General features: G+C 42.1%; 4 protein-coding genes and 2 non-coding genes across 19 annotated transcripts in view; 3 read left to right on the top strand and 3 right to left on the bottom strand.

Moving 5' to 3' along the window:
• Nucleotides 1-30,793: 30,793 nt before the first annotated feature.
• On the bottom strand, nt 30,794-40,003 carry KPNA2 (karyopherin subunit alpha 2). Of its 4 annotated transcripts, XM_039236012.1 has the most exons (11): nt 39,890-40,003; nt 38,480-38,577; nt 38,187-38,324; nt 36,247-36,335; nt 35,106-35,374; nt 34,546-34,640; nt 34,180-34,443; nt 33,650-33,883; nt 33,238-33,426; nt 31,760-31,909; nt 30,794-31,144 (listed from the first exon to the last, which is right to left on the bottom strand). In XM_039236012.1, exons 2-11 carry the CDS (start codon nt 38,552-38,554, stop codon nt 31,052-31,054), a joined length of 1,596 nt encoding a protein of 531 aa, XP_039091943.1. In that variant the 5' UTR covers nt 38,555-38,577; nt 39,890-40,003; the 3' UTR covers nt 30,794-31,051. The 4 variants fall into 4 exon arrangements, with proteins under 4 accessions (XP_039091943.1, XP_039091940.1, XP_039091941.1 ...); XM_039236009.1 differs by lacking the exons at nt 30,794-31,144; nt 31,760-31,909 and having other exon boundaries at nt 33,187-33,426; nt 38,480-38,556; XM_039236010.1 differs by lacking the exons at nt 30,794-31,144; nt 31,760-31,909 and having other exon boundaries at nt 33,187-33,426; nt 39,894-40,003.
• Nucleotides 40,004-44,365: 4,362 nt separating this feature from the next.
• TRNAR-CCG lies at nt 44,366-44,438 on the top strand. The gene has a single exon. It is a non-coding gene; the product is annotated as a tRNA-Arg (tRNA).
• A 19,817-nt stretch (nt 44,439-64,255) lies between these two features.
• CUNH17orf58 (chromosome unknown C17orf58 homolog) lies at nt 64,256-69,650 on the top strand. Its single transcript, XM_039235989.1, has 4 exons — nt 64,256-64,337; nt 66,687-67,232; nt 67,475-67,666; nt 68,663-69,650. Exons 1-4 carry the CDS (start codon nt 64,262-64,264, stop codon nt 68,851-68,853), a joined length of 1,005 nt encoding a protein of 334 aa, XP_039091920.1. The 5' UTR covers nt 64,256-64,261; the 3' UTR covers nt 68,854-69,650.
• A 4,080-nt stretch (nt 69,651-73,730) lies between these two features.
• Nucleotides 73,731-210,946, bottom strand: BPTF (bromodomain PHD finger transcription factor). Of its 11 annotated transcripts, none has more exons than XM_039235984.1 (32): nt 210,135-210,946; nt 177,468-178,290; nt 168,721-168,944; nt 164,901-165,107; nt 164,163-164,351; nt 150,015-150,203; nt 144,228-144,415; nt 142,021-142,376; nt 141,419-141,550; nt 130,630-130,759; nt 129,736-129,874; nt 125,327-125,506; nt 121,718-124,025; nt 117,399-117,523; nt 116,467-116,595; nt 114,555-114,705; nt 114,093-114,216; nt 111,477-111,723; nt 110,946-111,107; nt 110,577-110,728; nt 109,552-109,660; nt 103,987-104,204; nt 100,955-101,177; nt 99,408-100,312; nt 97,732-97,814; nt 97,193-97,418; nt 90,792-91,120; nt 87,801-87,974; nt 86,848-87,040; nt 85,922-86,006; nt 79,819-80,005; nt 73,731-74,657 (listed from the first exon to the last, which is right to left on the bottom strand). In XM_039235984.1, exons 1-32 carry the CDS (start codon nt 210,766-210,768, stop codon nt 74,621-74,623), a joined length of 9,558 nt encoding a protein of 3,185 aa, XP_039091915.1. In that variant the 5' UTR covers nt 210,769-210,946; the 3' UTR covers nt 73,731-74,620. The 11 variants fall into 11 exon arrangements, with proteins under 11 accessions (XP_039091915.1, XP_039091908.1, XP_039091918.1 ...); XM_039235977.1 differs by having other exon boundaries at nt 114,174-114,216; nt 210,135-210,839; XM_039235987.1 differs by having other exon boundaries at nt 99,837-100,312; nt 114,174-114,216; nt 210,135-210,839.
• On the top strand, nt 92,355-92,428 carry TRNAQ-CUG. Its single transcript has one exon. It is a non-coding gene; the product is annotated as a tRNA-Gln (tRNA).
• A 61,253-nt stretch (nt 210,947-272,199) lies between the features above and the next one.
• Nucleotides 272,200-288,358, bottom strand: part of NOL11 (nucleolar protein 11) — a 23,911-nt gene continuing 7,752 nt past the window's right edge. The window contains exons 6-18 of the mRNA XM_039236008.1: nt 287,956-288,100; nt 285,822-286,010; nt 283,855-283,931; nt 281,831-281,954; nt 280,904-280,992; nt 280,277-280,345; nt 279,611-279,795; nt 279,333-279,458; nt 278,942-279,172; nt 278,421-278,499; nt 277,691-277,783; nt 273,257-273,364; nt 272,200-273,090 (exon numbers count right to left, since the gene is read on the bottom strand). Of these exons, the coding sequence (XP_039091939.1) occupies nt 272,974-273,090; nt 273,257-273,364; nt 277,691-277,783; nt 278,421-278,499; nt 278,942-279,172; nt 279,333-279,458; nt 279,611-279,795; nt 280,277-280,345; nt 280,904-280,992; nt 281,831-281,954; nt 283,855-283,931; nt 285,822-286,010; nt 287,956-288,100 (1,632 nt within the window). The 3' untranslated portion in view covers nt 272,200-272,973. The remainder of the gene's footprint in view (nt 273,091-273,256; nt 273,365-277,690; nt 277,784-278,420; nt 278,500-278,941; nt 279,173-279,332; nt 279,459-279,610; nt 279,796-280,276; nt 280,346-280,903; nt 280,993-281,830; nt 281,955-283,854; nt 283,932-285,821; nt 286,011-287,955; nt 288,101-288,358) is intronic.

Here is a 288,358-nt window from a genome sequence, read left to right as displayed (position 1 = left end):
TCTCAGAAATAAATAAAACATTAAAAATAAATTAAAAATAAATAAGTAAATAGAGTTAAGGGACACCTGGGTGACTCAGTTGACTTCAGCTTGGGTCACAATCTCACCGTTCATGAGCTTGAGCCCCGCATCAGCCTCTCTGCATTGACAGGGTGCAGTCTCTCTCTGCCCGCCCTGCCCCCCAACTTTCTCTCTCTCTCTCAAAATAAATAAATAAACCTAACAAAAATATTTAAAATAATAGAGATAATAACCAACCCAAACAACTTTAGATATTATGTGTGAATGCTATATATGTTGTAAAGTTATGAAGACATCCTAAATATTCAGGAGAGTAGTTACCTCTGGAGGAGAGAACAAGATTGATGAAGTTTACACGGCAGGAGTAATTGTCGTGAGCTCTATCTGTGATGCCTCATTTCTTTAAAAACAAGCAAAAACTCAGAAGTAGATATGGCAAAATATTAAACATTGCTCAAATAGATGGTGGGTGCACAGGATGCTATATTTAACTCTGAATTTTTGCTGGAAATATATTACAATTAATAAAATGGAACGCTCTGTTGCAGAAATTGACAAGCTGATCCTAAGATTCATATAAAAATGGAAGGGACTCAGAATAGCTGAAACAATCTTTGTTTTTCTTTTTTAAAGAAAAAATCAGAGGATCCATACTTGCCAATTTTGAAACATAAAAATGGACCTATAGATCAGCGGAACAGAACTGAGAGTCCAGAGATAAACCCTGGATGGTTGTAGTCAATTGATTTTTTTGCCAGGGATACCAAGACAATTGAATGAATGGGGAAAGATTAATCTTTTCAATAAATATTGTTGGGAAAACTGGATCTCCACATGCAAAAGAATGAAACTGGAGCACCTACCTTATATCATATACAAAAATTAAGTCAAAATGAATGGATTAAAGACCTAAACGTAAGAGCTAACACTATCAAACTCATAGGAGAAAACAAAGACATAAATCTTTGTGACTTTTTTTTTTAATTTTTCTTCAATGTTTATTTTTGAGAGACAGGGACAGAGTATGAGTGGGGGAGGGGCAGAGAGAGAGGGAGATACAGAATCTGAAGCAGGCTCCAGGCTCTGAGCTGTCAGTACAGAGCCCAATGCGGGGCTCAAATCCACAAACTGTGAGATCATGACCCGGGCCGAAGTCAGTCACTTAACTGACTGAGCCACCCAGGCACTCCAAATCTTTGTGATTTTGGTTAGACAACGATTTGACACCAAAACCACAAGCAATGAAAAAAATAGATAAATTGAACTCCATCATAATTTAAAACGTTCATGCTACAGAAGACATATAAGAAAGTAAAAAATACAGCCCACAGAATGGAAGAAAATATTTACAAGTCATATATCTAATAAGGGCCTTGTGTCCACAATATCTAAAGAACTTGTACAACGCAACAATAAAATGACAAATAATCTAATTAGAAAATGGGCACACGTCTAAGACACTACAATTGATTTTCTTACAAATGTCATATGATAAGATTTAATAGCAAAGGGGAAATGTTTCACAAATTAAAGGGCGAAATCCATTTCCAAGCGCTTCAATGTCTGTTGATTAAATTGCTTTCAATAGGGTGACTATTTTCAAAGTCAAAGGATTTCCAACACTGTAAAGAAGAGACTTTCCTAACCTCTTGAAAATGATAATTCTAAAATGTATACAGTTTTACTAGAAAAATTTTAAATCATTTGGGATCATAATATACTTCATTTTTATTTTATAGTGTTATATCACATTTACTTGTAAATAAGTTTCCAAAAACAACCTTTAAAAGAACTATTTCTCTTCACCATATTTTTAAGAAATAAAGGTAAAAAATATGCCATTAAATTGCCATTAAATGCCATTTTGCCATTAAAAAAAGGGCAAAGGATCTGAATAGAAATTTCTCCAAAAAAGATATGCCGGTGGCAAATAAGCACATGAAAATATATTCAACATCACTAGTCATTAGGGAAAAGAAATCAAAACAACGAGATACTACTTCCCACCCACTCAATGGTGATAATCAAAAGGATGGATAATAAGAAATACAGGTGAGGATGTGGAAACATTGGAATCCTAGTGGGAATGTGAAATAGTGCAGTCACTTTGGAAAACATCTGACAGTTCCTCAAAATCTTTTTTTAAATTCTTTAATGTTTGTTTATTTTTGAGAGAGAGAGAGACAGAGTGCGAGTGGGGGAGGGTCAGAGAGAGGGGGAGACACAGAATCTGAAGCAGGCTCCAGACTCTGAGCTGTCAGCACAGAGCCTGATGCAGGGCTTGAACCCATGAATCATGAGATCATGACCTGAGCCGAAGTCCAACGCTTAACCAACTGAGCCACCAAGGTGCCCTGACAGTTCTCAAAATCTTAAACGGAGTTACCCTATGACCTAGAATTTCCACTTCTACCTATATACCTAAGAGAATTCAGAACATATGTCCACATAAAAACTTGTACACAAATGTTCATAACAGCATTATTCACAATAGTCAAAAAAGCAGAAATAGCCCAAGTGTCCACTAACTGATGAATGGATAAGCAAAATATGATACATTCATGTAATATCATTTGGCAACAAAACCCAATCAAGTGCTGATACATGCTAAGCCCGAATGAACCTAGAATGCATCATGCTAAGTGAAAGAAGCCAGACACAAAAGTCCACATTCTGTATGATCCCATTTGTATGAAACAAACAGAATAGGAAAATCCATAGACACAGAAAGCAGATGGGAGGCTGCCTATGGTTGGCGGGGGTGTGGGGTAGGGAATAGGGGTGACCGCTGGTAGATATGGTATTTCTGGGGCGCCTGGGTGGCTTAGTCGGTTAAGCGTCCAACTTTCGCTTAGGTCATGATCTCGCGGTTCGTGGGTTCGAGCCCCGCGTCGGGCTCTGTGCTGACTGCCGGCTCAGAGCCTGGAGCCTGTTTCAGTCTGTGACTCCCTCTCTCTCTGACCCTCCCCTGCTCACGCTGTCTCTCTCTCTCCTAGAAATAAATAAAGCATTAAAAAAAAAAAAAGATATAGTATTTCTTTTTGGGGGTGATGAATATCTCTTGGAATTTCATAGTGGTGATGGTTGCAAAACTCTGAATATACTAAAAGTACTGAATCATCCACTTCAAAGGGGTCAATTTTATGGTACGAGTTATATTTCAATTAAAACACACACACACACACACACACATTGAAGAGCCTCCACCAGAGGTCGTGGCCTGCTCCGTCCCTCCCCCACCCTCTCCCGGGACGAGGTTCAGGACGGCATATGGGAGTGTGACTTGGAGGTGGCTCAGATGCTTGTCCTCCCACGATGACCGTGAGGAAATAAAGCTGGAGGCCTGTGTCAGAAATCCGGTTTTGCAGGCTGCAGTGCGGCGTGAAGAGTGTTTACCGCTTTATCCTATAGCCAAGCAAAACACATGCTCGATTGCAGGAAGCAAATGAGCTCTTGAGTGACTGTGATGCTTTTACAAGTCAGTCCCTGTCTTAGACCTGCACGATTGCCTTGGATGGGCTTACGAGATGGCCGTGGTCGGGTACCATCTTTGATGTGCAATCACTTCCACTCCTTTTGCAAACAAATAGGAAGAGAGCTGTATTTCAAATAACTAAAAGATTTGTAAACAGAAATAGGTGTGTTTTTAAATGTTTGTTTATTTTTGAGAGCGAAAGAGAGAGAGAGAGAGAGAGAGAGAGATCGTGAGTGGGGGAGGGGCAGAGAGAGACGAGACACAGAATCCAAATCAGGATCCAAGCTCTGAGCTGTCAGCACAGAGCCCAATGTGGCTTCTTGAACTCAAGAACCTTGAGATCGTGGCCTGAGCCCAAGTCAGACGTTTTACCAACTGAGCCACCCAGGCACCCCGAAATAGGCGTATTTTATACATGTGCATATTTGTTCATTTATTCATCCATCTAACAAACAGACATAACCTATCAAATGAACACCTACTACTTGCCAGGCACTCTTCTAGGCACTGGGGAGACAAGAAGAACAAAATAGAAAAAGCCCCTGCTCTATTAGAGATTGTATTCCAGTGAGGGAGACCAAAAGTGAACATACAACATACAAGGTAGATGGGGATAAATGCTGTATTGACGAAGGGTGCAGGTTGAGGGATCAGGTATCCGGATAGCAGATAGGGCATTCGTTAAGAGGCTTCTCGCATGTAGGTGACACTGAGGCACAGATCCAAATGAGAGAAAGGGGAACTTACAACAAACTCTTCATACACCAAACACAAACACCCAGAGGTGGGAACAAGCTTGGTGGGTTTGAACCACAGCAAAGGGCTAGTGTGGCTATACCCACGAGGAAGAGATGGGTAAAAGATGCAGTTGAGGAAGATGCTAGGTGCCAGCCATGCCTAGATGTCAATATCCCAATTGGCATAAATACAAAGTGAGATGGGAAGTCCATGGAGGGTTCCAGACAGGGAAACCATACGTTCTGCCTTGCATTAAGAGGCCCCATGTGATGCTGTACTGCGGACCAGGGTATGTGGCAGCAGGAATGGAGAAGGGAGGCACAGCCTTCTATTGTACAAGCACAGACAGAATTGGATGGATCACTCTCAACGCCGTTCCCTCCAAAGAACATCTAACTTTCAATTCTTCCTTACAGCTTGGATTTGTTATGATGGGAATACATTAATTTGGAACTTAGAATAAAGATGTTTTAAAAGATAGCCACTCATTTGGAAACCTTGTAGACTGTTAGCGGGAATCCAAAATGGTGCCGTCAGTGTAGCAAACAGTATGGCGGTACCTCAGAAAGTTAGGCAGAGTCATATGTTGTAGCAATCCCACTGCTAGGTGTACAATCCCAAGAACTGAAAAATAGACTCAAACAGATACACCAATGTTCACGGCAGCATTATTCACACTAGCGCAGAATGTCTGTCAAACAACCCAAATGTCTGTCAAAAGGTGAGTGGGTGAAGAAAAAAAGAGATGAGTGGATAAACAAAATGTGATATATACATACAATAGAATGCTACTGAGCCTCAAAAAGGAAGGAGATTCTGATACATGCTACAACATGGATAAAGCTAGAAAGCACTAGAAATCCACTACGCTAAGTGGAATGAACCAGACACTACAGGACAAATACTGTGATTATACTTGTATGAGGTACCTCGAATAGGCAAATTCATAGAAACAAAAAATATAATAGAGATTACCACGGGCTGGGGCAGGAGAGTGGGGAGTTAGTGTTTAGTAGGTACAGAGTTTCTGTTTGGGATGATGAAAAAGTTTTGGAAATAGTGATGAGAGTTGCACAATATTGTGAATGCACTTCATGGCCAATGAATTGTACCCTTAAAAATAGTCTAAATGGTAAGTTTTATGTAGTGTGTATTAACTACAATAAAAAAAAAAAATTCCGGGGACATCTGGCTGGCTCAGTCAGTGGAGCATGTGACTCTTGATCTTAGGGTCATGAATGCAAGCCCCATGTTGGGTGTAGAGATTACTTAAAAATAAAATCTTTTAAAAAATCTAAAATAAGAAGGAGGAGGAAGAAGGAGAAGAGGAAGGAGGAGGAGGAGGAGGAGAAGAACAATCAGGAAACAAGTCCCCTTTCCCCCAATTTATCAGAGAAGGGTGACATTTAAAGATGGCGCCTAGGTGGCTCAGTCTGTTAAGTGGCCAACTCTTGATTTCTGTTCAGGTCATGATCTCATGGGTCATGAGTTTGAGCCCTGTGTCAGGCTCTACACTGACAGCGTGGAACCTGCTTGGTATTCTCTCTCTCTCTCTCTCTCTCTCTCTCTCTCTCTCTCTCAATGACCCTACCCTGCCTGTGCTCTATTTCTCAAAAATAAATAAATAAACATTTTTTTTAATTTACAAAAAAATAAAGATGGTAGGGAGGGGCACTTGGGTGGCTCAGTCAGTTAAGCGTCTGACTCTTGATTTTGGCTCAGATAATGATCTCACAGTTCGTGGGATCGAGCCCCACATCAGGCTCCACACTGAGCATGGAGCCTACTTAGTATTCACTCTCTCCCTCTCTCTCTCGCCCCTCTCCCCTCAAAATAAACAGGTAAAAAAAAAAAAGATGGCAGGGTGAAATCCATATGAATGCCTTCTAGAAGGCAGATCCTTGGGATGGATATGCTCTTACGAGATCATGAAATCATGTTTAAAACTCCTCTATTAAAAAAACTACCTGTGATGGGATCCACAGCAACACTGGGCAGGAGTAACACAATGTGAGATATAATGAGATATTCTACACTCATTATTTGTTTATGCTAAGTCGTCAAAAGCTGACGTATATTTTCCAGTAGCAGCATATCTCAGCTTGGGCTCCAGGCTCAGTGGCCGCATGTGGCTCGTGTATGGACGGCTGTGGGCTAGAACGAAGGGCGAGGCCCTGAACCGGCGCTCAGACCTCTGGTTTCCAGGCCCAGCAGCACCGCTTACAGCCACGGGATCTATGGGAAGTGCCTCAATAGTTATGAATCTCCCTCCTCCTCCTGGGAAATTCCTGATAAAATAGAGTTAACAGTTCACCTGCTTATACAATCAAGGCTATTGGTAGCCTCTGGCCTCATAACATAAAACTAGAAAGGTCCATTCAGCTGTGATGTCTGATTGAGTCTATTTATCAACACCAACGTGCAATGTGTTAAAATTATAGTGTTAAGGAATAACCACAGACAAGATAAATACTTCTGTACATGTTAACTCTGGGGGAGGCGTGCCAGGAGGTTGGACTGGAAAAGGTCATGGTATTAAGCATCAGTAAACAATTCCATGGTAGTCTTTTCCAGGAAAAAAAAAAAAGCCACAAAGCCACCTGTCATTGACTTATGGGTATATAGATTCCGAGGAACACATGGTCGTAATTGCTCTGCAAACAGATTTGCTTTCGGGCTATAAGATGATATTTCTCAAAGGAAGGAGCTCAGAGCTTCCTTGTTTATGAATTTGTCTTTATTTTATTGAAGAGCCCCAGCTGTTTCCTGACAGGGCTCACTGAGCCGGCCTGGAGCCTCGGGCCCCAGCCGGGCTGACCACGAGCCAGATCCAGAGTAAGCTCCGTCCCATGCTTCCTGTTGAGTCCGGCAGCCCGGGTTTCCTGGTGACCCTTCCCTGCACCCAGCTGATTCAAAAGTCTGGCAAGACCCAGTGCCAGCCAAGAAAATCTGAGGCAGCCAGGTTTGTTATTTCAAATCTCTAACCCTGCAGACCCCTGTATTTGGCTAATAAATGTGAAAGTTAAAATAAGGATGCGTGTAACAGGCATGATTAGAATACAAGTGGGCAAAACACCCCGGTGTGACCAGCCCTCAAAACGGCCGCTCATTTCAAAGTTCACTAATTTAACCATGATAGTAAAATCATAAAAAATGATGAACAATAGGAGGGGCGCCTGGGTAGCTCAGTTGGTTAAGCGTCCAACTTCAGCTCAGGTCATGATCTCGCAGTTCGTGGGTTCGAGCCCCGTGTTGCACTCTCTGCTGTCAGCACGGAGCCCACTTCAGATCCTCTGTCCCTCCCCCACTCGCACCCTCTCTCTCTCTCTCAAAAACAAATAAATTTTTTTTAAAACGATGAACAATAGGAGTGTGAAATGGTAGAGTCATTCTAGAAAACAATTTGGCAGCTTCTTCTCCAGTTAAACATACACTTACTACAAGACCTAGCAATTGTACTCCTGGGTATTGATCCCAGAAAAATGAAAACTTGTATTTATACAAAATCCTGTACACCAATATTTATTGCAACTAGTAAAAGTCACATATTAGTCAGGGTTCTCCAGATAAACACAGCCAATAGGATATAGAGACATACTTATTATAAGAAATTAGCTCACTTGATTAAGGAGGCTGACAAGTCCCCAAACTCTGCAGTCGATAAGCTGGACACTAAAGAGAATCAGTGGCGTAATTCCAGTTTGAGTCCAAAGGCCTGAGACCCAGAAAGAGGCGATCCTTCAGTTTGAGTCTGAAGGAAGGAAAAGTCTGATATCCCACCCCAAGGCAGTCAGAAGAAATTCTCCCTTATTTTGGTAGGGGAAGGTCAGCCTTTTTGTTACATCCACGCCTTCAGCTGCGTGGATGAGGCCCACCCACAGCAGGGAGGGCAATCTGCTTTACTCAGTCTGTTGATTTAAATGTTAAACTTGGGGCACCTGGCTGGCTCAGATGGTTAAACATATGATTCTTGACTTCAGCTCAGGTCATGACTTCACGGTTTGTGAGCTCAAGCCCCACATCGGGCTCTGCGCTCACAGTGGCTGACAGCACAGAGCCTCCTTAGAATTCTCTCTCTCTTCTCTCTCTGTCCTTCCCCTGCTCGCATGAACATGTACACTCTCTCAGAATAAATAAACTTCAAACGAACAAACAAACAAATAAATGTTAAGCTCATGGGGCTCCTGACGGGCTCAGTTGGAAGAGCATGTGACTCTTGATCTCAGGGTCATGAGTTCAAGCCCCATGATGGATGTAGAGATTACTTAAAAATCAATAAATAAACATTAAACTCAACCCAAGACAGCCTCAGAAAAATCCAGAATAACATTTGACCAACTATCTGGGCAAACTGTGGCCCAGCCAAGTTGACATATAAAATTAACCGTGTAGTCAAAAACTGGAAACAAATCAGATGTCCTTCAGCAGGTGGATGGATAAGCAAACTGTGGTATGTCCATACAATGGAATATTACTCAGTGATAAAAAGGAATGAGCTATTGCCACATGGAACAACTTCAGGGGATGTCAGGGCTTTATGTTGAGTGAAAAAAGCCAATCTTGAAAGATTACATGGAGATGATGGATATGCTAACTTGATCTTGGTAATCATCTCACAATGTATACATGTATCAAATCATCACATTGTAGGCCTTAATATGTACAATTTTTATTTGTTAATCATACTTCTATAAAGCTGGGGTGGAGGGAAGATTAGACCTTGCCCATAAAGCTGTTTTGGTTCCTTTTTGCTTGGTATAGGAACACATTTTAAAAATATCTCCCTTTTTTGAGATAATAATAGTAATAATATGTTGATTACAGAAAATGTTTACGTACCATTTGATTTTTTTGTAAGTTTATTTTATTTATTTTGAGAGAAAGAGAGAAAGCATGAGTAGGGAAGGGGCAGAGAGAGAGGGAGAGAGAGAGAATCCCAAGCAGGCTCCACACTGTCAGTGCAGAGCCCAATGCTGTGCTTGTACCCACGAACCGTGAGATCATGACCTGAGCCAAAATCAGGCCCTTAACCCACTGAGCCACCCAGGTGTCCCCCATACCATTCAATTTTTGAAGTGACAGAATTATCGTGTGAGACATTAGATCAGTGGTTTCCAGGGGCTCAGGTGGGGAGGGGCTGTGACTGTTAAGGGGTAACACAGAAGGATTTCTTAGTAGTGGTGGAACAGGTCTGTATGCAGATTGTGGCGATAGTTACTAGAATCACATGTGATACAAAGCCATAGAACTATAAAACAGCAAAAAAAAAAAAAAAAAAGAGTGAACGTTTAAAAAATACTGATGAGTGTCTGTTTGCTGAGTACCATGTTCCAAACACAGTCTTAGAACTTTCCGTACATTACACAGGCTACCGACAGCAACCTGATGAGTAAACACTACTGCCCCCATTTGAAAGAGGAGCAGGCAGACACTTGGAGCAGGCAGATCAGCTGCACACGATCCCCTGTCAGGTAAGTGGCAAAGCCAGGACCTCCACCAAATCTGACTTCCCTGCCTCATGAAACCTCTTAATCCATAAATAAACTTAATACGCAAATAAAAATAAACAGCACGGAGCCTTCTTCGCTCCCACGACAGGCCATCCGAGCCCCGATGTCATCTCACACCACAGCTGAGTGTCTTGCACTTGACCCTCTCTGGAACTCCTCACAGCTGTGGCCGGGGGCCTGAGATAAACACAGAAAAGGAGACGCTGCTGTGGAGAGGCTGGAAAAATTAGCAGAGAGATGAAGCCTTTAAAAGCAAACTACAGGACAAGTCCTGACAGGCAGATGGCTCAGCCTGGGTCAGGGGGGCCAGAGTCAAGATTCCCCCCATCTTGAATTTAGATGATGACTGACTTTTCGAGAATGTGCGCCTCCTGTGGGATGCCCACCCCCCCGACCCCCACCCCCACCCCGAGCTCCAGGCTGAGCTACGGGCCCACTTCAGTGCTCCCAGATCAGCAGGACTTATCTTCTCAGGGACTTTCCATACAGTTCTAGAATCACCAGTGTATATGCTGTTGATCTTGAAGCCCAGCATAGACCGTGGCCTGGGGTAGGGGCTCAGGAAGTGTTGAGGGAATGAATGAACTGCACAGAATCTAGCACAGGACTGTGGACTCAAATGCCTTGCAAGACACTACAAATGGGATTAGGGATGGTGACGGGGGTGGGGAGGGAATGACAAAGAAGAAACTGGGGTCCGTGCGCCACATCTAAAGGGGCAGCGGCCACTCAGCGATGGCCATTTGCCACCCTGTGGGAATGTGGACCATCTAGTGCCACATCTGATTTCTCAAGTGGAGCCAAAATCCAGACTTTTATGATAAGCTCCTGATCTTTTCATGTTGTGAACTCATTTTAAACTTTTAAAAATTAAGTGAGGGCCAAACAAAATGCATATGCTGGTGGACCACTGTCCGAGGACGTTTGGCACGCCCACTCTGAAATTTCAGGGAGTTTCGGAGTTTCGGAGTTTCTGATGCTGATACACCACTAGGCAAAGGGTTCAAGGGCAGGCAAAGGAAGGAAAGCCAGTGTCACGGACGTCCATAAGCCAATTCCCTTCGATGGCTTCTTCTAGAAGCAAACCACTGGGAGAGGCTCAAAGAGCAGGCAGGAACTTGGAAAGGGGAGTTGGGGGCAGGGTGGGGGGCGGTGTGCAGATGACCACGTGACTGCTAGCTGGTTTGGTTATAGGATTCTTGTATAACTTGAACCCTCAAGGAAAAAGGCATCTTTTCTGAATTTTCAGACTATTTTCATCCCAGTGCTAGAGGCACAAAGACCAGACAATCTCATCTAATGGACAAAAGATGGTCTTGCCAGATCTATTTAAAGAGGAGCCCTCAGTGCTGTTTGCACAAGACAGAGGGAATTTAAGACAAGACTGGACAGGGCCCTGGGGGAGAGGCCACAGGGGGTGAATCAGCCCTGGTCTGAGGACCTAATATGGATGTGAAGTCTCCCCACCTCCCACCCTTCGCTTTAACACCAGGGACCCCTCGTCATCTCCTTCACTGGCCAGTCCTTCCTCTCAAACTTGGGAAATTGGCACAATGCTCAGACTTGCCCGGCTTCTAACCCTCCTTTGACCATCTGCTGGCCATGTAACTTTAGGCAGGTGACTGCTTTGGAAACTCAGTCTCTCCATCTTTAAAATGTAACCGACACATGTTGGTATCATGCCCCCCTTCGTACGTTACAGCAAAAAGGGCATTTCATCTCTTTGGTTTTCTTCCCCCAAATCTATATCCCCAGTCTAATCTGGAGAAAGCATCAGAGGAGCTCAAATGGAGAACGTATTACAAAATACCTGAGTACTCTCTTCAAAAGTATCGAGGTAAAGAAAAACGAGGATAGACTGAGAAACGGACCAGACAACACGATGCAACACGGTATCCTGGATTGAATCCTGGGATGGAAAAAGGCCACACAGAGAACAACCAGTGAGAATGGAATAAAGTCTGTGTAGTTGAGTTTAAAAATCATGGGACTGGGGCACCTGCGTGGCTCAGTCGGTTATGTGTCTGTCTGACTTTGGCTCAGGTCATTATCTTGCAGTTCATGGGTTCAGGCCTCGCGTCAGGCTCTGTGCTGACAGCTCAGAGACTGGAACCTGCTTCGGATCCTGTTTCTCCCTCTCTCTCTGCCTCTTTTTCTCCCTCTCTCAAAAATAAATATACATTAGGGGCGCCTGGGTGGCTTAGTCGGTTAAGCGTCCGACTTTCGCTTGGGTCATGATCTCGCGGTCCGTGGGTTCGAGCCCCGCGTCGGGCTCTGTGCTGACTGCCGGCTCAGAGCCTGGAGCCTGTTTCAGTCTGTGACTCCCTCTCTCTCTGACCCTCCCCTGCTCACGCTGTCTCTCTCTCTCTCTCCTAGAAATAAATAAAACATTAAAAAAATTTTAAAAAAATAAATAAAAAATAAATATACATTAAAAAATGTTTTTAATCGTGGGACTGATAGCTCGTCCCCTTCCTCTTCCTCTTCCTTTCTGGAACAATTCAATCCTAAAACTTAGGTGAGAGAGCAAGGTAGGCATCTACAGTGGAAGGGGGTGGGGAGCTGCGGGGACACAGAGTGGGCGGCCCCACAGAGCGTGAGCAAGGTAGGAAGATTGTCCATGCAGGACATGGGCTGGAGTGGGCAGTCAGAGCCCAGGCACGGAGGGGAAAGCATCACTCCCAGAGAACAGAGTTACAAATACGGAAAAGGAGAAGGCCAGGATCAACCCTGTGGTGTTGGATAGGATTGGACGCATTGGTGTGAACTCATACTGGTGTGAACTCTTTCCATATAGAGGGATATAAAAGTAATTATAGAGATGAGTATTTAATGGAGTTTCAGTTTTGCAGGACGAAGAGTTCTATGAATGGATGGTGGTGAGGGTTGTACAATGGGAGTGCACTTAATGCCATTGAAATGTACACCTCGGGGCGCCCGGGTGGCTCAGTCGGTTGAGCCTCCGACTTTGGCTCAGGTCGTGATCTCACGGTTCGTGGGTTCGAGCCCTGCTTCGGGCTGTGGTCTGACAACTAGCTCAGAGCCTGGAGCCTGTTTCAGATTCTGTATCTCCCTCTCTCTCTGACCCTCCACTGCTCACGCTGTCTCTCTCCCTCTCCCAGAAATAAAACATAAAAATTTTTTTTTAAAAATGTACACGTCAAAATGGTTAAGATGGTAAATTTTATGTTATGTGTGTTTTACCATAAGTTTTTAAAATAATAAGTAGGGGCATCTGGTGACTCAGTAGGTTAAGCATCTGACTCTTCATTTTGGCTCAGGTCATGATCTCACGGTTCATGAGTTCAAGCCCCACGTCAGGCTCTGAGCTGACAGTGTGGCAGCTGCTTAGGATTCTCTCTCTCCTCCCCTGTCTCTCTTTCCAAAAATTAATTTAAAAAAATTTTAATCAATAAAATAATAAGTAGACGTAGACATAAATGGTTGTGTTTGTATGCATGCCATGTTGTGTGTGTTCTGCTGTGTGTCAGTTGTGGATATACACCTACACTCACAAGTTTTCTCCCCTGGGAGGGTCAGGGAAGCCTCACCCTGGCAGCAATGAGCACACCCAGCAGCCAGATCTTGACTTCTAAACACCATTTGCACTGAGATGAACCAGGGTCCTTGGACAAATGACTGATTTCCCGGGGCTGGGACAGGAAAAATGCGAGATGAGCCTAGAACATCTTGTGCTAGAAAGCTCAAAGAATGACAGGCCTGGCACAAGAAGGCAGCAATTAGTTTGAGTGGGCTCCCAGTGGCCAAAAGGGGAATAATTATCAAACTAAGTAATGAGAGTAACAGATTATTACCCACTGAATCTGAGAGTGCACGCAGACGTTACATCTCTTGCCGACATCACAAGAAGATAAGGTGGTACTGGGGGAAAGAAAAACGCTCACGCTCATTTTCCTTTTTCCTATTTTTTTTTTTAAATGCTGAGTGGAAAGGACATGACACATAGAGCAAACTAGAGCCCCAGAAAATTCCTAGAGAGACTGTCCAAGGCATATGGACTTTTGAGATCTGTCCAGTGTCGTTTCCTGTTGGTAGGGAGGGAAGATGCAGGGGTGCCATGAGGAGTGGAGTGCAGGGGTGAGGGGAGCAGGAGAGAGGGAAGGGGGCTGGGCCACCAACTTGCAGGGAACCCCCTCCCCAGGTGCTGAGGGGCTGGGGGGGTGGTAAGGGGCCTCTGGGAGTGGCCTCTGCCCTGCTGAGTGGAGGTGCCCCACATCTGGTTCACATTGAAGGGTAAAAGCAAATGGGTTTCTGAGCTGGAAAGAGCCCAGCAGACTTGGCCAAGCCATGCTGCTTGGACACCAGGGCACAGCATCACCTCTTCCATGGGTCAACGGGCCTGGCCAGCTCCCAGGGGCCTCCAGAGAGGACGTGGTTGGAAGGAGGCCATCTTCTCTGCTTAGAACCACATTCTCCAGGCCCAGCTCTGCCTAATGGACAAAACAGCCATGGGTCCAGAGGGGCTGGTTCTGTGACGTGCACATGACTCATTTCAGGCTCGGAATGAGGCCGGAGCAGCACATACACCAAACGTAACCACCTCCACCCACCGGGATTGTTTGCTCCTGTCATGGTGCCTCCCTGGGCTGGGAAGAGACAACTGCTTGCTGGGGAATCTTGAGCAACTTTCTTAACTTCTCTGAGACCCAGTTTCCCCATCTGTATAATGGGAACGATGGTGCCTTCTTCGTGGGGTCACGGCTAACCTATTAAAGTCATTGAATGAAAGGCATAGTCATGGCTCCAGAAAGTTCTCCATCAATGTTTGCCATTCCCATTGGTCATTTGGATATCAATCTTATGTCTTCTATTGGATAGTAAATGTTTTAGGGAAAAAACAGGACTTTGCTTCTAGGCTTTATACCGAAGTACCATCCATGGCCGTATCAGGCAGGGGACACACAGATAGCAGGTTCACTTTCCGGGTTTGCTATTTGGTGGCTGCATAACTCTAACAAGCTTCCTTAACCTCTCTGAGACTCCACTTCTTTCTCTGTTGAGGGGGAACCCTTCCCCTGCATCCCAGAGGTTTGTGGGAATAGAGAGAGGTAAATGCCTGTCAGGGAGGTGGTTTGTAGTATATACTAGTTTTCTTCCCAGACTCATTTATTTATTAATGTTTTATTTATTTCAGAGAGAGAGAGAGAGACAGCGTGAGCAGGGGAGGGTCAGAGAGAGAAGGAGACACAGTATCCGAAGCAGCCTCCAGGCTCTGAGCTAGCTGTCAGCACAGATCCCAATGTGGGGCTAGAACCCACAAACCGTGAGATCATGACCTGAGCTGAAGCCGGACGCTTAACCGACTGAGCCACCCAGGCGCTCCCCCAGACTCATTTAAAAGGCTCAAAACACAGTGTTGGAATGAAGGGGTGCACATCAGGGAAGCATCTTTTAAAAACTATTCAGCTCTGGCCCTCTCTCTGCCCAACATTAGCCTCTTCAAAAAGCAGCAGAAGCCAGAAGAGTGCTGATTCATTCCGGGAAGGGCTCTGAGGCTCGGCGTCCCGGCCAGCACCCCTCGGCTTCCCCTCCTGGCCTCGCCTGTTGTTGTCCTCAAACCTAAGAAAGGACATTGCTTCTCTACCGGGTGCACCCAGCTCAGGTGCCCACCCTGGCACCCTCCTGGGGGTTCATGGGGAGCCATGCAGCTGCAGTGGACACGTGCGTCCGTAGCAGAGCCCTGACCAGAAGCCAGGTCTGCAAAGCAAACCAGTCTGGGTTCTGGGACACCACGTCCCTTGGTCCTTGGGAGAAGAAGGCACGGCCAGGGACGCTGGCTGCACCTTGGCAAATCAGTTGACCTCCTTGTGCCTTAGTTTTCTCATCTGTAAAAATGGGTACCACCCACCTCACAGAGAGTGATGAGGCTTGCCTGAGAGCTGCAAGTATATAAGGGTGTACTTAGTGCAGTACCTGGCACATAATAAGTGCTTAGCGAGTGTTCGCTATTATGAATATCAGCTCTTGTTTGAAATCTTTCCAGCTCTAAATAATTCCTGCTAAGCAGCTCAGAAGTTGTCAGGATTCAAGCTCTGATTTACCCAGGCTACTGGGGGAGAGAGAGAATGTCTCACCTGCTTTCTCTCACTTCCATTCACAAGTGAGAAATCCAGTATTCCACCAACATCTAATTTACTCTCTAAACCAGCCGATCCGTAGATGGAACCATGATCCAATCAGGTACTTAAGTCTGAATTCCTCTCATCTGATCACTCAGATCCCGCCACACATATTTAACCTTCTCCTTCTCCCCAAATTTTATCAATCCCCCAATCACCCACTTAACCCACACCACCCAGCCGGGGTCTAACTACCAGCCCCGCCCCCTGCTTCCACTCCGACTCAGCTCAGTGTAATCACACAAAATTGAAAGCTTTCACTTTAAGCTTTCTTTGAAAACTTGAGCAACAATAATAAAAGACAAAACAAAACAGAGAAAGTAGCCTTCCGCACCTCTATGAAATCCTAAATTTGATACATCATTATAATATGTTATATATTATATAACTATTTATTACATATTACAAGATAATTATATAAATCATTTCTCTGTGTGTGCAGGTGGACACTCAACCAGGGCTAAGAGAATGCTTATCACACTCAAGAGTGAAATGGAACAAATTATACATCATCTGCCTGACAGGAACACTCGGAAAATCACACTGTGGAGGGTCAGGGCTTCTCTGAAGCCGCTGCCGAAATCTACTTCATGGCCAGAAAGGAATGTGGTCGGAACTGAGGACTGAGGGCAGGCTGAGCAACTGCTTAGTGATTTGGGGGTTAGACCATTTTGCACAGCCTGAAAAATACTGCACTCTCAGAGCGCCCGGGTGGCTTAGTCGGTTAAGCGTCCCACCCCTGTATTCGGCTTGGGTCATGATATCTCTTTTTGTGAGTTCGAGCCCCACATTGGACTCTGCCCTGACGGCGCAGAGCCTGCCTGCGATTCTCCCTCTCTGCCTCTCCCCCTCCTCAAAATAGATAAATAAACCTGAAAAAGGTTATACTCTCAAAAATAGAACAAACTCCTATCTAAGCATCTATCTGAAATTTAAAAAAAATTTTTTTTGATGTTTATTTATTTTTGAAAGAGCACGAGCCGAGGAGGGGCAAAGAGAGGGGGAGACACAGAATCCGAAGCAGGCTTCAGGCTCTGAGCTGTCAGCCCAGAGCCGGATGCAAGGCTCAAACCCACAAACCACGAGATCACGACCTAAGCCGAAGTCAGATGCCCAACCGACTGAGCCACCCAGGCAACCCATCTATCTGAAATTTTTTACCCCTGCCTTAAAGCCCTGTTTTTTTTTTCAACTAATGCTAATTGAGAGCTTACTTGTTGAGCGCTTTAGTTCATTCCCCCTTAAAACATGCTTAGGAGTTAGATAGTAGTTTCATCCCAATTTGCTGAGTTAGAAAGTGAGGCACAGAGCAGTTGAGTGACTTTCCAGAGGTCACACAGCTATTAAGTGCTAGAATCAGAATTCAGACTCAAATCTGCCAGATTTCAGAACCCACACTGTTGACCACTTAAGCTCTACCGCCTCCTAGTGGTGGTTTTTCCAGCTGGGAAGGTGCCGGCAGCTTTCATAATACCGCCCTACGCGATCACACACACAACTCAGCAGCTCCCGTGTTGTTTTACACAGCAAACCCCACACCCTGGATTCACATTTCAACATGCAAAGTATTAACCCACCACGAGAACAAAATACACTTTTTTAACCAATAACTTCTACTTTCTCTGATTTTAGATCGTTATAGGAAAGCAGTTTTTCCCCTCATTTCCTATGGAAGACCAAAAGAATTCATTGTCAACTCACAGTGCATTTTGGAAGCTGTTTAGGAGTCCTGGGGTTGAGTCCATTTAGAGGAGCATGGGGACACGTGACCCAGTTAGGGGTGGCTGTGTCGTTTCCACACCGGATCCAGAACACTGGGGTAGGTCAGTGTCCAAAGTTTTAGAAACCTAACATTGGTGTTTTAGCTATCTCGGGGAGGAGGGAGGCGGGTTTATTTTTTCCTGTTAAAAACCTCAAAGCTCAAAGTTTAAGTTTTTGGCGTCAGAGGCTGGTTTCAGTGCCTGACAGGTGAGGCCTGGTTATCAGTGGTGGAGGGTCCTGATTGGGGGTGGGGTTTGAGCTCTCTGATGGGATGAGGAAGGAGCAAATGTGGCTCCTTTAACTTGAAGATTAGAACAGAGGCCACGGCGGGGTTGGGGGGGGTGGTGCGGAGGGGGGCGGCTCCTGGGTGGCTCAGTCAGTTAAGCTTCCGACTTCGTCTTCGGGTCAGAGCATGATCTCATGGTTCATGAGTTCAAGTCCCGCGTCGGGCTCTGTCCTGGCTCTCTGCTGTTGGCATAGAGCCCGCTTCGGATCCTCTGTCGCCCTCTCTCTCTGCCCTTCCCCTGCTCATTCTCTGTCTCTCAATAAATAAATAAACTTAAAAAAAACAAAGAACAGAGCCCATGGGGTCTGGGTGGGAGGGATTGAATTGAGGCCCGATAGGGTACTTGCTTCCTCAGTTTACCACGTGGTGTGGAGGCTGAAGGCGACACACAGCAGCCCATCAAGAAGGCGGAAGCTCAGGGAATCGGGGAGATGACCCACTGACGGGAATCTGAGGCCCAGAACACGTGCTCGGACAGGGCAAGAGGGCTGCACACAGGGAAATAAAACGTCTAAGAGGCCAGGGACGCTGGTTTCCTTTATCTTCTGCAAACATGTCTGCCTCCGAATCCAAGCCTTCGGGAACGTTGCTGAGAATGTGTGGCAGGCCCAGCGGGATGACAGCGAGAAGGCCTGAGGCCTGTTGGGCTTACTGGGCGCTCACAGGCTAGTCCCCTCCCCTGCAGTGACCCTGCAACACCCCCTGAGACGGGGACCACTGGCCTTAACAGGTGAGGAGAGCTACCAAGAAGTCAAATAACGTCACAGCAAGCGGTGGCCAAGCTGGGGCTGGCTCTTCGGCCACTACACCAGACACCAGACACCCTACCCCCACCCCCCCTCCCCCAGATACCAGTGCTGGGAATTTCTCCCTTGCAGGTAGGATCCCATGACCGATCCGTGCCTTCCCTCCATCACTCCCAGAATGAGTTGGCAAGAATGGGTTTCTGAGTTTTCATTAACAACATCTTGTGTGTGTGTGTGTGTGTGTGTGCACGCGTGTGTGCGCGTGTGTAGTGTGTGACTGATTATTTTGTGCATATCACGTGCCCGGCACTGTTGTAGGTATGGGGGTGAGTAAAGCGTTGTGCGTGCAAATATCTATGTCCACTTCTGGACACGCCACTCAGTGACACTTCCCACACTCCTGGGAAGCTAGATGGGACCGTGGGGCTGAGCTCTGGCCACTGAGACGCGGGCAGGAGGGGTGGACGAGAGTGCCGGGCCTGGGCCGTCAGCACCTGCCTGTGGCCGCCCCTGCTCTTTCTCTCTGTTTCGTTAGTCAGGTGCAGAGACCTCCAGAAAGTGATGGAACCAATGGATGGAAGACTAATTCCCTGAATAAGCTTGTAGAGCAGAACTACACACACACACACACACACACACACACACACACACACACACACACTCCAACCTCCATCAGAATGTGATATGAGTGGGGCACCTGGGTGGCTCACTCAGTTAAGCATCCGACTTGGGCTCAGGTCATGATCTCACAGTTTCGTGAATTGGAGCCTGCTTGGGATTCTCTCCTCCCTCTCTTTCCCTCCCCCTCTCTATTTCTGCCCCCTCTGCCACGTGTGCTCTCTGTCTCAAAATAAAAAAATAACTTAAAAAAAAAAAAAGAATGTGGGGGTCCCTGGGTGGCTCAGTTAAGTGTCTGACTCTCGATTTCGACTCAGGTCATGATGTCACAGTTCGTGAGTTCAAGCCCTGCACTGGGCTCAGCACCGGCAGCACAGAGCCTGCTTGGGATTCTCTCTCTCCCTCTCTCTCTGCCCTCCCTCGCTTGCATTCTCTTTCTCTTTCTCTCCCTCTCCCAAAATAAATAAATAAACCTAAAAAAGAAAAAAAATGTGATAGGAGCATTCTTTTGTGTAAAGCACAAAAGATTCTTTTGTGTTAAGCCACTGAGAATTTTAAGAGTGGCCTATAAACAAGGCTTTTTCCAATAAGAGAAAGAGTAAATAGTATTATTGCAAAACGAAACAAAGTAAAGGGATAGAGATTAGAGAAAGGGGTGATATCATGGAAGGCCTTTGGAGGAGGTAACATTTGAGGCAAAACCTAATGATGAGAAGAAATGAGCCATATGAAGATATGTGCAGAGACTCCTGCACATAGGGAATAGCACGAGCTAAGGTCCTGTGGCAGCAACAAGGTTGGATAGTTTGAGGACTAGAAACAAGGCCAGTCTAGCTGCAGCACAGTGAACTTGGGAGGGTATGAGAGAAGAGGTCAGAGATGTCGGCACCAGACGGGAGCCAGTTCATGGAAGGCATATAGACTACAGTGAGTTTTATTCTAGATGTAATGGGAAGGCATTGGAAAGTATGAAACACAGGATAGGGTTTGATTTGTGCTTTAAAAAGAGCCCTCTGTGGGGCACTTGGGTTGGCTCAGTCGGTTAAGCATCCGACTTCAGCTCAAGTCATGATCTCACGATTCATGAGTTCGAGCCCCGTGTTGGGCTCTATGCTAACAATTCAGAGCCTGGAGCCTGCTTCAGATTCTGGGTCTCCTTCTCTCTCTGCCCCTCCCACACTCATGTTCTGTCTCTCTCGGTCTCTCAAAAGTGAATAAATGTTAAAACAATTTTTTAAAGAATAACACAGACCATTTTGTCACATTGGTGCACATTCTTTTCTATGTATATAATTTATACATGTAATTTTATGTACTACATATGTAGTATATGTACGCTATATATAGTATATAAATATATAATGTACATGTTTATATTTATATTTTTAAGATTTTTAATTTTTTTAATGTTTATCTTTGAGAGACAGACAGATCATGAGTGGGGAAGGGGCAGAGAGAGGGAGACCAAGAATCTCAAGCAGGCCCCACACCGTGATAGCACAGAGCCCGATGCAGGGCTCAAACTCACAAACCGTAAGATCGTGACCTGAGCCAAAATCAAGAGTCAAACGCTTAAATGACTAAGCCACCCAGGCATCCCTTTATTTTTTTTTAAGTAATCTCTATACCCAACATGGGGATCGAGCTTACAACCTCAAGATCTAGAGTCACATGGTTCACTGACAGAGCCAGCCAGGCAGCCCTAGATATATTCATAATTTTTAACATTTTTTACCTCTGAATTATTTTAGTGTATGAGATCCATGAGTCCTTTACGCCTCAACACTTGCAGGTTATTTCCTAAGGGCAAGGAAGTCTTTTCTATACAACCACAGTACAATTTCCAAACAAGAGATATAACATTGATATAATGATAATATATTCAAATTTCACTAATTGCCCCTATAATCTTATTAATGTCATTTTTTTCCCTCAGTCAAGAACCCAATCGCAGATCATGGACTACATTTAGTTGTTGTTACGGGTTGAATTGTCCCTCCTTCAAAACATTGTTAAAGTCCTAACCCCCAGGACCTCAGAATGTGACTTTATTTGGAGAGAAAGTCTTACAGAAATAAGTAAAAATGAGGTCATTAGAGTGGGCACTCGTCCAATATGACTGGTGTCCTTATAAAAAGGGACCATTGAGGGGGCACTTGGGTGGTTCAGTCAGGTAAGCATCCAGCTTTAGCTCAGGTCATGATGTCGTGGTTCTTGAGTTCAAGTCCCATGTTGGGTTCTGTGCTGACGGCTCAGAGGCTGGAGCCTGCTTCAGATTCTGTGTCTCCCTCTCTCTCTGCCCTTCCCCTGCTCACACTCTGTCTCTCTCTCTCTCTCAAAAAATAAACATTTAAAAAAACAGATTTAGAAATGAAATTCCCCAGTATCTTTCTATTGGCAGAATATCCCTGTGACTGCCTCTTGCTGACGGCTGGACAGACAGCAGACTGAGAGCCCGGGGTCTCCCCAGCAGGAAGGCCTTGAGGAGGAAGGAAATAAATAGCTGCTCCCTGAATAGACCCTGTTGCAGAAAAGGAACATCTCACTCTCTTCACTGAAGGGAAAACAGGACCTCAAAGCTCTGGGGCCCAATGAGGAATGATGCAAAAGTGGTTCCTTTTTCAGAAAAACCACTCACTAGATGGCAATGCATCTGATTCCCGGGGAGCACATGGTGCGGGGAGAGGTGTCTTCATTCAACACCCCATGGCTTAGGAGAATGTCATCACCTGCAGATGCATTTAGAGCCAGGCTGAGCCAGGAGCCCAGGGAGCTCCCAGGAGCTTGGATCCTAATTTGCATGGGCTGAAAGATCACCAACATAAGATTTAGGGCTGAGAGAGGACACAAGCCAACAGCAAATCACTTTGAAACTTTAGCCCAGGGTTTTTCAACCTTAGCAGTATGGACATTTTGGACCAGATAATTCTTTTTCCTTTTCATTTTTTTGTTTTCTTTGTTTAAAAAAATGTTTTAATGTTTATTTGTTTTCGAGAGAGAGTGATCATGAGTGGCGGAGGGGGCAGAGAGAGAGACGCACACAATCTGAAGCAGGCTCCAGGCTCTGAGCTGTCAGCACAGAGCCCGATGCAGGACTCGAACTCACAAACTGTGAGATCATGACCTGAGCTGAAGTCCTATGCTTAACCCACTGAGCCACCCAGGTGCCCCTGGACCAGATAATTCTTTATCGTGGGGGCCTTTCCTGCAGCATCCCTGATGTCTACTCACTTAGATGCCAGTAACATCCCTCTCTCCAAGATATGACAATCAAGAATGTCTCCATACTGTCAAATGTTCCCTTAGGGGGCAAAATCACCCTTGACTAAGAACTGTTACTTCAGATAAAAATTAATCTTAGGAGAGTCTGGGTGACTCAGTCGGTTAAGTGTTCGACTTTAGCTCAGGTCATGATCTCATGGTTCATGGGTTCAAGCCCCGTGTCAGGCTCTGTGCTGACAGCTCAGAGCCTGGGGCCTGCCTCGGATTCTGTGTCTCCCTCTCTCTCTCCCCCTCCCCCATTCGCACTCTGTCTCTCTCTCTCAAAAATTAATACACATTTTAAAAATTAATCTTAGGGGCGCCTGGTTGACTCAGTCACTTAAGCATCTGACTCTTGATTTCAGCTCAGGTCATGATCTCACAGTTTGTGGGATCAAGCCCCACGTTGGGCTCTGTGCCAACAGCCTCTGACAGTGTCAAGCCTGCTTGGGATTCTCTCTCTCCCTCTCTGCCCCTTCCCCAATCACGCTTGCTCTCGCTCTCTCTCAAAAATAAATGAATAAAACTTTTAAAAAATCATCTGAGACTTAACTTTTTTTTTTTTTTGCAATTTCCTGAAATCTTGCTCAAAAGTCTAAAGGGACCCAACTGAAACACCAGTATCTGAACGCTGCCACTGAATGTGGCAAAAGGCAAATCAAAAGGCAGTGGATTACATGGTGTCTCACTTGCTTTTTCCTTGCAGCTTCAATGACATCAGACAGTCCGCCTCCCTCACCCTCCACCGTTTGCATTGTCGCGGAGCTTGCTGGGCCAGGCAAAAACCTCAGAGCTGGCTGCGTTTCAGGACCGGCTGCTAGGACTCTCGGGGGCTTTCCAAGCCTAATTAGTTCTTATTTGTCAAGTTCCTTAGGAAGATCAGGCCAGGATGCTATGGGAAGTCCAAGTTACTAGGGTTCTCGCCACACTCTTAAAAAGAACATTCCCGCCCGCAAGGGCTGGGAGAGCCAGAAAAAGAGCTTATAGGAAGGAGCGTGTGTGTTGAATAGCGAAAGAGGCCTTGTGAAGTGCATTTGAGACCATAAAGAAAGAGGCTAATACTTTCCAACTTTCTGGGCCTCCTCCTATTCTCTAGAGCAGGAAATTATGTAAAGTATTTCCTGAACAGCTGAAGTATGTTAGAAACGTGCTAGCGTTCTCTACATTATCTCCAGGAAAGAGACGCTGAAGAATTTCTTTGCCACAAGAAACTATTCGGGATCTGCTGCCCGTTTTCACCTGAATGGGATGGATGATTGCTCTGGGGAGCGAAGGCAATACTCTTTTTTAGGTCATTTTGACGTCATATTCAGTATTGTAAAGAATGTGGCCTGAAAGAGAACTCTTCCCGTGTGTGTGTGTGTGTGTGTGTGTGTGTGTGTGTGTGTATGTGTGTGGAGAGAGAGAGAGAGAGAAATATGAATATGAAAACTTTCCCTGCCAGGTAATTTAGCAACGTCAGTAATAGCTTGCTAGTTATCTACTTATCCTCACTTAATCTTTGGGCAGGGTAAGGATGAGGTCAACCTCTTCTGTTTCAGGCATCATTCTAGAACGTGCAACCAAAGAAAACTGATGAGCCCCATCCCACCTCTGGAGATTTGCTCTCTCCAAAGCCTGAGCCCATAAATCTCCCAGGGTGGGGGTCCACAGGCATCCTGCCCCAGCAGGTCAAGTTTAAGCCTCCCAAGCACATCAACTTCGGGATATTGGTGGGGTCATGGCGCCAGAGCCATCTGGGAGCCAGCTGTGACTTTGGCTAGCAAATCCCCTTGGTCTCCTGTGAGAAGGGCAAGCATGATTACCGCAGCAGAAACACCAAAGGAGAATGACAGTCAAGGAACGCGGCCTAGACAGAAAGCCAAGTGCCGAAGAGAATGACAGATCCGATTATGCTGGTGAAGGCCAGGCAAGTTCCCTGCTTCCTAATATCAGTTAGGAACCGCTCCCCACGTGCAGCAGCATGGCTGCGACCCAACCACGTGCGGGCAGTGTGTGATTTGCCTTTCAGAGACCTGGCTGTCAGCAGGAGGGTGAGAAGCCAGACGGAAGAGTTTATCCCGCCCACCCTCTGGGGCCCGCAGGGAGGCTGAATTCGAGGCCAGATGGGGAAAGACAGCCCCCTGGCATCTTCTCTCTCCAGGGACAAAGGCACCACATTCTTAGTGTGTCAACCAAATGCCATCTCTTAGGGACAGCAGTTAAAATTCCTGTTCAACCAGACCCCTTCCATCAAATTATAGCTGAAGTCATTGGTCTGAGGTCTTAAACTACTTGCATGAATCGGGGTACCCAGCTGGCTCCGTGGTAGAGCCGTGATCTCAGGCTCCTGAGTTTCAGCCCTATTTTGAGTGTAAAGATTAAGGAGGAAAAAACATTACGGCCGGAAGTGAACTCAGATGTGACATTAAAAAAAAAAGAAGTGCAGGGGCGCCTGGGTGGCTCAGTTAAGCGTCCGACTTCGGCTCAGGTCATGATCTCGTGGTCTGTGGGTTCGAGCCCCGCGTCAGGCTCTGTGCTGACAGCTCGGAGCCTGGATCCTGCTTCCAATTCTGTCTCTCTCTCTCTCTGTGCCCCTTCCCCGCTCATACTTGGTCTCTCTCTCTCTTTCTCAAAAATAAATACACTTAAAAAAGTGCTCTACTAATGTGCAGAAAATAAATTGGAATGATCTAGACCTGAAGTTTGTGGTATTTTGAAAGTGGCTGCCCCTTTGAGAACCTCATTTCCATCAGGCTAGGGTCTCCTTTTCTAAAAAAAAAAAAAAAAAAAACTCGATGCTTGCATACAATTTCTGGGGCTCGTGGGCCCCAGGAAGGTCCACCCTGCATCTCAGGTTACTCAGGTTAAGGATACCCATCTATGAAAAAAGGTACAATTAAATGGTGGAACTTTAGGCTATTTTTCTAATCTTTAGGGTATTCTGTATTTTTTAAAATATTTTATTTATTTCTGAGAGAGAGAGTGAGAGAGACAGCACGAGCAGGGGAGGGTCAGAGAGAGAGGGAGACACAGAATCTGAAACAGGCTCCAGGCTCTGAGCTGGCTGTCTGCACAGAGCCTGACGCGGGGCTCGAACACACAAACCATGAGATCATGACCTGAGACGAAGTCGGACGCTTAACCGACTGAGCCACACAGGTGCCCCTAGGGTATTCTGTATTTTAAAATTTTCTAAATCTAGTATTACTTCTGTAACCAGGAAACATTATTTTACAAAGTTACCAAAAAGTCTAAAGAAAAGAAAAAAAACTTTACACTCACTAAATTAAGGTTTCCTCAGAGCGACAGAGACAAGTGGTGGAGAGGCTGGGCAAGAAGGGTGCAGGACAGTCACTAGTCACCTAGAACTGTGGTTTAAGTCAAAGAGTTTGAAAAGAGCTTCTTGTTTCTACGTGTTTCTCCACATTTCTCCTGTATTTCAACAGTTGTGCCAAAAAATAGGCATGTGCTTTTTAAATTTTTTTTTAATGTTTTATTTATTTCTGAGAGAGAGAGAGAGAGGGAGAGACAGCATGAGCAGAGGAGGGTCAGAGAAAGAGGGAGATACAGAATCTGAAACAGGCTCCAGGCTCTGAGCTGTCAGCACAGAGCCCGACGGGGGGCTCAAACCCACAAACCGTGAGATCATGACCTGAGCTGAAGTAGGACGCTTAACCAACTGAGCCACCCAGGTGCCCCGGTACGTGCTTTTTTTAATGTTTATTTCATTTTGAGAGACAGAGAGAGACAGTGTGTGAGTGAGGGAGGGGCAGAGAGAGGGAGAGACAGAATCCGAAGCAGTCTCCAGGCTCTGAGCCCAACACGGGCCTCAAACTCACAGTGACATTATAACCTGAGCCAAAATCAAGAGTCAGATGCTTAACTGACTGAGCCACTCAGGCACCCCTTAAAAATAAAACCTTAAAAAAAAGTACGGTAAAACCTTGGTTTGCGAGTATAATTCCTTCTGGAAACATGCTTGTAATCTAAAGCACTTGCCTATCAAAGCGAATTTCCCCATAAGAAATAATGGAAACTCAGATGATTTGTTCCACAACTCGAAAATATTTGTATCAAAATGATTACAATGCTGTAATATTGGGACTGGGGCGTGGCTCTGTCGGTTAAGCGTCTTAGGCACAGGGCATGATCTCGAGGTTCATGAGTTCAAGCCCCGCGTCAGGCTCTGTGCTGACAGCTCAGAGTCTAGAACCTGCTTCAGATTCTGTCTCCCTCCCTCTCTGCTCCTCCCCCATTTGCACTCTGTGTCTGTCTCTCAAAAATAAACATTTAAAAAATGTGTTTAAAACCTGTAATATAATACAAAATCGTAACGAAAATACAAAATATAAAGAAAAATAAAGAAATTAACCTGCACTTAGCTTTGAAAACTTTCATGGCTGGTGTGAAGGAGACCAGAGAGGGGAGGGCTATTGTGTAGGATGATATTCACTATCACTAACGGAATCACTGCTATCTACTAGCTCTCTTCTGCATGGGGGCCATTGTATATACTGGCACGGATGTTGACTAAACTACAGTATTAATACACTCTTGTCATATACTGTATTTAATGTAACTGGCACCAGGGGGGAAGGGGTCTCCATCTGCAGGCAGCCTCACATAGAATGAAGCAAAGCATTCCTAGGCTTACTCTTGTATGGAGAAACAAAGGACTGTCCATAGGTGCTTCGAAGTGACAAAAATACACTAGTGCCAGTTGTGGGCACCTTCCAACGTTTTGAAAAACCGCTGATTTCTTCCCAACCCTATGGCCTGAGACAAAGCATCCAAGTCTGGGAGACAATCACCCACAATACCAGAAAGAGAGAGCGCCATTGGCTCAGTTGTGATCATGTGACATTCAGGGTCACATACTACTCGTATTGCAAGACATCGCTCATTTATCAAGTTAAAACGTATTATAAATGTTTGCTCATCTTGCGTAACAGCCGCAGAACATTACTCGCAATCCAAGGTTTTACTGTAATCATAAACATAGCCTAGAAGGTAAAATTTGTTCTCTGGTTATACTACTACCTGAGATATCAATATTACATAGTATCTACTATCTGTAGAGAACTTATTTTATGCCAGGGATTGTGCTATTTTGATGGCCCAAGAGTCACTCACTAACATTCAGAAGAGGCAGCATTTGAACTTGGGCAGATCTGGCTCCTAATTACTAGTCCTTTCCACTGCACATCCCAGAACTAGGAAGGGGGAGGGCATTCCAGTTGTGAAAAGCATGGGCGGGACGCACAAACTGATCGCTAGGATAGGGTTTGGTGCTTACAGCTCCTCTCCTGCACCGCGTTACGAAACTGTCCCAAATATCTAGGGGGAACTGGTCGTTTATAAGACACCAGAATTCTGCTTTCAAACTACGCCAGCAACATACCATTTAACATACAAATGTCCAAAATTAAATTACTCTCCTGCCCTCCAAAAAACCCTACTTGATAGCTTGAGTGTTTTTTATCATCTTTATTAGCAGGGTTATGAGGGTTACACCAGTGATGTTACTAAACACTCTTCACTACACTTTCCCTTGAGGGAGAGGGGGTGGGGCTGCAGGATTTGGCCAGGTTTTGATCATCACAAATTAGGTCAACAGCCCAATCTCAAAAGAAAGCACCGTTAATGACATGTTTCAAAGGGCTTTCCAAAATCAGCCAGATGGGTTCTGGGCAAGCTTCAGCAGGGTGGAGGGAGGGAAGTAGCCAGCTATGCTTTCCTTAATGGCCTTCTGAACTTGGGGTACTGTAATCTCACAAGGTTTCTAACTGCCCAGCAAACTGAAGCTTTTGCTCCTAGAACTATTGGTAGGGGGGAAAAAGGAACATACCACCATTTTGGTTTAGTTGACCTTGTTCTCAGAGGCAAAAATAAAAAAAAGGAATTTGAGGCCAAACACTAAAGCAAAATCCTATCTGTAAGGATTTACTAGAACAAGAAACTATACAGAGCTTTTATCATTTCAGTAATGACGCAGCCACAGAAAGGTTGAGGAAGAGGGACTAATCCAACAACCTTAAGACATGGAATGTTTATTCCCTACTTTGTTCCAAAGATGGTAATTTGTGGGGCACCTGGGTGACTCAAGTCTGTTGAGTGTCCGATTTCGGCTCAGGTCATGATCTCATGGTTCACGGGATCGAGCTGACAGCTTGGAGCCTGCTTGGGATTCTCTCTCTCTCCCCTTTTCTCAAAAATAAACTTAAAAAAAACATAGTAGCTTGATAGGATATTTAAAGCTGATACAATGTAGCAACACAATAATGAACACTTGGTGAAATGTTTAACACTGATGTTCAACCTCTAACCACACCGTAACTCCTTCAAGATTTTTGCAACAAGCAAAATAAGTGTTTTTTTCCTTTGATACTTGCCTCGTGAAAATTTAAGTGTTACCTTCCCATCCCTACTTACCTACTACCACTAATACAAAAGGGAAACAGTTATGGGCAAAGAGATATAATTTATTAAAGCCTTAAATGGGATTAAAAACTGATAGGTGCTACAGAATATTGTGCATTAATAAAAGCAATTTAGACATTAACATTTTGTGAAAGAGGAACAGGTTGGCAGGTCTCTAGCATTTTACTGCACTTTTAAAACTCGAACTGACCATGAAAACTCCTTCTCAGAGACAGAAAATTTTATCCAGTTAAGTTCAATAAAAACATCTCCAAGGAAACTAGCATGCTAAAATGTTATCTAAAATATGAACATGCACTCCTGGCAATCGGCTGTCTCCTGCCCATTACCTCCCTATTGCGTTATGCTTTCACTCTAAGGTCGAAAGACCTTACACTCTCTGCCAGTGTGCATTGCACCAGCCCCTCGAGGCCCACTGGGCTCCACCTACCTTAAAACAAAAACCTTCGGTGTCCAGGTTTACGTCCACGTTCTCTTTTCTCATATTCCAGGCTTTTGGATCCAGCATCTAAGGGACGTGCAGTGGAGTGAGTAGGTGGAACAGGGAGGGCAGTCGGCGTGGTTTTGTGACTTCTCTCCTGTCTCTTTAGGGAAGACTTCATACAGAGAAAGCCAAGGAAAGGACCAGGGGTCCAAATGAGGGGCCCTAAACTGGGGAGGACCCCACGGAACGCAGCTTAGTGTCCAATTAAGCCTCGGCTGCAGGTGCTTCACATAAGCATTAGCCAATGCAGTCTCTTGTTTCTCCACCCAAACAAGCACTGCATATTCTGTTTCATAGCGGGAACTTTAAAAGCTTGTTATTTGCAAAAGGTAAAACGAATTCGTGTGTAGGTTGGCTGGGGCGGAAGACGACTGTCCTTACACTTGTACCCACGGAGAGAAAGTGGGAATGTGTTGCACTACACTACTACACTACTACTGACTTGGAAAACTGTCTTATTTTACTGAATACAGTAGCCCTTTGTGGTCGTAAGTCATTTTTAATTTTAGTCTTCGGCCTGAGGGCCCACCACAGCTCTGGATCTTCTATGGGAAAACAAGCAGGCAGAGCTGTCCGGCATCAGCAGTGGAGGCTTGGCTCAGTTCGTTTCCACCAAAGGAGCAACGGACAGTAGCGCTTTCAAGTGTATTTCATTTGTCCTAAGACTTGGGGGGCACCGTGGCCAACCTCCCCTCCCTCCCCCAACTCCATTTCCCATACTGCTAATAGCACAACTATTCCTCAGAGTAGTGGCTCTCAGTCTAGAATGTATGGGAGTAGATGGGAATTAAGTTAAAAAGCGAGGACACTTGGACCCCCACCCCTTACCGGTTAAACAGAACCTTCTGGGTAAACTTTCCCACGTGACGTCAGGGCTCAGCTTTGAAACCACGTTCAGCCTCAAAGTTTGGGAGGAATGAATTCCACTTCTAGCTCTGGGATAGAGTTGCGATTAAATTTATTTTTTTATCTCATCTCCCTGGCCAGTGAGATTTAAGAAGATACTGGCTGAGGGCTTCTGGGAAATTTTGCTCATTTTCAGGTGAAAACTTCTGAAAAATTCTTTTCTGACTGGTGTGTAGTGGATTGAAAAGTCTGGAAGCGCCAACAGCCATGATTTACAAAGCAGCAGCCTAGAACAAAGCGGAACTCGGAAATGGGTAGGAAGAAAGTGATCACCCCTATATCCTTGATGACATCACAAATCTTACATCAAACAAGGTCCCGACCAGAATCACACCTCTGGTTCATCACAACGGTTTGGCTGGGCCACGCTGCATCTGCAAGCTGAAGAACCCCAAATCAGAAAGCAATACATAGAACCAGTGAAGTAAAGAAAAGGGTGGAATTTAATCTTTATTTACAGGACGCTGCAAGATATGAGATTCCACATAGAAATACGAAACTCACTGAGAGGAGAAGCTTCATACAGTTTGTACAGTTTGGAACTGTTCAAGTATAGTTTCCATTTTAAAAAGTGCTACAATAACAAAACACATTTAAAAAGAGTTCTGAGTAGAGAAACAGGAAGACAAACTTATACCAAACATAGTACACAACAAACAACTTTATGCCTCAGCTGCACAATCTAAAAGTTAAAGGTCCCGGGAGTGCCATCCTGAACTTGGAATGTGTAGCCTTCAGAGGTAGTTTCTGGCACAACATTTTGATCTTCTTCTTCCTAGAAGTATTAAAAAACAAAACCAAACAATATAATCCCACAAGTACGGCACACTTCTAAGCAGTAGCCTGCCTCGAAGTCTGTATTTACTCCTAAGGTCTTCATCTGCATGTCACCCCTGTAATCAATCCTATACCGTATTTCAGTATTTCAAAAAGTGCACGCAGAGCTGCTGAAACTTGCCAATTCAGGAGTGCCTGGGAGAGGAAGATTCTGAATGGGTTACGGAATGCTACCGCAAGAACAAAAAAAAAAAAAACAGATTTTCTTCCCCACCTGCCACTTTTCAGTAGGAAATGGAAAAGACTTATTAGTTGGCCCCCTTCTCCATTAACTCCCACACAAACTTACTTTCCAGACATTCTAAAATCCCTAGAAAGCTATTCATTTGAAAGTAGAGTGGTGATTTAAAAAATTTTTTTAATCTCTCAAGATAGGATCATCAAGCCAAATATTTGAGGAGCAAATATGTACATTATGTCCTACTCACAGTGATATTTTGCTGTATTTAACAAGGTTATGGGGCTCACTTAAAAAGGGTAAGGGGAAAAAAATCTTATGGGCTTGTCTTTTGTGTATTTTCCTACTGCTTGTTAACACTACCATGTTACTTACCTCTACAGAGAAATATTTCTCAATCAAGTTTAACGAAGCTTTGTACACAGACTCATTTTCATGGTTTTGCAGAGCTTCAATTTTGTCCAAACCTCCACATTCTTCAATCATTATACTGAGTTTCTCAGTTTCACCTAGTTTCTCAGCAGCCTAAAAGAAATTCTCAGTTTACTGGAACTTACTGAATGTTCCAATTTAATGATAAAAACAAAGTTTATGTTTGGATACTGATATACATATCAAACAAACACTTGAAAGTTCCTGCAACAACCCTGAGATTGTTTTTATCTCCAGTTTACATTTTTTAAAAATTCAAGGTGATCAGGGGCACCTGCGTGGCTCAGTTGGTTAGGTGTCTGACTCTGGCTCAGGTCATGATCTCATAGCTTGGAAGTTCAAGCCCCACATTGGGCTCTGTGCTGGCAGTTCAGAGCCTGGAGCCGGCTTCAGATTCTGTGTCTCCCTCTCTCTCTGCCTCTCCCCTACTCATGCTCTCTCTCTCGCTCAAAAATAAATAAGCATTAAAAAAATTTTTTTTTAATTCAAGGTGATCAGATCTGTAATTGCTCACAGCCAGAGATCTTACAAGTAGTTCTCAATAAGGATCAAAATTACCCAGGCAAATTTAAAAATGACCCATGTCAGGGCACCTGGGTGGCTTGGTCAGTTAAGCGTCCAACTTCAGCTCAGGTCATGATCTCAGTTCATGGGTTCGAGCCCTGTGTCAGGCTCCATGCTGACAGCTCAGAGCCTGGAGCCTGCTTTGGATTCTGTATCTCCCCCCTCTCTGCCCCTCCTCCCCTTGCACTCTCTCTCTCTCAGAAATAAATAAAACACTAAAAAAAAAAATAAAAGAACTTATTAGGTATAAAAATATTCTGGTTAGCTTTTTTTAAAGTCCTCAAATTAGAAGATAAATATTTACAGATGAAATAACTTATTTGCTTCCAGATAATTTATAGAGGACTTAGGTAAGAGGGAGTAGGAGAGTAGGCCAAATGTTGACAAATTATTTATTCTGGGTGATGGATGCACCAAACATCATCATTCTAGACTGGACTCTTGGAGGTAAAATTTCCATAATCAGAAGTCGTTAGGTAGGAGCTACCTCCCACCGACCCCTGGGACGAAGCACCACATGCTAGCAATGCTCAGGTCAGTTAGGAATGCAATCAGAAGAAAACCAATTCGATAACTAAGTCATCAAAATTTAATTTCACCAAAATTCAGTATGACATTAAAGATTCTTGACAAAACAGATAGGAATGAATAGTGTCCACATACGGATTTGATTTCAATTCAGGTCATTCACTTGTCACCTGCTTTAGATCTCTTATAATCCCTTGTCACGTCTTACCAAGAGTGTGGCCCACATAAATAGCCTTTCTAATTCTGTGGCCTACTAAGTAAACTTAGCTGCCCTACACGGAGTCTAAGCATCATCACTTATCAAGCCCCAATTCAAATGTTACCTTCACACTTTTCTGAAAGTTGTTTGAAATGGCATCCAGAATAACCAAAATAATTTTGGTATCTTTTGCAGTTAAGAGGTTCATCAGTGGCTCTATTATGCCACAGTGAACAAGGTACACAATCTGCTCAACTGTTCCGCCACTTGTATAGTTGGTCACAGCCCACACAGCTTCCTTTTGTGTCTTAAAGTCTGCCTAATAAACATGAGGAAAGAAGTTTACTTTAGAAACGACTGTAAAAATAAAATTCCAAATGTATTGTTTTAGAAAAACAAGGACAGAAACTACCAACTGATTCCATCCAACGAACTAGAAATAGAACCCAGCCTGGGCACATTAAGAATCTTATCAAGCACAACTCTACCAAGTGTCCATCCATAAACACTAACATCCTTTGATTAAGTTAAGGCTTCATTACCTTAGAGAGAATGCCAACAAGGAATGGCACTAATCCGTGATTCACAACTTGCTGTATCTGGTCCTGGCGACCAGCTGTGATGTTCGACATTGTCCACGTAGCTTCCTTCTGAATATTAGTTTTGGGGTTCGTTAGCAAGCTGGGAAAGACAGCAAGTGCTCCTGCTTCTATTACAACCTGAGTCTGTTCATCTGTCCCAGTGACAATATTTCCTATGGCTCTCAGCGCAGGAGTCTGAAAAGGAAATGGAGATGGCAGCTGTTATCTTGCCCCTTTCCCACTCACACGGTCTCTCTCTCAAACATAAACGCTAAAAAAAAAAAAAGTTAACAACTGGGGCACCTGAATGGCTCAGTTGGTTGAGCGTCCAACTCTTGATTTTGGCTCAGGTCATGATCCCAGGTTCATGGGATCAACCCCCACATCTGGCTCCCCATGGAGCACAGAGGCTGCTTAGGATTCTCTCTCTCCCTCTGCCCCTCTCCCCTGGTCACACTCTCTCAAAAACAATAATAAAGTTAACAACTTACCACAATGGGCAATTCAGTAGCTCCTAGAAGCTTCACAAGTTGGGGCACAACTCCTGTTTTCACGACCATTTCAATCCGTTCATTTGGACCATCAGTAAGGTAGGAAATGGCCCAGCAGGTATCTGCTAGTACTTCTGGGTCATCGTGATGCAGAAGACGAACTAAGGTAGGAAGAATCTGCTCAACAGCATCTAACGGGGGCGCGGGATTCTTGTTGCGACAAAGGTTTGAAAGTGTCCACGTAAGGTTCCGTAAGTAACCGCACTGAGAGGAAAGAAAAACACAATGAGAGGTCCTCTGTATTTTGAGGAGACGGGAAAAATTAGAATCAAAAAGTGAGAAACTGGACTTCTGTTGGTAACTTACTGCTAAAGATGACATATCAGGGACAGCAAGGAGAGCCAACAGCGGGTCAATTGCACCATACTTGATAACCAAGTCTCGGAAAACTGAACCATCACCTAAATAAAGGCAAAGTTAATTATAAACTACTGTCTAGCACCATTAACGTTCAGTGACTGAACACACCACAGTCTTACCACAGAGACAACACTTGGAAATCCCTAACTTATGAGGATGCCACTATCAGCCCTGATAAGCACTGGAAACAAACTTAAACACACAGGTCACGATTACTTATAATAAGGCACTTCTCCCAACCTCAGTATGATTAGAAATAATCAGTCAAGAGAATTTTAAATCCAGGGCGCCTGAGTGGCTCAATTGGTTAAGCTTTGGTTCAGGTCATGATCTCGCAGTCCAGAGAGACTGAGCCCCACGTTGGGCTCTGTGCTGACAGCTCAGTGCCTGAAGCCTGCTTTAGAGTCTGTATCTCCCTCTCTCTCTCTGCCCCACCTCTCTCACGCTCCCTTGTCTCTCTCAAAAATAAACATTAAAAAAAAGGAAAGAAATTTAAATCCAAGTACCTGCAATGTTTCCTAGAGCCCATACAGCTTGCTCACTGATGTGGGCATGGGAAGAGGCCAACAGAGAAATGAATGCTGGGATAGCGCCTCCATCTACCACAGCCTTGGTCTGTTCTGATGTCCCGGAAGCAATGTTAGTGAGGGCCCAGGCAGATTCGAACTGAATGGGACTACAATCAGTTCTGCCCAAGAAGGACACAAATTTTGGAATCAAACCAGCTCGGATTATGTTGTCTATGGGAGGCTGTTTTTCCCTAGAAAGCAGTTTCCTAAAAGTAAGCAAAAAGAGAAAGAAAAGTTGAAGGGGAATAACAAAAGTTTCTGTCAAAATCAACTTAAAAGGCAATTCAAGAGTTTATTAACTGCAGACAACCTTCTAAACCTCACTAAACGTTGAGACATCCTGGGATTTAAGGATGAACAGACTCATTGCATGGTGCTACCCCACCACGGGGTCTTAACTACCTTTTATCCAAAATCAAAATATTACCAGTAATGGAAATTAGCCTCCTCTCTGCATCCCCCAAAACTACTTTAGACCTTATCACTTTAAAATTTCAATAATCTGACAGAATTGGGGTAATTTGTGCATCTCTAACTACTAGGGAGGTTAAATATCTTTTCCTTCGTCATTTGTCAGTTGGACTGGTTTTCAATACACTGTCAAACTACAGAATTATTAATTCTGTCACAGATGTCATAAATATTCGTGTTTGACGGAAAGGGAGTAAATGCACCATTCCAACTGCATGTACCAGTCCCACTTACTGAACAATTCCTCCTTTCTCTGACACCACTTTGAAATGCCACTTTGACAAAACTTACTTAAAAGGTATACCAAAAGGTTAACAGTGATTATCACTGGGGGTGGGTGGGACTTTCTCTGACACCACTTTGAAATGCCACTTTGACAAAACTAATTTACTTAAAAGGTATACCAAAAGGTTAACAGTCATCACTGGGGGTGGGTGGGACTTTAGGCAATTACAGTTTCACCTCAGGGAAGACTCTAATGAAATCAGGCTTTTGACCAAATTAACCTTTATTTTACCCATGCCATCTGTCTGTCTCTTTCCCAACAACAAAAAAATTTTAAAGGCTGATATTTTAGGTCATTCACACTATAGCAGAAAAGACGTACCTAGCAGCTTGAGTAGCCTGGAGCTGGCTTTCCAAATTGTTGCTATTTATGCCTTTGACAATGTCATCAACAGACCAATTGACAGTGCCCTACAAGGACAATGGGATTAAGTTTGCAAATTAATATTAAATATAAACAATAAAATCTCTACCTGCCACTGTGAAGACCTTTTGTGGTTTAAAATCAGTTAGTGTAGGTTTAGGCTTAGGCATAATTTGGGCTGTTAATTATTCATTATTTTAAGTGTAGAACGCCGCTCAAACTTGGTGTTATGAACCACTGGAGTCTCAAATTATGGAGTATTATCCCAGCATTTTGTCACTAAAGGAGGTGGCCATAAACAATCTAATAAGTGAAATTAGAGCAGTTTGAAGGTTGTTCTACATTAGTCTCAGTCACCTACATTCAGATCTGCTGTCAGGGAGAAAAGGATGCAGTTATATAGGCAATGTGCTGGGCATTTTCATATCTAAGCTTATAATGTATGCATTTCCACGGTACAGTGCTACAAAAATGCTTCATGTTGTGAACACCATAGAAGGGCTTGAGACCTAGTGCTATAATTAACTCAAAAAGACACTGTCCCTTTTTCCATAAAAGCTTACAACTTAACAAGGAAAATGCGAAAAATAGACACCATAAAATAAATGGCAACTATACAAACATTTACTCTCCATTTGTGATGCACAGCAGGGGTGGTATGGGAATTCTGAAGAGGGAAAATTTTCCTTTTAGGTTGATCAAGAAGTGCTGTAAGAAGATAGAATTTGAATATAGTACTCTACAAATAGCACAAAGGTACTATTTTGTGAAAAAAAAATAGAGCACTAAAGGAAAGCAGAATGAAAAAAAGCAGGAAAGTTCCCAATATCTTTTAAAGATAAAAAACCTAAATCTGAAAATCTAAGATGGATCTAATTTACAAAAATAAACCTTCCAGGGGCACCTGACTGGCTCAGTTGGTGGAGCCTGTGACTCTTGATCTCAGGGTTGTGAGTTTGAGCCCCATGTTGGGTGTGGACATTACTCAAATATAAGATCTTAAAACAATTTAGGCTCAGGTCATTATCTCCCCTGGTGAGATAAAGGCTTCGTCAGGCTCTGCACTGACAAGCAAGGAGCCTATTTGGGCTTCTTTCTCTCTCTTCTTCTCGGTCTCTCCCACAAGTGCATTTGCATGTGTGTCTCTCTCTCAAAATAAATAAACATTAAAAAGACCTACCAAAGTTTTTAAGCAGAGAAATAACAAGTCTAAACAGTATTTGAAGAATATTTCTAGGTGTATAGAATGTGAGGCATTTAAAGAATATTTTTAGGTATATAGAATGAAGGGACTGATAAATTAGAAGATCAATGAAAATATTTCAGGGAAGGGGCGCCTGGGAGGCTTAGTCAGTTAAGCGCTGGACTTTGGCTCAGTCATGATCTTGCGGTTTGAGTTCGAGCCCCACGTCGGGCTCTGTGCTGACAGCTCAGAGCCTGGAGTCTGCTTCAGATTCTGTGTCTCCCTCTCTGCCCCTCCCCTGCTCATGCTCTGTCTCAAACTCTTTCAAAAATAAACATGAACAAAAATTTTCTTAAAATATTTCAAGAGTAAAAAGATCTGAACAAAGATGGTGACAAATATAAAAAATAGGAAACACCCCACAAAATTGGAAAACGATTGCTTCTGGACACACTAACTTTCTGAACAACGGAATGCAGGGAAACCTGAAGGGAGTTCAGAGCTAAAGGAGACCTTGGAATCAGCTTCAGTAAGTTACGGAGAGTGGGGAAAAAAGAAGACAACTCATTAGAATTACTGATTGAGGACAGAAAAAAAGATCTTCACTAAGTTGATAGTTAAAACCATTAGGCTAGGAATGTTGTTTAAATTTCTAAAAAAAGCACCATATTGATTTTCTGAATCAGCCATAATTCATAACCTAAAACATATTTACCTGGTTGTTGCGGTTTTCCTGCAGTGGAGAAGTTGCGTCATCAGGAAATGAGCTTACATTTCTCCTTTTCAGCATCTGGTCATCCTTCTTAGCTTTCCTCAGCTCCACATTAACTTCTATTCGGCGGCGCCTCATTTCCTTGAAAAAAGATACATGGCACTTCACCTACTGTATCAGTTTTTCTTGCCAAGTGAGAGCATTTATTTCAAAGTTCCTCAAAGTTTTGACCCCTTCCCAAATGTCTTTCCATTAAAAAAAAAAAATACCATAGGAAAGCAGCAGAAGGTACTCACTGTACTGTCTTTCCCCTTGTTCTTGAATCTGTTAAGGCGGGCAGCTGGTGAATTAGCATTCTCGTTGGTGGACATGGCTAGGAGACAAAGAGAGAAAGCTAGACAACAGAGGAAAAGAAAACATTTCCTTTTTATCATTTTGTTTGGTCAATAAGAGCAGCATTAAGAGAATCATCAAGCATGTATTGCATCCACACTAGTACATTAGAGGAGCAACTTCCTTTGTCAGCACTGTGAAATAGTGACTTAGCCAGCCACACAGTAGTAGTCCCCTCCCTCTGAAGGGCCGGAGACTTCTTGGAGCAGTGCTGTCCGTCAGAGATAGTATGCAGGCTGTATCAATTTCAATTTCCATTTTTGCATTTTTCAAAAAGCAAGGAATGAAAATAACTTTAATGTATTCTATTTAACCCAACACACCCAATACATCCTCATTTCAACATGTTATAATATTTCCAGTTATTGAGATATTTTACACTTTTTTCATAGTAAAGCCTTAGAAATCTTCTGTATACTTTAAGCTTACAGCATAACCCAATTTGGACCAACCACTTCGGTTTGCTGACTACCATACTGGACAGTACAATTGAACTATTTCAGTTAACTAGTGAATTGAAGACAAAGTAGGGCCACTGAGCTCACAGTTAAAATCAAAGTCCTAGGGGGCAACAAATCCAATATCCTCTGGAGGCTCTATCTGCTGTCTTTAAATGGCCAAAATAGGTGCATTTTCCACACCTGAAAATTAAAGAGAAATCTGGCTCATTATGACATGATAGAGTCTTCCATAACATCTCCTGGCGAAAGTGAAAACTTGAGACGCAGTTATGCATCTCTAGCGTCTGATTTCATTTCCAGGAATTTCGAGCGAATGCACTTAATTAGACGGATCTCAACTGTGATTCATTCAAACTGAGATCCTTAACAGCAATCGCCAAAAAGCGACAAAAGTACAAGTCCTTACAATATGTTAGCTTCCATTCCGTGATATTCTTAGACGAAACTGTGCCACAGCCCGCCCCGGGCCTACGTATTAAGAGAGAATGCTTCCAACTGCCACCCCCGTCGCCAGGCCCTGCCCCCTGCCCCCCACCCCGGGAAGACGCAGCCGGGAACGGGCGCCCGGCCGCCTCCCGGGACTCTCGCCCTCGGGCCTCACCGATTTCCCGGGCCGCGATGCGCAAGGGCTCTCGCTGCGGTTCGCAAAGCCGCGGCGCCCTAAAGCCCAAGCACTCGCATCGCCAAACAGCCGCCTCGTCAACGAACGACGTCCCCGAGGCCTCGTCAACGAGGGAGGCCAAAGCCAGGTCGGGCGTGTGCTTGGGCCCTCCCCTCCCGCCACCCGCAAGCGAAGCGCGGCCTGCAGGCCTGCCGTTATCGCTCCGGCCGGACTCCGGCTTGAGTTCCTACCTACACGGTCGGCTCAGGCTTCCACAACAGGCGGTGCGAGGCGCGTTAGGGTGCAAGCCAGCTGCCCTGAAAACGTCCACCACGGCTCAGCCCAAAGACGGTGTGGCTCGTGCTGCCGGCCGGCGCGATTTAAATTTCCCGGTGTTCCCGCATTCCGATTGGCTGGTTCGAGCCTACGCCGTGTGCCCATTGGTGGATTTGAAAAACACGTTGGGGGGGGTGGTCATAGGGCCAAGAAGAAGAGAGGATAGCATCGCGAGATATGGGAGCGGCCGGGCAATCCCAGAGCACTTTGCAGTTCGGAGAGGAAAGACTCCAGATCCCAGCATGCATCGGGCAGTTCTCAGCCCCGCTTTGGCCCGAATTTAGGGTCTTTGCAGAGAGATTATACAAGTGAAGTCGTTCGCTGCTCGTTTTCCTGGAAGGCTGTTTCAACCAAAACACCACAAATGATTTCCAAAATAATTCCCTTTAAAAACCTTGTTAGAGGGAAGGTGGGTTTAGAAAAGAAATCTTGATATAGAAACATATAGCTATGCGTTTTTCCCCTGATAGGACACAGAAGGAACTTGGCAGGGGGTTCTGGCCATTAAGGAGGGAAGGGATAAAGCAGGCTTGTGTTGCATTTTTTAGTTTTAATTTTTTAAACTTGTGTCATAAAAGACTGCATAGAAACCACAAATATGGTAACAAAAGCGTCCTTATGGCTGCTTCTCCAGATACTCATTTATTTTTAAATAATTTCAAATACAGAAGAATTACAAATCTTTATGCGGATTTGCCAAATTTTAACATTTTGCCACCTTTGCTATTTATGTACACAACCGTGCATGTGTGTATAATACATATATGGCTTTTACATATTACTTTTAAAACCATTTGAGAGTAACTTTAAGAAATCACCTTCCTTTACTCCAAATACTTCGGTGTGTATCTTCTTTTTTTTTTTTAAGTTTATTTATTTTGAGAGAGGGGACAAGAGGGGGAGGGGCAGAAAGAGAGGGAGAGAGAATCCCAAGCAGGCTCCACACCATCAGCACAGAGCCTGACGTGGGACTCAGCCTCTCATACCATGAGATCATGACCTCAGCCGAGATCAAGAGTCGGATGCTTAACTTTCTGGGCCACCCAGGTGCCCCGTTAGTGCATATCTTTTAATGACATTCTTTTATATGATCACACCACAGTCATCAATTTCAGGACAAATGAATTTTTTTTTTTTTTTTTTTTAGTAATCTCTACATCCAATGTGGGCTCAAACCCATGGCCTGGAGATCAAGAGTCACATGATCTCCTGGCTAACCCAGCCAGAGACACCAGGACAACTGAACTTTGATACTATTATTTATTATACAGTCTGTGATAAGTTTTGACAATTGTTCCAGTATGTTCCTATGTGGTATTTTACACATTTCTGGATAAAATGTTTGCATTGTCTTGTCATGTACATTTTTAAAATATCATGAATGGTCATCAGAGCATCAGGAGTAAATCTTTTTTCTTTCTGCAATTTTTTGTATTCTTAAAAAGGTATTTTTAGAAATGTTGCACTGGTTTTATTTTTTAATATAAATAAATCCACTATAAATTATTTACGATAGATAAAGTCATCCATTGTTGAAGGCATTTTCCTAGCCTCACTCATCATGTAGCAGCCATGGGTTCATGGACGGTTGAGTCTACTCCCACCTGCTCAAGCAGCATGATCCCATCCCCCTAAGTGCAAAAATGTGGAAGGAATTCACTCTTAAACCAGTCACTGCAAGGGATTCTCTTGGCTACTGTGAATGGTTCAGAGGCAGGCATATGACCTAAATTCATTCAGTTGGGAAGGCCTATGCCTTTTGTTTAATGACTAGAGGTAGGAAAGCAGGCTCTATTCTTCTGAAATGGGGGATGTGAGTCCCAGAAATTTTAACAGGACAGTTGTAGAGAAACTATGAAAGCTCTGATCAACAGCCTGCCCTACCTCGGAAGGCTGCAATTATATAACTTTGCAATTATGTTATCCACTATACTTCCTCTGTTGTTTAAGCTGGTTATATCGGGTCTTCTTTTGCTTTTAAATATGGAGTATTATGTGCCCAGAGGTGTTCTAAGCGTTTTACATATATAACTACATCTAGTCTTCACAACTCTGTGTTGTAGTATTATTAACCTGTACCATTTCACAGAAGAGAGACTGAATCATGAGTGGTTAAGCAGCTTGTCCCAGTTCACACAGTCGGTAAATGGTAGACAGGATTCAGATCCAGGTCCCCATGCTCTCAACCACTATTCTATACCCTTACCTGAAAACAACCTGAAACAGAAATACAATGTCGAATCTGAGAGTTGCCTTTGAAAGATACAGTGTTCCCTTTGGATAACCATATGCCTCCCCTCTTAGCTATTGTAGTTTGGATGGAGAGTCAGGAGACGGCCTTGTGTGGCCTAGGCCAATCAGTACATTCCATCCCCAGACACAGGGATTGGTTTGGTGACAAAGATGTAACACAATGCAATAAAATGTCTACTGAGGACTTTGGGTGAGATATCCTCTCTCTTCCACAGGACTACGTGTGCTAACAGTGTAAGCCAGAAACTGTTGCCTTCAGGGAAGCAAACCCAAGTGTGACCAAGTCTGAATAATCATAGTTTGTCTGTTGTTCTTTCAAGTAAAACCCATGTTCCACTGAAAAAGCCGTTAGTTTAGCCTGCAATTCAAACATCACACAATTGTTTTTTCCTCAAGAGAAAATCATTGTGGGGTGCTTAGCTGGCTTAGTTCCTAGAGCTTGCAACTCTTGACCTCAGGGTTGTGAGTTGGAGCCCCACTTTGTGGGTAGAGATTGTTTAATGAAATGTTTAAAAAAAAAAAGAAGAAGTTCAGGGGCACCTGGGTGGCTCAGTCAGTTAAGTGTCCAAAGTCAGCTCAGGTCATGATCTCACTGTCCATGAGTTTGAGCCCTGCGCTGGGCTCTGTGCTGACAGCTCAGAGCCTGGAGTTACTTCGGATTCTGTGTCTTCCTCTCTCTCTCCCCCTCCCCCACTGGTGCTGTCACTCTCCCAAAAACAAACGTTTTAAAAAAATGCTTAATAAAAAAAAGTGCGAAAACAAAAGGCAACCATTGTATTTTGGTTTGGTTTGGTTGAAATTGTTTATGCATACTTCCTATTTTGTCACACTAAATATTAAAAAGGTGTGCACTCAAGTGTGGGGATTTAATGCAATTGACAATTCTTACAACCATCAAGGACGTTCTTAAGCTAAGCTGGCTACCTCCATCCCCGCCTTTGCCAGTGCACAAACATGAAGGATGGCTTGTACTACTTCGGTTCCACTGCCTTCATTCACTGAGATGTCAGTTTTACCCACTATCATTTCTGCACCACCAATGTTAAATGATGAGTGAACTGTTATTTAGTAAATAGTGTCCTAGTTTTCTTCAAAAGCAATACCTGAATGACTCAGGGTTCACAGGTAATAAAACAGTGACATACTGACACACAAAATTTGAAAGATACATACCAACATGTTATTAGTGGTAAGCTCCAAATGATAGCATTTTGGTCAATTTCAGTTTTCTTCATTTGGCTTACGCATTTTTATACAATTTTACAACGAACAGGCGTTAGGTGTCTAAGGAGAAAACGAAATCGTGCATTTTTAAAAACCACAAATGCAGCATCTTTACATGCAACACGCAGGGACATACTGTGCATGGAAACAAAAAGTCTCTAAATCTGTCTCCAAGACCTAGGATAGGATAAAAACAAAACCTATTATTTTGTATTGACGGATCTTGTTATATCCTTTTTCCCTTTAATCAGGAGGGAGAGAAGAGACGGGAGAAAAACGGACGTAAATGAGTAAGGGAGATGGGCAGATTTGGGGGTGGGGGGAGCTTGTTCACCCCGGAATCCCCCAACAGTCCCCAGCACATAATAGTTTATCACTATGCTGTATGTAGAATAACTGCAGGAAAGAAAGGGAAGGAGGGGCTATAAGGCTCGGGAAGATTGTGGGGTGTGTAGGTGAGGAAGGACCTCAGGCTTTGCGACAGGCACAGGCGGCACTAGGCGGACCCAGGGAACTTTGAAAAATGCAGACGCCCGGGCCATCCCAGGTAATCAGAATTAGAACGGAGGTAGGACAGGCACTGGAATTTCGTTTAAAGTCCCCCAAACGCGCGGAATGCGCATCCCGGACAGAGAACCTTCCGAGAGGAACCCTACGGACCGGAGGCTACCCGGAGCCGCCCGCGTGCGGGCCACGCAGTCCCCAGGGCAGGGGCGGTAGGGAAGGGCACGCGCAGGCGCCCTGGGCCGCGGGCGGCGGGCTGGGCGCAGGGCGCGGGGGGCGCAGGCGCGCGGGGCCGCCGCTGGGGGCGGCTCCCACATCGTACGGCGCCCGTCGCGAGGCCGCGGAGCTCGGGGCGGGGCGCGATGATGGCATCGCGTAAGGAGATGGTGTGAGAACCTGGATCCTGTGGTGACCCAGTGGCCTAATGGATAAGGCATCAGCCTCCGGAGCTGGGGATTGTGGGTTCGAGTCCCATCTGGGTCGCACGGAGATTAGTTTTGGTGCGGTGATCGGCAATGACGTCAGTGAAGTAGATTTTGAATTCTGGTCATTTCATGTCTCTACAGCGATCTCGAGAACGAGAGATACAAACAGTTTGTATTTACTAGTTAGGAAATGCGTGTCCGCGTTTTATAAAGACTGTATTGCAAATGAAGGCTGAGATTGGGGCCAAAAAAGGAGCGTTTAACTTCTGCTTAACTTATAATGGCTTTTATTAAAAGAAAAATATCCTTAGGAAGCACGAATTACCGACTAGACAGATGATATTACCTCTGTTTACCGTTTCAAGCTTAGCATGGGGAGCCACGCGTGTAAAACTCTCCCCATCCTAATCCTAAGGAGTGTGTGAGTAGATTAAACCGTGCTGGCTCCAAACAGATTTATTTTCAGTACTAAGGAGAGTTTATTGAGAAGCAAGGGTGCTGTTGCAACGGACAAATATAATTAACATTTTATGGTTTCTATCCTAAAGGTTATGCACCACAAGTTCATAGTTAGATTCTGTGTTTTTTGCATATATGTAGGTATATATGTGTGTGTGTTTGGTTTGCAAATTAATGTCATAAAAAAATACAGAGTTTAATCTTTTCAGATGGGTTTAGTTGACCAGCTTGAAAACTTTAAATTCTTCTCGCAAAACTTGTTTGATAGGAATACCACGGAGTTAATTCCTACTCCTTAAAAACGACTAAACTCTCAATGCAATGTGCTATCCTGGATTTCAACCTGAAACAGGAAAAGGATGTTAGTGGGAAAAACAGTAATGAGCCAACGTTGATTTCTTCATTATGTCAAATGTACGTGGTAACATAAGACGTTAACATTAGAGGAAGCTGGGGGAACAGTATATGCGAACCGTCTTTTCTACCTTTGCAACTTCTGTGTAAATCTGACATTATTCCAAAATGAAAATTTTATTAAAAGCTCAACAAACAATGGAGAAATGCAACTGATATCCTTACCCCCCCCCCTTTTTTTTAAATAGTGTATTTGAGACAGAGCATGAGTGGGGGAGGGGCAGAGAGAGAGGGAGACACAGAATCTGAAACAGGCTCCAGGCTCTGAGAGCCTGATGCGGGGCTCAAATACACCAACCGTGAGATCTGACCTGAGCCGAAATCGGTCGCTTAACCGACTGAGCCACCCAGGTGCTCCCCTTATCCCCCTTTTTAAGATTAGGAATGTAGCAGTGAATTAAAAAAAAAAAAATTTTTTTTTAATGTCTTCATTTTATTTTGAGAGACAGAGAACGAGTGGGGGAGGGGCAGAGAGAGAGGGAGACAGGATCTGAGGCAGGCTCCAGGCTCTGAGCTGTCAGCACAGAGCAATATGTGGGGCTCAAACCCACAAACTGTGAGATCATGACCTGAGTCAAAGTCGGACACTTAACCGACTGAGCCACCCAGGCATCCCTGTGATGGGGAATTTTTAAACCAAGACACGTTGATAAAGACCAGGGGATATTTCAGCAACTGGAGACACTGAACAGTGACAAGGCCTCCTTGGCTCCCAAAAGCAAGATGGCTGTCCTGACAGAATGCCCATCCCCAAGGCCTGGGCAGGACAAACTCCTCATTGGTTCTCTGCCCTTTCGAGACTTTTGACTGGCCTGCTTAGGCCTCCAGAGGGCTCACCTGACTGTCCCACACCATTCCTCTCCTTCCACCTCCTTCTTAGCCTAGCTCCTTCTCTAAGGTAGAGGTGTTGTGGCTCACTCGCCATGGTGCATTCAGCTGAAGTTAGCAAACATTAATTGAGTGCCTACTGAACCCCCCAGACTCCAGTAACTTAATGCAAATTCCACACTTTCCTCTCCCCTCACGTCTGTCATCTCCTCCATTTCTTCCCTTTCCTGTGTTAGATGCAGACTTGTCCTCCTCCAGCCGCAGCCCAATCCCTCTCTGACTTTGCTCTGAACTCATCCCCTCTCTCCTCAGGACACGTGTCTGGTGCTCAGTGGACACTCACCAGGTATTCGCCCATTAAAGCAACATCTGGCCTATGCCTTTAGCTTCCTCCATTACTGGCTCTTTCGTCTGAGTCCAGAAACGGTCTCCAGTTTCTCCATTCCTTAAGAGCTCACCCTTGGTCCTGGGTTTCTTGAACAAGTCTTGGGGTGCTCCCTCTGTGCAGCCGGGGGGCTTCATTGGCAGTCTCCACGCGCCCAGTGTTCCATTTTACTCCACCTGCCATGCTCTCCTCACTCTCCTGCTGACGGGCAATCTCCTTGAAGTTGACCTCTTTTAAACATTTATTTTTTTTAATTTTTAATGTTTATTTTTGAGAGAGAGAGAGAGACAGAGTGTGAGTGGGGGAGGGGCAGAGAGAGGGGGAGACACAGAATCTGAAGCAGGCTCCAGGCTCTGAGCTAGCTGTCAGCACAGAGCCCGAGGTGGGGCTCAAACCCACCACCTGTGAGATCATGACCTGAGCCAAAATTGGATGCTTAACCAACCGAGCCACCCGGGCACCCCTCGAAGGTGACCTCTTCCTTGGCAAATTTAAGAAACACCTTTCCTGGGGCGCCCGGGTGGCTTAGTCGGTTACAGGACCAACTCTTGATTTCTACTCAAATCCTGATCTCGTGGTTCCTGAGATCAAGCCCCTCCTAGGGCTCTGCACGGACCACATGGAGCCTTCTTGGGATTCTCTCTCTGCCCCTCCCCCACTCGCTCTCTCTCAATAAATAAATAAATTTAAAATTAAAAAAACACCTTTCCAGTCCTTATCTTGCTTAACTTTACCCCCAAGTTTGAAGTTCTTGACCAATCCTTCCTTTTTTTTTTTTTTTTTTAAATATGATTCTTTCTTTTTTTTCTTTGTAAGCAAGCTATATGCCCAATGTGGGGCTTGAATTCACGACCTTGGCATGTTCGGTAGACTGAGCCAGTCAGGAGCCCTGACCAGTCTTTCCTTCTTAAAACACATCCTTTCCCCAGGTTTCCAGGAAATCCCGTCTCCTCAGTTCTCCAGACATCTTCTCAGTCTCCTTTGCCAGTTTCCTTTCGGTGCCAACAATGGAAACCACCCAAGCCAAGCCCCAAGCCAAGCAAATGATAATTCATCGGAAAGACGTGGGGAAAGAGAGGCGCTCACTGAATAGCGGGGTAAAGCTGGACAACCCCGCTCGGGAACTGGCAAGAATCAAAGACACGCCGATGGCTCCCCCAAAACTGAGAAGCTAAAAGCACAGTGACTCTCAGAACCAGAAATGCCAGATCAGGAGGTCACCACTGTTGTCATCACTGGCACTTGTCATGCGGCTAGAGCTGCAACAAGTGCTTCTGATAGTTCTCTTCATCCTAAGGCAACCTGCTCGAGAGTCAGGGTTGCAGCGAAATGCTTACACTGGGCCCAGCTTGGGGTGTGGCCCCTCCTCCTGTGGATCCATGGGGCCACAGGGGAATTACCCTCCAACCAAGTCATCCCTTAAGGCGAAGAGGTAATTCCTTAAAAGGAAAAAGAGGCATGGACGCTAGCTAGTCTTTGAGGCACCAGTACCTTTTCTCAGCATGAAACTTGTATATTTCGTTTTTGGTAATCCATATTAATTGGTCTATCACTACTGTTGATTTTAGGTGATGTAGACCAGGATTTTTTTTTTCCTCATTGAACTTTGTTTTAATGGGTTTCAAAATTCTGAGACAGATTTTTGGGCAAGTCATTTCCATTAAAAATTACTGATTTTAAAAACTAGTAACTTGGGATGGGGTGCCTGGGTGGCTCAGTCAGTAAAGTGTCTGACTTTGGCTCAGGTCATGATCTCATGCTTCGTGGGTTTGAGCCCTGTGTTGGGCTCTGTGCTGACAGCCAGCTGAGGGCTGGAGCCTGTTTTGGATTCTGTGTGTCTCTCTCTCTCTGACCCTCCCCTGCTCATGCTGTCTCTTTCTCTCTCAGAAATAAATAAAAACATTTTTTAAAAGTTAAAAAAAAAACTAATAACTTGGCGCATCTGGGTGGCTCCCTTTAGAACCCAAACCTTGAATTTGCTCAGGTCATGATCTCATTTGAGTTTGAGCCCTGCACTGGGCTCTGTGCTGACAGTGTGGAGCCTGCACAGGATTCTCTCTCCACCTCTCTGCCTCCCTCCCTCTCTCTCTCTCATTCTATCTCTCTCTCTCTCTCACACACACACACACACACATACACACACACAAACGGTCCACAAAACGTTTTCCTTTCCTTCTGAAGGTTTTATGACGCATCATTATCTTTAACAAGCCTTTTGCTGTGAAACTGAAATGTACAATCGAGACAAAGAGTTATGAGACCATTCTCCCACTGCTAATTAAGACTGCGGTGGCAGAGGGGCGCTTGGGTGGCTCAGTTGGTGAAGCATCCAACTTTAGCTCAGGTCATGATCTCACAGTTTGGGTTCGAGCCCCGTGTCAAACTCTGCTGTCACCTCAGAGCCTGGAGCCTGCTTCAGATACTGTGTCTCTGCCTCTCTCGGCCCCTCCCCTGCTCATGCTCTGTCTCTGTCTCTCAATAACAAATAAACGTTAAAAAAAAAATTTTTTTTAAAGACTGAGGTGGCAGCTATTGGGGATAATATCTACTTAGCCTCCCGAGCCCGCTGGGCAGACTGAGACCCGGCCCGCAGCCTTCCTGTCCACTGCTTTGACGACGCACACAGCAGCCATCTGTCTCAGCCATGAACAGCAAAACAGCCTGGACAAGAGTCACAGAAGCTCTCAACAAACACAGGTCTGCCAGGAACCATATCAGTGATGGCAGCATCACCAGATTTCAAGAATTTGGGGCCACCTTCCACTTTTTCCCAAGAAAGGCAATCGATCTTCTCCTGCAGCTGGGCAACTGTGCGGGCAATATGAGCAGGGTGACTGTCCACACAGGTGCAGGGTAATCACATGAGCCACGCAGCCAGCTGCTTCCCTTGGCGGGTCGCTTTTGCTGTTGCAAAATGAACATCTTTGGCAGGCAGAGAGAGGGAGACAGACAGAGTGCAAGTGGGGGAGGGGCAGAGAGAGAGGGAGACCCAGAATCCGAAGCAGGCTCCAGGCTCTGAGCTGTCAGCACAGAGCCCAGTGCAGGGTTCAAACCCACAAACCGTGAGATCAGGAGCTGAACTGAAGTCGGATACTTAACCGACTGAGCCCCCCGGGCGCCCCTGGCAGATATGTTCTTGACACTGAAGTCTATGTTGGTCCCAGGAAGAGCTTCACTCAAAGCTTCACGGTACATTTCAACAGTTTTCTGGTTTACTTCAGTTATATGCACGTCAGATGTAGCATTGACTGGAGCAAAGGTGACCCCCACGCCAGCTTTGAAAACAGCAACCTCCGCATGGCCCACAGGGACAGTACCAATACCACCAATCCTGTAGATGTACTCAGGTGGGCGTGTGCAAGGGCTTGTCACTTGGACAAGCTGGTGACAGGAGGCGATCCAGAGCTTCAAGAAGTGAGGCTCCACTACACTGCCTGGTTACGGGTGACTTTCCATCCCTTGAACCAAGCCATGTTAGCACTCGGCTCCAGCATGCCGTCACCACTCCAACCTGAAGCTGGTACAAATGCCACTGTCAGGCTTGGAGCCAATTTTCTTAATGTAGGCGTAGATTTCCTTAACATTTTCCCTATATCTCTTCTGGCTGTAGGGAGGGTCCAATAGAACCCACTTTGTAAAATAACCACAATTAGTTGTTTTGCACCCTGGGTGTAATCCAGGCGCGCATGCTCCCGGGGCTGCACATTTGTGGAGGGGCCTGCTTCCAATTCACCAACGCCAGCAGCAGCAATCAGGGCAGCACCATCAGCCTGAGATACGCCTGTGATCATGTTTTTGGTAAAGTCTCTGTGTCCTGGGCCATTAGTGATGGTAACCTAATACTTGCTGGGGTTTTTTTTTTTTTTTTAATTCTAAGTCTATTGTTTATTTTGAGAGAGACAGAGACAGCGTGAGGGGGGGCCAGGTAGAGAGAGAGGGAGAGGAAGAGGGAATTCCAAGCAGGCTTTGCACTGTCAGCACAGAGCCCAAAGTGGGGCTGGAACTCACAGACCATGAGATCATGACCTGAGCCGAAACCGAAGAGTCAGACACATAACTGACTGAGCCACCCAGGCGCCCCTAATACTTGCTGTTTTCAATGGCGATACCTCACTCACGTTCAGCTTCCAGTTTATCCAGGACCCAGGCATAGTTGAAGGAGTTCTTTCCCATCTCAGCAGCCTCCTTTTCCAATTTTTCGATGGTTCTTTTGTGGATACCATCACGTTTGTCGATGAGATATCCGGTAGCGATACACCTGCCCAAATCTACATGTCCGATAATGATGATACTGATGTAAGTCTTTTCCTTTCCCATTTTGGCTTAGATTTAGTGGTGGATTTCAGGACACCTGTTTGCTGTCAGTAAACTTGTTGCAAGAAACAACAACTAGATTGTGAATTTTTAAGGATCACAGACTCTCATTACATTTCAATATATAAGGGGTGTATCCTTGATATTATACAAAGAATAATCTGGCCCCTAATATTGCCCAGATCTAAGAACTGTCTTAGAGGCTTGACAAACAAGGATGGTCTGAATATGGTTTTTAAAAAAATTTTTTAATGTTTTATTTATTTCTGAAAGAGAGAGACAGTGTGAGCAGGGGACGGTCAGAGAGAGAGGGAGACACAGAATCTGAAACAGGCTCCAGGCTCTGAGCTAGCTGTCAGCACAGAGCCCATCGCGGGGCTCGAACCCACAAACCGTGAGATCATGACCTGAGCTGAAGTCGGGCGCTTAACTGACTGAGCCACCCAGGCGCCCCAATAGTCTGAATATGTTATTGATGGGCCTTATGAAAAACACTTCAGGGCTGCCGCTATTGTCCCGTTTTATATCATTTTTCCTTTGTCCTCAAATAGTCTCAGGGACAAACGGAGGAGTTGGTCAAATGTGCTTCCAAATAGGCATCTGGGGATGCTCAGGGTAAGCTGGGTATGAAGCTGCCCTTGCTGAGGCCCTCGCTGAGTCTAGTGCCTGATTGCGCAGCCCATGGGAGGCAGGCTGGCATCCGAGGAGACAATAGCAGAACCCCAAAATGCTGGAATTTGTTGTGTAGTATATAAGCTGGGATGTTTGTGCCCGCTAGTATCATATTACTGTGGGCCCAGTTATTTAGAGAAACCCATTTTCCCCATGGAAAAGATATATTATACCTTAATCTACAATAGCATCCTTAATAAATGGAAGAATATGGCAAAATTCAGATATTTGAAGGTTTTGCATAAAATTCTCCCTTTCCTTTTAATTGAGTTAGACAAATATCAGGCATTTACCAGGATCATGATTTTTTTTTCTTTTTTTTTTTGTCTTTATTTATTTTTTTTTTTTTACAAATAGTTTATTGTCAAATTAGTTTCCACATAACACCCAGTGCTCATCCCCACAAGTGCCCTCCTCCATGCCCATCCCTCCTCTCCCCCACTTCCATCAGTCCTCAGTTTTTGTCAGCATTCAAGAGTCTCTCATGGTTTGCCTCTCTCCCTTTCCCCCACCATTGCCCCCCTTCTTCTCCCAGTTGGTCCTCTGTCAAGTTCCTCCTAATCCTCCTATACGTGCACACATATGATATTTGTCCTTCTCTGCCTGACTTATTTCGCTCAGCATAACACCCTCAAGGTCCATCCATGTTGCTACACATGGCCAGATTTCATTGTTTCTCATTGCCATGTAGTATTCCATGGTATAGATAAACCACATCTTCTTGATCCATTTGTCCGTTGATGGACACTTAGGCTCTTTCCATGTTTTAGCTATTGTGGAGAGTGCTGCTATGAACATTGGCGTACATGTGCTCCTATGCCTCAGCATTTCTGTATCCCTTGGGTAAATTCCTAGCAGTGCTATTGCTGGGTCATAGGGGAGTTCTATTGTTAGTTTCCTGAGGAACCTCCACACTGTTTTCCAGAGGGGCTGTACCAGTTTACATTCCCACCAACAGTGTAGGAGGGTGCCCGTTTCTCCACATCCTCGCCAGCATCTAGAGTCCTCTGATTTGCTCATTTTAGCTACTCTGACTGGCGTGAGGTGGTATCTCAGTGTGGTTTTGATTTGTATTTCCCTGAATATCATGGATCATGATTTTTTAATCTCTGCCCTCCAATGTGGGGCGCACACTCACCACCCCTGAGATCAAGAGTTGCATGCTCCACCAATTGAGCCAGCCAGGCATCCCGATTTATTTTGATTTATAGGCTGCTCTATTTTGGGGTTAAAAACATAATTGCTACCAGGGGCTCCTGGGTGGCTCGGTCGGTTAAGCCTCTGTCTTCGGCTCAGGTCATGATCTCACAGTTCATGGGTTTGAGCCCTGCATCGGGCTCTATACTGGCAGCTCAGAGTCTGGAGCCTGCTTTGAATTATGTGTCTCCCTTGCTCTCTGCCCCTGCCCAGCTCACACTCTTTCTCTCAAAAATAAATAAATGTTAAAACAAAATTTAAAAAAGATCATGAAAGCAGATATTACTCACTGCAGAAGCCCCCCTTGACCCCTTCCAATCACTACCGCTTCCAGGGTGACCAGTAGCCTTTTTTCTAACAGCCTTGGTTAATTGTGCCTCTTTTTGTACTGGATTACTTTGGAATTTAAATTTAAATTTTTTTAAGATTTTACTAAATACAGATGTTTGTTAGTATTGTACCAATCTGAATATTCAAATTCACTTAAGAATGTCAGAACAGGGGCACCTGGGTGGCTCAGTCAGTTAGGCGTCTGACTTTGGCTCAGGTCATGATCTCACGGTTCATGAGTTCGAGCCCCATGTTGAGCTCTGTGCTGACAGCTCAGAGCCTGAAGCCTGCTTCAGATTCTGTGTCTCCCTCTCTCTCTGCCCCCCACCCCCATTCTCTGTCACTCTGTCTCTCAAAAACAAATGTTAAAATTTTTTAAAATGTCAGAACAAGAGCCAGAGTTAATATTAAAATGCAATCCAGTGATAAATAAAAACATTTTAAAAAATAAAAATAAATAAAATGCAATCCAGTGATATTAACACTCAGAATTATCATACTTTGAAATGTACCAGATTCCTGTATTAAAACTACAGTAAAGTTAACATTTTTGTCTACTCCTCTCAGAAGTTCCACAAAAGCAACAAGAGGAATGAGAAGCAGAACCACAAACATCAATCAAGGAAACTAGGAGGAGACATGTGAAACTTCCCAAATAAAAGGAGAAAGGGCTGTCAAAAGCAGTGAGGAGCTAACAGAGGCAGATTACAGGATGCTCATGGCCGCAGATGTCAGGAGAGGCCAGCAGAGGGCGCTTCTCCAAGGGAAGGGTCGCAACCCGAGAGGCAAAACAATAATCCCTTGTTTGCAATGACGAGACTGGGGTGTGTGGACAGCGCCTCATCCTCACAGGGACAGATCCAAGTTCTGGGTATGGATTTGTCTTCCCTGCCTGCCGGCTGTCCACTCGCACCACCATTCCTGGACATAGACATTGCCAGGACTGACTGGTCCCGGAACCAAGGAGAGACGGGAGTGGTCCCTCCAGCTGTGACCCCTAAAAAGTCACTGAAGAATTGTTTGCTTTCCCAGCCAGTAATCTGGGACTTGGTGGGTCTGGAGGTCTTAGTGTCCAAGGGAGAAATGTTCAGACCAAGAAACACCGTCATGGGTCCATTCACTTGGAAGCTGAGACTGCCCCTTATCCAGTTAGGAGTCCTGTTGCTGCTAAATCAATATGCAGACAAAGGGGTCACTGTTATGGACTGAATGTTTATGTTACCCCAAAATCTATGTATTGAAGCCCCAGCCCACAATGTTATGGTATTAGGAGGAGGGCCTTTGGAAAGCAATTCAATTCAGATGAGGTCATAAGGATGGAGGCTCTCTTTTCCTTTCTCTCCTCAAAAAATAAACATTTAAAAATTTTAAAAATTAAAAATAATTACCATTATTAACAATACATGTTCTTTTTTATTTCAGTGTAACATTAGACAAGGAAGTCCCCAAATTAAGGAAGGACATTTTTCTCAATTTTATTAATTTAAAGGGTTATTTGTTGGGCACCTGGGTTACTCAGTCGGTTAGGTACCTGACTTTGGCTCAGGCCATGATCTCGCAGTTCATGAATTCGAGCCCTGGGTGGGGCTCTGTGCTGTCAGGCTCTGTGGAGCCTGCTTCAGATTCTGTGTCTTCCTCTCTCTCTGCCCCTCCGCCACTCACACACTCTCTCTCTCTGTCTCTCAAAAAAGTTTATTTTTTTTTTTTTTTAAGGATTAAAAAAATAGGGGTGCCTGGGTGGCTCAGCTGGTTAAGCGTCCAACTTCAGCTCAGGTCATGATCTCATGGTTTGTGGGTTCGAGCCCTGTGTCGGGCTCTGTGCTAACAGCTAGCTCAGAGCCTGGAGACTGTTTCGGATTCTGTGTCTCCCTCTCTCTCTGACCCTCCCCTCTTCACTCTGTCTCTCTCTCTCTCAGAAATAAATAAAACATTAAACAAAAATTTTTAAAAGAATTTAAAAAATAAATAAAACAAAGGCTTATTTATTGAAGGGCACCCAGTGTCTCAGTCAGTTAAACAATTGACTTGATCTCAGTCAGTTCAGGTCTTGATATCAGGGTCATGAGTTCAAGGCCTGCAGGGCTCCACTCTGGGCATGGAGCCTACTTTAAAAAAAGATTATTTATTGATTTACAAATATATGTTTATATTGGGTGTTCCAAAAATTTGGAATCAGAATTTTTTTAAACCTTCTAAATTATTGTATTTATTTATTTTTTACAATAGTAGTTGGTTCTCATGATAGGAGAAAGCATCCAAGAGAATGGTAGCAATCCCCAGTTCAGCATAATGATTACCTCTAGGAAAGAAAGGAAATTGGATTAGGAAGGGCATAAGGGGCTTCAACTGTGTATTAATTATCTACTGCTGCAAAAACAAATGATTACCCCAAAATTTAGCAGCTCAAAATAATAAACACTTTCTGTGGCCCTGGAGTCTGGCAGTGGTTTTGCTGGGTGATTCTGCTCAGGTATCTCAAAGATCTCAGTCAAGTTGTAGGTTGTGGCTGCAGTCTCATCTGAAGACTCAACTGGGACAGGATCTGCTTCCAAGCTCACATATTGGCTGTTAGCAGGCCTCGGGTTTTTACCAGCTATTGGCTGAAACTGTCAGTTCCTTATCTCATGAGCCTCTCAAAGACTGATGGGTGCCCTTCCAACTTAGCAGTGGCTTTCCCCAGAGTAAATATCTAAAAGAAGGAGAGAATGCACACCCAAGATAAGAGTTCAGACTTTTTGTAACCTAATCTTAGAAGTGTGTATTTTCACTTCTTCCAGAGGCTATTGGTGACTCAGACCAGTCCTGCTACAATGTGAGAGGGGACAACTCAGGGTGTGAGTACCAGGAAGTGGGTATTATTGGGGCCAGCTATCTTGGAGAGTGACTACCACCAACTATATTTATACTTTTATGACTGTTTATTTATTTTTTTGATAGAAGGACAGAGAGACAGTGTAAGTGGGGCAAGGCAGAGAGAGAGGGAGACAGAGGATCCAAAGTGGGCTCTGTGCTGAGAGCACAGACACAGGGCTTGAGCCCATGAACCGTGAGATCATGACCTGAGCTGAAGTCGGGCACTTAACTGACTGAGCCACCCAGGCGCCATTTATAATTTTTAAAAATTAAATGTTTACTCTGAAATTATGATACCTAAATTATGTTGACTAACCAGCATTTTCTTTTTTACTTAGACCTCATTTTGGACATTAAAATTCTTGGAATACTGGAAAAGGAGAGTAAGTTTTTAACACTAAGAAAATATGAAGCAAATATGGAAGGATTGTTATGATTTGACAAAACTGGGTCATGTATATGTGAATATTCACTATATTATTCTCAATAACTTTCTAAATGCTTGTAATTTTTCACAATAAAAAATATCATCCCTGGGGCGCCTGGGTGGCTTAGTCGGTTAAGCGTCCGACTTTCGCTTAGGTCATGATCTTGCGGTTCGTGGGTTCGAGCCCCGCGTCAGGCTCTGTGCTGACTGCCAGCTCAGAGCCTGGAGCCTGTTTCAGTCTGTGATTCCCTCTCTCTCTGACCCTCCCCTGTTCACACTGTCTCTCTCTCTCTCTCCTAGAAATAAATAAAAAACATTAAAAAAAAAAATCATCCCTAGGGGTGCCTGGGTGGCTCAGTCAGTCTGATTTCTGCTCAAGTCATGATCTTGCAGTTTGTGAGTTCAAGCCCTGCAGTGGGCTCTGTGATGACAGCTCTGAGCCTGGAGCCTGTTTCAGATTCTGGGTCTCCATCTCTCTCTGCTTCCCACCCCATGCTCCTGCTCTGTCTGTCTGCCTTTCTCTCTCTCTCTCAAAAATAAATAAGCATCAAAAAATATATATCTTCCCTTAAAAAATGTTCAGGGGAAGAGCATACCTCAAATAATGATGACAGAATCCTAAAGACAATTTTAAGAAACAATTAGGCATTCTCAGAAAAGTACAAGAAGACATGATCCTTATAATCAGGAAATAATAAGAAGGGAGGAGATTGAGATGAAAGAACATCCGAAGAACTAAAAAAGAAACCAACTAAGAATTCTTTACCTTTAAAATCCTTATTGGAAGGAGCCAAAGGCAGAGTAGATAGCACTGAAAATGAGATCAGTGATTAATGTACAGATTCAAGAAAGTCTCCTAGAACAAAAAGGAAAAAGATAAAGAGATAAAAATGATAAGAGAGAAGATAAAGTTAATTAGTCTATTTATTTATTTATTTATTTTTAAGTAATCCCTACACCGCTGTGGGGCTTGAACTTACAACACTGAAAGCAAGTCACATGCTCTACCAACTGAGTCAGCCGGGTGCCCTGAGAAGATAAAATATACAGAAGACATAATCGGAAGATCACTATTAAGGGGCGCCTCACTGGCTCAGTGCTAGGGCATGTGTTCTTGACTGTGACTGCGGTGTTGTGCCCAAGTTGGGATCAATATTATAATCGTAACAAAAGAGTAGGAATATTTGACAGATTCTTAAGGTGAAAATGGTGTAGGTGTACAGATAAAAACAGCTCCGTGCACCTGAAGCAAAATCAAGTTTTTAGCTGCTTAAAAGAGAAACATTTGAGGTGTTCTTTAGAAATGGTGAATATCAACAGAAGAAAGATGAGGACTATGATTGATAGTATTCAACAAGGTTTTGAAAGTTCTCATTGATGCAATAAAAAAGTTACATAAAGAGTTGAGAAGAGGGAGGCAAAATATTTTTTATAGATTACATGGTTTCTTTGGGAAAACCGAAGGGAATCAATTGAAAATGGTTTGGAATGTTTTTGGGTATACACAAATTGGGATAAACAAAATTTACAGGTATATAAATGGTAGCTTTTCTATACATCTACCAAAACTAGTTAGAAAATATAAAAGATAGGGGCTCCTGGGTGGCTCAGTTGGTTAACTGTCTGACTTTGGCTCAGGTCATGATCTCCTGGTCTGTGAGTTTGAGCCCTGTGTGGGACTCTGTGCTGACAGCTCAGAGCCTGGAGCCTGCTTCGGATTCTGTGTCTCCTTTTCTCCCTGCCCCTCCCCCTCTCACACTCTGTCTTTCTGTCTCTCTCAAAAATAAATAAACATTAAAAAAATTTTTTTAAAGAAACTATAGAAGACAAAAAGATCTTTTCCATATTACATCAAAAATACAAAATATCCAGGAAATAAATTTAACAAGGTATGTTTAGAACTTAGAAAAAGAAAATGATCATGTTCTAACAGAAGGAAAAAAGACTCAAAGAAATATAGAGATATGCCATTTCATGTCAATTCCTTTACAAATGAATCTATCCATTTAATGCAACTTCAAAAAAAATCCAAAAAATTTAAAAAATTTAGCAGAGTACACTTTGGAAAACAAAACACTGTGATAGACAATGTTTGAAAAGTATGTTATAATATCACAATAATTGTAACAATATCTGAATGAGGGCATATAGGCATGGGAGTAGACAGAAGGAGTAACAGAAAAGAGTAGAAAATCTAGAAATAGATTTAAATTTATTAGATGTTCATACTACCTATGTTAAAGGTGACATCTCAGATTTAGGAAAGGATGGATTGATTTGCCAATTAAGTGAGACAACTTTCTAGTTATTTTAGAAAAAAACAAATTAGATTCTTACCTCATACTACATATCCAAATAAATTCCAGATGGAGTCAAGATTTAACTACAAGCACTAGAAAAAAAAATATATATATATAATTTTAAGTTGGAGAAAGTCTAAGCATGACATAAAAGACACTAGGGACATTGTTAAACAAAAGACCAATGGATTTCACTGTACAAAATTTGAAAGTTTGATGGTCAGGGGCGCCTGGGTGGCTCAGTTGGTTAAGTGTCAAAATTCAGCTCAGGTCATGGTCTCGCGGTTTGTGGGCTCAAGCCCAGCATCGGGCTCTGTGCTGACAGCGAGCTCAGAGCCCGGAGCCTGCTTTGGATTCTGTGTCTCCCTCTCTCTCTGACCCTCCCCTGCTCATGCTGTCTCTCTCTCTCTCAGAAATGAGTAAAACATTTGAAAATAAAAGTTTGATGGCCAAAGAATCGCTATTAGTTAAGAAATCAAGAAAATTCTGTGAGGCAGTGTTTGCAATATATATAGTGGACAAAGAGTTAAAATTCTTGAGCTAGAAATAACTCTTAAAATCATAAAAGATATCCTAATAAATAGACAAAGAATAAGAACAGGCACTTAATCAAAGAAGAAATCTAAATGGCCAATAAATCCATGAAAAGATATCCAATATCATGAGCAATCAAAGAAACACAAATTAAAACAAAAAGAAACCTTTTAATTTATTTTTTAAAGATTTTATTTTTAAGTAATCTCTATACCCAACATAGAGGTCAAACTCACAACCCTGAGATCTAGAGTCGCAGGCTCTGCCAACTGAGCCAGCCAGGGGCCCCAGAAAGAAGCCCTTTAAAAATCAACTCTAAAACAGCAAGGATATCAAATAATGATGATTTGATATCCCAATGTAGAGAACTAGGCATTATTACATATGTACCCTGATTGCTGGTCAGAGTAAACTGGTGCAACTTATTTGGGGGACATTTTAGCAATATGTGGCAAAAATATTGAAACAGGCTCCAGGCTCTGAGCTAGCTGTCAGCAGGGAGGGTCAGAGAGGGAGTGAGATACAGAATCTGAAACAGGCTCCAAGCTCTGAGCTGTCAGCACAGAGCCCGATGCAGGGCTCAAACCCAGGAAGCGTGAGATCAAGACCTGAGCCGAAGTCGGAGGCTTAACCAACTGAACCACCCAGGTGCGTGTGTGCGTGCGTGCGTGCGTGCGTGCCTGCCTGCCTGCCTGCCTAAAATCAAAGAACCAGAATGTGACCATAATTTACCTAATGGAAACTAAAGCAAATATTGTATGTACTCTCTCTGAAGAATGATTATGACTGGTATTTCTGGCTTCTAAAACAGTATCTGGAACATAGTATTTGATAGCAACTGGTGGACGGTGATTCAGTTCTGGTATTCACCACCTAGAGCTAGTGCAGCCCCCACTATTTAGAGGGCATGGTCCAGGGGTGCCTGGGTGGTTCAGTCACTTAAGCGTCTGACTTCAGCTCAGGTCATGATTTCACAGTTTGTGAGTTCAAGCCCTGCGCTGGGCTCTGTTCTGACAGCTCCAGATTCTGTGTCTCCTTCTCTCTCTGTCCCTGACCCACTCACACTGTCTCTCTCCCTCCTTCAAAAATAAATAAACATTAAAAAAAAAATTAAAGGGCATGGCCCACAAAAAGACTGCTCCTATTTCAGGCCACCCAGATCTGGGGGCTCTCACGATCTCCCTCAGGTGCAATAATTTTCTACAGCAACTCAGAACTCAGGAAAGCACCATACTCATGATTGCAATCGTATATACTGGATACAAATCAGGACCAGCTTAATGAAGAGACACAGAGGGTGAGATCTGGAAGGATCCCAAATGCATAGCTTCAGTGTTCTCTTTCCACGGATTGTGAAGTATCACCCTCCCGGCATATCGGTGTGGTCACCAACCAGGAAGGGCCACTGAGTTTTCACTAGGGTCTCATTAACTAGGCTGGATGCATGAACTCATCGGCCATCGCACTGAACCCAATCTATAGTAGCCTCTCTTCCCTCCCTTGGAGGTCAGGCTGGTTCAAACTTCTGACTCTTGGAGGTCTGCTGATGACCCGCTCCCACCCTGGAGCTATCAAGGGGCCCTCCAAGAGCCACCTCATTAGCATAAATTTAGGCGTGATCCAGGAAGCTCATGAATAACTAAAACACTTCTATCACTTGGGAAATTCCAAGGGGGTTAGGAGCTCCCATGCCGGGAACCTGGCACAAATTCTTTATTATACAACACACGGTAGACGCTCAATAAATATTTGCTAAGCAGAAAGATACACTAAAAATACCTGAAATTGGCAGGGGAGAGAAAGGCAGTTAGGCTCTTAGATTCTTGCACCTGACAAGTATGGATACCTATCACGAAGACGGACACATTAGGCTACAAAAACAAAACAAAACAAAAAAAAAAACCCAATACCATTAAACATTCCAATCTTACGACAAACTCCCCCTGCTCTGGTTTATGTTACCAAGCACCCCAATGATAATTTGACTTCTCATGTGACCTCTTTATAGAAAGACAATGCTAGCTAGGCTGACATGTGTATGTGTGTCTGCCTAAGTTGGTTTGTGCTTGTAAATTAATAAGGTGGCATCCTGGCTTACATGCACCAGTCTCTTTGAGTCCTTTGTGCCCTCCACCACTCGTGTGGTTTCTGAGCCAGATGCTGCCCAAGACCCAACCCTGGACTCTGGCAAGTTCTTCCAGGCTCGTGCCACCCCAGAAGCCTCTAGGAGCCCGTGGGAGCCAGCCAGCTCTCTCTGCCTCTACATTTCAGGGTGTGGGCTTTGGGGCATTCACAACATTCTTGCATCAGAAGAGTTTCGGGAACACCCCAAATTGGATCTGGGTGACTTGAATATAATCTCAAGCAAGCAGGTATGTCTGAGATGTGGCTGTAACTGAGAAAGCTTAAGCCTAATTAATTTTAATCCACTTGACTTAAAGAAAGAGCATGTGAGAGAAGGGGGGATCTGAGGACACCTGTAAACTGGCCCTCAAGGACACAAATTTCACAGTGTTTATCTGGTCCTGGCCAGAGGCTCTGGTATACACGGGCTTGCAGTAACTGGAGAGATTTGCTCTTTTGGGGAGAAATAGAGAACTTACTCCTCTAAAACCCGAATGAAGAAGATTAGCCCACCATGAGCTGCAATTCAGTGTTGTGCTCAACAAGAAGACTTGTGGTTAATAATTAGATCTCTGAATCATCTTTACTATATCCTCTCCATTGCAAATTAATAAATGACATTCTGGCCTATACATCTTCTTTTTATGAGTTTGTTTAATATGAGTCGGTCCTGCAAATCTGACGCATTGACATGAGTGAGTTTCAAGCTGAGGAAAGCTGAGGATCAGACTACAGAAGATAGTGATCCTCTCCAACATATTGTCAGCCTGTGACTAGCCAGCCAGCTCTTCTCTAGATGAACAGATTTATCTCACTGGATTCCTCAAACCACAACACACCTAATTCAGGAAACTGTTCTATAGTATCCATTTTGGGGGCGGGGGGGGGGGGACGTCTGGGTGGCTTAGTTGGTTGAGCATCCGACTTAGGCTCAGGTCATGATCTCATGGTCCTTGGTTCGAGTCCCGTGTTGGGCTCTGTGCTGACAGCTCAGAGCCTGGAGCCTGCTCAGACACTATGTCTCCCTCTCTCTGCCCCTCCCCTACTTGCACACTGTGTCTCTCTCAAAAATATAGTATCCTTTTTTTAAAAAAAAATTATTTATTTTTAGTAATCTCGACACCCAACATGGGGCTCAAACTCACACCTGGAAATCACGAGTTGCATTCTCTTCTGACTGAGCCCGCCAGGTGCCCCTGTTCTACAGTCTACCATTTAATTTTCTTAAATTAGAACTAAGCCCGTCACCTTACACCCTCTAACTAGCGGTCCTTTCACAATCGATCACAGCTTTGTTCGTGTGCCTCGGCTGCTTAGCCTCCGTTCCTGTGAAGGAACTTGGTGATGGAACCAAAGGCTTCTCACGCCCCTGTTCTCCTGGCTTTCCAGTGTCTTTCTTGAAAACATGATCCCCCCTGAATCTGGTCAGCCCACGAGCACTATTATTTTTGAGACATGAGACATCGGTGCAGCAAAAGTTTGTTATTTCTTTTAGCAGCTGCATCTCACTGCTGGCTCAGAAGCTCCCGTTACAATGCATTCATCTCAGGGCATTTCCCCTCCCTTTTGGATTTGAAGCTGTTGAAATGAGATACACATTGGTAAGGTTGTAGGCTTCCTACGGTGAGCTTACTTTCCCCTTTGCTGAAGGCTATTTCTGTTCAATCTGAGGAAGAGGGTCCTTAGCTCAGGACTAATCTATAGAGCCTTTTCGAGAATTCAGACCTAAGCAGTGAATGAGTTTATTTTTCTTAGAAAGAGAAGGGTGCGGGCGAGGGAGAAAGACCTACCTTTCTTGGGGAGAGGAGCCATCACTGGCGAGCTGGGAAGGTGTTTTCCTCATTTTTATCTCCTAGCACCTGGTTGGGTAAAAGGCACTCAGCGCCGGCTTGATGAATCTAGCCAAGGCAATTTCAGTTGAGAGAGAAGGAAGGAAGGAAGGAAGGAAGGAAGGAAGGAAGGAAGGAAGGAAGGAAGGAAGGGGGAGGGGGGAGGGAGGAAGAAGGGAGGGAGAAAGGGAAGAAAGAGAGAGGAAAGGAAGGAAGGAAGGAAGGAAGGAAGGAAGGAAGGAAGGAAGGAAGGAAGGAAGGAAGAAAAAGAAAGAAAGAAAAAAAAGAAAGAAAGAATGGAAGGAAGGAAGGAAGGAAGGAAGGAAGGAAGGAAGGGAGGAAGGAAGGAAGGAAGGAAGGAAGGAAAAGAAAGGGGCGCCTGGGTGGCTCAGTCGGTTAAACTTCCGACTTCAGCTCAGGTCATGATCTCACAGTTTGTGGGTTCGAGCCCCGCGTTGGGCTCTGTGCTGACTGCCAGCTCAGAGCCTGGAGCCTGTTTCAGAGTCTGTGTCTCCCTCTCTCTCTGACCCTCCCCTGCTCACGCTGTCTCTCTCTCAGAAATAAATAAAACATTTTTAAAAAATCAAAAAGAAAATAAAGAGAGAAAGAAAGGAAAGAAGAAAAGCTGTTTTGCTTAAGGCTGTGTTTTCTTCTGGTGCTGGAATATAAAAATGGCATACATAATAAAAGAGTTTAAGCAAACCTAGGCTTGGTTTCTCTCAGAATCCCTGACACATTCCCGGATGAATTTTTTTTCTGTCATCTTGAATCCCTTCCACAAGCCCAAGTTGTCTTCAGCACTAATTTGCCTATTTGTTGTTGACTTAATCTGGAAAAAACTTCCTAGTTCTCATTTCCTCCCACCCTGTCCCTCAGCCCCTCAACACCCTTGTTCCCTCCGCTCGCCACCCCACCCTCTCCCCACCCCCCACCCCAGTCCGCAAGCCCACACGGGTTTCAGGTTCAGGATTTGACGCTGTCACTGCCCACGGCCATTCGCAGGGACAACTTTGAGAGGCCATGTGCTCGTCCCCCCTGCAGAAATCCCTGCAGCCCGGTTTTGTTCCAATGGTCTGTTCAGCGAGTGATTCCCGTTTCCCCAAAGGCTGCCCCTCATTAGCATGAACGGGGGTGGGGGTGTGGAGAAGGGGTGGGGGGAAAGAAAGAGCAGAAGCCCAGGCTCGGTTTTAGAGCCTGGGAACCGTGTCTACGAAAATGACAGCTAGAGCCCTCTGGCTCCTCTGTTTGATCGTTGGATCATCTCCCGAAGCCCCAGTGGCGGAGAGAAAAGGTAAGATCGGTGAAATGCTGAGTCCTGGGAGAGGAGCAGGGGTGGGGGGGTGGGAGGTGGGGGGACTGGGGAGAGGGCGCGCTGAAGGGCGGGACGAGAAACGGGTCAGAGTTTGCAGGCGAGGGGACTCCCGGTCCGCGTTCGTGTTCGAAAGGAGCAAAATGTGTCCCCAGGATTTTGTGTGTCCTGGCAGCCCTTTCGGAAAGAAGCCCGTTCAGCTACTGAAATGATCTCGAGCGAGCCGGGCAGGCTGGAGAAAACTTTGCATGTTAAGTAGCTGCTCCGTCGCAGCGGAGGGAAAGTGTCAAAAGGGGTCGCGGCGTGCCTTTCGGGCGCCGTGCGGGCCGGGCTCGCAGGACGCGGCGGGCGCCCCGAGGAGCGCGGGGTCCGCCCTGCTCCCCGGCCCGGGTCCCGCGGGCGATCCGAGGCGCTGGGTGCGCCCGCCGAGCCCGAGGGCGACGGGGAGCCCACATCGGACATTTCTGCCCTCTCGCTGCAGCCCCAGCGAATGGCCCAGGGATACCTGAGTCTTTAAAAGACACACACACACACACACACACACACACACACACACACACTTTCATGCAGGAGATGAAAAATAAGTTACCGAGGGAGTGCAGTAGGGAATTCTCTGCAGGGAGATGTTTTTGTTTTGCTTTTATGTGGATGTTCTCTCTTCGATTCACTATCTCTGGGAAAAAATAGCTTCCGCACCTCACGGGGCAATTTACTTTGGGTTATTTTTCCACATGGAAATTGAATGACTTCAGTGGCATTTAACCCAAATATCAGACAATCTTTCCCATGACAACAGATGGTGATATCAATGGGGAAGCAGTTGTGAGGTCAACAGTTGACAGTCAGGAATTGGAGATCTACCAGAACTTTATTCAGCTGTGTATGGGACAACGTTGAACATAATGAGTCAGAATCAACCTCTCTGCAAAAACATGAACTGTAACCGGCTATTATTGCTGGGTGAAAGCTGATTTTAAAGGAGATTGTCAATGGGGCGAGAGAAATCACTTTTAATGAAGTGTTGCTCGAGTTGCGACCCGGCAGACCCAGCTCTTCAGTGCAAGGGGAGAGAAATGCCAAAAACCAGCCGTTGAGACAACAGAAAAAGACAGACGGGTTCTTGTGCCTCCCTTGGAGGGGCACCGGGACCCAGGCAAACGGGGAGGTGACATTGTGTAACTGGGCATGGAAGCTTGCCCAGCTCCCAGGCTGGCCGAAGTCTGCTCACTAACCTGTCTGCAGAGCTGGGGGGAAATCATTAATAATTTTAAAACAATTGTTCTCAGGCCATAATCATTTAAGAATTACTTTTTTTTTTCCCTCCACCAGGGCAGGGCGGGGAGGTGGGGGGAATGTAAGTGATGTGTGTGCTTTTATACTTGACCAGGGGCCTCTGCCTCCCAGCCGTGCCTTAAAAATCTTTCTTAGCTGTGGTTTACTAGTACGTGGTGTCCAAGAAGCCAGACAAAAATCCACTCGCAGAGACCAAGATGACAGTGTAAACACGGATGGGAAAACCAAATAGTTCTGTTGTCAGGGGCGCTCAAACAATTAGGAGAACCTGTAATATGAGATCTTTCCCCCTGGGGTTTGCTCTTGGTACTTTCTCAACAAACTGTACAGAGCAGAAAGGCGGATGTTTATATATATATATATATATATGGAAGAAACGGCAAAAAGAGTTTGTTATTTAACCACAGTTGTCAGTTGTGTTTAGTCCTAGAACAAATGGGTTGGTGCAATTTTAAAAACTATAGATTTGAAAAGGTTCCTTAACAAAATGCAACGTTCCCATGTGGTGAGAACTTTTTTCTTGGTTGGCCTCGTTCTTAGAGGGCGAGACCCTCACCCCAGTCTTCCTTCGGGGCCTAGGGAACCTGGGCTCCCTTCGGACCTGGAGCTGGGGGGTCTTCCTTCCCCTTATCACAGGGGCGCCTTCCTCTCCCCCCTCCCGTGTCCCCCCCCCCCACGCCATCACTTCCAGGGCTCCCGGCCTCCCCACCGCTCCTCGGGCAGGTGCCTGCTAAGTTCCCATGGTCCCCCATTTCCCCTCCTCTCCCAGGGCCCTTTCCTCTCCCCACCCCTACCCCCGGCTCCCCCATCGGCCTCCCCTCCACTCCGCAGCCTCCTCTGCTCAGCCCGTCTTCCCACCTCCCTCAATCTCCCCGGCCTCCCCTGCCCTTCCCACTGGGGCTCTCTCCCCTCTGGGCTTCTCTTCCCCTCCCTTCCCCACTCGGCCTCTCCTCTACTCCCCTCCTCACAGGGTCTCCTCTCCCCTCCCGGCCTCTCCTCCCCTGACGGCCTCCCTGGCCTCTCCTTTTTTCCCTACAGCCTCGCCGCCTCACAACAGGAAGCCTGACCCCGGCGGCGGCCCGAGTGCAGAGGAGACGCCGGGACCCCGGGCGCAGGCGGTCCCCGAGGCCCCGCGGCGGCCGCGCGCAGCCGAGGCCACTGCCCGCGCTTGGTCCGACCCGCGACGCCGGAAGCCCCCGCCGCCCGCCGAGAACCGGGCCGGCTTCCGGGAGGCCGCGCGCGCGCCCGCCGGCCCGCCGAGCCCGCGCTTCGCGCAGGCCGAGAACCGCGCCTCGCTGCGGCGCGTGCCCGCGCTGGAAGACTCCCCGCGGCGCGCTCGCGCCCGGGCCCTGCGCTTCCCGGCCGCGCGGCCGCCCGCGCGCGCCGCCGAGGATCCCGCCGGCTCCGCCCACCCCAACCGCCCGCGCGCCGCCGCGCCGGCCCCGGGGCCCGCGCCCGCGCCGCCGCCGCCGCCGCCGCGCCTCGGTCCGCCGCGGAGGGACGCGGAGCCCGGCACTGAGCCCTGCGCGCGCGCCTGCAGGGCGGACCTGGACGAGCGCGAGTCCTACTGCGCGAGCGAATTCGGTGAGCCCCGCCCCGCAGCTCCTCCCGGGCCCGGGCTGCAGAGCCCAGGCCGCGAGGCGAGCCTTTCCGAGCCCAGAGCGCCGGGCTGTGCTCGCGGGCTCCCCTAGGGCAGACCCTGGAGAAACCCACCCGTTCGATCCTGCAGTCCTCAGACGCGTGTGGACTATTCCGTGATGTGTGCAAAGCTCAGTGGGGAAAGAGAGGAAATGCATTGCTTCAAACTCTTTGTTTTTTGAAAGCAGCAGTGAACGGAATCGTGCATGACGTGGACGTGCTCGGCACAGGGATCCGGCTGGTGACTCTGCTGGTGGACCGGGACGGGCTGTACAAGATGAACCGCCTGTACATCACTCCGGACGGGTTTTTCTTCCGAGTCCACATTTTAGCCCTGGACTCCTCCAACTGCAATAAGCCATGTCCAGAATTTAAACCCGGTATTGAAATTGATCTGACCACTTCATATACGGACTTGATCTCACCACTTGTAACTTGGGCGCCACAGTTACAAGTTACACGTCTGTTGGTCACCCCAGTGCCGGTGGTGGGGGTGGGGAGGGAGTATCCGAAAATGAATAGTTTACAGACGACAGTTATTATTTCGGTCACTCCGATTTACGCTCCACCGGCCTCCCCGTGCCTCTGGTTTAAAGGTGGGAAGAGCGTGTTTCGGGACTAAGCAGCCACTCAAATATTTGTTGACAAGAGGAGTGATGAAACAGCACTGCCAGAGGGATGCCTAGGAGACTTTTCGGAAAAGTTTAGTGAAGTCTTTTTTGGGGGGAGGGGGGTTAGGAAATACCCACTCCCACGTCTTTCTAGACGTGTGCTCTGGAAAATCCTCCTGAAACGTTGTATGAGGACCTTTGTTCTGTGATGTTGGCTGGTTACAGGCTGATTATCTGGTTATCTTCTAAAAGGTCATCAGACCTTTTCCACCTGCTGTTTGAGGGTGAAATGTCTGAGAATCAACGTATGCAGCAAGAGACTAGATTCAAGTTTAGGCTTTTTTTTTTTCTTTTTTTAAAAAGGATTTTATTTTGGGGGTACCCGGGGGGGTTCAGTCGTTGGGCGTCTGATTTGATTTTGGCTCAGGTCATGATCCCACGAGCCCTGCTTCCAGCTCTGCACTGAGCGTGGAGCCTGCTTGAGACGTTCTTTCTCTCTCACCCCCCCATTCCCGCTCTCTCTCCGCTGCTCACATGCGCTCTCCTTCTCACTCTAAAATAAAAATTAAAAAATTTTTGGAGTAATCTCTCCAGCCAGTGTGGGGCTCGAACCCACAACCCCAAAGATCAAGAGTTGCGTGCTCCACTGAATGAGCCAGCCAGGTGCCCCAAGCTTAGGCATTACTTGATGGTCTCCACATTTTCTTCCTGTTTCTTGGCATTTAAAAGACACTGTGAATTTACATCTTGGTTCCTTTTTTTCAGGCAGCAGGTATATCGTGATGGGCCACATCTACCATAAGAGGCGGCAGCTGCCCACAGCCCTGCTCCAGGTGCTGAGAGGGCGGCTCAGACCAGGAGATGGGCTGCTCAGGAGCAGCGGCAGCTACGTGAAGAGATTTAACCGAAAAAGGGATGGGCAAGTTCAAGGTGCAATTCACACCCAATGTGTTTGAAATGTGCTACTGTCCTTGCACGTCTGGATCATAAGACACTTGGCTCTCAGCAACGAGATGGGAAAGGTCTTTCGTCACGGAACAGGGTCTTCGGTGGAGCGGGGCGCACAGCTCCTTCGGGAAACGGACTGTGTAGCTCCGCCTCGGATCCTGAAATTGCCACTTTATTTACACAAAGCTTCTTCAATGGTATGCTTCTGAGCTGCCTGGCAAGGTTATTCAACTCTAGGGGCAGTTATTCACACGGCTCAGATAACTGACCTGTCCAGTTAACAGATCACTGCTTCATGGTGTTTATTTTTAATTATTTTAATTTAAATACATTCTTCAGTAGAAACAGTTCACACACACACACAAAAAAAACCATTTCCTTGATTTTAAATATACAACTTTTGAATAGGTTATATCGCGTATCAAACCAAATTTCATACTAAAAGCATCACATTTTAAATTCTGTACATAACAGGAAGCGCACTAGTCAAAAGACAGATATGAAATGTCATTTCAAGCAAACACTAGGGTCAGAGCTCAAGACAAGTATTAAAGGTTTACACTTAAAAGACTACGAACAGGCTTAATTCAGGCAACGTATGATTCAAACAAGTGTTCCTGATGTACCAAAATGTAAGAAATAGTTTATTTTCATGCCTCCCCGCTCCTAAAAACGTATGTTTTGGGCCAAACTGGCAACTATCCCGATGCTAAACATATTCTGGGTGTATCTGGTGTCATTTTTCTATTAAGACCAAGTATCACGTTTGTGTTTGTAAAGTAGTAAATCTTGCCTTGAAATCAGATCTTGGATGCACCTGTTTTTTTTGTTGTTGTTGTTTTTGTTTTTAGCCTGAGATCTAAAGGTTTGGGAAACCGTCTTTCTTGAACTTACTCCAAAAAGCCTGGGAACCAATATTCAATGACAGCTTGCAGATATGTGAATTTTAAACACTCTCCGGTTGGGTTGGAAAAGGCGTAATCACTAGCTGAATTTAATACTGATTTTATGCTTGAGTCCGCAAAGACATTAACAGTTTTCTTTTTCAGAAGATCAAGCTGTACATCAGTTAGTTAATTTGAAACATGTGAATAGAGACACGGATAGTCTGTGGTTGAAGATTACTGCCTGAGAGAAAGAGAACTGCACTGACGAGAAAAAAACCCAGCCTATCTGGTCTCAAAGGAGATGCGCTCAGGGAGCTCGAGATGTGACTTTTGAGTCTTTAATGGCCGCGCGGAAGCACTTCATACCTAAAGGGTGTTTAGGCCAGGAAGACAGAGCGTCCGCAAGGAAGTTAGCAGCAGTAGCATTAAGATGTCACATCTGAGAGGTTCTGACTCTTTTGTGGTAAAGTGTTACTGAGGGATTTTTAGAGAATTTTCCGAAAGTGAGTCTTGCCAAAACTTACTAAAAATCATGGTAGAATTGCTTCTTGGGAATGACTCAAGTGCATTGCAACACCGACTATCAGCAGTAGAGGAAGCAGCAATTGAAGAGCTACTGGTTGGCTTTGTTTTTAAGAATAAAGATTAACAGACTTAAGTCACACCAGTCACAGAAACCAAAGCTGAATTTTTCAGTGTGAAAAGGCCAAGTGGTAAACTTGAACACCACTGTGGGGAAAATTGCAAAATGCCCAAATAGATAAATGATCAGCTGGATGGTTGGAAGTTAGAATAGTTACAGGAGTTATATAAATAGCTTTGGTTTAAAAGGGAGGGGAAAACATCACTTTGACATAAGCCCAAGGGTTAGGGTTAGTAGATTAGACTGATTTGGTGATATTTGCTTTCTGAGGAGTTTTGGAAACACACAGAGTGACAGAACCGTGTGGCCTGTGTGATGCCTGGGGGGCCATACAGTTAGTGTGTACATCCTGGCAAACACAAGCAGGCCCGCTTTTTAGAAACTGCCCAGAGTTATGGCCGTCATTCCAGACCAGGTTGCAATGAGAGACAAGTGAGTCTCCAGTGAGAGGAAACCGTGCTGGGCGAGGAGAAGTGCGCACAGGAGGCATTAAGACTGAGAATCCCAAGTTAGGCAAAAAAGGTTAAGAAGAATCTCATTGGCTCCAATCTTTAATATTATGGAACATTTTAAGTGGCAAATTCATTGCAGTTCCTAATCCTTTTGTCCTGATAAATTTTTCTTAACACATGGGTTTGTGCTCCAAAGACTAAAAGACTATGTGCACAGCTAATAGTCCCTCATCAATAAAACACTCTGTTGCCTTCGAGAGGAACTCAATAGCATCCGTCCTTTGAATTAAGCTGTGAGAACTCAAGGAAAAAAAGGTACTTGTCTTGCTTTCAGGTCTATAAAAAAATATATGCCTTTTTTGGGTACTAACTTTCAAGTTTTTAAGGGTATCATTTGGCACTGTGTTTATATTTCCCTTCAATCATTTTTAAGGTGGATCAAACATATATGCAAACACCTAAAAACTGACCCACCAATTGGAACATGATCCCAGTTTCAGGTCTGGGACTTTATCATTTAAAAAAACATAGACCTTTTCTTTACTTGAATTTGGTCCAACCTGGATCAAATAGGGCGTGATCTTCTAAGAAAGGTCTTTCTTGGTAGCTTACTCTAAGTATCCAGAAGTGTACCTCAGAATACTTCGTATTACTCGGCTGGCTCTTCCCCCACCAAGCACTCAGTAAGACACTGCTTTGCCCACGAGATGGCACCATTCTCACATTCAGGACTAGGAACCAGCCGGCTCCGGGAAACACCCTCCATCATGAAAAGAGCGGGTGCCACCTTAACCATGTGGCCCTGTCTAGCTCAGCCTGTCCACGCACACTTAAAGGGTCACCACCAGGCTGGCTCTTTAATATCAGAAACACACAAAGATGAATACAAACAGGGAAAAGAACCTCGATTTACATTTTTGGGAAGGTAGATTATAAACAACAGCAAAATCTCAGGGTCTCTAACACATCAGGCCATCTGAAATATAAAAAGGCAATTGTTTTACTTTAGAAAATAGCTCTGAAAGTTCACACAAAAAAATTTGTTTTAACCTACTGCAGGACATTAGCTAAAATACAAGTCCTGCAGAATTTGGATGGGAGAAAAAAGCTTTACCAATATTATGAAAATACTTATTATTATGAAATGTTTTCAAGGGCTGTGAACTTGGTGGATGAGACCACAAGCACCAATACTTTAGGCCAAGGACACCTACCAGATGCAAATTCAATATATTTACAAGATGAAGTAGAAAAATCCTAACCATGTTATCACAAATGTGGGTTCACCACTCGGGCTACTGAAAGTAAGACAGCTGTAATACGTGTATCTTACTGAATAGCAGGAGCTTGTCAGAGAATACTCATAGAAAAGCAGCTTGTGAAATTCATTATAGAAGAATGTATGTTTTTCAAAAATTACTTTTGAAAGACTAAAGCTCTATAGTTGATAAAACTATAAAATGTCTGTCTATATGGTGACAAAAATTGCCAAAGGCTCTATACTATTGAATGCACATATGAAATTAACATCTTCCTGGCCTGAGGATTCCCATAAAATTTCCTTGGTTTTTTTTTTTTTGGTACAATTTGGCAATGCCAATGGCTACAGAAAATATTATCAACCAACCAACCAACCAACCACTGTTTCATTAGAAACTGCACCAAATCCAATGTCAAAAACATTACTTTATTTTTCTAGGATGAAATGTCCTATTACGTACAAAAAGAATTGCTGTTTAGAATTTGCCACAATCTGTTAAAAACATAGCAATCTATTGCCTACAGGTAGGAAAGTTCTTGCCGCAACAAGTTTTAAATGATTAAGCCCATATATATCTATATCTCTATATATATATGAATAAATAGTACAGAAATACTGTGACGTGATGAGATGCAGTATAATTTTATAGTTCATTAAATTGTAGGACTCTTGCATCAGCACAGTGCATACAACAGGTAACATTTTTTTGAAAAGTAAAAGGACAAAATAACCTGTATTTGACTACTTCCATGTTAGTATTTTAAGCAAAAACTGTTTTCACGTTTTCATATTGAGCAGTTAGTCTCTTTAGGTTTGTAAGCAGAGGTTTAAGTGACATTTGTATGTACAAAAAGGAATGGGCTTCATGAGATAAAATTAACCCAGAACAGCCTGCACACCTGAGTCTGTAATAAGGAAGAACTGGGCACCGGAGCAACCTCTTTCCTTTAAGAAACTAAGGTCTGGGAAAGGTTTTGCATAGCAGGGTGAGATTAAACACAAGGAAACTTTAAAAACATGATTAGACAAATTCCAGAAACTGTTAGGACAAAGCTAATACGAATCAGTGCAAAATCTAGTAAAATTTTTGCAAAGCTGCACAAACCAATTATGGCAGATGTTACAGAAGCGATTATCACAACGCGGTAACACAGTGTGGAAGGTTAGAACACCGAAAGGAAAAACATGCAAAATAGATCTTCCTCTGTTGTTTCCATCTTTCCCCCTACTTGCTTACATTACTTTTTATGTGGAAAAAAACAAAACCCCAGAAATCCAAAGAAGTCAACCAACAAACAAAAAATACAAAACGGATGAAGTCATCTAAAAAATGCCCTTCATAAAACAGAAGCAGCTGTCTGTAACTGCTAATCTGCCTGGTATGATACAATGTACAGATGAGGGCAATGTGTATTTTGCCACATTACCTGTTTTATTAGTATGATCAACTGATGCAACAGGATTAGCACCCCTGAAGATTTTTCTTTGATGTAGTGACAGTGGGCTGGGCGCTATAAAACGAAGGGCCACTGCTGTCCTGGAGAAACCCAGGTACAATTAGGTTCGTCAGCCTTGTGTTTACCTGGCGGCCCTCCCTTTCCCCTCAAAGGCTTACAGACAATCATTAGCGCACATTCAGAGACACCGTCTGTGGGAGAAAAATGATCTCCATTTATTTTGTTTCATATACATCCATAGTTGAATTTTAATACAAAAAGAAAAAAAAATTAGAATCTGACAAATGTTTACAAACAAGATACCTTCAAATAGATTTTACTCAGTTTCGCCTGGTGCAGAGTAAATGACAACTTGTACTGTTATATTCAAGGCAACAGAGTCTGTAGTCCAGGACCACTTAGCCCAGCCTTTTTATGCAAGCTTAGTTTTTATCTACCATGAACAATAAACTCATTGTTGATTCCCAGTTGTGTGTGTGTGTATGTGTGCATATGTGTACATAGCAGCTCCTTTCATAGAAAGAAAAGACATCTAGAGGTCGTCTTGTACTTTTACCTACAGGAATCATGATAAGATACAGAATGGATTACATGTAACCAGGGCTGGATTTTATAAGAAAAAATAATTAGCTGACAAATGAGGGCAGCAATAAAAAAGCGTCTTTTTTGCAACAATAAATAAATACAGTCAAAAGTTTTCTGTGAGACTCTAAACCAGCTTCTTCACTGAAGAGCAGACGTGGCATTTCCATGGAGTTACACTTGACCCCATATTATCTTTTTTTCTTGCTTTCTTTTTTCTTTTTTTTTTTCAATAAACAAAGTTTTCCCGCTTCTGCCACAATAGTAAAACCATTTGATCTTGACAAGATAATGGTGTCGTTGACTTTGCTTTTCCCTTGTCCGTTGGACAAAATTGGCCAAGAATATAATTGGACTGTTATGACCAATAAAAACGAAGTTTAGGTCAAGTCTTGTCAGGATAACCTGACTAAAAACATCTGGCTCCTTAATTTAAAATAGTTCAGACAACCAGACTCTTGCTGTGTTTTATGTTAGGTTAACACGCTGAACTTTAAGAAGCTGTAGACTGCAGTTTGTTGTTATGAGACCTACAGAATACAGAAAAAAGGGAACAATTAAGCACCCTTCATTTTTGAAAACAATGATGCTTTATGTGGATGCCAAGGTCAGTCTGTCTGGGAGAAGAGGCAGCCATGTTCTTTCATTTACCCTTGGCAAGCAAATATATGAGCAAGTAAGAAATTGTTAACCTATAATAGAAATTTTCACTGTACACTGAAACATGATAGCTCATTGGAAAAAGCCATTATTAAAATATATATATGTATATATATATTCTCATCTAATAAAGATTATACATTTTTAGCCAATGGGACAAATAGAAACATTTACAGAGGCACTACCATTGTGGTAAAGGGGTGTGTGTGTGTGTGTGTCTGTGTGTGTGTGTACACATACATGCTTATTTACACTGATCTGGGGAATATGAAGAAAAAATTGTATTTAAAAAAAAAAAGAAATAGCAGTATTAAAATCACATTTTTCTATTGAAGTCCAGAAAGTCTCCTCTCTAGTTTCACAGTTTTATTCACAACTTTCGTTAGTAAAAACCACACCGCTGCACTGCCGCCAGTACTCAGGGTGCGGTCTACTGCGGCAGGGCGGGTAAACACAGCATCCCGGAGGTTACAATTCTTAAGTACACTGTTCAACATGGCCGCTAGAATAAACCATTTACTACTGTACATATATTTTAAACATTAAAACATTAAATTAACTAATATGAACTTGGGGGGGGGTTTGAATTAGGTAATCACGTGGAACAATAAAAGAAAGAGTGACCCCAACATCCAGTTCTGATTCCAGTTAAAAATTCAGACTAAAGATATCAGAATCTGTAAGAAAAGAAAGAACATGGATGGTATAAATGATGAATTACAACAAAGCACAGTAATGAAAATAATGTGCAAACAATGCTGGAGATCATAAATTAAAAATGGGGAAAATATGGCAATGGAAATACCGGAAACCCATAAATCAATCACATTTCAATGAATGGCTACATGTAGGTTTCAGTCTGCCTTAAACCTGGAAAGCAACAAAAATTCCCTGAAATCTCACATTTCAGTTTGTAGAATTGAGAAAATTTGTCAATTTGCTCCCACATTCCGTAATGAATATCATGTGAACTCAAATAAAATAAAAAGCTACAAAAAATAACCGGGTGACAAGCTCTCCTACGTGGCCCCGGACTGTGCAGACCCAGCCCCTGGACCTGTTCTTTCCCCAACTCCTTTGTTTTGCCACAGGCCCGCAGATGCTTCCTCCTCCCTCACCGGCAGCTGCTGTCGTTCCCACTCTGGGTTCTGCCTGCAAGCCCGGAGCAGGGTGGGATCCAAATCCCCCAGCTTCCACCTCACAGTTACCACCAAAGTCTAAATAAAGCCTTTCCAATGAAAAAAAGGCAACTGTAGAAATTTATTTGGAGGAATCACTGCAAGAGGTGCGAATACAAAAGCAGGGAGAGACTTAAAGTAAGTTGTGGTCCTCTTATCCCAATATTTACTCAACCCGAAGTCCAGGCTCCCTAGGATGAATTACTCTGAACATCAGTTCTTTGGTGGTAGATTTCTTACACTGCCATTTCTTGTTTTATCAACTTCATATTGCTTAAATCCTGCTACAGCAAATGATAACTAAGCTTACATAACCATTTTCCCACTTCCCTTCTTGAATCCAACTTTTACTTCTAATTTTAAATTAAGTCTTTCTGTGCTTTGTCTATAGGCTGATTCTAAAAGTTGAACATCAATGTACTGTTTACATTGTTATGACTATGTAAATATTTTTCTCCTTGTGCCACCTACTCCTTTGCTAAGAGGGCATTCTTAGCATTCCTATACAACTTTATGTTTTTCATGGGATCTTGAATGGCCTTTCATTTTTTCCTCTTACCTTCTTAAACTAGTAACTATCCAATGTATGAATCATTTATCCCTACAGACACCTTCCTCTTGGGAATGGTCAATTCTCCTGCTCCAGTTTGGACTGCTTGCTGCACAAATGTCATTGTGGTTAGAGTAATTCTATTATTTTCCTGAAGCTCTTGTTTCTTGGAATCAAGATCTTTTGTTTTCTCGATTTGTTTCATTTTGCTAGTGCACACCTTAAAATAACTTGCTAAGAAAGGACTCACAGAAGGAGTCCCTTTCTGAGTCCTTCCAGGATGGAAAGTGTATTTGTTCTGCCCCTGTACTTGACTGGTTGGACACAGGATCCTAGGCTAAAAATCATTTTTCCTCAGACTTTTAGATGTATTCCTCCAAAGTCCTCTGGCATTCCATGTTGTTAGAGAAAAGTCTGATACCAGTCTAATTCTTAGGGCTTCATAGATTGTCTGTTTTATCTTTAGAAATGCCGAGAAAAGCTGCTTTTATCCTTGGCATCTGGAAATTTTACAGTGATGTGTATGTGGGATGGACTTTTTCCCATTTGTCCAGCTGTTTATCAACGGTCCTTATCATTCCATATCCCTCTCACTCCACAAGAATGTAAGCCCCATAGGGATTCAATTATCTGACACATAGCAAGCAGGGTCTCAATAATCATTTGATGAATGAATGAATCTGTTTTGCTTGGATTTGAAGTCTTGTGCCTCTCATCAGCTCAGGAAATTTTTTTGTATTAGTCTTTTGATAATTTCTTCTCCTCAGTTTTCTCTATTCTTCCTTTCTGGAATTTCCATTGAGTATTGAAAATGCTACAATGCATTTTTTTCCTTTCATATTTTTCACCTACTTGTGTTTTTGTTCTTTACATTGAGAAAGTCTGATTTTAACTTCCACTGTTTACAATACGCTTAGTGTTTCTTCTAGCCACTCTTTCTAATTGTTCTTTATTCCTAATACCCCTAATACCCCTAATATCCTTTTTGCCATTTTGTAGATTCAAGATCCTTTTTTTTTTAAAGTATACTCTACCAGCAATGTGGGCTTGAACTCATAACCCCAAGATCGTGGTCTACCAACTGAGCCTGGCAGGTGCCTCTAAGTTCAATATCTCGTAAAATTTCTCCTGGGACATGATTTAGAGGCTTGTTTTTTTTTTTTTTTAGAGTTCTCTTTCATCTGTTCTGCTATACCTTGACCTTTCTCTTTTACACTGCAAGCTTTCCTTACATATCTGGTCATCCCTGGCTATCCGTTCACGCTTAAGAAGAGTAAGTTAAAGGACCAGATAGGTGCCTACAAAGTCCTATGTACCTGGGTAGGGCTGACTGGCAAGTGGTTGCTTTCAACCAGGGTTTCTTACTTTCAGTGCTACTTACATTTGGGGGCTGGAGAATTTGTTGGGGACGGGGCTGTCTTGTGCACGAGGACGTTTAGTTGCATCTCTGATCTCTACCTATTAGATGTCAGCACTACTTTCACCTCTAAGTGACAAACAAAAATGCCTCCAGGCACTGCTATATATCCCGTGGGAAGTGTGAGGGTGGGCAAATTATCCCAGTCGAGAGCCACAACTGTAGGGTGCAGGGGCTGTGGGCCAAACCGAACCTCACGTCTTTACTCTGAGTCCGATTCTCTTCTATCTACTCCCGTTCTCTGCAGTTCATTCCATTTCTTACGGGAAGAAAACTTGTGTTCTTCCAGTTCTTTGGGCTTCCCACCCAGGGCTGTACTCAGGTTAAAAAGGGTGCCTAGCCTTTCTAAGGATCTTTCAGTCCTCTCTTCCTTCTAGTGGATTTTGGAGTCTCCGTGTTGGAGGCTCACGGTAGGCCTACTGGTCGCAAGCTGTCACCTCTGCTGAAAAGCCCTCGAGGAGCAGGAGTCTGGGCCGTGGCGTCCCTGGCGTCCCTGGCATTGTCAGACCCTCTCTCATCAGCCTTCTGGATCCCGGAATGTGGGGAAACCTTATCAGCTAACATCTACCACATTCTTCTCATATTCTGAGTTTATCCCTTTTTATTCCTTCGTTACGGTTTCATGAGGGACTTTCCCATACTAAGTCGTCCTTCAGCTGAGGTTCTACAGCTAACGGGTTAGCAGACAGGAGAGGATGCAAATGGGGGTTTTAGAGGTTCTGTAAAACCTCTTCGTGCTTGGTCTAGAGCCTGCCCATCTACCCGGTTTCCTTCCTTCCTCGCTTATGCTTTTTGAGTCCTTGGGACCCGTTCGCTAGGCCTGTCCTTCACTTGCAGTTTATATAAACTGAGCCTGAAGCACTGCTCCTGGCCCACCTTGCCACAGGACAAGGAGAGAGACAGCACCCTATGGGTCCTCCTCAGGGGACAATAGCTAAGCAGAGCGCTGACCCTTACACCGGGGTGCGCACAGGTCACTAGATACTAGAGATGCCCGGGTCCCAGGCCAGCCAGGATCTGCCCAATCTGAGTACCTAGGAAGGAGCACGCAAGCTGGTGGGCGGGGCACGGGGAGTGGTAAGCATCAGGGTTACGGGGCGGTGGCAGTTATCACGGGAAAAGAGAACCGGGCTCTGTTGGAAAGAAGAAAGTCATGGGCTTGAGAAGGGGAGCCTGAGGTTCAGAAACAAAAGGCACGAAGGCGCTATATTCGAATATCATGCAAAGTTGCTCACTGCTTCTGTGTCACTGGACATTCAAAGTAAAGGTCTGTGGACTTAAAGTCTAGTTTTGCCCATGGGAAAAATACACAGAGAAATAAAACATTTTATGATTTTGAAAATATGGCAAGCATAAAGGAGAAAATGCTTAAATCCCCCTGCCTGGTCTTCCCCTTACTCTACCCTATAGGACAGTAATTTTTATGCTTTGGTAAACTCAGCAAGGGCAGGAGCTCTGTCTTGCTAACTGCATTTTATGTGCCCCATGGCATGTTTCTTTTTTAAATATATATATATTTTTATTAAATAAACTCTACATCCAACATGGGGCTTGAACTCACTGCCCTAAGATCAAGATTTGCAATTAAGATAGCATCTTGCATTCTGTAAGCATCTGATAAATGGTTTTTTATTAAAAAAAACAAAAACAAAAACAAAAACCAAGTGTTAAGCAGATCACAAACTCAGCAACTTCTCATTGTTGAGTTGGTCTTCTTGTCCATGGCGGTGCTTTGCAATACTAGAGTCTTGATTTTTTTTTTTAAATGATTCTTGGTTTCAAGGTTCAAATTCATCATAAACTGCATTGGCTGATCTCATACACAAAAACAGCATAAAGAATTGGAGCAGCTGGATTAATTTAGAACATGGAACACATTTGCTCACCTGCTAGCCTTGAATCCTTTCAATTTCTGTACAAAGAATGATTCAAGAACTTCTGCACACTGGTAAAAAGGCGAGTCACTCGGATTGTAGTAACGACAGTTATCAAAAATTTTGGTCATATCTGCCACAAATTCTGTCAGCTTTTCATAATACCGTCTTTGCACTCTTTCCTCCATGGTGGCAAGGTCTTAAAAACACAAAATGTAGAACACTTTTAAAGCCTGAAGGCAGCTCCAGTGTGAAGACTGCCCACAGTCCTAACAAGAACATAGGTTTCCTGCCCGAGCAGCCCTGGAGCCAAGCTGATTCACACTGAGGACTATTTAGCGATTCACAAAGAAAACAGGAGCCCTTCTCCAATTTTGTTTTTGACTGGGGGAGCCTAAAATATAAATCTTGGCTACTGTTAAGCAGGTTCTTTTACTTTCAGTTAATGAGGGAACAGCTCTTCATTCGGCTGGGTTGAAATAAAGGAAACTACACTCACATGATCAATACACATTGAAGTACATTTTTACATGCAAACAATTATGTGTATCACATGTACAAAGAGAAGGAGGGAATCAAAAATAAAGAACAAAAAATATCTTTGTGGCTTTGTGATACCTGTATTATTAAAAAAATTTTTTTTAAACATTTATTTATTTTTGAGAGACAGAGCATGAGCAGGGGAGGGGCAGAGAGAGAGGGAGATACAGAATTCGAAGCAGGCTCGAGGGCCCGAGCTGTCAGCCCAGAGCCTGACACGGGGCTTGAACTCACAAACTGTGAGATCATGACCTGAGCCCAAGTTGGACACTTAACCAACTGAGCCACCCAAGCGCGCCATGATACATGTATTAGATTTTAATACCATCATTTTACTTTCTTTATTAATTTTTATTATTAACTTATATTGGTGACATGTGACAATGTTTTTATTGATTTTTGAGGGAGAGAGAGAGCCAGAATGAGAGCTGGGGAGGGGCAGAGAGAGACACACAGAATCCGAAGCAGGCTCCAGGCTCTGAGCTGTCAGCACAGAGTCTGATGTGGAGCTTGAACTCATGAACCGTGACCGTGAGATTATGACCTGAGCCGAAGTCGGACGCTCAAACAACTGAGCCACCCAGGCGCCCCAAGTGACACTAACTTAACACTTAAGGTGGCAAGGATATAAAGTGTCCACTTAAAGGGAAAAATATTAGCGGATATGAATAAAAATCTTAGTATCTAATACCACAAGCAGTATGCAGAGATGACTCAAATCTTTCAGGTGGGACAAAGGTAACTGCTTTGGAATATACTGAGCTTAATCTTCCCGAAATAACATTAGGTCCTAGGAGAAAGTTGTGTTTGAAAAGAAAATTCCACCTATGACCTCACATAAAAACCTCGGAGAATGTGGGGTACTGGGGCGGCTCAGTTGGTTAAACATCTGACTTTAGCTCAGGTCATGATCTTGTGGTTTGTAGGTTCAAGCCCCGCAACGGGCTCTGTGCTGACAGCTACCAGCCTGGAGTCTGTTTCAGATTCTGTGTCTCCCTCTCTCTCTATGCCCTTCTCCTGCTTGTGCTCTTTCTCTCAAAAATAAATAAACATTAAGAAAAAAGAGAAAATACAATTCCAAACTTAATTTCAATGATTATTTTAGAATTTGAGAGAATGATTTTAAAGTTCAAGAACACCTAAGAAACATCTGAAAAATACACGTAAAAGGAGAGAACTTAATCTAGCAGACATTAAGCAAATAATATACAGCTGTGACAACGGGAAGTGTGACGTCTTGCAGGATGACACAGACGTTAACAGAACTGTATTCCAAACAGGAACAGACCTGTGTTCAGCATAAGAATTTTACGTTATGTCAAAGATGTCATTTCAAATAAGCAAAGTAAGAAAAATTCATGAAGGAATTGGGTTGAGGCAACTGCCTACACAGCTGAAGAAAAAATTCAACCTCACACTAATGCCCAAGCAATTCTAGCTGCATTACAACGTACGGTCAACAATGAAAACCATAAGAAGGACTAAAAGACACAACATTGTGAATGTAATTAATCACTGAATTGTGCATAGTAAGTAGTTATGTTACATATATTTTAACACACACACGCACACACACGTCTGTCTCTGACCGTGACTGTAGGCAGTGGAAAAACAGAAGTGCAGACATGCTCCCAGCCTCGTGAAACCCCCAGACTTGGGCTCGTCTGCGGTGTGCAAGGTATGGAGGCTGTACAGGAAAGGGCAAACATCTGACACAGCACATCATTCTTGTACTTAAGTTCTGCATGCTTAATTGCCTGGTTAACTTTAATAATGTATATGAACAGTGCTGGGACGTTTTGTGATTCCAACTTAATTACACATCCCTTAAAAAGAAAGTACTAGGAGAACATATAGGTGAGTATTTCTATATCTGGGGAAGGGCAAAAGACTAAAAGGCATGACTCCAGAGGCAAAATTCATAATGACTAATAGATTTAAATCCAACAGCGTTAAAAATGATCAAACGCCAAAAAAATCAATATGAAACTTTAAAAAATTGTTTATTTTTGAGAGAGAGAGGAAGAGAGAGAATTCCAAGAAGGCCCTATGCTGTCAGCACGGAGCTTGACGCAGGGCTCGATTCCATGAACCGTGAGATCATGACCTGAGCCGAAATCAGGAGTTTGACACTCAACTAACTGAGCCACCCATGAGGATCAGTATGAAACTTTTAAATGTCCTTTGTATATAATGAGCACTTAAGGAACACTGACAACAATATGAACATCCCAAGAGAAAAGTGGGCAAAATGCATAAACAGGAAATGCACATCAAGTTCAAACACTAAGTATATACATCACTTAGTTACTGAAGTCACGCAAAGCCAAAGAACCACGCTCTTTGTCCAAATTGGCAGATCTTAAAAATAAATGCATCAGCCTATTTTCAACAATGACTCCGCAACAGAGTATGAGAGTGGTAGTACACTTCACATTTTACTCTCTATACCTCTGTAACGTCTGTACCCCTAACATGTTTTTTTGAAATTAATATTTTCCAAAAAAATCCCATCAAAAGCATGATAACACGTAGTGTTTTCAAGAGTGGAGAGAGAAAGGTACAGTCATACACTATTATTGGAAACTGGTTCAATTTGCTGCAGTGCAATTTGAAAATATTTATCAAAAGCTTAATGAATATATATATATATTCATATAGTATGTATATAGTATATATATTCATATATATATACTATTTGACCCAGAAATGCTAATTCTTGGCATTTCCCCTCAGAAAACAAACAGGTGCAGGCAGCTGCATGAATGAAGATATTCCCAGAGGTGGTGTTTATAACAGCAAAAACTGCACACAACTGAAAAACCCATTAAGAGAGAGGTGATTAAGTACATTATCTTAATTGCATACAATTAAAAACGACGTAGGCCTATACTACAGCTGGTGTGGAAAAGGTACCAACAAATTTAGAAAGTATGTTATAAAATGGGATTCATTCATATAACCCTGTTTCTGTTTAAAAATTTTTATAAAAGCTGCCAATCTTGTTGGCTCCCTCATTCCCTGAAAATAAACTATTTTCAATTTAGCCTATATCACTGCAGACATTTTTATGCATTTCTAAACACATTTATATGCTCATAGAAAGTATATTATTGTTTGATGCTTAAAGCCTATGTATTTTTCTGTAACTTTTATTTTCTTTCAACAGTATTTCTTGGAGATCTGTATTATTTTCATGTATATACCTAACTACAACAGGATGTGTATCTTGATGGTTAATAAAGATGAAGGGGGAAAAAAAAGACCAGAAAACCACCCAGCTCTTCAAGAAAAGAATTTTGGTACAATTAGTTAAAGTATATTCAATTCACAGGCTACAGAAAACCCTTAAAGTCATGTTATTGAACATTAATGACACAGCGCATGTTTGTCAAACAGAGGACTCTATTTATTTACCTACTTATTTTTAAGCCTTTTTTTTTTTTTTTTTAAGTAATCTTTACACCCAATGTGGGGCTTAAACTCACAATCCTGAGATCAAGAGCCACATGCTTCCCCTACTGAGCCAGCCAGGGGCCCCTCTAAAGATCATTGTATGATCTCAATTCTCTCTTTCACTCTCTCTCTCTCTCTTTCTCTCTCTCTCTCTCTCTCTCTCTCTCTCACACACACACACACACACACACACACGTACACACACATGCATGCACACCAAAATGGGATTCAGTAAGGAAAAGATCAAGGTGCATCCTATCTTCTATTTTTTTATTTCCTAGTTTTTTTACAATTGTGTTATGTTAAGAAGCAGAATTATGAGAGTGCCTGGGTGGTTCAGTCAGTTAAGCATCTTACTCTTGACTCAAGTCATGATCTCACGGTTCGTGGGTTTGAGACCCATGTTGGGCTCTGCACTGACAGCATGAAGCCTGCTTGGAATTTCTCTCTCCCTCTCTCCCTGCCCTGGCCCCACTCATGCATGTGCAGCGTGCTCTCTCTCAAAAATAAAGAAACTTTTAAAAAAGCAGAATTATCTATCTAAATAAATATCCTTAGATATTTCTCAAAAGAGATTATAATGACGTAAAATATGTGTAAGGACTAGTGTCTTCTACCTTCAACACCAGAACAGAGGTAATGGCTACCTGCTGGTTGTTCAGATAAGTTTTAACTATGCCCTCACACCTACTTGACCTTCACGTTTTCCCCTCTTCGAAGTTGTCGTCAAACACAAACCCTTCCCATTTCTTACAACTGAAATAGAACTGACATATGACTGTATCAGTTCCAGGTGTACAACATAATTATCTGATATATGTGTGTACTGCAAGCTGATTACCCAGTAAGTTTAATTAACATCTATCACCAACCACATAGAGTAAAAAAGTACTTTTTTCTTGTGATGAGAACTGTTCAGATAATTCTTAGCAACTTTCAAATGTACAATAAAATCCTTCTCATTTTATTGATTGATTTATAATGTTTTATTTACTTATTTATTTATTCTTATTTAAAAAAGTTTTTTTAATGTTTTATTTATTTTTGAGAGAGAGAGAGAGACAGCATGATCAGTGGAGGGTCAGAGAGAGAGGGAGACACAGAATCCGAAGACAGGCTTCAGGCTCTGAGCTGTCAGTACAGAGCCCGACACGGGGCTCAAACCCACAAACCGTGAGATCAATGACCTGAGCTGAAGTCAGATGCTTAACCGACTGATCCAAGCAGGCGCCCCAATGTTTTATTTATTTTTGAGAGAGAGCAAGCGAGTATGAGGAGGGGAGGGTCAGTGAGAGAAGGAGACACAGAATTGGAAGCAGGCTTCAGGCTCTGAGCTGTCAGCACAGAGCCCAGTGCGGGGCTTGAACCCACAAACCGTGAGATCATGACCTGAGCCGAAGTCGGACGCTTAACCGACTAGGCCACCCTGGCGCCCCTAAAATCCTTCTCATTTAAAAGATGGTCAGCTGGAGTTGCTCTTTTCATTGACAATTTTGGGAGCTTTTATCTACATTTTAGTTTTTATAATTTCATTTGCAGATAAACTTTTTTGAATATTATCATCTCAAGCTGTTCATCTCAATAAAATTACTCGTAACTGTTACTTGTTGCCATTTTTCCCCCCTGGGAAATGGGGACATGTGCTCTTGGATCTCTACTGTAGGACCATCGAATTTGCTTTCCTCCAAGAAAAGATGAGGAAGAGGTGACAGGGAGTGATGAGCGACTCAGACCCTGACCCGCCACTGATTTCACTCATCTTCTGCATGGTTGTACCGATTTCACTCATCTTCTGTATGGTTGTATAATACTCTGCTTACATACTACCGATTCAGTTCTCCCTCTGCGATGGCCACTGATTTCACTTCTGGTATTTCTGGGGTTATCAACAGTGCTGTGGTGAACTATGCACTTGTACACATGAAAATCCTAAGAAATGAAATCGCTCCGTCCAAGGGAATGCAGATTTAAACTTGACACACACACCTAATTTATCCTAAAGTTCCCACAGCAATTTATTCTTCCACCAGCCTTGCTCAGCACATCGTCACGATGTATCATGGATGGCAGGTATCTGCTGACACTTCTAAAAAACTCCGTACTCAACTGAAGTACCTACCCATAGGCTCCTTAATCACACCGTAATAATCTGGTGCATCATTAGGGTCCACTGGTTCAAGGAAAGGCCAGGCCATCTTATGGGCCTATAATGGGAGAAGAAAACATCATTATTCTCAGGTCATTTAAGTTTCGCATTTGAGCTGTTTTACCAATCAACCTGTAAACCACAAAAGTCGGTTTTAAACCTGACAGATGAAATTATTTATAACACAAATGTGAGTAGAGTTTTGCTCTACTTACAAGTCATCTCGGGGGAGCATGCCCTGGATTAACGGTTCTCAAACGGTGGCCTGAGGACCTCAGCTGCAGGGCTGGAGCACTAGCTTAGAAGACAAGAAATCTGTCCTCTCATTCCAACATGACAACCTGCTACCTGTAAAACTGAGTGGAATGGTTACCACTGCAGACTAGTGAGGTGGCAGAGACATGCTATTAAATAACTCCCTCCACATACTGAGACCACCATTCCCTTTTTAGTTCTTCTTCTTCTTCTTTTTTTAAAGATTTTATTTTTAAGTAATCTCTACACCCAATGCAGGGCTCGAACTCACAACCCCAAGATCAAGAGTCGCCTGCTCTTCCAACTGAGCCAAGCCAGGCACCCCTTCGCTAGAATTTAATCGAACTGTTTTTCAATCTATGGTAGTGAGGTAAACTTTTCTTTAAAAATTATTTAGGTTAAAAAAGTGACTTATTTTAAATACAAGTGTTAGATAAACACCATTTGAGCTAATGCGTGGGTACAGTTAACCTCATGATATCAGTACGTGAAGGACTGGAGTCTGGAGTACTTCACCAGACTAGCTGGAGGTCAGTAAATGATCACAGATTCTGAGACTGGAAGGCTCAAACCCTAGAAATGTCTCCAAAGTCACCGCTGGCTAACTTCCATCTGCAAACACTGCACAAAGAGCATCTTCTCACCTGTAAAGAACGCAGCACCCTTTTCAAACCCTCGTAATCTTTCTCTGTCAGCGGCGTGAGCACTGTCATGGCGTCCTCCGTGGACTGGCACTGTGGACAGACATACTCGTCAATGAGTTCTGCCTCACTCTGCAAGATGCCAACGCAGCGCCCATGGTACCAATTCTGACACCGATCACAGCCAATATAAAATCTGCAAGATCCGAAATGGAAATGTGAGTTCAAAACAGATGGGATCACACTGCTTAAGTTTACTTTAAAAAGTAATAAAACATGCAGCTGACAAGATTCTAACTCTAGGTATAAAATAGTTTTAGTATTACAGTTGTTTTAACACTTCTGAAGACTGACACTCAAAGGTGTTAATTTAGTATTCCTGAAGTTAACAAAGCATTAAAAGTTTATTAAGAACACTGTGTAATACTGGAGAATATGAAGAAAAATGTAAAACATTTGATTGACTTTAAAGCTCGAAACAAAATAAAGCCAGAACTCTTTCAACTAGTACCGTATCAAATGGGAAGCTGGTATTGGCCAACCCCACTGGGAGTTCAAAATCCTGTAAGCTAGTAACAGTCTCAGGGCTTATACCCAATTTAGTGTTTTTTTTCTAACCTACAATAAAGCGCCATTTCAAACACGGATAAAATCCAGACAAGGCAGGCTATTTTAATCTCTCATTAATTTCTATGTTACATATTGAAGAAACAAGTCTACCATTAAACCATATTCTTTCCCAATGCATCTCAAACATTCACTACGAAGCAACATAAATTTTGAAGGGGAGGTAAAGAGGGAAAAAGAGAAAAAAAAAACTGGAAAGGAATTTGTAATGTAAGTAAGTGTATAATATATGCAAAAAATATCTTGCTTTTTATCAAAATAAATAAGTAACCAGTCAGAGCAATTTGGCTTCCTAAATTATTAAATATGATGCTCTTATCAGAACTCACTGTGACTCATCATAAGGTGTTCTGCAGATACAGTACAATTCCTCACTGCTGCCCTCTTGTGCCCGTTTACAATCATTACAGATGTACACATCCATTTTCTTAGCCTCCTTTTCTGTGATGCCAACACATTCTCCATGATACCAGTTAGTACAAAGATCACAGCCAATATAGAACCTAAAAGTATTCACAATGAAAATGACAATGTAATTGTCATTTTGAGCTGCATGATACTTATATCTGTCTTCCCTGTCCTGAATCTCTTTCTTACAGGAGAACTTTCTGCAATGAGTCAGCTAAACATCCTGAATCCAACCATTCTACTACCCCTGGCAAACTACAGCATCAGACACTGTATCAAGTGTGGACACATAAAATCACTCACATCAATTTCAACAAATACACTGTTTAGTGAAATATGGGTCTTTAAAAGCATACTGGAATTTGAAAAAGTAAAACAACACACTGATGGTAATGTCTCCCTCTTAATGAATGTGTGTAAAACTGTAACAGGCACGAAAACCAAAGCCGAAGAATCAAAGACTTACATCTGTCAAACCTATGCCACAGAAGCCGTTTCAATTCAGGGCTATTTCTTAGATAGGTTTGAAAATGTATCTCACAATTTAAATTTGAAAACAAAGCAAAGCGCAAACACCAAGTAGAAGTTACACTACGAGGAACATGCAGGTCAGCCAGGTGCAAAAGATAAATGGTCAAAATATGGCATGAAGAAGAAAACTAAAAAAGGTACAGGTAGTGGCTCAATTTCTACTATGTTTTCTAAATAAACACTGGAATTTAACCTAACTGTAACAGATAATGATGTGGGCCAGCTTTTCAGTCGATGTAATGTAGGTGACAATGTGAGAGTGACAGGCTAATTAACTGGTAAGGAACTGCTCTGACTAAAAACAGGGCAAAAGCGCAGCGTGGAGAGTGATACAGGACAGACATCCCAAACAGGCAAGGTGGGGATGTCGGAGGGTGTGACGGAGGGTAGTCACAGTCAGCCAGCCCTCAAGGCTTCTGTAAGTGAAGACCCCAAATGATGGAATGAATGAAAACCATCTCCATGAGAAACACAGAAAGTATTTAAAAGCGGGGACAGGAGCTGTGTAGGAATGCCGTGTAAAAATCACAGCAAGAATTAGCATGAATCATGAGAAATCAGACTGGCCTTGCTGATACGGTTCTACCAAACTGCTTCTTGGTAGACTGCCCTGGAGAAACGGAAGTAGTCCTCAAACTTCAAACTAAGCTTCCATGTGAATGTAAAGGAATAACACATGGGTGTGTAGTTCATCCTACTTCCATTCATTTTTTTTTTTCTTTTGCATTAAGACTCCTCCATGATTTTCGCTGCCACGGGTGGGGGCTGGGCCTTCCGTGTGGTGGGCTATGTGTTCTGGAAGTAAGCTCAGGACTTGAATTTCAAGTTTTAGGCACTCTCACTGGCTTCCCAAGCTAGTGTGGTACAAGAGATGACAAACTACTCCTAAAATAACACTAACTCATCCCAACTAGAACGGGGAGTGGATGAACCTGGTATACTGATATTTTAATAACAGACTACAAATATGAATTCTCCACAAAATGAGGCGATCTCAGTAGAATGAGCACATGTTTCACATGGACCTCATTTCATGCAGCCTAAGTATGACAAAAACGTTGGTGTGTGAAATGAATTTCTGTGATCTATATTTTAAATAAGCCAAATTAGTCTAATTATTTAAATAAATTCCATACGCAGATATTTTTGCAAATAAACCATGTTCTGCTTTATTCTATAAATCACTGAATATTATTTTGCTTAGAGGGAGGCACACTAGTATTAGAACTAAGGGGGAAAATCAGTTACTAGGGCTCCACGTTTTACATTATGTATAACTTCCAATGGAGATCGTGAAAAGGGAAGGTGCCTAAGCTGATGCGTTGACTTCACCACACGGCTAAATCTACCAACAAAGAGTGTTGACCGAGAACTCGCACATTATAATTTTAAATAGCAACCGCTAGGCAGCTTCAGTGTTGCAACTTAAAACTTCATCGAAGAGGTCACAATTTTATTCTATAAATTGGTTAGGCATCCACTTAAGGTGGATACAAAGCATTGCTAATTCTAAATAATCATGTATTTTTGGCACGATCAAACAATTTGGTGCTATAAAAAATATCGTAGTTAATCTTGGCTTTAAAAAGCTGGCCTACATTTAACTGCTCAAAAGGAAAGCTAGATAGTTGGTTGGATGATAATGATAACAAATGAAACTGCATTGATGGATTAGTGTTTCTAAAATCTTGCATATTTCACCAGCTACAAGGCACAACAGTCAAAAACAGCTTCCAGCTGCCATGCTTATTATCACATTTTTTGAGTGTCGTTATTGAGGGCTGAGTGAAAACACTCCTTGCATTTTTTTTGGCCTTTGTCCCCAGTAAGAAAGTGGGAACTTTGACAAAAATAATATTGAGTTTCCGTGTCCCGATACAAAAACCACAGAGCTGCTTAAAATTGAACAATAAAAAACCAAAACTACTCAAACGTGAAGCCTTGTACACCATTCATATTCACATAGTCTCTGAGCTGTGATGTCATCATAAGCTTTGAACAGACTCCAGAGAGGATGCTCTCAGCTTTGGGCAGTGACAATAACACACCTCCTTCTCCCGACAGCACTACCGATTGGTTTAGAGTTAATCCAGAGAGAAGAGGAGAAAGCAAAAGAGCAACAGAAAGCTTGTTTTTGACAGAAAAGAATGTGATGAAGAACAAACACAGATCATGAACACGTAAACTACAGAAGCTTTACTGCTCTGGTGTCACGTTTAAGAACATCAGATGCAAGACCACAGATGGAGTATCACTGGCCCTACTTTCATTCAACTACTTTCATTGACATGACTACCCATACACTCCTTTTCTTCACAACTGGAAATTTAACAGCTAAGCTTTTAAGAAAATAAACTAAAGCTCAAAAACGATCTACTCACTTAGATTCATCGTAAGGCGTTTTACAGATACAGTAAAGCTTTGTGTCCTTCTTAGTTTCCTTTGAGGTAGTAGAGATCATTTTCTTCTTCTTGGACTTGGAGCTCGAGTCTCTTTCCTCTTCTCGCTTCCTCTTCTGGGAAGCTGCAGGCAGCGTGGCCGTGGCCGTGGCCGTGGCCAGGGGGCCCGTGTGCTGTGGGGGAGGCGGAGGCGGGGGTGAAGGCGGAGGGGCCGGCGGTGCAGGCGGCGCTGCAGGGGAAGTGGCCGCTACCGCTGTGGCCTGCACCATGTCTTTTTCCTTCTTAATTCTCAGGTCTCTTTTGAGCTCTTCCTGTTGTCAATTAAAGACAATACAAGGCTGTCACTGAAGACATGTTCATAGAGGACTCGGCCGGAGGCCTCTGTGTTACCTCCCTTCTCACCTCACGCCCCTGGTCGGAGTGGCTCCACAGGTCAGCCTAGTGTGAGGGGGCTTGTAATTTCGGTGTCATCCTAACTATACCCTGAGCCCAATCAAAACAACGCAAAGTAGGAAGTGAAGATTATGTAACCACTAGCGAGCTGCTACACCTGCAGAAAGATGACCAAGTGTCTGAAAACAATGCCCCCCCCCCCCCCCCGGGGCTTGCTCTTACTGTGCCCTGGCTATCTCACTTGCTGCTCAGAACGGGGTGACATGTGTCCTCACCCACCCAGATGCTTCCTTCTGGCTGCTCTCCGTCTGTGTCCTTATAAACTGAATGTGATTCTCAAACTTTGGTCTGACCAGCCAGAAGCTGAATGGGAGACACTTTTGTCTGATTCGCTATGCTCCTATGTCTAGAATTGTAAAATGCAGGAAGAGCTATTTTATCAACATACATTTTGATATAAATTAAAACCCTTACTTCTTTTCAGGTGAAGTACTTTATAGATACACCTTTGTTACCACAACTTAAATTCTTAGAAATGATGATTGTTTTCCTAGAGGAAAGGCCATTGTCACTGGCATCCATGAACAGAGTTGGTGTAAATACATCACCACTATAATGAAGCTTTTATTTTTATTTTTAAAAATTTATTATTTATTTTGAGATAGAGAGCATGAGCGGGGAGAGAGACAGAGGGAGAATCTGATGTGGGGCTCGAACTCATAAACCAGGAGATCATGAGACTGACTGAGCGACCCAGGCGTTCTTTCATCGATAAAAAAAAACTTTTTTAAAGTAATCTCTACACCCAATGTGCAGCTCAAACTTAATGGCCCTGAGATCAAAAGTCTCATGTTCCAATGACTGAGCCAGCAAGGTGCCCTGTAAATATCACAAAAATTCTAACAAATAAACCTGAATGGTCCTCGTTTAATGAATCTCATTGTCTCTACTTAGCATCTAGCTAGTCCTGTAAGGGAGAAGGTAAACTGTAGGAGGATTCAGCAGACCTTCTCAATGTAAAAAGTCTAAATTTCTTCCTAGGGAAGAAAGTAAACCTTGAGTGTCATTTTCTTAATTAATATGATGCATTTATAAAGTATGAAGTGGATTTTAGTAAAATCAACATGATCAAGATGTTTGGAGAGGTGGGGCGCCTGGCTGGCTCAGTCCGGTAGAGCATGAAACTCTGGATCTCAGGGTCCTGAGTTCAAACCTCGCATTAGGCAGAGATCATGTAAAAAAACAGATGGTGTGTTGGGTACATGCTTGATCCCCCCTTCAAGGACACACTGATGACAGTAAACTATAAAACACAGAAAACTGGGGGTGCCTGGGTGGCTCAGTCAGTTAAGCGTCCGACTTCAGCTCAGGTCATGATCTCACGGTTCGTGGGTTCGAGCCTCGCGTCAGGCTCTGTGCTGACAGCTACCTCAGAGCCTGGAGCCTGTTTCAGATTCTGTCTGTCTGTCTCTCTCTCTCTAACCCTCCCCTGCTCACACTCACACACACACTGTCTCTCAGAAATAAATAAAACATTTAAAAAATTAAAAAAATATAAAACAGACAAAACTGAAAAGATAGAGCCATGTTTGAGTAAAATAAATGTCTCTATGAAATGGAAACATAGCACTGAGCAGTGCAAGGCATGCAGGCCTGGTGGATTCCAGGTTCAGAGGTAGGAGAAGGCAGCCCAATCACAGCCGGCCTCTGCAGGAAGAAAGGGACTCAACATGCTGCATGGGAGAGGGTCATACGAACAGGCTTCCTGCTGGATGTAAGGGCTGGCAGCTCTACACTGGGCTTCCGGAGAGGAAACAGAACTCTCACTTAAATGCCAAATGAAAATCAAATGAAAACATGTGATATGAAAAAAAGCAAAATAACTGAATCTGAATTAATTCTGAATAAAATCAATTTTATATAATAATTTGACCAAAAACTGCAGAATATGTGGGTTTTAGATGTTCAAAGAACTAAATGAAGTTTTAATTTCTATTAAGAAATAATAAGAAATTACTATATCAATAAGAGAAGCAGAGAGGGTTGGAGGAGAGATAAAAAGGAGGAACACAGGACATTTACAAGGCAGTGGAACTATTCTGCCTGTAACATGGGTATATGACATCACATGTTTGTCAAACTCCCAGAACTGCAGAACACAAAGAGTGAAACAATGTAAACCATGGACTTTAGTTAACAGCAATGTATTGGCTCATTAACTGTAACAAATGGTTACGCTGATATACGATGTTAATAATAAAGGGAAGTGTGGGGGGGGGGAGGAGTATACGAGAACTCTTCCTGCATAATTTTTTCTATAAGTTTCAAACTCTAAAAGTCTATTTAACAAAAACGAGAGACAAGCAGAAATCATATAAGAATATAGATATAAATGGGGCACCCAGGTGGCTCAGTTGGTTAAGTGTCTGACTTTGGCTGCGGTCATGATCTTGTGGTCCATGAGTTTGAGTCCCATATCGGGCTCTGTGCTGAGAGCTCAGAGCCTGGAGTCTGCTTCGGATTCTGTGTCTCCCTTTCTCTCTGCCCCTTCTCTGCTTGTGCTGTCTCTCTCACTCTCAAAAATACACATAAAAAATTTTTCTTAAAAAAAAATATAAAGGATTAATCACATAACTTGAAAACAAAAAAGTTATATTTAAAAATTATTTTAAAAATATGCTGTACATATACATTTGAATATTGCTCTACAAAGCAAATTATCTTAGCCATAAATTTGACTAGTTAAAATAGTAACGAATGTTTTCTTTCTTAAAGTATAACAGGGGCACCTGGGTGGCTCAGTTGGTTAAACATTCAACTTCAGCTCAGGCCATGATCACCACGGTTCATGGTTTTGAGCACCACATTGGGCTCTGTGCTGACAGCTCAGAGCCTGGAGCCTGCTTTGGATTCTGTGTTTCCTTCTTTCTTTGCCCTCCCTCACCTGTGCTCTGTCTCTCTCAAATATGAATAAACATTAAAAAAAATTAAAAAGAATGTATAATCAATTTCTTCCTCATTAGATTATGTAATATACTGTCAAGACCACGCTGTATAACAGAATATTTACAGCAGTATGATTTTTTAAATGGCTGCACAATATGAGTGCAGAAAAATACTCAGTATGTGTTGTTTCCTATTTTTTATTTTTTAAATGTTTTATTTATTTCAGAGAGAGAAAGAGAGAGAGAGAGAGAGAGAGAGAGAGAGAGAGAGAGAGAGAGCGTGAGCAGGGGAGGGTCAGAGAGAGAGGGAGACACAGAATCTGAAGCAGGCTCCAGGCTCTGAGTTAACTGTCAGCACAGAGACCGACGCGGGGCTCGAACCCACGAGCCGTAAGATCATGACCGGAGCCGAAGTCAGACACCCAACCGACTGAGCCACCCAGGCACCCCAAGTATGTGTTGTTTCCATGTGTGATTCTATATTTGTATAAGTTGAGTTCATATACGAATACATACAAATTATATATATAAGTTATATTCTAAAAGTATTTAACAATGGACATCTCTGGAGGGTATACTGACTTACAGATTTTTAAACATTTATTTATTTTTGAGAGAGAGAGACAGATAGCAAGTAGGGGAGGGACAGAGAGAGAGGAAGACACAGAATCTGAAGCAGGCTCCAGGCTCTGAGGTGTTAGCACAGAGCCTGACGTGGGGCTCAAACTCACAGACCATGAGATCATGACCCAAGCTGAAGTCAGATGCTTAACCGACTGAGCCACCCAGGTGCCCTGACTTACAGATTAAAATTTTTTTTTTTTTTACATTTATTTTTTTGAGAGAGAAAGAGAGAAAAGAGAGACAGTGCGAACAGGGGAGGGACAGAGATCGGGAGAGGCAGACCCGAAGACACGCTCCAGGCTCTGAGCTAGCTATCAGCACAGAGCCCAATGCAAGGCTTGAACCCATGAATGGTGAGATCATAACCTGAGCTGAAGTCGGACACTCAACCGACTGAGCCACCCAGGCACCCCATGACTTACAGATTTTTAAAGTGCTTATATATTTATTTTTGAAAGAGAAAGTGTGTGTGCATGAATGGGGGAGGGGCAGAGAGAGAGGTACAGAGAGAGAGAAAGCAGAGCTGGAAATGGAGTCAAACTCAAACTGTGAGATCATAACCTGAGCCAAAATCAAGAACTGGACGCCCTACTGACAGAGCCACCCAGGATCCCTGACTTCCATATTATTTTTATTTGTTGGCCAAGATAATTGCTTTCAAAGACAACTGAATGTACATATCTAATTTACTTATTTGTAAAGAATAGAGATTATAAATATCTACCCACTCTGTGCAGAAGATGAAGTAGGAATAGCACATAACACATGTTAGATGTTAAATATCAGCTGCGTGAATTGGTAAGTCACATTTGTATCCTATCCTGTAAGCTGAATTTTTCATGCAAACATTTGTCACTGAGAATTTTCCCCAAAGAAATAAAAACAAAAAGGACCAATCCTGCACTCACCATTTTGTTAAAATGGCAGTCCACAGTGTGGACACTCCCAAATGTATTTAATCCAGAGGTTCCCAGCTGAGGTACCTCTATAGAGTATTTGAGAATGTGGGTGGAGGGGCAAGGTCATTTTTTGGGTTGAAGGTGATGATACTATCATTTAGTAAATGCTTTATTTCTTACAGTTTGTAAAAAAACTGGCCTATGGAAAGGGCCCAAGTCCTTCTGTTGAGAAACACTGATTACCGATCTCTTTTCTGTGGGCTTTAGGCGGATTCCAAACTTTTATTATTATTGTCAACATTCACTATGTCCTTGCTTATATATCTTGCCTGTTTCTTAGAGGATCTTCTAGAAGTGAAATTGTGGATCAGAATATCCATATTTTAAAGAATTTTGATACACTGATGCAATGTTCTCTAAAAATACATATTTTCTCTAGAAAAATAGTCTTCATTTCACTCCTTAGTATTTAGTAGGTTGACTTTTTAAAAATTTTTTTTTAACATTTATTTATTATTGAGAAACAGAGAGAGACAGACCATGAGCAGGGAAGGGGTAGAGAGAGAGGGAGACACAGAATCCAAAGCAGGCGCCAGGCTCTGAGCTGTCAGCACACAGTCTGGTGCGGAGCTTGAACCCATGAACTGTGAGATCATGACCTGAGCCGACGTCGAAGTTGGATGCTTAACTGACTGAGCCACCCAGGTGCCCCTGATCTGAAATAACAATTTTATCTTCTTTTTTCTTTTCTTGACTTAACACATTATCTAGAAATTTCCAGAGGTAATAAATAATAATGTTGGTTTTGGGCACTGTCATCTGGTTTCTGACTTTAGCAGAAAGGTGTCTAATGTCTCAAGAGTCATGGAACATCGATTGGTTGCTCAGCTGCTCAATTTTTTAAAAATATTTCTCATCTTTTTAAAATATACAAGGCACTTTTAGGGATACTTTAGATAGCCTACTTCTCTTTTAAGAAGCTGTTCAAATATGTATGAATAGATGTCTTCTTTCATTTTTATTTTTTTTTAATTTTTAAAAAAAATATTTATTCATTTTTGAGAGATACAGTGTAAGTGGGGAAGGGGCAGAGAGAAAGACAGAGGGAGAGAGAGTCCCAAGCAGGTTCCACACTGTCAGTGCAGAGTCCAATGTGGGGCTCAAACCCATGAACCATGAGATCATGACCTGAGCTGAAACCCAGAGTCAGATGCTTAACTGACTGAGCCACCCAGGAACCCTCTATTTATTGGACACTCTTTATTTTTCATTCTTCCGACATCATTTTGCAGTTCTTGGTCTACCTTTCTCATAAAACTTGGCTTCTGATAATTTTTGGCGAGACTATGTCATAGAGAATAAAAGCCATCCCCAAGAGGGTGCTCAAAATGTTGTTTTTCTTTATACCAATAGGCTGATCTCTCTTAGTTACTTGAGAGATTATAATATTCCTTCACATATAAAACCTCTGTCCTGTTTGAAAAGACATGTGTCCCACTGCTTTTAGGAAATCCTTTCTTACCTGCACTTGAATTTGTAGGTCTTTGTCCAGGAGCGCTCTCTTTTTCAGTATTTCCGCTTTCAGTTGTTCTTTGTGTTTGAAGAGCAGTGCGGAGAGCTTGGTGGCATTCTGCTTGCTACGTTTCTGTTCCACACTCTCCTCACGCTTCCGTTTTTTTGCTGCCTGTTTTTCTTCTTTGTCTATCTTATCCAAAATATACTTCATCACCTGGTTACAGACAATCATTCTAGAGAGAAATACACAATCCAGGTCATGTTGGGCGTTTCATTCTGAAAGGCTCAAGACGTCATTTTTCTACATCTCTACAGTTGATACACAAACTTTCTGTGACTGGAAAGCTTCAAAGAGTGATTCAAACCAGTTAGGAGACCCAATATTGCCAAGTATTCATTCACATTTAATGAACTTCAGCCAAGATAAAAAAAAAAAAAAAACCCAACAACAACAGTAAACTCAGACGTCCTGTCCGTGTGCACGCTCAAGAGGAAAGGCTGATGTACGAGACCCTGTGCTGCTGGGTTATAAACATTTCTTCCTACCTTTGATTCTCTTCTCTTTCAGCTGGAGTCATGGTCTTTTTCTGCTTTAAATGTTCTATTACAGCATTATGCTTCATCACCACCTTCGGGGCAGAACAAAATCCCAAAGTGCATATTTTATAATGACTACATGTTGGTATATAGATAACAACAGTAGAAATCTGAGCACAAGTATGTTTTCCAAAGAAACTATAAGGATTTTATATCATAATACAAGTAGAATTAGAGCTGCAATATGGCCTGTGTGCTTACTGTGTACTGGGCACTCCGCTAAGTAAGCACTTGACATTACCTCGATTATTCCTCATAACAACACTGAAAGGGATAATCTTATAAATGAGATTCTGAGGCATGAAAAAATTAATTCACTTGTTTGAAATGAAATAGGTAATGTAAGCTGTAATTTTAACCCAGCTGTTACTCTGCAACAGCCATTTTTTTTTTTTAACATTATGCTCTCTCCCTAGGTATTAATTTCTCCTCCCCATCCCACTCTGCACAGATTAGGATAAAGACAGATACTGCAACAATTCTCAATTTACAGACTACAAAGTACTAAAAGCTGGGTAATAACGCATTGGAACATTTATATGACGTCGATATATAAGAATATTACCATACACCTTTAAAATCCCTTTGTCGTTTAAAAAGTACTTCTAACGATGTTGCATTAGGATCATCAAACGTTCTAGGAGACAAGATCTTAATTGTTCCAACCACTGAAAAGGAATGACGCTCCTATGGCGTGACAGAGGGGCTGACAGCTGCTACGATGGCCATCGTGTTCCAAATATCCACGTATCAAATCAACTTGCTGTACACCTCAAATTTATACACTGCTGTATGTCAAACATATCCCAGTAAAAAATAAAATACAAAGTGTTTCTACACACATGACCTCATTTAATCATTACAATAATCTTGTGTGGCTGGAAAGAAAGGGAGTATTAATGAGGAGACGGAGCTCAGGGCAGAGAGGACAGTGGCACGGACTGAATAGGAGACCTGGGAACCGAACGCAGGTCTCCTGACCTGGGGACACTGGAAATCCACACTCAACCCCCTGACTAATGCTGAGTGGTGCATGCTGTTGATACAAAGACAGCTTCCCCCAGGAATGCTTCAGGGTCTTCTACATGTGACTTCATTTTAAGTAGAATAATTCTAACTCCTCTAAACTGCCTTACTTCACTAAGATGCTATGGTAGGATGCCACTTTTTATCTGAGCTAGGGAATAGAAGAATCTCAACCTCTAACAAGGGTGTGGTTAGAAATGCAAATGAGTTTCAATTGTCTGTAATGTGTTCCTCATGCAAACTAAGAAGTGGCAACCGCAAATAACTTCAGAGCGCCTCTGATGCCCGGGTGGCTTTGAACTTGGTTGACCTTCAAGTTTCATTATCCATGGTCCGGAAACTCCTAACTCCGTCCTTCCCATCTTAGTTCTCCCCAAATACAGGCAGTTTTTCTAATGAGCACTGATCGTTACATCCGACAAAGAGTTCCAAGCCATGGCAGTCATTCATTATTTCCTCGTCAATCCAGTGCTGCTTTCTAAATTGAACCGTCAGTGACTTTGTCTCCTGTAGGAAACCTGATACAACCAACACTAGGTCTACTGCACAGCACAATAATTCAAGCTACTGAACATGCTGCTTTTACTTAATAACTTTACCTGTTTCTGAATGATTTCACTTTGATTAGAAGCTTGGAGAGTGTGTTCCCGCTTAATTTCTATCTGTTGCTGCTTCTTCTTTTGCTGCTGATCCCTGAGTTGCTGAACCCTTTGCAACTGCTCTTGCACACTGGCTGCCTGCACTGTAACCACATTCTGAATCTGGTGAGTCTGCACAGGGCTGCTTTGCTGAATTTGAATAGGTAACTGGAGTTTGATTTGCTGGGGCACACCACCTTGCTGAGCCTGTATCTGAGCCACAACCTGTGACTGGATCTGAGAGAGAACCTGGACTTGTTGTTGCAGCTGAGGCACAGCAATGACTTGGGGCTGCGGCTGCTGTATTTGTAGCTGAGGACAGGATGGGGATGAAACAGTAACTTGACTTAACGTCTGTCCTGATGAAAGAGTTTGAGTTGGAGACTGTACCTGGGGTTGTGATTGTGGCTGGCCCTGGGAAGGTGTCTGAAGAGATGTATGTGGCTGAATTGGAATCGGTTGTGAGGTTGTAGTCTGAACCTGGGATTGCTGTCCAGGAGACACTTGGGATGGAGTTGATGGACGTATTCGAGTCTGTGGTGGACTTTGGACGCGAGCAGGAGACTGTCCTTGGACATTACTTTGAGGCTGACACTGTACTGCGACTTGGGGTTTGGAGGACTGTGCTTGGGCGGGCTGTGCTTCAGAAGGGACATGGGATGCGACAGTTGTTTGGGTCTGCACTTCAGGCTGAGCCTGCACTTCAGGCTGAGCTGGGGATGGGGGCTGGGTTGGGGGCTGGGGCTGAGCAGTCTGTGGCTGGGCTTCTGGAGGACTCACACTTGATGACTGAGCTGGTGGCAAGGTTTTGGCTTGTGGCACCTGTGTCGGGGGTGATAATTTACTCTGTCTTTGTTCACTTGTACCTGTGAAAAAGAAAGACCAAATGTTTCCATGACTCTGGAACACAGAACCTTGGTTAGAGAAGAATCTGAAGGGGATTTCCTAAAGGTGAGAATTCTGGATTTCAGTACAGAAGACTAATGCCTTAGAAATGTTCCACAGACACGCTTGACTTAGGACTCCCCTAAGCGGGGAGCCAGGCCCTCTTCCTAGAAATCAGCCACGACTTCTGGCACAGGCTAACGTTAAACCCTCATTTTTCTCGTGCGGTGCAGTGACGGCAGCCGGCAGTGGGAGGCTAACACGGTGGTTCCGGACCTGCAGCTCTCAAGGGCAAGCCATGAGCGTGGAGAGATCCACCTTCCCCGAGATGACCTGCGTGACTCCACTGGTGCCCACGAGGCTGGGCGACAAGCAAATGTGGGCAGTTACCATGACATCCACTGCTCTGGGCCCCCACCCCAATTTCCTATATTTTTATGGGGTGAAGGAGGGGACAAGGGAACCTGTAGGAACAAGAGATCTTGTGAGGCTAACGGGTCAGCTCTTAAGCTCACTGGCTGCAGGCATATCCTCCCAAAGATAAACACCGGGCCTCCTTTCCCTCTATCAGCCCAGCAACTTGTGGGATAACACGCGGCACTTCTGATAACCCCAAGTGTTACCTGCTGCCGTAGTGGAAACGGTGGTGGTGGTGCTGCTGGCTGCCGTGGCTGTTGTTGCCAAAGGCGTGAAGAGGAACCGCTGCACGGTACCATTAGGCATGGCGGCTTGCATGAGCTGCTGTCCTGGACCCGGAAGTATAGTCACCCCTTGAGGTATCAACTGCAACTGTCCAGTCGTTTGACCTTGTCCTTGAATTACTACTGTCAAACCTTGATTGCCACCCTATGGAAAACAACAGACAACAGGTAAACAGTGTTCAAAGCATCAACCTTTAAATATACCACTTTTACGCTGGAAAGATCCTTTTAACATAATGAAAATATGTATCTGGAGGTCTATAGAACAGCATCAAAAGGAATTCAGAGAAGCCAAAATAAGAATATTTATTTGGAAAGACTGATTGAACTAACGGACCCAGAGTTCCAGTCCCAGCTCTGCAAACGGACAGCCAGGTGTCTGCGTACAAGCAACACCACTCCTCCAGATCCAAACTTCCCTACAATCTCATGAAATAAGGGCACTGATGTGAATGACTGATGTCTCCACAAAATTCTGATTTTAAACCATCTTATAATTGTATTATTTTATACTTTTCAAAGCGTCTTTTTACACATGGTCCCGTTTGATTCTCACAACGGACTTGTGACTTCATGGAGTAGGGAGAGAAAATACTACTATAATATTATCACCAATTAAGAAATTCAAGGTTAAAAAGTTCCTGTCACTTGCCCAAAGTTACAGGCCAACTTAAAGGTGAGAAAAACTCAGGTCTCCTGGTCTCACTTTTTCAGTATGTACCAGATTACGTACAGTATGTGTCTGTGTGCGCTAAAGTATGAAAAGCTTAGGGTTTAGACATGGAATGGAAACATCAAGTCATGAGGGTTGCTAATGCCTGAGTAGTCACCAAAATGGGGACCGGGAACTAAAAACTCTGTACTGACACTTCTGTCCAGGATTTATTAATCCAAGAAAATTAACTACTAGGGACATGGTGGAGAGTTAGAAAGCAAAGTAAAACAACCCACCCCAAATTCCCAACAGCCCAGGCTGAAGCCACCAAGTTCACATACTAATATACATTTGCTTTACTCATGCGTCCTTATTTACTCTTGCATTCCAAAATTTTTTTTACATATTCATAAATACATAAAACACCAAGTATAGTTAAAAATAAGTATAAAGTAAATATCTATAAAATCAGCACTCAGGTCAGCATCACCAGTATCCGAGAAGGCCCTGCTGCGATCTGCTCTCATCTCCATACCCTTCCCTTCCACTGGAGGGCAGCACTGTTCTCACTGCTTTGGTAACCTCACACTTTTTCATAGTGCTACTGCTTGCGTATAGATCTGTATGGGGCTACAGGGTCACAACTTGAAGAACGCGGTCCACGAAGAACGGGATGGGAAGGACGCCACTCTCGGTAGACAGTGCAGTAGCCCTGAATCCCTATATAATACAGCTAGTCTTGCTCGTTCCTGAATTTTATGCAAATGGAATCATAATGTACGTTTCTTACTTGCTCCTTTCACTCAACAATGGGGTTCTGTGTGGCCACAGGTTTTCATTCTCATTAGTGTAGGATCGTACGCAATTTATTGAACTGATAGTAGACAGATATTTGGGCTGTTCTCAGTTTTTATGCTGCTATGAATACTCAGGGTCATTATCCTGTTGTTCACGTGAACGAGAACTTCGTTAGGGAATATAGGAGAATTCCTGGACCTGAGATATCCATGTCCTCAACTTTGCCAGGTAACACCTAGGAGTCTTCCAAATGATTACCTGCAGTTGCACATGGAAGTTTATTTTGTCTCTTGTCTGCTCTTCATCTTGTCCAACATTTTAATTTTTAACAACCTCTTACGTACATGGTTCTCATATCCGTTTCCCTCACTACCAATGGAGTTTAGTAGGTTTTTTGATTTTAGACATTTAAATGTCTTCTCTCCTTGTCAAGTTTGTTTGCTCTTTTTTTTGAGCTTTGCTCTTTTGCCTTCTTGATTTTTAGTAATTCTTCATGTGTTTTGGATAAGTCTTTGACTGTACTACTTTTTATAATGTTTGACGAACTGAAGTTCTTATTTTTAATGGAGCTAAATTTATAAATCTTTTCCTTTATGGTTAGTGTTTTCGTGTGTAAGTAACAAAGCCTTTTTTTCCTATCCTAAGGTTAGGAAGGTATTCTTGTATCTTCTCTTCTGAAAGTATTATACTCTTACCCTTCACAGGTAGGACTTTTATCCTCCTGGAAAGGAGCTGGGAAATGACGTAGTGGCCCAGTTTCACAGTTTTCCACATAAACTCAATTGTCCCAGCACCATTTACTGGAAAGTCTGCTCTTTTCTCAATGACCTGCAATGACATCGCTATCATGGAACAAGCGTTCACATGTGCACAGGTCATTTTTTGCACTCTCTGCTGTGCTATTCATCTCTCTGTCCGAGTTGTCTGTACCCTTCTGTACTAGTGAGTGAGACATTATCATCAATATTTTGATATCAGGTCGTCATATAGGGCCAAAGCCTCCTGTTCATCAAAAATATTATAACTTTTCTTTCTCCTTTGCACTTCCATTTTAAAATTTTAAAAAATCGGCCTGTCAGTTTCCACAAGAAAATCTCCTTGGATTTTTAAAGGAACTGCACTCAACTTACTGATTACTATTAGAAGAACTGAGAACACTTGAATCTTGCAAGGAAACAGCTCAGGTACTCAAATTTTATTTTTCTCATGGAAATTGGTCAACGAATAACATTTTGGTACTTAGGAGGGTTATCCACCTGGCTGTTTTAGTTCCCAGTCTAAGGGCTCTAGATAACGGAAACTGATTATATCTCACCTTTAAGAAGTATTTTTGTTTGACTCTACAAAGCAGCCATTTCTTTAAAAAAGTACATTTTAACCTTCTGAGAAGTACCTGTTTTTAAACTTACTACAAGAACAAATGAGGTCATTTCTAGAGTTAACTAAGTGGAATTACAAATAAAAACTGAAAAGAGAGTTACAATGAAATGCCATTACTTACGTGGCCCTGTGTTAACTGAGTGAGTTGAGCCATGGTGAGCTTCACCTGTCCCTGCTGGGGGCGAGGGGCCGGGGAGGGTGAAGACTGCAGATTTCCACTGGGTGCTCCCGAAGTTATTCCTTTCTGCCCGGGTGCTGAGGAAACTGTACTAGCAGTAGAGATTGCGGTGGAAACGGGCTGCCCTCTAATGATCTGGGTCACCACTTGCTGGGGGGCGCCTACACAAACAGCAAAACATTATGAATTTTTATATGCCCCCAGGCAATATTTCGAGTTGAAATACCGCTCAACACGTCAGGTGAATGCACTATTCTCCGTTTTCAAAAAGACTCATGTGATGCCTTCAGCCCAAGGCTACGCTCAGACATATCCATGCCCAGATTCCCACCTGTTTTCGCTCAGCTCACTGACAGCCATTCCCCACTTCCTGCTATCTGCAGGAGACTGAAAAAACAATATTCTTCCTGTGAGGCTAAAGCTAAAATAACAAGAGGGAAGACTGAAGGAAAAAGATAGATTTAATAAGCCATTTTATAAGGCTGCCTTTCCTTAGGAATATTTAATATAAGATGACAATCTAATATATAATGACTTCCTATGAATTTTAAACATAACAGGACTATTCTGAACCAGCCAGGTTTATAAATGAGCTCTTCTTACAGCTCTTCATCAGACAGTTTGGGAGACCCACAGGGTCAAGATCACTATATCCTCAACATCAGGGCAAAATGCTCAAAGAAGGCATCCGTAGTTCATTCCTCAATAAACATCTACTGGATGAGTTAATTTTAATTCAGATGGCTCAACAGTCTTCTAAAAACTTTAATTCTCATTTAACTTGCTGAAACTTGAGGGAAAGACAGGTGGACTCCCCTTCCCACCTCCTATGGAATAGTTGCTAAGAGTAATTATCTGGTAACTAATTTCACAATTATAATGTCCTAACTCATTAATTAGTGAATAACATCACATTTATGAAATTTTACATTCATTTTCTGTCTTTTGTTCCATAGGTGAATATATTGTATTTCTTGTATTTCTTTTAATGAATGGTGTTTAATATTCTTGTACATGTATAACACTGAATGTCTTCTGATACTCAGAATACCTTCCTCCTTTATCTTTTAATAAATAATGCTATGGTGAAATCCTTGTTCATAAATTTTTATGCACTTCTAGTTCTCTCCTTAAAATAAACTCCCCTCACTATTACTGGGTTTCTAGTAGGAACACAGTACCTAAACAAATTTTATTTTATTTTTTTTTTAAAATTTTTGAGAGTCAGAGAGAGACAGCGTGAGCAGGGGAGGGTCAGAGAGAGAGAGATACAGAATTTGAAGACAGGCTCCGGGCTCTGAGCTAGCTGTCAGCACAGAGCCCAACGTGGGGCTCGAACCCACGAACCGTGAGATCCTGACCTGAGCCGAAATTGGACGCTTAACTGGCTGAGCCACCCAGCTGCCCCAGTACCTAACTGAATTTAAATAGGTTATCCCAGCTCACACTCTCACCATTACCAAGATTCTATTTCACTGGAAATAGAATAGAACCCTGGCAACCCTACCTGCTATTACTAAAGTACAATCTACCAGCCATCAGAAACGGTATGATGGTTTCATGGTATCTGAATTTCCTTAATTACTATACAGGGTCAGCCTTTAGATCCTGGTCAAGTCATTATGCTTCATGTGTGAACTCTCTACACTCGTTCCCACTTCTCTACATTTCCTACTTACTTATGGTTGATTTTTAGGGATTAAAGGTATAAATTATAACTATATATTTCTCCTGCTTTGCATTCGGCCTTTTGTTTCTTTTTAACAAAGTTGTGTGTGTCTGTTTTCCTTATTGTAGCTTTAATAATCACTTTTAAAGTTTTCCTGCATTCTCTAATCAGATCTACCTTTTCAAGTAGGTGCCTAGTCATGATATACGCTGGGAGGTTTAACCCCACCCCACCCCAAAATATAAACTGATAATTCTACTATCATTTACTATAAGTCCCGTCTGTCTTTCTTGACTCAAAATGACAGCTTTGTCACACTGCAAATTCTCACATGTAATGCCTCAAGTGCTTCTATTGGTTTAGTTTCCTTTGTTACCAGTGCTGATTCTGGTCATGTATTAATATGTTTTAACAACTGGTAGTGTACATTTTCCATCATTACTCTTCTAAACTTTTCTCCATTATTTGCATCCATTTATTAACATGAACCAAAAAAAAAGTACATTTTGGGAAGTCAAGTGCTTTAAGTTGAGAACTTCTGGACCCCACAGTATGTCCCTGTACTGCAGTTTGAGGAACAATGCATGAAAAATGACTTTACTTGATCCCCTGGTACTGATACGATGTCATCATAAACACGAATGGATTAAAAGGTTTGTAATGATCATACGATGGTCATTCAGACGATCCCCAACATGTATGTAATCTGTTTCGAGATGATCACCAATGTGCAAATGCCAATATTAAATAAATTTTTATTACATCCAGGGAGTCCGTGGATTCTATTTTGGGAAAGGCTAGTGTGGTGGGAGGAACAGGATAAGCTGATCGATCTGCCCACAATCAGAGACACACTACGCACATCCACCCCTCTCCACCTCTCCAGCCCCAACTCCTAGAATTCCTCCCCGTCTTCACTGGCACCAGATCCACTGGCTGTCTTGCTTTTCCCTGACAAGCAAGACACACTCACGTGTAACTATGGATTTATGGACTCACATATGCAAGTCAAACACATACCTGAAGGCAAAAGGGAACAAAAGGCTCTATACACCTTGCAATAACCAAATTTTTTCAGTTTTGTAAGTATATTACCATTTGTCATTTGTAATCCTTTTTCTCTTTTACATTAGTTTTACTGTTCCCTTTAGTTACCTGACAGCTATTTTTGAACAATGATAGATACTGAATTTTACAAACTGTCACTGCAGCATTAAGTGAAATAGGAATCATACTTTATTTTCTAGGGTAAATCCTGTTTAGGCTTTTAGAAAAACAAAACAAGGGCACCTGGGTAGCTCAGCCAGTTCAGCATCTGACTCTTGATTTCGGCTCAGGGCATGTATAACCTCACAGTTTGTGAGTTCAAGCCCCATATCAAGCTCTACACTGACTATGTGGGGCATGCTTGGGATTCTCTCTCTTTCTCTGCCCCATCCTCCCACCCAATTAAATAAGTAAGCTTTAAAAAGAAAAACAAAACAATACTTTTTATTTTGTATTAGAACTGAGATAAAATTGCAAATTGAATGGAAAAGATTTAATCTTTTCTGCTCCCTATACCCTGGAACTTTTTTTTTACAAGAAAGAAATTGCTTCCTAATCATTTCAAAGAATTTTACCATAAAACCAAGGTTTAGAATTCTTTTTTGTAGGTAATCCTATAGCAACTTGGCAATTTCTTTCCTTGAGATGAGTCATCGAGACTTGAAATTTATAAGCACAGTATACACTTTTGCCTCATTATTCAAACTGATTTAGTTCCTGAATATGGACGATAAGAATTCTCCAAGGTCTTTTCTTTTTTTAAGTTTATTTTGAGAGAGAAAGAGATAGCACAAGTAGGGGAGGAGCACAGAGAGAGGGGAGAGAATTCCAAGCAGGTCCCATGCTGTCAGCACAGAGCCCAATATATGGGCTCGACCCCACAAACCATGAGATCATGACCTGAGCTGAAATCAAGAGTCAGATGCTTAACCGACTAAGCCACCCAGGTGTCCCTCTCCAAAGTCTTATTAGAAAGATACCTACGAACAATTCTCCTTTGGTTAAAAAAAGTTCATTCTACTTTTATAGTAGAATTCTATAAACTAGCAATTTGTTCCTCTTTCTCAAGATTAGAGTTGCAAAAGAATGGTTTATTTTAATAACATTTGCCCTTTTCTATTCTTCTCCTTTCTTTAAAGATTTTATTAATCTATACATCCAAAGTGGGACTCAAACTGACAACCCCAAGGATCAAGAGTCACATGCTCTACCAACTGAGCCAGACAGGCACCTAGCCCTTTTCTGTTTCCTAATTATTATCTGTACTTTCACTTTACTTCTTCCTGTTTTCTTTAAGACTTGTTTTACATATTTTATATATATGTATTTAAACAGCTGATTAAGACTTAAGAATATATTGGGGCACCTGGGTGGCTTAGTCGGTTAAGTGTCCAACTTTAGACTCAGGTCATGATCTCGTGGGTGGTGAGTTTGAGCCCTGTGTCGTACTCTGTGCTAACAGCTTGGAGCCTGGAGCTTGCTTCAGATTCTCTTTCTCCCTTTCTCTGCCCCTCCCCTGCTCATGTGCGCACATACTTTCTCTTTTTCTCAAAAACGAATAAAGGTTAAAAAATTGTTTTCAAAAAGACTTAAGAATATGGGGTTTGGGTCTGTTTTGTTCTCCAATGTATTTTAATTGCCTAGAGTAGGTGCTCAAGTATTTACTGAATTAATTTGCCTCTGAGTTCAGCTTTCGCAGCACGACTCAGGTGCTACCTAATAATGTGCTTGAAACTATGCATTTGATGTTTCCTTAACTTAAAATTTACTTATAAAAACACTTGTTTTTAAGTTTCCAAGCAAGTAAAAATCAGTAGAATAAATTATTATTAACTTCTAGCTTTACTCTGAAGAATGTGGGCTATACAATTTCTACTTTTTGGAAAGAATTCATCAGGTTTTGCCTATGACTCATTATGTGACCATTTTGGTACAAACAGCCCACAAATATTTAAAGCCAATGTATTCCTGAAGGTTTGACAGTTGCATGCGGCCTGTTTCTGGTCTACGACGCTTCTGTTAATCCCTCCTTGGTATCAAATAGTTTTTGCTTTATACACTCCAATGAAATCTTATTTGGTTCTTAAAGATCCCAAATTGCACCCTTGTTGCAAGTTTTTATCTTTAAGACAATGTAAAAACCATGGACTTCTACTCTGTTCAATATCAGTAGGGCAATCCGTGTCCTCTGCCCCCAAGCCCCATCCTGTTTCTTTTCTTTCTCTTTTTGGTCTTTGCCCATCTTTTTATTATTTACCTTTGTGGTAATTATGTTTCTCATAAATGTACAGTTGGGTTTTCTGTTCAATCTTTTGTGTTCAGCTTTTAATATGGGAGCTTTAGCTTATTCACATTAATGAAAGGCTGATACTGCCTCTTTAATCTTTTTTTTTACGCTTTCCATTTAAATGCTTCTTGGCTGTTTCCTAGATTTTATCTCTGTCTTTTGCCACACAGACTGCTGTTCTTTGTTCATTTTCTTTACTCCAATGATTTGAATTAGTATATAGTCCATCTACTAGAGGTTCCTAAAACATTTTTATTAAGCAAACTTGGATCTACTTTTCTCTTATTGGCAAAGCATCTATGGATGTACTCCACAATGGATTAGAAATTTAGTACGCTGTGAAGTATTCACTCACAACGCAGAATACTAACCACTATACGATCATGGCCTGAAGTATTCATTCAAATTAGTATTTTCTAGTATGTAAAGTGGCCAATACAGAGCAATACAGATTTCCTAGACTGGGTGTTCAGATGCATAATGAAAATGCTGGAGGGATGAATACCTGGCTGTACCATCACAGGTGTTCGAATAATTGCCTTTCCTAGTGTTGACTGTTGGAGTGGTGTTCTAATCACCGTCATACCAGGGCGGATCTGAGGCCCTGTGATTACCTATAAACGACACAAAGGGCAATGAATTAAAATGCTTTTAAAAGACAAAAAAAGCATGATGGACTTAGAACACAGATCTTTAAACATTTTACATTGATAATTAGATCTACAGAAGTGACAAAGGTTCTTGGGCATTACATTTTCAATTATATGAAGCATCAGAATAAAGATGGAATTCTGAGGGGAGAAAACTTAACCCATATGAGATCACACGAGATTCTTTGTCACTGGTATCAATTACAGCCTACAGATTAGACAGAAGGAAGGAACAAGACTCAGTGAAGCTCTGTTCTATAATCACCATAGTTGCTCAGAGGAAAATGTTGGGTCCTATTCTCCCGGAGGTTCAATACCTATCTGTCACCCACAGAATATAAGATCAGAAACCAAATGTCCTTTCACAGTTTTAGAGAAAAGACCATGAAGCCTATTGTTTTCAGTTTTACAGTTAGGTTCAGAACGTTTTCAAGTCTGCAAAACTTGAAACCTTTTCGATGATGCTAGAGCCAAGGAAATGGTGTATCTAATGTGTGTGCATCGGCTGATAACAAACGAGCTATACTGCCACGGATTCTATTTTTCATCTCACTTCTCAGCTGCATACCAGGTTTCCCTCGGGGCTCCAATGCTGTCCATTGTTTTATATGAAGGGATTTTCTTTACAAAATCCTAGAAAGCATTTCTTATGATTCATAAACTAATATGCTATTACCTATATGTTGAAAATTAACATTTTATGTATCATTTATGCTTTGATACGTAACAGATCTTTTAAAAAATCAGTACCTTGTCATAGATTAAATAAAAAGGAAAGGAAGATTAGAAGCTAAGTTACTCCTGGAAGAGGCCATTCTAAAAACTCCAACCTGGTGTGGTTAACACTTCAAAACCAAATAAGGCTGTAGCGAACTCTTACTTGTGAAGTGCTTGTGGTTGCTCCAGAGCCTGAGGTATTGGGCCTAATTGTGACTGTTGCTGTCCTGGGCTGGAATGAAGTAAAGGTCTGCTGACTTGTACCTGTACTTGATGGAATGATACCCAGGACTTTCTGCTGTACTTGAACAACGCCTTAAAAAAAGATGAGGAAGTCATTAACAACTGCCCTTTTAAGAAAAAGCATCAGGTGTTGCTGGGTTTCTGAGGAGAAACTACGTGTGGCAGGGATTCATAGTGGGCTACATAGAATGTGAGGTCCAAGGACTGAAATCAGTGAAAAGGAAATGAAAAATAATGGCAACAGTATGATCTGGCAAATGTGAATTAAAACTCTCCACATTTCCCTTACCTCCTTGTGTTGCTGGCACATTTACAGCGACAATCTTGCTGTTTGCAGGAAGTGGCAGTTTGGTAATTACTTTTCCTGCCATAGTGACTGGATTGCCTGTAATTTGGAACGTCTGACCTGTGCTGGCAATGGTTGGAGCAGATGTGGCAGCTGTGCTGGTGGCTAATGGGGTATAAGACATTTAATAAGCTTTAGATTTAAAATAACCAGCAACGTAGTGACTTCTAGGAAGGGCACCAATGCATGAAATGTGGCTCATTTTTGTATTTTTAAGAAAAACATTCCTCTCCACTCAAAGTAAGTGAACTATGTAAATGTTGAAAGTGAACTAATGTAAGAGAGGAGTTTCGCTCATGTCACATTATGAATATCATCTGTAACAAACCAACTGCGGCAGCTTGTTTGCTCAATCAGCTGCAGGGAAAAAAACAACAACAATTCTCTAAAGAAATGTTTCACTTCAGTCGGTAAGCGATTGAAATTTCTTTTTCCTGAACGAAAGCAATCTTTTCTTTAATAACAGCTGTGTACCTGAGTTTGACTGGCCTTGCTTAACCCACGTAGCGAAGGTCTGATGGAAGTTCTTGTTTTGCTGGAATGTCACTGTAGCTGGAGACCCAACTTTAGTAGTTAGTACCATTTTTGTTCCGGTTGTCACTGAGCCACTTATGGGGGCCACCATAACTTTCTGCGCCGGAGAGATGGTACTAGTCGTGCTGTTTGCTGGGGAAGTGGTGGAAGCTGCAATTACTGTGGGTTTCTGCTGTTCCAATCGTTTCTAGAAAAGTCAGGGAGAGAAAACATGAACCAAAACAGTTCTAAATAAAAACCATGCCGTTCTGCAAGAAGTCCAGCCACAGTTTCTCCAAATCTAAGAAACTGCACCAGATTTCTAAAATATTTTATTTCTGAAAATATGTCCTTAATTTTGCCCTTCAACTTAATTTCTTGAGGAAGGCAATATTTTTGTGACTCTAAACCACATGTATTTTATTAAAAGCAGTAAGTCTTTCATTAAAAAAAATTAAGAGCCATCAAATTTTTCCGGCCTCTACAAATGCCACCTTCCAGATGGCCAATAAATGAGAACATGGGTCATCTTCCTGAAGACAGGTACACCTTGCTGCTTGGGGTGGGACTTAGAGCACACAGCACATGATGGGAACTGTAAAGCGTTTCCGGTTTACTGTGATGTTAATTTATCCAACTGTAAACACATGCCAATATTTAATCACTATTCAAGTTGACAAACATGCAAGTAAGCAAGGTGAAAATTATAATAAAACATCTTTTAAGCTTCTTATCTCACTCAGTTTAAACTTTTAGCAGAAAAATATTTTAGACTATTTTATGCAGAGAAGTATAATCTGATCACACTATACGAGTCGATTTGTACACCTTTCATCACAGATTGCTAACATTTCCCGACCTTACCAACATGACAGCGTAAGCTTCCACACGTAAAAACAATAGGTGGCAATGACTTCAAACTTGGTGGCAAATGCTTTATCATTACTATCTTTTTTAATGCTCAGACTGACCCAACAGAGTTGCTGGTATTATAACTTAAAGATAAGGAAACTGAGACTCGGGGAGAGACTGTGTGTGACTGGCCCCGGGCGGAGCTAGCTACCGGTGGAGGTGAGAGGTGTACTATGACAACACCACAGTGCTGTACTACCTCCTTCCCCTGGAAACTGCTCACCGGTGACATCACAGCCAATCTTGATCTGCTTCTGGAAACATCCTATGCACCTGAATACAATGTGAGGTATTTCACATAGTTTCTCATTCTTCAGAAGAAAAGGAGTTCAGTTTTGTATACTTAGAGATGTCATCTGATTCAGTTTAAAAAAAAAAAAAAAAAAAAAGGAGACAAGGAAACTGAACACATATTATTCCCTGAGGATATGCCTTCAAAATTGGAAATGTTGGGGTGCCTGGGTGACTCAGTCAGTTAAGCGTCTGACTTCGGCTCAGGTCAGGATCTCATGGTTCATGGGTTCAAGCCCCGCGTCAGGCTTCTGTGCTGATAGCTAGCTCAGAGCCTGGAGCCTGTTTCAGAGTCTGTGTCTCCCCCTCTCTCTGACCCTCCCCTGCTCACGTTTTCTCTCCCTCTCAAAAATAATTAAAACATTAAAAAAAATTAAAAAAAAACAAACAAAACTGGAAATGCTGACTATATTTGTAAATAAGTATTTACATAAAATTTTAAAAATAAAACATTAGGTTTCACTGTAGAGATGACAAAATACATCCATAAAATGAAAAACAAAACAACTAGCTAGTTTTTCCATGAATGGACAGATGGACATGACAATATCCCAAAGTGCTGTGATCTCAAGCCATGAGGCAAGTGAAGGCTATGGCCTACAGTAAACCAACGTGAAAGATGCACGAAAATTTAAAAGAATTTCTGGGGTGCCTGGGTGGCTCAGTCAGTTAAGCATCCGACTCTTATTGTCAGCTCAGGTCTTGATCTCAGGGTTGTGAGCTCAAGCCCCGCGCTGGACTCCGTGCTGGGTGTGTGGCCTACTTAAAAAAATGTTTTAAAAACGTTTTATAAAATATGAGACGAAATGAATACTTTGGTTGATATGATATGCAATGTTTAAATACTTAAGTATAACTAAGTTAATGATATTGTCAATAGGCATGTATCTAGTCCATCTATATCCAAAAGTTTATATATTTAAATTGGTTAAAAAAATCTTCAGAGTATTTTCTCAAAAGGAAAAAGGAGTAGTCATCTTTAATGTGGGTTCCTAGTATTGAGGCAGGTATATATTTATATATATATTATTTATAGCAGGGAAATGCAAAGAAACCATCAGTAGCTTTATGTTCCTTAATCACACCAAACTCTTACAGAGTTTTAGTACAATTTGCTTTTTCATAGACTACAGAGATCTTACAGATAAGAACTTTGCAAGAAAACGTTACCTTTGAAAATTACCCACAAACTCCTCAAACTAATGTAACACTGTGTGTCAACTATACTTCAGTAACAACAAAAAACTACCCATTGACTTTTAGATAATAAATAAAACCGCGCGAATATATCATCATTGGGCTTTTGGTGCGCACGGATTTGGCTAAAAATGTCAACAACTCTCTGCCAGGTGGGACAGGTTCCAGCTCCCCCACCTGCCGGGCAGCCAAGCGCTGCTGTGAGAGGTGAGCCTCCATTTGGGCCTTGAAGTCCTCTGCCTTCTTCTGTTCACTAACCTTAGCCTGTTGTTCGACTGCTTGTGCCTTCTCTTTCTCCACTCTGCAGGAAACGAAGGAGACATCTTATCAGAACTACATTGTTAGGCATCTGGCATGAAATACTAAGTGAAATCTGGTTGACTTTCATATTATAAAAAGATATGAAATTATTTCGATTTAAAAATGAACATTAAAAGATAAATTAGAAACTGACAAGTGGATACAACACATTAAAATTAGAAATCGGACTTGAATAAATGGTATATAGCTACTAGCACTTAAAATCAAAAGGTGAAGTAAAATTAACTAGGACATACTGAATAAACTCTTAAGGTGGTAATTCAATTCCGAAGTGATAAAAGCGTCAAATATCTGACCACATGTTAACCATTTCCTTACCTTTCAGCAAACGCCCTGATCTCCCATAATTCCAACTCTTCCTCTGCTACCCAAGTTTCGATAATAACAGGGCCAGTTTGCTTGGGCGTTTCTGGTCTCTTTGGCCGCAGTGCACTTGATCGAAGGCCTTTCCTCTGAGGTGTAGGTGTTTCTTTGGAAAGTAAATCAGAGTATTTTAAGCAATATAGCTTTAAAATTGCGGTACTTCTGACATCTCCTCTTTTATCATGAAAAACAAGAGTTGGCCAACTTTTTCTTAAAGAGCCAGATGGTAAATACCTTACACTGTGCGGGCCAGATGGTCTCTCTAACAACTATTCAACTGTGCCTCTGTATCATGAAACAAGCCAGAGACCACACATAAGTGAGCATGCATGGCTGTGTTCCAATCAAACTTTATTAACAAAAGCAGGTGATGGGTCAAGGCTCATGGGCCAGGTTTGCTGGCTCCTGACATAAAAGGCCTAGGACCTGTTCCATTCCGGAACACTACTCCTGGCCTCATTCCCCCTCACATGACTAATGCCTGTTCATCCTTCAGACCCCACCATGGATACAATGTCCTTCAAGGAGCCTACTGGGTTCCTCGCACACAGTTGGGCTGAGTGTCCTTGCCATGTACAACTCTGGCAATGTGTTATTTCCCCATCACAGCACTGAGAAAGGGGATTTGAAAGTTGTCCATGTAAAGAAGGGATAGGAAACTATTAAGTACAGGTAAAATCTCCTAATGTAAGATCTTAAAAATAAAAAGCAGGGAGAGGCAAGCACTGAGCCTTCCATTCATTCAGGGAGCAGAGAAGCAGCTGAAGAAAACTGAAATAGCAGACGGACTTAGGTTATCCAAAGAGATAAGAGGCAAAGAAAAGTGACTCAAGGAGACTGCAGCCATTTGAATTGAAGGCTCTGGGGTCAAGACTAAAGACTGGTTAGAAACTGCCTCTTGCATCTGTTTCTCTGCCCATCAACTGAGCGGTCTGTTTCCATTCCAGGACACTGCTGCTTCAGTCACACTATTTGCTTCGTCATTCTACGAGGATAGGTACCCCTACTGAAGTTCTTTTCAAAAAATCTGCTCTCACTTATTCTCCAGGATGAACCTTTGGATTAATTCAATCAAATATCAAAATTTAAATTTATACATCTTGGAACAACTAACTTCTATTAAATAGTATGTTTCTATCTAAGGACAGCATTCTCTTTTTACCTACTTTGTAACAGATTTTTCCCCTAAATGGTTTTATTGGACATATAAAATAACACTGATCTTTAATCTATTTATGATCTCTTGAATCTAGTCACTGACTGCACTCCTTCTAGTAACAGTTGTGACGCTCATGTTATAGTATTACAACAACACTACACCGTCGTCTTCACTTCCCTGAGAACAGCGGCTGAATCCAACCCTTCCATGTATTTGCTGTCCAGTGCCCATCATGTGGGTATTCCATAAATGTTTCCTGAATCACTGTTAGATCATTTCTCCCCCAAGAACTGAAGTATTTCAAAACAGCTTTAACCCCTGAGTCGTCAATGTGCGGTGACCGCTCCTGGGCCTGAGTCCACGGCAGGTGTCGGGACTACACAAACCACAAGGACCCGGTGGCCGCCCTCTTGAAGCTGATGGTCTAGTATCAGTCCCTGTTCCACATGTCGATTATAAGAACTATTATTACAGCTCTCTGCACCCTCCCTGTGTTTGGCACAATCCCTATGGTATCCATGTGTGTCTAGTGGAATCTTGCTATGTTTACTGAATACAATTTTAAAAAATATAATATATTATAATGAAAAGATATCTTTCTCAAAGGTTGAATGAAAAGATAAGGAAACAAATTTAATCCAATTTTAATTCATAAAAGATGTGGCCAACAGGTCAATAACAAAGAACAGAATTCTTTCTATTCCTTACCTTTTGGTGCTTCTGGAACTCCAATGGGGCAAATGATTTTCCGGATACAATATTCAGATCGAATGCCATAAGGACCAACATCTCGCCTCTTAATTATCTCTGTTGTTGTGATTTCAGTTTCAGATGTTTCTATGGTGATTTAATTCACATAGTATTAATAACCACCTAAAATAGTCAGAGACTAGAAAAGTACAACATCTGGTGCTTTAAAAAGGAGACACACATGGAATAAACTTCTGAAAACATGTGATGACTTAATGGCTTCAGAATCACTGCCAGGCTGCACTAATACGGAGTTTCTTCCTCACGGAAAATCTCTAAACTGAGCAAAATGCTGTTTGGGGGCAGCTTAGTGTCTGGTGGCGAAACAGTCAAAATAATTAAGAGAAGAGAGAAGCAGCAAGCACAGGGTTCTAGATGTCCCAGTTTAACTGATTTATTCTCTGTGACAATAAGATCTTTTAAAACTTCAGACTGATTCATATGTAAGAGACTCACCTTAGAATTTAACCCCCTTTTCCTAGCCCCCAGCATCTTACAGCATGTGCTGCCAAACTTTAGCAAAGCTGTATTTTAAAAACACAAGCGTTTTATATATATATATATATATATTTTAAATGTTTATTTATATTTGATGGGGGTGGAGCATGCATGTGCACGAGCTGGGGAGGGACAGAGAAGGGATGAGGGGAGAATATGAATCCTAAGCAAGCAGGCTCCATAGTGTCAGCTCAGCCTGATGCAGGGCTCAAACTCATGAACTGTGAGATCATGACCTGAGCCAAAATCAAGAGTCGGACGCTTAACCGACAGAGCTACCCAGGCGCCCCACGAGCATTATGTTTTAATAAATAGCAAAAATGCTTAAAATTAAGTGGGCTGTCAAGTGATTTACTCTTTTCAACTTAGACCAGAAAATGGAAAGCGCTTACCTGTCCGTGTGGTCCCTCCTCCGGGAGGAGCCTTGGCCGCCATGTCATCCCACCTGAGGCTTGCCCACAGTAACCGTAACATAAGGCTCACTCCAGCTAAGGACTTCACAGTCTGAAGTCTATACCTGAAAGGAAAACCCAAGAGAAACGACATATGTATCGTGCATGCACACACACGTACACATTCTATTATTAAACTGAAGGACTATGTCGTGTCCTCATTATTAGTAATTATAATACAATTTTGTAAGCACTTTGGCTAGTCTATGCCCCTTAATAAACTAACTTTTTTGTTCCTGGGCATATCATGCATCTAACAACTTAAAAGGGTCTGTATGTCACTTCAAACGCCATATAAATTTGTTAAATGAGCATGTTTCAATGTAAGACTGATATGGCAAGAATTTATGAAGATCTTATAACATTTAGCCTAATTCCAAAACATAAGTTAGGGAAATTACAAAGGAGAACAAAATACAGGGACATAATTGTGTTACTAAATGTGGTAAGAATTTTGAAGGATAAAATCTTAACTGATTTGTGCTGAAACAAACTGAAACTGTTTAACTTTTCTCAAAACCCAACAACAAAAAGATCCCCCACAAATCCACCGAGACCTTTCCAAATGAAAAGAAATTCTGTATCCAAATGGTGGTTCTACAAAAGATGAACTACTGGGTGATGAACACCTGCTACTACTACTAACACTTTAACTGCATTAGTAGTTTTAGAATTCTACAACACAATGAATAATAAAAAAAGACAATACCATAGAAGTTATTGATCAGGAGACAATGGAATCTCTGTGTTCAGGTTTTTACTAAGCATTTTGTGCAAAGTTACTGAACATTTTAGATATTCTTCTAATATGAAAGATACATTTCAAAACGAATTTACCACAGCAGTGAAAATGTTGTCCCAAAACGGAACTGACCAAAAAATATTTTTAAAAAGCCCTCGGGTCTCAACTCTCTATTAGTGGTCTTTAAGTAATGAATTAAACACTCTTGTTGACATAGCTTAAATACTTAAATAAATACACTGGCTGACTGCGGTGTACAGAAAACCTATAAAATGAAAATAATTTCCTCTTCTAACAGAGGTAGAATAAGGTAAACCTTAGACCATTTGTATTTAAGAGGCAATGCTTCCTATTCTAAACATGAAGCTGGGAAAATGAACATGTGAGAAAGGGAACGCTCCAGCCAAAAAGTTGCCGCAGCTTCTTAAGTTCTCACCTCCGACTGTGACAGCAGTACTTTGTTCCTGGGCTGCCACCCTGTGAATCCTCTGACCTGGGCAGAACAATGTTTGGGGGGGGAGGGGGGAGGCGGCGGCGAGAACGCTAACCAGGGCAGGGGTATCCCGGGAGGGGGTAAAGTACGGGTCACTTTCAGACCACATCCTACAGAAATGCCTAGGGAACTCTGGACACCCAATGGAGATGCATTTGAAAAGAGAAATGTTTCTCATTCTCTCTTCTTCCTCAGATCGTTCTCTACAGTCAAACAGCAACTTCAATGCGTCTCAATTTTACAATGGAATCACCGCCAGGTGGGGACCACGCCAGCAGCCTATTCATTCATGCATTCATTGGAAGAATACTTGCGTTCCTTCTAGATTAGATAACTGAAAGGAGCTGGAGACAGGGACATGAATTATGACCCACTCCTACATCCTCAGAGCTGTGACAGAGGAAAGCACGAGGGGCACCTGATTCGGCTCAGGGACGGGGATCAGAGCTTTGCTGGAGTCTCAAAGGACAAGGATGTGGGGGTGGCTGCACGTATGCTCAGGAGGAAAGTGAGCAACAGAACACACTTCTTCCCAGGAACCACATGTGGTGTGCCAGGACTGGAGGGCAGGGGTGTGGCAGTGCGGCAAGAGATGAAGCCGGCATGAGAGAGGAGGGCAGAGCCAGAACATCCGCACCAAATGGAAGGATAAAAGAAGAGCATTAAAGGCGATCTGTATTAAGCCCTCAGAAACTTCTGCAGTGTAGGACGGGCCATGAAGGGAAGTGCTTCTCACAGATGGGGCGGGGACGGGCGACGAAGGCTCTCCCCTTCCAGCCCCGCAGCTGAAGGCTTGCTCAGCTCAGTCAGAACATTCACAGGGTAGATCTGCCTTTTAGGAGATCACTGGGGCAGCACCGGGGAGACGGCTACTGGATCAAAGTGATCATGAGACACAGAGTCAGGGCCCGGGAAAAAGGAAGTAAGGGAATGGACAGCGTGGAAGAAAAAAGAGGCCTAATGAGTTGACAAGACAAGTTTCACTTTTCACTACTGCTCAGCCTTCCCAGTAAATTAATAAAGATCAAACATGCACCTCTGACAGTCTTAGCTTCTACGCTAAGCATCAGACATAATTTATTCAAGTGTGAGTATAAAAATGCATTTCACATGCATGGTTTTTATAGCAATACACTTTTTAAAAATGCATTCTAAAGTCAAGAATATTTTACATATTTACCCATGCCTCTGTTAGATGAAAGGAATTATGTTTCTCTCAACTTCAGCAAATTAAGACGTTAGCATATATTTGACGGCAATATCTGATTAAAATGTACAGGAAGGTATGTCCTTCCATTAAAAAATGAGAAGTTAACTAAACAGATACCAGTGGTGCCCACAGTGCATATTAAAACATAACAATACAAGGCTCCTGAAACCCAGCCGTGCAGAAAAGGGCCCTGGGCAACACGTGATCAGAACTGGTTCAGAGGCAAGTACTTCCCAGTTGAGCCTACCTTCCACTTGAGTAAAGAAAAGAGCAGAAAGGTCGGCCTCCACAACTGCCAGGTCATTGTAATTAAAGTATTTGTACATAGTAACTTTTCCAGTGGGAAAGAAGTTACCTGCAGGACAGTCAAGGATACATTTTGGGACCGCTCTCAATGAAGAAAGCAGAAAAGTGCAGAGTAATCCTATAATTCCATGAACTGTAATGAAGAGTTCCTTGATTCCCTGCAGGATTCTGCAAATCCTTCATTGCAGGCCCTGCAGAGAAATTGGACTTTTCAGCTGTCTCTATTGAATGTGTAATGGAGTGATGATATTTTAATTCAAATCAAAAGATGAGTTACAAAAACCTTGGTCAAACCAAATACGACTGGTCATATTAATAAGTTAATTCCTTTATCAAGAGTACTCATTCACATTTTGTTTTGGTTTGGGTTTTGTTTTATCATACTAGCCACCTGTTAATATAAAAGAAACCAAAAAAAATTCTAACTTAAAGAAAGTGGAACCACAGACACAAAGAAATGAAGCCTAAAGTGAAATGGAGTCAGCTTGGTCACTTGCTGAAATAATTTTAGGTTCCTGTCAAAATCTAGCCGAAATCAAGACTGTTCCTGACTCCTGAGCATGGCCCACAGAACTCTTTAAAATGTTTTCAGCGTTTATGTTTCATCCTTCCAGTGGTGAGGGTGAAGAGATAAAAAGAGAAGGACATGAAAAAGGACAAAGCAAGGACAGATATGTGAAAATGTGATATAGCAGATAAAGTACTGGACTGGGGTTTAGGAAAACCGGGCACTATTCCTAACTCTGTCACTCTGTGGCCAGAGGCAAATTATTACACATCTAGAAAAGATAAGACGTTCTAAGATCCTTTCCAATATAAAACTACACAATCTTCCAACTGCCAGCACTATGAACTTATGACTCATCCCCAAAGCTTAATGCCCAGAAAATTTTAAATTAAGACTATTTCTGGGTTAAAAAAAAAAAATCATTCCTAAGGGCTCTCGGAGACTACCTCTTCGCACATAAATAACAGAGAACTGCAAAACAAATGTTTATCATGCAAATAAATTACATTAGGAGGATTTCCAAATCATGATGAACCTTGTGTGATTCACAGGCATGTCTCCTATGTCTTATGTCTTTATGAATTATCTAATAGAAATAAAATACAAAATTCTAGAAAGTTGATTATCCAATCCTGTAATTCTCTCATTCCTAAGGGAAACACATGGCAGGAACTTGGAAAGTTAGACCACAAAAACAACTATGTTTGACATGTTTCTTCTGTCTTGTGAAAAGTAAAACTAAATTTCATTTTTAAAGAATTCCCACATTTTTTTTTTCGGTCTTTTAACATTTTTGCCTAAGTAAACTTTGGTACCTCCCAGCTGGCCAAATTCAAGATTCTCTGTATCTTATTTCCATTACTAACTTGGCCTGTTAAATTTCTGCTTCCCTGTCTTATCCCAATTATATCTCATTTTTTACAGAAAAAAAATGAGATATGCTTACTAGATACCGCTCTAAAGACTTTCTCCCTTCCCAAATACATTTTAAAGTACATACCTCCAAGTGATACCAAAGGTTGGTCTTGGAGAGGGATATGGCCATATGTCCAAGGCAGGTTTTGCATTGTAATTAAAATAAGGGACTTCTCGAATTCCTCCTTTTCTGGCCAACTTTTTAAGGTCATCATTGGGCAAAACAAATATGCTCTTCTTGCTGCTCTTGGTGATAAATTTTCTATAGGATGGCAGAGCAGTACCTGAACGGGTCTTCTTGGGTCTTGAAAACTTCATGAGTTTCACCTTGTCCCTTGTGGAATATTCTTTGCTCACAGTCATAGATGTTACCAGAGTGCCTCCTGCAGTCGTCAGGGAGTCTGTCACTGTTGTGGTGACCACAGTTTTGCTCTGCTCCTTCACAGAGATGATGTCCACACTGCTGCCTGTGGAGGGTGTGGAAAGCTTTGTTACTGTTGTAGTGGTGGTCGTGACAGTGGATTTGGCACAATTTTCTGTGGAGGAGACCACAGTCTGCTTATCGCCTTTTTCTACTTTGATTACGGTTTTTGATTCTGTGGCCACTGTGGATGTCATGGTGGTGACCTCTGTGATGACTGTTTTTCTCTTAGACTCTCCATTGACATTTTCATCTTTGTTGGTGGGCAGACCATTTTCATCAACAAAATCATTACTGAGGTTAGATTCCTCTCCAGAAGTAACAGGTGAGGGAGTAACTTTCTTAACTTCTGAGGTTTCAATTTCCATATCTTCTACCTGATTTGTTGAACTGCTTTCTGGACAAGACAGTGGAGGTGTGGCAGTGTGTACACCCTCAGACTCTTTGGTTGAAGGCAGGGTTGCTAGGCCACCTTGGTAGTTGCTTCCAGCATCAGAAGATCTCAGTAAACACGGTTTTGTTTCCACGTTGTTTTTTTCATTAAAATCCTCCATGATGACATCACCATTCATGAATGGCTTTACAGCAGAGTCTTTAACGCTCAAAGACTTAATATCATTTTCAGGAATTATTTTATTTATATTATTAAGCTTTGGTTCAACATCGCCACTTACTACTTTAGTCTCAGAGATTTCTTTCAAGCATTCCCCTTTTAAATATACTTTAGATTTATTATCTTTTCCATTTATTTGAAAGGGACTTGCTTTCTGTCCTTTCCTTTCTGACTCTCGATTTTCATTATTCTTTTTGTCAGTGCTACTTTTTGGATTGACTTGATCAATACATTTATTAACTGATCTCTCCTCTAATTTCTGTTCTTGACTTGGTTTTTTACCATTTGCTTCGGTTACCTTACTCTGTGGTCTCTTATCACAGTTCCCAGGAGACTTATCTGAAACAAACTCACATTTAAATGGTTCCAAGCCTTCAATACCTTGTTCTTGAGTTGTGAACTGTTCAGAAATACTTTCATTGCTATTCTGAATAATCATATCTTCTTCACTGCTGTCTTGAATAGACATAGTATCAGAACTATTTTCCAAAGTGCTATTATATTCAGAGTCACATCCCAGTTTTCCTTCAAAGTCCACTGCTTTTGACAGAGATGGGATACCTCTATCATCGGTACTTTTAGGTACCGATGGAAGTGAAGGGCTCTGGGAAGGAGAAACAATGGTGTCATTATCCTCCTGTATGAGTGGTTTTTTGTGTTTATAGATCAAAGTACCAATTTCATCTGTACTGGTTAGTTTTGAGTCCTCAGTGAGAAAATCACTTCCTTTGGTTTTAATCTTACTAGGTTCCTGGCCTTTACTTGAAGGTTCAGAGAGACTTTCATCTATGTCATTTCCAACAGAATTTTGTTTCTGACAGTTTGTCTCTGGGCTCTGAATGGAGACGTCATCTAACATTTGATCTTTTGGATAAAGTCTGTTTGTTGTATGATCAGGATCACTGATTCCAAGAATTGAGGAATCGCTCTGTGAACATCCCCGAATCAAATCTTCAGATTTAACATTACTCGCATTAGGGCTTTGTTCTTGTCTAAGCAAGTCACTTGGACACCCTTCTTTTGCTTTTGTTATTACTGGTGACTCAGAAAGACTTTTCAGAGAACTTGTAGAGGTCTTTCCTATACCCTTAATTCCACCCTCCAGCTTCATTTTTTCGAGGCGCTGTTTTTCTTCCAGTGTAAACTGTTTAATTCTCCTTTCAAGAAGTCCATCTAGTTTGGATGATTTAATTTTCTTTTTATAACTAGTCCTTAGATGAAAACCCTCACTGACATTGACCACATCTACTTGAGAACTTTCCTGATAATCTATATTTGACTCTGTTTTCACATCATCTATTTCCATTGGTTCTTCCTTAAAGGATTTATCATTGTCAGAATCTAAAACTTCTTTTATATCTGTGAAACAAAGACATTTATGTAAGTGAAACTTTTACTCTTGAATGTGGAATTCATAATATTTTTCTCTTAAAATCTACCGATGTTTCTTATTTTTACTCAAGGGCTTAAATATATATCTATTTCAAAGCTCCTGATACACGATTAAGATAGGTCAATGGACAGAGCTAAACTTTATAAAAGGTTAAAAAATGCACATACTGTAAATATTTAAATATTCTGATTCTTAGTATCTGAAAATAGAGTGTTACAATGAAAACTACTTAGCCTGTGACAGCTACTCTACACAGCAGTACCTCTATGGAAGATTCTGTACAAAATATTTTGTAGTCATAAAATATCTTAAGGCTAGTATCTTGTCTAGTTTTTAAAAAATAGCTTTTCATAAGAGGCAATGTAAGTTCCTCAGAAGGTTGGATGCAGAGTTAGCTTAATGACCCAGTAATTCCACCACTGGGAATCTATACAAGAGGGAGAAAGCATATGTCCACATAAGAACCTGTACATGAATGTTCATATCAATATTCATAATAGCCAAGAAGTAGAAACAACCCAAGTGTCCATCAACTGATGAATGGATAAACAAAATGTGGCACCATCCACAAATGGAAGACTACGCAGAAATAAAAAGGCATGACAAAATGCTGACACGGACTACGTCACGGATGACCCCTGGAAACATTATGCCTGGTCAAAGAAGCCAGTCACTATGGACCACATAATACATGATTCCATTTATACATAATGTCCAAAACAGGCAAATCCAGAGACAGAAAGCAGACTGGCTGGCTGGGACTGGAGACTGACTGCTAATGAGTATGAGGTTTCTTTCTGGGGTGATGAAAATGCTCTAAAATTCACTGTGGTGATAGCTGAACAACTCAGTGAAATACTAAAAACCACTAAACTGTACACTTTAAAAAGTTTTCTTTTAATGTTTATTTTTGAGAGAGACAGAGAGAGAGACAGACTCCAAGTGCGGGAGGGGCACAGAGAGAGAGACAGAGACAGAATCCGAAGCAGGCTGCACGCTCTGAGCTGTCAGCACAGAGCCCAACGCAGGGCTCGAACCCACGAACCGTGAGATCATGACCCGAGCTGAAGTCGGACGCTTAACCAACTGAGCCACCCAGGCGCCCCTAAATCGTACACTTTAAATGGGTAGATCATCTAGAATATGAATTATGCTCCAGTAGAGCTGTACTCATCAGAGAAAGACATGTAGTACCTCTCCTGCTGTGCAAACTAGATCCCGTGCCACCCTGCACCCCCGGCTGACCTCCACCCCGGACTCTTCTTACCTTGGTCCTTCTTCTCAGTAATCCTGGAAACATCCATTTCACTTTGGTCTGCTCCTTTTGTAGCATCTGAATCTTTTACCTCATCTTTCTCAGAATCAGGCTCTGTTTTTATTTTTTTTGGACTCCGCGGACTTTTTCTTCTATCTGATTCATCCATATTTTCATCCATGTTATTTTTGGCTGAAAAAGAATGGAGTATATAACAATTACAGGTATTCTGAATATTGGCAGTTTACTGTAATAAATCTAGTTTAGTGGAAATTATCACGTATTGTCCAGCAATTTATACTACTCTTCTAAATTAAAAAAACACAAAAGTTGAAGATAGTATATATTTTCCTAATATGCCTGGCTGACCTAAAGCATTAAAAGAATGACTGCATTTTAGATGTGCTTCAGAAGCCTTCACATATGACAATTATTTCAACCTGTCTGATGACTTCACAAATTCTTTTTTAAATTTTTTTAATAGTTTACTTATTTTTGAGACAGAGAGAGACAGAGCATGAGCAGCAGAGGGGCAGAGAGAGAGGGAGACACAGAATCTGAAACAGGCTCCAGGCTCTGAGCTGCCAGCACAGAACCCGACGCGGGGCTCAAACCCACGAACCATGAGATCATGACCTGAGCCAAAGTCGGATGCTTAACCGACTGAGCCACCCAGGTGCCCCTGACTTTACAAATTCTTTATCAGTGTTTCTAACATACTTTGTGTTAAAGAATCAGGTTAGAAGAATAAACACTTAAGTACTTTTCACCCAGATTCCACGGACAGACTTCAAAGATACCCAAGATCCACTGAAGTGAATTACAAAAGTTTGTTTCCATACTTCCCGCCCCCCCGCAACCACCACCCGGGGTAAGGAATCATAGCATTTATCACAGAAAAAAAGAGACTAAAGAGAAAAAACCAAATGCAGTATCTGGCCTTGTTTAGACCTGGGTTAGTGCCAACAGTAAAATGGCATCTCTGATACAACTGGGGTAACTGGGATAGAAACTGAGAATCTCGGGGTGCCTGGGTGGCTTAGTCGGTTAAGCGTCCGACTTTCGCTTAGGTCATGATCTCGCGGTTCATGGGTTCGAGCCCCGCGTCGGGCTCTGTGCTGACTGCCAGCTCAGAGCCTGGAGCCTGTTTCCGTCTGTGACTCCGTCTCTCTCTGACCCTCCCCTGCTCATGCTCTCCTTCTCTCCTAGAAATAAATAAAACATTAAAAACAAAAAAAAGAAAAAAAAACTGAGAATCTCAAGATGAATATGTTAAATAACGTTTGTTTGTTGACTGGATAATAGCATGATAGTTATGGAGTGTCTACTCTAACTAGGGATATATACTGTACTGGAAAATAATGTGATGTCTGGAATTTGCTTTAAATGCAAGGGAAAAGCTCTAAGAAAAAAGTAGGCAGTGACAAGTGAAAGAAGAGTAACAGAATTTGAAAACTGTTAAAGTTGAATGATGATTACATGGGAGTTCATTATTCTACTTTCTTTTTCTTTCGTGTAGTTTCAACTTTCCAGAAGGGGTAAAAAAAAAAAAAAAAAAAAAAATCAAACCCACAATATAGAACTATTGTCGAGATGAATTTTCTTAGGCCTTAGAGGCATTTTCTACCTTTTCTTTTCACTTGAACCCAAATATCCCAAGGACCTAGAGCAAGGTGTACCTATTTCTTATTTAAATAAAATGACTCCTTCCAAAAACACTGCCTAAAGGAAGGGAAAAGACTGCAAAAACCAAACTCAGTATCTGTCACAGACAGAAGGATACTGGTGAGAAAAGAAAGGAATCATAGAAAACTGTGACAGGATGTATCTGGACCCGACAGGTAACAAAAGGACAAAAAACTAAACTGATCCTCTCCTTACTCAATGCTTCTTTAGTTATTTTAGAGTAACTGGGCAATATTTTTTCAACGATTTCAAGTTGCTCATAAAGAGCTTTATAGGTCAGTTGTAGCCCCTGGATAAGGGGCTTTATAGATAGCTTTAAGATCCTGGATACTTAAATAGATAGACAATTTATAAAATGTGTGGGATTTCCTCTCCATTAAAGGTCTCCCTTACAGACTATTAATAAATGGAGCCCAGGTAGTTCAGTGGGTTAAGTGTCTGACTTCCTGATATCAACTCAGATGTGATCTGCCAGTTGTGGGATGGAGCTCTACACTGACAGCGTGGAGCCTGCTTGAGATTGTCTCTCTCCCTCTCTCTCTCTCTGACCCTCCCCCACTTGCACACACACGCTCTCTCAAAAATAAACATTCAAAAAAGACACTATCCATTACTAATCCTTGCACATTAATATCTTGACACTTATAAATTAATGTGCAAAACAAAGGCATACAGTCTGAACTGGAATGGAGGGTAGAGATAAGGGACACAGCCATCATCAAACAAGTCAAACATTCTAGTTTTCTGATGCTAAGTCAAGTGTTCCCTGAACTGTATTTTTCTCTGTCCTTTCCAACACATCTGTGCCTCTATCATATGATCAGACTAGGTTAGCCATTACTACAGGGACTAAAAGTTCTGAGATTATAAATCGGTGGTTGCTCATGCTTTCACTGTACTTCCTATTCTGCAGTTAAGTTACACCAACAATGGGCACCACTACCACCTGACAGGAAAGGCTCCGAAGATGCTAGAAGACCAACTTGGTGCCTGACTGGATAAAGGCTTGCCATTTACGCAAGAGAAACCACATGCTAAGGAACCTGGATACAAGATAAATCTGCAAAAGCCTAAATATTTTGCTTATTGATAATTTGGATTTGATTACACAAGACAAAGCAGGGTAGACACAACTAAACAAAAAGCTCTCTATAATTCTAAGTGCTACATGGGCAACTGGAGCAACCAAAGTGCAATAAAAAAATTGTAAGCCTCCTTCAGAATTTATCAAAATGGACATTTTGCTCGGATATAATCAGATCATAATAGAATTTAGTATTCGCCAAGTATGGCAAATAGAAACATTCATTGAGCATCTACTTATGTGCAAGACACGCCTAGTCCCTATAAATTCCAGTAAGCCTTAAGAAATACATATTTTTTCTGTTAAAAGGTAATCCAGTGATAACCTTATCACGTTAACAGTTTCAAATACCTAAGCAGTCTGGGATCCACCGAACCATTCACAAGGAAGCCAATTTTGTTAGCTAGGTACGCACCTAAAGGTACCTACTATCACAAAGGCTTCTTAGGAAAGAACACATCGCACCAAAGACTAGCAAACTACACTGCACAGCGAGCAGAACTACTTTTGAAAATTGCTCAGATTACAAAGGAGCGATTGCAATGCAGTATGCAAATAGGACAATGGGAGCCAGGAGACATGGGTTCCAGTCAGGATTCTCTCCCTGTGTGAACCGTATGTCACTTAGGATCTTCATGAAATAATCTGCTCAGGTACTGTGAGTTTCAAAAGATCTAGTCTCTTGGGGAACCTGGGTGGCTCATCTCTGATTGAGCATCTGACTTCAGGTCACGATCTCATGGTTTGTGAGTTTGAGCCCTATATTAGGCTCACTGCTATCCGTGCAGAGCCGGCTTTGGATCCTCTGTCCCCCTCTCTCTCTGCCCCTCCTCCGCGCGTGACCTCTCTCTCAAAAATAAATAAAACATTAAAAATATATATATATATATATATATATATATATATGGTCTCTTAGTAGAGAGGTTCCTCTCTAGAGTTCTGTGATTCTAAACACTAATAAAGTCATTTGTGAGTAGCACAAATTGAGTTAATCCCTCCTTTATGTGGAAGTGTTATTGAAGTCTCTACCACTTCCTTTGTGGTTTTGTTATGCTCTACGATGCTGAGGTTACCGATGCTGAGGTTACCGGATATGTAGCTCCTTAGGAAGTCAAGTAATATTGAATTTAAGATTTCAGAAAAACAATTAGGTGGCTGGGGACGTTTTTTCTTTTTCTTTTTTTAACAAGTTCTGTTCTATCCTCTTTCTTTAACTGAAATCCTAAGTATCACAATCCTGAGAATAAAGGTAATTTAAAATATTTTAGAGTTTAAACCAACTATATTGGTAGTTTTGCCATGTTCTGTTAAAAATTTCAGAGAATACTTTCATCTTTTTTTTTTTTATGTTTTATTTATTTCTAGGAGAGAGAGAGAGACACAGCGTGAGCAGGGGAGGGTCAGAGAGAGAGGGAGTCACAGACGGAAACAGGCTCCAGGCTCTGAGCTGGCAGTCAGCACAGAGCCCGACGCGGGGCTCGAACCCACGAACCGTGAGATCATGACCTAAGTGAAAGTCGGACGCTTAACAGACTAAGCCACCCAGGCGCCCCAATACTTTCATCTAAAATACGGTCAGTAAACTACAAATTTGTAAGAAATAGTGCAAATCAGAAACATTAATAGAGAAAAAATAATTTCCGTTACTTACTTCCTTCTAATGACTTTCTGTAGTTCACATTAGTATTGCCTGGCAATTTAGGAACAAACCTATAAACATGAGTTTTACTAATCCAGCTCCAACCACCATATCCCGTAACTCTGTATTCCTCTCCTTTTTGTTTCCAAACCTGGTGTAAATGAAAACACTCTGGTTAAACAAGAATGAGGATGCTTATAAAACACATGTGGTTTTATACATTTTTCCCAAACAAGATCCACAGTCAGGCAAATAAGTTTACCAATCAATTTTATTTTCAACAGCAATCAAACATTTATGGAAAAAAACGGAATACGGCTGAACCTTGAACGACACGGGAGTTTGCGGACTCCCCATGCAGTCAAAAACCCACATATAACTTGCGACTCCCCTAAAACTTAACTACCAATAACCTACCGTTGACCAACGCCTTACCAATAGCAAGTCGGTTAATAACACATTTTGTACGTTATATGTATTGTACACTACATTCTTTACAACAGAGTAAGCTGGAGAGATGAAAATGTTATTAAGAAAATCATAAGGAAGAAAAAAGCACACTTACAGGCACTGTACTGTATTTACTGAAAAAAACCCGTTTGTAAGGGAGCCCAGGCAGTTCAATCCTGCGTTGTTCCAGGGCTGACTAGACCCTTTTAAGCTAATATGAAAAATGTAACACAGTTTTACAGTTTTAGAACAATTTCAATCAATTAGTCTAACAGCCCACCTATATTCTACTGAGACAAACCTCTGCTTATACAACTGCCAAAAGATTTACTTCATTCCAACTATATTAAATAAAAGATTGTGTCAAAAGCAAAACAAAATTTAAGTACTCAGAGTTGCAGAATACAAATCTCAGAAATGGCAAAAACTATTTTAAAAGACGATAATAAAAATTACCTGATGTTTAACTGGAAATGTATATTTTACCCACGTGGCTTGTTGCATCGTTTCTTCCTCTTCTTGTTTTTTCTCTTTCTTCTTGACTTTCTCCTTTTCTTCTCTTTCAATTGATGTCATCCTGTGTAACCTAAAATAGATGAACAGAGAGAACTGCATTTGACTTTGAAAAATAAATTAAAAAGATAAAAATACAGTACTGCAAATTAGGAAGATAGAATCAAAGAATGGTTAGCTATAATCCCGCAACCCACACAACCCCAACTCACAAAAATCAGTGGATATACACTTCCGTAACATGAAACAGCAGGAAAAGGCAAAACTATGCCACCCTTCCCATCTGTCCCCCAATAAGAAATATACTCACTTATGGCTTATTCCTGAAACTATTCATATATACACCAACATATTTACACAAAAAGGATATTACATTACAACAATTGTACAGTTTTTAATCAATGAATAAGTGCATTAGAAGATCTTTCCATATACCAGAAGATATGGATCTTCTTAAAGAATTAAATAACACACTGCTGAGCGAAATAAGTCAGGCAGAGAAGGACAAATATCATATGTTTGCACGTATAGGAGGATTAGGAGGAACTTGACGGAGGAACAAGGGGGAGAAGAAGGGGGAAAATGGCGGGGGAAAGGGAGAGAGGCAAACCATGAGAGACTCTTGAATGCTGACAAAAACTGAGGACTGATGGATGTAGGGGGGGGTGGGGGGATGGGCATGGAGGAGGGCACTTGTGGGGATGAGCACTGAGTGTTATGTGGAAACTAATTTGACAATAAACTATTTGTAAAAAAAAAAAAAAAAAAGAATTAAATAACACACACCACTGCGTGGACATACTGAAGAATACATTATTTCCTTCCCCCCGAAAAGACCAACAAATCCAAAAACCTACCAGCTAGTATTTCTAGTTCTGTCTAGCACTGGGCGGTTTAAAGCGTTTACACTAATGTAGAATTTAGACTTTTTACATCCACAGAGAAAAGGGCCGACAAGGCTCCTTCTTTTGGGTAAGAGGAAGGACTTGGAAGGAAGGACCACACTGCTGAGGCGTCAGTCACTGAACAGGGCATAGGCCACACTCTTTTTTTCAGGATGGGAAATGGTATCACTGCACCCAGTAATAAGGAGACAGTTAGGCCTGTGGAGACGCTCCATATTAAGATGATTAGACTGGAGGGGCTCCTAGGGGGGACTCAGTGGGTTGAGCGTCTCATGGTTTGGGCTCAGGTCATGTTCTTGTGGTTTTGTGGGATCAAGCCCCACACTGGGGTCTGCGCTGGTAGCATGAAGCTTGCTTGGGATTGATTCTCTCTCCCCTTATCTGCCCCTCTCCCACTTGTGCAGTCTCTCTCATTCAAAATAAATAAACTTCAAAAAAAAAGGTGATTAGACTGGATTTTTGTGAATGGGAATATTCCCCATCAACAAGGACGTTGGCCAAAACCTATGAAGAGAGGAGCCTGTCTCTGAGGCCTCGGGCGGTAGGAAAATTGCTTTATTAGACCCTACCCAGATGTAGCCAATTCTGCATGCATTACTTTGTGGAAAAAAATAGAGATCTTTTGTCAGTATGAGGGACAAGGTGCTAGAAAGATAGGAGAGGGGATTTAATCCTTTTGATCTCTATCCGCCCACCAGAACTCCCTATTTATCTCCACTTCAAGACAGCTTTGTGTCCCTGTGAACACAGGATCCTAGACTCTAGGCTACCGCAGGCCGAGAGCTCAGGTGTTACTAGGCGCCCAACCCTAGAAAAGCATTCTTCATTCTCTCACGATTGACGGAAGGAGAGGAAAGGGAGCAGATTCTCACCGGAGACTAACTTCCTCGAATACCATGCATCTGCCACTACTCATGGAACCGGGGAGCGGGGCAAGCTCTGGAGGCGCAGCACGGTGGACAACCTGGCAGCGGCAGCCTGCCCAGGGGAGGGACTAGGCCAGGATCAAGCAGTATTTCTCAACAGAGTTTCTGTGTAAGCTTTCCAACTCTCTGCAAGTTCAGGTCTGACACAGCAACTAAACTGCCTTCGCCGACAGTGGCCGGGAACAGAGTGCTGTGTCGGGGGAACGGCGGTGCAGCGACTCTCTGGGGGCTCATGGTGGGGCTGGGTGCTCAGCCAGTGCTCTTGTGTTCACATGGGGAACAGGTCCACTTTCATCACCAAATACAAAAGCTCCATTCTGTAGAGGACGCCAGGCCAGTGAGGCGGTACTGCAGCTAATCTGAGATGTAACCTACTCGACTGAATTCTACTGCTCTCACTGCCACCAAACAATCCCTAGGTTTTGGCAGCAACAACGGTGAGCTCTGAAGGAGTTCAAGTCCATCTGGCTGGGCAGAAATCTGGGCTACTGCTGGCAGCCCGGGGCCCCAGGAAGGAAGAAGCCCCATGAGGCTGGCAGTGTGAAGCCTCTAGCTGCCGCTCCACAGGGGAGTCGCACTCCAAGGGGGTGACAGGTGCCTCTCCCGTACCCCCATGGTTGGACTGAGAGCCTGACCAGGAGTACGGACCAAGCTTCAATCCCACTCCTAATCTCCAGGGTCATGTTGTGCTTGTTTTGCTACTGCACACAAAGCCATAATAAACAACACTTTATGTCTTTCCTGTAAACTTGGAGAATGGCCCCCGTGGTCCCCAGTGGTGGGAGAGCTAAATCCAACGGTCCTTGCACTTAACATGCTGGCAAGTAAAGCTACATTGTTCTTCAGAACTGTACACTTCACGCTGCTATCAGCTACAAATGCTTTTCCATACCTTCACTCAAGTTAGTAACAAACTTCTAAATGATCAGCCCAATTGAAAGATAAGAAATGATATCCCACTGTTTTGATTTACAGTTCTTTAATTGCAAGAGAAGTAAACATTCTTTTAATGTCTACTGGCCTTTCATATTTATTTTTCTGCAAAATGCCTGTTCAAATCCTTTGTCTTGTCTGTACTGGGCTATTAGTCCTTCTCACTTATAAAAGATCTTTGTCAATTAAGGTAACTTTCCATTTGTAGTGCAAATATTTTTCCTCAGTTTGTCATCTGTCTTTTGAGTTTGATTACATTATTATTTTTCCACTCAGAATTTTAAATACACATATCCACTTTTTTTCCTCTATGGCATCTGGGTTTTATATCTGTTTAAAAAGAAAGTATCACAACAAAAACATAAATTAATCCATGGTTTCTTACTAAAGCTTTTTGGTTATTGTTTTTTTTTTAAAAAATCTCCATTTATCTGAATGTTTTTGCTGAGGCAGGGAGCTAGCTGATATTTTCTAGGTCCTCCTTCCTTCTCTGACATGCTATCATTGCTAGATGCTCATATGTGTTTAGGTCTATTTCTAGATTCTGTGTTCTACTCCACTACCCTAAAATCTTATTTTTTATTTTAGCTTCAAAAATGTTCTAATATTCAGGCACCTTAGCAGCTCAATCGGGTAAGTGTCCAACTCTTGATTTCGGCTCAAGTCATTATCTCATGGTCCTGAGGTCAAGCTCTAAGTTGAGCTTTGCACTGAGCATGAAGCCTGCTTGGGATTCTCATCTCTCTCTCTCTCAATTTCAATCTCTGTCCCCCTCCCCTACCACCATGTTCTCTCTCTCAAAATAGTAAACATTAAAAAAAAAGTTCCAATATCTATTCCTTTCTTTGCAATACCTACTTCCCTTTTCTTCCAATTCATTTTCCTGGAATGATATATTAATATCATTTTGATCAAGTTTGTCTGCCCCCCAGGGAGGGAAAACTTTGGTAGATTAACATAATTAACATAATGCATGGTTTTAGAAAATATAACATACATATCTAAACATATATCTTTATCTTTTTGTTTACTGAGTATCCTTTCTATCTTTAGTAAAGTTTTAATGATTTCTTTACATGGTCCTAAATATTTCTTGCTAAATTTATTCCTAGTTGTTTGAGTTTTTGGTTGTTATGGGGATCTTTTACTATAATTTAAAAACTATATAAAACGTAACCAGGTTAAGAAAGAGAACTTTATCAATAACCAAATACATCCGAAGCTAGTGTGTCCCCAGTCCCAGGCAGTCATTATCTTGACTTTTGGGTTATTATCCCCTTGTTTTTCTTTATAGTTTTGCCACCCATGTGTATATGCCAAACAGTATAAAGTTTGGCTTTTGAAAACTCAGTAGCAAGAATAAAACTAGCTGCGTAAGCAAAAGAGCAATACTGTTACTATTAAAAGAAGGTTCCCGGGAAAAAATAAACCTGTCTCTGGGTCACAGTTTACAAGAGCCTCTTCTGGTGAGATCCGTGAGTAAGGGCATGGGTAAGGCCTGGAAGACCTAGGCTCACCACACTCAGGGTCATCCGGCAGCGCTGTAAGCAGGTACGGATCCAAAGCGCGCTGCTCTGGACTTCCTGCTTCTGTGCCTTTTGATTATTCTATGGTATAACTTATGAAAATTCTCAGCTCTCCCCACTGACTCAGGATATGGCCCTCTTTGGCAGGTTATCATCTGTCTACCTGTATTATTGCTTCCATGGTCTTACTGGTGCTTTATTCTCTGTTGTTCCTCTTTTCTCTGTGGGTTTATGCTTTAAAAAAAAAAAAATCCTTTGCCATAGTTTCTGTGGAGGTAGGCAGGGAACAAAATTAAATGTGTTTATGCAATTTGTTATTTTAACTCGGAACTCCTATGGTATTTTCTACATGGTTACTGTTACATAAAATGTATTGTTCAATATGGCAGCCACCCCAACTCAATTTTCTTGGGGTTTCTAAGTATCTAATTAGGTCAACTGCATATAATAATTATGACTATCTGCCAACATGTACATACATACACATATACACACACATATATGTATACTTTCTTTTGACAAACTCTATCAGTTAATACTTTCTTTAAGAAAAGTTAAGAAGAGGGGCACCTGGGTACTGAGTCAGTTAAGCGTCTGACTCTTAATTTTGGCTCAGGTCATGATCTCACAGTTCGTGGGATTGAGCCCCACACAAATTTCCACACTGATAGCACCAAGCCTGCTTGGGATTCTCTCTCTCCCCCTCTTTCTCTGCTCCTCCCCCACAGCCTCTTTCTGTCTCAAAATAAACTTAAAAAAAAGAGAGAGAGAGAGAGCGCGCGAGCAAAAGAAAAAGAGAGAGAGAGAGCGCGAGAGAGCAAGCAGTGATAGTGGGGATTTTGGTTTTATTCTCCCCGAATGTTAATGGGAAAAAGTCAAGAAAGTATTACCACAAAGCATGATGGTTTGGTTTGAAATATATCTTTATAGAGGGAAAAAAGACTTTTCCTCTATTTCTATTCAAGATTTTTTTTTTTTAATTTTAACAATATTTGTTTATTTTTAAGAAAGACAGAGCATGAGCAGAGGAGTGTCAGAGAGAGAGGGAGACACAGAATCCCAAGCAGGCTCCAGGCTCCGAGCTGTCAGCACAGGGCCCAATGCGGGGCTCCAACCCACGAACGGTGAGATCATGACCTGAGCTGAAGTCAGATGCTCAACTGACTGAGCCACCCAGGCGCCCCTCAAGATTGCTTTTTAATTAAAAAAATTTTTTTAATTTATTCAAGAGACAGAGAGAGGGGAAGACACAGAATCTGAAGCACGCTCCAGGCTCTGAGCTGTCAAGCACAGATCGAAAATTCGACATGGGGCTTGAACTCACAAACCATGAGATTATGACCTGAGCCACAGTCGAACACTTAACTGACTAAGCCTCCAGGTGCCCCTATTTAAGATTTTTTTTAAACCAAGAATTAATGAGATAGGGGAGGGGGACCCTCTTGCCCAATCCTTCTACCCAAAACTAGAAGCCCAGTGGGTCCTTCTTCTATGGATGTAGGAGGCCTGAATATGATGTTAATGGACCCTCTGAGGGTTTAAAATCCCTAGAGCCAGAAAAAGTGAAATCAGAAATACTGACTGGTATATCCTCTTTTCTATTATTGAAGTTAGTTACTTGTGTTTCCCTTTGCTTTTTTTCTTTCCTGATAATCTCATGAGAGGTTTGTTGATTATAATGGGATCTCTAAGATATGTTTTCTATTTCATCAAATATTTAATAGTCAGTAGTTCTTAATATTTCCCTTCTTTGAGGTGACTTCTGTAGACACATGCCTAGCTAACTAATTTGCAAGTTTTCCTTTCTAATGTACACACTGAAGGCTACACACTGAGTGCACACTAGGTACTCTTTAGTGGCAGCCTACAAATTTTAGTGTATGTAGTAGTCTCATGAACATTCAATTCAAAATGTTGACTGGTTTCCATTACGACTTTTCTTTGATTATTTGTTATTTATTTAAAAGTGTATTTCTTAAGTTTCAAGCATATAACTCTTACATTTCTATAAATTTTTACCTCAAATCTCTATCCTCAAATAATATTTTAACATGATATCAGAATACCTGCTTTTAAACTTTACATAAATTGATCATACTACATTTTTTTTTTTAAAGGAAAAGAAGTGTTTTCACTCTCTTGTACGTGCATGACAGCCAGTCCTGTTACCACCTGCTCTGGCCTCACTGCCGTAAAAGAGCCCGTTATAGACTCGCACCATAACTTGAATGTGCCTCTTTATCCCATTCAGGAACTATTAACGAATTTCACCATCATAAAATAGTATAAGAAACATCTTCCTATAGTTTTCTCATACACACATGTAAGATCTCTCAAGGTACTTAATTAGGAGCGGAATTGCATTTTCAACTTTGTTTTTTCCAAATTATTCTCTGAAATGGTTGCAGTAACCAGCAAACTACTGGCTCTTTTATCAGCAGAGTATCAGAATTCTCTTCCTATTATGTCACGTATTTATCAATATTCTTTAAAATTTTAACAACCTGAAGGGTATGAAATAATAGACCCTAGTTTTCATGTGCATTTACCTTATCTCACCAGGAAAGATAAAATAGGTTTTCATTTTTTTGGCTATTTGTGCCTCCTCTTCTGTGAATTATGTTTGTATTTTTGGCCTTTTTTCCTATTAAATAGTTTGTTTTTTTTCTTTCTGAACTGTAGAAGTTCTTGAATATATTGTGAAGACTAACCCTCTTTTGATTATAGTACAATAAAAAAATAAAAATACCTTTAACCTTTCTATGGCTTAGTTTTTTAGAATGATATATTATTACAAATCTCAAACAACAGAAAACAATCCACCATTCACTGATCTATACATATGTGATAAAACTACATAATGTAAGGGAGTAACACTTAAAAATTACAGTTATCTCTAAGAGTGCCTGTGTGGCTCAGTCGGTTAAGCATCTGACTCTTGGTTTCGGCTCAGGTCATGATCTCATGGTTTCTTCAGGTCAAGCCCTGTGTTGGACTCTGCACTGGTAGCATGGAGCCTGCTGGGAATCTCTCTCCCTCTCTCTCTGCCCCTTCCCCACTTGCACTGTCTCTCTCTTTCAAAACACATAAAGAAAAAACTTAAAGAATGTCATTTGTAACTGCAAATACACAGACACATAAGGGTACACTTATTCTTATCTGATTGATACCAGCTTATAAATGGAAGAAATAATCCCACACGTAGGTATGTTCTGGGACATAATGAATCAGGAAGGAAAGAAAGCAATCAAGAGTAAGAGAAAAGGATGAAACATGGAAGGCAGGAAGGGAGAAAGGGAAAAGGAAAGAATATAGGAAAGAGGCAAAGGAAAAAGGGAAGTGGGAAGGAAGGAAGAAGAGAAGGAAGTAGAGGAGCCAGAAAGGGAGAGAAGGAGGGAACTTTCTTCATTCCAAAATCATTAAGATAATCTTTTACATTTTCTTTTTGCAGTTTTGCTTTTTGCCATTTAGGATTTGCTCCACCTGGAGGTGACTATAAAGATATGGGATGTGTATCATACAAAGAATAAGATCCAATTTTCCACTATGGAGATAACTCAAATTTCCTCATCACACCTGTTACTGAAGAATTCATCCTTTTTAATGTTACTATCTATTATATTTCCATATATGGGCTAGTCTCTTTCTGGATTGTTAACTCTGCACCACTAGTCTATTTATCTTTGTATCTACACCACAGTATTCTTACAGCTACCAAGTAAGTTTTGTTGACTGACAGGACAAGCTTTCCACCCTGTCATTCAAATTTACCCTATTACTGCACTTTTCCATATAAATGTTTCTTTAAAAAATTTTTTTAAGTTTATTTATTTTGAAAGAGACAGTACATGAGAGGAGAGGGGCAGGCAGAGAGGGAGACAGAGAATCCCAAGCAGTCTCAGCAGCTCTCAGGACAGAGCCCGATGTGGGGCTCAAACTCATGAACTATGAGATCATGACGAGCTAAAATCAAGAGTTGGACACTTAACTGTCTGAGCCACCCAGGCACCCCACACCTCAATATAAATTTCTTAATCATCTTCTCAAATTCTGCAGAGAGCCCAATGATAATTATTAATGCTATCAAAATTAATTTATGTTAGTAACATGAGGAAAGTTAATATTGTTAAGATGGAGTATTCCTATATTTCCATTTATGTAGGTATGCTTTCATATCTAATATTGTTTTTCCAACAAAAACCTTTTAATTTTCAAAAACAAATCATAACTTATCATTATTTTTTCAATGTGCTGTAACTGTTAAGATATTTAGAAGGCTCTCAAAGCTTTATTATTGACTATCACAATAAACAACCATTTTAAGAATAAAATACCTGGTTGAATTTCCAGACTGTCCTTTAGGGGCAAATCTTAGAGGTTTGTCACCTGAAAGTTTTTGAGGAGAGTACTGAGAAAAGTGAAAGTCTTATTACTAATTTCTAATTTTTCTGAATCTCAGTGTCTAATTTTTTTAAAAACTCAGAGTATTCTAGGGGTGCCTCGATGGCTCAGTCAGTTAAGTGTCCAACTTCAGCTCAGGTCATGATCTCGCAGTCTGTGAATTCAAGTCCTGCATTAGGCTCTGTACTGACAGCTCAGAGCCTGGAGCCTGACTTGGATTCTGTGTCTCGTTCTCTCTTTGCCCCTTCTCCACTTGCACTCTGTCCCTCCCTCTCTCTCTCAAAAATAAACATTAAAAAAAAATTAAAAAGAATTCTTTCTGGGGTGGTTGAGTGGCTCAGTCAGTTAAGCATCCGACTTCAGCTCAGGTCATGATCTCACAGCTCACTGAGTTCAATCCCCATGTTGGGCTCTGTACTGACAGCTCGGAGCCTGGAGCCTGGAGCCTGCTTCAGATCCGGTTGTCTCCCTCTCTCTCTGCCCCTCCCCCACTCACACTCCGTCTTTGTCAAAAATAAACAAACATTTAAAAAAAGTTATTTCATATATATTACCAGATGTGTCATGCTAATACAAATAAAATTCATGATATACTTTTATAACTTTAAGTAACATGTTTAGAAGACTAGTCAAAGTGACAAACCCGGGAAAAAACAACAACCTTGACTTTAAAAAAAAGCTGAATTCCATCTTCCATTAAAATGTTTAAAATTTAGAAATGAGTTTATAAGAGATAGGATTTGGCCCCTGTAAGTTACATTTGAGTACTGGAGTTTATTTAGCACCATTTAGCTGAGCTCTAGTTCTCAAAGTGCTATTCTCTGTCACCAGAAACATGGCTGCCCGGTCCACCACCATCAGCTTCCGGATGATGGACAGACAACAGCTGGGCAGGAGTGTTCTGGTCCTATCTGGAGGCAACTGGAAGAAGGTGCAACAGAGACTCAAGAGTATTGCTTCACCCTTGCCTTGGGCTCTCTCCTTGTTCTACCGTAATAAAAGAGATCAACAGGAAGTAGAATAAAGGTGTTAACTAACTAGATTTTCAATAAAAATTTGAAAGAAAATAAATAAAATTTTAAAAAGAAGTGGAATAAAGGTATGCCACCCATTCAGCTCTCCTCTCCCAGGGAGCAGCATCTGTAGCATCTGAACTCAACTCTCTTTTTTTTAACTCTAGGGAGAATTAAGTCCATTCCATTTGTCAAAGCCTCTATTGGTAGCAACAATTACATACAAAATAAGAGGGGAAAAGTAGAGAAAAGAAGTATCCATAAACTTTATGTGAAGAACCCCCACCCCCACAAAAAAAATCATGAAAGCAAGCTTTAGCAGATGAAAATTTAGCAGGTGGAAACAACTTTTCTTAAAAGATTTTTCTTGGAAAACAATAAAACTTTTCGTTATAAAACACAGATGTGGAAAGCAATACAAAATATATTCATATAAAAAAAAAAACAGTGTTATACCTTTGGAATGGATTCTGTAGAGGGACAGAGAAAGTAAAAGGATTCTTACTTTTCACTTTGAGTAGTAATTTACATTTTTTACCATTTCTTATTACTTTCCTAATAATAACTTTTTAAAGACTAATTAAAGTTAAACCCATTAGAGCTAAAAAGCAGATTCAAGTCCTAATCCATTTTTTTAAGTATCTGCTGAAGTCACAGAGCTCTGGGTTCGCCCAGGAGATGATCGATCTCTGGACATTCAACTCCAGGTAAATCACATGCCTAGCACAGTACCTGAAACATTCTAGAATCTTAAATGTGAATACTCTTTCTATTCAATAAAAATGCTTTCTACTTGAAGTATTTTCAATTTTCACATACCAAATCTCTTTCGATCTTCATCCAGTCCTCTACCACAAAGAAGAAATATTTACTCACGTTACATATCTCATAGAAGGGAAAATGAGGCCAAGAAGAGTTAAATTTAACATGTAATACGGCCTTTTAAATACATGAACTTCCCTTATTGATAGACTAATATTCCAAAAGGGAGCGTGGTCCACCGTCTACACGGCTCAGAACTCACTTACCTGGTGTGTCCTAAAGATTCTCGCCATATTGGCAGCATCACAACAGGCTTAACCGCACACTCCAAAATGGCTAAAGCCAATGCAAACTCTCTGGGTTTGCTGCACATCTGAACTGCTTTGATCCAATTCGCCCTGTATGTCAAAAGAAGGCAAATAATTCTTTCACTTGCTGGTCTTCAATCAAAAGCACAAGTGCTGTAATTCATAACTCTACCTCACAGAGCATATTTTTCTAGGCTAAGCAAGTATAAATACACTGCTACAGGAAGTTCCTAACTCAGAGAGTCAGAGTTTGAACACTAGAAGGAATCCCAGAGGTCAGTTAGTCTTTAAACTCCTTAAATGTTCTATAATGTTCTAGAACTTTGTCTTGCCGTCACTTGACTCCAGGGATAAAGACTTTGTTTTGGAAATCTTCTAAATGCTAACTGTTGCTTCGATAACTTGGAAGTACACTCTCCTCTCTCATGTCCTCAGGGTTTTGCTGACTAAACTGACTTCATTCAATTTACTGGTAACAAGTTTAAAGTGAGCACCTGCAAAAAGCATTTCGTAAATATTTAGTATATTCACAGCAATAAATGAACCTTAGTTTCCTTTACCTGTGTGAAGCCCAGTTTGGATGAAGAAAGGATGAAGGAATATTGTTTTCCAGTTGGGTTATAGTCAGTCTCAGAGTAGATATGGTAAGAACTTTGGACCCATGGACAGAACCATTCCATTTGAACTCTCCTGCTGGAGTCAGGCAGAATTTATGTGCAAGATGCCTTCTCTTATCATGATCTTCTCTGTGCTGGTGCTTATTCAAAGCAAATGAATTGGTGGAGTACTGATTGTGGTAGACTCGATACTTCCCTTCTTGACCCAACTTAAAATAATTGTTGATATTTCCTTTCATGACCACTTCCTTTTTGGTGCTCAGCCGTGAAATTTCTCCTTGAGAATTAACTACCAGTACCTGACCAAGAAGATAAATAGACTCATTATTCCTATCAAATATGTAAACTTGATCAATTGTCTTTCAATAATTTGTAGTTTATCATTCCAAATAAGGTATATACTATGACTGAACTTTTGAAAAGTTAAGTTTATTTATTTTGAGAGAGACACAGAGTCTATGAACAGCGAAGAGGCAGAGAGAGAGGGGGAGAGACAGAATCCCAAGTAGGCTCCACACTGTCAGCATGGAGCCCAACATGGGGCTCGAACTCACAAAACTGTGAGATCATGACCTGAGCCAAAATCAAGTCAAACACTTAAACGACTAAGCCACCCAGGTATCCCATGAACTTCTGAAATCTGTAAGCCAGATTAAAAGCTAAAGCTAATTGTTTACAATTAAACAACCAAGATCTTCCCACAAAAAGAATCTCTATTATATGTCAGACATTATTAAGTATTTTCATGCATCTCAAATATAGACAAAAAACTAAATGTTGACGTCATTCACCAATCATTAGTTCCAGCCTACAATGTACAGGTTAGGGGAAAAGGAAAGAAAGCATGGCACGTATTCCTAGAAATACCTTTTCTTCTGCTTCTTTCATCATCCCAGCTTTAGCATCAGAGCCCACAGATACTTTAAAACATGTTTTCAAACAGTTGATCCCAATCCTTTAGTGAACCATGAAATCAACAGTGGATCATATTCAACTTTATAAACAACAAAGTATAATATACTCAGTAGTGGACTAAAAGAGAAAAACCAGAGTGCTTCACACACAGCAAGGTAAAATACTTTTTCAGGAAACTATTGAATATGAGTCCTGGGTTGCCATGAAAAATGTCATAATGAGGCTTAGAATGAAAAACCACCTTGAAAGTTGCTGCTTTAAAGCAACTCCTATGGCGTTTAGAAAAGAATGTTGTATATTCTTACATATCTACCCTGCAAATAATTCTTAAATCTGGGAGGCACATTATGCCATTATTCTGCCACCTGGCTGGCTGGGGGGCAAATACTAAGTCCTAGCTGGGGTACCCGGCTGGCTCAGTTGGTGGAGTGTTAGACTCCTGATCTTGATGTTTTGAGTTCGAGCCCCACATTGAGTATGGAGATTATGTAAAAAAAATGTTTTTTAATTACTAAATCCTAGCTAAATCAATCTATTTGTTCATAATCAGAGCTAAGATGCTGTGCCGTTCTATGCACTCTACTCTGCTATCAAGGAGCAAGCAGAGTCCCATCCTTTAGGCACAGGTTCAGCTAAAATTAGGATAACCAGAACTGAGCATTAAATCATCTGTAACTCTTGGAGCACCTGGGTGGCTCAGTTGTTGGGCGTCCGACTTTGGCTCAGGTCATGATCTTGCGGTCTGTGAGTTTGAGCCCTGCGCTGGGCTCTGTGCCGGCAGTTCAGAGCCTGGAACCTGCATCGGATTCTGTGCCTCCTTCTCTCACTGCCCCTCCCCCACTGATACTGTCTCTCAAAAAAAGTAAATGTTAAAAAATTTTTTTAATCATCTATAACTTTACTAAAGCCCACAAATAGGGTACTCATTACCACATGTGTAAAAGAAGACTATCTTTTTAGAATTATATACAATAAAACTGACCATACAGAAAGAAAGTATACCACCCATTTATAACATTTCCCTGCATGAACTGAAATTTGGGTACACAGCTATACTTAACTGTAATATAGGATAAACCTAACCACTTTTAATCTTGTTACCCACTATGTTCTTGGAAATAGAGAAAATAGAATTCAAAAGTAGGTCTCCAAACTTCCCATCCCTATTTTTAAGGCATGATAAATACAATTATTTCACATTCCAGAGATTTTTGTTTTAAGCAGAAAACACATACCTCTTTGCCCTCCTTAAATAACTTATTTGCTTCGTGGGCTGCGGCTGCCACCTGCTGGCTCTTTAGCTGACTGAGTTTGCTGTCTGGATTCCGTAATCTGGTGATAATTCGAGTTGACCCAGATGCCCCTCTTCCAGCTCCAGGAGACTCACTTATTTCTCCATTAGACTTCTCTGATTTGAAATCACCTGTTATCAAATGAAAAGTCAAAAGTAAGCCTAAGTAAGTTATAACAATTTATTTATCCAAAACTCCTATCTGATGCACATCTAAGATCCAGAAAGTAAATAAAAAGTCCTTGAATAGCCAAAGCAAATATATTAATTCTTAAGGGTTTTACTTAAAAGAAAGTATGTCAGAACTTTACTGTGAGTCATTTATTATTTTACAGAAAATCAAACATGCCAGGTTATCTGTTTCAAAGCACATCTACTAGAAAACATGACGGCTGCTACAAATTTATAAACATAACTCAAAATGTACACTATTAAATGTTGCCTCATATAATCAATGTGGATTCTGTACAAAAAGTAAATGGTATAATTAATTTCAGAAAGATGTCCACTGAAATTCTCTTTAAATACATAATAGTTCAAAGCTTATAAACATTAATGCCAAGTGAATTTTCACCTAAGGAATCTAGATAGTTATCTGTGTATACAAATAATTATACATGGAAATCAACTAAATTAGTTTTTTTAATATTATAAAGACCTCTCACATTTTCATAATAACTTAATTTTTTTTAAGTGACAGAGTGTTACGCCAAGGAACAATTTCTCCTTTTCTATGAATCTCCCTTTGGCTGAGAATTTCTCTACATTTAAAAAAAATTTTTTTAATGTTTTATCTATTTCTGAGAGAGAGAAAGAGAGGCAGCATGAGCAGGGGAGGGTCAGAGAGAGAGGGAGACAGAATCTGAAGTAGGCTCCAGGCTCTGAGCTAGCTGTCAGCACAGAGCCCGACACGGGGCTCGAAACCACAAACCGTGAGATCATGATCTAAGCCAATGTCGGACGTTTAACTGACTGAGCCACCCAGGCACCCCCCAGGCACCCCTCTACACTCTTAAAACTTTTGCATCACTATCCAATTTCCATTGGCCAGATAGCTGAACAAGATTTCTCTCTCTTTTAAATTTAAAGCTTTTTAAAATTTGGGGCTCCTGGGTGGCTCAGTCAGTTAAGCATCTGACTTTAGCTCAGGTCATGATCTCATGGTCTGTGAGTTTGAGCCCCATGTTGGGCTCTGCAATAGAGCCTGGAGCCTGGCTTCAGATTCTGTGTCTACCACTCTCTGCCCCTCCCTTTCTCCCACTCTGTCTCTCTCTCTCAAAAACAAACATTTAAAAAAATTATAAAGCTTTTTAAAATTAAGAATTGTGTGGCACTGGCAAATGAAAGGCCAAACAAAAATTTTACTATATATTATAAAAATGGCATTTTGAGTAGAGAAAAATAATTAGAATGGGAAAACTATTTTGGAAAATATAAAGATCAGGAAAGCATTTCTTAATTTTATCCTTTGGAGATATGCTTTTCCCCTACTTTAGTCATAATATTCAGCCAGGGCTACAGCTACAAAACAAGTATCCTGCCATACCGGGTAAACAATGTCACCCAGGTTGGCCAGAGAGAGCAGATCACTACCTGGCCACAGTGACTGACCAGATCTGGTTATGTAGCCCAAGCCATTCAGCACACTAATTTTTATTTTATTGGGGGCGCCTGGGTGGCTCAGTAGGTTGGGCAACCGACTTCAGCTCAGGTCATGATATCGCAGTCCGTGAGTTTGAGCTATGCATTGGGCTCTGTGCTGACAGCTCAGAGCCTGGAGCCTATTTCAGATTTCTCTGTCTCCCTCTCTCTCTCCCCTTCCCCACACATGCTCTGTCTCTCTCTGTCTCAAAAATAAATACACGTTAAAAATTTAAAAATAAAATAAAACAAAATTTTATTGTATGTAATCTTTACACCCAGCATGTATGTATGTATGTATGTATGTATGTATATAATCTCTACACCTAACGTGGGGCTCAAAATCTCGACGCCAAGACCAAAGGTTGTATGCTCTTCTGACTGAGGCAGCCAGGCACCCTGGTCTTGCTTTTTAAGGGTTAGTGAGCAGAAAGAGTGTAAATTAGAGATTGTCTACTTTTATCCCACAACATAGAAAAAAGTTTCAACAGTAAGAGACAATAAGCTACTGGGGAGGGTGTGGATGAGAGGAAGAGGAAGACCCATGATAACCTTATTGGCTCCCAGGCACTTCCACTAGACTTCCCAGATGCATGAGTCGATTAAATTCCCTTTTTATTTTAAGCAAGTCTGGTAGATTTCTGTCACTCACAACCAATAATTCTAAAGAATCTAGTAGAATATTTAAAAAATTTTTGAGCCCGAAATATGGCACTAACTAAATAAAGATAGGGTAGAGGTATCGGGTATTTTTCCAGCCCAGGCTTGAAAGCCAGAAACCTTCGATGTGTGACAGCAAAGCAGTTGGTTATCAATTTTCTCTTGGGTCTCAGACCATGAGTCTACCCATGCTGAAGTTTATGTCAAGATGTTCAACTATAGTGGCTATTTCCTGGGACCATCAATACAGTCCTAAAATAAAGACTTTTTAGAAAGCATATGATCTAGGCTGGACTTCCTAAAAGCAAAAGGGAAGGCACAGTGCTTTTTAAGAGAAGCTCTTCAACTAAGAACCTGAGAGTCCATCCTTTGACATTTTGCTAAGGTGTTTTTTTTTTTTTTTTTAATTTATTTATTTATTTAAGTAATCTCTACCCCCCATGTCGGGGGCTAAACTCAAGGAACCAAAGATCAAGAGTCCACCCCAAGGGGCACCTGGGTGGCTCAGGTCAGGTCATGATGAGTTTGAGCCCCACACTAGGCTCCTTGCTGTTAGCCTGCTTCGCTTCCCCAGCTTGTGCTCTCTCAAAAATAAATTAATATTAAAATAAAGAGTTGACCCTGAGATCAAGAGTCATAAGCTCTTTCAACTAAGCCAGCCAGGCACCTCTGACATTTGCTAAATTTAATTCAAATAAGGGAAAGGAGGTATAAAAATCATCCCTAGGAGTAAGAGAAAGGGAACAAGGCTTATCCAACACCCCCTGCCCAGAGGCCACATTCCTTCTATTATAAAGGAGTGAATCACTTCCATGCAGCCTGGAGGCAGAGTACAGAGCAGCTTTAACCCAGCCTCTGGAGCTCACTGTTTAAGAATGGCAGGAGGAAGAAGCCTAGGCAAACTTTATTCACCCGAAGGCTAGGGAATTTGGTCTGAAGAGCAGACCCACAGGGTAAGTAGAGGGACTTTACCTTCGGAGACCTTGAGAGAGCTTCTGGGTATCAGGTGCTGGGCTGGGTACCCAGGCAATCTACCAGGAAGTACTACTGCCAGAAAAAAACCCAAATCTGCCATGCTTGGTGAGATGATTACTTAAACCTCCAGTAATCCCCAGCCCGCCATTCCAGACAACAGCAGCAGGAACCAGACTGCTAGAAGGGGGATCTTCCCATGCACTTCTCTCTCTCTCTCTCTCTTTTTTTTAATGTTTTATTTATTTCTGAGAGAGAAAGAGAGACAGCGTGAGCCGGGGAGGGTCAGAGAGGGAGACAGAATCTGAAGCGGGCTCCAGGCCCTGAGCTAGCTGTCAGCACAGAGCCCGACGCAGGGCTCAAGCCCACGAACCGTGAGATCGTGAAGTGAGCCGAAGCCCCCCAGGCGCCCCTCGCATGTACTCCTCACACCTCACCTACAGCCACTGCCAAGGGCAGCCCACTTCATCAAAGAACACCTACCACTACCAGGATAACAAATGTTACAGGCAGTTTACATTCATAATTTGGCTCATGGATTGTGAGTGTGAGAGAAGCTACATCCAGACCAAATCAAAAACAATACAAAACACCCAGAAGTTCTAGATAAAGTTACAACTACCAGATGTAATTTTGGGAAGTTTTTGAAAACCTCTTCAGTTGTGGGTGTGATCTTTGCACTGTGTTCAGCAGAACCGTTTTTGCATTTGAGTAAATATGTTTGTGCTGAGCTACTGAAGGGTGTAGAGAAAGAGCATCCCTCTTTCTTTGGAAAACCATTCCTACCCCACTCCAGTTACACACTTTTGCTGGAGCCATCAAGTATAATACCTTGCCTGCCCTGGCCACAGGGGTGGGAACAATGTGTCCAAGATAGGCCACTCAAATTCCTTCCTCAAGGACTTTTGATTTGGAGCAGGAGTAGGGGCTTTGCCTTTGGGTCACAGACCTTGGAAAGATAAGAATACAAACCGCTGGTGCCATCTTCCCTGCCACTTGGAAAAAACCTGTCTGCATTAGGAGAGAATGAAATTAACACACAAACATATGCCGATCAAAAGGTGGAAGAGAAAGAGGAGAAGAAGACAGAAGAGCTTTGATACCTGGGGGTCCAGTCATGCCTGATGATGGTCTGGACTTCCCAATTACATGAGCTAATTACATTCCCTTTTCACTTACGCTACTTAAGCTGGTTTGGTAGCTTGCAACTGGAAAGAAGTTCTAATTAAAACAGATCTCCATCTCATACCATACACAAAATGATACAGCAGGATTAAAAACAAAGTTACAGAAGTATTATGTGAAATTACTGTAAAACATATGTATATGCTTGGGATAGGGTTTTCCTTAGTAAAACACAAAATCCAGAGAAACCCTAAAGAGAGAAAGAAATGTAACTATGTAAAAATAACTGTATAACAAGGTAACAGGAAGAGTTCATAGCAAGCAGTAACTATGTAAGTATACACATAAAATCAAAGATAATAGCCATAATATATAAAGCATTCCTGAAGTTCACTAAGAAAAACTATCAAAACTCAATAGGAAAAAATGAACAAAAGATAGGATTAAGCAATTCACTGAAAGTTCAACAAACACATAAAAAGGAACTCAAACTCATTAGTAAGCAACGATATGCAAATTTTTAAATGAAATACTTTTCACCATTAGCAAAAATGTAAAAGGTGATGATGTTGAATTCTTCTTCGTATGTATGAAGAAATACCTCTGCATGTAAATTACTGGCATAAATCCCTTTTAATGTACAATTAAGCAGCAGTCACCGCTATTTTAAAAATGTACCTACCATTTGACCCAGCAATTCCACTTACTGTTCCTATACTGCCAGAAATACTTGCAAAAATACACAAAGATATATGCTAAGGATGTTTAAAAAAGCACCACTATTTGTAATAAGAAAGAAACTGTTCACAGCCTAAATGTCCACTAACAGAGAAATAGTAAATAAATTATTGTTTGTCCATACTGTGGAGTGCCATGCAGCAGTTAAAAAAAAAAATAATAATGAATTCAATTTATATCATGAAAAGGTCCCCTATATGGAAAAAAAGCAAGATGCAGAACAATACATGCAGAATGATTCCATTTATGTAAAAAAATAAAATAAAATAAAATAAAATAAAAATAAACCTTCTTGTAAATACGCATTCATTATGTAACCACATGGAAAAAGATAGAAAATGTTAAACACCAAACTGTTGACAGTGGTTACCTTTGGGGAGGGGGTAGTAAAAAGATTTTTTCCTGTGTGCTTTTGCATTTTTTTTTTTTAAATAAAAACAATGAGTGCAAGTGCCATTTGAGCTAAAAAAAAAAAAAAAAAAAAGAAAAAAGGAAAAGAAAATCTAAGTCTTCCCACCCCAACAAACTTTTATTCAAAAAATTAAAAATTAAAAAAATTAAAAAGCTCGCTTTAATGGATGAAGTGTGTTCTTACCTATCTCTTCTTGAACAGAGACAGGTGTGTGAGACTCTCTTTCTCCATTTTCAGGCTCATCGGCTGCCTTAGCAGATTCACTCTGGGAAGAATTTAGTTCACTGCTGCTGTTACTGTTTTCCAGATTAGGCTGGATGGAGGTAGTGGTAGCACTAGTGTTACTGCTGTCACATGTCTTGTTAGGTTCTTCTAGAAAAATAAAATATCTGATTTTTAAATTAGAAATCACATGAAAAGTAACTGCTTTGCCAGAAAAGACACTTCATTGTTTTAGGTTTGCGTTACCAAGCTAGATTTTAAAAAGAAGAGCTGCTCATGTATGAAGAATGTAATGTCTGAGATTCATAAGCAACACCCTAGGGGTTGTTTTTTAAGTCTTTCAGTCTATTAACTCAGACTCTTATCATCTTAGTCTCTCGTACAAGGCAGACAATCTTTCAGTTGCCCCCGACTGAGAAATAATAATCAAGTCATATAATTACCCCCACAGAACTCAGAAATGGTTTTGAGATAATCCCTCCAAATCTGAAATTTATATTCTTACTTTCCAAAAAGTCATCAAATAGTATTAGAAACAGAATTAAACAGGATGATTTATCTCTAAGATTTTCTGCTTGAATTCTGTGCTCCCAAATTAACCAGAAGGTAATGCTTAAGTCACTGTAAACTTTAAGAACAGTTTAGTAGTTATCACTAAGAGTACTGATCCAGAAGTATGATCAAAATGAACACTACCGTGAACTGAGAGCCTAGGTCTTTCAGTTCAGAAATTAAGAGCCTCCCTCTCTCTGCATTTCATTTTGCCACTAAGACACGCTTAACATCAATCCCCTAAGTGAAAAAGTGGTTGGCAGTACATTACAAAGGCTATCTCTAATGTATATTGAGCTCCTCATTTTTTTTTTTTGAGAAAAATTCCAACCACCTGACAGAAAAATGGGAAAATCTATGGGTGTCACAAGAGAAATAAAAATGGCCTTTAAACATATGGAAAAATACTCACTTAATCCAAACTAAAAGAAATGCAAAGCAAAACTCTACGGAGCTTCCCAGCTATCAGGCTGGCAAAATTCCAAGTCTCAACATAAAGTGAAGTAAAGAGGCAGTTTGCTTAACAGGCACTCCCACGCAGCACGGTGGAAGTCAAAAATGGGGCAAAGTGGATAAAAAGGAACGGACAATATCTACATGCACTCTTAACCTACCAATCCCATGTCTAGAAATCTATCCCAAAATACACTGGCAAAAATATGAAATTACTTATTTACAGAACTACTCATCCCAGCATTATTTACAATGGCAAAAGACCAGAGACAAAATGTCCATCGATGGGGTGCTGGTTGACTACAAGGTGATACACACACTGAAATGTCACACACCACAACAGGACTGGGGAAACCACTATATCCACATATGAAATGATTAGATGTAACAAAGAAGTGTGGAGCAGCGCTTACAGTATGCCAACTTCTGTGTAAGAAGTGCGGAGAAATACAAATTTATGGACAGATTTTACCTTTCTTTAAAAAATGTTAAAAACATTGGGTAAATAACCAAAAATTAATAAAAATGGCTACCTATGAGGGGAGGAAAGGAAATGATTACCTACAGAGGAAAAGAATGGAAGTGAAAATTCTCTGAATATATACAGTTACACAGTTTGATTTTGAAATCATGTAAATGTTGCACATTTTTAAAAACTTAAAGTTAGAAGTGCAATCCCTAAAAACTGAAAACTGAAACAAATAAACCTAATTGTATATCAAGTTGTTGACATAACCATAAAATTAAAAACCTTTTAAGTGACTTTGAAACACTGTATTTTGACTCTATTTCCTTAATGGACATATAGAATAAGGTTGAAGAGAGAGCTACAAAAAAACCTTAAATGTCATTCAGGGGTCTTAATGTCAGCAGTAATACTGATATTACAAAACTGCTATGATATAGAAAATAATTTCCTTTTTCTTTTTAAGTTCTTTGAGAGTGCACACACCCGTATAAGTTGGGGGAGGGGGGGATGGAAGAGAGGAAAAGAGAATCCCTCCGTCAGCACAGAGCCCAACATGGGGCTTGAACCCATGAACCATGAGATCATGACCTGAGCCAAAATCAAGAGTCAGATGCTTAAACTGACTAAGCCACGCAGGTGCCCGCAAAATCATTTTTATGAATGTATACCACAATATTAATATTAATAATATATTATTATTAATAGACATCTGTATGAGGATAAAGCAAATACATAATTAAGTTACTACTCTGTTAAAAACTAATAAGGCTTTCAGTGTATGAGAAGTGATACAAGTTTAAAAACAAAAACAAATAGGGGCACCTAGGTGGCTCAGTCAGTTGGGCATCCAACTTCAGCTCAGGTCATGATCTCATGGTTCGTGGAGTCAGGCCCTGCGTCAGGCTCTGTGCTGATGGCTCAGAGCCTGGAGCCTGTTTTCAGATTCTGTGTCTCCTTCTCTCTCTGCCCCTCCCCTGCTCACACTCTGTCTCACTCTGTCTCTCAAAAATAAACAAATGTAAAAAAAAAATTTTTAAGCCCCAAAAAACAAAAACAAAAAAATAACCCCCACAAAAAAGAAGTATGAAATCCTCAATCTGAATTTGAAACGTCAATATGACTTGATGGTCTTTGTTTTTCAAAAATACTTATTTTGCTAACACCACCCACCAAAAAGGCCTAGAGGCAAAGACAGCCCAAAGCAGTAAATACTCTGGGTCTAGACTGCAGTCTCTAAGTCATTCCCCACTACAAGGAAACAGGGCTTCTTGGAGGAATGACTAATTCCAGGTATGGTGTAAGAAATACATAAAGTAAGCCTCACACATTTTATTCTGCCAAAAAGTGGAGATGCTATCTAAGGCTACCAGGGTAATAGAAAAAGGACTCAAAAGCCAACGTGAAGGGGCCTGTGCTGGTCAATATAAGCAAAATAAATAACTACAACAAAATGAAAGAAACTGAATATATAAAGACCCAGGAGTTCATACAAATACTTAAAATGAGAAAGCCACGCCCCTGTGTAAAAGTCCATAACTCATCAATCACCACTGAAGGTAACTGGACACCAATTCCTGACTCTGAAAATTAAAATTAAAGAGAAATAATTTAAGCATTTAGTCCTGCTCTAACTATATTTCAAGGTATTCACATGGTCTCAGTTAATGAGGGAAAAATCTCCACAGAAGAATTCCAGTTAAAAAAAAATATAGAAAAAATAAATAAAAATCACCACATTACCATCTCCAAATAGATAACTATTTCTGAAATGACCATCAATGAATGAAAGGTTATCAGGAAACTTTACATGTCACTACCTGAACTCACTGATCAATTTCAGCATTTATAAAGGCAAAACAAACAGACATCATGTCATGAGCCTTTTGATGCTATAAGATATGAAGTACCCAGAGCACACAGCTTAGGGAATATTCTTGCCAGAAACAGTTAAAAATGAATGTAATCAAGCTTTTAGAATAAATTAAAGAACACTAAGAAGGAAACAGACAAATCCCAAATGTGGGATATCCCGTAGCAGGATTCCACTAGGATTCTTCAACAAGTCAACAGCGTATGGGGCGCCTGGGTGGCTTAGTCGGTTAAGCGTCCGACTTTCGCTTAGGTCATGATCTCGCAGTTCGTGGGTTCGAGCCCCGCGTTGGGCTCTGTGCTGACTGCCAGCTCAGAGCCTGGAGCCTGTTTCAGCCTGTGACTCCCTCTCTCTCTGACCCTCCCCTGCTCACGATGTCTCTCTCTCTCTCCTAAAAATAAATAAAACATTAAAAAAAAATTAAAAAAAAAAAACAAGTCAACAGCGTAAAGAAGAAAAAATTGGGGGAAGGAGAGAGTACTCTAGACTAAGAGACTCAAGAGATGTAAAACCATATTTTAAGGGGGCACCTGGGAGGCTAAGTCGGTTGAGTGTCTGCCTCTTAGTTTTGGCTCAGGTCATGATCTCACGGCTGTGAGACGGAGCCCTGTGCCCGGCTCAGCATTCAGCGTGAAGTCCACGTGGGGGTCTCTCTCCCTCTCTGCCCTTCCCCCGCTTACGCACAGTCTGTCTGTCTGTCTCTCTCTCTCTCTCTCTCCAAAAGTAAATAAATGTTTTTAAAAAGGTTTTAGGGGGCCTGGGTTGCTCAGTCATTTAAACATTTGACTCCTGATTTCAGCTCAGTTCATGATCTCACGGTTAACGAGTTAGAGCCCAACGTCAGGCTCTGCGCTGACAGTGTGGAGTCTGCTTGGGATTCTCTGTCTACCTCTCTCTGCCCCTCCCTCCCTCTCTCAAAAATAAATAAACATTTTGAAAAAAGAATATATAAAAAAGTGTTTAAATAATATGTTAATACAACACACTTGCCATAAAGATTAAAACTACTAAAAGAGAAATAGTTTTTAGCAAATCATGTAAATCAATTCAATGAAGCAAAAGCATGTGAGTTACACATCATTTTGACCTCCAAGTATCAATGGTCTTGATTCTACTGTGTATCCCTGATAAAAACAAAAGATGTTAGTGAACACAGGTTTCAGAGTGACAGTTTACTTCAGGCAGGGGAGAGGGAGGCAGGGGGGATGACTGGGGAGAGGATTATAGATGCACGTTAGTTTCCAAGCAGGACTTAGCTTTTTGTTTTGAGTGACAGGTTCCTAAGTATTTATTTTCATTGTTATTAAGTAATTTAAAACCTGAATAAATAAATTAAGGGGGACTATGCAATGACCAATGATGAGTAAAATTAACGAAGGATTTATCTAGCAATGTACACCTAGGGTCAAAGAGGAAAACAATTTTTTATTCGAACAAAAAAAGAGGGGAGGAAAAGAGGAGTAAAAAAATCATGGGTGAAGCAAATATGACAAAATCTTGACAATTTTTTTTTTTAATCTAAGTGTTAGATATATGGTAGTGGGGGTGCAGTCATTGTTCTATTCTCTTAACTTCTGTGTATGTTTGAAAATTTTTATAGTAAAAAAATTTTATGTGAAGGATGGAAATGGCAAATTTAATTAATATCTGACAGCTGCAAAGAGTCAATAATAACTGAGTAATACAATCAACTAACTCTTGTTGGAAAAATGAATATATCTGAAACAGAAGAAGTCTCACACAAATAATATCAAATTCTTCACTTAACCATTCCTTTCACAGCTGTAAAGTCTCTTCTGGCACACAGCCTGATGGGGGGTTGAATTCACAAACCGTGAGATCATGACCTGAGCCAAAGTCAGACAGTTAACCTACTAAACCACCCAGGCACCCCCCAACATATACATTTTAATCCTTAGAGTCCAAATGCTCTAGCCCTATGGAAAATATTATTAAGTTTTGGTATTTACGATACTATTTTCATTAGACAAGACAACGTAAATGAGTAAAAATAAGGTAGTTTTTGTAGTCATCCCTCAAACCAAAAATAGACCTTGATCTTCAACTTCTGAACATTAACACCAAAGCCTAAAAAACAAAATTCTAATAAGCAAAATACTATAAAGAGAAAAAAGTAACTTTTCCTTTTGAAGGTACTAAAAGAATTCCCTTAAAGGAAAAAAAATGAGGTAAAATAACCAGAATGTATTATGACTAGAAACTAAAACCAAACATATTAAAAAGAATAAGAAACAAAAGAGTATTTAACTGCAGAAGCTCCAGAAGCCTTTACCGATCAACTCACCAAGCTAAAATGTGACTATTACATGAGCTCAGCGTCTGGGTCCCATAGCTTCGTACCCACTGAATTTCCCTTGTAATAAAATGCAGAACTAAAGCTAAGTGCCTATCTTTTAAAATGTCATTATCTCAAAAAGTTAAGAAATAGATTAGGTCAATGTTGAACTTTATAGATGTTAGAGTTTCAATAGGTCCATGGAAACATTTTCAAACAATTATAGTTACGGAAATAAAGCCAGTTTTATCTACTACTCATTTGTTCCTAATCTCAGGCCTTAAATCTGGAGCCATGAACTTAAGACAAATGCTGTGTGCATTATGTTTGAATACAAACACTCAAAGTGGATTTGGGTTTAAAATGCTAGAAAGTTATAGGTCTTCCTCTCCACTTACAAATTTAAAACTCAACATTCTGGTACAAAAAGTTTCTAATCTAAAATCCAGGAAAAAAGTGTAATTCTGAAACTGAGCCTTTTGTCAACTATAAAGAAGTTATACTAAACAGCATACTTGCTGCATGGGGTTGTTTTGGGCAACATAACCATGTTGATGATCTAAAGTGAAACATCTGGAACACACACACAAGAAAAAAAAATCTCAGGAATAGGTATATTAAGAGACTAATTTTGTTAAGTGATGGCTACCAACCTTGCCCAAATTATGGCCGCCACACTTTCAGTTTAATCTTCAATCTTAGCCACATAAAATCTTTCTCATCACTGATCATATCCAGTATGAAATCATGAAACCTTCCTGTTTTTCTCATGTCCTCACTCCCACAGATTTTTAAACCATAAACTTGTAATGTTTCTTTTGCATAACACCATTAATCATATTACATAAAAATGACAGTACTCTCTGACAAGACTTTATGTCAAAATACAGCTTGAAATACTATACATTTACTTTTTTTCTTTTTTTTAAAGGCTTTAAAATAATGTTTAAGCTATATCCGACGCAGGGCTTGAACCCACAATCCCAAGAATCACACACTTTACCAAGTGAGCCAGCCAGGTGCTCCAATATACATTCACCTCTAAAGAAATTCTAAAGTACATATTTTTCTAAAGAGATTCTGGATATATTTCTAAAGAAATTTAAATTCTCAGATTATTTCAAAAAACCTTTCTATTCCAGAAAAGATACATAATATAAACACTAACCAAAAACAGGCTATGGTAGTTTAGTAATGTTATTAAAGATGAAGGACACTTCACTAAGAGAAAGTTAACTGAGCAAGAAATACAAAGATGATGTGCACCTAATTACCCAGCCTCAAACTCTGTAATGCAAAACGAACAAAAAGTAAATGAGAAAACGGCAACTCCAGAGTAAATTGTTAGAAGTCATTTTAAAATATCTTACAGAGAAGGAAAAAAAACAATAGGAAGGATACAGATTTGAACAACACAATTAAAAACCTTGACCCAGGGGCACCTGGGTAGCTCAGTCAGTTGAATGTCTAACTCTTGATCTCAGCTTGGGTCATGATCCCAGAGTGGTGGGGTAAGCCCAGCATTGGGCTCTAAGCTAGACATGGAACCTGCTTAAGATTCTCTCTCTCCCCCTCTCTCTCCCTCCCTCCCCCTCTCTCCCTCCCTCCCTCTCCCTCCCTCCCTCTCTCTCCCTCCCTCCCTCTCTCTCTCTCTCCCTCTCTCTCTCCCTCTCTCCCTCTCTCTCCTCCCACCTCCACCCCTCTCTAAAAACAAAACACCTTGACCTGATTGTCCAATACTGAACCTAACAACTAAAACGCATATATACTCCAAATACTGAACCATAAAACAAGCCTCAACAATGTCTCTGATTACAGTGGGTTAAACTAAAAATCAGGGAAAAAAAAGATAACTAGAATTGGCAAAAAAACAAAAACAAAAACTGTATCATAATGAAAATTAGAAAATAGTTTAAACTGAATGAATGACAAAGACAATATAATATTTGTGGGATGCAGCTACAGCAGTACATAAAGGGGAACTTTTAGCCTTGAGAGCAGAATAGAAAAACATAATAAAAATAGAAATAGAAAAAAAATAAATAAAAACTAAAAATCATTAAAGCATCCATCTTAAAGAGCCAGGAGAGAAATATTTTCGTCTAAATGGAGAAAGACAGGGGCACCTGGGTAGCTTAGAAGGTTAAGCATCCAACTCTTGATTTCAGCTCAGGACATGATCTCAGAGTTTGTAAGTTCAAGCCCCACGTTGGGCTGTACATCGCTTGGCATTCTCTCTCTCTCGCCCACACCCCTGCTCCTTCTCTCTCTAATAAATATTTTTTTTTAATGTAGAAGTATCAACTTCAACTAGGATAACTCTTTTGAGGAGTTGTTTTGTTTTGTTTTGTTAATGCAACCAACAAAGGGCACCTGGGTGGCTCAGGTCATGATCTCTAGTTTTTTGAGTTTTGTGAGTTTGGGCCTCACATCGGGCTCTGTGCTGACAGCGCAGAGCCTGCTTGGGATCCTCTCTCTCCCCCTCTCTGCCCCTCTCTCACTTTCGTGTGTGAGCTCTCTCTCTCTCTCTCAAGATAATAACTTAAATAAAAAAGTGGTCTATGTGGAAACTAATTTGACAATAAACTATTTGTAAAAAAAATAAAAAATAAAAAAAAATAAAGTCCTGGATTTAACTTTAAAAAAAAAAAAAAAAAAAAAGTGGTTGCAGGGTAAAAAAGCCAGGTGATGAATATGTCATCAGATCATGGCATTGATTTCATGAGTGTGTATCTCCAAACTCATCAAGTATACATTAAATATGTACAACTTTTTGTATGTCAATTATACTTCAATAAAGTGCTTTTAAAAAACAGGAGCGGTAAAAAAAAAAAAAAAAAACCCACAAAGATGCAAAGGAAATAAAGACAGGCTCAGAAATAAACTAGAAAAAAACATATAATAAAAAAGGAAGGATCAATAAAGTCAAAAGTTATTTTTGTTGAAGACTAATAAGAGTTGTTAACAGTTTTGTGAGATGATTAAAAAGAAAACAGATAACCAATTTCTGGACTGAAAAAAGAGAACATCACTATAGATCCCTGCAGACATAAAAAAAAAATAGGATGTTATTATGCCAATAAAATTTAAAATTTAGGTGAAACAGGTAGATTCCTAGAAAAATGCAACTTACTAAATCTGACATAAAATAACACAAAATATGAATAGCTCACTATTGGTCAAAGAAATCTAAAATTAATCTTTCCCACAACAAAAACTCCAGGACCAGTGTGCCTGGGTGGCTCAGTCGGTTAAGCATCTGACTTCGGCTCAGGTCATGATCTTGAGTTGATGGGTTCAAGCTCCATGTCAGGCTCTGTGCCGACAGCTCAGAGCCTGGAGACTGTTTCGGATTCTGTGTTTCCCTCTTTCTCTAAGTCCCCTCCCCCACTCATGCTCTGTCTCTTTCTCTCAAAAATAAATATCAAAAATAATAATCATTAAAAAAAATCCAGGACCAAGTGGCTTCGTGAAAAAAATAAAAAGCCTTTTATTTAAGGAATAAATAATACCAACTCAGAGAAACTCTCGCAGACAATAGGAAAAGTGGGAACTTGCCCCAACTCATTTTATGAGGCCAGCATAATCTGGACACCTAAGCTGGACATGGACATTAATAGAAAAGGAAAATTACAAGCCAATCCCACACATTAGTGCAAACTCCTAAACAAAATATTAATGAACTAGACACAACAATATATAATGGAAATGTATCACGACCAAGTGGTACTTATTCCAGAAATATGAGATTGGGTTAACACTTACAAAATCAATTGTAGGAATTCCTGTTTCCAGATGGAGCAGAGGTACTGGATTTAACCCTCTGCCATGAAACCACCACAAAGAAAAAGAGACCACATAATAGAAAACAAAGAAACTGACAGGTACTTTACAAAAGAAGATAACCAAATGCCCTATATATATGTGTATTTCATATACACGAAAAGGTGCTCAACATCTTTAGTCCCCAGGGAATTCCAAGTTCAAACCACAGTAAGATATCCATCCCTACACTGCCACCGGAATGGCTAAGATAAAGGGGAAAAAAGAAAGAATAATAATACTGATGATACCGAGTGTCAGCAAGGATGCAGAGGAGCTAGACCTCTCATAGACTACTGATGAAGTAAACTTGTACAGTTTGGAAAACCAGCAGCACCTATTAAAGATGACCCTACATAAAATGAATGGCCTAGGAAATCCATAACTAGATTTATACCTCTAGAAATGTACATATATGAACATAAAAACCCATGTAAAAAATGTTCATAGCAGCATTATTCACAATGATTCCAAACTGGAAAACCATTCAAATGCCCAGCAACACAGAAAATGAATAATAAGTTAATCATTAATCATTGTATCTCTATATAATAGAATATTATATTGGAATAAAAAGGAATGTACTATTACAAGCAACATTCGGATGACTCTCATATATTGCTGAGGTAAAAATAAATTAGACATCACAAAGTATATACTGTATGATATTATTTTTAAAAGGCAATCCTAATTGGTGGTTATAGAAGTCAAGATGGCAAATACTTTGTGGGAGTGGGGGTAGTGGGCTAAGGGGACATGATGTGGTTACACAGGTGTGTTCACTTAGAAAATATCTATCAAGCTGTTTACTTAGTATCTGTGCTACCAAATGTTATACTTTAATGAAAAAGTTTACTGTAATACATCTTTCCATAGCAAACACTTGCCAACCTGACAGTCTTCTATTGACAAACTTTAGTCATCAAATTAGATGTTTAAATACATTCTGGGGGCACCTGGGTGGCTCAGTCGGTTAAGCACCAACTTCGGCTCAGGTCATGATCTCACGGTTCGTGGGTTCAAGCTCCCTATCAGGCTCTGTGTTGACAGCTAGCTCAGAGCCTGAAACCTGTTTCAGATTCTTTATCTCCCTCTCTCTCTGACCCTCCCCTGTTCACATTGTGTGTGTCTCTCTCTCTCGGAAATAAATAAAAACATTTAAAAATCTCATATATATACATACATACATACATACATACACATATACATACATACATACATTCTGAAGGTTTAGAAAAGAAAACCCAGTGAGATGCCTTCTATCAGTTACTGGTTTTCATCCACCTAGCATAATCCCCATTTCCAGTTCTTCTGATACCACATCTCATCTACTGATCACAGAGTGGTCAAGAGTGTTAACAGAAATTGGTCCGGGAACACCACACCACAAGGTACCTAGCAAACAGCCAGGTACCATTAAAAACACTCAGTGAATATTTGTTGAATAAATGAGTGCACAGAGAAAGAGAAACAGAAGGAAGCAGAGAGACACGTTATAGTCTTCTCTGAGGGTCAGAATTTTACTATCAGGCCTGTCTACTGCCCACTAGAAAGTAAAGTCCTCAAGGACCTTGACTTTGTCCATTTCCGTCACTAGTGTCATAAGTTATATGGTCAGGGATCTATTAAAGTGTTTATCTACTTTAAACGTACCAAATTCCTCTTTAAAGACTGCTGTGGTATGTTTAATACGTGTCTTTAAAAATACTTCATATTGTTTTGGAAGCAAGCTTGAGACTATCAGTTTCTAGGTTTGGTTTCATTTTTTAGTCAAGAAAAGAGCTATGATTTACTAAATGGCCAGGTTTCAAATTTACTGCATCTTCAGCTATCTAGCACTCTGATCCTGCTAATGGCCTTAATCCATTCTGATCACAACTACCAACAATTGCTATTTGCTCCCATTTTAGCTTTCTTAACATTTCTTGTTTGGGTTCTCACCCAAATACAAAGGATCTCCTTTACAAGAATTATGTTAACTACTACTGAATCAGTAAATGTATAATTCAACTCACCTACTTCACACTTTTTTTTACCTGCTGGGCTTTCTTATTCTTTCAAAGAGTTGACTGTATACAGCTGGGCTTTCTCACTCTTTCAAAGAGTTGACTGTATACAGCAATAACAACAGTTTCTAACATTTATTGAGCAGTTAACATATGTCAGGTACTATCGTTAGTTTTTTATATATGTTATTTCACTGGGTACCCTTTAAAAGTGTTAAGTCAGATACTAAGATAAGAGTTTCTCTCCTTAAACCATTCTAGTAAGAAAAATAACAGGGGCCCTTGGGTGGCTCAGTCAGTTAAGCATCCAACTTAGGCTCAAGTCATGATCTCGTGAGCCATGTGAGCCATGCGTCGGGCTCTGTGCTGACAGTTCAGAGCCTGGAACCTACTACGGATTCTGTGTCTCCCTGTCTCTCTGCCCCTCCCCTGCTTCACACTTTGTCTCTCTCTAAAAAATAAACATTAAAAAATAAATAAATAAATAAAAAATAAACATTAAAATTTTTTTAATTTCAGAGAAATTAGTAAGCTGGTAATAAATAACTTAAAAAGCAAATATCTGCTAAACTATTTGTAAAAAAAAAAAGAAAAAGAAAAAAAGAAAAAGAAAAAAAAGCAAATATCTGCTAAAATCTATACATAATTGTTACTCTACTATGTTTGGTTTAAAAACCTAACAACTAACTAGCATATGAACCCACTATAAGACTGAGATTTATATTAAGTATCAATCTAAAAGGACAAAGAATATTTTAAGAAGTATTTACTAAGCATACAATCATAATTCCAATAAAAATGGAATTTTGCTCACCAAATTATTTTGTGCCTTCTGACTTATTAAGGTGTTAAAGGTATAATAATGCTAATTTTAATTAGGACCTAGAGATCTAACCACAGAATTTAAATTGAATTCTAAATCTGAGGTCTCTAGTCCATTCAATAAAGGACTCTCACTGAAATTATCTGATATGTATTTACTAAATGCATCTAGTGAAAGGGAATTTATTACTTCTATTTTCTAAACAGCTGTAATTTGAAGGAAGTTGTTAGCATTCAGTCAAAATAGTCTTCACTATTATTTCTACTTATTTGACTTAATACCCTACATTTCAAAGAAAAGTCTAATCCCCCCCCTACCACCACCACACTAACCTGTCAGTAGACAATTACATAATTTCCATCCTACCTTCCTCTTGATACCAAGTCTACTCTTTTCTAGGCTCAAAAATTTGTGGGGCCCCTGGGTGGCTCAGTTGGTTCAGCGTCCAACTTCGGCTCAGGTCAGGATCTTGCAGTCTGCGAGTTTGAGCCCCTTGTCCGGCTCTGTGCTGACAGCGTGGAGCCTGGAGAATGATTCAATACTGTGTCTCCCTCTCTTTGTTCCTCCCCTGCTAGCACTCTGTCTGTCTATCTGTCTGTCTGTCTGTCTCTCTCTCTCTCATAAACAAATAAGCAATAAAAAGAATTTTTTTGTTTCTGTATTCATTTCACCAGACAGCAGTTTCCAGACTTTTCTTCAGTCTCTCATTAGGATAAAATATGGTGTACTTATTATTGTGATTCTTTTGGACCCTCCACATACATCCCTGCATATAACCTAATGTTACACTTGTGTTTTCAGCAACAGTTTACTGTTGATAAACACTCCACTGAGATCAGTCACACAGCACTGCTGATCTTCAAAATCCTTCAAGTTAACAAAACAGGAACACTGAGGCCTTGCAAGATTAAATAATATTAACTTAACGACAGAAGCAGATCTAGAATCAAATCTTCCAACTGCTAATGCTATCTTCTTGCCAACACATCAGAATCAAATCCGCAGTATAAAATGTAGCAATGAAAGTACCGCAAGTTGTAAAATATGTGATATTCTTATAACATATAGAAAAAAAATCATTAAAGATTTCCTTCAGGGTATTAACTACAATCCTCAACTTTTGGTAGGATTACTAGTATTTATTTTGTTTTACTCATCTAAATTTTTTAGTCTGCTTTAAGAAAAAAAGTATCGTTCCTATAATGAATATTCTTTTCCATTTAAAAAAAAGGCAAAAGGAAAAGGCATAATGACATCCTTGGTGTGTGATCAAACTTACTTCAAGTATAATTTTAATTTTAAAAAGCTTAAAATACGGATGATTGGTTAACTTACATTTTTATTTCAAAATATATCTTGTAAAAATGTTTTGTGACAATGGTTTTCTATCATAACATTATGGTTTGAAATGTTTAAAAAACTGACACGAGCACATGCAAACATAAAATTAATTTGTTAGTACAAACAGAACGGGAATGGTCAAATCATTCAACACTGAGCCATTAGTATGTTAAGTACTTAAAACCAAAATGTCTGCCACTATGATGTGGTGATAAAATATACAAATAAGTCTATTAGTCAAAACCAGCTAAATGAACTTTAAAAAGCATGAAGATTATGATGAGTTTCAAGCACTAACTGCAAGAACACATGTCAAATCTGAATGTTAGGTGACAATTCAGCAATCAGGGATGGCACTTATGTAAGCAAGCAGCATGAATGAACACATACTTGAAAATTCCAGGTGACATTCAGCTCTTACTACAAAAGGGAAGGATTCCCCCCATTACAGAGGCACTGATATGCTGCCCTCTGTACCTGGCACATCCTGGGGGAGCTCAGATGCCACCTTCTTCTCTGCCATGTTGCTGCTATCGTGGGTTTCTGAGAGACACCCCACGGGACTCCTCCCTTCAGAGGGACGAGTCTCTTCTGGAGAAGCATTTGTTGTGTTGTCGCCAAGATTTGCTGACACAGAGTTACCTTTATCCCCAACTTCTGTTGGCTCTACAGTAAAATGCACAACAAAACTTTAAAGATATCCTTTAAATTGCTCTAGGACAAATGGCCACATTCAATCAACTACTAAAAAATGAATGATAGCCAAGAAAACCTGCTTTTATTTGACGGCCATTTTGAAGCAATTAGATTCTGGGCTATTTTTGCAGTAAGTAATCCAAAGAGTATTTAAGAATATTTCAAATATTAAGAATGTTTAAAGTAATTAATATAAAAATGAACAAATCACATACAAAAGTGTATATTCTGGTATAAAAATAGTGATTTTTCACCAACAAATCTTATAGGGAAAGGGCACCTTTTTAGGAAGTATAATAGAGATATAGGTACATTATAGCAAATTCACCAATACATAAAACTCATTACAATGGTTATACACGTTACAAGAGGAAAGGATATCCTAATTTCTTTAGAAATATAAAATTAAAGAGGTATTAGTAATAAAAACAAGGATGTATTTTCATTTTGAAAGTAAAACTGGAGGTTTCATAAGTAACACTGATTAAATATCACTTTCTAGCCAAGTAATTTTTTTACCCTCAGATTTTCCTTGCTCAGGATCATCATCTGGCACCTTGTCGTCACTGGCTTTTTCAAGGGACTGGTCTTCAAACTCCTCCCTGCTTTTCTCAGCCTCTTTGGAGTTGTTACTCTCAGTCTCATTCTTGTCCTTTTCTATTTCTTCTGAGCTTTTAACAATATCAATGTCTCCTTTTTTGGCTCTTATGGATTCCAAAATTTCATCTACAATAAAAACCAAAAAAAATTTGTTTCCAGGTATACCAAACGTACAAGTACTACAAATGTCACTTAAGAGTTTCAATACAATTATTAAAGTTACATATGTCCAAACACTGGGACTAGGAAATAAGGATCAAGATTACCGACACAATACTGATGCCTATAGAATACAACGAATGTGCTAATCTTCACCTGTAGCAAATATATCGTAGGGGCACCTGGCTGGCTCAGTCAGTTAGGCATCTGACTCTTAGGGTACCTGGGTGGCTGCGTAGTTAAACTCAGGCAGGTCATGATCTTGAGGTTTATGAGTTCGAGCCCCATGTCGGGCTCTGTGCTGACAGCTTAGAGCCTAGAGCCCGCTTCAGATTCTGTGTCTCCCTCACTCTCTGGCCCTCCCCCACTAGCGTGCTCTCTGTCCCCTCTCTCTCTCAAATAAACAAACATTAAAACAAAATTTTTTTTAATAGAAGTACATTGCATACTGAATTACACTGAAATATAATATGCTCATTGTAGGGGCGCCTGGGTGGCTTAGTCGGTTGAGCGTCCGACTTTCACTTGGGTCATGATCTCGCCGTTCGTGGGTTCGAGCCCCGCGTCGGGCTCTGTGCTGACTGCCAGCTCAGAGCCTGGAGCCTGTTTCAGAGTCTGTGACTCCCTCTCTCTCTGACCCTCCCCTGCTCATGCTGTCTCTCTCTCTCCTAGAAATAAATAAAACATTTAACAAAAAAAAAAAAAAAAAAATGCTCACTGTAGGAAATTTGAAGAATATAAATAGGATACCAACTATAATTCTACTATGCTAGTTGGTTAATTTTTGATAAAAGCTGGTCTATTAGCTAGTTATTTAGAGAAAAATAATTCAAGTACCTTGATGACCCAGGTACTGTTTTTGCATGGTATGTTATTTAATTCTCCCATTCTCTAGTATTCTATCACATGATAATCCATAATGGAATTAACCAATTCCTCTATATTGGACAGTTTTAGTTTTTCACATTGCCCTAAATCAGACCACTGAACATTTTGATTATATATTCCATCTTAGTTTTGTTCGTTAGTTAAGATGGTACTATCTATATAATTTTATAAATAGGCAAGCTCACTCTAGAAAATATTTCCAATTTAACATATTTGATAAAAACATACCCAACACTGCTTTTTAAGGGACTGGAGAGTTCTTTATTATCATACTAAAAGCTGAGAATGCACGAGTAAGAAGAGATTTGTCTTTTTTTTAAATGTTTTTTATTTATCTTTAAGAGACGGAGAGAACATGCAAGCGGGGGAGGGCAAAGAGAAAGGAAGACATAGAATCTGAAGCACACAGCAGGCTCTGAGCTATCAGCCCAGGGCTCAAACCCATCAACAGTGAGATCATGACCTGAGCCAAAGTCAGACACTCAACTGACTGAGCCAGCCAAATGCCCTGAGATTTGTCAATTTTAATACCATGATGCATGAAAGAAAACTAAGAGGGACGTAGCCTCACTGAAATTAATAAAACTTATTGTTTGATCTACTGTTTGGGGAGAAAGAAGTGAGAAGGGGATACAACCTCCCCAAAGAATTCTGACAACTAAAACTTATCTGATGAAAATGTTACATATTTTTCTAAGCAGATCTAACAGAAAAATACTTTCTACCACCAGATATGAATAAACACAATCATCGGTAATTAGTCTGCTAGTTTCTGAAGATGAAGAATATCTGTATGCAACAGCATTTGTGTAAACAGTAAGACCATCATTCTCAAAAAAATACACATGAATTAAAGACACTACTGTTGCAGAGCGTGTGAGAACAGGCTTGGACACAGCTTGAGTAGATATACTTATTAAATAGACACATTCTACTTTAAGCAAATGGAAACTGGGGAAATTTTCACTAAACAGAGAATAGGAAAATTAATAGGATTACATGTATAGCAGATAACGTATATAGAAGGACACAGCCAGGCAGCTAAAGTGTACTTTCAAATTCTTATTTAGTCATTTTGTCTAAGATTAAAATGCACTATTAGAAAACACAAGTGATACTTATTAAACATGACAAGTGTATCTGGCATGATGTTAAAAATGGCACTAACAGTCGGCTCTGGAAAAAGGTAAGGTAAAACTGGGGATTTTGAAGGAGATTGACTTTTCACTGTATACCCTTCTGTACTCTTTTAACTTTTACAAAAAATCATATGTATTTATTATCTTTTACAAAGCAAAAAGTTGAGCAACAAAGTAAATCAGGTAGTACTGAAATATAACCCAAACTATAAAGTAAATATCCATGAGTCCACACTGATATAAATAAATGACTGAACAATAAACTAGGAGACCAGACAAATCTCCTGTGCAGAAAAATCCCCAATAATTTATGTAGACGGCTGCTATCCCCAGGAGGTGAAGCCTAACTCCCCCCTCCCCAAGAGTGGGCTGTGTAGTGACTTTCTTCCCTGAAGCACAGCATGGGTAGGACTAATTTTATAGGGGAGAAACTTGACAAATGCTTGCTACCTGAGCGAGGTTAACATGATCAGTGATAAGTCATGCTGATAGCACATAATCTTGATATGAAGATGAGACTAGCACTTCAGCTCTGTAGTCTTCGTCCCAAAATCCATAATCTCAGTTCGGAGAAGAACATGAGACAAATCCAGATTGAGGGCATTCTACCGAGTACCTGACCAGTACCCATCAAAACTGTCAAGGTCATCAAAAATAAGAAAAGTCTCGGGGCATCTGGGTGGCTCAGTTGGTTAAGCATCCGACTTCAGCCCAGGTCATGATCTCACAGTTCGTGGGTTCAAGCCCCATGTCGGGCTCTGTGCTGACAGCTAGCTCAGAGCCTGGAGCCTGTTTCAGATTCTGTGTCTCCCTCTCTCTCTCTGACCCTCCCCTGCTCATGCTGTCTTTCTCTCAGAAATAAATTAAAAAAAAAAAAAAAAAAACATTAAACAAAAACAAACAAAAAAAAATTAAACGAAAATAAGAAAAATCTGAGAAATTGTAACAGTCTAGCAGAACCTCAAGGGACATGATAAGTAAATGTCATGTGGTGTTCTGGATAAGATCATGAGACAGAAAAAGGTATCAGTAAAAATAAGGAAAAACAAAGTATAGACTTCAGGTATTATAATGCATCAATATTGGCTCACTACTTATGACAAAGGGGTCACAATGATAATGTAAGATGTTATAATAGGGAAAAGCCAGTGCAGAGTATAGGGAACGCTCTGTTCTACCCTAGCAACTTTTCTGTAACTATAAAACTATTCTAAAATTAAGCTTTATTTAAGATAAAAAAGAAAGCAAAGACTAAATTTTACAAGGATACTATTTCTTATCATTAAAAATAGGATTCCTACTAATAATGTAACTTGAATTAAAGAAAACAATTGGGAGAGTATTAGTAATGACCGAAGCAAGACACAAAACGCTAACATGCACAGCACCCTAATTTATGCTGAGATGAACAAGATTCTTTCGGGAAAATGAAAATATTAAGAATTAAAATATACATCCTTGAAATTTTAATATTTTCAAGTTTTGTGGTGATTTAATACCAAGAATTTATCTCAAATTTAGTAACAAGCAAAATGAGAAAATTTCTCTCTTACCATTAGCTGCCGCCAGAAAGGATTTGTTACTGCCCCGAGCCTTATTGGTCAAATCTTCAGTTATGTCCATGTGTCGGTGGATTTCTTCACGCATTTCTTCCAGAATTTTGCACAGTTCTGCTTCCCAGTAATCTTTATCTAGACAATCAATTAATTCTGCAAGTTGGACCTTTGTGCTGTAGTACCAAATTTTCTTCTCATTTTCATTTTCTGTATCTTCTTCTCTGTATAAAACAAGTACAGAAACTTTCTATGTTAGATGTAATGGCACTGATTTGACAACTGCCATCTACCCAATGAAAGTTAAAATACGAAATACAAACTTCGCACATTAAAGCTCAGTATATTTGATCATAAAAATCTCCTCAAGTCTCATTCAAACTCAAGTTACTTTTGTTTTAGTTGAGCAATCTCTAAATATCTGGATTTCCTAACCCACAGCCACTTAGAATAAAATAATTTGTGGGGAACCTGGGTGGCTCAGTGGGTTAAGTATCCAACTCTGGACTTCAGCTCAGGTCATGATCTCATAGTTGTGAGATTGAGCCCTGCATCAGGCTCCACACTGGGCATGGAACCTGCTTAGGATTCTCTCTCCCTCTTCCCCCTTTGTCTGCTAACTCTCTCAAAAAAAGAAAAAAAAAATCATTTGTAACAGTGGGGAGACAGGAATTAGTATAGCAGCAGAGAAAGGAATCTAAAAATATGACACACAGAAGCAGGACCTCAAGGGGCACCTGGCTGGCTCAGTGGGAGGAGCATGCAACTCCTATCTCGGGGTCATGAGTTCGAGCCCAACATGGGGTATAAAAATTACTTAAATAAATAAAACTTGAAGAGAAAGAAGAAAGAAACTGGACCTAAAATTTCAAAGTGTGGGAGTACTTGGTGAAGGATAGTCTTGGTTATACTTCAGTCGACTTTGATATCATCACTGTAACCATATAGATAGAATTTTAACCAAAATATTTAAACTATGCTCATAGCAGGTTGACACTACAATGTTCCAGTTTAGTAGGACATTTCCATCGACATGGTATAAATGCTCTCCTAAATTCTGGAATGATCTCAATGAGCAGTAATGTCTCAGGTCTCTTCCTTTCTTATGGACAAAATTTGAACTGGGGAGAAGAAGAGCAGCCCCCAGCCCTGCCTACATCTCTCCAAAGGTCCTACCCACTCGAAACGGAGGTGTAGACCTCCACGGGGATGGCCACTAACTACAAACACAAGGCAATTCAGGCCTATGACTGGACTGTGAGAAATACATGTGATGAAATTCTTTCATTCAAAAGGAATCCAGGAGCATGTGTGAGGTACCTGACAAGGGTCGAACTTTCCTGGCTGCTCAACAGCAAACTCACAAAGCTGAAAGAACTGGGCTTTAAGAAAGATCTAGCTTTACGGGCATCTGGGTGGCTCAGATGTTTGAGCATCTGACTTTGGCTCAGGTCATGATTTCACGGTCTGTGTGTTAAAGCCCCACGTCAGGCTCTGTGCTGACAGCTCAGAGCCTGAAGCCTGCTTCTGGTTCTGTATCTCATCGCTCTCGGCCCCTCCCCCACTCACACTGTCTCTGTCAAAAATAAACATTAAAAAAATTTTTTTCTAAAAAGAAAGATCTGGCTTTAAAACGGGTTCAGGTATTAATGAGACCTGCAACCGTGGACAAGACATCACCTCTCTGAAACTCTGAGCCTTACCTACCTGCTCAGATGGGAATGAATGGAATCTATTTTCAGGGCCAGTGTAAGAATTAGAAGATTATAAATAAGGCATAGATTGCAGTACCCAGGCACATTGTTAGTGATCAATAAACATAAAATATGATTATTACTATTAAGGTAGTAAATAAATAAACATTGAGCAAATTTCCAGGAATGAGTCATTCAGTAATTCTAAAGAAAGAAGGGACATATCAAGTCATGGATAAGTAAATGGATATCGAAATTATCTAAACTTTTAAAACATTAATTTAAAAAAGAACAAAGCGAGATAGCATTTAAGTTTTATTTAAGTAATCTGTACCCCAAACGTGGGGCTGGAACTCAGAACCCTGACATCGTGTCACATGCTCTTCCGACTGAGCCAGCCAAGCACCCTTTATTTGCTCTTTAAAATCAGCATCTGCTAACATATGAAATTAGGGTACTGCTCTGTTAGAAGCTTCCTAAAAAAACTGCTGAAAATCATCTTTTTAAAATCTGCTCTATATGGGTATTTTTACTGACTTCTTATGACTGAGTGATGACAACAGTCTTATCCCAATTTACAGTGTTAAAGATGTCAGAGTCCTCTAATCAAAAAGACTAATAAAATGCTTTCAAAAGGCACTACTATATCAAAATTCTAATTAAGTGACAATATCAAATCAGGAAGTACTTAATGAGCTTTGACTGAGCATAAGTGTTACAGGGCAGTTTGATTCTTTATTTTCTAAAATATCAATCTTAAGCATTTCACTTGTTATAAAGATGTTAAATTCTTTCTCTTACAATTTGCTTTCTCCTCTTTATTCAGAAATACCTATCAATTTCAACAAAACAAGAAAAACATTCCATATGAAAACATTTTGGGGTTAGAAAACATAATTTACAAGCATAAGATTTCAACATGAAAATGGGAAACTATGGGAACAAATTTAATTAAATGGACATTCTATTTTGTTCAAATACTCACACACTATTGAAAAGGTTCCTAACAGCTGACTTAATCCTTACTGGCACCTGCATAATTTCCATTTAAACAAAGAATAATTTCAATTTTAATCTTAATTTTCATCTGAAAGGAAAACTCACTACTTCATATAACAGTCCATTCTAGACTAGAATTGCCCTTTTAGGAATTTCTTCCTTTTAATGAGATGACTCAAACCTAGTATTTCCACCAATTAGGCCTGCTTCTGCCTGCTTGAGTTACGTGTAACAAACCTAACATCTGCTCCACACACAGTCCTTCAAATCTTTCACATCTATAATTTTACTGTTTTTGCTTTTCAGGCCAAACATGCTCAAATACTTTAATCATTCATTTTTTTTAAGTTAATGGATTTTGAGAGAGACAGCACAAGTGGGGGAGGGGCAGGAAGAGAGGGGTAGTCAGAGAATCCCCAGATCTGTCAGCACAGTGCACGATGTGGGGCTCGAACTCACGAACCATGAGATACTTATCTGAGCCAAGACCCAGAGTCAGACGCGTGACTGAGCCACCCAGGCACCTTTAGTCATTCTTGTCAGCACATTTTCCAGTCCTCACTACCCTGATATTCTTCCCCTATTTAGGTACCCAGTAACTGTTTTTTATTCTGCTCTTCAAAGGTAATACACAACACTGACAACTTTTTTCTTCTTGAAGCTATAGAAGGATAAATTTGTTAAGCATAACGTAACAAAAGAGAGTGAATAATAACTGCTCATGTTTTCAAACAAAAGCTGGTTTTTATGTTTGTTTTTTTCTTTAAAGCAATGTCTATGCCCAATGAGGGGCTCAAACTCACGGCCTTGAGATCAAGAGTTACATGTTCTACTGAACGAGCCAGCCTGGCACCTTGTGAAAAGTTGCCCCAATACCTGTGGACTTGGGCACATTTATAAAATTTATATAATCAGGAGTATTATATAATTGTTATATATATAGTATATAATTATATATATAGTATATAATTGTTCTAATTATAAAAGTGACAAATGCTTTCCTATATAAATATACATTGACGTGTATGTATACTTGGTTTGGGGGTTAGAACGTGGTTTCTATAGACACCCTGTCCCTACAGCACCCAAGTGTCCCTTCTGTACACCCAAACTGGCCTGGCTTTCCTAAGGACACTAATCAGCTCAAAGGAGCTCCCAGGGCAGCAGGGAAGACAGGTTGGAATGAAAACATCTGCCAGAAATATAATTACGAACAAACATAAATATTACAGGTCTCCATGTTAGAGTCTGCTTGGCTTTTACTCAGGCAAGACAAGTAGGAGGTTAATGACTAACAATAAGTTTCAAGTTTCATTTTTAAACAAACCCACAGAAACTAAGAGTAAGGAACACTAGTAGCAGGTTGAAAATAGTATCTCTCCAAAATTTATGTCCATCTGAAACCTTAGAATGTGACCTTATTTGGAAATAGAGTCTTTGCAGATACAATTAGCTAAAGATCTTCAGGTGAAATCTGGTATCCTTGTAAGTGGAAGAAAAGACACAGAGAGACACACAAGAAAGGTGGTGTGAAGGTGCGGGCAGAGATTTGCATGGTCCATCTATCTATAAAAGCCAAGAAACGTCAAGGACAGCCAGGGACCACTAAAGCTTGGAACAGTCTCTCTCAGAGTCCCCAGAAAGAACCAATCCTGCTGACACGGAGGTTTCATTTCAGGCTTGTGGCCTTCAGAACTGTGAGAGAACAAATTCCTGTTGTTTGAAGCAACTCCACGTATGGTGATTTGTTAGGGCAGCCCTACGAAACAGCTTTCGGTGCAGGGGAAATGAAGCCCTCTGACAAATACCTAAGAATGGGAACGTGGCTCTGGAACTGGGGGACGGTAAAAGGCTGGAAGTCATTGGAGGTACTGGATAGAAAAGGCTTAGGCTGCCTTGAAGAGAAAAGGAGGTAAGCAGAGATCGGAATTATGTTGCTAACACGCCAAGAACACACGGGCCACTAGAAGCTGGAAAAGGCAAGAAGGGATTCTTTCCTAGAACCTCCAAAGGAACACAGCCCCACCACTGCCACCCTGATTTTAGACTTCTAGCCGGCACGACTGCCAGAGAATAACGTTCTGCCACCCAGTTTGTGGTACCTGGTTACAGCGGCCACCAGAAACTAATACAGCTATGGATTTATTAGCAGTTAAAGCACCAGCTAGGTCAGGCAGCCTGAACGGGTCAGGAACACACGTTCTGTACCCAGAATACCTGGGACTGAATCCTGATTCTGCTACTTACGACTAGTTGTGTGACACTGAATACATTATTTAACCTCTCTATGCCTCAACTTCTCTGTCTGAAAAATGGGGTGGCAACACTTCTGTCAGAATGCAATTGTAAGGACTGAGTTCAAATACATAAAACACTTAGAACGCTGCTGGTGTCTACTGCTACTATTTTCTTCATCTTATGAAGTATGTGATATCTACCTTAAAACAAATAATTACAAGTAGGATGGGTGTTTAAAAAAAAAAGGGGGGGGGGCACCTGGATGGCTCAGTCAAGTTGAACATCCGACTTGCTTTTGGCTCAGGTCATGATCTTGGAGTTGGTGGATTCAGGCCCCAAGTTGCCTGGGATTCTCACTCCCTCCTTCTCTCTCTGGCCTTATCCCACTCACGCCCTTCTCTCTCAAAAATAAATAAGCTTAAAAAAAAAAAGAAAGAAAAGAAATCTTTCAAGGTGCAAGAGTGAAAGAGGATCAGGGAAAGAAAGTCCTAGGAAATGGCATATATAGGCCAAGACTTGAGAATAAGCCAAAAGGTTTCTAGATGTTTTAGTTTGCTTTTTATTTATCTTGTTTTGGGTGGTGGGAAGCAAGAGAATTAAATGTACAAAATTAGGGAACTGTGAACTTTCTGGTAAGAGCAAGTGGAAGCAACTGGAAAGTTTTTCAACTTGAGGGAAAGAGAGACCTGATCAAAACTGCTGAAATCACCCAGCTATGGAACAGAGACTAGAACTAGGGAGTGAGGAGTTCCACACAGACCACTTCGGCTACTAAAGGAGTCCAATCGAGATGATGGTAAGGGCAGCGAGAATGGAGAAAATCAGATTCAATATTTAAGAGGTAATTAAAAGGTACAATAAACAATACAAGAAAACAACAAAAGCCTATTCCTGAGCTGGTGCCATGGTGATCCCATATACTACAAATGAGATCAATGGGTGAAGGGTAGGGAACGTGGGGGCAGTGATGAGTTCAGTTTTAGACATGCTGTGTTTGAGGAGCCTGCTACGTGAGCGTGTCCAGGAGCCGAGGGATATACAGAACTGGGTATGCGCAGAAGGCTCACAGATGTAGGTTTGATGGCATTAAGACAGCAAGGAAATAGAGCACTTACAAGCAAGAACAGGGAGGTACGGATGCAAGCAGTACAGATTTAAAAACATAGTTTAGCACATTTGAAAATGAAAAAAAGTTCTTAAGTTTGTTTATTTATTTAAGTAATCTACACCCTCAACATGAGGCTCAATCTTACAACCCTGAGATCAAGAGTTGCATGTTCCTCCGACTGAGCAGGGCCAGGGGCCCCCAAAGAACAGGTTGGGTGTTTTTTTGTTTTTTAATTTTTTTAACTTTTATTTATTTTTGAGAGACAGAGAGAGACAGAGCATGAATGGGGGAGGAGCAGAGAGAGAGGGAGACACAAAATCCAAAGCAGGCTCCAGGCACTGAGCTGTCAGCACAGAGCCCCATGTGGGGCTCGAATCCACAAACCATGAGATCATGACCTGAGCTGAAGTTGGACACTTAACCAACTGAGCCACCCAGGCGCCCCAGTTTTGTTTTGTTTTTTAAGTTTACTTATTTATTTTTGAAAGACAGAGAGAGAGCAAGAGAGCGAGAGAGAGCGCGCACACACATACAAGCAGGGGGAGGGTGTCAGAGAGAATCCCAAGCAGGCTCTGGGCCTACATATAAAATAGTTTCTATAAATGACTAGCACTGCAATTAAAAATTGTTCACTACCCCAGACTTTGCTTTAGGTATGTCCTCCTTGGACCATAAGTCCACTGATTTATCATTTGAGGCTTCCAGGGAGAGCATATACCAAATCTCCACATATTGTCATCCCTACAATTCACATGGCTTCAAGTTTCACCAGGCGCCCACATATAATCTACCACAAGAGGGCGTCAAACTGAAATTGTTTTTACTTTAATCGAACTTTTAACAAGATGTTAAATCTTTCTGATTTACTCAAATAACTGACAAGGAACACTTAATAATCACTAACAATAATACTTAAAGTTTTATATCTAACCTGGGGCACCTGGGAGTCTGACATGGGGCTCAAACTCACAAGACATGAGATCATGACCTGAGCTGAAACCAAAAGTTGGGTGCTTACCCAACTGAGCCACCCAGGTGTCCCAGGATTTTATTAGTTTTTTAAAAAATAATTATTCCTATCTTATAGGTTTTTTTAATGTTTCTTTTTGAGAGAGAAAGCATGAGCAGGGGAGGGGCAGGAGGGTGGACACAGGATCTGAAGAGGGCTCTGCGCTGACAGCAGCAAGCCCCATACAGGGGCTTGTGAGAACCATGAGATCATGACCTGAGTTGAAGCAAGACACTCAACCGACTGAGCCAGGTGCCGCTTATTATTTTTTCAAAGGAGGAATATTCTAAGAACAAAAGCGCCCTTAGAAAATAAAAATATGATAGCAGAAAAGAAAATCTAAATCGTAGAGCTGGAAGACTAAGATAAGGAAATCTTCTATAAAAACTGAGCAATACACACATATATACACACACACACTCACTCACTCACACCCTAAAGAAGAAAAAAGGCAAAGAGGAAAACTGGAGAAGAAAGGTAAGAAAATCAGAAGACCAAAAGAGGAATGCCAATGTTCCATAAAACAATAGTACAAGATAAACACAACAGGAAAAAGGAAAGGAGGAAATTCTCGAGAGAAGTTCTCAACTGAAGGACTCAACTGCCAGGATTTGAAAGTGCCCACCAAACACCCAGTGGATGAAAAAAAAAAAAAAGACTCCTACGAGGCCACATCACTCTAAAACTGCAAAAACGCTACAAGCAAAGAGAAGATTCTAAGCTTCCAGGTAAGTCCAAACAGGTCACATACAAAGACTCAACGAACAGATTCAGATTTCTCAACAGCAGCACTGCAAGAAGACAACTGCACAAAACGCTGAGGACCTTTATAAGTGAAGGGGGGCCTGGCTGAGACTCCTCTCCCTACCTGGGGGGCTTGCCCAGGCACTGAGGAAGTTCCCGCTGTCTCCTCCACGCCCTACTCGATGTTCCTTTCACCCCACCACTGATTTTATATGATTTGACCTAATTCTGAGAGCTGGAAGAAGGCTTTGAAGACTTGAGAAGCTGAAAACACAAAGCAGCCCACTCCCTCTGATCATATTTCTACAAGATGTCAAAACCAAGTCCATACTCCGACCCTGCCTGACACGCGACCGAAGTAAATGCTCTGCTTTCCCAGACTGCCTCCTGACCTTCCCCCTGACCTGCCTGGAAGAACCTCTTGAAAACCTTCAGAAAAGCACAAGTCAGACTGTGCCCATGAGTCTGTAGAGCCTATCTTCTGGGAGACTACAACCCATGATGACAAAACCGATCAGATCCTCAGACGGCTGGTTTGTTCTTACCACTCCATTTTGTTCTTACCACTCCATTTTACGTATGAACATAGCGAAACTAAAAAGAGAAGAAGAAAATCCTAACACCAAAATCAGGCTAGGCTGTAGGCAATTTAACCAGGGGAGGGCCCACAGTGGCATCTCCCTTATAACATCCTATCTCCCATCCCAGGCAATTAATACCCTGGTGTGCAATTTGCATTTTTTTCATACACTCTTCTTTCTTTACAATTTAAAAAGCTTTTAATTTACATATTTAATGTACACATTCCTCCAAGTGAGAAATTATTTAACTATGTAACTCATTATTCAATCACAAAGGTTTATATGACATCCGCAGCCTAGCTCTGTGTTCTCAATCGTGAAGGAAACTGGCTCAATTTTAAATACAGACGAAAATTAAGGCCAGATTTACTTACATAATGAGTCGTCGGTTTAGGAACCAGTATTTCCTTCGACTTCTGTCATATCCAATAGGTTCATGTCGAATATACGGTTTATTTTTTTGGATTTCAGCAACACAGTCAGTCACACCAGGCACCTTATGCGCCACACAGACCTCACACTGCCACTCATCCTCCGGGACCTCCTCGAGGGGCGGCTTCACACACTCCAAATGGTAGACTGCCGAGCACGTCTCACAGCAAAGCAAATCCCCGAGTTTGTGACAAACCCGACAGTGGTCGTCATACTGGATCACCCCTTCGGACATCAATTCCTCACGAGCGATATTCGTGGTAAGAAACTGATCAACTAAGAACTGCAGAACCTTGATCTTGTTCTCCACGGGTCCGTAGGGATAGTCCTCCGCTTCCTGGTAGGGAAGAACGTGGTGGTACTCCTTGTCGCTCTCACAGTACACCCGCAGCACCTCCGGCCACGTCATCCCGTCAATGAAGTACAGCGTGGAATTAACGCTGTCTTTCAGATCAGCAGGTCCAAAGGTAGTATTGGAAGTGTCTTCTTCGCGCAAAACCGCTTTCAAGAGCACAACGTGCATTTCCGCCATAAGCGTGCACTGCTCTTGACTCACCAGAGCCGCACAGAAGTCCTCAAAGCGAAAAGGAGACAACCTTAAAACAGTGCCAAAGTTCCGCAGTACCTCGTAAATGGCAATAACATTCATTATATGCTCATTAGGCACCATTAAATCCTCAGAGGACTTGGGAAACTCAAGGGGTGGGATGTCTTTTTCTTCCAATATCGGAGAACGAGGCCGATGAACTCTCGGTTTTCGCCTACCTGTAAATAAAGAAATGGCGTAATTACAAATCGACCCATCATTTCTGCAAACTAAGGTTCTCTAGTTTTTCCTATCGGGACATATACTTCAAGACACAGATGAGCATACTCCGATTTTTCTAATAACTGTCAAATTAAAACAATACCAAGAAGCAACTATTTAGCTCTAATTTTTAAATCTATAAAAAAATCTGAATTCAAAGTTTTCCCATTGTATCACAAACTACAAGTAAAAAATTTTAATTGTAATCAGCTCTCAATTTTCTAGAGGGGTTAAGCTGTTTATAGGTAACCATGATAAAAAGTAACAGTGCATGTGTGAAAGATCTGAAAAGAACATAAATGAGAAAAACATCCCCATGTGAGTAAACGGGCACAAGAGAGCTCACACCGTGTCAGCTGTGATACAGAAACGGCCCTCGACACACAGACAGAAAGTTCCCTGGTACAGCACCCCTTCTCCTCTGCCAGAGGTGCTTCCTAAGAGCCAAGTACTGGAGAGTTCCACAGTGCAACACAAGGTAGGGCTGAGACAGAAAGGAAGGAGGAAGAAGTCAAAAAGATAAGAGAGGCTCACCTAGGAAACAGACACAGATTGTATGTATTTTTTAGCAGTCAGTTAAGCAATTGAAGTTACCTGATTTGAGATGTGATGCCCAGGAATATATATGCACATAGATAAATGTATCAACATACAGCACACATTTGAGAGCTTAATTTGTACAAAGCATTTAAGATCTCATCTAATTTTCTGAATGAGTCTATGAAGTATGTTAATAAACCCTACTGTATAAATAAGAAAACGTGTTGAGGGGCACCTGGGAGGCTCTTTGGTTGAGTGCCTCTTCATTTAGGCTCAGGTCATGATCCCAGCATCATGGGATCGAGCCCCACATTGGGCTCCGAGCTGAATGTGAAGTCTGCTTAAGATTCACTCTCTCTCTCTCTTTCCCTCCACCCCCCGTTTGCAATCGTTCTAAAAATTAAAAAAATTTTTTTAAAGAAAACTTGTTTCAACAAGTTTCTCTAAAACAGTTGTGCCTGTATTATTATTTTTATTATTACTTGATGTTTACAGAATAGGAAATGTATTTTTAAATATCAGAAATAATTTTAATAAGGTAAGTTAACATTAAATTCACTGTTGTACAATTAACTTCTATCAACCAAGATTTGGGATTACTGGTAACCTTTTAACTGCCTGCCCCTCCCCCATTCCTGAGCCCTCCTCACTCTGAGCTTAGTTTCATAGCTAAAAGGATGTATGGTGTCAGGAGAAAAAAAAGCATGCTAAAGAATATAAAAGGTGAAGATATTTTAACTTATGCAATGCACACCCGATATTCATTCATTAAAAAGATTTTCCAGGGGCACCTGAGTGGCTCAGTCGGTTGAGCATCCAACTTCGGCTACCTGGTCATTATCTCACAGTTCATGGGTTCAAGCCCCGTGTCGGGCTCTATGCTGACAGCTCAGAGCCTGGAGCCTGACTCAGATCCTGTGTCTCCCTCTCTGACTCTCCTCTGCTCACGCTCTGTCTCTCAAAAATAAATAAACATTAACAATTAAAAAACAAAGATTTTCCAAATAAAAATGTATTCATTACTTACTGCAGAAAAAAGTCCAAGGGATCACCCTGGGCCAGACATTGTTGTTGACCCTACATCTCGGCAAACTTCACTAAAGAGGTACCATCTACACAGATGCACTTTTCACAGAGTTAATTAAATCCCGGAATCACCGTGATAATAAGCATCATGAAGCGTAACCCAGTCCACATTACTGCCTCCAAGAAATTAGTTGGGATTCATCTGTGTAAATACAAATGAGAGAAGGGAGGGATGCCTGGGTGGCTCAGGTGGTTGAGCCTCTGACTTCAGCTCAGGTCATGATCTTCACTGCTCGTGGGTTTGAGCCCCGTGTCAGGCTCTGTGCTGACAACTCAGAGCCTGGGGCCTGCTTCAGATTCTGTCTCCCTCTCTCTCTGCCCCTCCCCAGCTTGCACTCTGTCTCTCTCTTGAAAATAAACGTTAAAAAAAAAATAATAAGATGAGAGAAAGGAGTAAAAGGGAAGGCTGAACCTAGAGGGAATCCCTCAATAAAAGAAGAAACACAAGTCCGCAAACGAGACAAAACTCCTTACAGACACAGTCCTTGCATTCCCTCAGCTGTTTATGCAAATGCTGTCAAAAAGCATCCAAGTAAAGAATTCCAGAAGGAAGGTTGGAAAGCAGTTCTAGGACCAGGATGTAGAGTCCTTAAATGTTAGCTTTAGGAGTCTGTACAGTATTTTATTCTGGCAATAATGAGGGTTGTTACAGGTTTTCTAAGCAGGGCAGGGACAAACGTAGAATGTTCCAGAAAGACTTCTCTGGCTTCACTGCAGAGAATGAACAGGACAAAGGGAACACAACAGAGACTGGGCATCTTGTGCGATTAAGCAGAAGATAAAGACCTGGATTCAGAGTTTGGGTGTAAGAACAAGAACAACAAAAAGAAGGATACGAGTGACTTACGAAGAAAGAAATCAGCTGATGTGCAGAATATACCACCACCACCTTGAAATCTAACTGTATTTATCGTTACCTTCAAAAGCTTGTTCTAACCTCCCCAGACTCTTCTGAATTCATGTAGCCTTCTAGGAACCATGTTACCTCATATTATATTACCTTTTCATGGTATCTTCCCCATCTCCCCAGCTAAATACCCAACTTTTTTTTTAAGTTTATTTATTTTTGAGAGAGAGAGAGAGAGAGCACAGGCTGGAGACAGGCAGAGAGAGAAAGGAAGACATAATCCAAAGCAGGCTCCAGGCTCAAAGCTGTCAGCACAGAGCCTAATGCGGGGCTCAAACCCACCAACCATGAGATTATGACCTAAATGAAGTCGGACAGGAAACCGACTACAACACCCAGAATTTGGCATATTTCTTTTATCAGTAGTATTTTCCCAGCATCATTCCCTTTCGAAAATTTCCCCTCCCCACACACCATGTGATTGTGATGGGGCCCCCAACCACAGGATTGCATCTCCTCCTCACCTTCACCAGCTTGGAGATAAGACCCAGGGCTGGCCAGCAAGACTCCGCCTGGGATTTTATATTCAGATGCTAAGTGAGAAGTGCTCAGAAGCTCTTTCTTTCCATGAATGAGGCCAGAGCTGTCCTTGGCTAAGCCATCTCTACTTCCCTCAGGAAGAAAGGAGTAAAGATGATGGACAGAAGCAGAAGCGAGATATAAGTACTGACAATTCTTGAGTCCTTGGCAGAACCTAACCTTTGGATTTCCAATTTATGGAAGCCAAAACCATTTCCCTTGTGCTTAAGTGAACATGTTTGTCTTCTGTCACTTGCAAATAAGAACGCTCACTAAAAAGTATCTGACACCGTATACCGCAGGCTTTTTATAATGAGAAACAATAAATTACTAAAGACTATCAATAAAAGCAGTTAATGTTAAAAAAATACTGCTGATAGGAATCTATTTTAAAGCAGTAACAGAAGTATTATCTAAATTAATGTCTAATTTTAAAGCATCAGCTTTCATACATTCTGAAAGATTTTGGATAATCATTATATACATCTGAATTTTAACGGTTATTTAACTTTGTATTATTAAGAAGCTAAAGTTGGGGCACCTGGGTGGCTCAGTAGGTTAATGTCCAACTCTTGATTTTGGCTCAGGCCACAATTCCAGGGTTGTGGGATGAAGTCCCACATCAGGCTCCCTGCTGAGCACAGAGCCTGTTTAAGATTCTCTCTCCCTCTACCCCTCCCCCAGGCTTACACTCCCTCCTTCCTCCCCTCTCTCTCTCTCAAACTTAAAAACATTCTCTGCCCCTCTCCCACTCTCTCTCTCTTTAAAAAAAAAAAAAAGGCTAAAGTCTGTTCATTTTCTGTTGGTTTTAAAGATAAAAGGAAAAAAGGCCAAAAAAAAAAAAAAGGCCTAGAAGTTCTACATTCTATATATCTAGCTAGAAACCACAAAATAGCTTCTATTCAAACTAGGACTACAGTCATACACCTACTGAACAGGGTGAGCACTTCTGAAAGTTAACATTAAAGACAGGTCAGTTTCCTCTGAAGCATTATTGGGAAAGTATAAATTGTTTCAGATTTTAAAAGGCAATTTGTCAAAATCTATCTGAATGCTTAATCCTTTGACCCTGCGATTCAACCTCCCAAAATTTATCCTACGGATATCCACACATGCATTTAAGTAAGTACAAACAAATTTAATGCAATGGTTTATGAAAGTTCAAGTTTTGGGGGTGCCTGGGTGGCTCAGTCAGTTAAGTGACTGACCTTCCTTGACTTGGCTCAGGTCGTGATCACTCGGTCGCAGGATCAAGCCCTGCATTGGACTCTGCCCTGACAGTGTGGAGTCTGCTTGGGATTCTCTCTCTCTCTTTCTCTCTCTCTATCTGTCCTGCCCCACTTGCATTCTTTCTCTCTCAAAATAAACTTCAAAAAATTTGTTTAAGTTGAAGTTTTGTGGTTTTTGTTTTAACCTGAATATACATCAATACTTAAATGAATTATGATACACTTATACAATGGCAGTTGGAAAGAACAAAGTAAAATTCATATATGCTGAAATGAAAAAAGATTATTTATTTCAAGAGAGAAGGAGAGAGAGGGAGGGAACAAGTGGGGCAGGAGCAGAGAGAGAGCGAGCGAGAGCGAGAGAGAGAGAATCCCAAGCAGGCTCCATGCCATCAGCACAGAGCCCGACACACAGGGCTCTCAATCTGACAAACTGTGAGATCATGACTTGAGCTAAAACCAAGAGTTGGACGCTTAACCAAATGGGCCACCCAGGGGTCCCAAGAACCATTAATATTTTTTAAGTTTATTTATTTATTTATTTTAGAAAGAGAGAGAGTAAAGGAGAGTATGTGTGCTCACAAGCAGGGGGAAAAGGGACAAAGAGAAAGAATCTTAAGCAGGCTCCACACCCAGTGTGAAGCCCAACATGGGGCCTGATCCCATGACCCTGGGATTGTGACCTGAGCTGAAATCAAGAGTCAGATACTCAACCAACTGAGCCACCCAGGTGCCCCTAGAATCTTTTTGAAGTACTTGTTTCTGAGATGGAGACCTGGGGGACAGGGGGGTAAAAAAACCAAATTTTTTTACTTTTTCATATTTTTTAATATCACATGCATGTATTTTTGTTATGGTAATTTAAAAGAAAAATGTTGAACAGGTGTCTATGCACACATATAAAATATCAATATTCAAATCAATAAAATGATGCTACTAATGGCTTATTGATGGTCTTGTATGAACACAAATATAAGATCATTATGCCAAATTCAAAGATTAAGGTTTACAGAACTGAGTGCAGATTGTACAAAGAAAAAACTCAAAATTAAGCCACTTAAGCCCCTCAACTGTCAATCATTAGTATTAGCAAATCATTTCAACTATTCATTAAAATGTATCTATAATATTATAATATGCCATTGAGGATTACTTACACTCATTACCATTTTCAACACTATTCTATTATCTAGGAGATATATTAAATTTTCCTGTATTAAGAAAAGGCGAGGCGGGGGGGAATGACATCTGCCTCACTAGTTATCAAGTCAAGGCAAAGTAAAACCACAGCGAAATACTGTGTCATACTCATCAACAGACACAAATTTAAAAATCCAACTACACAGGGACGCCTGGATGGCTCAGTCAGTTAAGTGTCCGACTTCGGCTCAGGTCATGATCTCACAGTTCGTGGGTTCGAGCCCCGCATCAGCTCTTTGCTGACAGCTGAGAGCCTGGAGCCTGTTTCGGATTTCTCTCTCTCTTTCTCTCCCCCCCCCCCCCACTTGTGCTGTCTCTCTCAGTCTCAAAAATAAACTATAAAAAAATAATAAACATGCTTAGCAAAAAAAAAAAAAAATCCAACTACACAAACTTTTGGGAAGAACGCAGTACAATGGAAACACCGGCAGTAGCACTACACAGCGATACCACCAGTGTGGAGAGTAATTCAGTACAGTGAGGTTAAGGGTGTGCACATAACCCGCAGAGAAGAGTTTACAAACTCTATGCTCATGGCCCAAAGTAAAAAAACCTACATTTTACATCTCAATCCGGTACACACCACACCAAAACAAAAGTTCTACAAAACACAACTCTTACTATATGTCTTATAACATCTTCTCTTCTATCTTCATACCATGTACTCTATTCTGTCAGCTTTCAAAACATGCTGGTTGCAGTCCACAGTCTGAAAATCACTTCTCTAGACAAACCTTCCTTGTGCACATGCAGAGTAGTCAATTTGTTTAAAAAACCAAAGAAACAGCAAATCACGCTAGAAACAACCAAAATGAACATCAATAGGGGAAAGATTAAATTGTGGAACATTCATTTGGTAGGATTCTATAGAGCAGTCTTGAGTAATTTAGGGCTACGTATGTCAGCATGTATCAATCTTAAAAACAAAACACCATGAAACAAAGATGCTACAAAAGGATAAACAGTTTGAAGCCATTCAGAACTGTCTTATCGATTGCTTATGGGAAAATACACACACGTACATACACACACGTATATACAGCAGCAGTTAACATAACCATCAGAATGTAATCTTCTTAAAGGCAGGGAGTTTTGTCTGTTAGTTGTTGCTATGAATAGCGGCTGGCACATAGTAAGGTACATAATAAAATTTATTGGAACAATTAGTAGTTTTTAAGGGCTAGCCCACCCAATTGCACACATGTTAGAAATGTGCTTTTACTCTTCACTATGTAAGTAAATAGAGGGCTACAGGGAGAACTCCTGGAACCATGGTCAGCAAACTTCATACAGCAGAATCACCTGGCAAGCTGACTCTAGTTAAAAGTCTGATTTAGGGGTGTCTGGGTTGCTCAGTGGGTTAAGCGTCCCGACTTTGGTTCAGGTCATGACCTCACGGTTCATGGGCTCGGGGACAACTGAGAGCCTAGAGCCTGCTTCGGATACTGTGTCTCCCTCTCTCTCTGCCCCTCCCCCCTCCGATGCTCTGTCTCTCTCTATCAAAAATAATTTAAAATTTTTTTAAAAATAAAAGTAAAAGTTTGATTTAATAGTTCTAGAAGAGAGTTTCAGAATGTGCATTTCTAGCAATTCCCAGGTGCTGCTGTGCTGGTGTGAGGCCCGCAGGTTAAGAACCACGGCCCTAGAACTCAGAAAGGCTATCCTTCTGAGATCCAGACAAGCAACAATTAATATACATCAGATGAAATTCACTAATTTCAAAAAGTACCCTCAAAACATGCTACTCAAAATGCGACTGGCATCATTGATGATGCCTGCAAGAAAGTCAGCAGCTCAGGCCCTACTCCAGCTCTACTGCATGAGGATTTGCAGTTTCTCTAAATCTTCAGGTGATTCACATGCTCATTAAAGTTTGAGAAACTACCATGAAACAGTCCATCATAAAACTGAGATGCAGCAAAGTCACACAGTAAGCTGTTAAAAGCTGAGTGTCGGGGTGCCTGGGTGGCTCAGTCAGTTAAGCATCAGACTTCAGCCCAGGTCATGATCTCCCACCCAGTCTGTGAGTTTGAGCCCCGCATCGGGCTCTATGCTAACAGCACAGAGCCTGGAGCCTGCTTCGGAATCTGTCTCCCTCTCTCTGTCCCTCTCCTACTTGCCCTCTGTCTCTCTGTCTCTCTCTCTCTCTCTCTCAAAAATAATAAACATTAAATAAATAAAATAAAATAAAATAAAATAAAATAAAATAAAATAAAATAAAATAAAAGTTGAGTGTCAACTTGCAACTCAAATTTACCGAACCCCAGGTTAAACTCAGTAATCTGTATTTTTATCCTTCTCCCCAGATAATCCCACTGTGTGTCGAAGTTTGAAAACTACTGCTTTCCAGAAACTGGTTATCTCCCCCATCAAACAGAAAGTAAGGCTTTCATGAAAACCCAGGTGAGAAAAGTAAGGCGCTGTCTCAGTAGGCATAACTGGAACAGGATGGACTTAACCTGAAAGACAGCTGCAGCCTCATCAAAGCCTACAAAGCCTACAAAAAAGAAACTGCTAAGGATGGAAAGTGGTCTGCATGAATTCTGCGGGGGGGAAAAAGAGAACCAAAGAGGAAGAATTTGTCAATGAATTTCCAGCATAGTCTAGGTTAAGGGAGAGAATTTCTTGATTGAATAACAAAGATTCTGGCCCATCTGAAATGTTACTGCTTTAACAGAAGAACTGTGTTACTATGTATAGATACTTTCTTTAAAAAGTGACCAGACTTACAAAACTTTCCGCTCTTTTATATTTCATAATAAAAGTCTAACTTAACTTAATAGGGTCTGTAGGGATCCTCTTTTCTTTGAACACTTTGGAAGAACTGGTCAACAGTTCTCACCAAGTGTTAACTTTTGACTGGGGGCCTTTTCTACATATCTCAGTTTTTAAAATATACACTGTGGGCACAATCTGTGTTTGTTTGGTTAATTTCTCTCTCTCTTTTTTTAAAGATGTTATTTTTTTAATGTTTATTTATTTTAGAGAAAGAGAGACACAGAATGCACATGTGGGTGGGAAAGTCAGAGAGGGAGACAGAGAATCCCAAGCAGGCTCAGCGCAGAGCCTGGCACGGGGCTTGAACCCATGAACGAACCGTGAGATCATGACCTGAGCCGAAACCAAGAGTCTGATGCTAACTGACTGAGCCACCCAGGAGCCCTCAGGATTTTATTTTTAAGTAATCGCTACTTACAACATGGGGCTTGAACTTACAACCCTGAGATCAAGAGTCACACACCCCACCAACCGAGCCAGCGGGGCACCCCTAATTTCTAATTAAAAACAAACAAAAACCCTTCTCTTTACATTTTAAACAGAAAATGCCTTAATTTGCTAAAGCCGTGAGAAATCCCGACCTTTTCTAAGGCCTTGATCAAACGTCCTCCTCTGTCCTGTGCTGTGCCTCTGAGAATGCTGCTTCTCGGGCACCGGGTACAGCTCTCCATCAGTTCTGAGTACATTTACACTACAGGCGGGCAATCACTCATGTGCCCCTGGCTCATTCGTTGACATTTTATAGCACAAATCATGTCTTGCTTACTGTAGTACCTAAAAAGTGGTTGCAAAACGACACCCAGAAGCTCCTACCTATAGAAGGTAGAGAGGTCCAGGGGTGAAGTTATGCCAGGATTAAAACCCTGATGCCACTGTTGATTTTTCAAAGTTTGGCTTATAAATTTTTATTGAATTAATTCTTTGAAGAAAACTTACAGCGTGTTTTCAGACTTCTAGATTGCATAACTCTCTTTATAATTTGTGTTTCTAGAGGGAAAAAAATGTAATACCGCCTCCAAAATATTAGTGTAATCTTCTGAGTTTTAAAATTTTCCGTTTTTTTCTTGATAAATGGGAAAAGCAAAAATAAAATTATTACTAGACTTTCATAAGTGTTATTTTAAAAATTCAAAGCTTTCTTCCAATTTTAATTATCCAAATCACAGAATAATGAACATCAGGAGCTCAAAAGAGGGTTGGCTAACCATGACCAGCCACAGCCTGTTGTTGTTGTTTTTTTAATGTTTATTTATTTTTGAGAGAGAGGCAGAGTACAAGTGGGGGAGAGTTAGAGAGAGAGGGAGACATAGAAACCGATGCAGGCTCCAGGCTCTGAGCTGTCAGCAGAGCCCAATGTGGGGCTTGAGCTCTTTAACTGTGAGATCATGACCTGAGCTGAAGTCGGACACTTAATCGACTGAGCCACTGAGATGCCCGTTTTTTTTTTAATAAAGTTTTATCGGAATACAGCCATACTTATTTGTTTACTTATTGTTTATGGCTGCTTTTGTGCTACAATAGCAGAGATGAGTATTTGCAAAAGAGTCTGGCTCACAAAACATAAAATATTTACTATCTGACAATTTAAAAGACAAAGTTTGCCAATCCCCTGCCAATTAGATCATATAGTCCAGCCAACAGTTTACAGATGAGTAAACTGAGGCCCATAGATGAATGACTTTTCTAAGATCAAACTCCAGCTTAGAAGCAATAAACAACCCCGCCTAGCCAGAAAATTCTGAAAACAAACATCTGCCCCCCCACCCCCAGTCTGAAAGCTAAACCTCAGGCTCTCAAATCACAGGTATATTTACCAGCAAATGATGAGGCCTAATCCATATCTAAGACCACCCACTAAAGGTCTCAGTATAGTTGGCTAGATTCTAGAAAAGAAGTTAATTTAAAAACCACATAAGGGGGGAGTCAGTTAAGCGTCGGACTTCAGCTCAGGTCATGATCTCACCGTTCGTAGGCTCAAGCCCTACATCAGGCTCTGGGCTGTCAGCAACAGCGCTTGTTACAGATTCTATGTCTCCCCCTCTCTCTGCCCTTCCCCCGCTCATGTTCTGTCTCTCTCTCTCTCTCTCTCTGTCTCAAAAATAAACATTAAAGAAAATGTGTTGCTACAAAAATAAAACTTTATTTTAAAAAAGCCACATAAGGGGGGCTTGGGTGGCTCATTTGGTTGAGCAGTTGAGCATCTGACTCTTGATTTCGACTCAGGTCACAATCTCCTGGTTATTGAGTTTGAACCCCAAGAAGGGCACTGTGCTGACAGCACAGAGCCTCCTTGGGATTCTTTCTCTTCCTTCTTTCTCTATCCCTCCCCTGCTTGCACATGTATGTGGTGTGCTCATGCTCACGTGCTCTCTCTTGCTGTCTCAAAAATAAATAAACTTAAAAAATATATAAATAAATAAAAAGCACAGAAGCCTGGGGATGTGTACTGTATGGCATGACTACAGTCAACGATATTGTATTATATACTTGAGAGTTGCTAAGAGAATAGAGCATAAAAGTTCTCATCACAAGAAAAAAACGTGTAACCACGTAGTGATAGATGTTAGCCAAACTTAACCAAAGTAATCATTTTGCGTTACATACATGTATCAAATCATTATGCTGTATACCTAAAATTAATACAATATATGTCAATTATAATTGACATATAATAAATAAAAATAATTAATTTTTTAAAACAATAAGTATACATTAGGGAAAGTTTTAAAACAATCAGGTGATGGAAGCAAAACCCAGTTCAGCCTATTAAATATCACCCAATAATCCCACTCTTGGGAATCTACCCTGTAAGGGTTCCTGGGTGGCTCAGTCAGTTAAGAATCTGACTTTGGGTCAGGTCATGATATCACAGTTTGTGAGTTTGAGCCCCATGTCAGGCTCTGTGCTGTCAACTCAGAACCTGGAGCCTGCTTTGGATTCTGTCTCCCTCCCTCTCTGCCCCTCCCCCATTCACGCTTTGTCTCTCTGTCTCTGTCTCTTAAAAATAAATAAAATTATAAAAAATTTTAAATAAGTAGATGTTACTCAACAATCCCACTCTTAGGAAGAAACACTCAGTATTTGAGTGACTACAGATACATCTCTAGCACATTTAGGACAGCACATTTCAATAGGGCTAAATGTATTTATCTATCTATCTATCTATCTATTTATTTGCAAGTTCTAGGGGAGCCTGAGTGGCTTAGTCGGTTAAGTGTCCGACTTTCGCTTAGGACTTTCGCTTAGGTCATGATCTCGCGGTTCGCGGGTTCGGGCCCCGTGTCAGGCTCTGTGCTGACTGCCAGCTCAGAGCCTGCAGCCTGTTTCAGTCTGTGACTCCCTCTCTCTCTGACCCTCCCCTGCTCACGCTGTCTCTCTCTCCTAGAAATAAATAAAAACCTTAAAAAAATTTTAAAAAAATATTTGTAAGTTCTACACCCAACATGGGCTTGAATTTATTTATTTATTTATTTGTTAAGTTCTACACCCAACATGGGCTTGAACTCCTAACCCCAAGGTCAAGAGTCACATGCTCTACCAACTAAGCCAGGCAGGCATCCCTCAATATGGCTAGTTTTTTAAGGCAAATAAATATTAACAACAAAGACAGTTATATATTAATAAATTTTTAAAAGGCCATCTCAAGTCTTTATCTTACATACTTGAGCCCTGTAGGCATCTGAGGTTGTAACCTCTGCCTAAACAATCTCTACTGTTAAGCTTTTTTCTGAGACACGGAAGATTCGCAACTCAAACTACTTAGGCAATTAAGGATAATACATCTGGGGGGTGCCTGGGTGGCTTAGTCGGTTAAGCGTCCGACTTTCGCTTAGGTCATGATCTCGCGGTTCGTGGGTTCGAGCCCCGCATTGGGCTCTGTGCTGACTGCCAGCTCAGAGCCTGGAGCCTGTTTCAGAGTCTGTGTCTCCCTCTCTCTCTGACCCTCCCTTGCTCACGCTGTCTCTCTCTATCCTAGAAATAAATAAAAATATTTAAAAAAATTTTTAAAAAAAGGATAATACATCTGGAAGGAGACAATCTTTTAAGTTTACAGAAAATCAGAAATCAAAGGCATTTCATCTGGATAATTTCGGACCAAAAAGTTCAAATACATTATCTGAAATGACAGTAAAACTGCTTTCTAAATATTTTATTATTTGCACAGCACTTTAATTTTTTAAATGTTTATTCTTTTTTTGAGGGGGGAGGGGCATAGAGCAAGGGAGACACAGAATCTGAAACAGACTCTAAACTCTGAATTGTCAGCACAGAACTTGACGCGGGACTCGAGCCCACGAACTGTAAGATTATGACCTGAGGCAAAGTCAGACGCTTAACCACCTGAGCCACCCAGGCGCCTGCATAGCACTTTAAAAGCAGATTATGGTCATGAGTTGGAGAAAGGGATAATTTACTGAATAAGGCTTCAAGGAGGATGTGAAATTATTTCAATGTCTAGAAGAACAGGGAAAAAGTATATTGATGGGAGGGGCTAAAATTTTACTAGCTATTTTAAATGTTGGGACTATTTCCTGAGACAAGTCTTGATATCGTTGTGCAAGCATTAGAAGGAAAAAGGATCAGAAGAGAAATTCCACACAGATTAATATGTGCATTTCTGAAATACTTTTTAAGTTCCATAAATAGAATATACTATAAACAGATCTCAAAAGGAGGCAATGTTAACATACCAAAATCTAGCAGGAAGCCATGACAGGAAAATATAGAAATTGAACCTAATGAACATTGCCGTTCGGTATGAATCACTTAGCCATGCAGTCTCCCCAGTCTGTGAATCCTAGAAAACATCCATGAGTAGAAGGGTCTAAGCATTCACTTTCTTAGCAAATCTCAGGAGGTTACACAGTTGCAATTTAACATCAATTAAGTAACAAAAGAACTCTACTCAAAAAAAAAAAAAAGTGATGTGTTTTCCTTGAAAACTATTAAATAATCCAACCAGAGATTCCAGAGAGGTTTCATAAAGGACAACGGACACACTAGAACACACCAGCATCTCACGAGTCAGTTTATACACCAACTGCTAACGCACACCAATTGTTAAACCCTGCAATACTCTAAATTATCAATTTAAATTTCCCAACCAAAACCTCTAAATTGTAATCCTTCTTTCCCTTCTGTCCCACATCTATGACTCTTAATTTTATCAGGACTATGGCAGATTTTCTAAAACTAAGTCCTACCTGGCTCTTCCCCTACCACCAGGAACAACAACGGTAGTCATTTCAAAGGTGATCCCAAGTCGGCTGCAGAAACACCAATTACATACACAAATAGTGCTGGGCTGACAGTCAATAAAGGAGGGCCATGGCCAAACTACTGGAGCTCCCCAGGCCATGCAGGATTCAGAGCAAATAACAGGCTAGAGAAAAAGAGTTGTTACAGGTAAATGAGCAGAGTTTAGCAGAAGCAGGCTGACTACAACAGCGCAGTCAAAGAGAACTTTCTGCGACAGTATTAAAGAACCCAAATGTTTTACATCTGTTTGTGCAATATGGAACCACTAGCCACATATGGCTACTGGGCATTTGAAATGTTGCTAATGCCACTGGAGAATTGAAGTTTGAATTTTATTTAACTTAAATTTAAAAGCCACATGTGGGGGGCACCTGGCTGGCTTAGTCGTAGAGCATGCGACCCTTGATCTCAGGATTGTAAATTTGAGCCCCATGTTGGGTGTAGAGATTACTTTAAAAACATTTTTTTAAATTTTTTTAATAAAGGAATAAATAAATAGCCACATGTGGCTAGTGGTTGCCATAATGGACAGCACAGAACTAAGAGTGGAAAGAATCCAGAGACTTTATTTGACTCACACACTCAGCTGAACAATTATGTCTGCTTCCTATTAATGTTGGAGACTGAACCAGGCACTAAGGAGAGGGAGATGAATGAGGCCCTGCCCTAACATAGGTTCTCAGGAAGGAGACAACCATAATTAACAGTCCATTTAAGTAAAATATCTTAACAAATAAAGATATAATGTTAAAGGGATCAAATAACCTAGAGGATAAAATAATCCCTCTTAAGAGTTTATGTGCTTAATAACAGAGCCTCAAAATACTGAAGACTAACAGAACTCAGAGGAGAAACAGGCAAATCCTAACAACAGTTGTAGATTTCAACATCCCCTCTTAGTAATCCGTAAAACAAGTAGATGAAAACTCAGCAAGGATGCAGAAGACCGTAACAGCACTGCAACAACTTGACCTGCTATTTATGGAACACTCCACCCAACAGTAGAATACACCATCTTTTCCAAGTACACTGGGAACATTCACCTAGACAGACAGTATTTGGGGGCACAAAACAAGCCTCTAAAAATGTTTTTTAAATTAAAGTCATACAAGGTATATTCTCTGAACATAATAGAATTAAAAATCAGGGGGCACCTGGGTGGCTCAGTCGGTTGAGCGTCCAACATCAGATCAGGTCATGATCTCACAGCTCATGGGTTTGAGCCCAGTGTTGGGCTCTGTGCTGACAGCCAGCTCAGAGGCTGGAGCCTGCTTCAGATTCTGTGTCGTCCTCTCTCTCTGACCCTCTCCTGCTCACGCTGTCTCTCTCTCAGAAATAAAATTTTTAAAAATTAAAAAAAAATTTTTTTAATCAGTAACAAAAAGATACCTAGAAAATCTCCAAACATTTGGAAACTAAACAACATGTAAGTGTACAAGGTTCTGCAGGGTAGAGGAAAGGTAAAAGAACTTAGCCCTATGTGAGGAAAAAAAAAAATAGTGGCCAGAGACAGCAAGCTGGACAAAATGATGGTTGGGTGACGAGGAGTTAATCATCACAGCAGTGCAGAACTATAGTGTGAGAAAAACTACAAAGAATTCCACATTACCTGATGATCAAATTCAAGGTGAAGAGAAATAAGTTGTGAATAAAGAGAAATAAAATCTAGAAACCAATTCACCCTTGACCCCTTTCCTTCCTTCACCACACCCCACCCTAGCCAATTTATCACTAAGATGAGTCATTCTAAGTCTTAAATTATTTTTTTGGATTATTTCTCTTCACTCCTACTGATACCAGGCTAGTACAAGATCTGTCAAGTGGTATACTTCAACAGCCGAATTCCCTTCATCCATTCATATCCCACTCCAATTCATTCTCCATTCTACAGCCAGAGAGACTTCCTTAAAAGCAAGATGTGGGGGTGCATGGCTGGCTCAGTCAGTAGAGCACATGATTTTTGATCTTGGAGTTGTGAGCTAGAGCCCCACGCTGGGTGTAGGGATTATTTTTAAAAAAATAAATAAAATCTGGGCACCTGGGTGTCTCAGTCAGTTAAGCACCCAACTTCTGCCCGGGTCATGATCTCACAGTTCGTGAGGAGCCTGCTTGGGATTCTGTCTCCCTCTTTCTCTCTCTACCCCTCTTTCTCAAAAATAAACAAACATTAAAAAAATAATAAAGGGGAGCCTGGATGGCTTAGTCGGTTAAGCGTCCCACTTTCATTTAGGTCATGATCTCATGGTTCGTGGGTTCGAGCCCCGCGTCGGGCTCTGTGCTGACAGCCAGCTCAGAGCCTGGAGCCTGTTTCAGAGTCTGTGACTCCCTCTCTCTCTGACCCTCCCCTGCTCATGCTGTCTCTCTCTCTCTCTCCTAGAAATAAATAAAACATTAAAAAAAATTTTTTTAATAATAAAAATTTTAAAAAAAGAATACAATCTTCTTTCCTCTCTTTAACTTTGAGCTTAACTGTCAGCTCTTCAGGGAGGCTTTCTATGATCCCCACAGACTAGATCATATTTATGTGCCTCCTTTCAAAACACTTCTCTTTAACTGACGCACTGTGCCTTACCTGCAATTCAGGGCAGGGGCCATGACTGATTCATTCCCAGCTCCACTCCAGATAGTGCCTGGAACCTAGCAGGCACTTAACAGCTTTTTTATTTTTGTTTATCTCTTTTTAATAAATGAACAAATCAATGAAGCAACAGAAGATGAAGTTGGGACTTTCATAAATGAAAGCAGGTGAGGCAGGCAAGCTGGTTCCTTCATGAGGCCAAGTGAGGGATGAAGAGGGTCTGATTTAGGGACCCATTAGCATGAATGGATAGAAGAGTTAAGATATGTAAACCAAACAGGACCTGATGACAATCCTGTACATACAGGGTGAGGCGGAGGGAGGGGTTTGTTACTTCCTCACTTCTGACTTGGGCAATTCAGTGGGCATTGCCATTATCTGCTGAACAAGGAACTGGGACATCAGGAGTGGTCACTAAGAATGAATTCTATTTGGAACATGTTCAATGCGATGTGCCTATGGGACATCTAAGTGGAGGGGTGCAAGAAGTATTCATCTATTAATGGGTTAAAACACAGGAAAGAAATCATGACTACAGATAGATTTTGACATCAGATGCCATTAAAGTATTAAATTTTATTAGCAAAGAAATGCAAACTCAAACGAGAGCTTTTAACCCATCAAATGCAAAGATGCTTTATAAATAACCAGTGCTGCCAAAATGACAGCTGGTAAAATATATATCTGTATATGGCTGGTGAAAATATATTTACTGTATTCATAATATAATGGTATATCATGTTACATATATATAACATGCATATTATATACTACAGATTTTTTAACATACTATTTATAATATATTAGTAATACACAGTGAAACCTTAAAAAAAAAAATCAGGGATGTGAATCAAGATTTACCTCAAAGAATAGCCACTAAAGGCAACCAAAGCAAATATAAACACAGTACAGGGTAACTATTTTGGCAAAGCCTTAGGATGGAATCTTATGCAGTTATTAAAAGTCATATCTTATCGGGGTGCCTGGGTGGCTCAGTTGGTTAAGCGTCCGACTTCGGCTCAGGTCATGATCTCACGGTTCATGGGTTCAAGCGCTGTGTTGGGCTCTGTGCTGACAGCTCAGAGCCTGGAGCCTGCTTCAGATTCTGTATCTCTCCCCCTCTCTCCGCCCCTCCTTTGCTCGTGCTCTGTCTCTGTCTGTCTCTCTCAGAAATAAACATTAAAAATTAAAAAAAAAAAGAAAAAAGAAATCTTCCCTTAAGAAACCAACAGACTCACAGGAGGAAAAGAAAAAAGAAAAAAAACAAAAATACACAAAAATAACAAATACTGGTATCTGGGGTTCCACCAAAGAAAAGGCAGGCTCACTGCCCAATCACCTTGCAGTGAAACTACCAGTTGGGAAACTATGGCCACCCACTACCCAGAGTGGGTGCTATTCAGTGTCTCACTCCATGCACAGCTAAGGGTCATGGTATCCAAAAAAGCCTCCGCTACTAAGGAAAAAAAAATAAGAGAAGAATGGAATCTTGGGCACCTGGCTAGCTCAGTCAGTAGAGCATGTGACTCAATCTCAGGGTTGTGAGTTCAAACCCCACATTGGATGTGGAGTCTACCTAAAAAAACAAAACAAAATAAAACAACAACAACAAAAAAACAGGACACCTGGGTAGCTCAGTTGGTTTAGCATCTGATGTGCTCAGTCATGATCTCGCTGTTCATGGGTTTGAGCCTCGCATCAGTACAGAACCTGATTCAGATCCTGTCTCCCTCTCTCTGCCCCTCCCCCACTTATGGGCACTTGCTCGCTCTTTCTCTCTCTCAAAAATAATACATTTAAAACAGACAAAAACAAAACAAAAAGAAGAATGGAATCTGAGGTAATGAAAGAAACAAAGAAAGTTCAAAAAAACTATAATAAATGTCATCAGAGAGATAAGAAAGGGTATTACTTCCGTGTAGAGGATGATCTAATGCAGGAACAGAGGAAAAAGCTTTGGGAAGTTATATATCATAAATAATTGCTGTTAGCTAAACTGTCCAAATTCAATAATATAAAACCCCCCAAACATATCCAATTAAAAATTGGGCAGATTATTTCAACAGACACTTCACCAAAGATTTGCTTCACAGACAAGCAAATAAGTATGTGAAAAAATATTAAGCGTCATTAATCACTAGGTAAATGCAAATTAAAGTTACAATGAAACATACCACTTAATATCTATTACAATGGCTGGAATCCTCACCCGCTGTTGGTGGGAATGCAAAGTGGTAAAACCACTTTGGAAGACACTGGCAGTTTCTTTTCTTTTTTTTTTTTTAAGGTTTTATTTATTTCTGAGAGAGAGAGAAACAGCGTGAGCAGGGGAGGGTCAGAGAGAGGGAGACACAGAATCTGAAGCAGCCTCCAGGCTCTAAGCTAGCTGTCAGCACATAGCCCGACACGGGGCTCGAACCCACGAACCACGAGATCATGACCTGTGCCGAAGTCGGACGCTTAACTGACCGAGCCACCCAGGCGCCCCGGCAGTTCCTTATATAAGGTTAAAATACACTTAGCATATAACCCAGCAATTCTATTCCTAGGTATTTACCCAAGAGAAATAAAAACTTGTGTTTACAGAAAAATCTATACATAACGTTTACAGTAACTTTATAACCTCCAAATCCTGGAAACAACTCTCAAATGTTCTTGAACTGGCATGTGGATAAATCCACTGTGCCACATCCGTATGATGGACTACCTACTCCATGATAAAAAAGAATGAACTACTGATAAAAGGAGTATCTTGGATGAATCACAAATGCATGATGTTAGGTAAAATAAGCCAGACTCAGAAGGCTAAATAGCATATAATTCCTTGTATACGGTATTCAGAAAAAGGCCAAACTATGGAAACAAAGTAGATCACTGAAGACCTGGAGTGACAGGAAGGGGAAAGGGTGGACTGAAGGAGCACAAGGGGATTTGGGGGAGATAATGGAGCAGTTCGTGGTGGTGGTGGTTACATGGTTGTGTGTGTTTGCCAAAACGTAAAGACAAAATTGTATACTAAAAAGAGTGAATTTTACTATATATGAAAAATGTACTTCAATAATTTTTTAATTACCATTAATAAGAAATATAAGAAAATATTACATCATTAAACGAGATGCTTCTATGAAAAGGGAACAGAAAAAGCAACTTTTAGAACTTAAATATCTGAGGTGCCTGGCTGGTTCAGTCAGTACAAGTGTGCAACTCTTGATCTCAGGGTCATGAGTTCAAGCCTCATGTTGGGTGTGGACCTTACAATAATTTTTTTTTAATTTTTTAATGTTTATTTTTGAGAGAGAGAGAAAGAGAGAGAGCAGATAGATAGGGGAGGGGCAGAGGGAGAGGGAGACACAGAATCTGAAGCAGGCTCCAGGCTCTGAGCTGTCAGCACAGATATCAACATGAGGCTCAAACTCATGAACCATGAGATCATGACCTAAGCCAAAGTCGGACACTTAACCGACTGAGCCATCCAGGTACCCCATAAAAATGTTTTCAAAAGATTAGAAATTAAGTATCTGATAGATGAAATAAAAACTTAACAGAAGGTTGGGAAAAGAAAAAGAAAGAATTCTCCCGGAAAGCAGAACAAAAGGACAAAAAGAATTTAAAAAGACAAGGGGCACCTGGGTTGCTCACTCAGTGAAGAGGCCGACTTCACAGCGCAGAGCCTGGAGCCTGCTTCAGATTCTGTGTCTCCCTCTCTCTCTGCCCTTCCCCCACTCATGCTCTGTCTCTCAAAAACAAACATTAAAAAAATAAAAAAATAAATAAAAAAAAAAAAACTTAGTAAGATCAGTCTGCAAGACCCAACATCTAACTAGGAGTTCAAGAAGAGAACAAAGCAAATTTGGGGGAAAATGAGCAAATAACAGAGAAAACTTTCCCAAAATTAAAGAACATGAATAAATCTCCATATTAACAGGGCCAGGATGGCTCAGTGAGTGGAGGGTGTAGAGTATAGGACTCTTGATCTTAGGGTCCTGAGTCTGAGCCCCACATGTGGTGTCCAGTTTACTTAAAATTTTTTAAAACTTTAATTTAAAAAGGGGGGGCCACGAAGCTCCCAGCACAATTAATGAAAAAAAGACCTGCATCAAGGGATATGGTATTACTGAAAAACCTCTTAAAATTGGAGACCGTAAAAAGAGCCTAAAAACTTTACAAAGGAAAAAAACAAGTTACACATGAAGAAAATAATCAGAATGGGCCTAGACTTCTCAACAGCAACACTAGATGCTGGAATACAATAAAGCAAATCTTTCAAGTGAAACTTATTTTTAAATTTAGGATCCTATACCCAGCCAAGCTATCTATAAAGTATTAGAGTCACAAGGGGCATTTTTTAAAAATTTCTTAATGTTTATTTATTTTTGAAGGGGAAAGATACAGAGTATGAGTTGGAGAGGGGCAGAGAAAGAAAGACACAGAATCTGACACAGGCTCCAGGCTCTGACCTGTCTGCTCAGAGCCCAATGTGGGTCTCAGACTCATGGGCTGTGAGATCATAACCTGAGCCGAAGTCAGACACTTAACCAACTGAGCCACCTATGTGCCCCACAAAGGGCATTTTCAAACATAAATGATTTTTTGTACGTTTATTTCTCATGCATTCATTCCTAGGAAGCAACTAGAGGTTGTGCTGAAAAAGAGAAGTAGATCAGGAAAAATGTAGGACTCAAAAAACAGAATCTACATAGGGAAGTAGCAAAAAAGAAGTTCCAATGTGGTGTTCCAAAAATCTGCAAGAGCAATCAGTTCAGGTAAAAGCAGAAATGGTGAGGAGTGCAGAAGGGAGATCAACAAGGAAAAAACATGGAACTGTTACTTTTTTTTCAAAGATTTTATTTCTAAGTAATCTCTACACCCAATGTGGGACTCAAACTCACAACCCTGAAATCAAGAATCACACACTCTACCAACTGAGCCAGCCAGTTACCCCTGGAACTATTACATTTGAGAGTTTAGAAAATAGTAAGAGATATTTTACAGACTATAGTGCACTGGGCTAGATATACAGAACATTAATCAAGTGAAAAAATAAGGCAACTCCGGGAAAATAGTGATAATAATCATAATTATAGCACCTTATTTGGTTCAACTGTCAATATTTACATAGTTATGATAGTGTAATCAATTCATCAATATTTATCCAAAAATCATGTTATGACTATAATGAGAGGATATGGAAAAAGTAAGGGTAATTATAGCAAAGCTAAATCTTCATCTATCATTAACAAAGTCAAAAGAGAAATGTCAAAAACTGATAAACCAAATATAAGCGTATTATTTTAAAATACTGTAGTAAATACTGAGGGGGGGGTACAGCTACAAGAATTGAAAGCCACTGCCTTTGAAGAGGTCTCCAGTGGGAACTGCTTTTTTTCACTATGGGCTTTTTTTTTTTTGTTACATTTATTTATTTTTGAGAGACAGAGTGAGACAGAGCATGAGCGGGGGAGGGGCAGAAAGAAAGGGAGACACAGAATCCGAAGCAGACTCAAGGCTCTCTGTGCTACCAAGCACAGAGCCCGATGCGGGGCTGGAACCTATGAACCGTGAGATCATGACCTGAGCTGACCTGAGCTGAAGTCATACGCTCAACCGACTGAGCCACCCAGGCGCCCCTCACTATGGTCTTTTAATACAATTTTAATTTATGTTACCTGTGTTCATATACTACCTTGATAAAGACCACGATACAGGAAAACCTTGCTATATATCAAAGAAAAACAGTTTGTTTAATATAATCCTAGTTGTACCTTTTTTAAAAATACATAGGTAAAAACACGTTATAGGAAATGGTATAAAAACATTACAGTAGTTTCCTTTGGTTGGTGAGATTACAGATTTTAATTTTCATCGTTGTATTATGTGTATTTTCCCAAAAGAGTAAATCTGCACTATTTTTATAATTTTTCATCACAATTCTTAAAAACAACTTGAAAACAGATGAGCTCCCTGGGGATGAAGGGAGACAGTGAGAGGGCCATGTGTGGGCTGGTTCGAAAACCTGGAAAACTGGTATTGAAGGAACAGGCAGAGGCAGCATGAACTACCAAAGAGTTGGAAGTATCGAGCGTGCTTTCTATACTTTAAGTGACCGCTGTAAATAACTGAAGTAAATATATTATTTATAACAGTTCTGGAATAAAAGCAGATGTTAGGTAAACTAAATTTTTCAAATGGAGAAGTTAAACATTTAATATTTCTTTTAAAGGGAGGGGGGTGATAAAGCTCTGTTTTAACGCATATTTTTACTTAAATGTGGTCCTCAAAATATTTATACCTGGTGAGTCAGATGGCATCTTCTGATAGAACAAAGTACTACCTCACTAGACTAGGATTAAGGTCCTTATACCTTCACAGAATCTCCATCTTCAGTTCAGGAACAAATCAACAGCTAATCAATAACAAATAATAGCTAATATCTGTTGAACCTTTACCATGTGCCACTGTCCTAGGCATTTCACATGTACCAACCATTTAATCCTCACAACACCCTGAATTAAGTACTATGATATCTCCATTTAACAATTGAGGAAAGTGAGATACTGAGTGTTAAGCAAATGGCCTCTTCACCACAGAGCCCAGATTCAAATTCACGAAGGCTGATCCAGACTCTCCACTTTGAATCTCTATGCTACATGCTACCTCTCCAGACCCTCGACACACACACAAAATGCATTAGACTCCTCAGCTTCTCCTACATCATGATGGCCTAAAGCTCTGGGGCGGGCGCACCACGCGGGAGCCTGACCACAAGTCCCCACACTCACAGCGTGGAAATCAATGGTATGACTCCACGTACACTAGTCCTTCTCTGACAAATCCTTCCGGAATAAATTCTCCTAACTGACCTCAGGCAATCCAAAAATCACAGAAAGTATGAAAGCCTTAGAACTCAGCTCTCATTCATCCTAAAAGAACTATTTTAGAACTACTGTAAAATGTCTGATCAAAATGATTTTATCAAGACTGTATTTATAGTGATCCAACAATTCCACTCCTAGGTTATACCCATGAGAAACAAAAACACTGTCGAGACAAAAACCTATACACAAATGTTGATGGCAGCATTATTCATAATAGCCAAAAAGTAGAAACAGTTCAAATGCCCATCAGTTGATGAACGGATCAACAAAATGTGGTATGCCCATATAATGGAGTATCATTCAAACACAGTACTGCTACATGCTGCAACATGCACAAGCCTTGAAAACATTACGCTAGTGAAAGAAGGCACATATTGTATGATTACATGTTTATGAAATGTCCAAAAACGACAAACCAACACACAATGAAAATAGTTGTCAGGGAATGGCAATGGGGGAGAGAGAGAGGAAGGAGTGACGGCCATGGGTATGGGTTTCTTTTGCGGGAGGGTATGAAAAACTGGTCTGAAATTAGGGAGTGCTGATGGTTACACAACTCTGTGAATATATTAAAAACCACTGAATTAAACGCTTTAAAAAAAGGGTGAGTTTTATGGTATACATCTCAATAAAGCTGCTATTTTAAAAAATGGAATTACTGGGGTGCCTGGGTGGCTTAGTCGGTTAAGCGTCAGACTTTCGCTTAGGTCATGATCTGGCGGTTTGTGGGTTCGAGCCCTGCGTCGGGCTCTGTGCTGACTGCCAGCTCGGAGCCTGGAGCCTATTTCAGAGTCTCTATCTCCCTCTCTCTCTGACCCTCCCCTGCTCACGCTGTCTCTCTCTCTCTCCTAGAAATAAATAAAACATTAAAAAAAAAAAAATGGGGGGCGCCTGGGTGGCCTAGTCGGTTAAATGTCCAACTTTCGCTTAGGTCATGATCTCGCGGTTCGTGGGTTCGAGCCCCGCGTCGGGCTCTGTGCTGACTGCCAGCTCGGAGCCTGGAGCCTGTTTCAGTCTGTGACTCCCTCTCTCTCTGACCCTCCCCTGCTCACGCTGTCTCTCTCTCTCTCTCTCTCTCTCCTAGAAATAAATAAAACATTTTAAAAACTGGAATTATTGGGGGGTGCCTGGATGGCTCAGTTGGTTAAGCGTCCAACTCTTGTTTTCAGCTCAGGTCATGACCTCCTAGTTTGTGAGTTCAAGACCCATAGTGGGCTCTGTGCTGACAGCATGGAACCTGCTTGGGATTCTCTCTCTCTCCCTCTTTCCCTGCCTCTCCCCCATTCTCTCTCTCTCAAAAATGAATAAACTTCTGAAAAAAAAAAGACTGTTGGAGCACCTGGGTGGCTCAGTCAGTTAAATGCCCGACTTCAGGGGTGCCTGGGTGGCTCAGTCGGTTAAGCGTCCGACTTCAGCTCAGGTCATGATCTCATGGTTCGTGGGTTCAAGTCCCACGTCGGGCTCTGTGCTAACAACTCAGAGCCTGGAGCCTGCTTCGGATTCTGTGTCTCCCTCTCTCTCTGCTCCTCCCCCACTCATGCCTCTGTCGCTCTCTCTCTGACTCAAAACTAAATGAACATTTTTTAAAAAAAGGGTTTTTTTTTTTTAAAGACTGTTAAAAAAATGGAATTATTGGGGCGCCTGGGTGGTTTAGTTGGCTAAACCTCTGACTCTTGATCTTGGCTCAGGTCATGATTTCATGGTTAGTGAGATGCAGCCACAAGTGGGACTCTGCACTTACAGTGCAAAGCCTGCTTAGAATTCACTCTCTTCCCCTCTCCTGCTCATATGTGCTTGCGCACAGATGCTCGCTCTCTCTCTCTAAAAATAAGTAAACATTAAAAAAATTAAAAAGTAATAAAAACTGTTTGAGATTTTAAATTCAGTAATTTAGATGTCCAATCAATGTTAGCTATTACTGTTACCATTTCTAAAAATCATTCAGTAGTCAAAACAGATTTGAGTAATAGAACTTAATAGCTAGAAAAATATAAAATAATTTGATATATACCAATAAACAAAACAATTAAAACATAATTACATTTAGTGATATGCATTTTCATTCTTTCTGTATGATTTTACTTCCCATCTTTTAAAGTGCATTTTGCAGGGACACCTGGCTGGCTCAGTAGGTGGGGCAAGTGACTCTTGATCTTGGGGTTATGAGTTCAAGTCCCACAATGGGTACAGAGATTACTTAAAAAGATACAATCTTAAAGTGCATTTTGCTAGTACAAGTTTTATGTTTTTTAAAGAAATATTCTGCCTCCTCAGGCTTAACCATTTTAAAGAACTGAAAGCATGAAAAAATTAGAATGACGGTCATTGCTAAACTAGTGCTCAACTAGGAAGCTGAGCCCATAATACAGGCTATAAGCAGAAATTCAAAGAGAAAAAAAGACCAAGGTGAGCAACGGTACTCTGGGAAGACTTCTGGGAGATGCCTCCTGGGAGGCAGGAAGTGGGATTCGGGCTTGGCTAAGGGGCAAGAAGGGTGGAATCTAATCAGTGCAAAGAGGGAATCTGCTAGGATTTGCTCCTGTCTGTGACACACAGATCACCAGTCCCCCAGCACAATCACCAGCTTCCAGCCCCGGCACACCCGCTCCAAGGGTCTGCAGTCACAGGGAGCACTCCGCGTACTGAGGAAGAAGGGAGAGTCCAACAGAATAGAGCAGAGCTCCTGGCCTCACCAGCCCCAGTCCGGATGCCCATACACATTCCAGTACGTAGCTCCACTTCCAACATACCCCGGGCAAGAAGGCGACGTGAGCTGTACAGGAGACTCTACGCCTGCAGACCTCAGACACACGGCTTTACCACTCACAGATCATGTTGCCCAACTTTTTAATAACTCTATGGGGCCCTCATTCTCTTTCTTTCACTTCTCACGTTTAACATCTTTAGATACAGATACCTGAAAACAGATCCCACTCATTTCCCTTATAATCCTGAATTCCTATTGCCACTCAAAATATGACCATGCCTCCAGAGGCGTAAGAGATGCACTCCTCTGTCTACACTTCTGATGCTGTCGAGGCCTGGAGAACTCTAAGGAATCTCCTGAAGTGATCTTCCATTCAGTGCCTCCAAACCCCTCCAGATCCCCACCGCTATCTCCAACCCCCCCCCCCCCCCCCAGAACAGAAGCTATGCTAAACTTGCTAACATCCCAGTGAAATTATATCCCACTTGCTTCCACATCTCCTGATGGATCACCAATACCGACAAATGNCTGTCTACACTTCTGATGCTGTCGAGGCCTGGAGAACTCTAAGGAATCTCCTGAAGTGATCTTCCATTCAGTGCCTCCAAACCCCTCCAGATCCCCCCCGCTATCTCCCCCCCCCCCCCGCAGAACAGAAGCTATGCTAAACTTGCTAACATCCCAGTGAAATTATATCCCACTTGCTTCCACATCTCCTGATGGATCACCAATACCGACAAATGAAACCGAGTTGAAATAGAGGGGGGTGGGGGGTGGCTTCAGAAACCTCCTCCTCCAGTAATCCTCTCAATCTGGGGGGGGGGGGGAATGAGCTGGCTGCAATGGTGGCTTAACAGCATCTCCATGATTTGAGGTGGTTTGCTTTCATGCTCCTGCGTGCTGCTGCCGAGAGTACAGCACACCCCCTGGGTGTTCCAGGAATGAAAAATGACAGAGGATCACTGATCCAGTCTGATATTTACCCTACAGATGAGAGCCGGAAAGTACACACACTACTGCCTGGTTCTCTAGATACTGCCCAACTACAGATCTTTACAGTTCTTTTTTTTCTAATTTTCTTTCAACGCTTATTATTTTGAGAGAGAGCACAAAAGCAGGGAAGAAGCAGTGAGAGTGAGAGTGAGAGTGAGAGAGTGAGAGAGTGAGAGAGAGAGAGAGAATCCCAAACACACTTCACACTGTCAGCACACAGCCTGACATGGGGCTCAAACCCACAAACTGTGAAATCATGACCTGAGCTGAAATCAAGAGTTGGACACTTAACCAATGGAGCCACCCAGGCGCTCCTATAGCTTATTTCTTATTGACATGCTCATGCTCTTGCTAAACCAGGTTACTTAAGGCTGCCCACACTTTCTTTAATCAGTGCCTGGCTGGCTCAGTTGGTGGAGCATGTGACTCTTGATCTCAGGGTTGTGGGTTCGAGCCCCACAACAGGTGTAGAGAGTACTTAAAAAAAAAAAATCTTTAGAAAAGAAATCAGAGCCTTACTTCATGGTGTTCCCTCCTTTGGTCTATCCACCGTCACCTTGCACATACCCGTCCAGGAAGCACAGACCCACACCAACTCCCGCAAAGTGGATATGAGCTCATCCTTCACTAAATCTCTACTGCATTTTGTAGCTGACTCGTAGCAATCAGGAATTACACAAACACTGAAAAGATACTTGGTTGACACTGGTTGGAATAAATACTGCCAAACCAGTAACAAATGCTGCTTCAGATAAATCTACAGCTCATTCATGGCATATACCACTGTGCTCCTCTGTCATAACCCTTAAAGGACATAGATCACCTACTCTCCCAGGAAAACACTGGGTCTCTGGCTTTCTAAAGTCATCAGAGGCTCCAAATCTCATAATTCCAATTAAGTAGAATACCTCAGAAGTCTCACACAGGTTACAAGAAGAAACTATTCAGTTTCAAGTATGACTTAATTTTTTTAATTCTCAGGGTGCCTGAGTGGCTCAGTTGGTTGAGCGGCTGACTTCGGCTTGGGTCATGATCTCACGGCTCATAGTTCGAGCCCACATCAGGCTCGCTGCTGTCAGCAAAGAGCGCATTTTGGATCCTCTGTCCCCATCTCTCTCTGCCCCTCCCTCGCTCATGCTCTCTCTCAAAAATAAATAAAAACATTTTTAAAAAATAAAAAGGGGGGGCGCCTGGGTGGCTTAGTCAGTTAAGCGTCAGACTTTCGCTTAGGTCATGATCTCGCGGTTCGTGGGTTCAAGCCCCGCGTCGGGCTCTGTGCTGACTGCCAACTCAGAGCCTGGAGCCTGTTTCAGTCTGTGACTACCTCTGTCTCTGACCCTCCCCTGCTCAAGCTGTCTCTCTCTCTCTCTCTCTCCTAGAAATAAATAAAACATTAAAAAAAATTTTTTTTAATAAAATAAAATAAAAAATAAAAAGGGGCACCTGGGTGGCTCAGTTGGTTAAGCATCTGACTTCAGCTCAGGTCATGATCTCACGGTTCATGAGTTCCAGCCCCGCATTGCGCTCTGTCAGCACAGAGCCTGCTTCAGATGCTCTGTCCCTCATCCCCTCCCTCCCCTGCTCGTGCTTTCTGTCTTTCTCAAAAACAAACATTTAAAAAATAAATAAAAATTTTAAGAAACATTTTCTGTACAATCTTTCTCAATGTGTTGACAAAATATATCAAAAAACCTATATACGGGTTGAAATAATTCTAAATTAAACAATAAAAGTAAATAAAAGACTTTTCAGCCAAATGCCTCTAGCTGAAAAAACTATATGATTTCAATTTTGTATTAACAATGTGTCATCTCTATCATACCATCATGTGAGTACCTTATGTACCTATTTAAAATTTTTCTCCATAAAAGGTAAACATTTAGTCTCCAATGAAAAAACTTTTTAATCTATGACTTTAGAGATGCCTGGCTGGCTCTGTTGGTGGAACATGCTACTCTTGATCTCAGGATTATGAGTTTGAGCCCCCACTGCGGGTAGAGATTACTGGAAAAAAAATAAACTTAAAAAAAAAATCAATGGTAGGGCACCTGGGTGGCTCAGTCGGTTGAGCCTGTCTTGATTTCGGCTCAAGCCATGATCTCAACGGTTCATGAGTTTGAGACCTTTGTGGAGTCAAATGCAGAGCCTGCTTAGGATTCTCTCTCTCCCTCTCTCTCTCTCTCTCTCCCCCCTCTCTCCCCTCTCTCTCCTCTCTCTCCTCTATCTCCAACTCTCCCCTGCTCATATGCTCTCTCTCAAAATAAAAAAACTTTAAAAAAATTGATGGTTTTGGAAAAGTAAGCTTGTAATATCAACCAATGTCCTTGCATCATGAACAGTCATATTATCTACATAGTACTCAATATATGAATAGACTAGTGAATAATTTCTTTTGTTGGGAATTTAATATGTTAGTACTTAAGCCAAAGTTCTAGTCTACAAAAATTAATCAAACTGTTCTAAATTACCAATAAAGAATAATCCTTTTTTAGCTTTGACAGTACAGGATTCAAACCCACCAAATATTTCTTTAGGTGCTCCTGGGATATCAGTCCCAGAACGTTTTTTTCTTCCAAGCATACACATATACACATTTACCTGACAGTCTCCTTCCCAGCCTTTATTGTCTGGAAGAACAGACAATAAAAACCAATGAAACTGGTGCTTAGCCTCAACAACTCACTGTCATGCACTGTTACTCATTCTAGCCAAGTAGACATATTCTCAAAGTTGAGAACATGAAATGCATGATCCCTTTTACAATAATCTTCAGAAATAATGTGTTTTAAAAAGCAAGTCATCCAACGAGTTAACACCACATCCAATAAAGAAAGGAAAATGCCTGGCAAGTAATATGAAATATTAGTTCAAAACACACTGACTCTGCTTTTACTAAAAACACTCACTGGTCACACTACCAAAATTTACTTAGACTAATTTTTAGTTTCCCAAATCCCAAATATTTAGGAGCTATGGCACCCACTGTAGAATTATCAAAACTTCCATCTACTACAAGCTCTCACTTAACTAACAATCATGTATCTAACCAATCTTTGATGAGTGACTGCATAGTGCCAGACACGGTACTAGGAATTGCAAGGGACAGAAGATTAATAAACGAAGATATAACCCTTAACTTCATATAAAGACAGGACAAGTATCCTACGAGGTAGAATACAAGTATCATTAATAAAAACACAATGTCATGGAAGTACATGAATATACATGTATTTAAAAAAAAAAAAGGAAATCTAAACACAAATTGTAATTTAACTCCGCATATACATAAATTCTCAATCCTAAATATTATCTGCTGGTCCCTCAAAGAGAGGTCAAAGTTAGCTGAACGACCCTGCCAAAATCCCTCAGCTCTGTCTAGCCCGAAAAAAACTTGCTCAGATAATGTAATTCAGAGTGTAATGCACTCTCTATGGGTCTTTCAATTCTGGGTAGAAAGAACCGCATGTGATTTCATAAGGTAAAAACTATTACTATAAAAGATACTAAGTGGGCAAGAAATGAAAAGTAGCATGCAGTTCCTTCTACACGCAAGACTTAAACACTTGAACTTGATTCATTCCCTTCAATCTTCTCCCAGCCTCCCCCCCCCCACCCCACCCCTCGCATCCCCCAAACCCGCAAAGGCAGGCAGCTAGTCTGTCAGGCAAAAAAAAAAAAAAAAAAATCACCTTTTGCACTTGCTGTTAAAACAACCCAAATGAGCCTACTCTGGCTTAATACTCACACTCCTCCATAAGGAGTTATGCATTTATAAAAAAAAAAAGGAAACATTTTGATTTAACCTCTTTGACTATCCTAGTCTCTTTTAAAAGCAAGTGACACACGGTCATTACTTTTTTTAAGGATCCTATTTCCTCATAAACTTTGCCTTGTAAATGCTCTCAAAACTGGAATGTAATTTAGTTAATCCAGACTAACAAAAATATACAGGAAGACTCTTGTAGGTTATTGTTACAAATTATTTTTTTTCACAATTTAGTAACCTGCAACGACTATTTAATACAAAGCAGCAATTGTGTGTTTAAAAACAAAACAAAATAAATGCATCCCAGCACCAGCCCAGAGAAACTTTCTGTGAGAAAATAGGAGAGAAGTCACCCTGGAAAAATTCATTAACAGACCCAAGGAAGACTTAGCCTTAGAAACAGAATGGGGAAAAAGAAAAAGAGTCATTTTGTAATAAATCCCCGTGAACTTCTACTGTGTAACTTAGAAGTTAGTCCAAAAGTTCACCTTCAGCAATTATGTCTGCATGATCAACTATACATCTTCTGCAACAGGTGATACGAAACTGCGTTTCTCAGGCGAAGCAAAGGGATCGAATTAGCTAAGCCGCGTGCTGCCACTGCTTTCTTACTTGTATTTTGGATTTTACTAAAATGACTTGGAATCGAACATACTGCCAAATCGGTTTTGGTTTTGTTCGGTTTTCTACGCTGCTCTTTTTCCATCAGCCATTTACTAGCAACTGTTGCACGAGCCCATTAGCACTCCAGAATAAAAACAAACACACGGGACCAGATAAGGCTCCCCTACTAACCTAACCGATCCATTTCCTCAACACAATTTTAAAACCACACCGCCGGGAGCGTGAAGAGACGCGTGTTTTTGAGCATCCGTGTGCCCCAATCTGTCTAAATCCTCAATTCCCTTTTAAGGAACAGATATATAACAACAATCTAAAAGAAACCACATTAGAAATGCAAAGAGGTCTGCAAAACAAGAGGCTTCTTTCATTCCAAAAAGCAAACCAAAACATGGGGAGAAAAATGAATGCAATGGAAATGTGTGTGCCAAAGTTTCAATCCTGCCCGGTGGAGACACTGCACTGGCACAAATTTTGAAGAGGAAAGAGAGGGGGTTGGGGGGGGGGGAGAGAAAAGAGAGAGCGAGTGTGTGGCCTGCAAACTGCAACAATGCAATCTCCATTTTGAACAATGCGCCTCTTTCCTCTTGTAAATCTAGTTTTTTGCCACTTGATGTGCCGTCGCGTTTCCCCTCCGTCTGGGGGGGGAGGTCGGGGTGGGGGGAGGCCAGAGAGGGAGTGAGAAGGGGGGGCGGGAACGGGAGGTGGGGAAGGAGTCTGCAGCAACTGGGCTGGGTGGGTACCTGGAGTGCTGCTGTAGGTGCTATGGCTCCTGAAGCTGCTTTCCGTGCAGTAACTGGCGTCGTCGTCGTCGTCTTCCATCTCCTCCGGATAATCCGAATCGTCGTCGTCCTCCTCCATCTCATCCTCCTCGTCGTCGTCGGAATCTTGGGTCTCCTCGGCGTCGCCGTCCTCCTCCTCCTCCTCCTCCTCGGAGACCATGTCCTCCTCCTCCTCCTCCTCCTCCTCCTCGCTCTCGTGGTCATCGTACACCACTTTGTTGACGGCCCTCCGGGCCGGGGTGGTCCGGGCCAGGTGGCCGCCGCCGCCCCCGCCCCCCGTCCTGCCGCCCCCGCCTCCTCGCCCCCCCCGGCCCGGGGCGCTGGTGCTGGGGGGGGCCGGCGGCGGCGGCGGCGGCGGCGGCGGCTTCCTCCGGCTACTGCTGCCCCCCCTGGGCGAGCTCAGCCGCGTCTTGGGCGCCACCTCAGCCTGGGCGGCGGCCCACCTGCCCCGGCTGCTGCCGCAGTGCCGCGAGCGGAGCCCCCCGATGGGTCCGGACGTGGGCGGAGGCGGCGGCGGCGGCGGCGGGGCCGGGGTGCAACGCTCCGCAGCGGGAGCCGCGGGCTGCTTAGGCGGCCTGCCCCGCCGGCCCCTCATGTCGGAGCCGAGGCGGGGGGGAGAAGGGAAAGCGGAGGGGGGAGGGGCGGGCGGAGGGGTGGCGGTGGGGGGCGCCGGGGCCGGGTGGGGAGGCCCGCGGGGCCGGGCGGGAGGGGCCCGGCCGGCGGAAGCGGGTGGAGGGAGAAGGCTCAATCCGAATTGCTGGGGCCCCACTCCGGATCGCCTTCAGCCGCCATCTTGTTTCTTCCCTCTCGCTCGGTGACTGGGGGAACCGACAGCGGCCGCAGGCCCGGAGCGCGGTCACGTGAGCTGCGCCGCCGACGAGCCTGGGACGGAGCGAGGCCGCGCGGCGGCCGCTAGGGGGAGCGCGGGAGCGCCGGGTCGGGGGCGGGGAGGCAGGGGCGCCTCCGCGCGGCGCGGCCGGACCGAGGACTCCGGCGGTGCCGGGGAGAGGGGCGCAGTGCTGAGAAGTGCCCCGGGGCACTGGCCTGGGGAGACCACTGCCTCGGCGGAGTCCCCGCCGGAGCCTGCACTCAGCAGAGCCTCCCTCCCACGTCTCCTCTTCCCCGGCTCGCAGAGGAGGGCAGGAGCGGCTCCATACCCGTCCCCCTCCCGCCCCCTGGGGGGAAACTGATGCTGGAAGCGCCAAAGGATGTCCGGAGGGGGCCGCCTGCCCCGGCGCGAGAGGGAAATTAACTGGGACCCGGGGAGACGAGCCCCCAGAAATGTGAAACTCCGAAGGCTTGGTTCTAGAGAGTCTTAAAATTGATCCCAATGACAACTGCCCAGGGGCTGTGCCAGGGACCACGCCCTGGGCTGCCAGACCCCGAGGGAAAGTCACTCAGACGCCGTGGATAAAATCCCCACCCGAAGAGCCTCCGGTAAATTCCAGAACGCAGCTACATTCCAGTCTCCTTCCATCTTTCTCGGTGTCCCAGCTGGAAACTCGACCACCTCAGCAAAAACTTTTCCAATTTCTTACTAGCAGTAGAAAGGATGACTTCCCGCCTAAAACCTAGTTTGAAATGTTGTACGTTTGTGTTATCAGGAAATAATTTTAATTTCTTTACCTGACAAGTCACCAGATCTCAGCTTAGCCCAGGGAACGAATCATGATGATGAAATGTCAGGCACCTCCAGACCAAGTCAGGTGTTAGGCTCATAGGGATCAAGGTCAGCTTGGGATTAGAAAAAAGTTGTATGACTATATTAATATCTATCAAGGGGCCAGTGGGTGGCTCAGTCGGTTAAGGGTGGGACTCTTGATCTCAGCTGGGGTCTTGATCTCAGGATCCTGAGTTCAAGCCCTAAATTGGGATTTGCACTGGTCCTGAAGCCTACTTAAAAAAAAATTAGGGCGCCTGGCTGGCTCAGTCGGTTAAGCGTCTGGCTTCGGCTCAGGTCATGATCTCATGGTTCGTGGGTTCAAGCCCCGCGTTGGGCTCTGTGCTGACAGCTAGCTCAGAACCTGGAGACTGTTTCAGATTCTGTGTCTCCCTCTCTCCCTCTGACCCTCCCCTGCTCGTTCTGCCTCTCTCTGACTCTCAAAAATAAATTAAAAACATTTTAAAAATTTTTGTTAATATGTGAAAACCAAAAAGTAATTTTCTAAAAATTTTTAAAATGTTTTTATTTATTTTTGAGGGAGAGAGAGACAGAGCATGGCAGGCTCCAGGCTCTGAGCTGTCAGCATAGAGCCGGAACTGAGGCTCAACTCGTGAACCATGTGATCATGACCTGAGCCGAAGTAGGATGCTTAAACGACTGAGCCACCCAGGTGCCCCCAAAAAGTGATTTAAAGAAAAATAGGATTCTGTCCACGAAGTGGCTTAGTACAACCCAATTAGAAGAATAGAATACAAGTGAAATGAAAACAAAAACACAAGCATTAATTGCCACGTAAACTCAGTATAATTCGATTTCATTGAGGGTGGCAAATTTACATGCCTTAAAAGGCCATGTAAGTAATAAAAGTAAATAAAGTGGACGGAGTGAAGACTTTGGCAAATGGAGGTACCTGTGCTTTGTTGAGGGAGCGCAGCTATGGGACTATGGGTGTAAGATGGCCAGGTCTTCAAATTCTTCAGGAGAAGGTGGAAGGAAGTGTGCATTTCATATAAAATCTATTGGCTTTTATATGGCAACCAAATTGATTAAAAAAAACAAATAAACACAGGGCGCCTGGGAGGCTCAGTCAACTGAGAGTCTGACTTCTGCTCAGGTCATGATCTCGCGGTTCATGAGGTCAAGCCCTGCATTGGACTCTGTGCCGACAGCTAGGAGCCTGAAGCCTGCTTTCCATTGTGTCTCCCTCTCTCTCTGCCCCTATCCCGCTCGCGCTCTGTCTCTCTGTCTGTGTCTCAAAAATAAATAAACATTACAAATAAATTAAAAGCCACTTCAGACTGGTCAAAATAAATGCAGTTCAGAGATAGCCCAGAGTCTACAAGTTTGCAACCTGTATCCTTCACTATGTAAAGGACAGCATTCTGGGACACCTGGCTGGCTCAGCTGGTAGAGCATGGGACTCCTGACTTCTGGTTGTAGGTTTAAGTCCCACATTGGGTGTAGAGATTACTTAAAAACAAAATCTTAAAAAAAAAATCTTTAAATTAAAAAACATTTTTAGGGGCACCTGGGGGGCTCGGTCAGTTAAGCGTCCGACTTTGGCTCAGGTAATGATCTCACAGTTCATGAGTTCAAGCCCCACCTTGGGCTCTCTGCTGTCAGAGCAGAGCCCCCTTGGTATCCTCGGTTTCCCTCTCTCTTTGCCCGTCCCACCTTCCCCTTCTCAAAAATAAATAAACATTTAAAAAAACTTTAAGCACAGTGTTTTATATACTGTAGGGAATACAAAGATAGTAAAACTGGTGACAGCCTTTGGAGTTTGCAAGCTAGTAGTGGAGGAAGAACTTTTACCAAAAAAAAATTACAACAGATGGCACAAACAGAGGTTGTTTGCTTGTTTGTTTTTATGTAAGCTCTGTGCCCCGTGTGGGTCTTGAACTCACAAGCTTGAGATCAGGAGTCGCATGCTCTATCAACTGAGCCAGCCAGATACCCAAGAGAGGTATTTTTGTATTACTTGGAGTTTTTAGTTGCAAGCAATGGAAACTGACTCTGGCTCATTTAAACAGAAAAGGAACACATGAGAAAGTTACGGGCACCTCCAGGGCTGCTGGCTCCGAGTATAAATGGAATCCAAGCTCTCAAGCTGTTGTCTTCCAGCTGGCTAGGTAGCTGTATTCCATGGACCATTTCACTACTAAGCCAGCTGCTTCCAGATGTTGGGGTCCACGATAGGGCTAGGAATCTAACAGGACAGCCAGTTTCTTTCCTCCTTTCACTGTTAGGTTAGTTCCTTGGTCAGATGCTGTTATGGACCCAATGTTTGCATACCCACAGAATTCATACATTGAAACCGTACCTCTCCATGTGACTGTATTAGATGGGGCCAGGGCGCCTGGTTGGCTCATTCAGTTAAGCATCCACCTTCAGCTCAGGTCATGATCTCACTGTCAGTGAGTTCGAGGCCCGCATTGGGTACTGTGCTAACAACTCAGAGCCTGGAGCCTGCTTCAAATACTGTCTCTCTCTCTCTCTCTCTCTCTCTCTCTGCCGCTCCCCCATTTGCTCGCTCTCTCTCTCTCTCTCTCTCTCTCAAAAATAAATAAACATAAAAAAAAAAGACCCCAGGCTATGGCAATTTGTTATAACTGCCCAAAGTGACTAAGACAGGTGCCATGATGTATGTATAAGATACTGTGATGGCGAGGAAGGTCTGTAGTAAACCCATCTAGGGTGGCGATGGTAAAAAGCATTGCTGGTGGGAAAAGCAAATCCAAATTCAGTATAAACCTCTTCCCAAAGAGGTTGACTCACTGTACCCACCATGATAGAAAGAATCTATTATAATGATTCTTCAAAAATGGGCACTCAGCAGTAGCAATAGTCAGGTCAGCCTCACCAGGAAGCCCTTGTTCATGTGACTCCAATAAACAGCCACTGGCTTGACAAGACAAAGAGCCTGACCTACATCCGCAAGGTGGGTCTCTTGTCCACTAGCTTAAAGCTTCTTCAGCGGTGGGAGCATTTTGATAAGTATTCATACAGGACACAAACACTCTTACTTTCTTGGTCTACTCTGAGAGGTTCGTCTATGTGCTCTCTCCCAAACCTTGTCACCAATCTAACCCCCAGATCACCTGACACATGAAGTGGTACAAAGACTCTAGATGAAAAGAACCACAAGAATACAACTCAAAGGTCTCCCCACTGGGCGATTGCCTTTTGCCATTGTTCTTTCAAGACCATTTGCAAGTGCAACTATCACACCTTAGCAATCTACTCCCGCTGATACCATCTGTAAAACAAGCTCAGATGACCTGCTGAGTCACATGGTCATAGGAGTTCCCGAGGAGGAGATGGTTGTGAATTGCAGGAGGGATGATAGTAAAATGTGAGTAAACATACTGAGAGTTGCATGGTTGTGTCTTCTCCAAAGGGAAGCCCAGGGCTGCTCTTATTTATCCCATGTCCTCTTGAGGAAGGGAGCACTCCTGGGCACTTGATGGCCAGTGAGAACAGATAACTCAGTTCATGATAAGCCATGTAGGTTACATGGTCACCTGGGACTCCATGGCCAGGCTGTCTATCTTGCCAGGGGCCAGGAGCAATTTCAGAACAGTTTCCAGAGGGGCACCTGCGAGGTTCAGTGGGTAAATCTCTTGATTCCGGCTCAGGTCATGATCTCACGGATTCATGAGTTTGAGCCCTACATCAGGCTCCTCACACTGATAGTGCAGAGCCCGATAGAATTCTCTTTCCCTCTCTCTCTCTGACCCTCTGGCACATGCTTTCTCTCTCTCAAAATAAATAAAATAAAATAAAATAATAAAGTAAAATAAAATAAAATGAAGGGGTGTCTGGGTGGCTCAGTCAGTTGAGCATCCAACTTCAGCTCAGGTCATGATCTCATGGCTCGTGAGTCCAAGCTCTTCATCGGGCTCTCTGCTTCAGATCCTTTGTCTCCTCTCTCTGCCCCTCCTCTGCTCAAGCTCTTTCTCTCAAAAATAAACAAACATTTTTTAAATTCCTCAAAAATCAGAAAATGTGTTAAAGCAGCATCTATACAAATGTGATATGTACATATTTGTCTTGTGAATCTACAAGAATTGCCAAGTATCCAGCACTGTCAGAAGAAAACTCCACACTCCACAGTCAAAATGCTCACATCCATTATATGTCCTAGGGCTACAGCCATTCACGCTTCTAAAGACTTACCTTTAATTCCGGGTCACTCGTATTTTGTTGAATTATTTTGCTGTGGGGTGTTTAAATCTCAAACCTCCGGGCACCTGGGTGACCCAGTCGGTTAAGCATCTGACTTCACCTCAGGTCATGATCTCACGGTTGGTGGGTTCGAGCTCCGTGTCCCCGCGTCAGGCTCTGTGCTTACAGCTCCGAGCCTGGAGCCTGCTTCGGATTCTGTGTCTCCCTCCCTCTCTGCCTGTCCCCTGCTCATGCTCTGTCTCTCAAAAAATAAATAAGTGTTTAAAAAAGAAAATAAAAGATAAATCCCAAATATTAGAAGCCCTTTCTCTATCCTCCAGCTCAAAACACTATCCAGACAGTCACATACCAACCCCACCCCATTTCCCCAAGAGTCTATAGACTCCAATCAGTCTAGTTCCGATTCCTTTATCAGTTGGGGTCTTGGTGGTAAGCAACAGAAACCAACACCGCCTGCTTTAAGCTCACAGAATCCCTGGGAGTGCCCAAGAACCAGACTTTGACTATGCAACCAGGAAGTGCTGCAGAATCAGGCTACTACACCTGCGGAGAGAGCATGGCTGCTGCTGCCTGGCACGGGCCCAGCTTGTCTCGGTGACACACAACACTAGGCACCGGGCACTGCTCCACAACACAGCCAGCTTCTGGTTCTGAGGCTGAGGTGTATGTGCCTGAGCACAGAGTCTCGCTGCAGGTAAGGTCAGGAGGGGAGGACCCGGATTTCAGCTCCCATAACGTGGAGGGTTCCTTCCTCCGGGGAGGGGATATAGACCGAGTGAGATCTGACACACAGAGAAAGAAGTCAACACGAGTTGACTTGGACTTGAGTGACTCAGAGAGTGATGGATCACAGACCTGCTGTTAAGACTCGGAGAGTCAGCTCGGGCGCTGCTTTAGGAAGGAAGTGATTAGCTCTGTGACCTTAGCTCACTCAACCCTGGTGGAGCCCCAGTTCCCTCATGAATAAGTCAAGGGGGTTGGGTTAGATCTGTACTTTCCAACATGATAGCATCCAAAGGAACTGGAGAGTAATTGGAGGGCATACTACATTTGTAAAAATAAAGTGTTCTCTTCCTAAGTACAATTATAATAAAAACTAAAATTAAACATATAGCATTAGATAAATGAATTTGTAATGCTCCCCCAAAAGCCTTTTTTGTATTAAATGAAAAACTTGAACTTGAATCCCGGGACCTAACTTTATATTCTCAGCTTTGTATTTTAAATAGCTCTTGCAATTCCTGATCCAGACTCTTTTAACAGCGATCTCTTTAAATGACAAGAAACTGTTTGCAGCAGTAGGTGATAAAAAATTGAAATGTCTTTTATAACCATTGAAACACTTAACAGCAGTAGAAATTATACTTAAGTTATATTTAAAGCTCTTCCTTTTCTTTCATTGACAAATGTGCCCATAAAATTTCTTGTGGATGTTAGAGCCAATCAAACTTTTTCATGGCTAGTATTTCAAAATAACAATGAGGCTCTGATTTGCAGAGCACACAGGCATTATTAGAATGGTCACCTCACAGCTTGGATACCGTTTGCGACACATCAGCCACGGGCAAAATTGGACAGTATAAAAGTGTGCGAGGGGACACCTGGGTGGCTCAGTTGATTAGATGTCCGACTTCAGCTCAGGTCATGATCTCGTGGTATGTCAGCCCTGTGCTGACAGAGGGGAGCCTGCTTTGGATTCTCTCTCTCTTCCCCTCTCTCTCTGCCCCTCTCCCACTTGAGCTCGTTCTCTCTCTCTCTCAAAATAAATAAACTTTTTAAAAAAATAAAAGAGGGACACCTGGGTGGCTCGGTTGGTTAAGCGTCCAACTCGGGCTCGGGTCATGATCTCGAGATTTGTGAGTTCCAGCCCCACATCAGGCTCTGTGCTGACAGCTGGGAGCCTGGAGCCTGTTTCTTTTTTTGTGTTTCCTTCTCTCTCTGCCCCTCCCCTGCTCGTGCTCTCTCTCTCTCGCTCGCTCGCTCTTGCTCTCTCTCTCTGTCTCCAAAATGAATAAACATTAAAAAAATTTTCTGAGCTTCAAAGTTTCTGAGCTTCTTGCTCTAGGATCCCTACCCCCCCCACCCCCCCACCCCCACTCACTCACTCATACCTTCCTCTCCACTGGATTGATTGCTCCTCACAACCCTTGGGCACCTGGGTCACAAACCCCTCCAGCATCACTATTAGACAGTGAGTGATGTGCCCTGCAGCTGACTGCCAATGGAAGACTTTTCCTCACTATCAGACCCCACTCTCTTAGGGCCATCAGAGGATGAGGCTGGACAGACAGGTAATTTTATTAGAAAATTTAGGGGTGCATGGGTGGCTCAGTCGGTTAAGCGTCCGACTTCAGCTCAGGTCATGATCTCATGGTTTGTGGGTTCAGGCCCCATGTCAGGCTCTGTGCTGACAGCTAGTTCAGAGCCTGGAGCCTGTTTCAGATTCTATGTCTCCCTCTCTCTCTGATCCTCCCCTGCTCACACTGCCTCTCTCTCTCTCTCTCTTTCTCTCAGAAATAAATAAAACATTAAAAAAAAAAAAAAAAAAAAAGACTGGCCCTGGGGTAAGGCATGGCCAAATGGAAACTAAGAACTGATTGAGGAAGCTGTGCCCCAAAGTTGCAAACCTCAAATCCTACTTTGCCTCCCATCTCGTTAGCCACTCCCCTCGTTTCTTTCGTGGACTTGTTTCCCTCTACCTGTTGGCTCAAATGTCATGATTTTCAAGCTTCTGTCCTACTTGAAGCTCTCCCAGATCCTCTTGTCCACTCCTCTGACTTCAGACGCCACCGTGAGCTCTTGTCCCCAGACCAGCACGTCTTGTCCAGACCTACGCTCTGATCACTTGTTTCTCAAGCAACCTTTTGATTGATGGTCTCATTTCCCGGAAGCAGGGAAAAGTCCCCTGAATTCAAGCCGAAATCTTCTACTCCCCTAGTCCTCTGTGTAATCCATCAGTCCTTACTTTTGGGAGGAACACAGTCTGGCTCCAGCTGAGAAAACAAGCCTCATCTAAGAACTTTGCAGCCTTGAAAGTCCCCCGTGCAGTGAGGTAGGAGGGCCACCATATCACAGTTTGCTAAGGACTTTCCCAGGTTGGGCACCAAAAGGTTGGCATCCCAGGAAATGCCTTGGGTCCAGGCAAACCAGATGGCTGGTCACCCTACGGGGGCCAGGGGTGTCCTGTGTGGGCAAAGGCCTGGGAAAAGAGTACCTATGTCTAACAAGTACCTACATTTTGAAAACTGGGGACGTGGAATGGAAAGCAAATATGTTCTAGCTACTCTCTAGGTCCCTTAGGGCCTTTGCAGAGGTCTGCGGGAGCAGGTGGGGGCAATGAGGCAGAGAAATTTGGGTACAAGGTGAACGTAGTTTCACTAAACCCACAGGCTGGAGAGGCCAGGGACTTTGGGGATGTATTTACATAGCCACGATGACACCATATACACCCATTTTGTCCAGTGCCTATGTATCTATGGCTCTGTAAAACATTCTCACAATGTAATGGCTGCAGAATGCTCCCACAAGAGGATTTTGCGTGTTTCAAATTTCTTTTTTTTTTAAATATTTTTATTTATTTCTAGGAGAGAGAGAGAGAGAGAGAGACAGTGTGAGCAGGGGAGGGTCAGAGAGAGAGGGAGATACAGACTCTGAAATAGGCTCCAGGCTCTGAGCTGGCAGTCAGCACAGAGCCCGACGCGGGGCTCGAACCCACGAACCGCGAGATCATGACCTAAGCGAAAGTCGGACGCTTAACCAACTAAGCCACCCAGGCGCCCCGCGTGTTTCAAATTTCTGCCAGCACTTCACAAACATCTTTGTGCTCAAAGCTTTTTTTGCCGCATGTAAAAGTTTTGTCCGTTTGGCTCAGCTCGTGATCTCACAGTGTGTGAGTTCGAGACCCACATCCCTCTGCACCTCCCTGGCTTGCGCTCTCTCTCTCTCTCTCTCTCAAAAAAAAATTTTTAGGGGGCGCCTGGGTGGCTCATTCGGTTAAGAGTCCAAATTCGGCTCCGGTCATGATCTCGCGGTTCGTGGGTTCGAGCCCCGCGTCGGGCTCTGTGCTGACAGCCAGCTCAGAGCCTGGAGCCTGTTTCAGATTCTGTGTCTCCCTCTCTCTGCCCCTCCCCTGCTCATACTACTTCTCTCTCTCTCAGAAGTAAATAAAATATTAAAAAAAAATTTTTTTTTCTTGATGTCAAGGTCGTGAGTTTGAACCCCACATTGGGGATATTGTTTTATTTTAAACAATTGTTTCATTTTTAAAAAACAATTAAAATTTTTATCAACAGTAATTCAAATGTATCATTGATTAAGTGCATATGTTATAAAGTGTTATCTCATTTAATCCTCTCAGCGCCTCTCTGGACTAGGTCTTATTTCCCCTCGGTAGAAACTAGAGCCCAGGGGATACGTAATTTGCGTAGGTCACATAGCTGGTACACGGAGCCAGGATGTGACACCCTCAGCACCATACATGTTTCAAAATACGTTCATGGCGAATTCCGATTTGTTCAGGGCCGCGTCGACTCTTGCCTGCATTTGCTATACTGAGCCTTACGTACACATCTCTTTATTTGTGGTAATGTGCTGAGCCAGTGATCATGTTTGGCTCTCTTTTGCACTTTTCTTGCTGTGTTGTATTTGCTTGTTCACACATCTGCTCAACCTGCAGGTGGTGAGAGCCCCTTAGGGCAGAACCGTATCTCATTCATCTCCTTCCAGCATATCTAGCATGATGGAGGCGACACTCGAGAGACTTGTGGTTGAGTGCACACACAAAAAGCCATCAATTGGTAGCTTGAGAGTGAAGGGAAGGACTATTTCAGGGCTGAAGGGACTGGAACAGCTTGATGGGTGTGGGCTGATAGTCTCCTATGTGCTCAGAGAAGGCGGTATTATCTGGGGGGAAGGACTTGAGTCAGGCAGACAAACCATCTTGGCCTGTGGGAATGTGGGAAGCAAACTTAGGGGATTGGGAATGTCCATGGGGCACCTTCCCTTACTCAATAAAGATTTATTTTTATTTTTTTACTTATTTTTAAATAGGCTCCACGTGCAACGTAGGGCTTGAACTCATGACACTGAGATGGAGGGTTGGATGCTCCGCCTACTGAACCAGCCAGGCACCCCACTCAATCAATATTTATTAAGCACCTACTATATGTGGGCAGTACATACAAATGCTCCTTTGGGTAGGACGGAAAGGGAAGGCTTCTGTGACGAGGTGACATTCCAGCTCAAATCTGAACATCACTGTGAAGATCTGGGGAAGAACATTCTGGACATAGTCACCCAGGAGCTCCTGAACTGTACACTTTATTTTTCAAAAATTTTTAATGTTTATTCTTATTTTTGAGAGAGAGAGAGAGAGAGCGTGAGAGTTAGGGAGGGGCAGAGAGGGAGACACAGAATCTGAAGCAGGCTCCAGGCTCTGAGCTGTCAGCACAGAGCCCATTGTGGCTTGAACTCATGAACCACGAGATCATGCCTGAGCAGCAGTCGGATGCTTAACCGACTGAGCCACCCAGGCGCCCCTGAAATGGAGGCACATGAATAGCTCAGTCAGTTGAGCGTCTGGCTCTTGATTTCAGTTCAGGTCATGATTCCAGGGTCATGGGATGGAGCCCAGAGTCGGACTCTGTGCTGAGCATGGAGCCTGCTTAAGATTCTCTCTCTCTCTCTCTCTCTCTCTCTCTCCCCCTCTGCCTGTCCCCCATTTGCTCTCATGTTCTCTCTCTCCAAAATAAAAACAATTAAAAAATTAAATGCTTAAAAATAAATAAGTACATAAATAAGATATCTAAAATGGTAAATGCATTTTATGTTATGTGTATTTTCCCACAATTAGAAAACTTATGCTTAGTGAAAGAAGCCAATCGCCAAAGGCCGCATATTATATGATTTCATTTATATGAAATGTCCAGAACTGGCAAATTCATACAAACAGAACGTAGCATAGTGGTTGCTGGGAAATGCAAGAGGGGAGAATGGGGCGTGACTGTCAGACAGTGGTGATGTTTACATAACCTGCGAATACACGAAAATCCACTAAATTATACTTTTATTTAAAAGGGTGGATTTTAGGGGCGCCTGGGTGTCTTAGTCGGTTAAGCGTCCGATTTTCACTTAGGTCATGATCTCGCGGTTCGTGGGTTCGAGCCCCGCATCAGGCTCTGTGCTGACTGCCAGCTCAGAGCCTGGAGCTTGTTTCAGAGTCTGTGTCTCCCTCTCTCTCTGACCCTCCCCTGCTCACGCTGTCTCTCTCTCTCTCCTAGAAATAAATAAAACATTTAAATAAATAAATAAATAAATAAATAAATAAAAGGGTGGATTTTATGGTATGTGAATTATATCTTGATAAAAATTAATAAGAAATGCATAAGTGCTTCAAGGACTGGGGGAAAGTTATAGGTATGCCTTAAGACTTCTTCTTCTTTTTTTACTTTTATTAAGTTATCTCCATACCCAACATGGGGCTCGAACTTATAACCCCGAGATCAAGGGTCACATGCTCTACTGACTGAGCCAGCCAGGTGCCCCGCCTTGGGCTTCCTTTCATCAGTTCTCTTCACCCTTTCAGCAATAAAGTTATTCTCAGCTGACAGTGTTTTGTTTTGTTTTGTTCTAAGTAAACTCTACCCCCTATACGGGGCTTGAACTCCCCACCCAAGATCAAGAGTCACATGCTGCATGCACTAAGCCAGCCAGGCTTATATTATTAACTATTATTACCTCTGATAATTCTGATAACTATTATTATCTATTAGTAAAATTTCTAATCCCTTTTCTAAGATTTAGAGAAACAGAAATGCATACAGACAGACACAGAGAAACGGAAAATATGCAAGGTGATTTGTGGATTTGTTTTTCTTTGTGGTTTTTATACTTTTCAAAATTAAAAAAAAATAATGTTTATTTATTTTTGAGAGAGAGACAGAGAACCTGCAGGGGAGGGGCAGAGAGAGAGAGGAGACACAGAATCCAAAGCAGGCTCCAGGCTATAGCTGTCAGCCCAGAGCCTGATGTGGGCTCTAAGTCACGAACCGCGAGATCATGACCTGAGCCAAAGTCCGATGCTTAACCAACTGAGCCACTCAGGCGCCCCTATACTTTTCAAATTTTTTCTTTTACTGTGTCTTTGGTTCCACACCTTCCTTTTTTTTTTCTTTTTTCTTTTTTTTCTTCCCCTCTTTGGGCTTTCTTTCTGTCTCATTTGGACTCTGCTTAAATTGACCTAGTTTTGCCTTTCATCAAATCTTCAGGAATCAATTCATTACCATTAGAAATGATCTAACAAGCTTCATTTTGATCATTGTTAAAAAAAAAAAAAAACCTTTTTCATTTTGGGATAACGCAATCACAAAGTAAAGAATGTTATCATGTATTTGACCAGTAAAAGACAACACTTACGAATAAAAATTTGAGGGGTGCCTGGGTGGCTTAGTCGGTTAAGCGTCCGACTTTCGCTTAGGTCATGATCTCGTGGTTCGTGGGTTCGAGCCCCGCGTCGGGCTCTGTGCTGACTGCCAGCTCAGAGCCTGGAGCCTGTTTCAGTCTGTGACACCCTCTCTCTCTGACCCTCCCCTGCTCACGCTGTCTCTCTCTCTCTCCTAAAAATAAATAAAACGTTAAAAAAAAAAAACGAATAAAAATTTGAAAAAAACATATGTCAGCGGGTTTACCTTGATAATAAAAATGATCCCAGCTGAAACCTCCGTCGGTCAATGGGTTTAGATCTGCCGTGCGCCCTGAAAGCTGTGAAAACTGTATCGCCTGGCATCTTGATAAGGAAATCAATTACCTACCCCATTCTGAGTGAAGGGAATGAAAAGATTAAAATAACAGTAATAGTAACCCAAAGGGCAAGAATAAAACAAACGGGGATGAGACACACATTTCGAGCTAGTGTTGCTTTGCCCGAAAACAGGCAATTTTCCACAGTGAGTTTTTAGTCCTTCATTCCTGAGTCCGAGGAAGCCACTGGGAATACTCATTCTAGAGGCAGCCAGCTGCCAGCCTTCAGCCACACGCAGTGCCATTCTTGTGAGATTGTCAGGACAGTCACAGGGTCGCCTCTGGTCCTCCCTACTACAGGCGCCACTGGTCAAGAATCCGGAGCCCCCGCGGGCCTGGCAGTACAAAACAAATTAATTTCTGGGGGAGAGAGTGACACACAGGCTTTTTTTGTGAACGGGGTCTCCATTATACTCTTTGCGACCTCGCAGCTCCCTGAACAGCCCTGGCAAATAGGCAGTGAAACAAGTACAGGTATTTCCAAGCCCCATCTAGTCTCCCTAACAGGTCGTTTTCACCGAGCAATACAGGGATGGAATATTTTTATTTCCTGACCGTCGAAAGCTACCCCCGAGTAACATCAGCTACTTCATTATCTCCTCACCCTCACAAATGCCACTTTCTCAGCCAGGCAGCTATAAAGCCCACGTCTTAGGAGATTTTGGCTTTTATTAAACATTTATTTGCTTTACTCAAAAGTGAATACATGTTAGCTTGATCATAAAAACGAATGACCTTTTTTGGGGGGAAGGGAAGGTGGTGAATGAAACAGGGGACTCATTTGCCAGCTGATGCTGAAGGCATAGAATAAATAAGAGGCTACGGGGGGAGCTCCCCGCACCTCGGCTGGGGTGGTGTACGCGTGGGTTGAGACTGGAAGGAAAGTATGTGCTCTGCCCTGCCGTGGGGACACAGGCACATACACATGCCCACGTGCGCTGCGCGCAGTGGACCACTGTGGAGGGCAGTCATGGCCAGGCTGGCCCTCATTTCATAGGCTCTGCTGTCTGGAAAACTAGAAGCAGATCAAAGAGGTAAGGAATGGAAGGCAGACTTGCCTCAACCTGTTTGCAGAGAGGGGATCCCCTGGCCAGAGCAGTGGCCCAGAGATGGAGGAAACAGAAACCCTTCCAGCAAGGGAACTCAGACTGCCTGTAGCTCTGCCTCCTTCCTGACCCCTCCACTAGGGGACCCTGGGCTCCACATAACTGAGGAGGGTGCAGACCAGGCTGCAGGACTCAGGGGAGGAAAGTATACCGGATCCTCAATCTAGCCCTACTTGCAATCCTTTCCTTAAAGATGTCAGATGTATCTTTGCCCTTTGAAAGCTCAGAGTGCATGTTGATCAAGAAGAATTTCTTTCTTTAAGTTTGATTTATTTAAATAATCTCTACACCTGATGTGGGGCTTGAGCTCACAACCCTGCAATTAAGAGTTGCCTGCTTTTCTGAATAAGCCAGCCAGGCGCCCCTTGATCAGTAGAAATTTTAAGTTGTGTCATGGAAGGCTTCGTGGTAAGGCTAGATTTGAAATGTTTTATGAAGAAATCGGGGTGTAGATTCTAAAACCCCAGATCACTCTGGATCTAAGGGGATGGGATTTAAACACAGATTTCAGGATAAACCTTGAGCAGTTGGAAAACATGACAGTGGCCTTAGGCTCGGGCAATGCTCCCCCCCACCCCTTCTCTTCCAGGAGCTGATGAAAGGGACCAGCCTAGCTCTCTGGACATATTCTGCGTAACATCCTCATCCATTTGCCAGACCTGCCTGAGCCTCGGTCCGGTGGTTACAGACCAACAGCAGGGGCGCCACCTCCAGGCCAAGCCCAAGAAGTGTAGTTGGGTGAGCCAGACTGCTATTCTTGGACGCTTTCCATCTAGGTGTGTGTATCCTCAAGATGGAGGGCAAAACATCTGGGCTCATGGGTTAGGAACACCTTCCCCCAGGTAATTCTAGAATCTAGGGTTTCTTTGGAGATCAAGAATCTGAGCAATCCATGCCCTATTTTCCCACCCGATCGCCCCAAGTGACTTCAAAAAAGAGTTGGGATTCCTCCTGTTCCAGCCTCACTGTGTGTTTTATTTCAGGGATTATTCTTTATTTCTAACTTGTCCTTGACCTCCATCCAAATCACCCTAACTCTGTATCCTCAAAGGCAACTCTTCCAGCCTGTCTCAAGAAGTCCCTAGCCTAAGTGATTTCTGTTGTGACATCATGTGAGGACACCCGTAATGGCTAACGTATGTGACTTTGTCAGGGAGACATTGCTACTGAGCCAGGTGGTTTTCAGGGAGGGCACTTCCCATTACCTGACAGCCAGCTCCAGTGCCTGGAGCTCTCTTGGTTCAGCTCTTACCTTATCGCAGTCTTCAAAGAGTTGTTTATTCACATTTACCAGCTGAGCAGCCAAAACAGATATCCTGTCTCATTAGCTGAGTGTGGCAAGAAAGCCCCACCTCCAAAACCCCAAGGGCTGAGAACTTTGCAGCTTTGTTGCCACTGGTCTAAACAATTCTGCAAGACTATCACAGAGTTAGATGAAATTCAAGTCCACCCAAAGGTAAGGAATGCACGGATCCCTCTTCCTCCTGAACAGCCACCCATGCCCCGGCAGCATATCCTGCACATCGGTGTTGAGATCAGACATGGCATCACTCAGCATGTCATTGAGAATCATTCAAAATCCTGAACGTGACCATTCAAGGGAACTTTTGGTGGCCCTGTGGTCTGGAAACTGTCCCTTAAGCCCATCAGCTCTTGAGTCACAGGTACCCTGGCTAAGAATAGACACCAATGGTCCTAAGGATCAATGGCCGCCTTGATGCCCATGGCCATCACATCATCATGGTGGGAATCAGGGATCCTAACTAAGGTGGCATGGTTCACCCTCTACACTGGACCTTGCCACTGGATTCCTGATGGGATCCAATCAGGAATCCAGTCAGGCTCTAGAGAACTCTCTCTGCTGCTCCCTGCCCACGAGGTAACACAGCTGCACTGCCTACCTTAACTCTGCAAAATTTGCATATGGTTCACTACATTCCCATGTGTACAATACACCGACACACATCTACCATCCCTTCAATCTTCTAAATCATGAACCTCCTTACCAAAAATGGTCAGGATCCCAAGGGCTTATGACCTAAGGATGTACATTAGAATAATCTGAGGAGCTTTTAAAAATCAAAGGTCCTACAAGAAACAGATACTTATACGGTCATTTGGTTTTCAACAATGGCATAAAAGCAATCCAGGGGCGCTTGGGTGGCTTAGTCAGTTAAGCATCTGACTTTGACTCAGGTCATGATCTTGGATTTGGTGAGTTGGAGCCCCATGTCGGGCTGTCTGCTGTCAGCATGGAGCCCGCTTCAGATCCTCTGTCCCCCGACCCCTATAACCCTCCCTTGCTCATGCACACTCCTCTCTCTCTCTTAAAAATAAACATTTAAAATAAAAAGCAATCCAATGGGGAAAGTGCCTTCAACAAATATTACTGGGAAGCTGAATATCCATATGGAGATAAAGAAATAAATGCCAACCCCTTTCCTCACATCATATACAAACATCAATCCATGATGGATCCGAGACCTAAATATAAAAGCTAAAACTTTAAAGCTTTTAGAAGAAAACATAGAATATCTTCATCACTCGGATATAGGCAAAGGTTTCTTAGGACACAGAAAGCAATAATCATAAAAGAAAAAAACCAATAAATTACATTTATCAAAATGTATAGCTTTTGCTTATCAGAAGACATCATTAAGAAAATGAATAGATGAGCCATGGACTGAGTCAAAGTATTCTCAAAATATATATCTGACAAAGGAAAGGAATCCAGAATATAAAAAGCATTCTTAAAACTCAATAATGAAAACAATCCAATTTTTAAAATAGGCAAGGGATTTGAAAAGACACTTCACAAAGACGAATGGATGGCCAACATGCACATGAAAAAATTACGCTCCATCATTTGCTCATCAGGGAAATGCAAGCTAAAATCACAGTGAGATACTTCTACACTGCCAGCAAAATGGCTAAAATTCAAGACTGAAAAAAACAAATGTTGAAGGGGGTATAGAGTAACCAAAGCTTTCTTGGGGTAGAAGTTTAAAATGGCACAACACACCTGGTTGGCTCAGTAGGTGGGCATGCAACTCTTGATCTCAGGGTCATGAGTTCGATCCCCACACTGAGTATAGAGATTATTTTAAATAAATAAATAAAACTTTAAAAAAATGGCACAACTTTGGGAAAAATGTGTGACAGTTCCAATTAAATTGAACATCCACCTTACCTATGACCCAGCACTAATCTATTCCTACATATTTACCCAAGAGAAATGAAACCAGGTGACCACACACATACTCAAAGTTGTACAGAAATGTTTATGGAATCTTTGTTTGTTTGTTTTCCTGTAAGCGGGCTCCCAAAGTGGGGCCTGACCTCACTACCCTAAGATCAAGAGTCACATGTTCTATCTATCGACTGAGCCAGCCAGTCACCAATGTAATTTACCTTGAAATGCATGAAAAATGAGATGGATAGTGCTCGCTTCGGCAGCACATATACTGAAAAATGAGATGGATAGATGGTGAAGAGATGAAAAATTGTGCAATAAGACAAATAGCAAAAGGTGAATTATAAAATCTTACGTTTTGAAATCAGTAATTACGACACAGTTTTTTCAATTTTTTTGAGGTCACAGGAACACAAAACTCAACTGGCAATTTTTGTTTCTCTGGTGGTAAACACACGTGGATGGTTGTTATACATCTGTCTTATTTTTGTTATTAGGGGTGCCTGAGTGGCTCACTCAGTTAAGCATCCAACTTCAGCTCAGGTCATGATCTCACTGCTCGTGAGTTTGAGCCCTGCATCGGGATCTGTGCTGACAGCTCAGAGCCTGGAGCCTGCTTCATATTCTGTCTCCCTTTCTCTGTGCCTCTCCACCGCGTGCACTCTGTCTGTCTCTCTCAAATATAAAAATAAACATTAAAAATTTTTTAAAAATACACAAATTCACGGATAAATAAGTACATGTCACCTGGCGATTCTGACACTTGCTGCGTTGGGCCCTGACAGCTCAGAAGTATCTGTGTATAGCACACTGAGGAACTATACAATACTTATCCTGAAGGCTGGAGAGAGTTTCCTGTGTCTGTTGGAAAAAAACATCATAAACACAATGGTTTACAATCTCACAAGTTTACTATCTCACAGTTCTGGAGGCTCGAAGTCAGAAATGGGTCTCACTGAGTGAAACTCGAGGTGCTAAGAGAGTTGTCTTCCTTCTGGAGACTCTAGAGAATCAATCTCCCTGCCCCTTCTAGAGGTCATTTTCTGGATTCCTGGCCACCTCCTCCACCTCCAAAGCCAGCAGCACAGCATCTCCAAATGTCTCACTGACTGACTTTTCTGCCCCCCTCTTTCACATTTAAGGACCCTTTGTAATTCCATGGAGCCCACCCAATAATCCAGGATAATTTTCTTGTTTTAAGGTTTTTTGATTAGCAGCCTCAATTCCGTTTGCAACCTTCACTCCCCCTGGCTATATAACATAACATATTCACTGGACGTGGCCATCTTTGGGGAGCCATTATTCTGCTTCCTACAGGGCTCTACCCACGTGTAAGTGGCTCCGCGAGTAAGGGGGAGGTGCTGTGATCCCTGACATATACACACAACCACCCCCCAGCCTTGATGAAAATGGAAATGCTGGTCCTTGCAAAGCCTTGACATTGTTCTCCATTCATGTAGATCCGCCTCATCCTCACCTGCTCCCTACTGCCCCTAGATCACCCTCCACACCCCTACAACCAGCCCGGGCAAGTCAGAAGGAACAAGTGTGACATGTGGTGTAGGAAATGCTGAAACCCCGCTGGCCTTGGGAGCAAGGCCACATTTAGGGCTAACGAAAGGCTCTCGGTTGACAGATTATTGGCCCCATCTCCCTGTCAAGAACTTCTCTAAAGAAGTTAAGACATTCCACCATGTAAGTGAAGAGATGCCCTGCTCTGCCTAAGGGTCTTGGAAGGCTCTGGTGCCTTGGAAGTTTCTGGCCCTTTACTTGGTCAGCCCAACCATCCCCAAAGCCAGCCTAGAACAACCTCTGACACCAGCGGGATGCCTGCCTCCACTTCCCCAGCTTGATCCTCGCCTGCTCAAACTTTTCTCTCCTCTCCCTGGTCTGGAACCTCAATCCCAGGCTTCCTTCTAAGTGTCTTTTGACGAATGTGAACCCCAGTGCTCTTGTACAATTTGGGCTCATTCTTCTCCTCCAGATTCAGTGAGGACTCTTTGATTCAGGCTCTCAGTTCTGAGGATTCCACCCCTCCTCAATCAACTGCCAGGGAAGGCCCAAGCCCCAAGCCCCAACACCCCTGTAAGGAGTAAGGAGAGAATTAAATCCTTTTGAGCTTGAATTTGTCATTTTTAAAAAAACTCTTTTTTTTTAAGTTTATTTATTTATTTTGAGAGAGAGAAAGAAAGCAGGGGAGGGGTGGTAAGGGAAGGGGAGAGAGAGAGAGAGAGAGAGAGAGAGAGAGAATCTCAAGCAGGCTCCACTCTCAATGCGGAGCCTGATGTGGGACTTGATCCCACGAACTGTGAGATCATGACCTGAGCTGAAATCAAGAGTCAGACATTTAACCAACTGAGCCACCCAGATGCCCCCAAAATTTCTTTTTTTAAGTAGGCTCTATGCCCAACATGGGGCTCAGACTCAGGACTCAGAGATCAAGAGTCATGGGCTCTTCTGACTGAGCCAGCCAGGTCTCCCAACATTTGTCACTTAACATTATTTCCTGTATAGAGTTCTATGTATCAGTGGGGTCCATTATACTGATAGACCATATTTTGCTTTGTCACATCTATGTTTTTAAGCTAGGGGACACTGGCCAGTCTGTGGTTATTATAAATATCTCTGGAGGTACCTGGTGGCTCAGTTGGTTAAGCATCTGACTCAAGTTCAGGTCATGGTCTCATGGTTCGTGGGTTGGAGCCCTGCACTGGGCTCCGAGCTAACAGCCCGGAGCCTGTTTTGAATCCTCTGTCTCCTTCTCTCTCTGCCTTTTCCCCACTCTCTCTCTCTCTCAAAAATAAATAAATAAATAAATAAACAAACAAACAAACAAACAAATAAATAAACATTGAAAAAAAGAGGCACCTGAGTGGCTCAGTCGGTTAAGCGTCCGACTTCGGCTCAGGTCATGATCTCACGTTTCATGGGTTCAAGCCCCACATCAGGCTCTGTGCTGACAGCTAACTCAGAGCCTGGAGCCTGTTTCAGATTCTGTATTTCCCTCTCTTTCAGACCCTCCCCTGCTCACACTGTCTCTCTCTCTCTCTCTCTCTCAGAAATAAATAAAACATTAAAAATTTTTTTAAAAATAAAGAAAGAAATATCTCTGCAATGAACATCTTTATTCAAATGACTTCAGTTTCCTTTTGGGTTATATCCTTGGGACTAATCACAAACACAAGATAATTGGGTTGAGGTGTTCATCTGTTCCTTCTTTGTCTGATGCACATCTCTTTCCACTGGGAATGGCCCCTCTCCACTTAATGGTTATGATGCGCTTTCAAGCAAAAGCCCCCACCCATCCTATCTCTGGGGAATGCATTTGAGCCAATCTGCTCATGGTAGAATGGTAACAACAAACCACAAATCTCAGCGGTTTAACACAGTAAGAGTTTATTTCTTGGTCATATCATTGCTTGATAAGAGTTTTTGGGAGATGAGGGGGGAGATGAGACATGGGGAGGCCCTTTTATAAGCAGAAGTTCAGATATAAGTTCCTTCCTTTTAGTGTCTTCAGTCTTCCCTAGGGCTTCTTTGGGGCCCTTCATTCGACCTGTACACGTACCCACCATTAATGAGCAGAGAGTAGGGATTATTGGGGAAGGAGGTACATTTTAAGAGCTAGCTCAGAAGTTATACATCTTACTTCTGCCATATTTCATTGGCCAGAATTAGTCACATGCTTCCACTAGATGTGAGGGCACCTGGGAACTGTAGTCGTCTGCACCCAGGAAGAAATGAAATAGTCTGGTCAACAGGTAGCATTGTCTTTGCTGATTCAAGTACCCCTACTTGAACATGGGGTTGCTCAGTAATGGGCATATGACCTAAGTAGATTTATCAGAGTTATTCTGGCAGATTGCTATGGATTCTGGGAATCTTCCTAAGGTGATGGCTGTCTAGCTCTTGCCAACATGGAAAAGACAAGGCTTCTTCCCCCAGCAAAGTAAGAGAGGAAGGCTTTGAAAACAAAGCCAAAGGGGGAGGGCCCAGGAGCTCAGAACTCCAGAATGTGCTTTGAGCTTTTGGATCCAGGATCAATTCTTTTGGATAGATGCCCTTTGCTTGGACCAGTCTGTGTTGGATTTCTGTCACCTTCAACCAAAGGAATCCTAACTAACGATACATAGGTCAAGAGACAGAAAGATTTAATAACATTTGAACTCTACTTCTAGATTGCTCTCTAAAACAACCTAGCCATTGCATAAGGCAGCTTGTTTCCTCAACTTTTGTTTTCATCACTTACATTGTTTAAGCATGATACCTTAATATTGTTATATTCAAATGTTTTATTGCTGGGAGAGCTGAATCTTTTTTTAGTTCACATGCTGTGTTTTTCCGGGCTTATCTCTTCTAACCATATGTTAAAGATATTGACTCTATAAGTCTGGATAAAAGCAGTCTTATGAGTCTTACTTTCCTTATATATTTTGAAGGGCAACCTGTTATTGGTTACATCCATCATGCAGATAGGTGCACAAAGGCTTGTGTGGATGGTGGTAGCGGGAATGTCTCTCATTCTCTCAGCAGAAATGTACCTGTTATGAGAGTTAGTACAGCACCAGGGTTGAGAACAGAGGCCCGGAAGCCAGACTTCCTGGGTCCAAAATCTGGTCTATGTACTTACTAGCAATGTAATCTTGAGCAACATCATTAACCTCCTCCTCATCTCGGAAATGCAGATAACATCTACACTGCAAGATTTTGTTTTCCCTACAGTTTTTTATGAGGACTGGATGAGGTAACATATATAGAATGATCAAATAGTAACTAGCTTCAGGAAACACTCATTAGGATGCTGACTTCGTTATTATTACCGATCACCTACAGCTTGCCAGACACTGGCCTGGCCACTTGGGATACAGCAGCAAAGAAACCAGATAAAACTCCTGATCACCCTTACGAAGCTTACATTCTAATTTTTTTTTTAATGTTTATTTATTTTTGAGAGAGAGAGAGCGAGAGTGAGCGAGCAGAGGAGGGGCAGAGAGAGAGGGAGACACAGAATTTGAAACTGGCCCTAGGCTCTGAGCTGTCAGCACAGAGCCTGATACGGGGCTCAAACCCACGGGCCATGAGATTATGACCTGGGCCGAAGTCAGATGCTCAACCATTGAGCCATCCAGGGGCCCCTATGGAGCATACATTCTAAACAGAGTGATTAAATAAGGGAAATACAGAGCATGCCAGATGGTGATTAATGCAGTGGAGGGAAATAAAGCAAGGAAAGGAGATACAGAGTAACAGGGAGGGTGTTCTGATAAAGGCATCACTGAGAAGGTGACATTCAAGTTCAGACCTGAAGCAGGGGAAGAAATGAATCACATGGCTATCTGGAGAAAGGTGCTCTGAATAGAGGGAGAGGCAAAAGCAGAGACGCTAAGGTAGGAACAAACCTAGACACTCTGACCTCCATATTGGTTAGAATTGAGTGAGTGGAGAAGTCAAGGTGAGGGAGAGGGATGGGACCTGATCATGTGGGGCCTTGATGGTCTTCTTTGTCACGTCTTTGGATTTTGCTCAGAATAAGGTAGGAGGCTTTGGAGGGTTTTGAGCAAAGGAGTGGCATGTGATGACATGTTTTAAGGGCACCACTCTGGCAGAAGCAGAGACTAGCTAGGAGGCTACTCAACAATCCTACTGGAAAATAACACCAACAGCTCGGAGCAGGCAGCTAAGCAGTGAAACCAGCAGAGTGGAGTCAGAGTCCGTATCTACACTGGAGACAGATTTGTAGGTGGATACGACACAGGGAGAAAGGGCCTTCAAGGATGACTCCAAAGTTTCAGCCTGAACAACTAGAAGGAGTGCCGTTGGCAGATGTGGGGAAGACTAGGAGAGGAATAGGTTAGGAAAGACAATCAGGGTTTAATTTCAGTCTTGTTCAGTGTGAGATATCCACTAGCTCTGTGTTTATTCTTTGGGACGTTTGTGCAAACTTTCACATAGCATGAGTGGTAACTATTTGTGATTAGTCACATTTGTTGTAAATAAAACCTTTATCTCAATATTTTTCCATTACACCGGTTTTGTTGATTTTTCAGTAGACAGAAGACTGGAAACCTTCACGACGCTGTGCTAAGGTCCCAGTGATTTCTCAGAGGGCTTCAAAACTCTATCATTCTGTGTTCTTTCCTACTGCCCACTAAGAGAATTTTTTTAAAGTAATGTCTACACCCAACGTGGGACTCAAACTCATGACCCCAAGATCAGGTGTCTTGCTCTACCAAGACTTGGCACGCTCTATCAGCTAAGCCATAGACGATCCTTGATCCGTGCAAATATGGTAGGTTTTGTGGTAGACCTAAGCATTGTGTATCAGAAGATACACCAGGGCGCCTGGGTGGCTCAGTTGGCTGAGCATTGGATTCTTGACTTTAGCTCAGGTCATGATATCAGAGTTTGTGAGATCAAGCCCTGTGTTGGGCTCTGCACTAAAAGCACAGAGACTGTTTGAGATTCTCTCTCTCTCTTTCACTCTGTCCCTTCCCTGCTCCCACACACACTCTCTGAAAATAAATAAATTAACATAAAAAAAGGAAGAAGAAAAAGAACATGCACTAGAGGGGGCACCTGGAAGATTTGCTGGGTAGAGCATGTGATTCTGGATCTTGGGGTCGTGAGTTTGAGCCCCATGTTGGGCGTAGAGATTATAAGAAAGAAAGGAAGAAAGAAAGATGCGCCAGAGGATGATGGAAAAGACCACTTTGTTACAATCAGAAATAAACCTCTGGAAACGATTGGTTTTGACTTTACTATAAAACTGTGAAGGTAAATGGGATTGATGATAGATCTGACCTTTTCAGTTTAATTTCATCTAGTTTTAAAACCCTGTGAATAGGAAGTCAAATGTGTCAAATGATGTTCATCACTGGCTTTTAACCAGTGTTTCATGGAGATGTTTGGGGGAGGAGGGGGGCCCTGAAAGGATGGGACCCCAGGGTCACTCTCGGTGTCCAGGGGCAGCTCACTCTTGCATATTACATAGATCTTGCCCTATATATAATGCTTCTGAGCAAGAAGGACTTCCTATGAAACAAGTCATTTCATTAAAAAAAATGCCATTAAAAAAATGTGAAAATAACATGGCACCATGTTATTTCAAGAATTAGGGTCACAGTCCCTATCCTATCTTCCCAACCAACCCAACTGATATTGTTTTATAATGGCTAAATTTGAGAAATGTGCATTTTCTTTTTCTTTCCTTTTTATTTCTAAGTAGGTTTCACGCCCAGTGCAGAGAATGCAGGGCTTGCACTCACAACCTGAGATCAAGATCTGAGCTGAGATTGACTGGGCCCCCAGACCTCCCAGAAATATGCATCCTCTTTGAGTGGCTCTTATATGTCCAAAGTGAAGTTAATCCCCAAATATTTACTGGTCAATTTGCATTTACTATTGTCTATGGGACCTTTCCTTCCTCGCTGAATTTTCCACCTGCTTTTCCAGTAATGGACTCTTACAACCTAAAATCTTGCTGAACCCATTGCTGAACTCCAGTAGTTTTTTTTCTTTACTTTTTTTTTTTTTTTTTTTAAGAAGGCTCCACACCCAATGTAGGGCTTGAACTCATGACCCTGAGATCAAGAGTTGCTTGCTCTACCAAGTGAGCCAGCCAGGTGCCTCTGAACTCCAGTAATATTTGGGAAGATTTTCCTAAATATAAATATCTTCACTGCCAAAAATGATACATGCACTTCTTTCTTCTCAATTCTTATGTATCTTACTTTACCTTCTTAGAGAATTATGACAAGCATGTCTAATATAGCATCTACTAAACTAAGTTGTATCAGTTAAACTAATCAAACTACATAAAGTCAGGTCATCTTGGTCTTGCACTTTGAAATATTCAATATATATATATGTGTGTGTGTGTGTGTGTGTGTATGTTTGAAAATTCAAAGGTTACAGATGAAAGCTAAGTGAAAAGTAAAATCTTTCTTCCTTACCACTTATCCTTCTCCCTAAAGGCAAATAGTTTCTTGAGCTTTGAAAACAAATAACTGTAAATGTGAGAATGTGTGTGTGTATGTACAAGTCCTTTTTTTTTTTTTTTTACAAGTTCTTAATTATATATCCTTTTACACCTGGCTTTAAGTGTGATGATTCTAATTCTTATCAGTTAAGTGAAGATTCTGGGTAAGAGCAGCACTCTCTACCCTCTTAAACCCCAAGGAGAAAGAGTGCATTCACCTGGTGAGGGGGGTACGCATGGATATTTGAATGGGTTATAGGTCCTTTTAGCATTTGTCATTTTGTCATGAAATTCTTTCTGGACTGTCACATAGCCTCTCTTGTCATCATTATTATTCCTTTTCTGATTAAAAATACTCTGGTTAATGCTTTTTTACAAGTCTTTCCTTTTTTGAGGTATTTTCATTGGGAGTTCCTTTTCAGCTCCCCTTCCCCTTTGTGGTAGACTTAGTGGGGCTCTGAGGGGTGCCCGCACCCCTGCAGTCTTGGAATGTGAGCATGCCCCAGGGAAGGCAAGCCCTGCCGGGAACCGGCTGCCTGTGGAGAGAGTTATCTCCTGGGGAAGAATGCATCCTGAGAGAAAGCAGCTTCATCCATCCAGGCAGACAGACCTGGCCTCAAGAATAAACCTCAGGTGACAGTGTAGAGGGGCTGTTTGTCACTCATATTTGTCTAGTCCCCAACCCAGCCAACTGGACTGAGCTGTCTCAATCCCTAGGCAACATACATAAACTAAATCTGGAAGAGCTGTTTCCATACGAAGTCTATACAGGACTGGAGGGAATGATGTTCCCTCTTACTTTGTCCATGTGACACATTATGTTGGTAAAGTAGGGAGAGTGGTCTTGCTCTCCACTTCTACATGGACATGTCATAGAAGATAGCACCCCTGAGTTTGCCAGAGAATACAATACAGCTTTGGCCTCTCCCTCATCCATAGGGTTGGCAGTCATGCATGGTGATGGGTTCAGTGGGTCAGCTTGGCTGTTCCAATATCCAGTTATTCAATCAAGTAGTAATCAAAGTGTTGCTGTGAAAGTATCTTGTAGATGTGATTAATATCTAAAATCAATTGAGTTTAAAGAAAGGAGATTATCTTTGATAATCTCGGTGGGTCCCTTTCAATCAATTGAAAGGCCTTAAGAACAGAACTGAGATTTGCCTGAGGAAGAAATTGGTCTGTGGATTATAGCATCAGCTCAAGAATTCTTTACTCAAGAGTTTCCCACCTGGCCTGCCCTACAAGTTTCAGATTGCCAGCCCCCACAATCACATCTACCAATTCCTTATAATAAATGTTTTTTGTTTTTTTTTTAAAGAATCTCCACATTCAACCTGAGGCTTGAACTCACAACCCCGAGATCAAGAGTCACATGCTCTTCCAACTGAGCGAGACAGGTACCCCATACATTAAATCTTTTTAAATCTAGGGTGCTCCTGGGTGGCTCAGTCAGTTGGGCGTCTGACTTTCAGGCCAGGTCATGATCTCATGGTTCACAAGTTTGAGACCTGCGTTGGGCTCTGGGCTGACAGCTCAGAGCCTGGAGCCCACTTCATATTCCGTGGCTCCCTCTCTCTCTGCCCTTCCCCAGCTCACACTCTCTTTCTCTTTCAAAAATAAATTAAAAACATTAAACAAACTAAAAAAAAATCTATCCATCCATCCATCCTTTTTTTTCTTTTTAAATTCTTTTTTTATGTCTTTTTTTTTTAATTTTTTTTTAATGTTTTTTATTTATTTCTAGGAGAGAGAGAGAGACAGCGTGAGCAGGGGAGGGTCAGAGAGAGAGGGAGTCACAGATTGAAACAGGCTCCAGGCTCTGAGCCGGCAGTCAGCACAGAGCCCGATGCGGGGCTCGAACCCACGAACTGTGAGATCATGACCTAAGTGAAAGTCGGACGCTTAACCGACTAAGCCACCCAGGTGCCCCATTTATGTCTTTATTTTATTCTGAAAGACAGAGACAGAGAGTGAGCGGGTAAGGGGCAGAGAAAGAGGGAGACACAGGATCTGAAGCAGGCTCCAGGCTCTAAGCTGTCAGCACAGAGACGGACATGGGGCTCAAACCAACGGACCGCGAGATCATGACCTGAGCTGAAGTCGGACGCTTAACCTACTGAGCTCCCCAGGCGCCCCCATCCATCCATCCTGGTTCTGTTTCTCTGGTAGACAGCCCTGACGGATATACCATGAAAGTGGCTGTGCTCAAGAAAGGCATTGGGAAGCCTTTGGTAAAAATGGCAGTGCTTATGTGACATTGTCCTGACTGTGGGGATCAGACAAAATGCCAAGGTGAGATCCTGCACCTTCTTCCCTGGAAGTGAGTATCACTGAAAGAAATGAGGGTGGAAGAAACAGCTGGTTGGTGACCACATGTGCACGCCGTCGGGGGCACGTTCAGACCTATCTAGGTGGGACTTGACGATCGGTCAGAGATCCTTTCTCATCAGCCCGTGTCAGTGGGCATCCAAATAATGCAGCTAATCCTCATGCGACCCCATTCATAGTTCCAGAACGACGTGGTGCAGGAAAACACAGGGCTTGGGTTCCAGCAGGAAACAGACGGCACACTCAACTTGCAATCATGCAAGCCGGGTCTGACAAACACTAGGCCCTCAAGGGTGGGCCTGGCATAAGGACACCACAAGGGATAGTCTAGGACTCCAGCCCTGGTAACGGCCTCACGGTTACTTCCCCGGGACAGAAGGAACAAGAGGAGGGAAAGATTCTCAGAACTGGAAAGAGAGTTGTGTACAGAAGTTTGCCTTGCAAGGACCAGGCAATGGAGGGACGGCCAGAGCAAGGTGCCCCCTTAGGAAAGGGGCTGATCTTACTTTTTTTCTTTCTCTGATGTCTCGCCTGGGCTCCTCCCACCCAGAAGCCAGGGACACAAGACGCCCTTTATGTGATCCATACAGGTCAGCCTCTAGCTAGAAAGCCAGATAGAGAATGATAGAGAATTATGGAGAATCATCTGGAAGGGCAGAGACATGCTGTCTGGCCTACACAGACTGCACGGAAATACTGAACTGAGGTAGATCTTTCTTCTCCCCAGAAGACATTTTTTTAGTGTTATGTTATATTTATAGTTTCTCTTTGTTCTGGCGATTATTTATTTATTTCAAGGAGGGAGTGACCAAGTGAGCAGGGGGAGGAGCAGAGAATAAGAGGGAGGGAGATTGCCAAGCAAATGGAGCCCGAAGTGGGGCTCGAACTCACAAACCGTGATACCCTGACCTGAGCAGGTATCAAGAGTCGGTCACTTCACCGACAGAGCCACCCAGGCGCCCCATGTTCTGGCAGTTCTCAAGCTGGGGCAGCAGCGCCCCCCTAGAGGGCAACAGAAATGTGTGTGGGCGATTTATCTTTTTGGTTGTCTCAATGATTTAGGGGTACAGTTGGCATTTGGGGGACAGAGGCCAAGAATGCTAAATGTTTTGCAAAACTAAGAAAGAGTCCTAAAGAATGAAGAAGTCGTGGAGAGCCCTGGAGGGCAGCAGAGCTGCTGCGGGGGCTAGAAATGGAACATCTGGAAGAAAGCTGGTTATGCCTGAGGGGATGAGCCTTGCATTGCTTAGGCTCCAAGGGAGGGGCAGTCATGATCCGATCAGGAGCTGGGACAGACACACCTTGAACTAGCCAAGGAAAGATTCATGGGTTCAATAAGCAAGACATTAGAAGTATAAAATCAGGTTAATAGACATGCCAAGAGCATCTGTAGGCCAGGTTGGCCCATGGGTTCAATGGGAGGCAGATGCCATAAATCTAACATCAAATCCAGGGTAAGGCGCGCTCTCAAGGTTCATATGGCCCCAGCGTGGACGCATGTTGTCTTGGGCTTAGACGGGGACACCAGCAGTTCATCTTCCCTGAAGTGCCCGCGGGGTTGGCTCCCTCTGGTCCCATGAGTTCAGGTGAGATGAGCGTTAGCACCTGACAAGACTGGCTATGACGAGGGGCATCAGGGGTTCGAGAAAACACCCAATGAGACTACACCTCTATATCTGTAGCATCACAGGTGGCTCTGGAAACTGGGACGGGATGGAGTGTGCCAGCGGGGACCGCAGGGGCTTCTACTAACCCTTCTAGAAGTGGGAAGTTGGTGAACTAAAGGAAAAGGGTTGTTTTGATTTACTTTTATTTAAATTTTGAGACAGAGAGAGAGAGTGGCGGAAGGGCAGAGAGAGAGAAGGGACAGAGGATCCAAAGCCAGCTCTGAGCTGTCAGTACAGAGCCGGACGCGGGGCTCGAACCCATGACCTGAGCCGAAGTTGGATCCTCAACCAACGGAACCACCCAAAAGCCCCAAAAAGGGTTGGTTTTATTAATACATATGTTACATATAAGATGCCATCAATTGTAAAATACATCCCAATTTCAGACATAATACACGATCAAAAAATCGAGAATCTTAGACTCGATGAAATACAGTTCTTTTACTCGGTTCTCTCAGCAACCCTAAAAAACGTAGGTGATATTATTTCCATGTACCAATGAGAAAATTGAGGCTCAGAGAGAATAGGCAACTTCCCAAATTTGAGATTTTAGTCCAACAGGAACTTATTTCTTCCAGAGCTTTCTCTGGAGCCAGAGTTGCTCTGAAATGTCCGTTTAGCAGGAATTTGGGAACAGCAAGTGGATTGGAATTTGCTGGAAGCTAGTTTGTCTTTTTTTTTTTTTTAAACATGTATTTATTTTTGAAACAGAGAGAGACAGAGCACGAGCTGGGGAGGCACAGAGAGAGAGGGAGACACAGAATCTGAAACAGGCTCCAGGCTCTGTGCTGTCAGCACAGAGGCCAATGCGGGGCTCGAGCCCACAGACCGCGAGATCATGACCTGTGCCGAAGTTGGATGCTTAACCAACTGAGCCACCCAGGCGCCCCAGCTTGTCTTGAAACCTATCAGGAAAAGTCATAGGCCCACTTGGGGTGTGTTGGGGGACTGATATAGATTTTGGCCAATGTCTACTCTCTGTCTGGGGCCCCACAGATTCTGGGCAGGCCCTACTCTCCCTTGAGATCTCCCGTCTCTTCCAGAACCAAGTCTAAAGTGTCTAAGTAAGGAGGCCAGGACCCTGGGCTCCACCCTCAGATGCCCCCATCAGCTCTACTTAGAAGAAAGAGTATAGCTCCAGGCTCTCGTCTGACCCAGCAAGTTACAGAACCTTCTGCTTGGATCCTGGGCATTTCTGAGAAAAAACGGAGGCCCAGGTTTGCCTCTCAACACGGATGCCCGTGCTTCTAGAAAGGTGTTCTGGGACATCTTCTTTATGTATAAAGAAAGCGTGTTTATCCTACATTGGCTTATATTCTCAGCTAAGAATCTTGGTTTAAAAGGCTAATAAGAATCCTAGCGAATTCTTAGTAGAGCCTTGTGGTTTCTTCATGGTTTTGGAAGCCAGTGTGACATTAAAGCAAATTTCAGACAAGGAATAAAACCTCAAACCAGAAGAGACTCTTAAATACAGAGAACAAACTGAAGGTTGCTGAGGGATATTGGGGTGGGGGTGGGGGATGGGCTAACTGGGTGATGGGCATTAAGGAGGGCACTTCTTGGGATGAGCCCTGGGTGTTACATGTAAGTGATGAAACACTAAATTCCGCTCCTGAAATCATTGTTAGCTATATGTTAACTAACTTGGGTTTAAATTTTTAAAAATACTGAAAGATAAAAAAAAAAAAAAACCAAAGAGAAAAAAGAGACAACCTTACCCCTAACCCCGAAACTTGAGCACTGTTTCCACAGCCATACATCACTTCTATTACTTATTTATCAAGTGTTTCCTGTGTGCCCACCACCGTGCATACATCACTGTATGTGCGGTGCTCTTAATCACGATCATCCTGTTGCCATTATACGTTCTGCTTAAAAGAGCAGGCTCATAACTGATTCAGAAATATTATTCACATTTTCACGTAAACTTCATGATTATTTTTTCATGACTTTTTAAAGTATAATACATTATACAAATTCTGCAAACTAAGTAGAAAAATATCCTATCTTAGCACTTAACACCCCATTACCTTCCCTGTGTATTTCTCTACGCACTTCTATATAAAAGAGTAATCCCATACGCTGCTTTTCCTCACACCACGTCAAGTGTTTCTCCATCTCGTTCCCCAGCCCTCTTTGAAAATACCCTTTGCTTACAGAAATTTCCAGCTTACTGGCGTTTTCCTGCACCTGACTGCTGAAGCATTGCTGGAGAGGTGCCAAGATGATTGTCTGAGTTGGGATTTGTTCTAAGTGGTTTCTTGTGTCAGGAACTGTCTGGCTCTGTGGGAGTCTGTCCTGTCCATGTGTGAGCAAGGGCTCTCCTCCAAAAGCCCCTCTCAGAAACGGAGAGATGAGATCAATGTAGTTTTGCAGTTTCTTCCTTTGCACCCCTCACTTGCCCTCCACACACGCGCCCCCCCCCCCCCCCCCCCCCCCCCATCTCTGATGGCCGTTACTTCTGGTCATGGAGTCAGATAGTCCTGGGCTGGGCCATGGGGCAGAGTGACCTCATCTCTGAACCTCTGTGTTTCCTCAGCTGTGGGATGCAGCCCCTGTCTTCACGGGGCTGTTGGCTACACTCGAGATGATGCGGGTGAAGTACAGAAGAGTTGCTATTATTTGTGCTCCGAGGTCATTCTGTGCCTGGAACTTGATCTCCACCACTGAGTCCCTCTGTCAGGACCTGACCTATGGCCTCACAACCCTGGGATCCAGCTATGAGTGAGTTTGGCTGATGAACCAGGGCCTCTGGGCCTGAGATTCGATAACTCTGGTACCCAGACCCTCTACATCCTGACCTCTACCTCTCCAAGACTTGTCCCTCCTTCTGACTTCCTTACTTGAACAGTACTCCTCTTACTGACCAGTTGCTATGTCCCCAAGCCCCAAACTTTAACAGCCCCATTGTTACATCTTTGCTACTTAACTCCGTTCCCTCTTTGCTTTCCATCTCCTGACATAAGCACCCATCCAGACACCAAAGCATTGTGACCAGCCGATGCCTTCTACTCGGTACCTGGCTCCTTAAGTGCCTTGAACAGTTATCCTGCGGGTGCCTACAGCCGAGTGTCTTCAACTCAAATGCTTTGTTGTGTTAAGAGGGCAGTTTGATTCAATGAGTTACTAAGATAATAAATAAAAGTAAAACCTTGCACGTGTATGGCAATTAACGCCACATATAAGGCACCTGCTGGCAAGTTATCACCTTTGATTATCACAACAGTCTCATGAGTGAAATGAGAATAATTTCACTTACTTTGAAGATGAAAGATGAAGGCACAAAGAGGTGAATTGCCCAAATCTGTTGACTTAGTGGTGGTGCTGAAATGAGTATCCTACAGGTACCTGGGAAGCTCAGTCAGTTGACTCTCGATTTCGGCTCAGGTCTTGATCTCATGGGTTCATGGGTTCGAGCCCCGCATTGGGCTCCACGCTGACAGTTCAGGGCCTGCTTGAGAGTCTCTCTCTCTCCTTCTCTCTCTGCCCCTCCCCCAGTCTCTCTCAATAAATAACCTCTTAAAAATTAAAAAAAAATAAAATAAAATAAAATGAGGGGCACCTGGGTGGCTCAGTCGGTTAAGCCTCAGACTTCAGCTCAGGTCATGATCTCAGGCTTCGTGATTTCAAACCCCGCATTAGGCTCTGTGCTGACAGCTCAGAGCCTGGAGCCTGCTTCAGATCCTGTGTCTCCCTCTTTCTCTGCCCTCGCCTGCTCACGGTCTGTCTCTCTGTCTCTCAAAAGTGAATAAACATTTAAAAAAATTTTTTTGTAATGAAATGAGAATCCTATATCTTCTAAGTTAGTGTTTTTTCTCCCATTCCACTCCATGAAAGACTAATAGCCCCTTCACTCTCCCTGGTGTGAAGGGAGAAAAAACTGGTACATGCAGTTTAGAAGAAGACGTTTGTTTGTTTGTTTATGCATGTAAGTGATCTCTTAACCCAACATGGGGCAAGAACTCACAGCCCTGATCAAGAGTCCCACGCTCTACTGACTGAGCCAGCCAGGCGCCCCTAGAAAACATGCATTAATGAATCCAAATGAGTCTGTCTTTTCTGGTAGGTGATGAGGAAAGAAAGACTTTGAAGCACAGGAAGTTATATAATACGGAAGATGCACTCCGGCGGCTCTGTTGGAGGCTACAGAAGGAGGCCGCCATTTCAGCTTAAAAAGGAGGAGGGGCACCTGGGAGGCTCAGCCAGTTAAGCCTCCAGACTCCCGATTTCGGCTCGGGTCGTGATCTCACTCTTCGTGAGTCTGAGCCCTGCGTCAGGCTCTGCACTGACAGTACAGAGCCTGCTTGGAATTCCCTCTCTCTCTGCCCCTTCCCCTCTCCTGCTCTCCCTCAAAATAAATAAATAAACATTAAATAAATATAAAAAAAACTAAAAGGAGGAGGAATGAGAGAGGAGTGACTTTGAAGGCAGCAAGGAGATACATAGGGAAGGAGAGAGAACTTTTGGTCCCAAGAGTAGGGACCCCCAAGCTTACGCTTTGGCATGCTTCACGGAAATGGCACGTGCTCAGCGGGGAATGCCCCACTGGTGTCCCCAGGAGCCTAGATCCTTGGCTCTGGGCACCCCCACCCCCAACCACCACAGTGAGAATTCCTGCATTCCCGACATGGCACAGAAACAGACTTCAAGGAACCTCAGGGGTCTGGACAAAAGCCATGGTGGACTGACCATCCCCCATATCTCTGGCATCATTAAAACCTCCGAGTAGCTATGGAAGGTGAGGGAAACCCAATCATGACTGAGATTGAATTTTCTATAAGTCTGTTGAAATAAAGGCTTGAAGTGGGATTTAAGTTGATTTGACTTAAAAAATATAATTAGGATGTTTCTTGAACTCTTGGGGCCCTGGATGCAATAGCTACCATTCCTCCATTCATTCATTCATTCCTTAATAATTTAGCTAATATGGGGCACCTGGGTGGCTCAGTCAGTTAAGCATCTGACTCTCGATTTCGGCTTAGGTTGTGATCTCATTATCATGTGACTGAGTCCCACGTTGGGCTCCGGGCTGGGTTGGGATTCTTTCTCTCCCTCTTTCTCTGCCCCTCCCCTACTTAATCTCTCACACGTGCAGTCTCTTTATCTCTCTCAAAATAAATAAATAAAAAGGGGCACCTACGTGGTACAGTCAGTTAAGCGTCCAACTCTTGATCTTGGCTCAAGTCACGATCTCATGGTTGAGGATATCAAGCCCCTATTTGGGCTGTGTGCTGATGGCATGGAGTCTGCTTGGGATTCTCTCTTTCCTTCTCTTGCCCCTCCCTGGCTTGCACTCTCTCTCTCTCTCAAAATGAATAAGCTTTTAATAATTTTTTAAAGTTTACTTTTTGAGAGAGAGAGAGAGAGAGAGAGAGAGAGAGAGAGAGAGAATCCCAAGCAGGGCCCACGAGCTCAGCACAGAACCCGATGTGGGGCTTAAACCCATGAACTGTGAGATCATGACCTGAACCAAAATCAAGAGTTGGTCATGTAACTGACTGAGCCACCCAGGCACCCCCAAATAAATAAACTTTAAAAAAAAATAAAAAAGAGTTTAGCTAATTTTACTGAGTTCTTAGTAGGTACCAAGCATTGTGTCAGGTACTAGAAATACCTTTCATATTATTATCCTTACACAATGAAGCAAATAAATAATGGTAAATAGTTGGGGCACTTGGCTGGATCAGTTGGTAGAGCACGTGGCTCTTGATCTTGGGGTCATGAGTTCAAGCCCCACATTGGGTGTAGATATTGCTTAAATAAACTTACAAAAATGGTAAAAAGCAATACATAGCAAAAAAGGAATGGAAGAAGTTGGAATGATGGAGTATAAGGTAAGAAAAAGGCAAACCAACCCTACTAAGAGAAGGTGGTCAGGGGACGCCTGGCTGGCTCAGTCAGTGGCGCATGCAACAGGCAACTCTTGATTTTGGGGTTGTGAGTTCGGGCCCCCTGTTGGGTGTAGAGCCTGCCTAAGGGGCACCTGGTTAGCTCAGTTGGCTGAGTGTCTGACTCTTGATTTTGTCTCAGCTTATGATCTCGCGGTTTGAGAGTTCAAGTCCCATATCAGGCTCTTTGCTGGTGTTGTGGAGGCTGCTTGGGATTCTCTCTTTCTCTCTCATAAATAAATAAGCAAACAAACAAACATTAAGTCACATAGGCCTCCCTGAAGAAAGCTGTCCATTATCTTCTGGGAGTCTGGTTGAAAGTGCAGATTCTGAGCTTGTTCGTCAGGAGGGAGGATAGGTGTTCTCCATTTCCAGCTTTCAGGGGTGATGTCATGCAGATCTGCTGACGGGCTTTAGACAATTAAACTTTACAGGACTTCCAGATCAAACAAGTCAATAAACTAAAGAGCAATGTCTTTATACCAGGAGATCCCAATCAACAAACACTTGAATGATTACTCCCTCTGACTAGAAGACAGTGGTCGGGCTCCAGTGGAATGTTTGCCAGGTGAAAATGGTGGGAAAATTCTGGATTCATTAGTCCTTTAGATGCACTTCACCTTCCAAGTTTCCCTCTCCACCTTGGTCCTGACCTCTACATCTAAGCCGACTCCCTGGTTTTCAGCCATAGTTCCATGAACACAAAATTGCGGTTCCTTGGGGTGCCTGTCTGGCTCAGTCAGAAGAGTATGCGACTCTTGGATCTCGGGGTCATGAGTTTGAGCCCCACATTAAGCGTAGAGATTCTATTTAAATAAGCTTTTAAAAGTAAGAAAAAAGGGGCATCTGGGTGGCTCAGTTGGTTGAACATCTGACTCTTGGTTTCAGGTCAGGTCATGATCTTACAGTTTCATGAGATTAAGCCCCACGATGGGCTCTGTGCTGCTAGTGTGGAGCCTGTTTGGGGTTCTCCCTTTTCCTCTCTCTGCTCCTCCTCCACTCAAGCTGTTTGTCTCTCTCAATATAAATAAACTTTAAAAATATTTTTAAAAAAAGAAAGAAAAAATTGTTTTAACTTAAAAAAATTGTGTTTTCTTTTGGGGTGCCTGGGTGGCTCAGTCAGTTAAGCGTCTGACCTTGGCTCAGGTCATGATCTCGTAGTTTGTGAGTTTGAGCCCCACATGGGGCCCTCCACCCTCAGCATGGAGTCCATTTTGGGTCCTCTGTCTCCCTCTCTCCCTGCCCACCCCCACCCCCGCTCTTGCTCTCTCTCAAAAATAAATAAAAACATTTTAAAAAATATTGTGTCTTCTTCAAAGAGCAACAATGGTCTTGACCTCATTGTTGTTCAAGTCCTTGGCCAAACTCAGCTCCTTCAGGTTGAGTGTCCCCTGAGCATCTATCCCGGACCTTCCTTAAGTCCTTACCTGCAACAGTAACACCTATAGGTCCTCTCCCCTGGCTCAGCCTCCAACTTTTCCTAGCGCAGTGAGAGTGAGAAGGAGAAAATGGTTGGCAATGAGAAGTCAGTATACTTCTAGGAGGAAAGTAACTCCAGTAAAAAATAATCATTCTTGGGGCGCCTGGGTGGCTTAGTCGGTTAAGCGTCCGACTTTCGCTTAGGTCATGATCTCGCGGTTCGTGGGTTCGGGCCCCGCGTCGGGCTCTGTGCTGACTGCCAGCTCAGAGCCTGGAGCCTGTTTCAGAGTCTGTGACTCCCTCTCTCTCTGACCCTCCCCTGCTCACGCTGTCTCTCTCTCTCTAGAAATAAATAAAACATTTAAAAAAAAAATAATCATTCTTTTCAGAGACTCCTTATCATGAGTTCTATGATTCTTTCCAGCCTACAGGCCTGGGGGGTCAATGCCCATTGGGGGCGTCCTCTACCCAGAACACTTTGGAACCATTTGATCCTCAGTCCCACCAGCAGCTCACTAAGGTTGTCCTGTGTGGCTGGGAAAGAAAACTCTATGTGGAGTGTCTCTGGGAGTTCCAGAAGCACCTGGGAGCACCTGGAGAGAAGCAGAATTCAGAGAGAGCTGTGGCATGAAGGTGGGCACTCCAGCACATAAGACACCTCTGTGACAGAGTTGACACCCATTGATGACATTGCCACTCACACATTGGGTCTCACTAATGACAAGAGTGATAACCAGAATAATTCCAAGGACATTCCAAGGACAGCGGTTCAAATGACCACTGCTCTCCCTAATCCCTTGAAAACCGTGTGATGTGACAATCTTGTATTTCACCTCTGAACCTACCCGCCATCCACATGGGAATGAGCCTGTTTTCAAGAGGAGGATTCCTCCCCAAACCAAGTCCCTTCCAAATATTCGAACCGGGGTGTCCATCAATCTGCCTAATGTGTTCCTACTCTCTTCCAACTTCCTTTGCCCTGATTCTGATACCCTCTATTTGTCCTAGGTTCTCCATGGAGCTCCTGGCCATCTCACCTTCGCAGGAGCCAGGAGCCAGCCCCAGCTGTGCAGGGTGAGGTAGGAGAGGTTCCTGTCATTGAAGTAGGAATAGGGCCTGCATTTTCTCATACAGCTATAAAGACAAGGGAGAACTGAGGTAACGGTTTTCTTTTTCTCTTTTTTATTTTTTTTAATGTTTTATTTATTTCTAGGAGAGAGAGAGAGAGAGACAGCGTGAGCAGGGGAGGGTCAGAGAGAGAGGGAGTCACAGACTGAAACAGGCTCCAGGCTCCGAGCTGGCAGTCAGCACAGAGCCCGACGCGGGGCTCGAACCCACAAACCGCGAGATCATGACCTAAGCGAAAGTCGGACGCTTAACCGACTAAGCCACCCAGGCGCCCCTGAGGTAACGGTTTAGATACTATCAATACTCTATTTCAGGTGCTCTTGTGTCGTGTGAGCTTCTGTGGGCTGACCTTTAGTCGTAAGCTCTGAGCCAGGATCCACATCTTTTTTCTTTTCTTTTAAGTTTATTTACTTAGGGGCGCCTGGGTGGCTCAGTCCGTTAAGTGTCCAACTTCAGCTCAGGTCATGATCTCACAGTTTGATAAGTTTGAGCCCCGTGTCGGGCTCTGTGCTGACAGCTCAGAGCCTGGATCCTGCTTCGGATTCTGTGTCTCCTCCTCTCTCTTCTCCTCCACCCCTCATGCTCTTTCTCTCTCTCAAAAATAAGTAAACATTAAAAAAATTTCTTACATAAAAATAAATAAAACATTGGCTGTGGGCTAAATTCCCAACACCTAATCACCTTCATGATGACAGTGGGCACTCATTCACTGCAACTTGTAGGGCAAGTCTTGTTATCCCACTTGCTGGGAAACTGGGTCTTAGTGTGACTTGCTTAAAGCTCCGTAGAGATTAAGAATTGGGTGGGGTTTGCAAAGACAGACTAGGGGATCCCATAGTGTTCTGTCAACACGTGTTCCCTGGCTTACAAGCTGGGTCCGGTTCCTACACATACATTCTTCTTCTAATTTATTTTTTATTTATTCTGTTCTCTGAGTCCCCTCTCGCTGTGTGGACCCCACGGAAGCAGCCAGGCTCAGTGCTCCCCCGGAGTTGGGTTACTGTGGACAAGTCCCTCGACTCATCCCGTTCGCTTTTCCATAGAGTGTTTAGAGTCCACATTCCCCGAAGAGATATCGTGAATGTAAGGGGGGAGAGAGGCGAAATTGAACACTATTTATAGTAATGTTTTATACACTCATAAAATGAGATATTCAGATGTGACTGAGTAGTGTACTTAAGAATACAAGTTAAGTAGTTCCTAAGACTGGCCCTCTAACCAGGATTTGACTACAGCTCCAGTCCTCTGCTATGGGCAGAGCCAACTGGCCATTTCAACACACTTTACAAGTAGACTAGAATGAGCTAGAAACACCCTATATTTATTTTATTTTATTAAAAAAATTTATTTATTTTTTTTTTAAATTTTTTTAATGTTTATTTTTGAGAGAGAGACAGCGTGAGCAGGGGAGGGTCAGAGAGAGAGGGAGACACAGACTCTGAAACAGGCTCCAGGCTCTGAGCTGTCAGCACAGAGCCTGACATGGGGCTCGAACCCACGAACCGTGAGATCATGAGCTGAGCTGAAGTCGGATGCTCAACCGACTGAGCCACCCGGGCGCCCCTAAAAAAATTTTTTTAAATGTTTGTGTGTTTTTGAGAGACAGACAGAGCATGAGTGGGGGAGGGGCAGCGAGAGAGGGAGACACAGAATCAGAAGCAGGCTCCAGGCTCTGAGCTGTCAGCATAGAGCCCGACGCGGGGCTGGAACTCTCACAAAACAGTGAGATCATGACTTGAGCTGAAGCCGGATGCTTAACTGGCTGAGCCACCCAGACACCCAAAACACCCTATATTTAGAAAGTATTTTGGGGCACCTGGCTGTCCCAGTTTGTAGGGTATGCAACTCTTGATCTCGGGGTCATGGGTTCACACCCCACGTTGGGCAGAGTTTACTTAAAAAAACAAATGAAGGGGCGCCTGGGTGGCTCAGTCAGTTAAGCATCCGACTTCAGCTCAGGTTATGATCTCACAGCTTGTGAGTTCCAGCCCCGCGTCGGGCTCTGTGCTGACAGCTCAGAGCCTGGAGCCTGCTTCCGATTCTGTGTCTCCCTCTCTCTCTGACCCTCCCCTGCTCACACTCTGTCTCTCTCTTTCTCTCTCTCAAAAATAAGTAACAAACATTAATTTTAAAAAATGCAAGTAAGAAGTATTTTCGTATTGATTGAAGATGTGTGTGCATGAGTGTATTGAATTTCTTTACATCATTATGAAAAGTAATTTCAGGTGTATACAAATGTAGAGAGACTAGTATAATGACTCTCAGGAACTCAGGTGTAGATTCAACAATCATCACATTCACAGCTCAGCACCTTTCATCTAAGCCTCCCTTTTCCCCCTTCCCATATTATTTTGAAGCAAATACTAGAAAGCACATTTCTTACATAAATATTTTAATCTATATCCCTGAAAGAGAGGGGCTTCCTTTTGAAAAATATAAAACAGCTAAAACAAAATAAAAAATAATTCCTCTTATATCAAATATCTAACCAGAAATCCACCTTTTCTTTGTTTATATTTATCACACATTTTTTAGGTTTGTTTAAACTGGAATCCAAATCAAGTTCCCATACTGCAACTGACTGATATCTTTTAAGTCTTTTTAGATGTATAGGTTACCTTTCTCGCTCTTGATTACGCTCTTGCAATTTATTTTGTAGTAGAAAACCTAAATTATATTTTGAAGACTCTAAATAATTAAAATTATCCTGAGATCACATGTCGGTCTTAAAGAGAAAACAGTGTCAATTAAAAGACAATTATCCATCCTTTCTTTCTTCCTTTTGTAGTCCAACATGGATTCATTTACAAGGTGGTAATCAACAGATGCAGTACACAGGCGTCCCTGCTTAAGAGAATTTTTAAATTGTATAAACCGGTTTTTAAGCCATCTAAATCCTTTAGCGTTACTCCTTTCATTTGCGGTTTCTAAAAGGAAAAATAAAGTCCCCGAGCACATTGGATGTGCAAAAACAGGGTGTACAGCCATGGCCAAAGGCAAACACCCCAGGCGCAGGGCAGAGAGTGTTCCGCATGGATAAGAGCATGAAAGTGCAGGGCGATTAGCGGCTCTTTATTAAGGGGCTCAAGGCTGCCGGAAACATGAAAGTTTAAAGATACCTGGTTGCTATGGCTGCACAAAGAGAGACAATCCTCTTTTACCTACAATGTAAGGAAGAGTTTAAGGGGCTGCTTTTATCTCCATAATTGCTTTAATTTCCCATTATCCACTGCAGGAGGAGAAGGAGCTGAGCTTCTGCCCCTAGGGGCCTTGGCTGAGGTCCTGGGGTCCCAGGGATTGGCCTGCGGGGGTTGGGGGGGGTGGGGGGGGGGAAGGTAAGGACCTTCTTGGACCTTCTTTCCCTCCTCTCTTCTCAGGGCTCTTTCACCCCTTGCCCTTTGAGTCTTACCAGCTTACACCCTGCCCCCAGAGGGTGGTTCCCGGAGAGCAGAGGGGGTTCCGGCATAGCAGCTGGGCCAGGCGGATGGTCACAAGCGACTGGGTGGGGACTCTGGCCTGGATGACGTGCGGGGCGCCTGGCCCTGGGAACGGGGCCAGGCTGAATTATTTTTCTGGCTATTGTGGGCCTCAATGTACATTCCTTTCTCCCTGTCCAAGCTGGAAATTCCATTGCTCTGAGCATCTGTGTGTGTGAGCACGTGTGTGGTATGAAGAGCATGTAGGGTGAGGCTGGAAGGACCCGGGCTTGTGGCTTCCCCCACCCAGACATCCTGGCGCGAGGCCCCACTGCCCGGGGCTCTCCCCTTTCAGGAAACTTGCAGGTAGAGCAGAGAGAAGAGGCCTTCGGTCCCCGAGGGGCGCCAGGAAAGGCAGCTCCGGGGGGCCAAGCCACTCGCTGGACGTGAAGCACATCTGGTGCTGCGACTCTAGGCAAGTCGGTTGGCCTCTCTGAGCCTCAGTCTCCATAGCTGCGAAGTGGGAATAACAGAAATACCCACCTGGAGAAGTGCATTCAAAGAAAAGATGAGCTCATGCACGGAGGGTCGCGTGGACCAAAGCAGCATCCAAAACCAAGGTCAGAAGGTTGGAAGGGAGCTTGCTCAGCCAGACCCCAGGTGGTCGCCTAGTAACAAGGCACCGTTTCTTCGATGAAATAACTTCTAGTCAGTCAACTAGGTTATCTCATTCTAAGAATATCTTGTCTCTTTTCATCACATCCAAGATTTTTTTATTAGGTTTTGTTTATTTTATTTTATTTTTTGTTTTATTGGAGAGAGGCAGAGAGATAAAGGAGGGCGAGAATCCCAAGAATCTTCGAGAGAGAGAGAGGACCCTGACTCAGGGCTCAGTCTCACACATCACACACCGTGAGATCATGACCTGAGCCAAAATCAAGAGTCAGATGCTTAACCAACTGAGCCACCCAGGCGCCCCTGTTTTATTTTAAGAAAGCGCTCTGCCGAACATGGGGCCTGAACTCACGACCCCGGGATCAAGTCACATGCTCCTCCAACTTAGCCAGCCAGGCGCCCCGCCTTCTGTAAATTTGGGGCAGAAGGACGGGCCTGCACAAGGACTGGAGGTGGGCTGGCCAGGCTGTGTAGAGTGGGCCAGAATACAGGACAGGTAGCCAGGGGCCAGACCATGCAAGGCTTGGTGGACTCTAGTAGGGAGCATAGTAAAGGACTATAATCATGTTTTTAATGTTTGTTTATTTTTGAGAGACAGAGAGAGGGAGGGGCAGAGAGAGATACGGAGCATCTGAAGTAGGCTCTGAGCTGACAATGCAGAGCCTGATGCGGGGCTTTAACTCACGAACCGTGAGATCATGACCTAGACCTGACCTGACATTTAACAGACTGAGCCACCCAGGAGCCCCTTATTTTTATTTTTTTAAGCAATCTCTATACCCAGCCTGGGGCTTGAACTCAGTACCAAGAGGTGCATGCTCTACTGACTGAGCCGGCCCAGTACAGGCTTCTTAGAGGGCCTGCGTGGACCCGTCTGGTCTATGTCCCGGGATCACATTTACTGCTCTGGAGAGGATGGACAGGAGAAGCCGGGGTGGAGGTAGGCAGTGAGCCAGGGGCTGCTGCAACGGGAAGGTGAGAGATGGCGGGGGCGTGCAGAGGTGGCCGCGATGGAAATGAAGAGGAGGCACTTTTGAAATATTTTCTAGGTGGGGCGCCTGGGTGGCTCAGTCGGTTAAGTGTCTGACTTCGGCTCAGGTCATGATCTCAAGGTTCGTGGGTTCGAGCCCCACATCGGGCTCTGTGCTGACAGCTCAGAGCCTGGAGCCTATTTCAGATTCTGTGTCTCCCTCTCTCTCTGCCCCTCCCCTGCTCACGCTGTCTCTCTCTCTCAGAAATAAATAAAACATTAAAAAAATTAAAAAAAAAAAAGAAATATTTTCTAGGTCAGGTTGACAGGACTTGCTGATGGACGGGGGTCAAGGGAAGTGTGGCACCAAGTCCCCAGGAAGTCCCGGGCAGGGTTTTTTTTCCTGATAAATACAGTGCAGTACTTTAGTGTAGTTCCCTCATGATTTTAAAAAAATTTATTTATTTTTTTAGAGACAGAGCATAAGTGGGGAAAGGGCAGAGAGGGAGACACAGAATCTGAAGCAGGCTCCAGGCTCTGAGCTGTCAGCAAAGAGCCCGATGCGGGGCTCGAACTCACAAACTGTGAAATCATGACCTGTGCCGAGTTCAGGCACTTAACCTGCTGAGCCGCCCAGGTGCCCCTCCCTCATGACTTTTTTAAACGTTTTGTTTTTAACAGAATTTATTTATTTATTTTAAAATTTTACTTTTAAGAGAGAGCATAAGTAGGGAAGGGGCAGAGAGAGAGAGGATGCCAGGCAGACTCCACTGGCAGTCCAGAGCCCGACAGGGAGCTTAAACCACAACCTATGAGATCATGACCTGAGCTGAAACCTAGAGTCGAATGCTCAACTGATTGAGCCCTCCAGGTGCTCCTAAACATTTTACTTTTATTTTTTTTTTAATTTTTAAATGTTTTATTTATTTCTATGAGAGAGAGAGAGACAGCGTGAGCAGGGGAGGGTCAGAGAGAGAGGGAGTCACAGACTCTGAAATAGGCTCCAGGCTCTGGGCGGGCAGTCAGCACAGAGCCCAACGCAGGACTCGAACCCACGAACCGCGAGATCATGACTTAAGCGAAAGTCGGACGGTCAACTGACTAAGCCACCCAGGCGCCCCGATTTTACTTTTATTTTTAAGTAAGTTCTATGCCCAACATGAGGCTCATACTCAACCCAGAGATCAAGAGTCATATACTCCAACTGTTGATCTCAAGGTCATTTTTCGAGCCCCGTGTTGGGCATATAGTTTACTTAAAGAGGGAAAAAAAAAAAAAGCAAGAGATGGCATACTCTACTGACTGAGCCAGCCAGGTGCCTCCTTATGATTTTCTTAATAACATTTTCTTTTATTTAACAATTTTGATTTCTTTTTTAAGTTTATTTATTTTGAGAGACAGAGAGAGCATGAGTGGTGGTGGAGCAGAGAGAGAGAGAGACAAAGAATCCCAAGCAGGCTCCGTGCTGGCTTGAGGTAGGGCTCGAACCCATGAACCACGAGATCATGACCTGAATCGAAACCAAGAGTTGGGACTCTTAGTCAACTGAGTCACCCAGGTGCCCCATACTTACATTTTTTTTCCGGCTCACCTATTATAAGAATACAGTATATAATACATACAACATGCAAAAAAATGTTAATTGACTATTTATGTTATCAGTCTGCCTTCTGGTCAAGAGCAGGCTATTACTGAGGTTTTGGGGGAGTTAAAAGTTATACATGGGTTTTCAACTGCGCGCGGTTGGCATCCCCACTCCCGTGTTTGTTCAAGGGTTGGTCAACTGTATTCATAAAGTGCTTCATTACTGTCATGTTTTCAAGTGATTTAACCCTCCCTGGACAATCCATGCTTCTTTATGGGCGGCTTTCCTAACTGTGGACAAGGAATCTCTGGAAGAATTCCTATAACCAAGCACCTCACAAGGGAGTCCACTTTTGCTCTAACAGCAGTGACAGGGCCCCACCCCAGCCTCTGGGTGGGCGGCACTGGGAAGGAAGGGAAGATGTATACTTCCAACAATTGTCTTCCTGGTGTTGCCCAAATCTGTTTACTTCAATCACTATAAAACCCAGGTGCAGGAATTCAGGCAAATAAGAGGAGAGAGCGGCTCAGGAGGAAGTGCACTTGAACTCTCAAATCAAAAGAACCCTTTTCCCTTTGCTGAGATGATCTTTTCACTGGCAAGGGGCACACACTGGCGAGGCTGCTTACAGATGAGATCCCTGGTGCCAGAGCTGCCTGGTGGCTCACAGTCAGCAATGTCAGGGCAGAGGGTTTCATTTCTTCATCTCAAGGCCCTGCCTGCTCTCCTCACTGGTTCGACAAAGAAAACGCCTGCTGTGCACCAGGCGCTGACCTAACGCTTGGAGTCAAGCAGAGAACAGGACAGGGATTCTGCCCCCATGGAGCCCAAACGGACAAAAAAACTCCCAACAGATTAAGAAGTAAAATATAGTGGGGGAACTTGGGGGGCTCAGTTGGTCAAGCTGCTGACTTTGGCTCCGGTCATGATCTCATGGTTCGTGAGTTTAAGCCCTACCTCAGGCACTGTGCTGACAGCTCAGAGCCTGGAACGTGCTTCAGACTCTGTGTGTCTTTCTCTCTCTGCCCCCAGTGCTTCCCCCTCCCCCCACACTCTCTCCCTTAAAAATAAACAAACATTAAAAACTCTTGAAAATGGGGCACCTGGGTAGCTCAGTTGGTTAAGCATCTGACTTTGGCTCAGGTCATTATCTCATGGTTCGTGAGTTCAAGCCCCACAGCACTGACAGTGCAGAGCCTGCCTGGGATTCTCTCCCTCTCTCTTTGCCCTTCCTCTGCTCTCTTTCTTTCTCAAAATAAATAAGTAAGTAAGTAAATAAATAAAAGTAAAAAAAAAAAGTAAAATATAAGGTATGTTGGATATTTAACTGTTTTCTTGCGGGGGGAGAATGAATGAGAGAAAAAGACATCAGAGAGTGGCAGTGTGGGCACAGAAGGGGAGTAGCAGGGAGGTCAGGGAAGGCTTTGTGGAGGTGACATTTGAGGACAAACCCCAAGGTGGGGGGGAGGGGGCGGAAAGAATCAGGAAGAAAGAATACGTACAGGATTGCAGGAGCCAGACCAAGCAGGAGAGCCGTAGATGAGGTCGGGAAGGGTAAAGTGAGGAAGGAAGGCGGGACACAGGCTTGAAAGACACTAATGTGATTTGCCGTATTATTATTATTTTTTAACAGGATCGCTCCATCTGCTACACTGAGAGAGGACTGCAGGGGGCCGGGATGGAAGTGGGGAGACTGGAGGCTTCTGGAGTCATCCAGCGGGGAGAGCATGCCACCAGGAGGCAGAACTAAAAAAGCAATGCCTTTCAAATCCGAACCAGGCTGAGTTACCACCTCATACCTATTAGAATGGCTACTATCAAAAACTAAAACCAAACCAAACTCAGAAAACAGCAAGCATTGGCAAGGACGTGGAGAAATTGGCACCCTGGTGTCCTGCTGGTAGGAATGCAACAGTGTGGCGGTTCCTCAAAATAGTAAAAATAGAATTACCACATGATCTAGTAATTCCACTTCCGGGTGTACCATGGAAGAATTGAAAACAGGCTCTTGAAGAAATACTTGTACATCCATGTTCGTAGTAAAGGGGTTCAGAACACACACCATAAAAATATGCATAAGAATTATTTGTTGTTGTTTATTTGAGTTACCTCTATACCCAGCGTGGGGTTTGAACTCACAACACTGAGTTCATATACTTGAGAGTCACATGCTCCGTCGACTGAGCCGGTGAGGTACCCCTGACATAAGAATCATCGAGGGGCGCCTGGGTGGCTCAGTGGGTTAAGCGTCCAACTCTTGATTTCAGCTCAGGTCATGATCTCATGTTTCCGTGGGATCAAGTGCAGGGCCTGCTTTGGATTCTCTTTCTCTCTCTCTCTCTCTCTGCCCCTCCCGCTCATCCTTTCTCTTTCTCTCTTTCAAAATAAATAAATCTAAAAAAAAAATTATTTGGGGCCAAAAGGAATTGGAAAAAAAAAAAAAAAAAGACACAAGAGAAACTGCCCTCCCCCACTCACAGGACAGGAAAGCAGGACAATTCCTGGTCATCAGGGACACCTCTAGACTCCAGCTCAGAAATAGTACCAGAGGACTCCACTTAAGAAACCCTATTAGGTAACCCTTATCCTCACTCTCCCCCAAATATTTACCTTCCCAGAGTTTGCTGTCCGCCGAAGTGCCCAGTCCTGGTGCTTTGTCTTGTCGCTTCTCTGTCACGTCTCTATCCGATTCATCGTTGTTTTGTTAGATGCACTACAAGCCCAAGTCCGAATCGCCCCTTTGAGTTCTCCAGTGTACATGCACTCATGAAGAAACCGTTTTTCTCCTATTAATTGGTCTCATGTCAGTCCAAGGTACAGGGCTGCAGCCAGAGAACCTTCAAGAGTACAGGGAAAAGTTCATTTGCTCCTCCCCTACAACAGCAGAATTATCTGCAACAGCCAAACATGCAAACAACACAAGTTTGACACCAACAGGATGGATAAACAAAAAAGGTGGTAAGTTACAGGCAATGGCATATTATCTGACCTTAAAAAAGGGCGTTCCGACACGGGCTACAACAGGGATAAACCATCAAGATATTATGCTACGCGAAATACACCAGACAGAAAAAGCCAAATACCGTATTTCACTGACGTGAGGCATCCAGAGCAATCAGACTCAGGGTAGAACCGCGGTTGCCAGGCGCTGGGGAAGTGGGGAAAGGGAAAGGGAAGTTGTTTAATGGGTACAGAGTTTCAGTTTTGCAAGATGAAAAAGTTCTGGGGATTGGTAGCACAACGGTGTGAATGCACAACATCACTGAGCTGTGCACCTAAAAATGGTTAAGGTGGTGAGTTTTATGGTATAGGTATTTTACCACAACTTTTTAAAAAAAAGCCATGCTTTATCTATTACAAGATAAAGTGGTTCAGAAACCACTGACGTAACACCAAGAGTTGGACACAACTGACTGAGCCACCCAGGCGCACCCACTGCTTCTTTTTTAAAAATTTTTTTAATGTTTTACTTATTTCTGAAAGAGAGAGGCAGTGTGAGCAGGGGAGGGTCAGAGAGAGAGGGAGATACAGAATCCGAAGCAGGCTCCAGGCTCTGAGCTAGCTGTCAACACAGAGCCCAACACAGGGCTTGAACCCACAAACCACGAGATCATGACCTGAGCCGAAGTCAGACGCTTAACCAACTGAGCCACCCAGGCACTCCTGCACCCACTGTTTCTAACTTCTTTTGCGTCCTCCTATAAATATTCTAAGTGTAAACATATCCCCATTGTTTACACTAACCATAGCAAACCCACTGCACCTTGCTTTCTGTTTTCATCTATTATATTCTGGAGATTGGTCTCGATACACGCTGACCTGTGCCCCCTTTTAACGCCACTCACTATATCAAACCATTGCACAAACGTACCATATTTATTTATTTAGCTAGTATTCTCTTGGACATGTAAGTTATTTCCAAATGTTTCCTATTGCAAAAAGGGTAGAAATGAACATCCTTGTTCATGCTTGTGTGGGCACAAGTGCCCAACATCTGTTGAATAAATTCCAGTAATAGAGGAGTCAAAAGATACCTGATTTTCAGTTTCAGTTGATACTGCCAAATTTTCTTCTGATGAGGCTATACCAAATTTGCATTTATGCCTAAAATGTCACACATGCCTGATTGCCCACCCCGTCACATTGTTCATACAAAGCCCAAACATTTCTTTTTTTTTTTTTTTTTATGTTTTTATTTATTTCTAGGAGAGAGAGAGAGACAGCGTGAGCAGGGGAGGGTCAGAGAGAGAGGGAGTCACAGACTGAAACAGGCTCCAGGCTCTGAGCTGGCAGTCAGCACAGAGCCCGACGCGGGGCTCGAACCCACGAACCGCGAGATCATGACCTAAGCGAAAGTCGGACGCTTAACCGACTAAGCCACCCAGGCGCCCCCAAAGCCCAAACATTTCATCAGCCAACTTAATCTGGTCTAGTCCCTCTTCTCTGCATTCCAATTGTAGGTGACTCTTAAGCCCTCTTATTGAAGCCTGATGGATTTGTTTCTTTGTGTTATATTCAGAACACAACTTCTGATTCTTATCCTTTAACCTCATGACTCTGGAGAAGCATTCCATCCTAGAAGGCTAGAAAATAACCCTCGATACCCATCTCTTTCCACCTGCTTCCTATAGGGGGCAGTGGTCTGACGGTGGAGGATTCTCCATGGAGAATCTCCCTTTACAACAGGTATTTCTGCCACCTGAACTGGATTATGCTTGCCATCTAACAGAGTACTCACTGTGCGGTTCAAAGTCGCCCATCACAACTCTCATGGCACTTAGTCACTTGAGAGCCTTGCCACAAACTGCAGACTCCCTTCAACTGGGCATAAATAAGGCTGAGTGCCAGGTGATAAAAATGCCATTTCACCCTAATGGTTTGAGGGGCAGTGCCTCAAAGTGTCCCTCTTTTGTACCATCTGCCCTTCAAGATCCCAAATCTGTAGGTAGGAACTTATCTGGAGTCTGAGCTGATCACCAGGCCCTGCTATACTTGCTGCCCTTGGGACACATTGTGATCTTGGGTTTTGGTGGTGGTGGTGGTGGTGGTTTGTTTATTGAAGACTGTATTTTTAAGTAATGTCTATTTGCAAGATGGGTCTTACACTCAGGACCCGAGATCAAGAGTTGCATGCTCCACTGACTGAGCCAGCCAGGCTCCCTGTGATCTTGGTTTTGATGTTCTTTATGCTGTTCTCTTCCTTTGGAAGTATCCTTTCCTCTCACTGCTGTATTTCCAATCTTTACCCATTTTATAAGACGAACTTCACATGCCACCTCATCCACAAAGCCTTCCATGATTCCCTAACTGGGAGCAAGCCTCACCCTTCTCAGAACTCCGGCAGCATTTCGGACACTTGATACTTTCTAACCATTTTGCTTACAATACATCTTGGCTTCCCCATAAGACTGGGACATACGTGAAGGTGGGGACCGCACTTTATTCATCTTCAGACTCTGCACCACTACACGTGGGTTACTTAAGTCACAGGCTCCTGGATATCATCGCAGAAGTTTCTAGGCACGGCCTGTTTCATGCTGACGCCATAGAAAACTGCATAGACCAGGTGTCACAATGCCCTCACCTAGCTACTGATCTTGCTGGTCAAATTTATGTTTGTTTCGTCATTTTTAATGTTTATTTATTTTTGGGAGATACGGAGTGCAAACAGGGGAGGACAGAGAGAGAGGGGGGGAGACAACAGAATTCGAAGTAGGCTCCAGCTCTGAGCTGTCTGCACAGAGGCCCACGCAGGGCTCGAACTCACAGACCACGAGATCACGACCTGAGCTGAAGTCGGACGCTTAACCAACTGAGCCACCCAGGCGCCTCTCTGCTGGTCAAATGTAAACCTCTGAATGGAATCCTGGCACTACGTGTACTGCCCGCACCTGGGTGTGAGTCTCTGTAGCCCTCCCGGGCCCAATCCTCTCACCCTTCTGCACACGGCAACACAGCCACTAAACTTAATTACAAGTGAACTCTGGGTGCTGCACAAATCCCAGGCTCGGCATGGCGTGCTTCTTTCAGCCTAGGTTCTTTTATTTCATTTCCACAGCAATCTCAGAGGTTTTGTCTTCACTTTGAATAAGGAAAATTGCAGGCAGGGTTAGACATGTCATTTTCAGTCAAGGATAAAATGAAAATGCGTGGCTCCTCGTTCAAAAAGTAGGAGAAAAGTGTCATTAAAGGTAATACAAATAAAAAGTTTTCCTTTCTTCTGCAGTGTCTCTCTCAACTTGTCATGGTGCCTTTTATTTGCTATTTAATGCTGTGGTCTCTTAGGCACGGTGGAACATTCTGGGGCTCAGATGCTGAAATTTAAGCTCCATAGTTTTCATGGGTCAAAAAGTATTACTGCTCTTTTGATTTTCTTCCCTAGCCATCACAAAATAGCACAGCCATCCCTAGCTTGCGAGCCACCCAAAAACGGGATACGGCTCATAGCTTATAATCTGCCAACCTCAGACCTAGATAACCCTTGTAGTCATTGAACATTTACCACGCACGTGCCAACAGAAAAGTTCCGTGCAAAGGGAAAATGTTGTCATGGCGCCTACGGAAATGAAAAGTTCGTACTAGTTCAAAGAGAAAAACGGTAGGAGACCTGAATCATTACAAATTTCAGCGGATTACATTAAACTCAAAGCAGGACTGTGTTCATCTTGTAAGCAGCAAACTAGTTGCAGGGAAATGTAATTCATCCCAGCAAATTAAAGATGTTAGTTTCAATTTTATTGACTGTGGGTTCTGAATATCTTTAGTACTTATGTTCTGCCTGCACAAATCTTATAAAGCCTAGGTTTATCCTTTCTCTGACAATACTCTAGACCAGTGGCTCCAAACAGAAGTCCATGGGTTGATGCTGTGTGTTAGCACACGCCTGAGGTAAATGGAGAAAAATCAGGGCAACACAGAGTTCTTCTTAGGGGTGCCTGGTTGAGTCTCAGTCGGTTGAGTGCTGACTTCGGCTCAGGTCATGATCTCACTGCTCATGAGTTCAAGCCCTGCGCTGGGGTCTGTTTTGACAGCTCAGAAACTGGACTCTGCTTTGGATCCTGTGTCTCCCTCTCTGCCCCTCCCCTGCGCATGCTCTGTCTCTCCTCTTTCTCAAAAATAAAACATTAAAAAAAAAAAAAAGAGTTCTTCTTAAAGGTTAATTAGCAAAACAAAACCTTGGCAACCCTATGTCAGATCCCCAAATCTGGAAATTGTACTGATTCATGAAATCAAGTTTGGGAAATAGTGCTGGGGAGGTTTCCTTCTATAGCACTCCAGAAGCCTTAACTGTCAGTAACACTCATCTGGCACACAAAGATGAACTTGTGTCCGCTACTGATTTTGCTCTGCTGTCTCCACTCCTAGAGAGGAATAAGCACAGAAAAGGCAGGAATTCTGCTTCTGTGTCTAACCAATCTCTTGGTTCTTCACTTAGCTTCTTTCCTCCATCTTATAGTGAGTGACTTCCCATCCAGGCTGTCTTCTCCAATCATCCAGTGATTATTTAAGGAGTGTGTCTTGTCAACTTCCTACTTCATTAGCTAACAGCTAACAGCTCCTAACAGAGGGTGATCCCATGCCTCTTTCTGAATCATAATCCAATTTGCCCTGGCACAGTTGCTCAGCAAGAAAGGCTTAAGCCCTTTAGCAAAATAGCTATGATCTTAACTGATGTTCTCCTGAGGGTCTTTGTGTATTTGTACAAAACTTAAAATATTAATGCCTATTTTTATTTATATTTTATTATTTTATTTTTATTTTTTAAGTCTTTTCTTTTTAAAGTAGGCTCTACGTCCAATGTGGGGCTTGAACTCACAACCCCAAGATCATGAGTCGCAATGCTCTACCAACTGAGCCAGCCAGGTGCCCCGATACTTATTTTTAAAAAGTACTTGAGTTTGAGCCCAAACACTGCCACTGAGTAGCAAGCGATCTTGAGCAAATCTCTCAGCTTCTAGGGGTACCTGCCTGGCTCAGTTGGAGAGCATATGACTCTTTGATCTCAGCGTCGTGAGTTTGGGCCCTATGTTGGGCGTAGAGCTTACTTAAAAACATTGTATTAAAAAATGAACTTTTAAAAAGTTAGGAAAAAATCTCTCAGTTTCTCTAACTGTAAGGGATGTAAGGGATGAACTCTTACTAGCTAAGGCACTGCCAGCATTATATATAATTAGTGCTACACAAACATTTTCAGGCTCTCTCTAATGCGACAGACTGCCTTTTTAGTTACAAAATCTCTTATTATCTCTTTGATCAAAGAGAGACAAACACCGATGATTTAGAATTTTTTTTTAATGTTTTATTTATTTCTAGGAGAGAGAGAGAGAGAGACAGCGTGAGCAGGGGAGAGTCAGAGAGAGAGGGAGTCACAGACTGAAACAGGCTCCAGGCTCTGAGCCGGCAGTCAGCACAGAGCCCGACGCGGGGCTCGAACCCACGAACCGCGAGATCATGACCTAAGCGAAAGTCGGACGCTTAACCAACTAAGCCACCTAGGCGCCCCAAACACCGATGATTTAAAAAGCTCCCTGTGGCCTTCTCTGTCACACTGTATATATAAAGGAAACTACAGAATTAAAAAAAAAAGAGATCGAAGCAAAAATGACTATAAAACCTATAGTAGAGAACAGGTAAGAAAATGGACTCTCCAAACTTTCATAATTTCCAGAGACATTCCATCCAGAAAATGCAACAGGTACTCCCAATAGAAGTATTTCAGAGAGGGGCGCCTGGGTGGCTTAGTCGGTTAAGCGTCCAACTTTTGCTTAGGTCATGATCTCGCGGTTCGTGGGTTCGAGCCCCACGTCGTCGGGCTCTGTGCTGACTGCCAGCTCAGAGCCTGGAGCCTGTTTCAGAGTCTGTGACTCCCTCTCTCTAACCCTCCCCTGCTCACGCTGTCTCTCTCTCTCTCTCCTGGAAATAAATAAAACATTAAAAAAAAAAAAAAGTATTTCAGAGAAATACAGAGCATCCAGAATTCAACAGAAAACAGTTTTGCAGGTATAGACAAAACTTCCTTTGAAATCCTAAAGAAAGAACATACAGTTTTTGAAACACAGTCACCCATAATTCTATTAACTTCTATTATGGTATCCTGAAGAGTTCAAATAGTTTATTATAAAATTGCAACTGTGACCCAAAGGAAATGGAATCTCATAGTTTCTAAGGTCCAAATGCCAATTTAGAGGAACTCTGAATTCAGAGAACATGAAAAATGATACTACAGGAAAATAATCAGCATAACTCACACTAGAAATTCTACAGCAGGGCAAATGCCCTCATTTCTTCAACAAGTAAATGAAAAAAAAAAAAATCAACAAGAGATGGTAAGGAAACCTATAGATTAGAAGTCAAGAGACTTATCAACCATCACCACAATGTGTAAAACTTTACTTGTCCTGATTCAAATAACTTGGAAATATAAATGAAATGGGAAAAAAAGAGGAATGTATAAAGTTTAAAATACATAATCATGTCGAGTCTTTGCAAGTTTAAAAGTTTTGTTGACTTTTGCTGTTGCCATATTTGTACCTGCTTTTCCTGGGACTAATGATGATCTATTATACAAATAGATATACAAATATCTATATATTTGTTGTACATTTCTCTGTTGATAAGCAATATACAAATGAATAAAAAGAGTTATGCCAAAGGTTATAGAAGCCTTAATTAACCATCCTGATTTCCTAAGGGAATCATGCACCAATCGAACTGTTGAAAATGGCATAAATTTCATTTTTTAGAGTTTATGCTATTGTGTATCACATGCTACGGCCCCTCCTAGTACTGAAGCAGAGATGGTACATATGGTCCGTGCAAACCAAGAGCCTTCCCTTCAAGCTCGTATATGAAGGGCTCCAAGTTCACTTTACACACTAACCATACCTTACATGACACATAACTTAAAATATTACATTTAAGGGGCGCCTGGGTGGCTTAGTCGGTTTGGCGTCCGACTTTCGCTTAGGTCATGATCTCGCGGTTCGTGGGTTCGAGCCCCGCGTCGGGCTCTGTGCTGACTGCCAGCTCAGAGCCTGGAGCCTGTTTCAGTCTGTGACTCCCTCTCTCTCTGACCCTTCCCTGCTCGCACTCTCTCTCTCTCTGTCTCTCTCCTAGAAATAAATAAAACATTAAAAAAAAAAAAATTAAAAAAAAATTACATTTAATAATAAAAAAAAACCCTCAGAAGAAATAGATGTAAGCCCTGTGGTCAGAACATACTGTAACGATGCGTAACGAATTTGGCAATGACTGACCACCCAAAGCATACAAATTCATCCAGTAATGAAAAGGGGCCAAGGATAATTAGGTTCACCTAAAATTAAATTTTATTTTTTAAGTCCTAGACCTAGCGTGGCGTTTGAACTCAGGACCCCGAGATCAAGAGTCGCATGAAATTAAATTTTAGATAAGAGTTTCAATTTGTTAATTTATGAGGATTATAGGAAAATGTATTTACTGCATCACCTATCATACCAAAGTATTTGGGTTTCTGGGAAAACAAATCAGCATCAATTGTTTGGGGAATATTGAACTAAAGAGATGAGAAAGTTTTTTTTTTTTTTTTTAATTTTTAATGTTTTATTTATTTTTGAGAGAGTGAGACAGTGCGAGCAGGGGAGGGTCAGAGAGAGAGGGAGTCACAGAATCTGAAACAGGCTCTTTTATTTATTTCTGAGAGTCAGAGAGAGAGAGCGCGAGCAGGCGAGGGTCAGAGAGAGAGGGAAACAATATGAAACAGGCTCCAGGTTCTGAGCTGGCTGTCAGCACAGAGCCCAGTGTGGAGCTCGAACCCACAAACTGGGAGATCATGACCTGAACCGAAGTCAGACGCTTAACCGACTGTGCCCCTAGGCTGTTTACTCTTAACCCCCTCACGCTGTGCTGCCTTGTAACCACTGCTGTACCTAGGCAACATGGCTGATCATAGCTGTAATTTGGTGCTTAATCTTAGGAATATAACTGTGAATTACCATTTAATTTCATGTAGACAAAATTATATGTAAGACTTGCTTCAGAGTAGTGTTTCTTGGGATGTAGTTTACAGCTATACCTGTGACAAGAAATGGGTGCCATCTATACAATGCTCAGAAGATAATCTGATAGATTCTGAATCCCTATAGCGTGCATGTGCAGATTTGCAGAAAGCATTTATGACTCCCAGGACCTAGTAAGTTTTCTCATCAAACACTGAATACCTGGAATGGTAACCATCAAGACCTGGAATCAAAATTGAGATAGTTTAAGTCTGGAATAAATAAAAGTGTATTTGTCTAAGTTTAAGGATGAAAGAGTGTTTTGAATTAGAGAAAATATGTAGTGGTATTTATGCACATTAGAGATCATGGACAACTTGCTAAGTGGAAAGCCAAAAAATTAATTGTCCTGGGGCACCTGGCTAGTGACTTGATCTCCAGGTTGTGAGTTTGAGTTCCATGTTGGGCATAGAGATTACTTAAAAAAAAACAAAAAACAAAAAACAAAAAACATATATATATATTTATTTAGCTGCCCCGGAAGGGAAGAGAAATGTATGAGAGGTGCACATTGTTGCCAAAAGGACATTTCTTTAAAAACTTTCTCATCACTTGGGGTGCCTGGGTGGCTCAGTCTGTTGGGCCTCCTACTTCGGCTCAGGTCATGATCTCACAGTTCGTGGGTTCGCATCGGGCTCTGTACTGACAGCTAGCTCAGAACCTGGAGCCTGTTTCATATTCTGTTTCCCTCTCTCTCTGACCCTCCCCTGCTTGCGCTCTCTCTCTCTGACTCTCAGAAATAAATAAAAAACATTAAAAAATTTTATTTTATTTATTTATTTTATTTATTTATTTATTTATTTATTTTTTAAATTTTTAATGTTTATTTATCCTCGAGAGAGTGAGAGAGACAGAGAATGAGCAGGGAAGGAGCAGAGCGAGAGAGGGACACAGAATCCGCAACAGGCTTCAGGCTGTAAGCTGTCAGCACAGAGCCCGACACGGGGCTCGAACCCACGAACCGTGAGATCATGACCTGAGCCCAAGTCGGACGCTCAACCGACTGAGCCATCCAGGCACCCTTAAAATTTTTAAAAATTTAAAAAGAGCAAACAGCCTATAGCTAGAGAGCCTGGATTCAAATCCTTTTTCTTTTTTAATTTTTTTTTTATTATTTCTAGGAGAGAAAGAGAGAGACAGCGTGAGGAGGGGAGGGTCAGAGAGAGGGAGTCACAGACTCTGAAACAGGCTCCAGGCTCTGAGCTGGCAGTCAGCAAAGAGCCTGACGCGGGGCTTGAACCCACGAACCGTGAGATCATGACCTAAGCGAAAGTCGGACGCTTAACCGACTAAGCCACCCAGGCGGCCCCTGGATTCAAATCCTGATAGTGACTTGCTATGAGTACTTGGAAGGTTATCTTACTGGTGTTTTTTCCCCTCAATTTCCTTAACAGTAAATCCTACTTCATGGGCTAGTTAAGCAGTTAAGAGTATGAAATTAATTAATTTTGGGGATGCATTTAGGACAGTGGCTGGCACACGGTAAGTACTACACAATAATATATACTAATTTATACATTATAAACTTAAGTGGCAAATATACACTTGTACATCTATCCTACTGGTTAAAACACAATTAAAAAATAAAACTCTTATATTCTAAGTCTGCAAATAAGCACAGAATAGCATAGCAATTGGAATCTGAGATGTATTTAAAGCTTGAACGTATGAACCAGATCATGAACGGAGTTGAAATCAAGAGCCTGATGCTTAACTCACTGAACCACCCAGGTGACCCAACATTTAGTTAAAACCACTTTAGGGGTGCCTGGCTGGCTTAGTTGGTAGAGTACACGACCCCTGACTTGGGATTATGAGTTCAAGCCCCATTCTGGATGTGAAGCCTACTTAAAAAAAAATTATATATGTATATACGTATACACACACACACACACACACAAAACCTCTTTAATAACAGTACACTGCTCTCTTAAGAGACAAAAAGTTCTGAGGAGGTAATTTAAAATGAGGACTTTTTCGGGTGCCTAAGTGGCTCAGTCAGTTGAGCATCTGACCTGACCAGCTCAGGTCATGATCTTGTGGTCCATGAGTTTGTACCCCACACTGGTCTCGCTGCTGTCAGTGCAGAGCCCCTCCCTCTGCCCCCCCATCCCCAACTTGGACACATACGTTCTCTCTCTCAAAAATAAACACTAAAAAAAAAAAGATTACTCTTCAAAAAAGTTGTCCAGAATTTAATTATTTTTCCTTAAGAAATTTGTAGCAAACAGAAGCATTCCAAATATTCTACTAATTTGGGTATTCTTCTAAGTATCCCAAAACTATAATGATGATTTAAGGACATGGGATGGTATAATCCAAAATCATACTTTAGTTGTGCTAAGTACAAAGCTGGGGAACTATGTGAGACACGTATCATTTAGGAATAAATTACCGGTAAGCCTTTTCAGTTCTATAGTTTTCTGAGTCTGAAACTTTTAAGAATCAAAACACAGTCACTAGGTAAAAATAGCTTTCAATGAAGATATTAAGTGAAAAAATAAGATCACACATGGTATGCTCAATGTGATAATAACCATTCAAATCTGTGAAACAGCCTACCCATCTATAGATTAGAAAACAGACGGCAGACATGAGAATGGGGGCTACTGGCACAGCATTTGGTTTAAAGTGAAATTTATGCCAAAACAATCTTACAATCTGCAATCACAACCACCAAAGTGACTACTGATTCAGGCAAAAATTACCAATAGAGCTAGAAAACCATTGTTGGAGAAGAATATTCTAGAATAAGAGCTTCACAGTCTCAAATATACACACAGGTTACTAACGGGGTTACAAAGGGAAAAGATGGGGGCACCTGGGTGGCTCGGTTCAGCATGTGACACTTGGTTTTGGCTTAGGTTATGATCTCACGGTTTGTGAGATCAAGTCCTGTGTCAGGCTCTGTGCTGACAGTGAGGAACCTGCTTGGGACAGAGAGGGAACCTCTCTCTGGCCCTCCTTTGCTCCCTGTTCTAAAACAAAAAAAAAAACAAAAAAAAAAAAAACAAAGGAAAAGATAGGGGTGCTCTGGTCCAGTGAAGCAATCTAGTAAACTCTACCTAAGTGATCCAGTTTAACATCACCAGTGATGGGACAAGTCACATCAATGCTTCCTGATGCCATGTCTTCTCTGTAGCTTTCTTGTCAAACTTGTTTACTCTCAATTTAATCGTGCAAAACAAGATCAATCCAAATTGAGGGACACTGTGCAAAATAACTGGCCTAGATCCCTCAAAATTGCACGATCTAGGGAAATCAAGGAACATGAAAACTAAATGCAGCGCAAGATCTTTGAAGGAAAAAGTCCAGTTATTGGAGACATTACTGAGACAACTGTGGAAATCTGAATAAGGCCTATAGTCATTCCAAACAGCACCATATTAATTTCTTGAACCTGATCATTTCATTGTGTTCATGTCAAATAATGCTCTTGTTCTAGAGGACTAAACTTGATGTACTTAGGAAATTAAACTGAATTATGGTATTAATCTGGTTGTTTGAAAATCTCCCAAATGAGTCATTAAAAAAAAGAAAAAAAATAGGGGCTCCTGGTGGCTCAGTTGGTTAAGTGTCTGGCTCTTGGTTTCAGCTCAGGTCATGATCCCATGGTTTGAGTTTGAACCCTGGGTCAGGCTTTGGGCTGACAGTGTGGAGCCTGCTTGGAAATCTCTCTCTGCTCCTCCCGCACTCTCTTGCTCTCAAAATAAATAAAACTTACAAAAAAGAAAAAAGAAGGAGAGTGGCAAAACAAACATGGCAAAATGTTATCGGTAGGTAAATTTAGATCAAGAATAAATGGGTGTTCATTGTCTTTTCTTATAACTATTTTGGAATTAAAATTTTTTTGAGTTGGGGCAAAACATCCATCTTTGTTTTAAAGTTCTTTTCTTTTTTTTTAAAGATGTATTTATTTTTGAGACAGTGCAAGCAAGGAAGGAACAGGGAGACGGGGGACAGAAGATCTGAAGCAGGCTCTGCACTGACAGCAACAAGCCCGATGTGAGGATTGAACTCTCAAATTGTGAGATCATGACCTGAGCAGAAGGTGGACACTCAGCCAACTAAGCCATCCACACACCCCTAAAGCTCTTTTCTTTAAGTTTATTTATTTTGAGGGGCGCCTGGGTAGCTCAGTTAAGCATCTGACTTCGGCTCAGGTCATGATCTCACGGTTCATGGGTTCGAGCCCCACGTCAGGCTTTGTGCTGACAGCTAGCTCAGAGCCTGGAGCCTGTTTCAGATTCTGTGTCTCCCTCTCTCTCTGACCCTCCCCTGCTCATGCTTCTCTCTCTCAGAAATAAAAAAAAACCCAAAAACACATTAAAGTTAATTTATTTTGAGAGAGAGAGAGGGGAAAGGAGGAGGGAACGGGGCGGGGGGGGGAGAGAGAGAGAGAGAGAGAGAGAGAGAAAATCCCAAGCAGGCTCAGTGCTGTTAGCACAAAGCCCAACATGGGGCTCAATCTCATGAACCATGAGATCATGACCTGAGCAGAAATCAAGAGGTGGATGCCTAACCAACTGAGACATTGTTTTTAAAGTTCTATACATGATCTGAAGGTGTCATGCCGGCTCAGTCGGAAGAGCATGTGACTCTTGATCTCAGGGTTGTGAGTTAGAAAGAGTTCTACATGATCCCGAATGGACTCCATTTTAGTCCCCAAATATTTACAAAGAAACCTAAAGACACAAAAGGCAAACAAATGTCTAATTTCAAGTATTAATGATAAATTGTTAGTCCACATTTCCCTCGTAAAACATTAAGTTCACAGAAGGAAATTGCTTCCTAGCTGAAGAACTTAAGTTTATAAAACTCTCTTCATTTTTGTAGTGTAGTATGTAATCAGAAACAAATCCAAGATATAATTTAGGGTTATGAAAAGTAAGAATAAAGGCAAAAGGTACACTGCCTATATGTAGTGAACGCAGATGATTTAATTTCCAGAAAAATTAACTACTGCAAACCCTCAGAATTATTGATACCTGAACCATTATTCAGGGGCACCTGGGTGGCTCAGCGGGTTAAGCATCTGACTTCGGCTCAGGTCATGATCTCACAGTTTGTGGGTTCAAGCCCTGCGTCAGGCTCTGTGCTGAAGGCTCAGGGCGTGGAGCCTGCTTCAGATTCTGTGTCTCCCTCTCTGTCTGTGTCTCCCCTGCTCGCATTATCTCTCTAAAAAATAAACAAACATTAAAAACTTTAAAAAGAACAAAGACCCATTAACGCTATGTGCCAGCGGTCCCGTGTTCAGTGTGCAGAAAGGGGAAGACATAATCCTGGCCTTGGAGGGCTCGGCCTACAAGAGTCTACTGTCAATTATACTTCAATTTAAAAAAAGTCTCTACACGTCCTTATAATATCCTTATTTCTAAATTTAGTGACTTAGACTGAGGGCAACCTAATTTTGTAGCATGTAGCATCAGCAAAGTTTCCATAATATTAAAACCACATTATTAAACTTTACAATAAAGACTTTATAAGGACCATAGCCAGAAACTCAACTACTATGAAAACCTGGATTTCCTATTTCTGCTGAGAAGTACTGTATCACTTTAAATTGAGCAAAAAGTCCTATTATATAAAGTGACCATAACAATTAACATATGCTGCTGTTACCTTTGTTATTTCTTTTCTTTGAGGATTAAAGAGAGATGAAGAACAATTGCGGGCAGATGTTCACACAGTTGTAACTAAATGCCACAGTTGTAACTAAAGTTCACACGGAATGCCTGACCTAAAATGAAGCCTTTCTCTAGTGCGACTTAAGTTAAGCAATCAGGATTCTGTAACTGTGGGCTCTACAATCACACTTGAACTTATATTTGTGCCCTAGAATGGACAGGAATTGTTTTTAACATGTTGTAAATCTTCAAGTTAAAACACATTTCAAAATGATTTACTCCACAGAGATTTTCATTGCTCATAAATGTTTCAAGTTATTTATAGAGATCTTAATTCATCACCTGAAAGAATGATTTCACTTTTAACAAAGGTAAATCTTGAGTTTATTTTCAAGAAACAAAAGTATCCACTTCATCTACATAAAACCTCTCATTTGTACTAAATCCAAAGAGTTAAAATGGCAAAGTCTATGGTCAACTAGCCTATAAAGCTATTTTCAGAACAGACTTTTTTTTTACTATTTAATAATACAAAAACCTAAATTACCAACGCCTCATGAAGTTGATCTGAGACACAGTAAATAGAAAGAGGTGCTGTTCAACCCTGGCCCCGGGCATATAAAGAAAGTAAGCGGAAGCAGATAAAGGACAGGTGAAAACAGCAGCAGACAGACAGGCATGTGCCTGCACAAAGACCTTTGTCCACTCTGCTTATAGGACTGACCTCTTTGGTCCCCCACAAGCACGGAGGTGCTACGACAGCTTCTGACTCTGATGAAACTACATTCTTCTTAGAATCACTGTCTCAGCGGTGATTTTTTTTTTTACTAAAAGGACTAACCAGAACACATGGTAAGAAATTAGATTTTTATCAATACACAAATAAGTTTACTTAAAATCAGCTCAGTTACATATTTAAAAAAAGTTTCAGAACCTCTCCCCACCAATGTCCATGAACTAAAAGAGGTTCACGTGAAACCCAGAGTCCAACCTAGAAGAAGGAAAGAGGGACGGTGCAGCCGACTCATTTCTCTGCTCACGAAGACAGTACAAACAAAACGCATCTCTTGCCTGGAAGAGTAGTTAAGAAGTCACATAAAAGAGCTTCATAAAACATCCATGAAGGAGACTCGGTAATATCAGAAGAGTTCCAGCACTTCAATTGAATATAATTCTCTATTATTCTTTTCTTGATTTAGTTTCTGCAGCTCACGGAAACTTACTTCAATCTTGTTGAGCTCGGAACAAATGCATATCTAAAGAAAAATGTTTCAGAGTAACTTTTACCATAACGTCTACACACAGACAAATCCCCTGTGATTACTTATAACTTATTCCAAGATAAAAACATTAAGAATAAATCAGAATGTAAGTGATACTTGGGTACACACGGAATTCAGTACGAATCAAATAATCACACACCTGGGATTTCACAAACTTGTAAAGACTTAACAGTAGCCTTTTTGCTTCTGGTATCATTACCACAACGGTAAAGTTAGCATCCAGAAGGAGGCATATCCAATCCATAATCTGAAGATAAACAGGAAAAGGAAAGTTAAGATTTTAAATTTAATTTTAGGTTAATTCATTTTAGAAAGTCCACAATTATATCCAACAGTTATGAGAAAAGTTAGTCTTCTTTACAAAAATCTAAGCATTTAATTTTAGAAATGGAAGAATTTCTCAACAATATAAAAATGCTCTTCCTTGCTTTACACTTGTTATTTTACAAGTATAACTCAATCTTTTTCACAGCATTAATCTGTAGATAGAAAGCCAGAGTGATTAAGTCCAAGAGAGCATTAGTACATGGCTTTTTATTAAAAAAAATAATTTTTTTTTAATCAGGGCCACTGGCTGGCTCAGTCAGTGGAGCATGGGGACTCTCGATCTCAGCATTGTGGGCTCAAGCCCCACGTTGGGTGTTGAGATTACTTAAAAATAAAATCTTAAACTATAAAATATATACTATGCCCCAAGAATAGTGTGTGTGGTGTATTAAAGATGAACTACTACAATGAACTAAAACACAGTTCTTACTATACATTTATTAAAGCATTCTACATAGTTTGACATCTTCAGATAGTGTAGTTAACACGCAATATCACTTGTCCTGAAAAAGCATTAATGAAACTGACTACCCATTTGGGTGGAGAAGGAAACGCTGATCCCTATGAAACTCCTTACACCAAAATAAAAATTTTTTTTATGTATTATCAAGGAATTAAACACATTAAAGGAAACCATGATGTACTAAGAAAAGAAAGAGTGGTTCTATACTCTGAGTTGGAAGGGCCTTAAGCATGATCTATCCATAAAGAAGCCAAAAAGGAAAAGCTTAATGATTTAAAAAATTAAAACTTTAAAATAAAAAACTTATCTATTACAAAAATTACACTGATAAAGTAAAAAAGTGAGAAGAAAAAAGTACTTATAATACACTCCATAGAAAAAGGCTAAATTTCCTAATATACAGAGAATTTTTTATGAGCCAAAATGAAAAAGACAGAAAATGCAATAGAAAACTGGATGAAGAACCCAACCTGAGAGTTCACGAAAGGAAATATAAATAGGAAGAAGGTCCCAAACCCTCAGAAAGGTGCTGGCATTCTGAAAACTAAAAATACAGGGCATCTGGCTGGCTCAGTCATTAGAGCACATAACTCCGAGTTGTGAGTTCAATGCCAGGTGTAGAGATTACTTAATAAGGAGAAAAAGGAGAGGAGGAGAGATTATCTAAAAAACAAAAAAGTAAACTAAAAAAAAAACCCTGCATGTACCTTTATCCAGTAATTTCACTCATGGGAATTTACCCCACAGGTGTTTCCTTAGAATTGTATTTTAGGTATCTGTACAGGGGCATCTGGCTGGCTCAGACAGTAGGGCATGTGGCTCTTGATCTTAGGGTTTTGAGTTTGAGCCCCAGATTGGATATAGAGATTACTTTAAAAAAAAAAAAAAAAAAAAAAAAAAGAGGTGGCCTGCATGGCTCAACTAGTTATGCAGCCAACTCCTGATTTCAGCTCAGGTCATGATCTCATGGTTCCGGAGTCTGAGCCCCACACTGGAGCCTGTTTGGGACTCTCTCCCTGTCTCTCTGCCCCTCCCTTGCTTGCTAGCACTCTCTCTCTCAAAATAAAAACATTTTCAAAATTAAAAAAAAAAAAAAAATTATCTGTATAAAGATGTTCACTGAAGGTTTGTTTCCAATAGTAAAAAAAAAAAAAAAAAAAGAAAAAAACAAAAAACTGTAAACAACTTAAATGCAAATTGGTAGGGGACTAATGTAAATTAAGACTCCATAAAATGAAAGAGTATGCAGTGGTTAAAAAGAATGAGGCAGGGAGTACCTGGCTGGCTCAGTCAGCAAAGCATATAATTCCTGATCTAAAAGTGAGTTTGAGTCTCTGGTTGGGTGTAGAGATTACTTAAAAGTTTTTTAAATTAAATTAAAGAAAAGAAAAAAAAGAAATGAGGCAGATGTATGTTGATTGGTTCAGAAAATGTATAAAACTTGGGGTGCCTGGGTGGCTCAGTCGGTTAAGCATCCGACTTCGGCTCAGGTCATGATCTTATGGTTTGTGGGTTCGAGCCCCGTGTTGGGCTCTGTGCGGACAGCTAGTTCAGAGCCTGGAGCCTGCTTCGATTCTGTGTCTCCCTCTCTCTCTGACCCTCTCCTGCTCACACTGTCTCTCTCAGAAATAAATAAAACATTAAAATTTTTTTTAAAAAAATGTCTACAACTCAGGGCTGAATGAAAAAAGCAAACTGCAAATAGCATGCATTCTGTGACCTAATTTCTGTCAGAAAGACAAGTTAGTATATAGAGAGAAAGTTTCGAGATATAAAAGAAACCTTTTTCCTAAATTAACTTAATCTCTTCATCCAACATGCTCAAACTTAACAACCCTGAGATTGAGAAATGCATGCTCCATTGCCTGAGCCATCAAGGTGTCCCAAAGGAAACTCTTAATATTGGTTATCCCTAAGAGGGACAATGGGAGTGGAAAAGCAACCTTTGGTATTGTTTGAATTTTTTACTATAAAAATTAACTTCTTAGGAGCACCTGGGTGGCTCAGTCCGTTAAGCATCCAACTTCGGCTCAGGTCATGATCTCATGGTTCGTGGGTTTGAGCCCTACATGGGGCTCTCTGGTGAAAGCTCAGAGCCTGGAGGCTGCTTCAGATTCTGTGTCTCCCTCTTTCTTTGCCTCTCCCCTGCTTGCGCTCTGTTTTTCTCTCTCTCAAAAATAAATAAAAACACTTACAAAATTAAACATAAAAATTAACTACTTAACAAAACTTTATTTTAAAAAATGAAAGTAGTCAAATTAAGTGTTTGAAATGCTTACTTAGAATAACATATTCTTAAACCAAAACCACAAGAACCTTTTTTTTTTTTAAAGTAATTTCTACACACAACATGGGGCTCAAACTCACAACCCCAAGATTGACAGTTGCATACTCTACTGACTCAGCCAGCCCGGGATTCCTAACGACAATAAATGTTTTAATGTTTAAATTACTTCTCAAATAAATACTGTATTTAAAGAGTACCATGAGATTCTCTAAGAACATGTTTTTCATTAATCTTTATTCTCTTAAAGAGATTTGGACACTTATCACCATCTCCCAAGAGGTAAGGAAATTCTTGAAAAGGGTCACAATAAAGAATCAAGAATTTAGGATGTATTTATTCTTTATTATAGAATTTTGACCCCAAATTGAGAGATGCCCCCCACCTCTCACTCCAGTGGTTTGCATATGTGATGTGAGAGAGGAAGTTCACATGGACTAGGAGACAAAGAGAGATCAGTTACTGAATTCCAAGTTCTGATACTATCATATATATAACACAATTTTTTTTATAGACTTTTGCTAGCACCAGATCTAATCAAAAAGATTATCTCGCCCCTATGTTTACTGCTGCATTATTTACAACAGTCAAATTATAAAAGCACTGCACATGTCCATTGATACATAAATGGATAAAGAAGATGTGGAGTGTGTATTTGTATAATAGAATATTACTCAGCCATTAAAACGAATGAAATTAAGGGGCACCTGGGTGGCTCAGTTAACTATCTGACTCTGGATCTCAGCTCAAGTCATGATCTCATGGTTTGTGAGATCGAGCCCTGCATCTGGCTCTGCACTGAGTGTGGAGCCTGCTTGGGATTCTCTACCCCCCCTCCCACCTTGGCCTCTACCCCCACTTGCTGCACTTTCTCTCTCATAAATAAATAAACATTAAAAAAAATGAAAAGTTGCTATTTGCAATACATGGATGGGGCTAGAGAGTATAATGCTCAGTGAAATAAGTCAGAGAAGGACAAATACCACACTATTTCACTCAAATATGGAATTTATAAAACAAATAAACAGACTCTTTTTTTTTTTTTTTTTTTAAATTTTTTTTAATGTTTTATTTCCAGGAGAGAGAGAGACAGCGTGAGCAGGGGAGGGTCAGAGAGAGAGAGGGAGTGACAGACTGAAACAGGCTCCAGGCTCCGAGCTGGCAGTCAGCACAGAGCCCGACGCGGGGCTCGAACCCACAAACTGCGAGATCATGACCTAAGCGAAAGTCGGACGCTTAACCGACTAAGCCACCCAGGCGCCCCTACAGACTCTTAACTATGGAGTACAAACTGCTCGTTACCAGAGTGGAGGTGGGTGGGGAGATGGGGAAACAGGCGAAGGGGATTAAGAGTGCACTATGATGAGCACGCAGTAATGCACAGAATCGCAGAATCACTGTATTGTACATCTGGAATATAATACTGTACGTTAACTATACTGGAATTAAAATAAAAACTAAGAAGTTAAAAAAATACATTAAAAAAAGGATGAACTTACCTGGTTCAAGGTTGGAGGGTGCAGTCCAGGAAGAGTCATAGTAGCATTTTCATTACACTTCAGATAAAGGAAATACAGATACTGGAGAAATAGCTGGGTAGGAAGAAAAAGGACAATGTATCACTTTGATAGAAAAATCTTGTCTAGAAAGCCAACAAAGAGACTGAAGAATTTTAAGAAGCCACTGAATTTAATTACACATCAGACAAATATGCTAGACATCTGGGGACACAAGAATAAAACAGTCTTTGCCATCAAATGGGGAGTTCATCTGGTTCGGGAAGGGTAGCTGCAGAGATTATCCTGTGTGTAAACAGTAAGGAGAAAAGAAAGCATCCATCTCTGGGCAATTCTTTTTAGTTTCTGGGTTTAGGGTTTTGTTTTTGCTTTTTTTAGTATTTGTTTAAAAGTAAGCTCTACACCCAACATGAGGCTCAAACTTACAACCCCGAGATCAAGTGTCATATGCTCCGCTGAGGGACAGCCAGCCAGGCACTTGGTTTTAACACAAATAGGTTAACCTGGCCTTCAGGCTTGGCACCAAGCATGCCAACGTCTGCCACTCCTACGCACTCATCTCCTAGGCACAATTTATTTTGTACCACAGGGGCTGGGAAGCCTCTTATTCACATGAAGGAACCGGATAAACTTTCAAATGCCCTCAAGTCGGCCAGTTAAGCAGTAACACGTACAGAATACAAAATTCTATAGGATGACCATGAACACTTACAGTAACATGTTGTGCAGGGATGTCCTTCAAGTGCGGCAGAAGAAACATTTCACTATAAGCTGAATGAAGAATTGCATTTCTACTCAGGACTAAAGGAAAACCCTGTTTCAATAAATAAAGCCTTTTCTACTGAAATGATGAGTAACTCCCTGCCCCAATGAGATCTTTTCTAAATTTATATGAAAGTTTTACTTTTCTGGAAGAGCTCTGTCACTGAACTTCCTCCTCATCACAACAGGTCACCTGGAATACTTCACTAGTCTAACTGGTATCTATTCAAAAGACTGATTTTTAGAATTGACAGAGCTTCTGCCTTCATATGGCTTCTTAAAGGAAACAGGTTTAAGTCAGTTATTTGAATATAGTACTAAATGTATTCCACGTTCAGGCAGAAACTGAAAAAAATGGAAAAAAGAAAACAAAAAGCACCTGAACTGATCTAATTACTCCTTGGGTACTGCCTGGTCTGGGACTGGAACTGTGGGAAGGGTCAATACGGGGGAGAGGGTTTCAAAGGATACAGCAGCGCTGCTCTCTTCGGGGTCACAGGGCACGAGGCCGTCTCCTCAGCTGCGGCCTGAGGCTTTTGGTTTAACTTCCGATCACAGTTATCACAGTTTCGTTCGTCAAGATTGAAACCGTTTTGAAGAATTCCCGTTTGCTCGTCCATTTTTTCCTCTTGTACAGAATCACTGTAGTCAGAAACTGATTCCATATTGATTTCTGTTTCCCGAAGACTGTCATCACTAATGCTGTTGTGTTAATTGAAAGTGAGAAATTAATTCTTATCGCTGCATGAACTTACTAGAAAAAGGTTCATTTTGTAAGCCCTGGAAGTTGTAGAAATCAAGGACCACACAAGATTAAAAGATGCAGTGAAGAGAAGGGACCATCAATCACCTTCTAACTTACCTTAAGAAAACTTTTAAGCAAGCGCAGGTGATCGATTCGGGAATGTCCGGGAACTGCTGTAGGCACAGCTGTAACATCTGCACATCTGTCTTTTCCAAGGCAACCTCCATCAGGCCGGGGCACAAGCTGGGACAAAAAACCATGAGCCATTTTTGTACAGCAAGAAAACTCTCAACTGCAAATAATGGATAAGCTTTTTTAGAGTATGAGTATCAGAACTATGAACAACAAGGTCACAAGGGTTACACACGCGAAGTGGGGGACATGGAAACATTTACCTGTAAGAGAGCACGTGTGTCTGGATAAGCTGCACCAGAGAGTTCCGGGGATAAAATGGCGGCTCTGCTTTATGTCGTTCCAGAAGTTCGAACACTATGTCCCCAATAACAGTATGAAAGTCAGGTGTCCGCTTAATAGCCAAAAACTTACATAGTTCTACTTCGATGTGTTTTTCTGAATCTTTCTGAAAGGGCAGAAGTAACAGAGTTCAGTCTGGTACATTAATAAATGTCACTCTGAACTTAAAAATTCCCAGCTCAACATTTTCTTAAGTCACTTGACAACATTCATGCATTCCTGTAAAACTAGGAGTGGATACAATATGCTGCACAAAGACAAACTAAAACAAAACAAAACAAAAAACAAAACAAAACAAAAAGATTCCAGGGTTTAGAAATCAAATTCTTTAAGAGGCTAAGTTACAAATGTATTCAATGCACAGGTTAGAGAGATACTGATGAGGCCACCACCACTACACTGATCTCACAAAACGCTTAGTAAGAGTCAAATAAGCCAAAATATTAGAAAGCTCTGACAGCCTTAACCTACCATACAGATATTAGCTGCAGATACAAAACAATGATCAGAAAAACTAGAACAAAAAAGCAGATGGGATTTCTTTTACCACTTGGGTTGATTTTTCATATTTCTAAGGTTTTATTTACCTTTATCATTGATAGAAGTTGCTTGGAAGCTGGAGGCTGTACACTCACTTCAATTTTTCTCCTCCTTAACTGGAATTAAATAAATTCATTAGGATCTCAAAACAATGCAAGAGATCCAACATATATTTAGAAGAATTTATAAAATGTCCTAAAGAGACTAGAATAGCACACTTCATGCTCTCACCACAAGCTTTTCAAAACATTTTACTTTTGTTACAGTGAAGAGTGGGTTTAAAGTAACTTAAATACCTTAAAATTTTTGTTTTTTAAACACACACACACAAATCACTATACTCAGTAAGGTATTATTACTAATTGCAAACTGTCCATTTTCACACCTGTGTCTTAGACATACACATATGCCCATGAAAATTAAATGATAACCTACACTTGTCATTTTGGATAAAGGCTGTCAGGTTACTGGGTTCACAATTCAGACTTCCTTGTCATTAAGATCAAAGCCGTAAGAGTTGTGCAAATGTGAATTATTAATTCCACCTTTCTCTTTTTTAAAATATTTGCACTAACATTTCTGGAGAACGTTTTTTCTTTAAGATCTTATTTTCAAGTAATCTCCCCCCCTCCCTCCACCCGCAATAATATTTCTGTTTCAACCACCAAACTTACAATTCTCTTCGACTGCTCGAGGTTCTGGGATCCAAATCCATATCCCCGGGATGTCTCCCAGTTTACAAAATGAGGTGCAGTGTGAGTGCCTAAGAAAACACAAAGTATATGGGGAGCCTGGGTAGCTCAGTTGGTTAAGCATCGGACTTTGGCTCTGGTCATGATCTCACGGTTTGTGGGTTCGAGCCCCACATCGGGCTCTGTGCTGACAGCTCAGAGCCTGGAGCTTGCTTCAGATTCTGTATCTCCCTCTCTCTCTGACCCTCCCCTGCTCACGTGGTTTCTCTCTCAGAAATAAATAAAACATTAAAAAAAAAAAAAAGAATACACAAAATATACAATTTCTGGACTCTTTTGGACCTATTTGTATTTAGCCAGACAACCAAAGAACAACAAAACCCATTCATGCACAACTCAAGAGAGGCTTGAAAGACCACTGAATTCTACTGATAACCCCACATCAGGAGGTCATGATACAGTGAAAGGCTACTTGTCCAGAAACATTAGGCCAACAGACGAGACGGCTGGGAAACACGAGAGGACAAAGCAACTAATGACTTCATCCGGGGGACTCTCCTAACGCCCCTCAGTCAGAACACTGGTGTTCAAAACAGTGTAGCTCTTCAGCCTACACCAGACCTGCAATGTGGACTGTTCCCAAGGTAGATACTTGGGTCAAGGAATTTCAATGAACAATGGTAAATTTCAACATCAAAAACGGACTCTGTAAACTGATGGTTGTAGAAATCTACATCCAACTGGAAATTAATAATAAAATGGTTTATATTAATAAGAAAAAGAGAAGGTCCTGGGGTGCCTGGCTGGTGCAGTTGGCACAGCATGTGACTCTTGATCTTGGAGCTGCAAGTTCAAACCCCACATTAGGCACAGAGGTAACTTAAAAAAAAAAAAAAAAAGAGCTCCTACCTGGATCTTGACTGTGCTTGAGTTTTCCAAGAGCACCCGCTAATGAAGACACTTCACACTTGTATGGAATCACAGTAAGAAATTTTCCATGTAGGATAAATAAATTTTCCCCATAATACCAGAGCTACAAAAAATGTTACAGAAAACGTAAGCAATTTTTTTCTAACATGAGTCACATTTATATCAATAGCTTATAGTGTAACTAATCTTAACATAACAAAAAACAACAGGACAAAGTTAAACAACTTTCCAGAAAACACAGCTCTTAATTCTGCCCACATCTGAATGAAGCATAATTTAATGTTTATTTTAGAGAGACAAAGAGATAGAGCACGAGCGGGAAAGGGGTAGAGAGAGAGGGAGACACAGAATCTGAAGCAGGCACCATGCTTCGAGCTGTCAGCACACAGCCTGATGCTCACAAACTGTGAGCTCATGATCTGGGCCAAAGTCAGACACTTAACCAACTGAGCCACCAGGTGCCCCCGAATGAAGCATAATTTAAAGGATACTCCCAACTCTTAAAATTCTGATCGCTGTATGCATTTAAAATACCTATTTAAAAATAATACTGCCACTATTATACATCTGTTAATGTAATGATTACCAAGGCTACTTAACAGAGCACTCGGTTAATGATGTGCTAGATGAAAAAAAGCAGAATTTAACATTGTTTCCATCTATGATTCCAATTATTAAATAGGAAAAATAAGATGGATATGTGAACAAAAAGCTTAAAGAAACATGGAAATTATATATGTTAGAGCCGACCTGTGAGTAGTTAACTTTGTTATTATTTAAGTATAAATTAGAATTTTTTTAGATGTCTATTCATTTTTGTGAGAGAAAGGGGGGTGTGAGTGGGAGAAGGGCTGAGAGAGAGTGGAACAGAGGATCTGAAGCAGGCTCTGCACTGACAGCAGCAAGCCCGGGGGGGGGGGGGGGGGGGGGGCTTGAACTCACCGTGAGATCATGACCTGAGCCAAAGTCAGATGCCTGACTGAACCACCCAGGCACCCCTATAAATTAGAATTATATTGCATGCTGCGAAATCTAGCCTCTTTATCCTTTAATTACAATTATCAGTAAAGTTGTATTATCTTGATTTGCATGTTATTTGCATCCACTAAACAATCGATATTTACTGAGCACCTCTGCCAGGCACTGGAGATAAAATGGGTAACAAAATAGACAAGAACCCCTGCCTCATAAAGTTTACAGTTTGGTTGACCTAAATTTGAATTCTTTAAAAAAAAAATTTTTTAATGTTTTATTTATTACCTAAATTTTAATTCTATGATAATTCTTATGTAACTCCCTGAGAATGTTTAACATATAATCCAAAAGACGAATTTATTAAAAAAAGTAACAGCCTTGGCACATGGTTCAAAATACAAAAGGCAGGGCACCTGGCTGGCTTAGTTGGTAGAGCACGTGGCTCCGGGTCTCAAGGCTGTAAGTTCAAGCCCCACAGTGGATATAGAGAATACTTAAAAAATAATAAAAAACAAAAATAAGTTATTAAGAAAATAAAAAAGTAAAAAGATCAAACCAAAGAGCAGCTAAAAACAGAAGTTGTTTTATTTACTAATTATTCTCCCTTGAACTAAAATTACCTAAAATTTAGTGTTTTGAAATTAAGAAACATAAATAAAATTGAAATAAGCAACCAGTATTCTCTTGCAGATAAAAAAATATTTTTCAATTTATTTTAATCAAAAATTGCCAAATAGGGGCACCTGGGTGGTTCAGTCAGTTGAGCATCTGACTCTTGGTTTTAGCCCAGGTCATGAATTCAGGGTTGTGGGATTGAGCCCCATGTTGGGCTCCATGCTGAATATGGAACCTCCTTAAGATTCTCTCTCTCACTCTCCCTGTGCTCCCAGCTCTCATGGGCTCACACGTACTCTCTTTCAAAACAAAAACTGCCAAATTATTTATCTCAGAAGTCTCTTCCTTTACAGTGTATTTACCATGCACAAAAGTAACTAAATTTGAAAAAATACTCAAGGCAAAAAACTTACTTGACCGCTGGTCCCCTGTGGTAACTCTTTGGAAGTCTGTAGTGTTTGAAATTTTGTGTTCCATATGGACAGGCATTCTGTAAAATAAGACATACAAACTCAGACGTGGCACACGTAAATATGTGATGCTGAGGGCAGGGGGTAAGGACGTAGGGAGACGGGGAGAGTCACAGTTAAATACACAAGTCTTGCTTCGCTAAGTATAAAAATAAGTGAGTACCACAGAAATGCAAGGAAATGCGATCTCATGACAAGAAGTGGACATGTGTGGGGCGCCTGGGTGGCTTAGTCGGTTAAGCGTCCGACTTTCGCTTAGGTCATGATCTTGCGGTTCGTGGGTTCGAGCCCCACGTCAGGCTCTGTGCTGACTGCCAGCTCAGAGCCTGGAGCCTGTTTCAGTCTGTGACTCCCTCTCTCTCTGACCCTCCCTGCTCACGCTGTCTCTCTCTCTCTCCTAGAAATAAATAAAACATTAAAAAAAAAAAAAAAAAAGAAGTGGACGTGTGTGAGGCAGCGGGTATATGGGAGCTCTGTATATCTTCCCTTCCATTTTGCTGTGAACCTTAAAGTGTTCTAATGAAACAAAGTTAATAATACTACCAGTAATAATAATGATAAATGTTAATATGGAAAGGGCTCTATGATCTCTCAGGAAAGTGAATAAATAAGGCACACAACAGCATGTATGGTATGCTGCCATTCATGTAAAAAGAAGAGAAAAAATAATAATAAGCAGTAGTATTTGCCTGTATACATATAAAAACACTGGAAAGAGACGCTGGGAGCTCTAACAGCGGTCACTGGGTTTCAGGGGGTTGCTGGTGGTGGGGGAGAGAACAGCACAGAGTGGTAACGTGGCAGAGCGCCAGGACTTGAGGACAGTAAGGTAGGTGACAGAAGAGGCAACATGCTTGGGCTGAATCCTCATTCTACTTCGTCATCTAACACCTGCGTCCTGACCTGTAAAACAGGAGTATTACTAGTAACTACCTTCCTTCCTAGTGCTGTTGGGAGGTTAAATGACACAAACAAAGGGATAAGACAAGTGACATGCTTGGCCCAGGGTAGCGATGCTATTATCTATCTAGTAGCTCTTATCTTAATAAGCAGGAGAAACAAAGAACCACGGACGAGCATGGGCAAATGAAGTGTACGGTCAATAGTGAGCCTGGACTGAATAAATCAAAGGGTTTTTGCTCTGCAAATGGGAAAAGAGACTGGAAAAGGTGGATGAGGTCTAGACTGTGAAGAGACCCAAATACTAAGCAAAAGACTTTTGAGTTTCATGGTGTTGCCTAAAAGATCCCAATCTTGCACTGGCCAGGAACAAATATGTTCTTCCTGAGAGACTACAAGCCTGCGTTTGTGCAGGAGTATCTGGGGGCTAGGGGAGGTGGAAATAAGACTCATGCTCTGAAGTCACAGATGGAAAAGCATTCTAGTGGCCCCTGAATTTCAAGGAGTCCAAGCCCTATGGATTTCCATTCTGCAGAAATGTCACCAGGCTATGAATTCAGTTCTCTACTGTAAGGCTTACCAACGATCAAATGCCTAGGGGCCGGCACAGATATTTGGAATTTTTATTTCTTTAAGACATTAGTCATGAGCAAGATAGTGATACAAGGAAATGTTTTTAAGAAGATGGAGCACCTAGCTGTCTCAGTCAGAAGAGCATGTGACTCAATCTTGGGGTCACTGAGTTTCAGCCCACTTGTGGGTATAGAGATTACTACGTGGGGCACAGAGATTACTAAATAAAAAAATAACAACCTGAAAAAGATTAACTAATGTAAGATACAATCAAAGACCTATTCAAGAAGAGTTAGGAAGCTACAAAAATAATTTGAGTACGATGATAAAGAAAATGAATGAGTGGTAATAAATAAATAAAAAAAGAAAAAGAAGAACAAGAGGCACACTTTGAAGGAAAAATCCAAAGGACTTCTTAATGGATGAGAGTTAGTCACCCTTGGAAGAAGGCAGTGGCGGTCCCAGGACGGCTATGTGATCATGATCCAGGACGGCGAGTGCAACACCACTTCGAGCGTTCCCGGATACCACAGTCCTGAGCACCAGTGATCTAACTACCGTTTGATTTTTTTCTGGGCCACTTGTATGTATTGGTATCAAGGCTTCATATATACATCCATCAGCGCCTGTTGGAAACAAGTTATTTGTTGTTCATTATCAGTCAAAGGATAGTTTTAGATCTTTTAGAGTTAAAGGTACCAAGTTATTTATAAGTTTTACCAATTTGATATGATATAATCAGAAAAACAAACTTAATCACATTGCTCTACGCTTTCCTTTAAAGAACTTACTGTACTACAAACCTAAAATTGAGCTGGGCATGGAAACTGCTTACAATTTTCATTCATTCTCTCTCTCTCTCCCCCTCCTTCCCCTGCTCGCTTGCTCTCAAAAAAAAAAAAAAAAAATTCACAACAGCTAAGAATTACAGTCTGTAAATACTAGTAATAACTTAAAATATAAGAGGGAAGTGTCAGGAATACAGACAATCTCATCACTAAACGGATATATCTCACATTCAAAGTTAATTAGCATTCTGGTCTGTGCGTGAAACTTATTACTCCATCACCCTGAAAACCATATGAAATTGCCATTTTTTGTCTGTCAACTGAAGTCTGGCAATTTCATGTGGTTCAGGCTGCATGATTTTAGGGCTCTTTGGTTTGGACTCCCTTATTTCTAAGTTCATACAGTAAGTTAAAACTTAACCTGCAAACTTTCCCTTAATGATAAGTATATCTGGGGTGCCTTGCTGGCTCAGTTGGTAGAGCATACACTTTTTTTTTTTTAATGTTTATTTTTGAGAGAGAAAGAACACAAGCAGGGAGGGGCAGAGAGAGAGGGACAAAGTATCCAAAGCAGGCTCTGCACTGACATCAAAGAACCCGATGTGGGGCTCAAGCTCACAAACCATGAGATCATGACCTGAGCTAAAGTCACACTTAACCAACTGAGCCACCCAGGTGCCCGAGCATGCAACTCCTAATCTCAGGGCTGGGAGTTCAAGCCCCATGGTGGGCATGGAGCCTACTTAAAAAAACAAACAAACAAAAAAACCCCCAGTAAGTATGTAAGTTAAACTATAAGAAAACCAATCCCTCTTAACCAAAGGCATGAAATGGATTCCAAAGATCTTCTAGATATGATGGGATTTTTCTTAATAGCCACTGCAAACATTTGCACATTAAAAAACATCACAGATTTTTAACAGTGATAATACGAAAACACTCCTCTTGCTTCTTCGTCTCCTTTCTCAAAACAACTTCAAGAGGAGCCGTGAAGAGGAGGAGGAAGAGGATACCACAAATGCACTTTTCTCTTTCCTACTTAGTCACATAAAATTAGGATTATACTTTAGACCATTACATAGAGCTGAACTCCAAGCATTAACAGATCTGTGAAACGCTGGCTGGCATGGCCACAAGTGCTGTTAGTCTACTTTAACTCGTTTGCCCCCACTGCTGTTCAAAGAAGGACAAGCTGTACCTGAAGGCTAAAAAGGAGGAGTAGAGGGGCCACTCCATAGCAACCTGAGGGGCACCAAAGTGGCTCAGTCGGCTGAGTGTCAGACTTCAGCTCAGGTCATGATCTCCCGGTTCGTGGGTTTGAGCCCCACATCAGACTGTCAGCCTGTCAGTGCAGAGCCTCCTTTGGAGCCTCTGTCCCTCCTCTCTCGGCCCCTCCCCTGCTTACGCTCTCCCAAAAATAAGTTAATATTAAAAACACAAACAAACAAAACCCTTTGTTTATGGTTCACTAATTACAATATCAAAGAACCTGACCTTATCAATGATAAAGTGATTTTTTTCCTTCTTTATTGGTGTTATATTATTATTAATTGCTTATGATAAATTTTTAAGAGGTACCTGCAGGGAACTACTGACATAATTACTACATGACCAGACATGGCAAAGCGGAAAAAGTGACAGCATAAGTGCTTGTAAAGAAGCATGTGAAGGGAAGTGTTACAATAGACAACTGCAAACACCTAAGACTCAAACTCCAAAAAAGCCACCATCCTGTGATACCCTTTTGTTTACAACCTATGAAAGTTTAAAGAAAAATACTTACTTAATGACATCAAAGAGATGAATTTCCGATCCACAGATGCAGTAAAATTCTGTATAACAGACTTTTCTTCTTGTCCAAGTAAGAGTGCGTACTTGCTTAAGGTACGCGAGCTAAACGTCTGCACGTAAGCAAAGTAATTTCCATGCTGCACAAACAAAAAGGGTTATTTTAAGAATATTCCCACGTCAAACAACTGTATGTAAATGTTAAAGTCAACTGTCACTCCTAATTACTTCAACGAGTGCTTAAAAACCTCTTGTCCAATTAAACATAGTATAAGAAATATTCCTTTTAACTAATAGGTTTTTTCATATTTAAAACAATACACAAACACAAATCTTCTGAGAGAGATACTAAAGTCCAATTTTAGTTTTAAAAATAATATAGGTGAGGGGCGCCTGGG

The sequence above is a fragment of the Hyaena hyaena genome, unplaced genomic scaffold (genome assembly GCF_003009895.1).
Source record: "Hyaena hyaena isolate Hyena2069 unplaced genomic scaffold, ASM300989v1 scaffold_104, whole genome shotgun sequence".
In the NCBI taxonomy this organism is placed as follows: domain Eukaryota; kingdom Metazoa; phylum Chordata; class Mammalia; order Carnivora; family Hyaenidae; genus Hyaena; species Hyaena hyaena.
This window is presented reverse-complemented; position numbering and strand designations above follow the sequence as displayed.

What these genes read in the sequence shown, in the direction of transcription:
- KPNA2 (XM_039236012.1), bottom strand. Translation starts at nt 38,554, where the DNA reads ATGTCCACCAACGAGAATGCTAATTCACCAGCTGCCCGCCTTAACAGA. An exon ending in ACAAGGGGAAAGACAGTACA is followed by an intron (nt 38,325 to 38,479) that starts GTGAGTACCTTC and finishes TCTTTTTTCAAG; the next exon opens with GAAATGAGGCGCCGCCGAAT. An exon ending in CTGATATGTCATCTTTAGCA is followed by an intron (nt 34,444 to 34,545) that starts GTAAGTTACCAA and finishes CTTTCCTCTCAG; the next exon opens with TGCGGTTACTTACGGAACCT.
- CUNH17orf58 (XM_039235989.1), top strand. Translation starts at nt 64,262, where the DNA reads ATGACAGCTAGAGCCCTCTGGCTCCTCTGTTTGATCGTTGGATCATCT. An exon ending in CCCAGTGGCGGAGAGAAAAG is followed by an intron (nt 64,338 to 66,686) that starts GTAAGATCGGTG and finishes TTTTCCCTACAG; the next exon opens with CCTCGCCGCCTCACAACAGG. An exon ending in ATGTCCAGAATTTAAACCCG is followed by an intron (nt 67,667 to 68,662) that starts GTATTGAAATTG and finishes CCTTTTTTTCAG; the next exon opens with GCAGCAGGTATATCGTGATG.
- BPTF (XM_039235984.1), bottom strand. Translation starts at nt 210,768, where the DNA reads ATGAGGGGCCGGCGGGGCAGGCCGCCTAAGCAGCCCGCGGCTCCCGCT. An exon ending in CAGAAAGTCATTAGAAGGAA is followed by an intron (nt 125,507 to 129,735) that starts GTAAGTAACGGA and finishes ATTCTTTTTCAG; the next exon opens with CCAAAAATAACATGGATGAA. An exon ending in AGTTCCAGAAGCACCAAAAG is followed by an intron (nt 114,706 to 116,466) that starts GTAAGGAATAGA and finishes TACTTTCCAAAG; the next exon opens with AAACACCTACACCTCAGAGG.